The following is a 288358-nucleotide window of genomic DNA, read 5'->3' on the forward strand; positions in this document are numbered from 1 at the left end:
CAACAGATTGTTAGAATCATCTTAACAAAGAAAACGATAAGGGCTTGGGAGGTGGGATGTGTCCGGGATGAGGAAGGGTGCCAATTGGCCCCTTCCTCCAGACAGACTATTGGAGGGACCAATCGGCAGGTGCGAATTGGTCCCTCCGAGTCCCCTGCGCAGCGCGGCTCGCAGTTGCTCCTTTGCCGTCAGCCTGACGTGGTGAGAGGCGCAAAGTGCCTCTTGCCACATCAGGCTGCTGACCAAGGGAGCCCCCAGCAGCCGTGCTCCGTGCGACTGCTGGGGGCTCCCATGCCTAGCGCTCGCTGTATTTTAGGTACAGCGGGCTTGATTACTAGTAGAATCATAGAGTTGGAAGGGGCCATACAGGCTATCTAGTCTAACCCCGTGCTCAACGCAGGATCAGCTCAAAGCCGATTGTTGCATTGTGCTGGGTCACCCAGATATCATATTTTGGCAGGAGGCTTTGATCCATGCAGACAGTGTTCACCTGTCAGATTGAGGTTTGGACCTGTGGTTGGCTGACATCAGAGATGCATTGTTGGGGCCACATGAGAAGTAGGTGTTAGTTGTCATGTACTCCTTCCCCCACTCAATGGGAATTTTGTTTGGGGCTGGATCCTTTGTGGCTGAGCCTGTGCCTTTGGCTGGGCTTTGCCTAGTTTGGGAGCCTCCTTATGAGGCTGCACATGTGCATATGGAGCAATGTCTTCCTGGATGGGCTGTTGTGCATAGTAAGGTAGTCAAAGAGGACCCCAATAGAGGCTGGTGTCCATGGGATTCTCCTTAGTTTCACCTTCCCAGCAGATTGGCAGGCCTGATGTGTAGGGGAAGCATGATAGGTATGTCACTTGGACCCTGCAGGCAGGCCTGCCATTAGGTTCTCCTGTCCAAAGCACTGTGGCCGCAGGATGTTTAGGCGAATTTTGGTGAATCCACCCCCTCACATGTAGTTTTCCTCTGCTCATTTGTATAACTTTAGAAGCTGTGGCCTCAATCATGCCAAATTAAATTCAGCATATGTCTGTGTATCCTTTGTGTGCCAGCACTGTCCCATTTCTACCTTGCAAATATACAGTGCAGTGGTATAATTACACATTATATTGGGCACCAAAGAATAGGGGACAGGAGTTAGAGGCAAGGAAGTTTGTTAAAGTGTGACATTGTCTCATGGACTCAAGCTGTGCTGGTTACAATCTATCCAAGAAAAAAATATTTGAAATGAGAGAAGCTGAAAAGAACAGAGAATCAATGAAAAGCAGAAATTAAAACAACTTTAACATTTTGTTGACTTTGGACTGAGTAACCTTTTTACAAAAAGACAATCTTTGTGGAGGTCATGTTGTTTGGTAATGTAGATGTACATGTCCCTCAGAATGAATTTGCTAAGTGTAACTTTACAGGTCCTTCTCAGGAACAGAGAGCAAAAATGGCATTAACTTGTTGCCATTGTCACCTTTCAGACCAACCGTAACATCCAACTTCCATTTCAGAACTTTCATTGGAGATGTGAAATGGTCTTTTAGACCATTCCTTTGGGGAAATGTTTTCTAGGAGTGAAATAGATGGAGTGCATATTTTAACCCTTGTCTAACCAGAAACAAATTTGCTTTCCTTTGTCCTATTTCTGCAGCAACTTCAGTTTCATTAACACAGTTTCTACAGGCAAGACAAGATCTTCATTTATTGCTACATTTATTGCTAGGCATGCTCCCCCGGGGCCAGGAACAAACAGTACATTTTCACCCACAGGCCCTGCAGGCTCATTGCATGGGTAAAGGACCTATTTTAACTCCTTTTTAAATATTATGTCTTACAAAGAATTGAAGCTTACTTAAAAAGGGAATGAGATTCAATTCATTTCATTCTTTAGCATTGGCGTGATTTCACTGTTCATAAACAATGCATCTTTGTTGACCTCAGCTGATACATTGATGCAGCTTTTAATCCCTTTTTTAAAAAATTACCAAAATGATTTGGAATTAGTCAGTTGGTGGTGATGTTGCTATTGTGGTCATCATGGTTCAGGCTAAGATTGCAGCTTTAGACAGAATGCAAGCTCTGAACTCACGCAGACAAAGTGGGGAGGGAGGAATAAAGTGAGGAAATGAAAAAGACAAACAGAACCAGATATTGTGACAGAAGAGCTTTTCAGAAGACTGTGCAAATGTTACAGTAAAAGCCTGACTGAAGTGTGTGTGGAGAGGTGAATATATATGACACATTTTTGCTACTAATGTAAATATTAGTTACATTCTCTACTGCTTCAAAATTAACTTTCTGGATGTGCAGATTTGGGCTATGTAGCTGGCTACAAGAGATCACATCAGTAGGGAGTTTCATGAAAATGAATGCCTGATCCGTAGTCACTATCTTGCAATGCCAAGTGGCCACCTAAAGTACTGCTTTCTTTGTGATGATGGAAGAGACTTTTTTAGAGTACATGAGCTTCTGCTGTAAAACTTGATTCTAAGGGAGGCATACACAATGTTTAATAATGAATTATGAAAGGGGGCAAGGAGACTAGTAGTTCAGATATTTATTTATTTTATTTATTCATTCATTCAATTTATATATCCCCTATAGGTATGAGAAAGAGAGAAATCAAGTAGCAGCAACAAGTTAGGGTTGCCAGCCCCATGCTGGGGAGGAGGGACCATCACAGGTGCTTTGACATAACTTCTAGGGGCATTACAGCCTGCCAAGGTGCTCTAGGAATTCTCCTAATCTCTATGGTATATACAGCAGACATCAATGGAAATGCCTAGAGCTCCATGGTTGCCGTGACATCACTTTTGACATCATGGTGACAGCGTGGTGTTTGCAACTTCATTTTCCCTCCTGGGTTTTTTTCCCCCCACCACTCCATTGCTGAAACATGGAGGACAGGAGCAGGAGTTTGCTTACTATAGTTGACTACCTGATAAGCCTAGAAAACATAAAGAAACCCTCTGTTGCTTCTGGCTTTTTATAAACACAAATGAGACTCTTTCTGAGTTATTCAAAGCAAGAATGAACAAGATATGTAAAGCATTATGAGGAGAAAACAATAGTTTAAAAAAACATTAAGAACAGTCATGAAAAGTTTGCTATAGCAGTGATGCTACTGAAATAATTCATACTGAGGTTATGGTGAGAAGATGTGTAAGAGTAAAGAAATACATAGAGAGAGAAGAAGGCATGCTGTATTTGTCTTTTTGCTGCATAAAATTCACATTGTCTTTATATCCATGATTTACCATCTCAATGGAGGCATCTCTTTGCAATACATTGAGATCCATGTTGTCTCTGAATCATTTAAGACAGGGTTAAGTTTAATAAATAAATAAATTGTGAAAAAATATTTAAATTACTTTTTTTTGTAGTACATTGGACTGTATTTTTGGTTTTGCTCATTGTTTTCCCACAGAAGTTTTCCTGGAGCTGCAGTTTAGTATTACAAAGCCTGGGGGATGATTCCCAGCATCAAGGAATGCTGCTGTGAGCATAATATTATTGAATGCATGAAATAGCCTGAATTGGAATAGTACTAACTAAAAATTCATTTTGCTTGAGCCTAATTCAAACCAGAAGGACTTTACCTATCACTTAAGGGTAGCTGATACAGCTTTGTATCAGAATACCAAGGAAGGGGCAGGGCACTTATAGGGGGAAGAAGATGAAGGTACAGAGACAAGGATGGTTGTAACACGGGAATAAAGTAGCTGTATAGGGATGGACATAAACTGGCTCACAAACTAAAGTTCATGACAAATTTTGGCTGGTTCATGGAAAATCAACCAGCAAAAACTTTCCCTGGCTGAATAAAGGCCTGCCCAGCTATAAGATCTTTGGAAGTAGGACATGGAGTGTGGAAAAGCTCTACCAATCACAGGAGACAATGCTAGAATAAATAGACCAATAGAATTCATTATGACTCATTAGGATTCCTCGAACTACTTGCATGGAGAAAAAGCTGACCCGTACCTAGGGTTGTCAACTTCTAAGTTGGGCATGGACATTTCTCAGGGCCTTTTTGCACGGGGATCTTTGTTGCAAATTGTTTGCGGAATGAAAAATCGCCATTTAAAATAGTGGAATTCGTCGTTATGCATACCTGCCTTTGTAGTGGAATCAGTTGCGTTTTTTAGCGTTTCCCACAGGCTTCCGGTCTCGGCAGAAATCGCTAGAAAGGAAGCGCTATTGCCAAGCTCGTCCCGCCCCTGGCCGTCAAGCAGCCAATGGGCAGCCATTAGCATGCTCCCAAACAGCCCCTTTCCCTTTAAGGAAGGTTTTTAAAAAAAAAAAAAAACAGACCCATTGTAACGAATCTGGGTAGATTCGTTGCAACGGAGAGACCCATCCAGCTGCCTGGGGTGTTTGAGCTGTCGTTTGATCGGTTGATCGTTAACACGCTGCCTCAGAGTGAAAAAAAAAAATTCCTCCCCCTCTCACGGGCCCGATTTTCGGCTGAATGGAATGTGTGAAATGTGTGTGTGAAATGTGTGTGCTTAGTGACTGAAGGGGAGGGACTGAAGCCGGGAAGCCTCTGTTTGAGCTGTCATTTGATCGTGGCCACGCTGCATCGGAGTGGAAAAAAAAATCCCCCCTCCCCCCCCTCACGGGCGCGATTTTCAGCCGAAACAGTGTGAAAAATAAAGGGAAAATACATCAGCAAACGGGCTTCTGCGGGCTTCTTGTGACTGTAAACAGCTCTGAGGAGGGACTGCAGCCTGGGAAGCCTCACTGGCTAAACGGAGGCTCGCCGGTGCGTTGATCTCCACTCGCTCGGGGAAAAAAAAATGGCGATCGCTTCGCCGGAAGTTTGGAGGACAGGCTCAGGAGGAGGGACTTTGAAGAAACCGCAACAATGGGAACGCACAGGTCTTTTTCGCTACTGTTGCAGATTGGTTGCAGGAGTGTATCGCTTTCCGGAGGGTGAATCCACTTTTTGGGATTCCCCTAAAAGCGCTACAACGAAGCGCTTTTTGCTGATTGGTTTCAGGAGTGTTGCAGATTGTCTACGACGTCGTGCGTTAAGGCAAATTAGTAGCGTTTTCAATTAGCAACCATTGTGCTATTTTGAAGCCGTGCAAAAAGCCCCTCAGTATTACAAATGATCTCCAGAATGCAGAGATCAGTTTCCTCTGAGAAAACAGAAGCTCTCACAGGGGCACTCTATGGAATTATACCTTGCTAAACTCCCTTACCTCCCCAAATTCCCCTCTCCCCAAGCTCCACTCCCAGATTTCCTAACCTAGCATTGGTAACTCAACCCCTACCAATGTGGGGACAACTTTTAGCCTCAAAAAGGAGTCCTAAGGGTGCAAGGACCATGGAATGGTAGGCACCAGGAAGCAGTCAGCCAGACAGCCTGGCAGGAAGCAGTGGGTAAAGTTGTATACAGCAGCTGAGGTTTTAGTAGATGAAAAAACTGACTGGTGTTGATCCAGGGGCAGGAAGGCACTATGTCATTATCAACCATGGAGAAAGGCCAGGCCTAAAGAAGGATGCAGTTTGTGGGGGTGGGATAGAGGAGGGCATAGAGGAGAGGATATAAGACAGAAGGTGGGAATGAGCAGGGGAGGAAAGAGGGAGGAAGAAAGAGAATGGGGAAATGAAAGGACAGGGAAAACGGAGAATGATGAGAATAGAAATAATAAAAACTCACTTTGCTTGTGGTAACAATAAGTAGGTGACTTCTTAGAGTCTCCTTTTATAGGTAGGAAACGGAAAACCTTATTCAGCAGTTATGGGAACTGATCTCATTCCACACTGGGGAGGGTGAGATCTCTGTTACACCTCTAATGAAGGAAGGCTTACTTGCATGGTTGGGAGCCAGACCATAAAATGGATGGTCATGTGACACTGGTTAATGGCTATCAAAGCATCGGCTGGCTAGGAATAGTTTAAAAACTACAAAACAGAGATGTTTCCTAAAAGCAGAAGTTTTAAAAGTTCATATGTACTTTCAGGAGGTGGGTCAACAGTTCAACTTGACTGTTTCTCTGAGACAGTTTAGTTGTCAGCAGACTGCACAAGGAAATAAAAATACTTACCACAAACAAACCTTTATTTTGCTAAACACTTTTTTTTATGACCTCCCCCCCCCCCCAGTCATACACACAGGGAGATGTGTTATCTGTAAACTCCTGTCTCTCAGACAATAGGAAGAGAGGTGAGAGGTGTGGTCGTCAGAGAGAATGTATAAAAGGGGAAGTTGCCTGTACAAACTTTGAGCTTGCTTTCCTGACGTGCTCCCATATTAAATGCCTTTGATATGATATGGGAGAACTTGGTGTGCCACCCTTTGTTTCCAGTTTGATAAGTGGAATTTAGATACTCCAGTTGGAGTGGGGCCCTTTGGCACAGGGACCCCCTGTGTAACAAGATGAAAACAGAGGAGGGGGAATAGGCCTGCTAGGGTGAAAAGAGAACCAGGCTGAAGGGGGGATAATTGAACCTGTAAGAAGTGTTAAGAAACGGCGGGATATAGTGAAATCTGGCAGAGGAGAAGTGGAAGGGACCAAAGACCTTGTATAATCCCACTGACCTGGACTACAGCTCTCCAGAAATGTGGAGATTGCTCCCCAAAGCAAAAGCCACCATGTCAGTGTTGCCATGCAAGATGTCTATACATCTGTTTGGTTGCCTGTAAAGAAATAAAGGAACTTCCCACTGAACAGTGTGTCTCTGTGAGGCCTGTCATGATTGAAGCTGGGATCTGTGATGTACTCTTCCTACCAAAGACAATCAACAATCAGTATAAGAGCGCTTCACACGTTACAGATAAACAGTGACTCTACATACCAGTGGAGATGATTGACAAATAGGAATAGCATATGGCAAAAAATGTCAGGGTCTACTGCTGTACTCCACAAGAAAAGGACTGCATTTTCTATATTTCCCAGTACTGCCTGGATTTACATGTCTGAGGTCCATCTTCCCTGGACAGCAGCATTATGGTTTGCTAGACTGGCCCAATGGATACAGTTGTATTGCATTGCCTTGAGCATTGCCAAAATTCAGACCCATTGGCACCAAACCAATGATGTCGACTCAATGACAGTGAAGATTCTAAAGTACACCTACTGGACGTGTTTCCCATTGTACTTTGAGAGCATCTTAAATAGATCTGAGTGTCTGATTTTAACATTGCAGGGTTATTAATTACACAAAGGAAGTTCACCTTCAGTGCCAGCTCACTTTATCGGATAATAGACTCATCTCCTTGAGAATGAATAAATACTTTGAATAAATGGAATATCGGCTAAATATTTTACAGTAAATGCTGACAAAAAACAATCTTCCCGGGGTGGGGAATATACCCTAAAACTCACCATGATAAGAAAAGATATTTTCCTGTAGCAAATGATATATTCAGTCTCTCAGTCTAAGTTGTGAGAAGAAAACAGAGAATAAAAATATGTATGCTCCTCATAGCTTCTGCAAAGAAGGGGAGCATTTTTAAAAACTGAAAGTAAACAACAGTCATGCTTTTTCTCAGGCTAATTGTATATTTAATGGCATGTGTCTTCTAAAATAAAGTTTAAAATATGGCCTTTAATTTATACTGTAACTAGCTGTACAAGCATCACTAGCAAATATATTTATTTTCTCTTGCATTTCTTATCTTTTGTCTTGTTTCCCCTTCATGCTTGTATTCTCTTCTCGATTGCTGGCATCTGTCTACCCAGCGTTAGATGTAATATGTTTAGCTCAAGGGAGTGCCTTCATTTCCCTCTCATGTTTTCTTCCTGTGCTGCATGGCATCAACATGTCTCTGACCTCTCCCAAGGAGAGCCAGTAATGTTATATTATCTTTTCTTTCATTTGTAGCCCACATTTTATCCATGCCCTCAAAAGAGCTTACAAAGCAATATAGTAAAATATTTTAAAAGCATTTAAAAATAACTCCAGATATAGCATCACAAAAATCATAAGCCTGTACTAAACTCACAACATTTCAGAGCATTTATAAATGCCTGTTTTAGGACAGGGTAGTCAACCTGTGGTCCTCCAGATGTTCATGGACTACAATTCCCATGAGCCCCTGCCGGCTTTTGTAGTCCATGAACATCAGGAGGACCACAGGTTGACTACCCCTGTTTTAGGAGATTTCACACAAACTGTATGGAATAGTGATGGGGACTGTGTCATGGGATGGTCCCATGTTATGCATTTCAGCAACTAACGTTACAAGAAGAAAGAGGAGAAATGGACACAGAACTGCCATTTTCAGTGGCAATGTCATGACTGGTGTTACACGTCATTGTCTTCTAACTATTGTCTAGATATCAAAGGGGATGTTAAATTGTTGGCAGATATCAGCAGAGCAATTTCAGAGTTTTTCTTCCAGAAATAACTAGACAAAATACATTGCCTATAGCACCAATATCACTCAATAAAATGTGTAATTTGTTGTTTAAAACCATAATGGACAGAGATGGCTCCTATTTTATATGATTTGAGTTTTCAGATTGCTACTTCCTATAACTGTGCACAGTGTTTGTAAAAGATTGGAAAACACCCAGTTAAATTCTATCCATTACTGCTAGAAATATGACCATCTAGAAATATGACTAAAAATACTGCCTTTGTCAGATCACTTAATCCTCCTTCCCTGCCAATCACTGCTAAGGAAGCAGCATTCCTTGGTCATTTCTTTGGAGCTTAATTTGTGTAGGACTTTCTACATGAGTGATGTGCTGGTTGGCAGGTCATGCCATGCAACTGGTGGGATGGGTCCGTGCAGGGAACATGGAGAGGCACAACAGCCTATGTGCAACTGCATTACAGCTTGTGCTTTGCCCATCACATGCCATTTAAAGAAAGAGGATCTCTGCCATACAAATACCTATATAGGGTCTAGGAATATTGTGGGGGGCAGTGAACTGTGGTCAAGCAAGTTGCATTACCACTTTTCCCCTCTGGCGTTACTTCTGCACAGCCCAAGAAAAAGAAATTCAGTCACTGAAGCATCTTCCTTTATTTTACCTTCATATGAACAACTTTGCCTGTTTCGTTTCCATGTCTCAGATGCATTTATCATCACAAGAGACTAATGGGGAAATAGTTGCATACCACAGGAAAAGGAATTCTAGAAGAAAGAAAAAGACTAGGTTGTCAGTTGTGAGACTCCTGGAGAATTGAGGTGAAGTCTGAAGAGGGTGGGGTTTTGGGAGGGGAAAGACTTCAACAGGATATAATACCATGGAGTCCTACCTCCTAAGCCACTTTTTTTCTCCAGAAGAACTGATCTCTGTAATATGGAGATCAGTTGTAATTCCAGGAGCTTTGTGGGTTCCACCTGAAGGTGGACAACATATTCCCAGATCTGGGAACTTTGTATAGACACTACTTAGACCAAAACCAGAAATGAATTTCACTAACAGTTTAATTTACTGTGGAAGGAGGCAAACCATAGACCACATTGAGCCTGGGTTGTCTGACTGACATTGTTGACAATGATACCAGGCTTGGTTTTTCCTCCCTCCCTCCTGTTACCAAAAATGCACATGTGACATGGACACGTGGCCAGTGGGGAATGGCTTGTGAGAGGCTGAAAAGCAAAAGGATTGTTTGCCAATGTTTACGAGGTAATTAAAGCCTTTAGAACTCAAGTCAGACAACAAATAGTAATAGTAAAATAACAAGCAATCTTTATAAGAAAATAATAAAAAGAAATAGACAACCATATATCAGGCACACTAACAGTCAATTGGATAAGAATTCAAAGAGGGAAAAGAATTGCAGTAGGTATATTTACCAGTCTTCACTACGTCATCTTGGAGGGCCCATGTCCAGCCATTGCTGAGGCAGCTGCATTGGTTGCCAGTTTACTTCCAGATCAAGTTCAAGGTTTTGGTTTTGACCTTCAAGGCTATACGTGACCTTGGCCCTATCTATCTGCAGGACTGCTTATGCTCCCTGCAGAGCCCTTCATTCTGCAAGTATGAATTTGCTGGTGGCCCCTGCCTGGTGGAATGAGCTCCCAGAAGAGTTGAGGGGCATGATGGAACTCTCTGAGTTCTGCAGGGCCTGCATGATGGAGCTGTTCTGCCAGCCATTTGGTTGAGGCTGTGCTGGGAACAAGGGTAATAAGATTGGATCCTCCCCCCTTTTTTCTTGAGCAATCGGTACTCCCCTGGATCAACATCACCTGATGACATTAATAGAACATCATGAGTATAAATGGAGAGCTGAGATGCTGTGGGGTGGTTGAGTTAGGATCATTGTAGCTGCCAGCCTGGTGTAGTGGTTAGAGGTGCCAACTTCTAATCTGGTGAGCCGGGTTTGATTCTGCGCTCCCCCACATGCAACCTGCTGAGTGACCTTGGGCCAATGTAAACCGCTTTGAGACTCCTTCAGGTAGAGAAAAGCAGCATATAAGAACCAATTCTTCTTTTTCTAGACTTGTTGCTGGGATAATGATTTATTTTAAATGTATTTTGGTGTTTTTATTGTAAACTGCCATGAACCAGCTTGGCTGGGAGTAGTGGTTTATAAGTTAAATATATAAATGGGGGGAGGCAGGATGTGTCTCAGGCTGCAGCTGTCATGTCAAATCTGTGGCTTAGATCAAGAAGATAGAGTCTGGCCCAGCTGGGTCTTGGCAGACTATGGCTTTGGTATAAGCCTAGACTGTTGAGCAGTTCCACTGGTTGTTGGGGACAGTGCCAGTATATCGAGCAGGGTCCAGCCACACATAACACTTCCTCCTCCATCGATTTTAGTGCACTGAGATGACTGCTATGGAAAATGACTGGCAATCTGTAGTGGAATCATGGCTCTCCAAATCTAAGCCTTGCCTCACATCCCCTTTACTTTCAGGACTACAGTCCACATACCAGCCACCAATAATGACATGATGCTTGTGGAGAAACACCATAAATGAAAAGTATAGGCATAGTATTTTATCAGCATCTTATGACTGCTGAACCTTGAATATATTTTGACTGATATTGGGCATGACTTATATTAAGCTTTGCACATAAGGCTTTTGGCAAAGCATTAGTGCCCTCCTGACTGCACTAGAATAACAGTCCCATTAGGCTGAATTGGTCCAGAAGTAGAACTTCTGCAGCATTGCTAAGCAGGCACTTGTGATGGTTGAAGCAATAAAAATGGAAAGGGAAGCAGCAACAAATCCAAGAGGTGGACATGCTGAGGGGCAAAAAAAGGAATGATATTTATCCTTCTGCCCATTTGTCTACCTCTGAGTTTTCTAATCAAAACAATAATGTTGGCTCTGGGAAGAAGCCACTCTTGACCCACTTCTGATTTGCCAAGTAGGAGCAATTTGCAAATGGCAAATGCTCCAGCATCAGCATGTGGCTGCAAAGAGGAGTACTTTGTTTCTCAAGCACTTTGTGTGATTAGGAGCGACGAGAGTTTTTCTCTTCCTTTCCCATTAATGGCTTGAGCTCACCACAGCGGGGTCTGCACGCTTCCGCAATGAGCTTATAGCACATCAAGCTCAGGGAAAGTCATTTTAATAATAAAAAAACCTTAAAGCTATTAAATGATTAAAACAACTCCAACAGAATAACTCCAGCGTCAGCAATTTCCCCCCAGTATCAGGCCAGTCTCATAACCATAAGAAGCAAACTGTTCCCTTAAAAAAAATTAAAAGCACTGGAAGAAACATTTTTTAAGTATACCCCACCTTTGAAACAAAGTCTTCCAAGGATGCTTTCATATAAAAAACAACAACTTAACAGCAGTCAGAAATACTAACAGGAGTGATCAACCATTCAATTTTTTAAGAAAAGAAAAAGTAACTTCACACAACAAACCAGCACTTACTATATGAACCAGCTGGTCTACATCAAACCAAATTTTTGCAGATGTCTTTATAAATGCAGAACCAACTCATTCAGCTAACTTTAGTGGAGAGTATCGCAAGGAAAGCCTCACAGCTGAGAACCCTCTTGAGTCTTCATATCACAACTTTCTTTCTAGACTTTATCTCTTGACACCTCCTGATTGGATTTCGCAGCTTGCTGATTGAAATCAAGTGTGATCTGTGAGTGGAAAAACAGCCCTAATAGTGGCTGAAGATGGAGATTGCTGAGAGGTTGGATACTCTCAGAATACTGCAAGACAGACAGGGCAACCATTGATTTGAAACAGGCCTGGTTATTGAAGACGTTCATATTCCCAGAACATGTAAAATACTAATTTAGAAGTTTAATTGTTATCAGAACATGTGAAATATGTTTCCATCATTACAGAAAGTAGCTGCATCTGGGATTAGGAGGAGCAAGGATCCAAAGTCTAAGAGCTAAGCCCTGACCCTTCTTTTTTTACTTTATTCATTGCCTGTACCAATATCAGTCCTTTAGTCTTGTCCCCTTTGCCATGAATGAAAATAAGGTTTTCACCAACCACTGGTAAAATTAATATATTTTAAAAGTAAAAATAGAAGGAGAAAAGGAAGAACATTAATCAACTATTCTTTAGTATAAAAAGCCATTTGTCTTTATTATGTACTACATAAAGCCTTTCCCATTACTAAGCTATCTTATTCCTTAAATAAAGGTATTTTACTCAGCCAAGACAAGGTTAGAGGAAAAAGGTGAATCTAGGATGAGAAGCAAGTAAGATGGTAGATTCCCTTCAAAATTGTATCAGACTTGCTATAGGCCATAAGACAAAAGGAGGAAGTTGATGGATAAAAGATAATGCATATTAGAATGATATGAAAAATGAGAAAATAGAGTGTAGTATAATGTAGTGTAAGCTTGATTGTTGAAGCTGAATTCATAACAACCTAGCAAACTAAAAGAATAGAAATACCCAGCACATGGTGACAAGTAACAGTCCCACTTTGTTCACAATACATGGTGAAAATAAAGGAGAATCAGCAAACAACTTATAAAACATAGCGAAAATTTACTGTTGCAAAGTGGAATAAATGATATGCAATAAAAGAAGAATTATGAATAAGCAACAATGAGGATTCCTCAGCCATTCTAGAAACAAATATTTTCCTAATAATTATGAATGAGGAGATGAATTTAGCAACCATTAAGGTGACATGAGGGAATGCATCTGCCAAAATAAATATTATTCATCAGAACCAGCAACAGTAGTCAATATTGTATTCATCTTAATTCAAATATCAACATGTAAGGGGCAATATAAGGCATAATGAATGAAATCTTCTACTTGGAGAAAGTGCCAGAACAAATGAACTTCCAGAGGCTGGTTCAGCCCATGACTTCATTTTGTGACTCAGATGCACTTTAGGAAGACCCCTACTGGCCATCATGCAACCTGTGTGGACAAGCAGACCATGTTTCTGGCTAAGGAAAACAGGAACGTTCTTCAATTTATGGCATTGTGGAAACCTTGCTTGTACTCCTGTAGCTGACTTAAGGTAAAGGTAAAGGTATCCCCTGTGCAAGCACCGAGTCATGTCTGACCCTTGGGGTGACGCCCTCTAGCGTTTTCATGGCAGACTCAATACGGGGTGGTTTGCCAGTGCCTTCCCCAGTCATTACCGTTTACCCCCCAGCAAGCTGGGTACTCATTTTACTGACCTCGGAAGGATGCAAGGCTGAGTCAACCTTGAGCCGGCTGCTGGGATTGAACTCCCAGCCTCATGGGCAAAGCTTTCAGACGGCTGCCTTACCACTCTGCGCCACAAGAGGCTAGTAGCTGACTTACTGTATTGCAAATGGTGATGTGTAAACATTCCAGGACACAAACTGCAATTGGACTGAAAATTGCAAATAATTATTCTCAAAAACACTAGTTAAACACTCATTTGTTTGCTTGTTTGGGAACTTGATATGCCTGTTTTAGTTGGCTTGCAAATAAATAAAAGCATAATAAATACATTGTGAGACTGCAATAGTGCAATAGCAATTACCATTAAAAAAAACCCTTCTGAAAGTCTTGTGGTGGCATGACGGTCCCAATGAAAGCCATGGTTGCAAGAAAAACTGTTTGCCCTGTGCTAAACTATTAGGAAGCAAGACAGTGAAGCAGCCTGAGAACAGTCACAAACCAAGCAATCAACAGTCTAACCAATCTTAAAAAGACCAGTTCCTTTTGGGTGACTAGCAAACAAGTGAAACTATTTGGTGTTTTAACATCCCTAGGGTAGGGGAAGCTGTGTGGCTTGTCTTATTAAATTAATTTATTTAAATATTTGTACCACTTTCTTCTTCTTGGCTTAAGGCATCTCTGCTATATTTTGACCTTTTCTGTTTTCTTTGCCTGTCTCCTAAAGCTGAGTGTGATTGTAGTGGTTGATTGCTTCTAGCTGAATTGGAACCTTTTCCCCCCACATTCTTACACTGCCATCTGTGAACTGTAGCTCAATCTGCAAAAGCATTGCTTCTGCTTGAAATGTAACTGATTTGAAATGATCTGAGGCATGTGTAATCCAAGCAAGCCAGTGTGCAGTGAGTATGTGCTAGCAGTAAGTCATTTGCCACTACCATGCTGAATACTATCAACTAAACAGGAACACAGAACCACATGAAATACTGTTAATTTAACATTGCAGACAGTTCCTCAGTGCAATAACATGGGGTACTAAACCCAACAATAACAAAAAAGGGGGAGGTGGCAATCAGAGGACTGGGGAAGAAGAAAGCTTTTCTTCTTGGTTACTGCTTCCTTGTTGTCTCCCCCCATCTTCAAGTCACATCATGCAATCAATGAGGTTTAGGTCTGCCCCATATGACTCACCCCCATATGCTGATTTGCAGCAATGGCAGAAGAGGCTTGGAGGTACAGAATGCTCAGGGCACACTTTTCAGTCTGTGCCATGCACATTGTCTGCCCTAAGGTTCTGATTGCCCAAAAATGGTGTTGAGAGAAAGAAAAGAGAAAGCAGCTAACTATATCAGATCTGGCATCAGCATATGCTGAGGGTAGGTAGCTGCCAGGACCCCGGTCTTCTAAAGGGCCCCCCTGCTCATTCATCCCAGCTGTTCACCTCCACTGCTGCCCATCTGCTTCTTATGAGCCATCACCCACAACCCCATCTACATACATTATCCAGCATTGTTTGGGGAAGGGTATCCAGGAGGTAAATGGCAGCAATTCTCCCAGCAGCAGCGATCCCACTTGCACACACTTCCCAGTACAGTCAAGAATTGGTGTATGAGCAATGGGCAGGCTGGCAAATTATCCCTCACCCCCAGAAGAACTCTCCCTTGAACACCAGATTCTGGCTTCCATCATGGATGGGAGGGTAATGTGGGAAAAGCATATAAGTGTGGGTACTGTTTAGAATGTTATAGTTTTGTTTTATATGATGTAATCTGCCCCAAGATAGCTGGGCTGAGAGGGGCAGTCTTATAAATCGTATTATAAATAAATAAATGTGGGTGGAGGAAGGGTGCATGGGTGAGAAGTGGGGGTGGAAAATGCAGGCAAGTGGGCAGAGAAGTACAAGAGGAGGGAATTGTGGGTAGAGGAAGAGAGGACCCTGCACCCAATCACTGTCTGCTCAAGGACATGGAACAAGCTCTGCTGCATCAGACCGGGGGTCTACCTAGTCCAAGATCCTGTTTTACACTCCAGCTAAGAGTTGTCCTGGAAGGCCAACAAATGGGAACAGAGAACAAGGAGTTTCCCTTACATTGTCTTGTAGCACTAAGTTTCAGAGTTCTACTGCCTCTGAAAATAGATGACATATATTTGTTTGCTAAAGGTGTTGTATTCTAACTTTCCTTTCATTCTAGCCATTTATCAACGTAACAAAAGACACATTCCAATATGCATTCAACTGTTTAGAACTAAGCAACAACTAAAACATAGTACTCTGAAACTCAGCCTTGGTGTAGTGGTTAGGAGTGCTGGCTTCTAATCTGGCGAGCTGGGTTTGATTCTGCATTCCTCCTCTACATGCAGCCACCTGGGTGACCTTGGGCTTGCTATGACACTGATAAAGCTGTTCTGACCAAGCAGTTATATCAGGGCTCTCTCAGCCTTACCTATTTCACAGGGTGTCTGTTGTGGGGAGAGGAAAGGAAAGGTGAATGTAAGCCACTTTGAGACTCCTTTGGGTAGTGAAAAGTGGCATATGAGAACCAACTTTTCTTGTTCTTCAAAACAATACAATAGAAACACATGCCACAAAAATTACATGGCCCACTTAATATAAAACTTCTTACAACTATCTTTAGAAAAACTTAATACTGGAATTGTTTGCCTCACCTTTGCAAGTATTCTGGAGAAAGGCTTGAGGAGGCCTCAACTGTTGTAACAATACCATCATCAAATTATTTTGTGAAAATATTTGTTAACATACCCTCCATCTGAAATATGTCTGTTGGCTGTACTGATTTTTCTACACATCTGCTTCCTCACTGTTAAAAGCCTTTCTGAGATAATTAGGTGGTTGGGAATAAGAAGAAGATATGGGTTTCAAGAGCTTGGATTGCATAAATGTGTCCAGTGAACATCAGCACACTATGATCCCATACCAGCTATCATCATAGCTGGCATCATCTTATTTCCCCCACAATCATCGGTTGCATATGAATATACTCAAAGGTGCCTGGCTATTTTTCAGGACCATTCAAATTTCAGGAACAAAGGATTATTACAAATTCCCTCTCTGTGTTTCATATTGATAGCATTAATCTTTGTTGAATCAGATAAGAGTTTGGAAGACTATCTGCTGTTTGTCTGACCGTCCATCCAGATGTCGATCCATCTGTCAGATGTGAAACAGATCAATTTTGTCAGATCCCGGAAGCTAAGTAATGTCTATATGTGGATGGGACAAACCTCCTCTATTTAATCACTTCTTATAAAAACCCTATGAGGTCTTCATAAGTCAGCTGTGACTTCACAGAATCATAGAGTTGGAAGGGGCCATACAGGCCATCTAGTCCAACCCCCTGCTCAACGCAGGATCAGCCCTAAGCATCCTAAAGCATCCAAGAAAAGTGTGTATCCAACCTTTGCTTGAAGACTGCCAGTGAGGGGGAGGTCACCACCTCCTTAAGCAGCCTATTCCACCGCTGAACTCTGACTGTGAAATTGTTTTTCCTGATATCTAGCCTATATCGTTGTACTTGTAGTTTAAACCCATTACTGGGCATGCTTTACTCTGCAGCCAACGGAAACAGCATCCAACTGACAACCTTTCAAATACTTAAAGAGTTGATTTCCACGATCCAGCAATCCTGTTACTTAGTCAAAGAAGGAAACCAGGTTGGTCTGACAGGACCTGTTGGAGACAAATCCATGCTGACTTCCTTGGATCACCATTGTCCTCCAGATGTTTACAGATCACTCCCTTTAATATCTGCTCCATTATCTTCCCCACAGCAGAGGTCAGACTCACTGGTCTGTAGTTTCCCCGGTCATCCTTCCTCCCTTTTTTGAAGATCGGAATAATGTTTGCTCTCTTCCAGTCCTCCGGGACATCTCCAGTCTTTAAGGAGGCCCCGAAGATGATGGACAAGGGTTCTGCAAGTTTTCCGGAAGGTTCTTTGAGCACTCTCAGGTGCATTTCATCTGGCCCAGGGGATTTGAACTCATCCAGTGCAACTAAATGCCTCTCGACAACCTCTCTGTCCATGTCAACCTGCCACCCAGACGCTATCCCTTGGCTACTGCCATCTCTAGATGTGCCTAAACCCTTTGACCTGTGGGGGGAAAATATATAAAATAGGCGCTGAGCCTTTCTGCTTTCTCTGCATCCTCCATTAGAGTTTGTCCATCTGCACCCAACAGTGGGCCTATTGCCTCCTTTACTTTACATTTGCTCCTCACATAACTTAAAAATCTTTTCTTGTTACAATGGGCTTCCCTGGACAATCTTAGCTCACTCTCAGCTTTGGCCTTTCACTGCACTTTACATACACAAACACATCTAACATCTAGTAATTGTGTTTTTATTTCAAGATCTATGCAAAATACTTTAACCTTGTGATATAAATAATACAATGTATTTTAGTCAGCTCTTGCCAGATTGGCACGACCTGCAGATGTCTTTAGGGTTGGATCCAATAGACCTTCTCCATTGACAGAATAATTTCTGCCTATGGAGCCTTACTTTCTTGGCTCTTGATCCTACTACACACACAAAGCACTGCTCATGGAGAGTCCCCTTTCCCACAGGAATAGTGTTTCAGCATATGTCTTGGACTGCAAATGGCAGAAATCTGTACAAGGAAATACTACACTGGATCCAAGATTGTATGTCATGCCATACTGTCACTTTCTGTATTGCTCTGAAAGTATGTAACAATATTTTGTCGAGCTATATTGAAGAAAATTATGAAAACATTAAAATGTTCAAAATATCTCCTTCTAGAGGAGAAAGAGAGGTTCATGTCCGGTTGTTCTGTCAAGGTTCATCATAGAAGTGTCCCTGTAAACTGGCCTATATAAAAGATTGGTTTATGCAGTAACAAACCCCAGCACCAGTGACTGGTAGTTACTGACCAATAAATAACATTGTTGATAACTTATAGATTGATTAATTATCCTTGATTCTAAATTCTGTTCCAGAAATACCATCCACCAACCAAAATTTACAATGGATTGTGAAAAAAGACTGGAGGAACTCTAGGCCCTCACAGAAATACATTTAGCTTGAACATGCTGTGTCAGACTGAGACTGAAAGTGTCTTTTTAGCTTAATTTAATCTTTGGGGACCTTAAAATTAAGAAAGAGGGGAAAAAATCCTGGGTGGCTTTTGAAAAACAGCAATCTAAAGTCATGTCAGCCCCTCATGACTCTGCTTTGCTTGAAAGAGTCCCTGATTCCTGTCTCCCTCCCCTTCAGCATTGCTGCATACTAAGTAGCCAGTGTTAAAAAGAAGAGCTTACCTTCTGCATATAAACTCTTAAGAAGCCCTTAAATCCTGGCTGGATTAGATGTGTGGCTACAAAACACTTTAAAAAGGATATTGGTTACTCCTTCACTAAATCAATTTCCTTTTAATGAAGAATGGATTTGCAAGGTGATTTAATTGGCTGAGAAGACATGGGAGATTCGGAATCAGGAATGTTCTGTCAGGGTTTTTATTCCTGGGGAAAGGAAGGACACTGGAAAAATAGAGGAATGCAAATTGTGTTGAGCACTTTGTAGAACTTTTTTTTTAGACAGACAGAAATGGATGGTTACACATCAGAACCTACACAACACAATGTGAGTCAAGGCTGATGTTGGGAGAGGCTTCTAGCTAGAACACCAGAGGAGACTGATCTTTATTATAATTGCTGTTTTCTGATCCATAATTTTGGAGTACTAGGGATGATTGTGCCTCATCGTCACTCGCTTTTTCTTTACAGCCTAAAAGATCCTAATGGGCAACATTTTTAAAAAGAAAAGGAAATTGCTATGAAAGATCCAAATGTGAAAGATAATCCCAAAATGCATTGGCTATGAGAGACAGGAGTGTAGTTGCAAAGAGTCATCTTCTGCCAACAATTCTGCTTTCATGTTCTTGTGAGACTAAGCACAAGTATTTGCCTAAAATCCTTTGCATTTCCCAGCCCTGCCGGAAAATACTGCAAGGGATCAATCTGGGCTAGATAAGAGGGGACTTTTACACGTTGCATTGGATAATATTTGGAAATTAAGGAGAGTAGATGGGTGTAGACTATACTGAACACACAGAGGAGACACAGGCTGGGGGGAGGAGGATGGGAGGGAGGATCAACTACCTCATTACCAGCAAGCCAGAGAGGAAGAAGAGAAGGACACCACACAGCAGTTTTGCACGTTTAAATCCCTAAGGATCCCTGGGAATTTTCTCCCAGTCAAGCGGAGGTGATAACAATGTTGCAGTTTCCACATAGCTCAGCGTACTATTGCAGCACGAGGGACAGAGTCGCTCAGGCGGGCTGCCACCGCCACTGAAGAGCGCTGCCCGGCTTAAAGCAGGTTTTCAGCACCGAGGACAGAGACACACCAGCCGGTGTGACAAGCATGGAGCTCGCTCGTGCTGCCGTTCAACCTTGGACTCCAGACATCTAGAAAGGGAAGGATCCCACGCCTTTTATGCTATAAGTAAGCTGCTGGCTCTGACATGACTGGGGTGTGTGTTTGTTTTTAAGAGCTGGGGATTTTTATTCTCTTTAAAATGTGACATTCAACTTGGCAGGGTTTTTAATTGTTTCAGTCGTAAATTCAAAAGGAAATACTATTGATGTAATCTAAAGGAATACATCTTCTGTAATAAAGGAATTCGGTGATCTCTTTGTCTGACACCACACTAACTTTGGGCAGCTTAATGGTGCAAATTTATTCATAGTCCTAAAAAGCCAATTGAGCTTCTTTGGCAATGTCTTGTAGCTTCCCTGTTTGTCTGTGTATATTGAGTGGCTTTTACTTTTAAAAGAAAATCATGCTAGGCACACTGGGGAAAGGAGAAGGGGTGTAATTGTATTTAAAAGCTTCTTACTGCTGCTCTGAATTCATGTCCTCTATGTCTTATTTTAATGCAGCTTTCTTCAAGTTTTAAGAAGATAATTGTTAGGTAATTAAAGTAGTATTAACTAATATAAAAATCAGGGTATGATTTACCAGAGTGACTAGTCTTTGTACTGATATTTAGACTATTTATACTGTCTACTATAACGGCAAAATCATGCCATCTACTGGGGAAATAATTTTCATGGATATCACCAGGAATGCAATGATTAACCAACACTTATGTGAATATAGTCATGTGAGTAACATGGTCGCAAACACATAAATATCCTGTCACTTCAGAAATGTGGCATGTGATACTAAATATGTTTTCTGAGGTCCATTTTCTGAGGCCCATTTCATCCAGACTTCATCCAGCTGTAGCATTTCTTCTAGGAAGCACTGAGATAGTAGTTAATGGGAGGATGGCATTGGCTTCTATAATACCAAAGATAAAATCTTAAATGTAAAGGTGTGTGTATGTGGGGGGGGGGGTTATTAACAACAGCACAGTTTCCTTACCATATTCTTATGATTCATTTCAGTTGCATATTTGGGTTCTCTATTCTATACATTTTGAAGCAGAACTCAGGACTCAAAATGGTAGGAAAAAATGGAAATCAATACAGCCAACTATCTTGGAATTTCCATAACAAACTTTTAACAAACTCATTTTCTTAAAATCATTATCTACTCCGTCAAGCATAAAAGACTGGAGGAAAGTAAACCAAAATAAACATTAATGATTAAGTGTTCCAAACTGGGTTCCAAATAAAATATTATGAATATATGAGCACTTGCAAAAACATGGACAGAGTTATATATTTTAGAGAATTAGAATGGTTAACAATATGGATTAGATGTGACTTTCAGTGTGATTTTTTGTGCTACTGTTTCAGTGGGGTTTGGGCAGGCATTCATGCAAGCCACCTTTGAAATTGATGGAGTGTACACAGTAATACAATAGCTGGCATTTTGTCTGTTAATAGAGCCATTCAAGGAAAGCTGTAGCCCACTGCCAAGTTAATTTTGTTTAATCATATCACACAGGAATGTTTATTCATTAATAGCAATACATAGCTGAAAATTGCATTGGAAAGCTTTGTCCACAATTGCATCTCATCACCCACAGAAAGGTAAAGCAAAATATGAAAGAAATGATCCAAGACTAGTAAAGGCAAAAAAAGTCTCAAGACATCAGTAAAAACTAGAAAGGCTGCTTGATAAAATGCATAGGGGACAGCATGAAAACAGAAGTGCAAAAGTGCACTGCTTACTGAGCTACATTGATAGAGGTTGAAACATGAGGCCAAATCGCAGTTGCTTATGAGAGCTGGATGAAAACTGATGTATGTAAAGCAAGTTGAAAGTAGCTTGCATCTCAGGAAGTGGGCTCTGACTCATGAAAACTCATGCTGGAATAAATGTTGTTAGTCTTCCAGATGCCACTGGATTTCTCTTTTATTTTTTATCATTATAGAATTAAGCTAGAAGCAGACCAAGAAAAAAAATGTAAAGGTGGATGAACATGTAAGCTGATGAGTTTTCTAGCAGAAGGAATGATCAAATTGTGGGGTTTGAATGATCAAATTGTGGGGTTTTGTGCATTTCCCACTATGGGTGAAACTTGGTGAAGTGCTATTAGTGGATATTTTTTGTTCAAGGATACATGAGTCTCGAAATCATTGAGTAAGAAGCACTTATCTTTATTTGTCTTCTTGCAATAGAGCTGTGTCATTAGAATTCTCAAAAAGTGTAGGAACTATTAAAGATTTGTCTTCATGTAGATCTTGGGTCATTATCCTAGGGTTGTCTTAATCTTGTGTATCTTTAATCTTGGCAAAATTTAATTGCTGGTGCAAACTTAACACAAGTCATATTTAATAAACAGCCACTGCACAGCTCATTGGTGTGTTGATCTCAAAAAAATACATCTTCCAATACCTTTTGGGTCTAAAGGCATCTGTCCTACTATACCACTGAAGAAAGTTTGAAGTGAAGTTCCTCCAGCCTGAAGCAGTCTGCTTCCTACTTGAAGGGCTTTTCTTCCAACAGAAGAGCCACAAGCTTGAGGAAGCTTCCTATTTGAATGAACAGAGAACTTCATGAGGAACTAAGAAAGAAAAGGGAAATGTTCAGAAAATGGAGGGAAGGACAGAGCTCTAAAGAAGAGTACCTACAGGTTACTAGGCACTGTAGATCAATCTTCAGAAAGGCCAAAGCTGAGAGTGAGCTAAAATTGGCCAGGGAAGCCCATTGTAACAAGAAATTTTTTTCAGTTATGTGAGGAACAAACGTAAAGTAAAGGAAGCAATAGGCCCACTGTTGGGTGCGGATGGACAAACTAATGGAGGATGCAGAAAAAGCAGAAAGGCTCAGTGCCTATTTTACATCTGTTTTTCCCCACAGGTCAAAGGGTTTAGGCACATCTAGAGATGGCAGTAGCCAAGAGATAGTGTCTGGGTGGCAGGTTGACATGGACATAGAGGTTGTTGAAAGGCATTTAGCTGCACTGGATGAGTTCAAATCCCCTGGGCCGGATGAAATGCACCCGAGAGTGCTCAAAGAACTTTCCGGAAAACTTGCACAACCTTTGTCCATCATCTTCGGGACCTCTTTAAGGACTGGAGATGTCCCGGAGGACTGGAAGAGAGCAAACATTATTCTGATCTTCAAAAAAGGGAGGAAGGATGACCTAGGAAACTACAGCCCAGTGAGTCTGACCTCTGTTGTGGGTAAGATAATGGAGCAGATATTAAAGGGAGCGATCTGCAAACATCTGGAGGACAATTTGGTGATCCAAGGAAGTCAGCATGGATTTGTCTCCAACAGGTCCTGTCATATCAACCTGGTTTCCTTTTTTGACTGAGTAACAGGTTAGCTGGATCATGGAAATTCAGTTGATGTCATTTACTTGGATTTTAGTAAAGCTTTTGATAAGGTTCCCCATGATGTTCTGATGGATAAATTGAAGGACTGCAATCTGGATTTTCAGATAGTTAGGTGAATAGGGAACTGGTTAGAGAACCCCACTCAAAGAGTTGTTGTCAATGGTGTTTCATCAGACTGGAGGGAGATGAGTACCGGGGTACCTCAGGGCTCGGTGCTCAATCTGGTACTTTTTAACATATTTATTAATGATCTAGATGAGGGGGTGGAAGGACTACTCATCAAGCTTGCAGATGACATGAAATTGGGAGGACTGGCAAATACTCCGGAAGATAGAGACAGTGTTCAACAAGATCTGAACACAATGGAAAAATGGGCAAATGAGAACAAGATGCAATATAATAAATATAAGTGTAAAAGTTCTGCATCTGGGTCAGAAAAATGAAAAGCATGCCTACTGGATGGGGGATACGCTTCTAGGTAACACTGTGTGTGAACGAGACCTTGGAGTACTTGTGGATTGTAAACTAAACATGAGCAGGCAGTGTGATGCAGCGGTAAAAAAGGTGAATGCCATTTTGGGATGCATCAACAGGGGCATCACATCAAAATCACAAGATGTCATAGTCCCATTGTATATGGCACTGGTCAGGCCACACCTGGAGTACTGTGTGCAGTTCTGGAGGCCTCACTTCAAGAAGGACGTAGATAAAATTGAAAGGGTACAGAGGAGAGCGACGAGGATGATCTGGGGCCAAGGGACCAAGCCCTATGAAGATAGGTTGAGGGACTTGGGAATGTTCAGCCTGGAGAAAAGGAGGTTGAGAGGGGACATGATAGCCCTCTTTAAGTATTTGAAAGGTTGTTATTTGGAGGAGGGCAGGATGCTGTTCCCATTGGCTGCAGACGAAAGGAAACACAGTAATGGGTTTAAACTACAAGTACAACAATATAGGCTAGATATCAGGAAAAAGTTTTTTCACAGTCAGAGTAGTTCAGCAGTGGAATAGGCTGCCTAAGGAGGTGGTGAGCTCCCCCTCACTAGCAGTCTTCAAGCAAAGGTTGGATACACACTTTTCTTGGGTGCTTTGGGCTGATTCTGCTTTGAGCAGGGGGTTGGACTAGATGGCCTGTATGGCCCCTTCCAACTCTATGATTCTAGGCTGGAGAAAGACAGATATCAATGTGTGTAAACTCTAGGCCTAATAGCTGCCTCCTTTCCCCCAACAGGTACTGGATGGTTTCAAAGACTCAAAATACAAAGGGAAGAAAAAATTGTGAGAACCAGTTAGGTCACCAGAGGAGCAATCCTAAACAGGCCTATTGAGGCAAGTCCTATTCTATGAGCAAGTCCTATTCAATGAGCAAGTCCTATTCAATGGGACTTCAAACTGAGAATATTTTCATCAAGTAAAAGTAAGCACTCAAATACTGACCTGTCCAGCAAGAAGTTGATGCAACTTTTATAGTCACTATACTCCCAAAATTATAATGGTACATAATAAAAAAAAATCAGTTGTGTCATGCAAGTGTCTTCCATAGAGTTGCTGAAATTTCTTTTTTTTTTTTTTTTTATAATTCAAGACACTTAAAAAAATATTTATTGTAAAACTTAGAAAGACCCAATACAACTTTACCTTACTGATGGGGGAAGGGGTAAATCTGTACAGAAATTATTTTTTAAAATCTGCAGTTTTTTAAACAAGTTTATTTTTTTTTTTTTTTTATAGAAAGTTTTTATTTTATTTTCCAGAGTTAAAAACAGTGAGATACATGCAATCTACATTGTTAATACAGAAAAGGAGAGCTATACTCTTCATTTGATACACTTGGTTCCCCATTTTTAATCCCTTTTGTAAATAGTTCAGGTAAGGGCCCCATTATTCTTGAAAGGCCTCTTAGTGTCAGTTTGGCTATCTTGGTAATATCAGCTAGTTTATTCACCCAGTCTTCTGTCGAGGGTAGTTCTTACGTTTTCCATTTCTTGGCCAATTCTAGTTTTGTTGCCGTCGTCGCATAGTAGAAGAAGCTCTGTATGTGGGTTAGGAAGCGCTGTGGAAAAACATTTTGGTTCCCTGTTTCAAACTTACAAACCCTCTTCTCTCCATTTAAGATTATAGACTGGCTACAATATTATGGACTTTTACCCAAAACTTATAGACTTTTTATAAAAAGAGAAGTCTACTTTGTTACCATCATTTAGTTTCTGATAGTTTTAACAATCATAAACAGTTTATACTTAACATAGTCCTAGAGCCCTCCACATTTTCACTAGAAAAAGGGAAAAAAGAGAAAAAAAAATACTTAGTTGTACGGAAAGAAGGGAAACAAATATATATAAGTATACATTGTTGATACCAGAAATAATAAAATGGAATCTTCATTAATTAATAGAAAAGATTTTTCGTTAGTTATATATACACCTCCTCAGCTAGAAACCTTCTTTTAGTTATGCTTTAAATTTAGGCTGAAAGTCACTACATAGATATGCTAGATAATTCAAATTCAGGTATCATAGGAAATCTAAAACCCCACACTATAATGTAAGCCCATTCCATTAGGTGTCTCCTTTTAGTTATGCTTTGATTTTGGGCTGGTAGCCGCTGCGAAATTAGGTTTAATAATACAAATTCAGCTTACTTAAAAGATCTTAGACCCCAGATTAACTTCTTAACTAGTTATATTGCCTATATGGCTACATAAAGGAGGTAAAGGAGGAAAGGAATTTCGACCACTGTGTTGCATTTCCATTCCCCAAGCTTCTTAGGGAGGTCTCATTTCGAGGCTTATTACGTCTTGTGACTCCCGTTGACTGATGTTCTGTCCTATTGGTCTTTGGCTGGGAAAGTATAGTTGTAGTCTTTCCCTCGGAGTATGCATCGATAAATCTTGAGGCAGTTGTACCTCCTGGACTCCAATATCAGTACAGATGTTTTTCCATGATGCTCCTTTCAATCGATTGCTTTCACCGCAGATCCATATGTCTTTCTTGAGTATTGTTGCTTTGGAGTGGCTGTATATCTTCTCAGGCAGGGTGTCCTTATCTGAGCTGCAAGACTCTGACATCCCCTTTTCTATCTCCATAATTTCAGATTCCTCTTCTGCTGGTAATTTTCCATCTTGTTTAGAGCTATCATCAGCCACTACTATTGGTTCATCATTCCTGTTAGAGACTTCTTCCTTAATGCCTTTAAACTCCATGAGCATATTTTTAAGTGAACCATTTAGAGATTCTTTCAAGTCTTGTGTTTGTTTGTCTAGAAGATATGCAAATTTTTTAAACGAAAACATGTTCCAGGTTTGGAATTTTGTTAGACTTAATATTTGCAATTTTGCAAATAGCCAGTAGAGGTCCTACAGAGTCCTAACGAAAGCAACAGTCTGTTTTTAATTAAAGGAATGTCTCTAAGGCTTAGTTCTCGCGAGATTCCACGGCTCTAATCTCTCTTATCTTCGAAGACAAAAAAACAGATATAATAAAACAGATATTAGTTTGAGTTGATTTAAGTCCTTCTTCCGGTTAGAAAAGAAAATTAGCCTGCCTCAAAATGAGGTGGCATCAAGCAGAGCCAGAAACGGGGGAAAAGTAGAGACGGAGAAGCGGAAAAGCACTTGCATCTCTGCGTTGATTAATGACTCAGTATCTGGCAGCTTCACCCCCTCAGTATTATCAAACAGTCCTGTCAGTCTGGCTTGTTTGGATTAGCGAGAGCAACTCTCCACGCCGAGAGTTCATTCCAGGGAAGAAGGTGCCGAGGGAAACCCCACTCACTGTTTGCAGGCTCGATCTGATGTCTGCCAGATGTTTTCACTCCGGAGTTGTGGTGAGTCGAAGGTCTTGCTGGGAGGTATCCAATTAGCTTTGTAGATTAAAATAAGCTTTGTAGATTGCAGAGTTGAAAAAGGAAGAAAAGGAAGAAAGATTTTAAGATGGCGGACGGCGCTTGCTGGACCCTGTGCACACTGAGCTTACGTTCCAGTGGGAGATTAATTTCCCTGCGGAACAGAGAGGCCCCAGAGATTCACAAGGAATTCCTGAGAAGATTTAAGGGTGGGTTATCGTACCCAAAACCCGATTCTGTCAATCACAGCAGCGATTGACCCTCAGTGGAACAGGAGCTCGAAGTATTCGAGCTATCCAAGTGCCATGGCTCCGCCTTCTCCGAGTTGCTGAAATTTCTTAACTGTGATTCTGGTAATCAGAAAGATAAGCAACAGTGTTCTGCTTTAGCCTTGCAGACTCTCCCATTAAGTGCTGAATGTTCTTGATGACAAGTGGGGCAGAGTCAGAACTAGTCAGGATCAGTTTATTTCAGGGTTGTCTAACAAAGTGTGCATCAAGAAGGCTTATATTACTAAATGTGCATCTTACAGGCTTATATGCGCAAACAAGCCTGCGTGACCATGCACACAAACATTCATACCCGTATGCAGATAACCAGCACATTATAATGATTTAACTAGCGAATTCCTACAAAGAAAAGGATGTCATACACATAGCCAAGAATAAACCAGATTAAAAAGCAGAAGGATTTCATATACATTCTTACTTATTGCACAAAATGTTAGAATTCAAAAGAATTTGATATAATCTGTTTAATATCTTTTCCTTGGGTAAAGACCATACAAAAGTCTGAATGTAATCTAAAGGAATGTTGTTCTTCTGACCCAGTCCAGCCAGGGAGATCCATGGAAACAGATCATAATTGTCATGCAAGCTAAAACAAAATTGATGTATGGCTCTGTCACCACCATTACCACCCCATTCTACTCCACGAAACTTGCAAGGAATTGTAATAAAAGCAGCTTCAGGGGTTTACCGTTTACCAAAATATTGCTCTCCAATGCCATGAAATGTCAACACACCATTCTTAACAAATCAGCCTGTTTTAATTGCCATGTCTGATAAGATTGATCACTAGCAGCCTTCATAAAATATGCAAATACAGTGTAATTTAAATGCAAAGTGCTATTAAACAAAAATGTGACGATAAGTGCAATCAAGTCCGAATTAGATTTTAAGAGACTGTATCACACTTGCTCCATATATATGATTAGTTTTGAAACCAGAGTAGAGCAACTATTTATAAGTCAACAACAGCATTGCAACATGTTGACTTTCTCTTACGGGTGATCAGTTGGCCTTCTTACTTACCATTCATAACTTAAATGTATTTTAACAGGCATTTGAGGAAAATATTGGATATACATTGTCACTGAAATATTCAAAGTTATCCAAAGAAAATTTTGCTTAGACTTTTTATTGTTGTATGACCTACAGTCATAATTAATCAAAAGCAAAATCTTGCTTACCTGCATAAGGAACATTTCTGCCATTTAAAAACTAGCAGTAGAGCCCGCTGTCAAAAAAATACAGCGGGCCCTAGGGGAGGGTTCGCTTCCCCTCCTCCCCATGTAGCCAAACATTCTCCAAGCCCCGAGGCTTGGGGAGCGTTTTAAGGCGGCAGGCAGGATTTAAATCGGTCCCCAAGCCCCGGGGAAGGTGGAGCACCTTCCCCGGGGCTTGGGGACCGTTTTAAAGGCGGCTTGCAGGATTTAAAGCGTTCCCGAAGCCCTGGGGAGGTTGTGGGGCACCGCGTGAAGCGGAGGCGGGTCGTGCCCCCACGGCAGCGGCGGCGGCGCAGCCTACCTGGAGCTGGCGGCGGGGCGGCCATTTTCTTCCTTGGTAGGCAAGGGAGCTCCCGGCAGCCGCGCTCTGCGCGACTGCTGGGGGCTCCCTCAGGCGGCGGCCTGACGCGGCAAGAGGCGCTTTGCGCCTCTCGCGTCATCAGGCCGCCGGGCAGGGAGCTCCCGGCAGCCATGCAGAGCGCGGCTGCCGGGGGCTGCCTTGCCTACCGAGGAAGAAAATGGCCGCCCCGCAAAGGAGCAACTGCGAACCGCACGGCTCGCAGTTGCTGGGGCTGGGAATCGGAGGGACCAATCGGCAGGCACCAATTTGTCTGTTCAGAGGCTGGGGCGGGATGTGTCAGTTCAGAGGCTGGGGCGGGAGGATGTGTCAGTTCTGAATTGTGTCAGTTCCCTCCACACACCAGCTCTCACACAGAGGATGTGTCAGTTCTGAATTTTCTGTTCAGAGGCTGGGGCGGGTTCTGGGGCGGGATATGTCCTCATCCCGGACACATCCCGCCCCAGAACCCGTTACCCTTTTATTTAGTCCGTGGCGCCCGTGGCGCCACGGGCGGTGTTAAGATGTGTACTTTAATATCAATGATAATGTTATTGGAAAATTTCTGTTTGTTACTTTATGATGTAATGTATCTGGTATAATTCCATTTTCCAGAATCATAGGATTACTGGCAATTCCTTGTCTATGATATCTAAAATACTATAACTATCAAATAGTATTTTTTTTAGTCTTTGATCATGTGGAAGACGTGAGTGAAGGTCATTACAGAAGTGGATAGTTAAAGGAAGGATACACAAAATAGCCACCATATGGAGTTTGATTTAGATATCGGAATGTTGTGGCTGTCTCATGAATCAAGTTGGTTAAGTTTCACACCATATAAACAATGTTATTCATGCCATCATTAATGACCATGAAAAAGGACATGTTGTGACAGTAGCTATGTGACGCAATTTGAAGTGGCTTCCATGTACACACTGTGTCATGTTCACTATATCACTTCCTGTTTTTAAAGAAACTTAATGTAAAATATAAGACTTCTAACTGGTAATCAGCAGGGGCAGCTGCATTATACATAAAATACTGACCATACACCCTGACAAAATGCTGGCCCTCTGATTGGCCTTGGAGGGAGAGCTCGCCCCCCAAGAGGGCCACTCAGAGAAGCTGGCACACCATCAGTTACCACCATGTGACCTCTAATTTGCCCTTGCTGGGAGGGGATCCTTCTTCACTGAGGACCAAGCAGAGGCTTTTCCAGCTCTATGCTGGGGGACACAATTGCTCACTGCCCCTACCATAGCATTCTGTCCACCCATCTGCCCACAGGCTGAACTCTGTTACTACCAGACACCCCTCCACACACCAGCTCTCATAATGAGAGGCTGGAGGGAACAGCAAAAGTGAGGTAGAGAATGTGGCACCTCCTCCCACCAGTGGCAAAGAGGTAGCAAGCAGTCCGACAACCTCCACGGTGTCTGCCCACCCATTCCCCTACCTCTGAATAGAGTAGCGGGAATGCTGCTACCTTCCAGCCCCATGTGTTGTGTCAAAGCTGTTGTGCAGGAAGCCACCTTCCAGCCAGCCTTCTGAGCTGAGAGCTGGTGTGGGAGCCCTGCTGCTGCCACCTCGCAGACTCCCATGCTGAGAGCATGCTGAGAGCAGGTGGCAGTGTGTGTGTGTGTGGGGGGGGGGGTTGCTGCTGATTCCCAAACACCTGTCCCCAGTGCAATGAGAGCATGGTGGTGGTCGGCATGCTGGTACCCACTTTAACAGCTGGCTACGAGCTGCCAGCCATCCCCCCAGGACTTAGGGGATCAGGGGCACTGTGACTTCTGGCGGGATGGCGGGAGACCTAATGCCATCTCCCAGATTCCTATGGCAAGAGCTAGTGGGAGTGGGGGGACACATACCACCTCCTTCCTGCCCACTTTTAAAGTGGGCTTAACAATTAGTGTTAGATAATAAGGAGGAAAGAAAGGTACTGCTTTTCCATCCCTGTGACTCTTTATTTCTTCTCCTCATTCCAGGTGTTCTTTTCCATGCTCCCTATACCCACAGACCCTCCTTTGAGATATACCACTGGATTGCCCTTCCTTTCCTCACCTCTTCTTATTCTTGCATTGCTCTACTGCAACTCAATTATGGCTTCTCATTGCCCCCAAATCAAACATAAGCATTGCCAGCAAAAAACTTTTTAATTAGATTTTATGTAAATCAGGATATTTAGCAGAATTTACAGAAGCCTAAATCACAGTTGTGGCAGACCCCATATTGTGGGTTTACAGAACCAACTATTGGCTAGAAGAATGTTCCTGTGAAGAGGAATAATTTCTTTTATGGAATAATTTCCGCCAACCCAGGAGAAGAATTTTGAAGTTGGATTGTGGGCTGAAAAACCACAATTTAGGGACAGAAATTTTCCTATCAATTGAATTACTCCCTTGGGACCAAACCATTGGAAATTGTTGCTTCATAGAATAATAGAATTATAGAATGATAGAATCATAGAGTTGGAAGGGGCCATACAGGACATCTAGTCCAACCCCCTGCTCAATGCAGGATCAGCCCAAAGCTTCCTAAAGTATCCAAGAAAAGTGTGTATCCAACCTTTGCTTGAAGACTGCCAGTGAGGGGGAGTTCACCACCTCCTTAGGCAGCCTGTTCCACTGCTGAACTACTCTGACTGTGAAATTTTTTTTCCTGATATCTAGCCTATATCATTGTACTTGTAGTTTAAACCCATTACTGCGCATGCTTTCCTCTGTAACTTCTTATAGTATCTGCTCTTCTTGCATTGTGGTGGGATTGCAATCCCACCTTTGTGAAACAGCATCCTGCCCTCCTCCAAGTGACAACCTTTCAAATACTTAAAGAGGGCTATCATGTCCCCTCTCACCCTCCTTTTCTCCAGGCTGAACATTCCCAAGTCCCTCAACCTATCTTCATAGGGTTTGGTCCCTTGGCCCCAGGTCATCCTCGTCGCTCTCCTCTGTACCCTTTCAATTTTATCTACGTCCTTCTTGAAGTGAGGCCTCCAAAAATGCACACAGTACTCCAGGTGTGGTCTGACCAGTGCCGTATACAATGGGACTATGACATCTTGTGATTTTGATGTGATGCCCCTGTTGATACAGCCCAAAATGGCATTTGCCTTTTTTACCGCTGCATCACACTGCCTGCTCATGTTTAGCTTACAATCCACAAGTACCCCAAGGTCTCGTTCACACACAGTGTTACCTAGAAGCGTATCCCCCATCCAGTAGGCATGCTTTTCATTTTTCTGACCCAGATGCAGAACTTTACACTTATCTTTATTAAATTGCATCTTGTTCTCATTTGCCCATTTTTCCATTGTGTTCAGATCTCATTGAACTCTGTCTCTGGGCCATTTCGCACGGCTTCAAAATAGCACAATGGTTGCTAATTGGAAATGCTACTAATTTGCCATAACCCACGACGTCGTAGACAATCTGCAACAATCCTGAAACCGACCCGCAAAAAGCGCTTCGTTGTAGCGCTTTCAGGGGAATCCAGAAAAGTGGATTCACCCTCCGGATAGCGATACACTCCTGCAACCAATCTGCAACACTAGCGCTAAAGACCTGTGCGTTACCATTGTTGCGGGTTCTTCAAAGTCCCTCCCCCTGGCTCTCTCCTCCGATCTTCCGGCGAAGCGATCGCCATTTTTTTTTCTCCGAGCGAGCGGGGATAAACGCACCAGCGAGCCTCTTTCTGTTTAGAGGCTTCCCTGGCTTCAGTCCTTCACCTTTAGTCACTAAGCACAAACCACATAAAAGCCCGTTTGCTGAAATAAAGTCCCTTTATTTTTTACACATTAATTCAGCCGAAAATCGGGCCCGTGAGAGGGGGGGGGATTTTTTTTTTATCACTCGAGGCAGCGTGCCAACGATCATACAATCAAACGACAGCTCACATTAGGCAGCTGGATGGGTCTCTCCGTTGCAACGAATCTACCTAGATTCGTTGCTATGGGTCTGGTTTTTTTTAAAAAAAAACCTTTCTTAAAGGGAAAGGGGCTGTTTGGGAGCATGCTAACGGCTGCCCATTGGCTGCTTGACGGCCAGGGGCGGGACGAGCTTGGCAATAGCGCTTCCTTTCTAGCGATTTCTGCCGAGACCGGAAGCCTGTGGGAAACGCTAAAAAACGCAACTGATTCCACTACAAAGGCAGGTATGCATAACGACGAATTCCACTATTTTAAATGGCGATTTTTCATTCCGCAAACAATTTGCAACAAAGATCCCCGTGCGAAAAGGCCCTCTATCTTCCAGAGTATTTGCCAGTCCTCCCAATTTAGTGTCATCTGCAAACTTGATGAGTACTCCTTCCACCCCCTCATCTAGATCATTAATAAATATGTTAAAAAGTACTGGACCGAGCACCGAGCTCTGTGGTATCTCGCTACTCACCTCCCTCCAGTCTGATGAAACACCATTGACAAACTATTCCCTATCCACCTAACTATCTGAAAATCCAGATTGCAGTCCTTCAATTTATCATGGGGAAGCTTATCAAAAGCTTTACTAAAATCCAAGTAAACAACATCAACCAAATTTCTACGATCCAGCAAACCTGTTACTTGTTCAAAAAAGGAAACCAGGTTGGTCTAACAGGACCTGTTGGAGACAAATCCATGCTGACTTCCTTGGATCACCAAATTGTCCTCCAGATGTTTGCAGATCGCTCCCTTATTTCATGTATTGATATTTCATTGTATTGTAATATCTGCACAGACTAGTGTAATAGGCAGTACAAAACTGAGTACAATATAGAATCCATGGGTTCTTATTTCTTCTTATTTAGTTCTTATATTTCTTGCTTCCAGTTGTCCTACCTAATTTTCCTTTAACTTTTTCTCAGTCCCCCTAAGGGTAAGAGATTCTGAAATTTTCCACTTAGCATAGTGGTAACTAATATTTAATGAAGGCAATTCCAAATGGGTAGCTGTGTTAGTCTGCTGGAGCAAAAAAAAAGTTCAGTGGCACCAAAATGACTAACCAAATTTACTTCAGCCTAATTTGTCATGAGTCATAGCTCACTTATAAGACACACTGAAGTGTTCATCCATTAGGCTGAAGCTTTTATATTCATGACAAAAAGGTGAGGGGGGGGGAGAGAAATGTTACAAAAAGAGGCAGATTTTCAAGAAGATCCAATAATAAAAAGAGCTATCAGCTCACTCTTATTGGGTGTGGATCTCTCCCAATATTTGTTATTTAATTAAAGTAGGATTATCAAAAAATCTGATGCAAGAAGAGCAGATACTATAAGAAGTTACAGAGATCTAGCTAAACAATTGACATGTGTAAGGGATGAGACAGGGAAGATATTAGTGCCTACAGTGAGTGAAGAATCTCAGGTCCTTGCTCAGATTGAGAAGAGATTAATTTTGAACTTGATAATGAATTGTAATTTGACAATTCGCTTTGGTTTCTCCCTTAGTTTTTCTATAAGAGAAGAGCAACTTTAAGATCGGCTACTGGAAGATCACTAAGTGGTTTCTAAATATTGAGATTTGTCCATTTCAGCTTTGCCCATTTATCATTTTGTCTATGGACTGATCTTTTGTTCAATACAGAGAACAGACTGGCATCTTTGAAACCTGGTGGCATATATTATTGGAATTAATTAATCCCTGAAACTAAGATGCTATTAGGTGGTGTCATTAGGTCTCATTTATTCAGTACATATGAGGTTCACGAGCCTCTTGTGGCGCAGAGTGGTAAGCAGCAGAAATGCTGTCTGACTCTGAAGTGATGTCCATGAGGTTGGGAGTTCGATCCCAGCAGCTGGCTCAAGGTTGACTCAGCCTCCCATCCTTCCAAGGTTGATAAAATGAGTACCCAGCTTGCTGGAGGGTAAACGGTAATGACTGGGGAAGGCACTGGCAAACCACCCCGTATTGAGTCCGCCATGAAAACGCTAGAGGGCATCACCCCAAGGGTCAGACATAACTCGGTGCTTTCATAAAAATTTACCTTTTATGAGGTTCACACCTAGTTTCAGGGTCTAGTTCCTAATCTTCTGCCTTTGTTATATTGTCCATTGTTGCAGGTGAGAATTTCTCTTAGGTATGTAGCCAGTGAAATACCTGTCATCCATGACTTTTGAGAGAAAATAACATTGTCAAAAATAGACATATCATATGTTTAAATGGAATTGAAGCTATCAGTCCTATGGGATGCTTCGAAAATGTGTGCCAAGTTGATCATAGATACCGACTTTCTGTTCTCAGCAGGGAATGGCAGTATTGATAAGGAAATAATTATACTACTTACATATCTCTGTCTAGATCTGGTTTAAGTACACCAAGACTGATTTCTCATGGGGGGGGGGAGGCCAGGCCAGCGCTTGCATGGCAGTGGGGCTAATCTCCACTTGTGCATGATGTCAATGCTGGCCTGGCATACTCCTGGTCCTGGCCCACAAGGGCATCCAATGCCCCGTGATAAGGGAATGCGGATGTTTCTACCTTCCCTTTTTTCCTGGGGGTGCCATTGGTGGCCATGGTAGGCCTGACCTGTGCACACAGGGAAGAGGCCCATCTCTTTCCCCACCTACAGTATCCCAGCAGGAATAGAAAATGCCACATTCATCTCCATCGTACTTCACTTCCGGGAAGGTGAGATTGTGGTGGGATTGCAATCCCACCTTTGTGAAAGTACACCCCACCCTCCACCATGGAGAAATGCAGCAAAACCTTTCCACCCATGCAGCATGTGTGCACGCCAAAATCCAGAGTGGATCATGAAAGGGAATAAGATCCAATTGAATCATTATTACTATCACTGTCCCATTTGAGTAATTTCATCAATGCTCTATATTATACTTAGAGCTTTCAGTAAACATCAAGTCCATTATATGAATTTTCTGAGATCCTTAGGGATTCTCTAACAAGGAAATGCTTATAATGGGGAATATTTTGTGATGTTTGGTTCTTAAAATGTGACCTGAGTCTTCTGATAGCTATCTGCCACAATTATCCATTTAAATGTAGAGATCTATTAGAGAAATTAAAGGTGGCAGCATGGGTTACAATTTCCAGTTTTCATACCATAGACTGTAAAGCTGCTGAGGACCTAGAAAATAGCTGTACTATAAATTACTGACTCTATTGGCTTCTTTCACCAAAATATGAGTGTAGTGGGAATTACTCCAAGTAGTATTGAATTATTAATCATACAATTTATTGTGGTAAGTTCTACTTTGTGTGACTCTCCGCAGGTGCAATTTGCAATGAAAACTTTTTTTAACCGTCATTAAGCTCTGGATCAAATTGCAAGGTCTATGAAATTAAGTGTGCCTGGTTCCAAATTTATTTTTTTAAATGTGGGGAAAAAACCCTCCGAGAAATAAACCTATGAAACATGCACACAAAAAAATATGATCTAATCATAATGAACACAATCCTGCCAAAGTCAGCCTCTTATAAATCGCATTAATTTCAGAGTTAAACACATGCCTCTCTTTTATTGAAATCAGCTAGGAGTAAAAGTGATTATCCTTGTCCAGATTATGCCCCAAATAATGCAATGTTCTAAATAAACAATACAGTTTCTGCTAGAAAACCACTACATTCTGATCCATATTCTCACATTTTCATTTAGGCTTGGAAGCTACAGCTCTAAAAACATGCATCGGCGGCACACCACCCTCCGGGAGAAAGGGAGGAGGCAGGCCACCCGAGGCCCAGCCTACATGTTCAATGAAAAGGGCACCAGTTTGACTGCAGAGGAAGAACGCTTTTTAGATTCAGCAGAATATGGCAACATTCCTGTGGTGCGCAAAATGCTGGAGGAATCCAAAACTTTGAATTTTAATTGTGTTGATTACATGGGACAGAATGCTCTGCAACTAGCAGTGGGCAATGAACATCTGGAAGTAACTGAACTGCTTCTGAAGAAGGAGAATCTGGCTCGTGTTGGGGATGCCCTCTTGTTAGCCATCAGCAAAGGATACGTGCGCATAGTGGAAGCAATATTGAACCACCCAGCCTTTGCACAAGGACAGCGCCTCACTCTCAGCCCTCTTGAGCAAGAGCTGCGAGATGATGATTTTTATGCTTATGATGAAGACGGAACACGCTTTTCCCATGACATTACTCCTATCATACTCGCTGCTCATTGCCAGGAATATGAAATTGTTCACATCTTGCTACTGAAAGGGGCGCGGATAGAAAGGCCCCATGACTATTTCTGTAAGTGCAATGAGTGCATTGAAAAGCAAAGGAAGGATTCCTTTAGTCATTCCCGATCAAGGATGAATGCCTACAAAGGATTAGCAAGTGCCGCTTATTTGTCTCTTTCTAGTGAAGACCCTGTTCTTACTGCTTTAGAGCTAAGCAACGAGCTTGCAAGATTAGCCAACATTGAGACAGAATTTAAGGTAACCCAAAATGATTTTCCCTCTTCAGCTGAGACTGTTAATGGCATGGTGCAATGCATTATGTATGGGTAATCTACTGGTATTTTTAGGGTTCATGGGGAAACTACAGAAAGTAATAATGGTAAAATATAGCAATGAATGTGATTTCTGTCCGGTATTATGTTATGGATGGCTATGCATCAAGAAAGATGAATTATTTGGATTTTCCATAATGAAAAAAGTCTTGTTTCCCCTTGACTGGTTCTTAGAGTCTAATAGAGCTTCACATTGTAATAAAATCCTTGAAAAGTTAGTTTTCATACTTTAATTTTGTGAGATGCCCATGATGGCCATCAGCTCAAACTTTCCGATAAGTCATTGAGGTTATCAGTGCTTTCTTTAAGAAGGACAGGATGCTACAGGGACTTAAAATTTGACTGCTCAACTGTTCTATAAAACATAGCTTGGTGCTTAATTTCCATCCACATTTACCCCATTTTCCAACCTGTATTTTCCAACCTGCAGAATCAATAGCTGTTTGCAAGTTCAGGGACATTTAATGCTGTCAAGACCTGGGCTGATTCTGCACTTACTTTGTTTATTTCATTGTGGATCCTGTTGAATTCAGATCAATTTGAACTCAGGTCTTCCTCTGTCCCCCCCCCCCCCACCCGCTCCCCATTGAAACAAAAAGTGTTCTGCACATGACTGGGAAAGCTCAGAACGGGGAGGGGTGACAAGCACAGCAGGCATCTCTTTCTTTTTTGAATGGGGTGGGGGAGAGGATTGGAGACAAAAGAGGAGGGGGGAATAAATCCAAGAGGCAAATCTCTCCTGAGAGAAGTTAGGGCTTCTGGAGTGCAGTCACTTTAAAACAGAGAGGGAAGCCTTGCAATCTGGGAACCAGGAAGCCTTTGAACTGACACGCTGGCCAATCAGGGACAGGCTGCTTTGCTCCCAGGCACTTTATTTGCACAAAGCAGAAAGCTGCACACTTCCTGGTGCCGATTTATCAAATTTCAAGGTTTATTTCCACTTCTGGATAACGCAGAGGAAAGGTAGGGTCACTCTGGATCAATCATGCTTGTTGCATAGAAAAAAATATAAAGCGCCCAAAACCAAAGTGGAAATTGAATTCAGTGTAGACAGGAGGGATTAATTTGAACTGGGAGTGGGTAAAAAGCCCTGTGCAGACTACACCCTGGTCAACTAGGCTATCAAGGGACTTCTGGATCCACTGTGGTAACTGGCTCTTCAAGAATATGATAACATGTAAGAATGCTTTTCAGTAGTGCTCAAAGGGCTCTGGCAGTTTTTGTTGGACTCAGGCTGTGTGCACAGCACATTTGTTTCCATATGGTCCCAGTTCACTCTCTGAAATTTGTGGAATTGTAATAGCTGCTTTGGAGAGTCATGATCAGAGAAATTGTAGCAGAATGATATCCTTGGAGTACCAGTTCCTAGTATATTTCCTCATATAATATGTTTACTTAGGAACAGGAGAAATCAGAGGGAATGGTGTTTTGATTGTGTAGGCAGGCCCCTGGATAATGTCTGTCATATATTGGTAGGAATTACTTGGAAGACGATGAGCCTCTTGTGGCGCAGAGTGGTAAGGCAGCCGTCTGAAAACTTTGCCCATGAGGCTGGGAGTTCAATCCCAGCAGCCGGCTCAAGGTGGACTCAGCCTTCCATCCTTCCGAGGTCGGTAAAATGAGTACCCAGCTTGCTGGGGGGTAAACGGTAATGACTGGGGAAGGCACTGGCAAACCACCCCGTATTGAGTCTGCCAAGAAAACGCTGGAGGGCGTCACCCCAAGGGTCAGACATGACTCGGTGCTTGCACAGGGGATACCTTTACCTTTACCTTTACTTGGAAGACGGCAGCATTTGTATGGATGACAAACTAATTTTGTGGACTAGACTATGTTTCTTCATAAACTTGTATCAGTAAAGGAAGGAAGTGGGCTCTGGGCAGGACTGCAAAGTGCCTGATCATATGAATTACTGCTTTATTACATAAAAACTAAACCATACAATGAACAAAAATGCCTAACTGAAAATGTTTTAGGACAGGATATAGACAAAGTATCTTTAATATAACACAAATACTTGCATATTTGGTACTGGAATGAAAAAAAAATAATGAATATGAATCCTGTGGGGCCTGAAAGAGGAGTTGCATATCTATCAGTGCACCATAAACATAGAGTTTTATTTACTTTACAATGAAAGGAAATGTGAAATACAGTGAATGTGAGGAATAATTTGGTGTTAGAAAATCATAATGAAAGGCACAATGTCTCAATCCCATTTACAAAACAATTGTGAGGATTACTATGGTGGCACCTGAAGCGGTTTCATCCAAGTGGCTTTGAATAAGCAAATGAAAGAAACAGGCCATGCATGTGACAGTGATGTACACAAATGTAAGAAAACCACAACCCGCCTAATATAATAAGTAGCTCTTTCTGTAAGGGAATTGTTCCTTTTAAAACAAACTCATGATACTATGGATCTCGTTGCCTGTTCGAAAGCAATACGCTGACCATTGAATCACAGCACTATAGGGGGACAGCTGTTCTCTTTGGAGAACAAGAAATAAAATTCAGTATGACTCCTCTGATAGATCCAATACAAAAGAGCACTCCCTGTTGGTGCAAGGAGTTCTCCATTATTTTAGTCTCTCCACCCACCAACCAAGTCATGGAGTGGTCAAAGACACATATCCTAGAAATCTCCTTCCTGGTGTCAGTCTAGCATTTTAAACCTTTAAATTTCTGTTTTTCTGCTTGGAGGAAGGATAATACCTGAGGCATTTTATTTAGATCAAGTACAATTTGTATGAAGGGGAGAAATTGACTGACTCCCCCATCCCTGCCTTGTTTCAGACCAGAGTTAAAATGCTGTTAGCCTCCACAGTCTTCACAATATTTAAGCATTTAAAACAAGAAATAAAATTCAGAATGGTGGTACAATGATGTCAAGTCACAAACAACTTATGTTATCCCACTAGAATTTTCAAGGCAATACACAGAGGTAGTTTGCTACTGCTTGCCTCTGCATAGCAACTGTGAACTTCCTTGATGTTCTGACCCTCCCAATGGGCAATTCTGTATAAAGGTCAGTGGTAGCAGTGGTTACCCTAGAGAGAGAGACAAGTCTCTCCAGGAGTTGGAGACCCCTTGGAGTGGGCAGGATAAAACAGGACTTACAGGCCAAAGCAGGCCTGTTCCACTACACATATAAATCCAAATTTCAACTGGAATGCTAAAATGGACACTTTTATTTGCATATTCTTTTCTACTTATAGCTTTCAAACTGTAGAAGTAACCTTAATCACTAGACTCTCCCCACCCCCCATTTAAAGCTACATAGGACTGTACTTTTGTGCCAGTGAGGATAAAACTACATATGACAGTCAAAGCTGTATGTTGCAATCCAGAACATGTTCTTTGTTTTGTTTTAGAGAACAACTCTGGGAAGATGTGATTCATAGTGGAGAAGTGATATTTAAGATCCCTGAATACTTATAACTAAAGCTGTGTGTGTGTGGGGGGGGGGCAGCCTTGAATTAACACTTGAAGAAAAGTTTACATGCCTTCTCTAACCATAAATTGTGTTTTCCCTAACCAGCTTTTAAAAAACAAAGACTGTAGTCCCATGCATTTGCACGTGAAATGTAGTTTGCTCAAAACTTATTTGTGCCTTTTTTAAAGAGTCAGTTACAATGAAGCCATGGCAAACTGCGCTATCTTTAAACAGACTGAATAAAGCAGTAAGGGCAGTGTGGGAGGAGTTAGGGCGGGCCCTGTCCGGGATAAAAACTCAGAGGGGCCATCCCGCCCCAAGCAGCCAATGGGGAGCCAGCCCAGACAGCCACGGGTGAGGGATGGGCCGTGCCGCCTTCTCCCAGCTGGCAAAGCAGCCTCGCTGCATCGTAGAGGCCGCTCCGCCGGCCGGGAGAAGGCTCGAGAGAGCCTCGGGTGGGGGGTGGGCCTTGCCGCCTTCTCCCGGCCGCCGAAATGGCCTAGCCACGTCGCAGACGCGGCGAGGCCGCTCCGCCAGCCGGGAGAAGGCTCAAGAGAGCCGCGGGTGGGGGGGTGGGCCTGCTCTCAGGCCATCTAGGGCCCATTTCATTTCAAAGTGAAATGGGCTTTAGATCTAGTCTAGTGATAAAAGCAGTGCAATATGGAAGCCACAAATTCACTTACAATTGCAGCTCCCTACCTTCAGAAGGAAAACTTGTACTAAGAGGTTTCTCTTTTAATGTAATAATGTGATTTCACATGTCCCAAGATGTATTGTTCATACCAAGTCTCAGAAACTAGACCTTGATATATTAGACTGCATGATCATTATTCAGCAATATCTGTTTCTACTTTTGTCACCAATTTTAAGTGAACTCTAATCTGGAGAATCAGGTTTTATTCCTCACTCCTCCATATAAAGCCTGTTGGCCACTGAAATGGTCTTCAGGCCACTAAAGTGAAACACTGCAAAGGAGAGAAGGTCTCACCAAAAGGACCATTGTTCAACTGGTAGCAAGCAATCATTCTAAACCAGAGTTCTGTCAGAACTCTCTCAGATCTCTCAGCCCCACCTACTTCACTAAGGAAGGAGATTATAAACCTCTTTGAAACTCCTTAGGGTAAAGAAAATCTCCTTTTCTAAGTCTTGAGTGATCCTAAATGGGCTGATGTGATTGAAAGTGAGATTGGATCTGGTTTGATAATATGGCTGTGTTTATTAAAGGAATAAATCAGTGCCTTAGCAAATGCATCAACTTTTTGCAATTTATCTGTGACTATGCAACAGCCTTGTTAACTTACTTGCCTTCCCACCAAAATTTCCTGAAATGTATTATCTGTACATTAAAGGTTTCCCTTTCCAGAATTACAAGGGAATTGCTCAGAAAAAGGAACAATGGAGTATTTCATGTTGTCAGCAAAACAAATTGATTTATTTAGGTCTCTGTGACTTCAGTACTAGAGGGGAAAAAGTCACACTTACAAATACTGGGGAGAAAACATCACTGCTCTTAACTGCAGCTCTTTTTTTCTTAAAAATCCTACAAAATAATTAACTGAAATAAAATGCATCACCCTGAAACACATTCATATTTCTTCCTGTCTCCAGAGGTACATGTACATTTTAAAAGAGCTTGGAAGACTTCCAGGAAAAGAAATGTATTTTGGCAATAGAAACTGGAGTTGCACGAAGTGCTCATGGGCTATTTATATATGGTGAACATACAAAGTGCTAATGGGTAAAATAGTGAAACAAATCCTGCAATAGAAATTCTTTTCAAATTCACAGTTCTTGATTGTCTGGTCATGTTTTCAATTCTGAGAATAGCTGCTAATCTTGGTCCATATTTGACAGCAGAAATCTAATCTTAAGTATCTGTATCTTCACCTAGGAACTGGTAGCTGACCCCTATATCGGAATGGAGGTCATCAAAGCACAAAAGAAATCATGGCATATGGGTGAAATAATATAGCAAATGAAAGGTTATACCTGACCGACCACAGAAATTAGATGTGATTCATCCATATTTTTTCCCATGGATCTTACAGTGGATGTTTGCAAATATAATTGTCTGCTACTCTTTTTATCCAGGAACCTGCCTTTGGGTCTCAGGGACTGTGATGTTCTAGAGAGACTAGCTGCTAAGCCCGCTGCCTGGCAGAAGGCAGCGGGAACTAGCAGGAGTGCAGGGTTGGGGGGGATGGCCACAGAGACGCGGAGAGGCCTCCTGGCGGTGGGTGCCATCCTCAAAGCTGCAGCTGGCACAATGGTGGGGGTGTGCGGGCTGCAGGCTGGCCATGATCAGGTGGGTGGTAAGGTAGGAGTCGGTGGCGAGTGCTCCAGGAATGCGGGGGTGGCAATGTGGAAGACAGGGCAGTAGCAGCGGTGGGTGGCAGGGACCACCAGCGGTATGGCCTCCTGGGGGGGAGCGTTTCCAGTGGTGCGGTGGCATGTAGTATGGAGTTTGGGTGGTGGGGAGCGGGCAGCCCATCAGCGGTGCAGGCGGCATGGCATGGTATGCAACAGCGGTAGTGGTTGGTACACACCGCTGCCGTGTCCTGGTTGGTGGAGGCTGCAGCAGGTCTTCTTTGCTGGGCTCTCATGGCCACCAGTGGTGGGCATGTGAACCTGGCTCCACCTCATGTTGGGCGCCACTGGCAGGCTTGTCTGGCCATCCTGAGACAGCGGCTCCAACTCTGCAGCAGCTCATTGTGTGTGTGGGTGAGAGGCAAGCGGGAAGTCAAGGAGGGCGGGTGGCATTGGGGCCAGCCCAATCACTGGCCATACCCTGATTGGCCTGAATTCAAGTCCAAATACTGTCCTGGGACTGGAAATGCTCCACCTTCAGGGCAGTTTCCCAATTATATAAATGAAACATGGATAAGGATAGATTTCTCAAATGTTAAGCTGAGGGGTTCCAGGGGGCAGTTTATCTGAGGGAGTGTGATTTTCCAATTCTGGATAGTTGAAGTTCAATTAATAGTATCAACTGAAACAGCTAGTCTGACAAGGAAAGGGTGTTTGATGACACAAGGAGGACAAGGAGAATATTATTATTATTATTATTATTATTATTATTATTATTATTATTATTATTATTATTATTATTATTATTATTATTATTTATTTGATTTGTATGACCGCCGCTCTCGGAAACCGGCTCGCGGCGGTTCACAACATTTTAATACAAATACAATATATTAACCATTAAAATTCCCCATTAAAACCCCATTAAAACCCCATTAAAACAATGACTAAGTCACAATGATGGCGATTAAAACTATTCCCGTACAGGCCCACTGGATGAGCAGAAGGGAACGGAGGATAATTGGGCATAGGATGGAACACTCTGGGGAACCAGGTCAGTTTAGTACTGGCCTCCCCCCTCCGGGGAGAGGGGTCCGATCTTAGCCCCGGGCCATCACCCGGCCTTAGACAAACGCCTGGCGGAAGAGCTCCGTTTTGCAGGCTCTGCGGAACTCAGAGAGCTCCGACAGGGCCCGCAGCTCTTCAGGGAGCTCATTCCACCAGGTAGGGGCCAGGACCGAAAAGGCCCTGGCCCTTGTCGAGGCCAGGCGTGCCTCCCGGGGTCCTGGGATCATCAGCAGATTCTTACCCGCAGAGCGAAGTGCCCTGCGGGGGGCATAAGGAGATAGGCGGTCCCTCAAGTATGCAGGACCCAAGCCGCGTATAGTCTTAAAGGTTAGTACCAAAACCTTGAACCTGATCCGGAAACAAACTGGCAACCAGTGCAGCTGCTTCAGCAGAGGCTGAACATGGGACCTCCAAGATGATTTAGTGAGGACCCGTGCAGCTGCATTCTGTACCAGCTGTAACTTCCGGGTTAGAGACAAGGGTAGGCCCGCGTAGAGCGAGTTACAGAAGTCTAATCTAGAAGTAACCGTTGCATGGATCACAGTGGCCAGGTGTTCCGGGGGCAGGTAGGGCGCTAGTAGCCGAGCTTGGCGTAGATGGAGAAACGCCGTCCGGGCTACCTTAGTGACCTGGGCCTCCATGGAAAGTGAGGCATCCAGAATCACTCCCAAATTCCTGGCTTGGGGCACAGATGACAATTGTACCCCGTCCAGGCAGGGAAGACGCGCTTCCTGTTCCTGCTCCCTTCGGCCTAGCCAAAGGACCTCCGTCTTAGAGGGGTTGAGTCTCAGGTGGCTCTTCCTGATCCATCCAGCCACTGCTTCCAAACAACTGGCGAATTTTTCTGGGGGGAGATCTGGCCGGCCATCCATCAAGAGATAGAGCTGGGTATCATCAGCGTACTGGTGACACCCAAGCCCATAACTCCGTACCAGCTGAGCCAGGGGACGCATATAGATGTTAAATAACGTGGGGGAGAGCACCGCTCCCTGTGGCACCCCACATGGGAGTGCATAGGAGTCGGATAACTCCTCCCCCACAGCGACCCTCTGTGATCTGTTCTCTAGAAAGGAGGATAGCCATTTAAGAGCCACCCTTCCAATCCCAGTATCAGCGAGGCGGTGAACCAAGAGCTCGTGGTCAACCACATCAAATGCGGCTGACAGGTCTAATAGCACAAGAATGGCCGACCCGCCCCGGTCCAGCTGGCGCCGGAGATCATCTGTCAGGGCGACCAGCACAGTCTCCACCCCATGGCCAGGACGGAAGCCAGACTGGTATGGATCAAGGGCCGAAGTTTCCTCCAAAAATGCTAGGAGCTGGTCCGCGGCGGCCCTCTCAACCACCTTGCCCAGGAATGCAAGATGCGATACCGGGCGGTAGCTGGCGGGGTCCCGCGGATTCAGCGATGGTTTTTTCAGAAGAGGGCGAACCACTGCCTCCTTGAGCCGCTGAGGGAATTCTCCCGATGTAAGGGAGAGGTTTATAATCTCCCTCAGGGGAACACCTATCCGTGGGTCGCTGATCTTAAGCAACCACGACGGACAGGGATCAAGGGGGCAAGTGGTCGCCCTCACCGACCCTAGCAATTTGTCCACTTCGGATAAAGAGAGCCGCCTGAAGCCATCAAACCTGATCCCCCGTAACGGCCACGGAGCTTCTAGTTCACAAACTGTATCAACTGTGGCAGTAAGGTCACGACGGAGCGACAAGATCTTATCCGCAAAATAGCTCGCAAAAGCCTCGCAGCCTAGTTCCAATTGACTACTATTTTGATGCCCTCCTTCGAGGGCAGTAAGGGTCCGAACTATCCTAAATAATTGGGCTGGGCGAGAGCTAGCGGACGCGATTTCCGCAGCAAAGTAGTCACACTTTGCCGCTTTCACCGCCATCTCATACGCCCTCATAAGCGTGCGATGAGATGTTCTTGTAGCTTCGTCGCGGGTCTTCCGCCACACTCGCTCTAGCCGTCTCACCTCCCTCTTCCTCTCCCGAAGCTCCGCGGTAAACCACGGGGCCTGCTTGAGGCGAGGGCGGAGAGGGCGCTCAGGAGCTATCTCGTCAATGGCGGCCAACAGGCGGGACTGCCAGTCCTCCACCAAGGCCTCCAACGAGACACCGGAGGGCATCGGGTCCCGCAGAGCATTCAGGAATCCTTCGGATTCCATAAGTCTCCGTGGGCGGACTAAAATGCGTCCGTCACCCAAACAGGGGAGGGGTGGCATCCGTAGGCGAGCCTTCAGGGTATGGTGGTCAGACCACGGAACGATGTTGTTAGCCACCAGATCGATCTCAACACCAGCACCAAAGATCAGATCCAGGGTGTGGCCAGCCTGATGAGTGGGACCAGCAACAAATTGCGAGAACCCCAGTGTCGCCATGGCCGACACCAGGTCCAGGCCAAGTCCTGGAGCCGACGAATCCGCATGGACATTAAAGTCCCCCAAAATTAATAATTTGGGGAACTGCAATGTCCAGGCGGCCGCCGCCTCCAGCAGGCCCAGCAGGGCATCGGGCGGGGCAGTGGGTGAATGGTACACCGCCCAGATGGCCACGTTCTCGACCGATTCCCACGTCGGGCCGACACATTCAACTCCTGGGATCGATGGTGCTGGGAGAGCCCTGAAGGCATAGCTGTCCCGGACTAGGATCGCCACCCCACCCCCCCTACCATGGAGCCGGGGCTGATGGAGGACCGAGAAGCCGGGTGGCGCAAGATCTTTAAGGGCGACTGTTTCACCTTCGCGCACCCAGCTCTCGGTGATGCACGCCAGGTCTACCCCATGCCCTGCGAAATAGTCCCGCAGGGTTGAGGATTTGTTCTTGATCGACCTGGCGTTGCATAGCATCAGCACCGGCTCCGCCCTAGCCCTCTCTCCTACAGATTTGGGGATGGGACGGAGGTTTGAAGGACAGCGAGCACATCGACCAGGCCACCTACCGTGTTTCCACGGTCGGGGCCTTTCTGGACCTGCGTGTGCCGCTCTCCCCCTATTATTGAACCTCCTCCCACCGCCATACCTCCCTTGGCCCAGAAGTGCTGGAATAATTCTCCCAGGTTGGGTTATAACCCCCTCTCCCCTTCCATGCCCACTCTGTCGTTCCTGTCTGGCAGACCATGCCATGTCTAGCCACGTCCAGTAGTGCCCTGTATATTGGCCCCAACCTTATCTAATTACTGCAATACTTTGGGTAGAGCGGCTGTAGCTCCTCCCTCTCACTGGCCCTAACCAATCTAACTAATCTAATTTATTGAGATAGATTTGCTTGAGTGGGGATTATGTTTTGGAAAGCAGCAGCCAAGCAGTGGAGGACAGACTGCAAATGAAAATTTGGCCCTCCTAGGTAGGTATTAGGAAGAAAGAACACAAAATCTCACCCCAAATCGTTAAGGACTGGTGTATGTAGACATATGCATTATTTCATAATGTATGAAGCAGATTAAGAGAAAATGTCCATATGGTTGGCCTAGCCAGGGGAGGAAGGTTGATGTGTATAGCATGTTAAAGTTCTCTAGAAGCTAAATAACATTTCCAAGAAGACTGTAAGAAGCTTCAGGGGGGGAGCATGGGTTATAAAATACTCCATTTCATTTCTCACAACCAGGAGGTTGTGTTTCTGAGTATTTTGATAGATTGCCTTCAGGACACTAAATTTAAACACTGCAAAGGAGGGAAGGTGTCAACAAGAAGACTGGTTCAGCTGGTAGCAGGCCACAAACCCTTCGGGCAATCATTCTAAACCAAGATTTACTAGTAACCCCAAGATTACTCCAGAGCCCTAAAGGGCTTACTCCAGTCTTTTTTTTGGGGTGTGTGTGTGTGTATATATATATATATATATATACACACAATGAAAAAGGCAGGGGAGGGAAGTTGGATCTACTTCACTCCCATTATCTCCTCCCAATCTCTCTCTCAGAATTTCTTCTCAGAACCCCCCTCCCCAACCCAAGCAGAAAATGGCTGGAGGAAGGCTGTTGCAAGCAAAGGGATTCAGATATTCTTCCTGGTGATCTCCAAAAATTACAAGTGATCTCCAAATCATACAGCTCTTTTCCCTTGAGGAGAATTGCTGCTGTTTTGCATGGTGGGCTTTAAAACAGTTGAAATGAATGCTTTGTTTTGCTCAGACGAGGTACTACAAATGCAAAAGTGAAAGTAACTTCTTATTTACCCAACATTTTATGTTATCAGTAACACCATGCACACTGTAAACATGTGACTTCTGGGAGTTTGGCAGGGAGGCATGGCCAGCTGGCATCACTTTCTGGGTTACTTGCAACCTGAAGAATATTTCAGGGGTTACGCCACAGTCAAAAGGTTGAGAAAGGCTGCATTACTGAGACACATCAAATAAACCACACAGTTGAGAACCCCTGCTACAGAAGAAGAATTGCATGCTGTTAAGTCACAACCAGTTCATGGCAACCCCATCCACAGCGTGTTTCAGAGAAGAGATTAGCAGAGGTGGTTTGCCATTGCTGTTTGCATTGGAATAACAAAACTATGGATCACACTATTTTCTCCATCTTTTTTCTATTCTGTATCTGCAATGCTTCTAAAACACAGCTTGAGCAGTCTGGCATGAGCAAAGGATTAGGTGAAGATGTTTCCCTTTGATCTTTCCTTGACATTTTGGGACAGTTAACAGGAGATGAAAAGAAACTGGCAGGTAACAAAACAATCAATGTGCTGGATTTGCATAATTAGAAAACAATTTGCATAATATGCAAATTAAGTTTAATAGAATTGGGGAACTTGAATTTGGCAATCCTATGTGGGGGATTGGGAAAGAATGTTCAATCAAATTGATCTTCAGATTTTGTAATTTGTAACGATGTGTGTGTGTATTCCGCTGTTGGCAAAATTTAAATATACAAAGAGGAATAAAGCACTAAGCTGCTTAAAGGAATAAAATAGTTTTATTGTGAAAATAAACAACTTTGTATAGAAAGAAAGGAGAGAGATATTTGAATAGCCCTGTTCTATACATTTAGTCTGTTCAAGAGGAAAACAGAGAGTAAGTGAGATCAAAGGAGCAGGAAATCTCCAAGAGCCAATCAGGACACCCAAGGAGATTACTTGAAAAATATCAGGAAGTTCCTAATCTAACTATAATAAATACACATCTCCTCCAATGCCCTCTGCTGGCTATTCTTCATATGCTTTTGAATCATGCACTCTACACATCTTGGACATTCCACCATCCAAAATCCAAAGCCCATGTGCCTTATATACTATGTGCCTCTACTAATATCTCAGCACTTCAAAGAGAAAGCCGAGCACTTCTAAAACGCCATAAAGATTCTGAGAACGATTGTTACTAGAGAATCTTATCTAGGTGGATTATCAAATAGAGAAAGCAATATTTCTGTTAACTTCCTTGTGCTATAATTTCAGTGTTGTTCTTTCAACACCCCCTCACACCCCATTTTCTTTTAAATGTGTGGTTAGAGTCTAGATCCTTTGTGCAAATCTTGGAAGCAGCAGAAAAGAGCAAGAGTCTAGTAGCACCTTGAAGCCTAACAAAATTTGTGGCAGGGTATGAACTTTTGTGCATCACAGCTCACTCAGTGAAAGCTCATATCCTGCCACAAATGTTGTCAGTCTTTCAAGTGCTACTAGGGTCAACTCTTGTTTTTTGCCTACTGCTAGAGAGACAGCTTAACTATAGCTAGCCATCTTGCTCATTCTTGGAAGGAGTTAATTTCTCTAATGAATATTGCATTTGCCTTTGAACATCCTATCAAACTCACAGTGAGAGTGTTTTAACATCAAACATAATAACTTTATAATGATGTGGTGAGATCTCATCTGCAGGTTCAAAAATTCAAATAAACATGCTCTCAAAGATGTTTAGGTCACAAGGGATAAAGTGCTTTTCCTGAGCATATTCCATTCAAATTAATTAAGTTTTGGTTCTAGACAGATTGAACCCTAGATATAAACTTAGAAATGTTTAATTGCTTTGACCTGTGTGTCACAATAATATCATTTGTATGTTACAACAACCATTAACACATTTAAATTCTACAGTGACTTAGTAAGGATGCAGAAATTGTACTATGACTAAGGTTAAAATGCACCTTGTTCTACTTAAATCGAGAGCAGCAAATTCTCACCCTAAATGAGAAAAGAAAAATCCCATTCTCAAGTACAACCTTCCTTGTCTTTATATTCATCAAGTAGTATTGCTGAAGATGTTTCTTGCATGAATAAGTTGATTACATTTTCTGTAATAGCTTGGACTGAAAACTACAGCTTGATTCCATGCAAGAGATATAAAATGTCACCTTCACGTGAAGAAAAATGCAGAGAAAAATGCTTTATGGTTGCCATCTGCACCTAAGCAGGTGACTCATTTCTTAAATTAGGAAATGAAATGAGATCAGTAGGTATAAAAATGGTTGGATTCTCACTGATCTCTTCAAATGATCATATATTTAGCAAACATTTTGATGACAGTTCCCTTGTGAATAATCTGTCATACAACATGTCAGATTTTAATGCTACTAAACGAAACCCCTAAAATAAACCACAAGCTGAATCTTGCATTGGTCTTAATTTTCAGCTGCTATGTGCCTCTTAGAATCATAGAATCATAGAGTTGGAAGGGGCCATACAGGCCATCTAGTCCAACCCCCTGCTTAACGCAAGATCAGCCGAAAGCATCTTAAAGCATCCAAGAAAAGTGTGTATCCAGCCTTTGCTTGAAGACTGCCAGTGAGGGGGAGTTCACCACCTTCCTTCATATTGAATAGCAGGCATGTTTTTTTTCCGTCCAAAGCACATTTACTCCACATGTTTAAACTGTGTTGAGTCTTTGTGAGAGAGCAACATTCAAACAGCATTTAGCAGTATAAGCAACTCATTTTTTTTAAAAAAAAACTTTTTATCACCGGGGACCACTCAACGCCGGGGACCACTCACCAGGGATCACTCAACGTCTTTTACTGAGGCCCGGTGGGGGGGGGGGTAGTTTACTCCTCTACTCTCAACCACTGCCCTAATGCTCTCTGATCGCTATGGTAATGTTTAAACATCCCTTCAAAATAAGATACAGACATGCCACAACAATTAAGTGTGTTGTAAAGGGCTGGGAGGGATGAAGTAAAGGGCCGGGGGGGGGGGAGAGAAGGCGTCCTTCGGGGCCCACCTCCAATTAGTCGAAGGACCACATGTGGTCCACGGCCCACAGGGGCCTCTTGAAGGTTCCTGATACCAGGTTGGCTTATTTCACTGTTACCAGACTTGTTTAGATTCCACAAAGGATGCAAGGCTGGATTGTTTAGGTTGGCCCTTGGAAGTTAATTTATTTATATGGTTTCCAGACCCTCTGGGTGGAGATGGTGGTCCCGCACTTCCTTGCTCCACGACCACACTGCCAATGAGATGGTCGGCAGGGGGACTTACCCCCAAAACCCCAGGAAACTCAGTTGTTGTTGCAGCGACATGTCTGTCATTTCTGACGTGACCCAGAAGTGATGTCATCATATTGATGATGTCAGGACAAAACTCTGGTATCTGGATAAGAACTCTATGGTAAAACCAAAATTTACCATAGCGATTTTGCCCAAATACCAGAGCATCCCCATGACATTTCTGAAAAATATTATTTCCAGGTCACATTGGAAATAACATAGACACATACCTCCCCCCCATTCTTTGCCAGTTGGGAAGGACATGGCAACCCTATCCATGTTGGGGTCAATTTTATTTGTGGTAGCCATATATTTTAATAGTTTAATATTTTAATGTTAATATTTGTTAATATTTGTTATTTGATTTCCCCCCTTATTTATGTCACACTGTTGTCACACTGAGACCCTTTGGATGAGCAGCAATTAACAAGTCTAATAAATAAATACATAAGGATTCATTTTCTAATAAGTAAATAAGTCACAGTAATGTGTGTTGACTTACAGGTGGTCTGAAAGGGGATACTCACACCATTAACTCTTTGGCAAAATAGGCCACAGTTCCAAAACATTGTGTTGGCCAGCAAGGGGGGCGGGTGCCTGAACCCTGGCCCTTAGGTCTTAATAACCCCTATACTCTCCACAGCACCCTGGAGAACCCATCCAGTATCCAACTGGACCTGCGAGGCTCCTTGCTGTGTTTGTGTGGGGGGGTGGGCTTTAGCCCATGAGTGTGTGCCTGTGGTGCCTCAAGAGGCATAGAGCTCCCTTGGCCCACCCCAGGTCACCCACTCATTGAGCCCCTGGTGAGCCACCCAGCTGGGTAAGCTCAACCCGCTTTTGCCCCTCAATTCTGAGGTGGCATCCTTTTCTGGAAGTCCCTTTCCCCATCCAGACCTCCTGGCCCTTCTGCAGGCTCCATCCCCTTGCTTTCCCCACAAGCTGTGACAAAAGATGCAGTAACCAAACAAAAACCTTCAACTTGGCATAACAAACCAACAAGAACCCAGGGTGGGAGGGTGGGCAGTTGCTCACTCTGCTGCCGGGGAGAGAAAGGCTGGACTCAGAGCATGTGGCACCTATAAGGCACCGTGAGCCTGTGCCTCCCACGTGATGTGGCTTCTCTGGGCCACGGATGTCCTTTCCCTGCCTGACGCTCGCCCTGGGAGCGTCCCCTTTCCCTTCTGCCATGCTGCTGAGTTTATTAACCAGGCCCTCTAACTACTTCAGGTAAACCCACAGTCATTAGAGGGTTTTTATTGTACTTTTCTTCCAGGCTGTATTTTGACTGGACTATGTAAAATGTCAGCATCATCCAAATATCCTTGTAAAATTGTGGGAATGTGGCCTCATAAGCATGGGTATGGCTGCTCTTTCCAATTGAACTGAATTGCTTGACACAGCAGAGTCTGGGTTCTGGGTAGAGTACTTGACTTTATCTTTATCCTAGTATCTGAAAGAGTCTTCATGGATAACAGCATTTATGACAGAATTTATGGAGATTTGGCTTATCAAATTCCTTTACTCGTCTTTGCATATGCTTGAGCTCATATTGTGAATTTCTGCTTTATTGGGCCTGATACTTGATCTTAAAGATGCGTTCCACTCACAACATGATTTAGTTTATTACATTCAAACTGCTGTGCTTCTTGAGGAGTACTCCGTTCACATACTGGGGAAAAAGCTTTCACGCTAAAAGTTAATGCACCCTGGAAATTTCCAAACATACGCATTCAGGGTCTTAAATGCTTCTTTAACTGCTCCATTGATTGTGTATGAGCTCTCTAATATCAAATGTAAGATAGCAAATGATCTCACAAGAGATAGCAAAGCATATAAACACTAACTCTTGAAATAGGTATAATAGATCACTGTAGGGCTAGGGAATAAAAGTAATCTCCAGCACAAAAGTATATGTTCTGTTCCACTCTCTACTTTCTAGGGGATGGATGGAAAGAGTGTGAAACAAATTTGGCACAAAAGCTCAAGAGGTTCCTTGCATTATATCCTATAGGCAGGGTGACCAGATGCAGGGTGGGAAACTCCTGGAGATTTGTGGATGAAACGTGGGGAGGACAGAGACCTCAATGGGATACAATGCCAAAGAGGCCAGCCTCAAAGTATCCATCTTCTCCAGAGGAAACAATCTCTGTAGGCTGGTGATGAGCTGGCATCCCTATCTGGAAGCTGGCATCCCTCTCTATATATAGATCATTTATGTATTTACTTCTTTTCTTTATCACAGAGTATTAAGAAACATCAGACACCTGGAAAAAAGTGTGTTCTGGGACATAAAAGCTTATATAACAATATATTTGTTATATGTAGGTGATAAATTACTCAAACTGAAAAGCAAAGGGCAGGTCCTAGGACTTATATAGGAGAAAGTGGGAAAGAACTGGATCACCTGACTTCCTGGTGAGATAGGTCTAGCCACTGCCTATCAACCAAGAATTCCTCCTTCCTCAGCTGTTCTGGTGGCACCTTGGGTGCAGGATTGTTGCCTGTCTTCCAGTTCAAACTTGGCAGTGTCTGACAAACCATTGTATTAAATATGGAATAGACATCATCCGTCGCATGCAGAGGTCTAAAGTCAATGAGATCTGAGCAACCTAACAGTGCTAGGGTTGGAGCCATGGGGTTTTCAATCACCATCTGCAGCAGAGTTCATCCCAGAATGAATTACTTTCACTTTGGAACTAAATTCTCAGGAAGCTGCGAATATTAGCACAAGGAGAACATAATTATTTCTCAGATGGCAAAAATTGTTTTGTCTTTGAAAAATATGATAGAAACTGTGGAGGTACATACCAACGCATTTGGGACCTGGCAGTAATGTGGCCATGTTGGTCTGCTGTAGAACAATTAGATCCAAGTCCAGGAGCACTTCAGTGGCCAACAAAAATTTGAGCAATATGCTTTTGAGAATCAAAGGTCCCTTCATCTGAAATGACTAGGAATAGAGCCTCACGGAGAATGAGGAGGGGAAAATAAATCCAAAAGGCAAATCTCTGCTCATAGAAGTGTGGGCAAAAATAAGTCTTGGAAGGGAAGTCTTGCAACCGGGACCAGGCAGTCTTCAAACTGATGCCCTGACCAGTCAGCGACAGACTGCTTCACTACATCAGCATTGGAGGCACCAGGGAGGATGTTACGCCTGCAAAACACAGAACATCCAGACTTAGGTAATACTGGGGGCTCTCAAAGTGGGTTCCTCAAATATAGCGACTTATATCTGCTCCTGGATATTGCAGGGGAAAGGTAGGGTAACCACGGATCAATCATAGATGTTGCAGAGAGGAAATTTAAAGTGCTAAATATCACAATGGAAATCGAATACCGGGTAGATTTTCTTTAAATCGGGGTCACTGGGGATAAAAAGCCTAGTGCAGATTCACCCCTATTTGTCTAATGCAGACCATGAAAGTACATTGCTGACATTTGGAGACATATATTGCATTGGAAGATGAACAAGTGACTGAACCTAAGATTGGTTGTGTTAGGTCTGATCATTGTGTTGTCAGAGATGATATGGGGACAGAGCTGGCATCACTGTTTGTTGCAGGTCCTGGCCCCAGAGTCTACATCCCTGTTTTGCTGTGAGTGAGAAGTTGTTTAAGGTTAGGAGAAGTTGTTTAAGGTTGTCTGTGGGCAAGAAAAGGCTTGTCTCCCAATGCCTGTTGAAAGAAATATTAGTAGCAGTATGATCAGTAGTAGCCCAGTCAGTAATTAAGCATTGTTCCACAGCATTTGTAGTGTGCTGTAATAAAAGTAAAAATAAGGTGAAGGAAAAATCAGAGATAAATGCAGTTTTTTTCTAGTGCAGCAGGTCTCTTCAGTTCAATTTTGCTTTAAGGTAATATCCATACAGCAAGACATTACATGAATGAACAATGCTAAGGAAGTTGCTCAGATTGGCTTAAACATAAACAGCTTTTCATTTATGCTCCTGGGGACAGGCAGCTAGGCTGTCAACATTGTGCTATAAGCAAGAGTCCTCTCCTCACAGATAGTGGAACACGGACTGGAGATTTTGCGAATCTGTACAAACTATAGCGATAGATCCTATTGGCACTCTCTGTAGAAATGTGGGAGAGTTAGGCATTGTGCTAAATTATGCCAGAGTCAATTAATGTATTAGGGATTTACAGAAATTGTGTGAAGGCCAAGGGATACATTAGGGATTTAGCAGAACCAGAGGCTTAATTTCACAGTCTAGCCCTACTTGAGATGCAAACAAAGGATCTCACTTTCTACTCTAATTAATTTATCGAAAGTGATCTGGAGTAATTATTACCATCCTTGATTATATTTATAATCACATTCACTAATGTGGATTAAAATCCTTGCTCCGTGCATAAACATGCATAGAAAGACTAGGTTTATAGCACTCTACAGAACTGAAATAACATCTACCATAACCATCTTCTGTGAAATAATGCAAAGGCATTATTGCTTTGTAATAAGCAAGAGCCTGTTCACTAGCAGTTTTCTTTGGGCCAAAACTAGGTCCATCCAGAAATTGAATCCATACTGGCTATTTCTACGGTCACAAGCTACCATAGATTCAGTTGCTAAAGGGCTGTCATGAGCTACCATATGTGAATATAGATATTTTAATAAAATAAATAAATGGCATGTTCCCTTATATTTGACATGTTGAGTGTGAAGTTCAAGAGCACTGTAATTAAGGATGAAAAAGAAAAGGAGGAGGAGGAGCTGGGTTTTTTTTTTTACCCTGCTTTTTACTGCCCAAAGGATCACTTCCCCTTCCCCTCCCCACAACAGATACCCTGTGAGGTAGGTGAGGTAGGTGAGACAGAGAAAGCCCTGAGGTATTTACCACACGGAGAACACAAAGCTGCACTACTGCCTGGTTTTTGGCTTAGGGCTATTTGCTCGGACCCTTCCCACTCCTGCATGGGAATCCTCTGTCCTGCTTCACCCTGTTCAACCCGAAATTGTGTTGCTGCACAAGGCAGCCAATGGACAGGAAGTGAAAACTTCCCACCCTTCACATTAATCATTGTCACATGGTGAGAACTCTCTAATCACCTTCCAGTGCCTTTTGACCAAAACTGGACACAATATTCCAAATGAGACTGCACCATAGCTCCATATAGTGAAGTTACAATATTGTCCATTTATTCTCAGCCCCTTTCCTAATAATCTATTACACCACTGCAAAACAGTGTCTTGACATTTTTGTTGAGCTATGTACAATGACCCTAAGATCTTTTCCCCTCTCAGTCTCAACAAGTTTAGATTTCATTAGCCTGTACTTGAAGCTGGGATATTTTTTATTTTTTTGGTCTTTAGTAGTCATTGTTAGGTAATCACAACAGTATTGCCAGAATTCAAGCCTTGATTTCTGTCAGTAAAAAAAGAACCCTTTCCTTGGCTATGAAGGAGGACTCAGTGTGTCCAGGCCTGGCAGTACCCACAGGCAACTTGCTACCATGTGACTCCCATGACTTACCCAAGCTTGCCTGCCTACTACTATTAAACAGCAGTTAGCTCACAACAGCTAATATGATACAGCTGGTTCAGAATGTGTCTGCCTTGGTCCTTTCAAGGACCCCTGGAGAGCCCACATTTGGCTTGTTCTCCAGCCACTGCACTGGCTGCTGGTTGAGTTCCAGATCAGGTTTAAGGTATTGGTATTAACCTTTAAGGGACCTGTAAACATATACACCCCCCCAAGAGCACTTTACTCAGCAAATTCTAATCTGCTGGTAGTCCCTGACCACAGACAGGTGAGCTTGACCTTGACCAGAACCAATACCTTTTCAGCCCTGGCTCAAGTCTAGTGAAATGAGCTGCCAGTGGATACCCAGGCCCTTATGGCACTTCCAAAGTTCAGAAGGAACTGTAAAATGGTGCTCTTCTGCCAGGCATTTGTTTGAGGCTAAGGACCACATCCTAACCATCTGTTCAAGGCCGTATCTGAGCAAGGCTGGAAACTGAAATTCCATCTGCTGTGTGCCTGGCTTGTCAGGGATAATACATGGATGAAGTGAGTGTTTAGTGTAAATGTTTAAACACAAACTTTAGGTTTGTTTATTTTATTGTATTTTGGGTTCCTTTTAAATCAATGAACTTGTAAGCTGCCATGGGAACAGTTTGGAGAGGGGTGACCTAGAAAACTAAGAAATAAATAAAAAATAAACATTTATAAATGATTTGCTAAAAAGTAATGCATTCTGCAGTTACTGTGTGTATCTAATAAACTATAGCAAGGTCATCCATATTGAACAGTCATACCTTTCTATTTTTCTCAAGCAATACCATTCATGCCTTCATTCAATAGTTACAATAATCACACCTGTTCCCACTCTTGTCTTCCCTAAAACTCTCCTCTGACATTTAGTCAGCTGTTAAATATGCAATTAAGGCATGCTAGGTAATCAGCTGTCAGTAGTAGGCCAGAGAACCAGATGTTTTACTCTGCCTTTTATTTCTTTACAGTCCTAACATGCTGCTCATAGAAAAAAGACTGATAGGGGATTGCCTATGGGAACGAGGAAACAGTCTCATAGTGACAGCAGTTATTAAAGCGTGACCACTGCATTGCAATTCAGGCAGTTGTTAAACTTAACATAATTTGGTTCTTCATGCATGATCTGAATGCTAACTGTTATAAACTGCAAGTAGGTGTTTCATATAGAGTCCAGTTTTTAACATCCACCCATAAGCACATCCTATTGCTGTCCTTTGTTATCTAAGCCTCCAAATTGGCTCTGAACTGGAGTTTTGGGTCCACAGTTGGATTGAACAAGCTAAAGTTGAATCCAGATAAGATAGAGATTTATTTATTTATTTATTTATTTATTTAGATTTATATACCGCCCTCCCCGAAGGCTCAGGGCGGTTTACATTAAACTAATCAACAATACATGAAACAGTCTTCATTAAAATCATACAATAATTAATAACAGTGGTTGTAACAATATAACAGAATAATATAACAATACAACAATATAATAAAATAGTATAACGATGCAACAGTGCAATGCCACAACAGGTCCAGAGCGCTCTGGTGGAGTTCTGGGAGGAAAGGGGGAGAACGGGGAGAGCGGGGGCCCTTCATTCGCTGTTGGTTGTGCCTGGTCTCAACCAAATGCCTGGTGGAAGAGCTCCTTTTTGCAGGCCCTGCGGAACTGTTTAAGCTCCGTCAGGGCCCTGATCTCTTCTGGGAGCTCATTCCACCAGGTGGGGGCCAGGACAGAGAATGCTCTGGCCCTGGTCAAGACCAGGCAGACTTCTTTAGGGCCAGGAACCATTAGCCGGTTGGTGGCGGTGGAACGCAGAGCTCTTTTGGGGGCATAGGCAGGGAGGCGGTCCCTCAGGTACACTGGTCCCTGACCGTGAATGGCCTTGAAGGTAATTACCAGAACCTTTAGTCTGATCTGGAATTCAACTGGCAACCACTGCAGTTGGTGGAGAATGGGCCGGATGTGGGACCTCCGCGGTGTTGCTGTGAGGATCCTGGCCGCTGCGTTTTGGACCAGCTGTAGTTTCCGGGTCAAGGCTAAGGGCAGGCCTGCGTAGAGCGAGTTACAGAAGTCCAGTCTAGAGGTGACCGTCGCATGGATCACTGTGGCTAGGTGTTCCGGGGCCAGGTAGGGCACTAGTAGTTTGGCTTGGCAGAGATGGTAAAATGCCAGCCGTGCTACCTTTGTGATCTGGGCTTCCATTGTAAGGGAAGCATCCAGAATCACGCCTAGGTTCCTGGCGGAGTCAGCCGTAGAGAGCTGTACTCCATTCGGGGCAGGCAGGTGTGCTTCCTTGCATGGGCCCTTCCTACCCAGCCACAGGACCTCCGTCTTTGAAGGATTGAGCTTCAGACGACTCTGCTTCAGCCATCTTGTCACTACTTCCAGGCAGCTGGCTAATGCTTCTGGGGGGGGGGGAGAGTCAGGGCAGCCATCCATCAGGAGGAAGAGCTGGGTGTCATTGGCATATTGATGACAACCCAGCCCAAACCTCCGTACCAGTTGTGCGAGAGGGTGCATAAAGATGTTGAATAGGATAGGAGAGAGGACCGCTCCTTGTGGGACTCCACAAGTAAGTTGTCGGCGGTCTGATGTTTTTTCTCCTATTGCAACCTTCTGTCCACGATCCCGAAGGACAGAGATCAGCCATTGGAGGGCTGTCTCTTGTATTCCGGCATCAATGAGGCAGTGAGCTAGAAGCTCATGATCGACTGTGTTGAACGCTGCTGAGAGGTCTACTAATATCAGCAGTGCCGACCCGCCTCGGTCCAACTGGCGATGGAGGTCGTCTGTCAGGGTGACTAGCACTGTCTCAACCCCATGGCCAGGCCGTAAGCCTGACTGGGATGGGTCTAGGACCGAAGCTTCTTCCAGGTACTCTGTTAGTTGGTTTGCGACAGCCCTTTCTATCATCTTCCCCAGAAACGCTAAATGCGAGATGGGTCGATAGTTGTTGGGCTCTCGCGGGTCTAAGGATGTTTTTTTCAGCAGTGGGCGTACTACAGCCTCTTTCCGTCCCTCCGGGAATTCTCCCATTGTGAGAGATAGATTGATTATCTCCCGGAGGGGGCCCTTTATCCTTATGTCAGCTGTTCTTAAGAGCCAGGATGGGCAACGGTCTAGTGGGCATGTGGTCGGCCTCGCTGTTGCTAGTATCCTATCCACTTTGGTCAGCGTGAGTCGTCTGAAGTTACTCAGGGTTTTCTCCAAAGACGGCCAAGGGGCCTCTAGTTCACTTTCTGTATCTAAGGTTGGAGGGAGGTCATGGCGGAATGTCAAGATTTTATCTGCAAAATGACTCACAAATGCCTCACAGCTGATATCCAATTTGCTACTGTTTTGTTGCCCTTCAGCCAGGCAGTGAGAGACTGAGCTACCTTAAACAATTGAGCCGGACATGAGTCTGCAGATGCGATGGTAGCCGAGTAAAAATTACGTTTCACTGACTTCACCACCATCTCATAGACTTTAATCTGCATTCTATAAGATGTTCTCAAGACTTCATCACGAATCTTCCCCCAAACTCGCTCTAGCCGTCTCAGTTCCCGTTTCTTGTTGCAAAGCTCCTCGGGGAGCTATCTCATCAATGGCAGTCAGCAGTCTGTCATGCCAGTCGCTGACCAGGCCATTGAGAGAAGTGCCAGGAGGCATTGGATCCCACAGAGCATTCAGGAATCCAATTGGATCCATAAGTCTCTGCGGGTGAGCTAAAATTTGCTGAGGTGGGAGTGGTAGCCATAGCCAAACCTTCAGGGCATAGTGGTCTGACCATGGCACGGCAGTTGCTGTGACCAGATCCACATTCAGACCTATGCCGAAAATAAGATCCAGGGTGTGACCTGCTTGGTGGGTGGGGCCAACAACAAACTGCGAGAGCCCTAGTGTCACCTTGGTTGACACTAGGTCCTGCCTAGTTCTAGAGGACGGCAGCTCAGCATGGATGTTAAAGTCCCCCAGGACTAATAGACTGTCCAGGCCGCCACTGCCTCTATCAGGGCAGGCAGGGCATCTGGGGGTGCATTGGGCACGCAGTACACTAACCAGATGGCCACACTGTCGGTTGATCCCCATCCGAGGCCAACAGTGTGGCCATCAATGCCTGGTATTGACGGTGCAGGAAGGGCCCTGAAGGAGAAAGCCTCTCGGGTCAGGATTGCCACCTCTCCTCCCCGCCCCACTGTCCGAGACTAGTGGAGGACAGAGAACCCGGCAGGGGCTAGGTCTTTGAGGGCGACTGTTTCGCCTTCCCTCGTCCAGGTTTCTGTCACACACGCCAGGTCCACTCTTTCCTCTGCAAAATAGTTTTGCAGGGTAGAGGTTTTGTTGTTTATTGACCTGGCATTGCACAGAACCAGTGTTAGAGGTGGGTTATTTACCTTTGCCTCCACCCTAGTGTCACGAGGGATAGGGCGGAGTCTGGAGGTGGCCCGTGTATGGTTGATTTCCGGGCCCCTTGGTCTCCGCCATCTGCTGTCACTGCTTCTACCCCTTATTATTGGGATCCCTGACCCTTTCAGTGCCCCCACTTTTTCTCCTTCCTCCGTTCTTTCAAATATGATGGGCTCCATGGACACTGTTGGTTTTAGTTCTTAGTTTTGCGGTTTAGCTAGGATTGTTGCCAGCCCTGGTTCTGTGCTTATTGCTGGTTTCTAATGTGTGTGTGGGGTTTTGTGTATTTGTGGAAGGTTGGTCCCGATCTCTATTTATTGCATCTCAGGACTTTCCAGTTCCAATTTTGAACATTTTTGTGCTATGTGTAGGATGTGTATTGTTGTGTGTATCTGGAGGGGTAGCCCCGATTGCTTGTTGCGGCACCTCAGGGTTGCCCAGTCCAGGGTGTGTGGTGTATGTGTGACCTCTGTGTTATTTCATGTTGTGGTTTGGGACTGGATGTTTGTGGGTTGGGTGGAATTGGGTTGGACAGTTAGCGTTTTTTGGCAAGTGGAGGGTGGGTTGTTAGGTATAGTCTGAATTAATTAGTTGTTAGAATTGGTGGATTGGGATGGGTTTGGGTGGTTCAGTTGGTAGTTGGGTAGTTCAATTAGTTGGTGGAGTTGATTGATTTGGGGTGGGTTTGGGTAGTTCAGGTGATAGTTGGGTAGTTCAATTAGCTGATAGAATTGATTGTTTGGTAGAATTGATTGTTTTGGGGTAGGTTTGGGTATTTCAATTGTTAGGATTTAGTTGATTAATTGGTGGAATTAATTGTTTTGGGTGGGTTTGGGGTAGTTAAATTGATGGTGGGGGTTGTGGTGGATCAGTTGATGATAATTGTTTCGGATGGGTAGATGGGTAAGGTGTTAATTTAATTTGGAGTCAGTCAATGGTTGGTAGGGAATGCTGATAATGTTGGTAGGGAATGCTTATGTTCAGAGAAACTGGATTCACTTGTCTAAGATGGAGGAGAATTGGCTTTTTAAGAACAAGTTAAGACCTTCAGGGTGCTTGCAGTTTGAAAGGCAGTTTGGCACAGTAGCCAAGCATTATCAGCTGCAATGCTTTGCCAGCTCTCTCCTTTCATAGCCAGACTTTTACCATCAGTGATGGAATCCCTCTCATTAAACTGACACTTCTTTCTGACCAATATAGACAATGGCTTGGCTCCTTATGCCTTTTCTCTGTGTGTGCTTCTCCAGACACATTAATTTTCTGCTATCCACTCATTAAAAAACAACTGTTTAGAAAAGTTGTAATGCCTAAAGCTACAGGAAGCATGCTCCATTTTGAAGGATGGCCTCTGCAATTTCTGGAATGAAGCATGCAAAGAAGAAAGGCATAGGATCCAAGCCAGATATTGATATTATAAAAACCAGCACCTTGCTAATAAAATTAAGAGAAAGTAAGAAATCCTTTGTCCTACAATGTGTCCTTGATAGAGGGGATTTTTTCAGGTCTTCTGAAACAGGAAATAATATCTTTTTAAAGAAATCTTGACCAACCATAGGCCTATTTCTAATTTACTCTTTTTGTTTGAGTACATGGTCACATAACATCTTCAGGTATTTCTAGGAGAATAATCTTCTGCTGAACTGTTTCACAGCATGGCTTGAGACTTGGTTTTGCAACTGAGACAAAATTAGTCATTTTGATTGATAGGTTCTGCTACAAATGAATAAGGACAATGCATTTCTTTCAGTCTTACTGGACCTATTGTTGACCTGAAGCTCATGCTCTACTGTCTGGTTGTGAGGAGGAAGCCATTCTTTTAAGAAGCCGTTCAGCTGTATACAAGCATACTGTCACTGAAGATTTAATCCATGCTCATTTGCACACAGCCAAATGGAAATCGTTTAATTATTGAACCCAACCATTTATGTCTTTGGTGCATAATCATTTTATCCTTCTGCACTGATGTAAAAAGCTTTCATAAGGCAAAGGGAAATGAAAATCTTCCTCCACAAGGAAATAAAACTTCACCAAAGCTACTGTACAGTCACAAAGCTATTCAGCAGATCTCAGCTCAAATTGTATTGACATAAGGACATCTGAAGCTCAATGCATGAGTGAATTGGGCTGTCAAATGTGGTATGTTCATTGCCAGCAATGTTCATGGCATCCCTAGCAGCCTTTGATACAGTTGATCTCTTGAGATCCCGATAAACTACAGAAGGAATGGCATTCTGGTGGTTAATCCTTTATTTCAAAAAGGTTATCCTTGGGATTCTGAATCAACAGCTTGGCATCAATCCAAAGGGTTCTTTTGCTTCAGAAAATATTTTAAATGTGTGTTTTAAGACATTGAATTCAATCATCTGTAGCTTTGGGGTTGGTTGTCGTCAGTTCTATTTAGGATTGAATGATAGTGGTTGTTAAAGCTGATGTCTACCCAGAATGGGGTTCATTTGTCTCATTTGTCTGGTTTTGTCTACCCAGAATGGGGTTCATTTGTCTCTAGACAATCATGTGAAGTACTTGAACCCAAGTCTTGAGCCCATCTTTCTTGCTGGATAAACAGACTGGAGCCTTCTCTAAATATATAATTTACACAATTTATTTTAACTAATTTGATCTTGCTTTGTTTATTCATGGTAAGGTGATCTTGAGACTAGACCACTGTAACGTGTTCTGCATGAGGCTGTATTGACAAAACTAGAAACCAATCTGTGCAAGAAAAAGGAATGCACTCAAACAAACAAAACTGGTTTCCTATTTCCTTCCAGCTTCAATATAAGGTTCTAGTTCTTAATTGTATAGTTCTTCATCATCTGGTTCCCACATATCCAAAGTATCATCTTACCACCAAGTACCAGCTTTACTTCCTTCCAGTTTGTTCCAATTTAATGTTAGGATAACCTGAAAATAAAAAAGAAAACTGCTTCTTATAACTATGCACGAGGACCTGCTGGATTGGGCTCTTTGTGTGGCTTAAGGGATGGTGCCCAATCTGGGAAGTGATACACACAAATAGACATAAAGGGATCACGGAAATTGATAAAGCTCCTAGTGCACGTTTAGAGAAAGTACTAGGAAATGAAGTATTGGGAAATCAGAGAGTTACGCTCTGCCAGTTCAAACAGGTTGGAGATTCCTGGCCCATGTGAGGTATGCTTGGTCTCAACCAGAGGCCAGGGCCTTTGCAGTCCTGGCCTCTACCTGGTGGAATGCGCTCCTCAAAGAGCTAAGGGCCCTGACAGAGATGTCATGGTTCAGCAGGGCTCTTATATCAAGTGTTCGGCTGAGGCCAGGTTGAGAAACTATAGCCCCTCGTCCAATATTCCAATAATGACATTTTCCCTGGATGGGAGCTTGTAGAGGCAAGTGGCCTGTAGGAGTATGGGAACATATGTGGGGGGTAGCACATATGTGATTTTTGTTTGATGGGATTGCTACAAATTATCACTCTGGTAACTAGCAATGTGCAGCCACTGGCTATTTCACGCTTCCTGATCAAGTAGTTAAAGATGCTGCTCACACTCGCTCCCTCTGCAGTACTGGGCTTCTGGGTCCACACTGCCAAGATGAGGTGATTGTTGATGTCCAATTGTCTAACACTGGAGTTGTGGGTTGTCCTGTTCTTAGCTCAGTGGCAGGGGTTCTCACATTAGGAATTTACCCCTGCATAATCACCCAGGAGAACCGCAAATCTATGCTGGGACTTACATGTAGATTAGAAAAATCAGTGAATGCCACGGGAGCAATCATTAGAGATTTACAATAGGAGATTGTAGACCTCCATCGGGATCAGATGCAGGTCCGTATAGCTTTAGATTACCTCCTAGCCAAATCTGGAGGATTTTGCAAAATTGTAGGAGATAAAAGCTGCCAGGTACGCTTTTGTAATATGAATCAATCCATTGAAGATGAATTACAGGGCCTCCAGCTAATGATTACTAATAACGTCAGTGCCTGTAAAGGATTGTATGGTTGGTTAACAAATTGGTTATCAGACCTCTCCTACTTGTGCAAAGTCTTTTTCTATTTGTTTATAATTATCATGTGCTTACTATCAAGTTGTTGTTGCATCCAGTGCATCACAGGACAAGGGCAAAGTTTCGCCCATCAGCCCCCTGGGGTCCTCATGAACAAATGAGATATGCCTATAAACAGCTTTGACTTTTGGAGCTTGATAAAATTGGAAATGATGGGGATGTACGAGTGCTGACCCAGATCTCACATAATTGCATGGTTGGGCAAACCCAGGTACAAACAAGCTAGATCTGTGCAGGACTCTTATCCCAAGCCAAGGCCTTCATCTCAGGCCAGAAATTCCACCCCCATATGAAAATATCTCTTCTTGAAATCCCTGTGGGCTTGCAACTCATTGTGTACACTGATAAGATAGATAAGGTGAAATGTGAAATCATATGGGCATGTACAGCTACGTCTTCCTTCTCTGCTTAATGCTTATGTGTACCTTAAAGATGATGAATGAAAGGATGTTCCTCTCAAGGCTTTGGAGCTTTGCTCACAGACCACAAACACACGTGTGTGTTTACTTCAGTAGCCTAGCATATATGGGGTGGGTATAATTTGGGAATTGAGATGGGAGGAAATTATGCATGTGGTTTTATGGCTTTATTATTGTTTTTATCGGATATGTTGTTCTGTAAATTTAGGCGGATTGTAAATGGCTGGGCAAAAGGGATTGTATCCATGTTTGGTTCTTGTGAACCATTTCTTGCATATCCAGGAAAAAGCTGATCACTATTTGGGGGTCATGAGGCAAATTTCTTCCAGGCCAAACTGGCCATGTATTCTGGGTCTTTTGGGGAGTGGCTTCATCTGGACATGGAATTGGGATCACTGTGGTAGGGAAGTAGTTGTGAATTTCCCGCATTCTGCAAGGGGTTGAACCAGATGACCCTAGAGGTCCCTTCCAACTCTATGATTCTATGATTCTAAGCTGCCGCCAATTGGCTGGCCAGCAGTGGTGGCTATATAGATTCAATAAATAAATTAAATAAATTAAATAATTAGTGCATGAGCCAAGGGTGGGAGAATGTGCTTGATTATTTAGGCACCATATAGCTGCTGAGTATATTGGCTCATTAAGACAACTCACTTGATTGGTTGGGTCACCTGATTAGCAACACAAGTTCAGTTATTTGATAGATCAACTAGAATCATGTCAGCGCAGGCTGCAGGACATAAAGTAAAGCTCTTTCATTCTAGTTTTGTTCTTTGTCTGGATTATATCTAAATTTGAGATACCTCTTAATTCTTGGTCACCCATGCTCGCCAGATCCCCTGTTCTGGAATTTGAAACCTTGTTGGATAGAGTATTTTCAGGTAACATCTAGATTAATGTTTGTATATTTCCTTAGCCTAGAAATTAAGCTTTATTATTTTATTCTCACTGTTCACTGCTCATATATTGTATGTTTCAACACATTCTTTTAAGAAACCTTTAACATTATATTTTGTGTGGCTCTTGGAATTGGGGGCTACAATATGAAACCAGTATTTTAAACCTTGTTAGCTACAATTACCAGAATAACTGTTTTATAGAACACACTAGTAAAAAAGCCCATTGTATAAAGAATACAATGGGCTCTAGCAGGCAGGGGCGAGAGCGAGGGACGGAAGGCTACCAGAAAGAGGGCGGTGGCTCCTCGGTGGCTCCTCGGCGGGTTGGGCTGCGGGTTGGGCGGGTTGAGCTCCTCGGCGCGCACCTCCGCAGCTCCTGCCGGCTGCTCCTCACCGGCTCCTGAAGTGGCTCCTCGGCATGCTGCGGCTCCTCGGCGGCCCGTGGCGCTGGCGGGCGAGTTGCTGCTGCTGCTGCGGCTTGGCGGCACGGCGAAGCATGGCCCCTCCGCCGATCGCGGCCCAGGCACCGCCGTTCGCTGGGCGGGCGCCGCCTGGGATCGCGGCGCCACTTCCTCCGGTGATGGCGGGTCTTCTGGCGCCAACAGTCATGGCGCCACCGTCGATCGCGTCACTGCCGCCGCTGCCGCCCGCATCTCAGGTGGGTTCTCGGTGGGAGTTGTTGGCGGGCCTGCGGTGGCGGCGGCCTGACATGGCGAGAGGCGCAAAGCGCCTCTCGCCGCGTCAGGCCGCCGGGCAGGGAGGGAGCCCCCAGCAGCCGCGCTCCGCACGACTGCCAGGGGCTCCCTCGGGCGTCAGGCCGGGAGCAACTGTGAGCCAGGCTGCGCGCGGCTCGCACTTGCTGGGGCTGGGAATCAGAGGGACCAATCGGCAGGCGATTCGCGCCTGCCGATTGGTCCCTTCGATTGTCTGTCATGAGGAAGGGTCCAATCCGGCACCACGGGCGGTGTACAGATGGGTACAGCTTTCTAAGGTTTAAGCACTAGGGTGGCCACATCCTTTGTATTAAACAGATAGTGAAACAACCTCCCCAGGGAGGTGTGCCTGAACTACAGTTTTATTTAGGACTGCATTTATTGATACAGATTTATTGTTGTTGTTGCTGTTATTATTATTATTGGAACTCTTAATTGGAGTTCTAAATTGTGACCTTTTATATGTTTTTATAATTGTTCTTTTATTCATATTGAGTTTTTAAAATTGAAAGCCATATCAAGGTGGAGAAAAGCAGCCAATAAATGTTTTAAATAAATAAATATTCTGATAAACATCTCAGAAGTCTTGATGAATGATCTGAGCTAGAAACAGGATGAGGTTTGGGTACTCCCTGGAGCAATGGTGATGGGATTGTACAGGATTTGCAGGATCCTGTTCTTCTTTGCTGGCTCTTGGCCTTTGACTACCTCCAGGAGCAGCCATTTCCCCCCAGGGAAACTGATGTCTGTTTCCTGGAGATCAGTTACAGTTCTGGAAGAACTCTTGAGTTCAGACCCCATCTCATCTTGGCCCAGCTGCAGGATTTTTTCAGCCGTAGCCCCAGCACTCTGAGTGATTTACCACAGGAGCAGAGAAGGGAAATTGTTATTGACTTGGTGATAGTCTTGGATCTGTTCTTGCTGTTGGAGAAACAATTGTAAAACTGTAAAACAATTTTATGACAGAAGCCATTCTACTGAATTTTTGATTAACTATTGATTTTTTTATTTTTCCCTTGATGAGTACTAGGTAGTTTTTTAGGTTGAAATACTGTTTTACAGTTGTACTTTATTTTTACTGGGTTTTTTATTTTATTGAGAAATTTTATATGGCACTTCTACAAAGTTTTATGTATGCATGTATGTATGTAGGCTGCCTTGGGCCTCTTGATTGTTTGCTTTTGGCAGGCAGGGGCAAGGTATAAATATTTTAAGTTAATAAAGAAATAAATATTAAACTATTGATTAGGATAACTAAAAGCCATCTGATGCCATACTGGCTTCTTGCCTTGTTTCACTCCATCCAAATGAGATTCATCACTCAGCTTTCTTTTTTTGATGTAACTTCTTTGGTAACCAACTTTGTCTTAAGAGCAAAATATTTGACATAGTATAAAGGTAAATGTAAAGGTATCCCCTGTGCAAGCACCGAGTCATGTCTGACCCTTGGGGTGACGCCCTCCAGCGTTTTCATGGCAAACTCAATACGGGGTGGTTTGCCAGTGCCTTCCCCAGTCATTACCGTTTACCCCCCAGCAAGCTGGGTACTCATTTTACCGACCTCGGAAGGATGGAAGGCTGAGTCAACCTTGAGCCGGCTGCTGGGATTGAACTCCCAGCCTCATTGGTAAAGCTTTCAGACGGCTGCCTTACCACTCTGCGCCACAAGAGGCTCGTATATGTTACCTCTATTCCACATTCTGCACCTTGGCTTCTTTCTATTCCCTTTGACTCTCACAACTCTTTGACCACAACCTTATCCACTTTCCAGCACCTGTCTAACCACACATTGTGGTAAATAATCTTTGTTTTTTTCTTCATCCTATGGCTTCCTGTATCATAGCCCACAAACAAATTCCTTTGCCTCTGGATCTGAAGGATGCTATTCAATGTGTCCTAGCTAGGCAGAAAGACTGCAACAGGTTGAAAATGGACAGCAAATTTTACTGTTTTTCTTTTCTTGAACTGATCAGTTCATAACCTCGGTGTATTTAACATCATAACCACAGTATTTAGTTGTTCTTTTTGGAACAGCCAAGTCTAATATATGAAATTTAGCCAGTCTGATCAGACTCATGCAAGGTGTGTGATTGCATCAACAGAAAGCAGCATACTTGTAAATGGTGCAATTTTTAAAATCTTTAATTTTAAAATCGGGGGGGGGGGGGGTGGAGTTGCCTGGAGTAAATAAAAGATTGTCATTCACATGTATAAAAACAACAACTCCAGATCCTCTGAGCTGACTGAATCCTCAGCTGTTTTCTCCCCTGCTGGTTCTTATCAACTGTACCCAGAAACATCCTCTCCTCCTTCAGCTTCCAAAACAAGAATTATCTTACATACATGAAAACTGGAGTGCTGACCCCATCACAATTCCCACTGGAAATATAATTTCTCCCATAACAGACTTAGGACATGGCAGGAACTCATTTCAGCCCACTTTACTAACCAACATGAAAGAGATGGATGATTTGCAGGAAAATGAATCCCGCATATTTTTATTTTCCCCACACACAGAGAGAATGTGGCTTTGATTGAAACTAATATACTTTCATGTATTATTCAGTAAATAGGCTATTTAACATGATGTAAAGTGTGTTCTGCAGTAATTAACTCCCGGTATGCTTTTTTGTGGTATTTATCTCACTGGTCAAATGCAGTCTAGGGGACAAACATTTTGACTGTCTAATAAAATGGCACAAATTGTTGAGCTTTTAAAGTTGGCTGCATCTTTACTGAAATTTGGTATGTTTTTTCATTGTTATAATCTTTAACTACCTTGGGATGTACTTACAGATGAGTTAGCAATAAATAACCATTAACCATCACCATTAACCAAAGCTCTAGTGATTCTCTCCATAAGCATTTAAAAAGTCATTTCTAAATGCCAGATCGTTATGCACCTCTAAATGTTTTTCTGGTATGGAAACTTGGAGGCTTGTTAGAAGCAGAATGTGAGATCTTATGAAAATAGGCAACCGCCTCCTGATTAATCTGACTGTTCGTCTATCTAGCCCACACTGCCTCTACTGACTAACAACAGTTCTCCAAGGTCTCAGGCAGAAATCTCTCCTATGTCTGCTACCTTAAATCCTTTTAATGATATTGTATTGGAACTGATCAGCATGCAAGACATGTTTGCTACATTGACTAATAGTAGAGGTATGTTGAAGGACTTTTTTCTTCCACTAAGATTTGGCCAGGTGAATTGTTAAGCCACGAATGAGATCATAAATCTGGCCTTTTGCAGGGTTTGTCTCAGCATGTTTCTTCACCTATTCATACTCCTCTTCTCCTTTGTCCCAGAATTGTTTCTACTGACTTTCTTGTTCAAAAGAAGAAGAATCAGCTGTAGCTCCTAAAAATGTTAGATAAGTCACTCATTTTGGCCAGTTTTCATTCTTGTCACTGTAATAGCAATGCAGAATGACTGAAACTTACTTTTGACAAGAATATTTTGCAAAATGCTGATCAGTTGGAAAATTTCCAGAAAGACTGAAAACTGGAACCAAACACTTGATGGAACAGGAAAAATATCCCCTGGAAGGTATTATATTTCAATTTTTTGGAAGAGTTGCTATTTTGCATTGAACATGGGAATATTCAGGTGTACAGCTGAACAGCACTTGAATGGAAGAATGACTGCCAACAACAGTTAGAACAGTTAGGTCCCTTTTTCCAGACATAGTTTTTTCACTTCACAAATAAAACTATTTTATTCTTCAAGAAGAATATCATTTCTCAATGTGTAGAGTCTAGTCAGCTCTCCTGGGCTAGAATAGCAGTGCCTAAGAATAAGCTGCGCTGAGGGCTCTCTTCCACCCGATGTTTTGACATTGTTGACATTGTTGCTAAAAGGGGGCTGGTGCAGCTTATAAACTATACAGAAAGGGTTCCAACATTATCATATGCCGAAGATCTGTAAACAAACACTATATTCATATATTAATGAGTTGCACAAGGACTTATCTATGTTCAGGAAATACTCTTAGAAAAGCAAGAGACATATTTATGAAATATATCCCCAAATGATCTGGGACCATACAAATAATCTAATATCTGAATATATTTTTTCAGCTAAAGAAAAAATCATTTGTCTCTAAGCCTAGAAATCATTTCTCAAAGAATATATTACAACTGAAAGTTGTTTCAGAAAAGCAATTGCTGAGTTTTTATAATGGACATTTCTCTCTTATTGTAGAAATACTGCCTTTTTTATTTCCTGGAGAGGCCATAGTGGCACAGACAGCTTGGCTAGGCATAGCAATTGATTGCTGGCTGCTCTCTGACCGATTATGTATGGGCAGGGAAAGGTGGGCTGGTGCCAGCATGACAGCAGGGCTAATCGCCACTTATGGACAATACCAGCACCACCTGGACCCCCTCCCAGCCCTGGCTCACTTTAGGGCATCTGATGGCCCGCGGCAAGGGAACACTGGTTTTCCGCATTCCCTTTCTTGCTGTGGCAGAAATCAGGGGCCTGGCTGTGCCAGGCCCAGGCATATGCGAAAAGTTGATCGTTAGATGCCCGGCTCCCCCCCCCCCCAATCTAAGGTGTCCCTGCAGGGACACAAAATGCTCCGTTTGGCTTCACAGTGCTACAGAGCCAAATGGGGCATTTCTACACCACCCATAATGGTGGGATAGCAGCATGCCACTATCCCACCGTCCTGTGATGGGACACCATGCCCCCCTCCCTCATTACTGCTGCAGCCTCAAGCCATGGCAGAACCTTCCAGCCCCAGATTTGTATGTGCGCACATACAACTCCAGGGCAGATTGTGAATGCTGAGGGAGTTCAACTCTGTGCATGCATGGGAAGCGGTGAGGCATGCTGCCTCACCATGAGAAATTGGTGGCGGGCCAGTGTGGCCATCACTGTGCATAATTGGTCTATGTGCAACTTTTCCATGTACTTGGATGACTAGTGATTTTCTACCCACTTTCCAATTTGCTATAGTGCTCCCTCCATCTCTGAACAGCCCTGCAATACTCATGTTTGAATGAAGCTTTCTCATGTGATTGTACCATAATGTTGAGACATAACAGGAGCAAATTTCATTTCAATATTGAAGCTAGCAACCACAAGTCATTACTTCCCAGTAATAGGTTGGTATGAAATGCTTTTCTGCAAGTTTGGAGATCTTTTGGGATACTGGGTTGTCTAACAATCTAATGCAGGATTGAGGGAGAGAAAATTTCATTGACTCCAATCCTGTCCTTGCCCAGGAAAAATGTAGCACTCCATATGAGAAGAAGTTGAACCGGCAGGGGAAAGCATGTGTGTGTTGATGTGTGTGGTGGAGAGTGGGGTAGATGGCACACAAACTTTATGCAGGAAGGGTATAAGGGATTAATCTCACATGGGGGCAGCTTTAATGGTATCATATCACTTTATTCTGTTTGATGAGACTCTTGAAGTTGGTTCAGAAAGTGCAGGGTCATCTGGATCTTGTTAACTAGTGTTCTGTACTAACTGTTGGTGACAAGATACAAACCACACTGCTGGCTTTGCTCTATGAAGCTCTAAATAGATTTAGCTAAACGTGTTTCATTGGCTTCCATCTCCCTTATGCCACACTGCAATCCACCTGTGGCAATGTCTTCACAAATTCAGATTCCAGATTCAGACAGAAAGGGTGAGCATTCTGGCATTCTCAGGCTTCCCTCCATGCCCTTAAAGATCTATCAGTGGTAAAATCTAAGTTTGCCCTGGGGGAGCGGGGAACCTAAAAAGAAATATTTTTTTAATTTTATTAATAGACACACTATTCCAAATTAAGTGGTCAAGCTCTAACAGAATATTGTGAGCACGACCATAAGGAATAGTTTTAGATTAATGAATGGAGCTTTAGAAGAATAGTTGCAAGGACCAAGAACTCAGCTGTTAATGAAAACTCATGCAATTCATATATACTCTGGCACAGTCGTTAAGATTGTATTGCTTAGACAACTATTTAAAATAGTCTTTTAACTCGGGATGCAACAGGGTGAATACATACTTCATTTATTCTCATTGCTCAGTTCTTCCCACCGATGTGCATGTATTCTCCCCCCCTCCTCTTTCCCAGACTGATGTCTTTCTGTTGGTAAGATGTCACTGATTTCCTCCAGAGGTTTCTTCTCAGCAGAACTGTGCTAGAGGTAGAGCAAACAAACAATATGTTAAGGAAATGCTCCTCAAGCTATCCTGCCCATGCAGGACAGATGGAAGAATACTTCCCAAGGGCCCTAGGGAAGAGTGCTCAGCTGCAGCTTTTTCTTGAAACTGTAGAGATGAGCATCACATGATTCCCTATGTGCTTGCTACCAGATGCCAGCAAAAAGACAAGGCAAAAGGAGGTTGCCCATTTCTTCCCCCCGGATGGATGCACCACACTCTGCTAAGATGCAGAATACGGCATTGTTAGGTGTGCACTGATATATTAATCCTCTGAATCCAAAGGAGGCAACATCAAGAGAAGGCCATAGATTCTATACCCTGTTGTTGGCCACCCAGAAGGACTGATTAGCCACTGTGTGAGACAGAATGCTGGACTAGATAGACCACTGGTCTGATCCAGCAGGGCTTTTCTTACATTCTTAAATTCGGCTGACTGTTTCTCAGAGTTAACTGAGTATTATGGCAGAAGCAAGTGAGCTTCTCTATAAACAAAACATGATTTTTCTGATGAAATTAAGTACCCAGATGATTTCTGCTCCATGACCTATCTTTGGTCGTACAATATCATTGTGTTATTAAATTTTCATTTGATAAATCTCAGTCAAAAGCACTACTGATAGACTTAAAAGGGATGCATTGGTCCTTGAATGATATTTTCTGTTCATAGAAGTCATTCCTAATGGGGGGGGGGGTACTTTTCATAAATAAAAAAACAAATAAGGAATTCAGCTAACGCTTTAGGAACTGCATTTCTCTTACAGTTGCAAAGATTTCCTAGCTTGTAATTTATCGCCCATGGATCTAGAAAGTGAGCATGAACATTGACTTGCAGGTGGTGACTGATCCAGAAACGACGCAACCCAGCCTTTTTTGGCAACAAATTGGCCGCAGCTGTTTATAGAACGCGACCCTCCCCAACGGAGGGTTGGCCCGAATGCTGGTAAGGGAGCCTCCCTCATCAGCCGTCTGGCTGATCACCAAAACCCGCGGCGCTCTGGCTCCACGCCTTGCTCCCAGCTGGGAGATGGGATGCCTTCCGCCGCGGGATCCTTGGGAAGCGACATTGGAGGACCCAACGGGCGTCCGCCTCCATTAGGTCCCCTATCCGCTTGGCCCCGGGCCCGCCGTCCGGAATTCCGGGACCTGTGTCGCCGGCCAGCAAGCCGCGATCCCGATGCCCCAATTGAGGGCCTCGGGGACGACCCGCTAGACCCATCCGCATCGCTGCGGGGAGGACGGCAGCCACGGCTGGGGCAGCGCAATGGGGAGGGGGACCGAGATAACCCCCGCCACGCCCCCCGGAAAGGCGCCAGCCGAGCCCTCTCTCGCCGCTGTCTGCGGACCCCGACGAGTCCCGCCGTCGCCGCCTTCCCGTGGGCGCTCCGCGAATCCGCGGTGGGGTGCCCGCCGGGGAGTGCCCTCCGCCCGCTGCAGGCCCCATGTGCTCCCCCTCCCCCCGGGTGGAAAAACCCCAGGACTCGCCACACCCTCCCGGCCTGGCCTCCTGCGAATGGGCTCGCCGCTCCTTGGCCCTGGCCCCTGGGATGGACGAGGCCCATGACTTGCTGGCCTGCAGGGCACTGGCCCGTTTCCTGGCCCGCCCCGAACGACCAGAACCCCCCCGGAAGAGGGGAGTGCTCCGCCCGATCCCTAGACGGGCGATGCACTGGCGACCGAGACCGGCCGCGAGCCCTCCCCGGCTGCCGGGATGTGCCCCCCTCCCCGCCGTCCGGCGATCCCCGCAGGGTGGAACTGCCCGCTCCGGGTGAAGGGGACCCTGCCCGGGCCCCTCCCTCCCTCCCCCCGGCTCGCCCTGGCTCGCGTGCCCCTCGGAGGGGGGAGGATTGTCCCCGGCCGCCTCGGCTCCGGGCGGCCCGCGTCCTCTATGAAGGCCCGCCGGCCGATCCCGCCACCCTACCACCCTTTTCACGGGTCCACCCATCCCCGGACCCCCCGCCGGCCATCGCCCCGGGGGATCCAGAGCTGGACGAAGGGCGCAGCTCCGTCGAGCCGGAACGGCCCTCGCTCCCACGCCGCTCCGAAGAGGCCCCTGCCGGCCCCCCTTCCCGTGACGCAGCAGTCCGGGAGCCTGCCCAGGAAATTTTCCAGAATGAAAGTCCTCCTGGAGAGATCCATACCTGATAAATTTCATCCAAACTCATGGTTGAATTTGATCTTTTAAAAGCATTTCTGCTGATCCTGCCATATGATTGATTTGCATGAAACAAACAGGATTTGTAGTGGTGAACTTTGTCAAGATTTCGTGCAAAATTTTAGAAAAATAGGTGGAGTATTTCCCAAAGAAATCTCTATTTAATATGTAATTATATTGTATTTTGGAGTTTAGGAGCTGATTCAAAATAAAAGCACCCTAGCCACAGAAACAATGGACAGTTATGAACAACAGAATGTGAAATAATGTATTGATTTATTGAATACAACAGCTCCTACAAATATTCACTCACACAGGACCTGCAGCATACTTTGGATGAAGGCTGGTTCATTCATGACACTTACTGGCCTCTGAACGTGCTTACCTTGAACAGGGCCTAATTTTGAAACATTAGAGGGCTCAAATAGTTTTATCTGGCATTCTGGTCCACAGCACTGACTAAAGTCCTTTGTGTCCTGAGTATGTAATATGATTTTATATATAGGTGCTAACAGAATATAACAGTTCCTGTATTTCTTGTATTTTATGTATGCTTTTTTTATTTCATGCCTGACCACAGGCGGTAATGCCAAAACATGTCTGATCAGTGGAGGCATATGAATGGATGCACTGATTTTACTGAGGCAATGCTATAAGCCTTGAGTTTTTAACTTTAACAAATATTAGTACAAAATTTTAAAATTGTCTTCTACCCTACAGAGACTTTTGTTCATTTCCCATATTTTGAACTTTTTAGGTTTTTGACTCTGATTTGAGTCAGGATATTTTCTCATTTTTGTTTTGGGGAATACAAATGGAATAGTTTGTTTAAGTTTGTTTAAGTTTGTTTAGGTTAGCTGGGATACTGTGGAGTGAGAGGCTGGGGACCCCCCCTCCCCCACAGTAGGCAGAGTTCTTTTCCCAGTGTGCAATTCTTCTGTAAGTCTGACAGTTTGTGCTGTCTGTGAGACATTATATCTATTAGTATGTAGAAGATGTCAGTCTAGTCAGGAATAGGTGTTTCTTATATGTGTTCTACCCATATGTAATTTACCTCATGTTTTGTTAGTAAACTACTCTCCTAAAGACGTTTCTTGTTAATAACAGACCAATCAAACTTTCACCATATTCAAATAATGGTTGGTTTGACCAAGAGTGTAAAACTCTCAAAAATATATAACCCACACCATGAGGAAAGCAAGGAGAAATACTAATGAGTTCTGGATGCCCCAACTTTTGTATTTAAGATCACAATACAAAAAATTAATTACACAAAAAAAGCTCGAACATGCCAAATCCTTATGGAAAGAATTAGATCGGGCGGTTTCTGAGAAAAATGACTCACGTTTTTGGGTACTAGTCTCCAATAGTTTAAACACCTGGTCCCATCATCTGGAGGCTCAAATACCAGCTAAAGATTGGGCCCTGCATTTTAGCAAGGTCTTTGGAGCCCATTTGGCTTCACCCCCAACAGCCATGTCACATTTACAACATATCCCTCCTGATCTAACAGATCTCCCAGTTTGGCCCACAGTTTCAGAGGCTGAAATCAAAGGCCTGATCTCCTCATTGACATCTGGTAAGTCCCCAGGGGAAGATCTGATCCCTACAGATCTTTATAAAGCCTTTCCATCATGGTGGTCTCCTATATTAGCAAAAACCTTCTCACAAATTAACAATACAGGCCAAATCCCCCCTGGATGGAAACTTAGCATTGTTGTGCCCATTTACAAAAAAGGGGACAAATCAGCTCCAAATAACTATAGGCCTATTAGTTTGTTAGACATAGCAGCAAAACTGTACAGTAAGTACTTACTGATTAAGCTGGAGGAATGGGCAGATGAAAATCATATTTTATACCCACATCAAGCTGGATTCAGAAAGGGCTTTAGTACTATTGACCAATGTCAGATACTTCAGTAACTGGTCTATTCAGGGATAAATGGCCCTAAGAAAGTGTTGTACGTTGCATTCGTTGACTTGGCCGCAGCTTTTGATTCTATAGACAGGCAGCGCCTATGGCAAAAATTAGCAGACTTGAACATTGATAGGCGGCTCCTATTTCTGCTGCGGGAGTTGCACTTTGACACTTATGCTCAAATTAGAGTGGGAATTTCTGGCTCCCTAACCAACAAAATTCCAACATGCAAGGGCGTCAAGCAGGGATGTGTGTTGGCTCCCCTGCTGTTTAATTTATACATTAACAACATTGTAGAAAGACTCTCTGGCCCACAATTTGTTTCTCCCATACTAGGAGGTCAAAAAATATCTATTTTACTTTATGCAGATGACATGGCCCTAATTTCCCTCACAAAAATTGGGATGCAAAGACTACTACAACAACTTGGTGCTTATTGTAAAGAAGAAGGTCTTAAAATAAACTATGATAAGACAAAAGTAATGGTCTTTAGAAAAAGGGCCAAAAAGTTCTCTTGGAGCATATCTGGAAATTCTGTTAGCCAGTGCAACTCATTTAAATATCTGGGTATCACATTTAGTGAGAGGTTGAATTGGAAACTTCATCTGGACACCATTAGAGCCTCTGCAACATGCCTAGTGGGCACTATTCTGAAGTTTTATTATACAACAGGAGGCTTCCTCATCGATCCAGCCCTCAAATTATACAAGTGCAAGGTTATCCCCCATCTTTTGTATGGAGTAGAGGTCTGGGGATGGAAGGAAAACTTCATACCTAGGCTAGAATCTGTTCAAAATATATTCTTAAGGCGAATTCTAGCCCTACCTAGGGGAACTCCGACTGTTCTGATGAGGGCAGAAACAGGTCTGCCTTCTCTTAGTGCCCGAGTACATTTGGCAATTTTAAAACAGTGGAAAAACCTCAGGTTAGCCAACATAAACAAATTTAGTCATCAGTCCTTTAATATAATGTTATCTAAGGATCCAGCACGGCATTGCCTTATTAATAGCCTTATTGCACGCTACTCCATCCCCGATGACCTCCTAAATCCTTCAGCTAATAACTCTCACCTTAGAGACTGGATCTTCAAAAGTGATGCCCAGTTAGACAGAATGCAAATTTTGGAAATTAAGACAGCAACATGGTTTAAGCGGTTTAAATATAACCATCGTAGATCCTCTTATCTAATGAAAATCAGTAACCATAATCTCAGAGTAGCTTTTACATCACTTCGATTCGAAACGATGCCTACAGAGGTACTGGCGGGTCGATTTAGCTGTACGCCAAAAAACCAGCGTTTCTGTATTTGTGGTGCACAAGCTCTGGAGGATTTACCCTACTACATCTTTGACTGCTTACTTTATGCCCAACCCAGAGCCAAATTCCTCAATGAGACCTTACGGGGTTCTAACCTTCACTCCGTTGCTGAAAAGATAATCTATCTTTTATCTGACCAGGTTGATGATGTAACATATAAAACCGCCCTATTTGCCTTGGCTGCAAGGAAAATAAGGGCCAATGTTACAACCACTAAGGCAGCCTCTTAACACTCTTGCACTTTGTATGCTGTTTCAGTTTTTTGGTCTTAAATTTTATATTTTTATACAGTTCCTTTTATTCTATTTTACTGTTAGTAAATTTGTATTTTATATTTTGTAAAGGCCTATGGCTATATACAAATAAATGTATCTTATCTTATCTTAGTAAACTATTTACAAACTACATAGAATCAAGTGTGTTTTAGATGAAAAGAAGACCACTTTACTCTGCTGAATTCCAACACTAGAAAACAGCTCACGGATGTATTATGCATGGCAGGAAAGACATGGTTTTTTTCATTTCTGCACATGGGATTGTTTTCACTATGCGAAACCTTCCCTGAGGGATGGGAGTTCCAGTTACAGCCTCTAAACTTTCAGGGTAGCCCCAGGAGGCTCTTCCCTGACCCCCCCCTCATTTCACAATGATTAGACCACGGGGTCCACTTCCAGGGGTTTTGAAAGAGGGACCCTGTTGTCCAATCATTGTGAAGTTCAGAGGGAGTCAAGAAATAGCCTCCTGGAGCTACCCTGAAAGTTTGGAGGTTGTAACTAGAACTCCCCCCCCCAGGCCCTGGGAAAGGCAGGAACACCTGATTTCCCATTAAAGTCAATGGCACCATTGACTTTAATGGGCGCCAAAGCTGAATCAGACTGGATTAGGCCCTTGATGCACAAGCCTAATGGGAATGTTTTGAAAATGTTTTTTAAAGGGACAACTTGAAAGGGTTGGTGAACTAACCGCAGTGAAAACCAGTACATGCATAATAGCCCATGGTCTAATATGTTTTCAACTTTCATACTTCCTTCCAAGGAAGCAAAGGAAGAAGCAACTAGCAGCCATCATTCAGCTACTATGTGACTGATTGGCAGCTCAGTGGTTTCAGATTTATTTTCCCTTGCTTGATAACTATTTGAAAATGTTTTTCCTTCCAAATAAGGAAGAAAAGGTTCCAGGCAATTGTACAGGCAGATGAAGCAACCAAGTGAAGCCACCAGCTGTTTGTGGTACATCAAAGTGTTTTAGGTAGCTTTACTTCAAACTGGAGTGATTTAGAGGAACTTCACTATATCTACACATTCTGAAGCAGTTTTAAAGCTATGTTGTTTTTTCAAGTACAATTCTTTCTGAAGCAAATTACACCCCTAGTGAACACATAATTAACAGAAGATAGTGCCTAGATTATGCACACATTATGCACACGGCTTACTGTAAAGAATCCAAACAGTCCAGCCTTTAAGCTTGACTTCGGATTCTGAGCCTGTCCCATACACTATTATTTTTTTCCCTCCAGTGTATTTATTCTGCAGCTACAACAGAAAAACATCGTTTAACTTAACTGGGCTGGAAATGTTCCTTGTGACATGATGGGGGCTGGAGACAACATTTTTTAAAATGATGCAATTGCCCCATTGCTGCTGCTGAGCAGCATCAAGTAAGTAAACAGGAATTACGTGGGCCAGTGCACCTCCAGTTTGCTAACCTGAGGTTGCACAGCATGCCTCCAGCATACCTCCCAGGCTGCACGGCCTCAGGTAAGGGAATGGGAGGTGTACTGTCCAGGTGAGCTCCATTTGCTGGCAGAGGAAGCACATGACAGCATGTGAGGGGAATTTTGTGCCTCCAGCAGCTACATAATGAGAAACACACAAGTGCCTCTTGCACAGCATGGCAGCAGGTAGGGGGACAATTTTTTATACTGGAATTATGTTATAACACAATTGGGGTAGATTTTAAAAATAAAAACAGAATCATTTCAGATTTGGAATAGTGACAACGATAGTCAAGTTTTTAAAAACTGGCAGGAAGTTTTCACTTCCTGTCCATTGGCTATCATGAGTGGGCAGAAATCTGGGTGAAAATGGGGAGGCAAGGCAAGGGCTTCCCCATACAGATGTGGGGAAAGATCAGGAGAGCCATCCTGATGCAAAAAACGGAGGACAGTTTGACATAATGGCTGAGTGAGTCCCAAACTATTTGGGTGAATCCCAAATTGACCAAACTGTCTTTGAAACTGACTATAGCAGCTGCAAAGCTCTCTTTTCTTATTGAGAAGTGTGGATTTAACTAATCCAAGCCCCCCCCCCCCAATATATTCATTCAGATTTTTATTTTATTTTGCTATTTTTCCAGCAACTGAAATGGCCAAGCCCCCCAAATTATGAAAATATTCAGGATTTTTGGGACCACTTGAGAGCCAGGGTTATAGCATTTAAAGGGATCAAGATCGCTTAAAATGTTTCAGAGTCACTTCACTCCAAGCTGTGACTTGTTTCTGGGATGTAATTCACAGAGAAATATATAGCCTTGTGGTTTAGAAACCCATTACAATAGTTGCCAAGTGTGTCATCTGTCTCTATTGCAGCCTCAGGCAGAAATTGGACTTGTCTCAGGATTCAGAAATGTAATTGTAGCAATTGTTCACTCCTGAATATTTACTTTCCTATGATGGATGGTGTTCTAGAAATTAAACTTATTACCACTGCATGTGGAAAATTATTTTATTACTTTATTTACTTATTGTTATTTTTCAATTATATTTTTGTAGATTTTTGTAGATCCATTGTGGTTCAGTGATTAGGCTAGGATAGGGAAGATTCCAATTAAAATACCCACTCACCATAAAACATACTGAGTGACCTTGGTCCAGTGGTTTTATCCCTCAGTGTAACCTAACTCTCAGAATTGTTCTGAAGGTAAAATGAAGGGAAGGGAAGACTTTGTATGCCAGCATGTGCTCCCTTGGAGTATGGGCAGGATACAAATGCACCAAATCAATCAATCAATTACGTGTGCGGAATCTTCCTAGTGCCTGCTTAGTGAGGCTGGAAAACTGCTCTTGGGATTGAACTGTAAATTATATTTGTTCTGCCCACTGAGGGTACCAAAATTATTATTTATAATAAGTAGAAATCAGTATAATTACATAAGAAAATGCAGTTCATATATGAAAATAAAGAAATCCTTAAAACTGCAACCCAGTTGCATCAGTAAGAACAGTAAATAGCCATTCATTTTAAAGGTGGAATCAAATCATATTGTCATTCTAAGGTCTTCTCAATAAAAATAACTTTCATTTGTCCTGGAACACCTGTGACCATTACCTCATGGGGGAAAGAGTTCTATGGCCTAGAGGCCCACCTATGAGACTCTGTCAACCTGATTTCAGATAACGCATTCAGTAAGAAGGTCACATTCATTGATCTCCAGTCTTGAGAACGTTGCTATGGTGGAGACAATCCTTTGGGTACTTTGAACTACGGTTGGGCGCTCCGGCGCCCGTACCCCCCCCCCCCGCAGCACAGCACTTGCTGCGCCGGGAGAGACCGGCTGCTTTGGGCGCTGAAGCGCCCATCCTTTAGAACTAGGACCCTTTATTTTTTGCAATCAAGAAAGAAATCATGTTTGTCTAAAAATTACTGCTATTTCAAAAGCATATTGCAATCCAAAATAGAAAGCTTTTGTGAGGGGAGTGAGGATCTCAAATAGTGGATATCAAAAATCTTGCTTACAGGATCTCATTATGTAGCCACTGGACCCACAAAACACACCTCATTTGCCAGCAAACAGGAGGACAAAAGGGAAGAACCCTGATAGAACTCAATAGTTATGAAGCCACTGGAGCAACAAAATCCACCCCCCTCCTGCCACCACACACCTCTTCTGCTGGTGAACAGGAAGTGCATGGGCCAGTGCACCTCCCATTTGCCAACTCAAGGTTTCACACCACGAAAAGAGGACAGTTTGAAATTAGAATAATAACAGAAGAAAGAACCTATCCTAAGCTATAATAAACATTTAAACAATGTAACAATAAATGTAAATAGAAATCTCTTATCTCTTCTTTTAATAAAACAACCAAAACAGCCTCCAGATTTAAACCATTTTCAAAGGTATTTTCATCAGTGGTAGTTTTTCCTGTTCTTCTTGACAGAATTTAAATAATATATATGGGTATGGGGATGTTTTAGTCGAAATACTGTTCCCCTTGCATTAGATTAGCAAAGTGGGTTTGAGCCACTTTTGAAGGAAACTGCCCTTTTCTACGCCTTTGTTGGGTTTCTGAATCACTGTGGTATGCTACTTAAAATGACCATTGTGCTTCCTACAATGATCCTTCCTCCGCCCCCCCCCCCCACACACATACACCCTTCTTGGGTATTTGGGGGCAGTGTCTGGGAAAAGTATGGCTTGCGGAGGGATCTCACCTTTAACCGCTCCTGCGGAGCGGATAAAATAAAGCAGTAAGGGCTGTGTGGGCGGAGAAAGGGCGGGGGCGATCCATGATAAAAACTCAGAGGGGCCAATCAGGAGCCGCAAAGCGGCTCCTGATTGGCCCCTCCGAGTGCCACTCGGGGGCCAAGTGGCCAATAGGGAGGTGCATGCAGTGCGCCTCCCCATTGGCCACTTGGCCTGCCCTGGACTGGCCGCGCAGATGAAGACACAGCGACCCTGCTCCTTTCCCGCTGGCGGACCATGGGCCTTGCCTGAGGAGGGGGAGGCCAGGAAAGGAGCAGGCCATCATGTCGAATATGCGGCAGCCCTGCTCCTTTCCGCCCGCCCAGGCTGGAGCCTGATTGCGATCGCCTATGGCTACCCCGCCCCCCAGCCCTAACTGCGACGATACACCAGGCATGCATGGAGATCTGTGCATGCCTAGCTGCCACCCCCACCCCTACCCACGCCGCTGGCCGCCAGTGGCCCGAGCAGCCGCCAGCCAGCACGCTTCACCCACCCCTCCCTATGAGCAGGGAGTGGTCTGCGCGGGCCACCCCTGCTCTGCCCATTTTTATAATGGGCTTTAATTTTAGTTAGGGAATAATACTATTGAGCCTGCCTTCCAAAGCATCCCTTTTCTCCAGGGGAACTGATCTCTGTGCTCTGGAAATCAGTTATAATTCCCCGAGGTCTCTGGGCTTCACCTGGAGGCTCGCATCCATATAGACAACACAGCTAGGCCCAACATCTGCATTTGTGGCTGCATAGCTGGGCCTGGCATGGTCTGCAATCATAAATTCTGCTTGCAATATGTTTATGGAATAGGATCTTTTTTTAATGTGCCCAGTACCCACTTTTTGTGCCCTGAGAGCTTCCTTTCATACCTTCCTCTTACATAAAGGAAGATGCTAGCTGGTAGGACTGGGCAAGATGGGAAATATGGTGGCCATCCAATCAAGGGGCTGTGAGGAAGTATGCTTGTTTTGCCCTGAAAACAACACTTGCCACTTAGATCAGCTCACCTAGCCTTCCCTGTGTTTCTTACACTGGGTCTAGTGGGACACTTCAGGGTAGAGCATGTATTTTATGATTGGCTTTGGAAAGGGTCCCCCCCCCCAAATATTTCACATTGCCATTTATGAGGGCTGTAATATGTTCAGCTCCTAGGGGGAAAAACTCAGCATGGATTTACTTACTCCAGTTATATCCACATTTCTCAGAGAGACCTAAGGCATATTTCAAATATTTATTACCATGTAGAAATTGGCTACAGCCAAGATGGATAGGGAACACATACATATATGGGTCCTTCACAAGCCACAGCATCCCGTCAACCTCCATCAAGGAAATCAAATGAAAATGATCCAGAAATGGACCAGCTGATACACGAAGACATCTCTCCTACCTGAATTATACTGCTACCAGCATCTCATGGGAATGTATTTAGGAGCATTTATCAACCCCCCAAAAAAAACCTTTTCAAAAGTGTCACAGCTAATTGTCAGTTCTTGAGAATTTAATTCCTCAGACTTAGGAGTCAACAAGATTTAAAGAATTTCTGTGCTTTGAGCCAGGGTAGGACTGCATTTAACACTATGATGTCTTTTGCCGTCCAGTATTTACAGACACTTGCAGACAGGCAGAGATTAATTAGGTGTAGATCTACTATTAATCAAGAGCCACTTGAGCCCAGTGTTTGTGGGGCTGGGGGAGGGAAAATATGCCATACATGGCACTGTTATAAAAATAATCAGTGCTTTCCCAGTGCTGTTGATCTCTTGCAGACTTGACTACTTTCCATCCATATGGCAACTTGTAGTCAAAATAAATAAGTGAAAGGAAATTTGGCCAGGGCCTACGAAACTGAACCAAGCATGTTTCATCCTAGAATGTTCCGTAAATATTTATGAGGACTTGGAATGATGTTTTGCTTTTGGAAAACAGGTGATGGGATTAAGGACAGTGTTGGGCTTTATCTTATATAAACATTCACTGCCTAGCTCTGCTAATTTGGCATTTTGATGAGCTGATTACTGCTGAGATGAAATGTTGCTAAAATTTCAAAATGTGATGAATTTTCAGCTTGGGCATACAAAAACTGGTGTGCACAGGTGTCCTCTTATCCTTATCTATCCACCCATCCATCCATCACATTTGTATACTGCCTTCCCCTGAATCTCAGGGTGGTTGAGATGAAATGTAAAGGAACTATAAATCAAACAGTTTTTTATATCAAATAGAAACAGTGGTGATGGTAATGACAATAACAACAACAGAAGAATAACAGTTCAACAGAACAACAATTAAAGTCAAAGTCAAATACCTTTATTCGCATAATAGCAAAACATGTATATAAAAGACAAAACAATTCAAATCCCAGATCACTTCCAGAAAATCCCATGGAGGAATTTTGTAATGCCTTCGGGTTACTTGAGGATTGTGATCCAGTAAAAGAGAGTGCACTACTGTCAAGGGACCAAGGATCTTGCTCGCCCACATGAGAGGATATATGTAGTGATCTCTAAGATGGTTGTGTTTCTCACAAAGGAGGAGAACGTGCTCCACTGACTCAGATTTCTTGGTGGGACATGAGCAGAATCTGTCAGCATATTGTATTTTAGCATATTGACCATTGGTAGAAGGTTGGCAAGAGTTGGTGGATGAGGTGAAGGAGGTGGGGACCCTAGGGGGAAGTGACCATGTCCTCATAGAATTCCTTTTGAGATGGGGAGCCAAGGAAGCTTGTAGCCAGACGCGGATGTTGGATTTTCGTAGGGCAAACTTTAATAAACTCAGAGACATGATGAGTGTCATACCATGGACGAGAATGCTGGAAGGGAAGGGAGCATGTGAAGGGTGGGCGCTACTCAAACAAGAGCTATTGCATGCTCAATCAATGACTATTCCAGAAATACGAAAACACTGCAGGAGCTCTAAGAAGCCTATTTGGATGAACAGAGAACTTCAAGAGGAACTAAGAAAGAAAAGGAAAATGTTCAGGAAATGGAGGGAAGGACAGAGCTCTAAAGAAGAGTACCTACAGGTTACTAGGCACTGTAGATCAATCATAAGAAAGGCCAAAGCTGAGAGTGAGCTAAGATTGGCCAGGGAAGCCCATTGTAACAAGAAAAGATTTTTCAGTTACGTGAGGAGCAAACGTAAAGTAAAGGAGGCAATAGGCCCGCTGTTGGGTGCAGATGGACAAACTCTAACGAAAGATGCAGAGAAAGCAGAAAGGCTTAGTGCCTATTTTACATCTGTTTTTTCCCACAGGTCAAAGTGTTTAGGCACATCTAGAGATGGCTGTAGCCAAAGGATAGTGTCTGGGTGGCAGGTTAACATGGTGGTCGAGAGGCATTTAGGTGGTCGAGAGGCATTTAGCTGCACTGGATGAGTTCAAATCCCCTGGTCCAGATGAAATGCACCCAAGAGTACTCAAAGAACTTTCCAGAGAACTTGCACAGCCCTTGTCCATCATCTTCGGAACCTCTTTAAGGACTGGAGATGTCCCAGAGGACTGGAAAAGAGCAAACGTTATTCCGATCTTCAAAAAAGGGAGGAAGGATGACCCGGGAAACTACAGACCAGTGAGTCTGATCTCTGTTGTGGGGAAGATAATGGAGCAGATATTAAAGGGAGCGATCTGCAAACATCTGGAGGACAATTTGGTGATCCAAGGAAGTCAGCATGGATTTGTCTCCAACAGGTCCTGCCAGACCAACCTAGTTTCCTTTTTTGACCAAGTAACAGGTTTGCTGGATCGGGGAAATTTGGTTGATGTCATTTACTTGGATTTTAGTAAAGCTTTTGACAAGGTTCCCCATGATGTTCTGATGGATAAGTTGAAGGACTGCAATCTGGATTTTGAGATCGTTAGGTGGATAGGGAATTGGTTAGAGAACCGCACTCAAAGAGTTGTTGTCAATGGTGTTTCATCAGACTGGAGAGAGGTGAGTAGCGGGGTACCTCAGGGTTCGGTGCTCGGCCCGGTACTTTTTAACATATTTATTAATGATCTAGATGAGGGGGTGGAGGGACTACTCATCAAGTTTGCAGATGACACCAAATTGGGAGGACTGGCAAATACTCCGGAAGATAGAGACAGAGTTCAACGAGATCTGAACACAATGGAAAAATGGGCAAATGAGAACAAGATGCAATTTAATAAAGATAAGTGTAAAGTTCTGCATATGGGTCAGAAAAATGAAAAGCATGCCTACTGGATGGGGGATACGCTTCTAGGTAACACTGTGTGTGAACGAGACCTTGGGGTACTTGTGGATTGTAAACTAAACATGAGCAGGCAGTGTGATGCAGCAGTAAAAAAGGCAAATGCCATTTTGGGCTGTATCAACAGAGGCATCACATCAAAATCACAAGATGTCATAGTCCCATTGTATACGGCACTGGTCAGACCACACGTGGAGTACTGTGTGCAGTTCTGGAGGCCTCACTTCAAGAAGGACATAGATAAAATTGAAAGGGTACAGAGGAGAGCGACGAAGATGATCTGGGGCCAAGGGACCAAGCCCTATGAAGATAGGTTGAGGGACTTCGGAATGTTCAGCCTGGAGAAAAGGAGGTTGAGAGGGGACATGATAGCCCTCTTTAAGTATTTGAAAGGTTGTCACTTGGAGGAGGACAGGATGCTGTTTCTGCTGGCTGCAGAGGAAAGGACACGCAGTAATGGGTTTAAACTTCAAGTACAACGATATAGGCTAGATATCAGGAAAAAGTTTTTCTCAGTCAGAGTCGTTCAGCAGTGGAATAGGCTGCCTAAGGAGGTGGTGAGCGCCCCCTCACTGGAAGTCTTCAAGCAAAGGTTGGATACACACTTTTCTTGGATGCTTTAGGATGCTTAGGGCTAATCCTGCGTTGAGCAGGGGGTTGGACTAGATGGCCTGTATGGCCCCTTCCAACTCTATGATTCTATGATTCTATGGTTTAGCCTTGCTAGCATTAAATAATTGCTTCAGGGAAGATGATTTTAAAGATGTAAAGTACTCCGGGATCCTTCTTGCTGGGGGATAGATATCATAAAAGATGGGAGAGCATATTCTGTGTGCTCCGGCAATAGTGGTCTAATAGTCAATATCCAAGATTCATTGCCTGATGGTGTTGTAAGCTTGGTTGTCTTCAAGATTTTCCAAGAGTTCAATAGACAGGCCTAAAGACAGTAGTTTGATGTTAATCTTCACGAAGCAGGGTGATAGAAACTTATCAGACAACATAAGATAGACTAAGCTCCCAGGTTTGGCCTCTAAAGTTCAGGCGGAGCCAATATTTAAAGACTAGAAATTAAGCCCACTGTTGTGTGAATACAGTGGGCACTAGCGGTTGTAGGGTGGTGTTCCATGTGGCTGTCGGTGTGGGCGTGGGCGGGCGCGCAGCGGCCGGTGTGTTTGGTGATCGGCGTGCATTTTCCTGGGCCATAGTGAGGGTGGGAGCAGTCTGGCTGGCCATGGTCGGCGGTCTGCGGGTTGCAGGCAAGTGGCACAGCCAGGCCAGTGGGTGCGGGTGCGCAGCGTGGCGACGGTGGCCGGAAGGAGGCGAGGCCTCCGAGGGCAGGGCGCAGTGGTGGAGGCGCAGCAGGTTAGCGCTGTTGGCCGCAGCCTGCAGCGGCGAAACGAGGGAGCAGCCGGGAAAGCGTCCAAGCGGGCACGCAGTAAGTCACAGCAGGGAGAACGCTTCGGGGGCGGGCAAAGGGACGTGCAGGGCTGGGATGGCTACTTGGCCCTGGAGTGCCACTCGGAGGAGCGAATCAGGAGCCGCTTTGCGGCTCCTAATTCACTCCTCCGAGTTTTTATCTCGGACAGCGCCCACCCACTCTCCTCCCACTTACCCCTTACCCTTTTATTTAATATTGCGGAGCGGTTTAAAGATATGGATCCAGGCTAGAGAGGCCAATTGGGTGATGCCAGTCTCCAAGTATATTGTGGCGGCAGAAATATGTAGTAGAAGAAGAAGAAGAAGAAGAAGAAGAGTTGGTTCTTATATGCCGCTTTTCCCTACCCGAAGGAGGCTCAAAGCGGCTTACAGTCGCCTTCCCTTTCCTCTCCCCACAACAGACACCCTGTGGGGTGGGTGAGGCTGAGAGAGCCCTGATATCACTGCCCGGTCAGAACAGTTTTATCAGTGCCGTGGCGAGCCCAAGGTCACCCAGCTGGTTGCATGTGGGGGAGCGCAGAATCGAACCCGGCACGCCAGATTAGAAGTCCGCACTCCTAACCACTACACCAAACTGGCAGATTGCAGCCTTTCTACTCCTACAGGGAGGTCTATACTCCATACTGGTATTCCAAAGAAAAGTTTTGGGATCAGCATAGTTTGGAAAATCTTAATAGCAGCAGGGAGGTTTTGGCCTTCCTTAGAGAAGTAAAATCTCACTATTGCATTTGCTTTGAGATTTATGCAGGTTGATGTTTGGTTCCAATGTAGAGTCCATTTCAAAAAGTGGTAGAAATGGACTCCTAAGTATTTAAAATGGTGCACTTGCTCGATGGAGTGTTTATTTATTTTCCACTTGGTGAGCTTTCTGGATTTAGAAAATATAACTATTTTATATTTGGTGAAGTTGATCCGGAGTTGATTTTGATTGCAATAGCTTGAGAAAGCTTGAAGAAGGGTTTTTAGGCCAACCTCAGTACAAGCAGGACCGCATCGTCCGCATACAAAAGGTACTGCTTCTCAACCTTACAGTGTTTATCAGACCAGCAGTGTGCAGAGTCAGAGGGATATGGTTTTTGGCAGGCACAGTTCAGCTGATTGAACAGCAAGGGTCGAGTAATTTTGAAGGGCATCATTGATGGTACTAGCTGCTACCACGCAGTGGCGAAGTGCAAGTGAGGCATTTTTGTAAAAAAAAAGTCATGGGCTTGCTCCTCAGATTTGGTAGACCATCTGTGAGAGATAATCTGTTCAGCTGTGTCGTGAGTGGACAGAGTTTCAGGGCTGTTTGGGCTTGTTAAGGTTAGGGTTAGTGGAAAATGGTTACTCTCAAACAGGTCCATGGTTTGAGTCAGGTGCATGGATTAAGTCAGGTGCATGGAGGGAATTTCCTATGGCTTCCCCCATCCCTCCCTGGCATGTCTTCTTCCAGTCTACTATTGTTCACATCACACATGCATCACATTTCCTAGAAAGTGAATTACAGATGTCAGAGGTCTTGCTGTATCTCTTAGGACTCCACTCAGATGAATGCAGCACTGCCATATTGGAGCATACGGGAAACAAAAACCTGCCAATTTATAGGCCCTACAGAATGAAGGACTTTATAGGTCCTTAAATAGTTCCCTCGGCTCTGGCCTAGATAGGTCAGGCTAGCCTGATCTTGTCAGATTTCAGAAGCTAAACAGGGTCAGCCCTTGGTGGGAGACCACCAAGGATTACCATGCTTGCAATGCAGAAGCAGACAATGGCAAAGCACCTCTGCCTTGAAAACCCCAAAAGACTGCCATTAAGCAGCTGTAACTTGACAGCAAATAAACAAAACAAAACCAGTAGTAACAACAGCACCTTGGCCTAAATAGGGAAACTAACATATATTCCATGGAGTGACTGCCAAAACTGGGATGTTGTGCTCATTCTTCCTAGATCCTGTAACTGAGCTTCCCCAGATTTATTGGCAAGCAAACTTCATTGAATAAAATGGGACCATCTTAGAACTGCTCAGCCCATTCTGCATCTGTTGGATAGTGCACTTTCAATGTGCTTTTGAAAATGGATTTTCCTGGGCAAAAAAGGAAAATCAATATCTAAACTGCATAGAAAGTGCATTATCCAACATGCCTTCCCGGAGAGTGTTATGTGGTGTTACAAGAAAGTAGCTTCAGAATTATTGTGGCATGGACTGCAGTCAGCAGTTGACCATATTTATCACCAGAGAAATCAAAGTACCTGAGCATGATATGAAGCACTGCTGTACCTTTGCCACAACAACACCGAAAAAAGCAGCTGAAGAAGAAAGGTGCCACATTTGCATATTTCATTCTTAAAAAGTTATTCTTTCATTAATTAGCCAAGATACCTTGACTTTTCTCATTGTATTCCTTATACAAGTATTAAGTAGGCATGTCCCTTCAGTTCCTTATGAATCAAGAAACAGTGTGTGGTTTGAACAGCTGTAACACCACTACTGAATTCATTTAGAGCATAATCAGCAGGTAATTACAGGGTACTCAGCTAAATTGCAGTGAATGACAAGTGCTAGCAAAATTAGACATTTTTGTCTCCTTATGTAAAACAGGGTCAAAGGGGAGCAGGAAATAATTAAAAATAAGAGACTTTTGTTATGATTTAGTTTTGCAAATTGTAATTTTTGCAAGAAAACAGGGTTCTGAGTAACTTAAGTTCTTCCATGGATTTTAAGGTTCTACATTAGCAGAAATATTTACAGAGTAAAATTTATGTCAAAAAAGCTTTACCAGAGCTTTATTTCTAGAATGCAGACACAATAAGTAAAAAATGAAATATTTCCTCTCCAAACTAACACCACCTTGGCATAGGTACACATGTGCACACACACACAAAAATATAACATTTGGGGGAAGTTTAGGGTTTTATTTTCATCAAAACCAAGTTGGCTTCTTTCTACTTTCTCTTTGTATCTTGATAAGCATAAACTAGGTTGCGCACTGAATGAGTGCAGATTGACCACATAATCAATTTTAGAAAAAGAAATACTTAGCAATCCTTCCTTGAATGTCTGTTTGACCTCATCTGTTTGGACATATTTAGATACCTCCCTCCCTCTATGACCATGTGCATCTGACCTCATATGTCTGTCACAAAAGGCAGAGACTTTCCTGCACAACCAACAGACTTGAACCCATATTTACCTAATAGAGAAGTCCAGCTAAAGCTGTTTTTTCTCTCAGGCCCCAGAAGCAGATCTATTGTTTTTCTGGCTAGCTCCACCAGTGTATAAATTGACATACTACCAGCTTTTGCACACTGGAAGCTAAAGAGAAAAAGCACACCTTTCCCCATAACCTCTTGCTTATCTGTAAGAGCACATTTAGTTTAGCACTTGAGAATTGACTGAATGCAAATGTAACATTCATCTTGTAGAGTTGTAAACTTTATATGGATACCTGGGGTGCTCATATTACTGTAGCCAGGGTTTGCTCTCAAGAATCAACAGGAGGGGGGGGGTCCAGAAGCAAGTGAAGGCCTCTTAAACATTCCAACTACGATCATTTCAGACCAATCATCTCTACTGACCAACATCACCTTTGCAACCCCATCTTGCATAGCAGGTAGGCAGGTTTGGGTCGAAAGAGCACTCAGACACAGTAAATGGAGTAAACAAGGCCACAGCTTTATTTATTACAGGAGCAGGGTACAGAATTGGGTACAGAACTGTCCTATTGCAATCAGCAGACTGTTTGGGCCATCTGTTCCCAGAGGCCTTCTTGCAATTGAGGCACAAACTCAGTCCGCAAACAGTGGCATCTGGGAACCACCCTGGGAGGAGGACAGAGGCTGTTGGGTGCCACTGGATGTGAACCTCTGAGTGGTCACCCTCTGCTAGCTGGCACTGAGTGCCACCAGGCAGCCCCCATGGGGGCTGACAATGCTCAGTGTGCATCCAAACTCTTTAAAGAGGCCCCCATTCTAAGGCAGTCAGCAGACTGCGGGGCCCTCTGTCCCCAGAGGCCTTCTTGACCACTGAGGTGCACACTCGCTCAGCCAGCAGCGACCCTCACTTTGGCCATCTGGGAACCCCCTTAGTAGACAGCAACTGTTGCTTGCCAGTGGGGACAGCCTCTAGGTGACAACCCTCACCTACTTGGTCTTGCTTGTTATCAGGCTGCCCCCACCAGGGCTGACCTTGCTCAGCATGTGACCAGTCTCTTAAGGAGACTCCCATTCTGGGCAGTCTGGTGCACAGACTCAGACTGCCAACCAACAACAGCCCTGACCATGCCCAAAACCACCAGCTGTGACAACAAGCACAACAAAGATGCATGATACCTGCCACAGACAAGGAGGGTAGAAAGCATCACCAATGGGCCATCAGGAAAACGGGGGTCTGGCACACTTGCAGCCACTTAAATAAAGGGGGGCTGCCCGACTCCTCCTCCTGGCTCCTCCATCAGCACGAGGGCTAGCCTGACTCACCTGGCATCCCTGAAACTCTCAGTATTCTTTTCTCAGGTAGGGCTGAAATCAGACTGAATTCTCACCATCCAGTTCAGAAGTCTTTCTCTGCTCAGCTGATGCTAACCAATCAGATCTCTTGGAACAACCTGTCACTCAAAGTTCTCTGGCTTTGTGAAGAATTAAGCCTTCATGGTCCTTTGGCTGTTTGTACAGTACATCTAAGCTTTTTAAAAGTGCAATTCATCACACATGCGTTTCTTGGGAAGAAGAGTAATAGATGTCCTGAGGGTCATGCTAGATAACAGTTTTCCTTGCTTATTAAATCAAGAAGGGTGCTTGTTTGGGCTGCCTGATAGGACTGGATTTTCCTTGATGGTTTGTATTTATAGCCCTTCTCTGCAATTCTATTATGGGGTGATCCCATCTGGTCACAAGCCTGTCTTTGGCATGGTTTCTCAACTAATGGTTAGGTCTTGATGTCTGATGCATGCCTTTACCACACCTTTTCACTAAAGGTGTTTTATTTTCTGCCCAGCCCACCTTCAAATATAGGGCAGCTTAATGTCTGTCTCTGCAAGATTCTTATACTTACAGTAAATATTTTCTTCTACCACGGTGGTATATTGTTCCTTATGTAACAAAGGCTATGTCCTGCAGAAGCAGTTGCCACCCTGCTGGGAATAACTGAAAAACAGCTTACTGTACCTGAAAATTGACTAATAGACTTTCAAAGGACCTGTTGTGTATTTCATGACAGCACCTTCCCATCTCATTGCATTCAAGATATGAAGAGAAACACTATTTGATTCATTGTCAGATGTAAGCATGTATTTATATTCTTTGTTATCATACGATAGTTGTTCAGATGCTTTCCCCTCTAATTGGTTTTGACTAGAAACATATTTTTATCCCCAAAGTCTTTTTTCCTGAGCAGTTGGGATTGAATTGATGGTGATTGCTCCTCATACTATAAAGATCCTTCAGGCTGAGTTTTAGGTCAAAAATAATTAAATTTATCACTAGAAGAAAGACAAGTAGAATAGCAGAGTGAGCATAGGGAACTGTTTGGGGTTCCACAAAAGCTTAAACACTGTAAAACAATAGCAGTAAAAATGCACAACACAGAAACAAAGAGTGTACAAGCTCTCAGTGAGAAGAAGGTATTTGGCACTATCAAGGAAAGGCTGATGTTCCAAAAAGCACTACCTTACTGTAATGTTTGGCAGAATCACTGCACACAAAATGGACACTAATCAGCACATCCCTCTTCGGTGGGGTGGTTGATGCTTCCCTTCACTTCCATTGTTCGGCTGACTTATTCTGTCCCCTGCTTCCCGCTGCTCTGTCTCAAGCTTATAGAACAAAAATATGCAAAAGAATACAAGGGAATAATGACCCTCACTCATCATCTCACAATGTGTGGTTAATTTTCCAATCCATATTTGTCAAAAGAGCTTTACTGAAGAACTCTGTATGTTTGGTTTAGACTACGGTATATTTGTTTTTACATGTGCACCCTTACTATATGCTAGTTATAACTATGTGGAGCTTTTGAATTGAATTTACTAGTATATTCTAAAGCTACTTCAGTGCTATCTTAAGCAGAGTTATACCCTTTTTAAACCCAATGAAGTCAATGCACTTAGAAAGGTATAATTCTACTTAGAAAGGCATTATTTGGATATAAATTATATGGAGAGAGAAGCCAAAATGCCACATCCATCTAAGAAATAGTGTAAACTTGAGGCACTGCACTTGTAAAGAAAACTTATCACTTGTAAGTTGAACTGCTTCCATAATAGGGATTTGGCTAGACTCACCTCTTGTTTGCATGCAGAGCTAATTCCTCAGGGAATCAGGCATGGCTTTGGGTAGTCCCAGGGCTGCCGCAATTCAGTCCCTCGGTTTCCCCACTTTAGAACAGAAAAGTCCCCCCGAGCATCACTTCCAACCTTAACTCCACCTCCCATGGCTTTCTGTTAAAGGTGATTCCAGTGTGTTAATAGAATCATAGAATCATAGAGTTGGAAGGGGCCATACAGGCCATCTAGTCCAACCCCCTGCTCAATGCAGGATCAGCCCAAAGCATCCTAAAGCATCCAAGAAAAGTGTGTATCCAACCTTTGCTTGAAGACTGCCAGTGAGGGGGAGCTCACCACCTTTAATTTTTCTGACCCAGATGCAGAACATTACACTTACCTTTATTAAATTTCATCTTGTTCTCATTTGCCCATTTTTCCATCGTGTTCAGATCTCGTTGAACTCTGTCTCTATCTTCCGGAGTATTTGCCAGTCCTCCCAATTTGGTGTCATTTGCAAAATTGATGAATAGTCCCTCCACCCCTTCATCTAGATCATTAATAAATATGTTAAAAAGTACCGGACTGAGCACCGAGCCCTGAGGTACCCCGCTACTCATCTCCCTCCAGTCTGATGAAACACCATTGACAACAACTCTTTGAGTGCGGTTCTTTAACCAATTCCCTATCCACCTAACTATCTGAAAATCCAGATTGCAGTCTTTCAATTTATCTATCAGAACATCATGGGGAACCTTATCAAAAGCTTTACTAAAATCCAAGTAAACGACATCAACCGAATTTCCACGATCCAGCAAACCTGTTACTTGATCAAAAAAGGAAACCAGATTGGTCTGACAGGACCTGTTGGAGACAAATCCATGGTGACTTCCTTGGATCACCAAATATTCCTCCAGATGTTTGCAGATCGCTCCCTTTAATATCTGCTCCATTATCTTACCCACAACAGAGGTCAGACTCACTGGTCTGTAGTTTCCCGGGTCATCCTTCCTCCCTTTTTTGAAGATTTTTTTTTGAAGATTTTTTGTGATGTGATAAGGTGATGTTACAAGGTGATTCTAGTGCCCCTCGCTCTATGCCCCCCGCATACGCTCTGTGGGTGAGAACCTGTTGGTCATCCCCGGCCCAAAGGAAGCACGCCTACCCTCGACCAGGACCAGGGCCTTTTCGGTCCTGGCCCCTACTTGGTGGAATGAGCTCCCGGGTGATCTGCGGGCCCTGAGGGATTTGTCAGCTTTCCGCAGGGCCTGTAAAACGGAGCTCTTCCACCAGGTCTATGGTTGAGGCTGGGGTCAGCAAATCAAGGACATCGCTCACCCCCCCAGGAGTTGGAGTGTACTCTACTCCCCTATCCTTTCCTCTTCACCTCTTTGATAATTGGGGGAGGGATGGGATTTTTAGCCGTCATGTTAGTAGATTGATGTTTTAATGGGAATTTTAATGGGCTTAGTTGTTGTGACCCGCCTCGAGCCTGTCAGGAGAGGCGGGAAATAAATATAATAATAATAATAATAATAATAATAATAATAATAATAATAATAATAATAATAATAATAATAATAATAATAATAATAATAATAATAATAATAGTGTGACAAAATTCTCCCCTCCCACCCAACCCAGCCCAGCCTGATCCCAAAGCTCATTCATGAAGGCTTGGTACAAATCGATAGTCTTCAGTTAAAATAATATTCACCTCTGCCAGTGAATGTGCATGAGCCTGCCCTCCCATTCACCTACACAAAGCTGCATATCACACCTTAGTTCACAACACAGATGCACGATGCAGAGCCTGGTGCTACACATCTCCTCTGCAGGCTCGAGTCAGTGAATAGGACGGTACACAACTCCTGGGGACAAACAGGGGGAAGAGTGGGGCAAGGGCTTCCCATATGGTAGTGAGAAGAATCAGGGCAACTAGCCCCAGGCCAAAACCCAGGAAACAGCATGACATAATGTTCTCCGTGCAGTAGATGTCCCACTGTGAGCAGGGAAGAGGTGGCATAAAGATAATCGAAATAAGTAAATAATGGAGCTTGGTTTGCAGATGGCAACAGATTATTTAGAGGATATTAAACAATTAAGAACATCTATTATGGAAAGGCTATAGATAATTAAAAAATACCCCAGTCTTCTTCTTTTCCTTCTTCTTATCTTTTAATTTACAAGCCAGTGGTAAGTAAACCAAAAGGATAAGTCAGCAGAAGTTGATCAGCTAAAAGCCTTTTAATCCCCAAACCTCAAACAACTGTATTTGCATCAAATTTCATCTACAAACTGAATGTGTTTGGCAGCCCCAACTTTGGACTTATTTGTCCTGCAGCCCAAACAGCAGCTATAATTTCATTCCTCAGTTTAAAAGAGACCACTCAGACCATGAAAGTTCTAGTCAAGCCATGAATGCATGAAATTCTTTCCCAGCCCTTATTCTTCTAACTATATGCAAATCCTATTAAGTATTTCAAGCGTAAGCAACCCTGTTCCAAAATTCAGCTGTCCAAGTTCTCAATGGAATGGACTGCTTGGAAGTTATAACACCAGATTTTCAGCATCTTCATTGACTGTTTGCAGGCCCAATTCAAAATGCTGATTTTTAACCTTTAAAGTCTCAATGCATCAAAGGCAGCATTTTCCTTCTGCAACATATTTTCTGTGATTCTATTAACCTAAAAAAAAAAAAACAATCCATATATATAGAGAGACAAAATTAAAAAAGGACATAAAAGGTATAATTTGCTGTAAAACCTTATGCTTCAACAGGCTTGCCTTTCATATCTGAGTCTATTTGCTCATCAGAGCTTCCAGACACATGCTCCCCACCATCTGAGGTGCTGTGGGCACAGAACAGAGCCTTTGTACCAGAGTTGCTGCCACCATAACTCTTCCTTTTCATGGTTCTCCTTCTTTGGAAGTTTTTGAGCAAAGGTCATCTGACAGAAATGCTGATTTTATGAACTTGGGCAGATTTTGAGTGGGTGGGCAGGAAGGGATGTGCTAGTGTTTGTCTCTTGTGGCCCTTACTTGCATAATCAGGGAATTGCTAATTGCTGCTGTGGGATGGTAGGTGAATTTCCTTCAGGCCAGGCTGTTTTCTGGAGATGTTTGGTGGAGGGATCACTTGGGCATGAAATTGGGGTCACTGTGGGTGGGCAGGTAGTTGTGAGTTCCTGCATTGTGCAGGGGAGTGGACTAGATTACCCTGGAGGTACCTTCCATGATTCACCTTAAAATAAAAAAGGTTTTCTTTATTTGCAGTTGGAGGGCATTTTATATATTTTCTTATGTTTTATCTGAAAATGTGTTTGTTATCTGAACATGAGGTGCATTCAAGATCTTGGCTTTCAAAAGGCAGGGTATAAATATTTCATAGGAAAACCAACAAGTATGCTACCTCTGGCTGAAGGAAAGAGAACAGACTTACTTGGAACTGGTAAGCCTCTCAAAGTGTGCCAATTGTTGACTGTTTCAGAGACTTGGGAAGACTTCCATAGAAACATGAGACATACAAAGTAAAGCAGCTCATCTCTTCATCAACAGACAGGTTTAGCTGTCTTAGGTTTGGTTGATTGCTTAATTATGTGAGCCACTGAATTTAATTAACTCATCAAAGGTAATTTGGAAAGCTCTCTTGAGGGGGAGAGAGAGCTTATATTGTGACTACCATTTGTATTTGCTAGTTTGGGACCACTTTTCAGGATTTTGTCATTGCATTCACATTTGCTGCAATCTTGTTTGAATATCATTGTGTTTACTCAGTCTGCTGTGAGGCCATTTGCTATGGCATGTGGAAATGATTTGCAAGGATTGAGGGTGCTGAAGGGGCCCCTAGGAACAAGCCGTTGGGTGCTTTCTGTCAGGATGCATCACGTTTGACTGGCTAGGTGGGCCTATGCAGAATGCCAAATTGCTCGGATTATCTTAATTTGTTTTCTAAACTCTTTTCCAATGGACTAATTACCTCTCAAATGATTGTTGCAGGGCTTCCTTTGGACTTCATATCTCAGTGTTTCTCTAGAATATTACAATTTACTGCCCTGAATTGTCTTACATATCCTAGTAACATGAATGCTATCCTTAACAATTAAACTTTCTGACAAAAGGACATTTTTGAGCTTTTGAGATACAGAAGTATATAATCTTGCAGATCAGAACTGAACTGAATGTTTCAGAGGCTCTTGTTTATTGTTCTATGATCTATAACTTTGCAGCTACTTAGAGACCTAAAGGCAGAGGGTGTCACGAGAAATAGCTTTCGTCTAGAAACATGCACATATTAAACCAGCTCCACATTAATACTCTGAAGTATTTGGGTCCTCCCCATATGATTCTGGAATTGTGATATGGATTTTGTTTGGTGTTGTTTAATTATGAAAAATTGGGATCCATTTTTTCCTGTGAGGAGACTTTTTCTGGAGAAGCATGTGCTCCCTTATGGCACTCAAAAAGTTAAAGTGCTAAAAAACAGCATGGTGGCCTTTAGGAAGACCAGTTTTTCAACATACCAGGGCAGAGTCTGCACTTACTTTGTTTATTCCATTGTCAATCCTGTTGAATTCAGATCGCTTTGAACTCGAGTCTTCCTCCCCCCACTCCCCATTGAAACAGGAAAGTCTTCTGCACGTGGATAGGGAGGCTCAGAAGAGGGGGGAAGGCAAATGGAGACTCTTTCTTTGTTTTCTAAAAGGGGGGAGAGGATCCAAGAAGTCTGAGGAGGGAGGAAAAAAATCCTTTCTTTTCTTGAAGGGGGGTGTAAGAGGATCGAAGAAGGCAGAAAATAAAGTCACGACCAACATAAGTTGAGAGAAATTAGGGGCTTCTCCTGTAAGGCAGGCTTATCACATGACCACCTACACTTGATATTAGCCCTAAAATCTAACAACTCCAAAACTTTTTGGAATTCGATTGCTGGTTGGTTTGGCTCTAAGTCTGATTGCCCTTCTTCTAATATCTCACCCCAAATCTGGACTGACCATTATTGTGCTATCTTTAATGTTCCATCCACAGCCCTAACTAAGAACTCAGATACAGTACCATCTAGTATCCCCAACTGGCCTCCGGTGAGTTCCAATGAAATCTTGGAGTTAATTGATGAATTAAAAGTATGTAAATCTCCTGGACCAGATGGCCTTCCTGCTGAGATCCTGAAAAATTTCTCTTCCTGGTGGTCCCTCCCCCTTGCCAACCTGTTTACTCTTATAGAACACTTTGGAATAATTCCAGATTCATGGCTCAATTCAATCATCATCCCAATTTTTAAAAAAGGTAATCCAAGCCTTCCTGAAAATTGTCGCCCAATTAGTCTACTTTCTATAGTGGGCAAACTTTATGCAAAACACCTTGAACGGCAGCTTGGTACATGGATGCATTCTTCGGGAATTATTGGCCCAGAACAAATTGGTTTTTCCAAGGGAAAATCCACTTTAGATCATTGTTTGCTTTTAGCTTCTTTAGCCACAAAATACATGAGTCTCGGAACAAAAAAACTATTCGTTGCATTTATGGATCTGAAAAATGCCTTTGACTCAGTCCCAGGGGAGGCCCTTTGGGAAAAACTGAAGCATCTTAATATTGACCCACGCTTACTGTTTCTACTCAGGAACCTCCATACTGGCACTGCATGTCAAGTTAAATATTCTGCTCAGGGCCATTTAACTGCCAAAGTGCCTGTTATGAAAGGAGTGAAACAAGGTTGTGTTCTTGCCCTACATCTTTTTAATTTGTATTTGTCTGACTTGGTCCAGAATTTTGATCAGATCAATGGGCACCCTCCAAAGGCTGGCTCCCGTGCAATACCCCTGTTATTATATGCAGATGACACAGCCATCCTCTCGTACTCAAGAGTTGGTCTTATAAGATTTCTTAAGTGTTTTTACTCATATTGTCAGCGTAACTCTTTACTGATCAATTTCTCGAAATCTAAAATTCTAGTTTTTTCTAAGAGTTGGACTCCAAGGAAATGGATGTTGGGTAGCAAGACGATTGACCAAGTAAAAAAATTTAGTTATTTAGGCATTACATTCAATTATAACCTTAAAGGGTCTATCCACCGGGACCGGTCTTTGAATTTAGCTAAGTGTTCCTCAGCTCAAATTAAACGTTTTTATTTTTTGGAAGGCAACCAATTTGTCCCAGCGGCCATAAGAATCTTTAATGCTAAAACTTTATCCCAGTTGATTTATGGTATTCCAATTTGGGTAAAGGCTTTCAATAGGAAGATAGAAGGGATTCAGGGAACCTTCTTTCGCCAAATTCTTGGTGCTCCCATGTGTGTACTCTATAGTGTGCTGTGTGCTGAGCTTGGCCAACATTTTTTAGAAACCAAGGCTTGGCTGATAATTTTTAAATTTTGGCTTAAAATACTTTTCAGAGTGGAGTCGCATAGCTTACTCTTTTACTTAAAGATGGACCCACAATGCAGATCATGGTTTCTCAGTATTGAAGCTAAAATTGTAGAACTAGGATTTTCAACAGACTTTTTTCTTATGTTTAATGAGTCTGAAATTTTTAAAGTTTTGAAACAAAGATTAGTGGTGGCCAAACAGTCCAAAACGTTTCCAGCACAACCCTGTGTATATTCTCCTGCTGCTCTGGGGATTCAATTAAATCGAGGGGAAATTGTTAATTATTTTTATAATCTTACTAGTCCAGCCCTTCATAGAGTTTTCATGCTGGCAAGAATGAGTTGTCTTCCCTCAAGCGTCCTTGCAGGAAGATACCAGCATGTCCCAAGGAGGGAAAGATTGTGTCCGTGTTCTGCAAACTGTCCCGATTCAACCTCATATATTATTTTAGATTGTGAACTTCATGTGAGTCTTCGCAGAAAACTTCTGGATCCTCTACTTTGTCCCAGAGGTCTAGTAAATGATGAAGCTACACTCCAGTTTCTGCTTAATGATATTTCTGCAGAGACCACATTGTGTGTAGCTGAATTTTTAATGGCTGTTTATCAAGCTAGAATTAAGATATTTTAATCAGTTGATTTTACTGTATTTTAGTCTATAATATTAGCTTATTTTACTCTGTCATAATTTTACCCTGCTTGGCTGTACTTGCCTCTTATTGTTATGCCAATAAAGGTTTATATATATATGACATGACCACCTGTGGCCAATCATGGGTTCCTGACCATGGAGGAGAGCCCAGGGTGTAAACTGCATGGAGCTTTTATTCCAACCCCAGCTCGATTCAGTCTCTGCCCTCTACACAGAATGCGATTTCCATTTTGATTGGGGGCAATTTAAAATTTCCTTCTGCAGCAAGAAGGATTGATCCGGAGTGACCCAACCTTTATTGTGCGATATCTTAGAGTGCTTTGAATCCTGAATATATTATAAAATCACATTGTTTTGAATCAGGGTTCTCTTCCGTGGTAGAGGACCCATGATTGGCCACAGGTGATCATGTGACGAATTTTCCTTAAAGGAGAAGCCCCTAATTTCTCTCAACTTCTGTCAGTCCTGGATTTTTTCTCCCTTCTCTGCCTTTTTCGATCTTCTCCCCCCCCCTCCAAGAAAAGAAAGAGGCTCCCCACTTGGCTCCTCTCCCCCACTCTTCAAGAAAAGAAAGAAAGAGGCTTGGCTCCCCCCCCCTCTGAACTACCCTAACCACGTGCAGAAGACTTTCCTGTTTCAATGGGGGGGAGGGGTAAGAGGAAGATCTGAGTTCAAAGCGATCTGAATTCAACAGGAATAAACAAAGTAAGTGCAGACTCTGCCCAGATTCAAAACAATGTGATTTTAAAATATATTGAGCATTAAAAGCACTCCAAAATATTGCACAATAAAGGTAGGGTCACTCCAGATCAATCCTTCTTGCTGCAGAAGGAAAATTTAAATCACCCCAAATCCAAACAGAAATCGCATTCTGTGTAGAGGGCAGGGACTGAATCGACCTGGGGTTGGAATAAAAGCTCCGTGCAGTTTACACCCAGCTGAACAGATGGTAGTGTTGGCCTTCTGGGAAAACGTATTCACTTTCCATTTGCATTAGAGGGTGCAAGAGGAACCTCTGAGGCACAAGAGAACATAAAAAAATCCGAAACAAGGCAAAAAAAGAACCTAACAAAACAGCACAAGCTTTCTAAACCCAAAACAGCTCACAATAAAACCAAGGAAAGCTATCATCTAGGGGAAAAAACTAGAAAGAAAACAGAGGCTCTGAGTCCATACAACTACAACCCTCCCCCACCAGAGCTAAAACAAACTACAAGAATAACATGAAATAACATTTTAAAATGAAGGGCAGATCAGCCCTGCCACAGAATGTCTTCCTAGGCAAGCAAGAGTAAGCAACAGAATCCAAGTCAAAGAAAGACCAGAGCAGCCAGAGGCACACCAGCTCTCCAAACCATTTCACCCTGAAATGGAGTCAAACTGAAAACCATGCCTGCTTTTTAGAAGAAAAGTTCATTCTTATCTGCTACTTTTCTCTATCAGGAGGAGTCTCAAAGCAGCTTACAATCGCCTTCCCTTTCCTCTTCCCACAACTTGGTCAGAACAACACTATCAAGGTCACCCAGCTGGCTGCATGTGGAGGAGCAGGGAATCAATCACCAAGCTGGCTCTTAGTGTTTAACTCCTCAAAATGGTGCTGGTTGTCAGAGATTATGTGGACATCAGGTTCTATAGAAGTTTCCTTTATCCTTTGTCTTCCAAGATGGCTAAGAGATGATATGTCATATAGAGGATGGAACACAGTTGTTTTCTGTTGTCCCAGAGGGTCAGAAGAGAACAATGAGATGAAATTAATTCAAAATAATTTTTGGCTAAACATCTAAAAGAAGTTCCTGAAAGTTGGAGCAGTTCCTTAGTGGAATAGGCTTCCTCAGAAGGTGGTGAGGTCTCCTTTGGAAGTTTAGGCAGATAATCAACTGACAGAAATGCTGATTATTAACTTAGTCAGATTTTGAGTAGGTGGGCAGAAACGGTTGTGTCAGTGCTTGGCTATATGGCAAGGTAAACTCTCATTGCGTGTCCAGGTAAATTCTCATTGCTACTTTGGGGTCAGAAGGCAAATTTTCTTCAGGCCAGAATGGCCAGGGATTCTGGGTTTTTGTTTTTGAGGGAGGGACATCATCTGGGCATGGAATTTGGGTCACTGTAGGTGGGCAGGTAGTTGTGATTTTCCTGCATTCTGCACGGGGTTGGACTAGATGACCCAGAGGGACCTTCCACTTCTATGATACTATAATTCTGTTCTATGAATGCATCATGAGGTCACTCAGTATTCTCAAGTCAATATTCTGACTGCAATATTCAGTGCCAACTGTAGCGTTTGGACAGTCTTCAAGGGGAATTCCACATAGAGCACCTTATAGTCATCTTATCCAGATTTCATTTATATGCTACCCTTCCCTATTGCTCAGGGCAGCTCACAAAATTTCAAAACATATACAGATATTAAACAGAGTAAAATATGCCTATCTCACTATAAGAGGACATATGTATGTTTAGATTATGTATTTTGTGCTTTGATTTAAAAAGCGGCAAAGACTTAGCATGGCGGAGGAGTGGGTGACAAGAAGACATGCGCAGGGGAGGTTCTAGAGCAGCAGAAAGGCGGGCGCTGCGTAAGAGCATTGCACTCACCCCGTTGTGCCTGAGCGTGGGCTCAGGGTGCCTTAAAAGGTGCCACCTGGAAGAGCCCTGCCTCTTGCCCCAGGCTCGCCACCTGAGCAGTTTCCCTCCCACCCACCCTGTTTTGTTGGCTGTTAAACTTATGTCTGTATGGCCACTGGTTGATGTCTTTATATTGCATTTTGTCACAGCTGGCAGTTTTGGCAAGGGATGGAGCCTGTTTGGGGGGGAGTTTGGTCTGCACATCGAACTCCTGAGGTTGGGGACCTCCCTAGAAGGTGGCAGGTCTGTGAGCAGGGCCGACCCGGCTGGGGAGGCTTGAGACTCACAGTGCCAGGTACCCTGGGGTGAGACCAAGAAGGAGGTGGACGCTTCTCCTTGGCACCCCAGGGCTTACAGTGCTGGGTGGCCTGGGGTGGTGCCAAAGGAAGTGGGCGCTTCCTCTTGGCACCCAGGTGGATACTTCCCTTTGGTGGGAATCCAGCATCAAGGGGACCCGCATTTCTGGCCCCAGGGTGCCACTGGTTCTTCCTGTGGGTGGGACCCCAGCAGCAAGGAGACCTGTGTTCCCAACAGGGATCTGGATGGGCTCCAGGGTGCTGCTGGGGTCAGGGTTCTTGTGGCCTTCTGACTGCAAGTCAGGCTCACTCTCCCATGCTGTGTCAAAACTCCTGTGGAGTATTAATAAAGCCGTGGCCTTGTTTAAGCCAACGGAAATGTGTGTGTGTCTTCCTTGAGCCCAAAATGCCCTCCTGCAAGTCAATACCATTTTAGGGTTGTTGCTTTGACAACAGAATGCTCCTTTTTTAATAGCTGTATATCTAGCAGTTCAGCAGATGAAGATTGCATCACATGAAGTGGAGCTAGAATAACAGGAAATTTCCTATGGTAAAATTATGTTTGTCGAGTCACAGCAGCCCAGGCAGGGGAGAGAGAAAAAGGTTAGCAAGAATTTGCTACATTGCCAGTATCAATCCTGGTCTTTTCAAACCTGTAAAGAGCAGTATGTAAAATGAAGCCATGTCATGATACAATGCTAAAACAGCCCTTGTTTCTCTCTGTCCTATTAGAATGATTATCGGAAGTTATCTATGCAATGCAAGGACTTTGTGGTGGGTGTGCTGGATCTCTGCAGGGACACAGAAGAAGTAGAGGCAATTCTTAATGGAGATGTGACGGTTCAAGCATGTCTGGAGCACCACCGCCCAAGTCTGAGCAGAATCAAGCTGGCCATTAAATATGAGGTCAAAAAGGTAAGGATTCTTCCTCCCTGTTTTATCCAGTTTTCTTTTTCAAAAGGATGTATAAATTGATGTCTATAGAAATTAGCTAAGCTTCTCCAAAGCTGTTGGATCTGCTTTGCCTTGTGTGGTATGCTTTTCTAGAGTAGGGCCTATTACATCTGCAGTTGGGTAGACACGACACAGATCTTTAAAAAAATCAGTTCTTTATTAATTCCAACTCCAACAAGAAACACTCAACAGCAAACACTAGAACCCTTGGAATTTCTGCACATTTCAGAAGACAAGGAACCTGACTGGCCCTAACTGGAGCCCACAGCTCCACTCTCAGAGTTCCAATTCAGTCAGCAATTGCCTAGATTATGATCCTTCATTTGCATACAGTCTGTGGGAGTTCAATGTCCACATGCACAACAGGACCACAGCTCAGTGGCAGAACTCAAGCTTTGAATTTGAAGGTCTTGGGATTTACCTTCAGTTAGAAAATATCTTCGGTGGCACAGCTAGAAGAAGCTGTTTCCTAAAAACCAGGAGCTTTTGGTAGTCACAGTGAGACAGTAGCAGGCCAGATAGTGAAAAACACCTTCTTGTGTTCTTAGAATCATAGAATCATAGAGTTGGAAGGGGCCATACAGACCATCTAGTCCAACCCCCTGCTCAACGCATGATCAGCCCTAAGCATCCTAAAGCATCCATGAAAAGGGTGTATCCAACCTTTGCTTGAAGACTGCCAGTGAGGGGGAGTTCACTACCTCCTTAGGCAGCCTATTCCACTGCTGAACTACTCTGACTGGGAAATTTTTCCCCCTGATATCTAGCCTATATCGTTGTACTTGAAGTTTAAACACATTACTGCATGTCCTTTCCTCTGCAGCCAACAGAAACAGCATCTTGCCCTCCTCCAAGTGACAACCTTTCAAATACTTAAAGAGGGCTATCATGTCCCCTCTCACCCTCCTTTTCTCCAGGCTGAACATTTCCAAGTCCCTCAACCTATCTTCATAGGGCCTGGTCCCTTGGCCCCAGATCATCCTCGTCGCTCTCCTCTGAACCCTTTTAGATGTGATGCCCCTGTTGATACAGCCCAAAATGGCATTCACCTTTTTTACCGCCGCATCACACTGCCTGCTCATGTTTAGTTTACAATCCAAAAGTACCCCAAGTTCTCGTTCACACACAGTGTTACCTAGAGGCGTATCCCCCATCCAGTAGGTATGCTTTTCATTTTTCTGACCCAGATGCAGAACTTTACACATCTTTATTAAATTGCATCTTGTTCTCATTTGCCCATTTTTCCATTGTGTTCAGATCTCCTTGAACTCTGTCTCTATCTTCCGGAGTATTTGCAAGTCCTCCCAATTTGGTGTCATCTGCAAACTTGATGACTAGTCCCTCCACCCCTCATCTAGATCATCTTAAAACCGCCTGGGCCCCGTGGGCGCCGCAAACTAAATAAAGCACTAAGGCCTTGGGCGGAGGAGTTAGGGCGGGCTCTATCCGGGATAAAAACTCGGAGGAGCGAATCAGGAGCCGCGAAGCAGCTCCTGATTTGCTCCTCTGAGTGTCAATCCTGGACCAAGGAGACAATGGGGAGGCGCGCAAAGCACGCCTCCCCATTGCCTCCTTGGCCGCCATTGCCTTAGCATCGAGATGGCTGCCCTCGACCCTCACCCACTGGTAAGCTTCCCTTGCCGCTCTTCTGCGTTTCGGGAGAGTGGGGAGGGCCGGAGCCGGCCTTCTGTTTGCCCCGGGAACGGCCTCGCCCGGCGAGGCCGCTCCCGGGGCCAACAGAACGCAGCTGGAGCCTTTGGGGAGGGTGGGGGGCTGGACCCGGCATTCTGTCGGCCCCGGGAGCGGTCTTGCCTGGCGAGGCTGCTCCCGGAGCTGACAGAACACCGTTGGAGCCTTTGGGGAGGGTGGGGGGGCAGAGCCGGCCTTCACTTGGCCCCAGGAGCTGCCTCACTGCAGTGAGCCTGCTCCCGGGGCCGAGAGAAGACTGGCTTCTAGTGCCCATTTTCGCCGGGACTGGGCTCTCCCTCGCAGCCGTGAGGGAGAGCCCGGCCCCAGCAGAAGCCTCCTTTCGCCAGCCACCTTTTCTCTCCGGCTTCTGCCGGGGCCGGGCTCTCCCTCACAGCCGCGTGGGAGAGCTCGGCCCCGGCAGAAGCCTCCGTCCCCCACCCCCTTTTCTTTCTGGCGACAAACACACGGGCCACCTGAGGAGCCGCCAGCGCAGAGAAAAGGTAGGCCGCTTCCCCCAAATCCATCCCCGGCCTCGCTGAAGCCTTCTCCGGCCCACAAGGGGGAGGAGGAGAAAGGATTCTGTGGCCCCACTGCGCCCCCCCCTACGCTGAAGCCTTTGGGAGTCGGGGGGAGAGCCCCATCCCATCTAGCGCCCATTTTATTTAAAATTAAAATGGGCTTTAGATCAAGTTAATAAATATGTTAAAAAGTACCGGTCCGAGCACCGAGCCCTGAGGTACCCCGCTACCCACCTCTCTCCAGTCTGATGAAACACCTTGACAACAACTCTTTGAGTGCAGTTCTCTAACCAATTCCATATCCACCTAACTATCTGAAAATCCAGATTGCAGTCCTTCAATTTATCCATCAGAACATCATGGGGAACCTTATCAAAAGCTTTTACTAAAATCCAAGTAAATGACATCAACCAAATTTCCATGATCCAGCAAACCTGTTACTCGGTCAAAAAAGGAAACCAGGTTGGTCTGACAGGACCTGTTGGAGACAAATCCATGCTGACTTCCTTGGATCACCAAATTGTCCTCCAGATGTTTGCAGATCGCTCCCTTTAATATCTGCTCCATTATCTTACCTGCAACAGAGGTCTGTACTTTTCCCGGGTCATCCTTCCTCCCTTTTTTGAAGATCGGAATAACGTTTGTTCTCTTCCAGTCCTCTGGGACATCTCCAGTCCTTAAAGAGGTCCCGAAGATGATGGACAAGGGTTGTGCAAGTTCTCCGGAAAGTTCTTTGAGCACTCTCGAGTGCATTTCATCCAGCCCAGGGGATTTGAACTCATGCAGTGGAGCTAAATGCCTCTCGACAACCTCTTTGTCCATGTCAACCTGCCACCCAGACACTATCTTTTGGCTACGGCCATCTCTAGATGTGCCTAAACGCTTTGACCTGTTGGAAAAAACAGATGTAAAATAGGCGCTGAGCCTTTCTGCTTTGTCTGTATCATCCGTTAGAGTTTGTCCATCCGCACCCAACAGTGGGCCTATTGCCTCCTTTAATTTACGTTTGCTCCTCACGTAACTGAAAAATCTTTTCTTGTTACAGTGGGCTTCCCTGGCCAGTCTTAGCTCACTCTCAGCTTTGGCCTTTCTGATGATTGATCTACAGTGCCTAGTAACCTGTAGGTACTCTTCAGGGAGGTTCCTCAGTAGAGTATAATGCTATGGAGTCCAACCTCCCAAGCATTTTCTCCAGGGGAACTGACCACTTTCACCTGGAAATGAGCTGTAAAACCAGAAGATCCCCAGGTCCCTCCAGGCACTGGTATTCCTAGGCATCAACAACGGATGTCAAGTTGTAATAGTAGGGAAGCATATTGTAGAAGTGCTTCTTAGCACTGTGGTGGACCTAAAAAGGCCAGATAAGAATCAGATGTTCATAGCATGTAGAGTCTCTTTTTATGGAATCACCATTATTGTCTTCTTCACTCCTCACTATGTTTTGGTTGAACCTGGGATCCCCCCCTGTAACTTCCAGCTGAGACTTTCCTATTGTGAATTCAGCTCCCAAGCGCATTAGAGCCTCAGTCAGAGGACTGTGGCATGTGAGGAGAAAGTGTCTCAAGAGGCCCAATCCATATGGTGGTGGCTGTGCAGGGTCACTAGCAGTGCAGTGCTGTGGAATAGAAAGCTCTGCAGCACTGAAATGTTTATTTTCAAAATAAAATAAAAATGAATGCCCCAGTCAACCCCATGACACGGCAAAGTGCTACAAAGCCAACCAGGGCGTTCTTTGCCTCATCTGGGCCACCATAGGGCATGCAGGTCCTTGTCCACATGGGCCTGCAGCCGGACAGGTCCTTTGGCCTCTGCACTGGCTACGGGAATGCAGATTCTCCTGGATTTCCTTAGCCCAGGGCAACTGAGGGCCTGATCTGCCCCACTTCCATATGATCACCTTCTTGGCCTTTTGCACCTGTGTGGTATCAGCCAGACTGAAAACAACCCTGGGAGCAGTATTTGCTCAAATCTGGGCTGCATTTGTACTGATGGGGTAGGCATCAGTTCCCCAGCAGGGAAGTACTTATGTAAACTTTCATGTTTGTAGAGTATGCAACGTATGAGTGCCTCCCCCCCCCCCGGAATCCTTTCTTTCTCGAGGTCAACCATTTTGCTATAGCATTTGACTAGCAGGTGGCGAATGGCCCAGCAATGACACGACTCCAAGTTTGGCAAATAAATTGGCCGCAGCCATTTATTAACAAACACTCAACCCCCAATGGAGGGTTGGCCTTATGCGGGTAAGGGAGCCTGACCCCCCCATCAGCCGTCCGGCTGCATGACGGTACCGCGGCGCTCAGGCTCCACACCTCACTCCCAGCCAGGAGGATGGGACGCCTTTAACCGCAGACTCCGGGAAGTGGCAGCAAGGCACCAAAGGGTGTCCGCCTCCATTGGTGCCCGCTCGCTGCTTGGCCCCAGCCGGGTAGGCCGCGCCCGGGTCCTGCCGGTCTCTTTACTGAGACCCCCACCTCAGGGAGCCCCACGCGCAGGTGGGCCTTCCTGCCAACAGGCTCCCTACCGAGCATAACCGCCACTAAACAGGTAATGCTAAACCTGTTTCCACCAACCCTCAGAAAAAACCTTCCTCAAACCATTCCTCACGGAGGTCAGCCAAAGCTCACAACCTTGCTCTGACAAATGAACCCCATCGGCCCTGTAAAAGGACGGAGAATGAAACAAAATCTCTGGATGGGAAATGACTCCTCCCCCCAAAGTCAACACCGTCTTCCTGGCCGCCTTGTTGGCTTTCTGCTTGGCCCAATTGACCCGGTCGTGACGAACAGCCGCCCGCCACGTCAGCCTGTCCAGCATGTAGGGCCACAACAGCAGGGACTTCGGAAGGCGCTGCTGCAGCACTGACAAATCCGCCGCAATGAGAGCACTGAGGTGTCGACCCGTCATCGCATACAAGTCATTCTCCCCGAGATGAATGACCAAAATATCCGGAGCTCCCGTCCGACGAACTGCAGCAGCCATGACAGGTAGCAGGGAATTCCACTTGAGCCCGCGTCTCGCCCACCAGGCAATGCGACAGGTGTCCTCCAGCCCGAGATCCAGTCCCCAATGGGTCGACGCTGCATAACGGCCAGCCCAGTATGGGATGCTGTGCCCCACTATGGCAACGGATACTTCCAGCGAAACACCTGAAAGAACCACATGTTAGTCATCCTGCACCGGGCGGATGTACGCTTTGTATGCCCGGGAGCGCCACCTCCCCAACTGCTATATGTCCCAGGCGTCCTTCTGTGCCAAGAAGGCCTGCGTGGTGGCCCCAATCCGAAATGAGTGGGTGCCATACCTCGAAGCCCGGTAGCCCCCCGCCTCGAGGCATGTCTGAAGAACGGCAATAAACTGAAACCGAGAGAGGCAGGTCCCATTCAGGTGAAGAAACAGGGGACCGGGGAGCGGAGGGCGAACTTCTAGGTACTGGGACATGCTGCGAAATGGGCAATCGGGAAAGCCATGCGTTGGGGAAAGAAGGATGTGCCACCCTTTGACCCGCCTTCGACCGGCAAAGGAAACACTCCACGCCAGGCTCATCTAAGCAGATGTCTGAGACCTGCAGCCCAGGAAATGTGCCGGGGATTCAAGAATGGGCAACCAGTTCACTGACCCTGAAGGCCCCATGAAACGCCGCACAGAATGCGGCCCGGAACATAATCGCTTCATATTTTGAGCGGCACACAGCTGGGAGGAGGCCCAATAGACGAGCCAAAACTGCCCGCGTGATGGGGCGCCGCTGGTCAGGCTTAGGAGGGGCCTGCCTCCCCCACCCCTTAACGGCTTGCCGTGCCAGGAACGACCTGCCTGGGTCCCAAGACCTGGCGGCCTTGCTGCAAAAGGACAACGCTGAAAGCGTGGCCCTCAACTTGCGGTGCGACAGCCCCCGCTCCCGCAGGAGGGCCAGGTATTGAAGGGAAATCTCCTCATCCATCGGCCAAGCGGAACTTCTCCCCGCCCTCGAGGAAATCGAGGAAGCCGACCGTTGCCTGACGATAAGCCCGTCGTGTTGATGCAGCCAGGGAGGACAGGACACCGTCAAGGATCAGTCAACTCCAAGACGCCAGACCTCCGCCGGGCATGGCTCCGGGTCCCTGGCCACCCCTGGAGCGAGCCGATGAAACCTCTCGACCTGAAATCGGGAGAGAGTGTCAGCAAGCTCGTTAGTGACTCCTGGGACGTGGCGGGCCCGAAAGGTGCAATTGTGCAACAGACAAGCCAGGATGAAACGCCATACGAGGCGCATGACCCGGGCTGAACTGGACGACTGCCGGTTAATGATAAAGACCACAGCCTGATTGTCGCACTGAAACTCCACCTTCCTGTCCGCAAAAACATCCCCCCACAGGAGAACGGCCACCAGGATTGGGAAGTATTCGAGGAAGGTCAGGTCCCGCAGTACCTCAGGAGGCCTCAGGAGGCGTTGAAGTACGCGCTGAAGCCGCTTTACCTGGCGTCGTCGGAGTGAACCTGCAAAGTGTCCTTGGGGGCTAATGGCGACTGCCATATCGCCACCCCATTGAATGCACCCAAAAACTGTGACCATACCCTGAGGTCCTCCTTGACAGAGCTGGTAATCTGGATGTGGTGAAAGGGGCGAGTTAATCCCCTGGTGGCACTAGCCAAATGGAAGCAGAAGGCCCTGCCGGGGGTCACCACCCTGTAGGCAAAGTTGAGGTGACCCAGCAGAACCTGCACTTCATGCAAAGTGGCCTTTTGCTTCCCTAACATCTGTTCGAGAAGCCCCCGCAGGGATGCGAGTTTGTCGCCTGGCAAGCGGGAGGTGCCAGCCACGGTGTCAAGCTCGATGCCCAAAAAAGTGATCCTGGTGGCCGGGCCTTCAGTTTTCTCCTCAGCCAACGGGACACCCAGCTCATCCATGAGCTCCTGGAATTTTGGTAGTCGGAAACTGCAATCCCCGGAGCCCCCCGCACCCGCCAGCAGGAAATCATCCAAAAAATCATCCCAAAAATACGTGAAACGGCCCTCATGACCCATTCGAGGAAAGAGCAGAATGCCTCAAAAGCTGCGCAGGCGACGGTGCAGCCCATTGGCATGGCTTTGTCTACGTACCACTCATCTCAAAAGCGGATACCCAGTAGACAGTAGTCATCGGAGTGGATGGGAAGAAGCCGAAACGCTGACTATACATCACATTTAGTGAGCAATGCGCCGCGGCCGCATCTGCGAACCATGGAGACTGCTGCGTCAAACAATGTGTATTTCACAGCACAAAGCTCATGGGGAATCTGGTCATTCACCGACCCACCTCGCGGATAGGAGAGGTGGTTTATAAGTCGGTATTCACCCGGCGTCTTCTTGGGGACGACCCCCAGAGGGGAAATCCTCAAATTCGGTAGCGGCCGTTCAGGAAACGGGCCGGCTATCCGCCCGGCTGCCCTATCTTTTTCCAGTTTCGCCGCCACGACTTCCGGAAGATCCTGGGCCGAGCGTAGGTTTCTGCTCAAGGATGGCACCCTCGGACCCATGTAAGGGATACGAAAACCCTCGAGGAAACCCTTCGCCAGATAAACCGTGGCCTGCTTGTCGGGGTAACACTGGAGCCAGTCTACCAGGGTGCCCAACTTGATCGGCGTGGGGGCTAACGACCGAAGCCGAGCAGCCGCCTCAGGTGGATTTTTGCGCTGTGGAAGGTGCCGTGGCTCCCGATCCTCCGTCCTTTTTCCCAGAGGATCGGGTGCCTCAAAAGGGCTGCCCAGACGACGGGGGCTGAGTGCAGGACGCCATGGAATGACTCCCCCCACAGGACTCACAGCGGTGTTCAAACCGGCATTTACGCCGTTTACAGCCACCCCTGTTGAAATCCCAGCATACTAGGCCACTGATCTTCTTTGCCCCGGCGGCGTAGCTGGTGCATGGCCTCTCCTGTCTCAGCTGCGTGGGGGAACCCACCTGGACTATCCACGCATCGTGCAACTTTAAGTCCCAACTCGTGGATGCATTGTGAGAAGCAAGCTCACAGAACTCCCTATCATATTCCATGGCTGCTTCCTCACCCCCCCATTCCCACACCTCCAGGATGGTATACAAATAACGGGAAAGGTGCCAACCCCGTTCGGGGTAAGCCCACATATGAGGCCGTGGAATTCCGCGAACCCCTTCAGCCAGTTGACCATGTTCTGCTCGCAGGGCTGTGGCTCGCGCTTCTCCTTATCCTTGTGATCGCCCATGTCAGCGCCCTTATTCCTCCCCCAAACTAGCTCGAACAAGTCCACGAAGTAACCGTCGAGGGCCTTCTCCCACAATTTTGCAGGAAGATGGACCCCCGGCGGGGCCTCCCCGTCCTTGAACCAGCCCGGGGGCTCACGCCACCTCTCGCTAACCCCAGCTTCGTCTACCAAGCGCCTTGTGGTGCGCCTCCGGTTCTTCATCCAGTGAGGGATCCCGGGCACAAAGGCAGCCTCAATCCAATACCACCCATCGTGCACCTTGCTATCCCCTTCCTCCCAGGAAAACGACTCACCAGAATGAGGGCTGTGCTGCGAAGAACGCCGACGCTTGTGCGCCTTTCGTTGTGTCCCCCGTCACCGCTTCCCACTGCGACTGGGAATCTCTCCCCGCCATGTGCCGCCAGGGCTCCTGCCAGGACTCCTGGAAGAAGAACTGCGAGAGCGAAGGGGGCTCCGATGCTCGGATCGCCCTGAGGTGAACAAAGCCAGGGCTTTGGCGTACCCTTCCCAGTATTCAGCCAACTTGCCAGGGGCAGCCCGGCCCGGCGAGGAGGACCGGGATCGACGCAGGGGTGTTATCCGCCGCGAACCAGACTGTGACCCCCCGCGGCGTCTGCAGAGGATCCACCTCCCTCCCCCACCAGACGCACCGGAACCGGACGTGGTGGAATGCGAAGCTCGCCACCCCCGGAGCCTCTCCGGCCTCCGTAGTGGTGAGGGGGAACGGGGCCTGACCCGTCCCCAGACCTTGCAGTCACCCCGGTCCCCGTGTTGCCTCCGGCTGCTCCGTGACCACGAAGGCCTGCCGGATCCGGAAGTTCCCCCCCTCGCGCCTGCCACACAGTGGGGTGTTTGACCTCCCCCGCCCCTCTCTGGAAGACGAAGACGGGGTGGAACGGCCGCCGCGGACAGGCCTGAGGTCCCTCCGGGGCGAAGGGCCCCGGGCGGTGCTCCGCTGCTCCCGCCCCTGGGCGCCGGGCCCTCGTCTTGGGTCACGCTGCCGCGTGCCCGGAATCTCAGAAGCCCACACCCTGCTGGCCTGCAAGGCGCTTGCTCGCTTTCCCGCCCTGTCTCCCCTGCCATGCGCGGCCTCCGATGTTGGCGGGGAGGCCCCATGCGACCCCCTGCCCCCCCTTTCCCCACGGGGCATTTCCGAGGAGGCCGGGGGCTCAGCCGGGCTCCTGACCCTGCGGTGCGTCCCAGAGCCGCATGGCGATCGGCCCCTCTTTCCCGCGGGGCTGCTGCCGCCACCCGTTTCAGCCCTGCCCAAAGAGGACCCTGCGGCTGTGGCCTCCCCATCCCTGCAGGGGCTGGCTCCGTCTGGGCCACCCCCGTCTCCCAGGAACCTCCCCGTGCCCGGGCCCGAGTGGAGGGCCTCCCGATGGGCCTTCTCCGGCCTCCCCGCCCCCGCTGGCTCCAGTCGCACCAGCCACGCCACGCCCTCGGGCCACCAACCGTTGCCGGCAAGGCATCTCTGCACCGCACCTCCCCTTCCCTCGCTTGCTTGTCCGGTAGTGGAAGAGGCAGCACAAGGAGCCGGCAGACGCCTGCAGCGCCGCTCGCTGCTCCCGACGTCGAGGCCTGTCTCCTTGCCGCGGTCGGAACAGCACGCTGTCCCGACTGTGGACGGCGCAAAGAGGGCCTCCGACTGTGCGCTCGGCCTATTTAAGGCCAAACGCCCCGCCCTTCTCAAGCCGCGCAGCCGCGCGATGACGCTGCCAGGGGAGTTGCGCCCTTGCTAGGCGCCCCCGCTGCATCAATGGCGGCCGTGCCGATACCACGGCCGCTATTTACCTAGTTCGAACATGATAGATTTTAGCCACAAAATACCATTTTAGGTCCTGGATGGAAAGGATGACCCCTAGGCATCTGGAAGTGTCCTATCTCTGATTTTAGCCAAGACTGCACGTTATTATTTGTCTTATATTGGGGATCTCTAACATTAGCTGAGGGAAAAGAGTAAATGAAAGTTTCTCAGAAAAAGAAAAATAATAAACCATTAAGGGCAAGGAAATTTCTTTGCTTTAATAGCACATGTTAAGATATTTTGTATTTTGGCATGTGTTTTATGCAACTAGATGTTTTTTTTTTTCTGGGTTCAGATTAATGATTTGTACAATGTACTGTGATGGAAATTGAGCTACTTTAAGAGGGCTGTAGGAGCATTCCAATTTTTGTAGCTAACATCTGTTCTGTCCTTTCCTTCCAACTCCCACCACCTGCTAATTCTGCCTATCAACAGCTGTGGCCAGAGACGCCTCTTCCTGTTATCAAAGCAATTAGTTCAGACAGTAGTACTGCATGACCCTCCATCTGAATTCTCTGAGATCCTGATGTTATCAATGATTTCTATTGCTGGAGAGAGGGGTTGTTATTTTCACCACAGGAAGGAAGAATGGAATGTGGGACACTGGTGGTGCAGCAGGGTGAGATTACAAGTGCTAATGTCAGAGTGTAAGACTTGCAAAATTAGCACAGCGCATATTTCTGCTGAAAGTTTCAACTTTTCTAAAGCTTTGAAGTTTCCTTGGAAGGATACCCCTTTGTATGCATTTTAAAAAATTCAAATTTGCCTATGAAACTTACTTGAGGGTGGGTTTCCTGGTAATTTGCACCTCATGGGAATATGGAGGATTTTTCCTGTGTTTGAATATATGAAAGAAATAGGGATGCCAGCTTCCAGGTAAGAACTGGGGGTGCCCTGGAATTACAACTCATCTCCAGACTACAGAGATCAGTTTCCCTGGAGACAATTGGTGCCCTGCGGCAGGAGTAGCTTAAGGATTTACCGTCCACATAGAAGAAGAGTCAATTTAAAGATTCACAGGGCCCTAGTACAGCACAATTGTGGCGGAAGGAGCCAGATTGGGGGCATATCCCCCCCACACACAGTGGAAAGGGGTGTTTTCCCAAGTGTCCTTAAAGAGGCTACAATAGAGGCTACAGCCTTGATCCATGGGTGGGAAGGCACTGCGTAGGGCCCCTCGAAATGCGGGGCCTATAGCATGTGCTACATATGCTGCATGGATAAGCTGGCCTTGCTCTGGAGTGTGGACTCTTTGTCCTCCTGAGGTTCCCAAATCTCCAGGAGATTCCCAACCAGGATCCAACACCCTTACTCTCCATCCCCTGCTGGTGGCTAGGGGGGACCTGGCAACCTTAAAAAGGAGGGAATGTGTAGTAGAATTTTATATTTATGCATGGGGGGGGGGGAGGGTTAGTTCTGTGCTACCTGAAAGTCTGAAGAGCAAAGTATTGTGTCTAGTTCCTCGCACCAAATGTTTCAGACTGGCACCTTTGGTAGTCCAATCACACATTTTATTTATGCTACGCACTAAAGGAATGAGGTGAGAGACACAGTGGGCAGTGGGTTAAAAACGGGCAAAGGATTTAGGCATAACAGTATTTGACTCGCAGGAGGGCATTTTGGGCTGGCATAAGATGTGACACACCAATGTTGGGATAAACAATGCCACAACTTTTATTACCTCTCCACGGGAGGGTTGGCACAGCATGGGAGAGGGAGCCTGACCTAGCAGTCAGCAGTCTGCACCACAACCCATGGAGTCCAAAGGTGCCCTGGGGATTCGCACCATTCCTAGCTGGGACAGTAGATTCCCTTGCCTACTGAAGTCTGCTCTAAGGGAAGTGATCTATGTGGGGGAGCCAATGGGTGCCCCCCTCATTTGGCTGTTCCCCAGGTCTCCTGGCAAAATGAGCCCCTCGCCTACCAACATTGACATAGGGTGGGTGGGAGGGAAGCTGCTCTGCAGCGTCCTTGAGAAGAGGCTGGGATCTGCATACATGGCACCTTTATAGGCACCACAGTCCCACCTCTCCTTTTTATGCTGCATGCGCTGCAAGCACACAACGCACCAGGGCCACTGGGGCAGTTGTGTCCGCCTCCAGCCAGCCCTCCACATCAGTCTTGGCTGCACATTCTTCTTAGCCTTTGAAACAATAAAGCAAAAAATAGTGCTTTCTGATAAGAGGAGGCAAGACAGAAATCCTTAAAAGTTGTTTTGTTCCACCGTTCACTGAAGCATGTGTATATGTATAACTAGCAGAAAACAAAGAATGCCCTGCACTGTGCATAATTAACTGACACTTTCATAGTATGGAGCAGCCTTTTTCAACCTTTTGATGATGGAGAAGCCCCTAAAATAATTTTTCAAATTTCACAGGGCCCCAGAAGTGACGTCAGCTAGCCACACCTCCCTGCCACATCAGCAGAAGTGTTGTGTCATCTGAAGTGACATCATCACCCATGTTAACAGGCGGGCTCAAGGAGGACTGAGGGGAGAAGAAACAGGAGGTGGTTTAAGCCGGAAGTAGGCATGCAGGCTCTGCCCCCTCCCAGGAACAAAAACCATGAGAGAACTCATTTACCCTTGAGGGAAGCAATAGAAGTGGTTACTTCCATAGCTTGTGGGTGAGTCTATTAAGACAGAAGGGGAAAGACCACAGGCCCCCCCTGGGGCTCCCAAGGACCCCTGGTTGGAAATCACTGAGAGTTGCTCTACATAGTGCTTCTTGTAGTAGAGTAAAATTCTCTGTACAACTCAAGAGTATGATTTCATGTATTTTACCAAAGCAATGATATAGTGGCCATCTTGCCTCCAAAATGCTGATAGGATGACTACTAAAATAATGCAATAATTTGCTTTGCAGAGAGGAGGACTGCATTTGAATGGACAATCTTCTTCATGAAAATGTTGGCAAAGTGGTAACGATTACCGTTACCAGCTCTGGGTTGGGAAATAGTGGGGGACTTTGGGAATGGCATATGGGGCAGGGAGGAACCTCAGTGGAATATAATGCTATGGATTCCACCCTCCAATGCAGCCATTTTCTTCAAGGGAACTGATCTCTTTAGGCTGTAGATGAGCTATAATTCCAGGGGATCCCTGGCTGCCACCTGGGGACCAGCGTCCCTATTAAAGATTGTTAACTGGATAGATCAGCATGTCATTTATAAGCACTTTAACTAGGTCATGGATGCATATTTTATTTTGTCTCCCATTGTCATCCCAAACAACACACAATTTTTCACCAACCAATCTCCATTCGTTTCTAAACAGAACAGCACATATTTATTTAAAATAACCAAAAATTTCATGAAAAAGATTCAAGTCCAGTAGTGCCTTAAAAGACCAATGAGATTTCCAGAGTATAAGCTTCTGAGAGTCAAAGCTTTCTTTGTCAAATGTGAATCTGAATCTACAATCTTGTGAGATAATTTGCTTTTAGTCTAGCACTAAATGTATAAAAACCCGGCCGAGACTTACCTCGGCTGAATGTTGACATGGCGGAGGGCTTGCTGGAATGGAGAGGTGACCACCCAGATTCCCTCTAGTGTGCGTGCTGCCAGAATGCAGTGCACACAGCATAAGGGCTGGGCAGGACCTTTGGTGACTAAGTCACCATGTGTGTGGGTCTCGCCCTCTTCGCAAGGGGTGCCACGGGAGCTGCTTCCCTCCCACCCACCCTATGACGTTGGATACAACATTGTTCAGGGTTTTGAGGTGGATGTTTTATTCAATAATTGTCACAGCTGTGGGTTCGCATGGGATGGAGCCTGTTGGCAGAGAGTCTGGTGTGATCAACTCACTACAAAGTGGCACGTATACAAGCACAACTTACCCAGATGGGAGGCCAGGGGCTCGTTTGCCAGGTGGCCTGGGGCAGTCAAATCAAGTTGTTGCCTGGTGGCATAGGTCGCTTTCCTTAGTGGTGGACTTCAGTAGGCAAGGGGATCTGCTCTCCTGGCTGGGAATGGTGCAGGTCCCCAGGGCGCCTCTGGACTCCATGGGTTGTTGGTGCAATCTGCTGACTGCTAGGTCAGGCTCCCTCTCCCATGCTGTGCCAGCCCTCCCATGGGGAGGTAATAAAGCTGTGGCCTTGTTTATCCCAACATTGGTGTCACAGAATCATAGAATCATAGAGTTGGAAGGGGCCATACAGGCCATCTAGTCCAACCCCCTGCTCAACGCGGGATTAGCCCTAAGCATCCTAAAGCATCCAAGAAAAGTGAGTATCCAACCTTTGCTTGAAGACTTCCAGTGAGGGGGAGCTCACCACCTCCTTAGGCAGCCTATTCCACTGCTGAACTACTCTGAGTGTGAAAATCTTTTCCCTGATATCTAGCCTATATCGTTGTACTTGAAGTTTAAACCCATTACTGCGTGTCCTCTCCTCTGCAGCCAGCAGAAACAGCATCCTGCCCTCCTCCAAGTGACAACCTTTCAAATACTTAAAGAGGGCTATCATGTACCCTCTCAACCTCCTTTTCTCCAGGCTGAACATTCCCAAGTCCCTCAACCTATCTTCATAGGGCTTGGTCCCTTGGCCCCAGATCATCTTCGTCGCTCTCCTCTGTACCCTTTCAATTTTATCTACGTCCTTCTTGAAGTGAGGCCTCTAGAACTGCACACAGTACTCCAGGTGTGGTCTGACCAGTGCCGTATACAATGGGACTATGCCATCTTGTGATTTTGATGTGATGCCTCTGTTGATACAGCCCAAAATGGCAATTGCCTTTTTTACCGCTGCCATCACACTGCCTGCTCATGTTTAGTTTACAATCCACAAGTACCCCAAGGTCTCGTTCACACACAGTGCTACCTAGAAGCGTATCCCCCATCCAGTAGGCATGCTTTTCATTTTTCTGACCCAGATGCAGAACTTTACACATATCTTTATTAAATTGCATCTTGTTCTCATTTGCCCATTTTTCCATTGTGTTCAGATCTCGTTGAACTCTGTCTCTATCTTCCGGATTATTTGCCAGTCCTCCCAATTTGGTGTCATCTGCAAACTTGATGAGTAGTCCCTCCACCCCCTCATCTAAATCATTAAAAAATATGTTAAAAAGTACCAGGTCGAGCACCGAGCCCTGAGGTACCCCGCTACTCACCTCTCTCCAGTCTGATGAAACACCATTGACAACAACTATTTGAGTGCGGTTCTCTAACTAATTCCCTATCCACCTAACTATCTGAAAATCCAGATTGCAGTCCTTCAATTTATCCATCAGAACATCATGGGGAACCTTGTCAAAAGCTTTACTAAAATCCAAGTAAATGACATCAACCGAATTTCCCCGATCCAGCAAACCTGTTACTTGGTCAAAAAAGGAAACTAGGTTGGTCTGGCAGGACCTGTTGGAGACAAATCCATGCTGACTTCCTTGGATCACCAAATTGTCCTCCAGATGTTTGCAGATCGCTCCCTTTAATATCTGCTCCATTATCTTCCCCACAACAGAGGTCAGACTCACTGGTCTGTAGTTTCCTGGGTCATCCTTCCTCCCTTTTTTGAAGATCGGAATAACGTTTGCTCTCTTCCAGACCTCCGGGACATCTCCAGTCCTTAAAGAGGTTCCGAAGATGATGGACAAGGGCTGTGCAAGTTCTCTGGAAAGTTATTTGAGTACTCTCGGGTGCATTTCATCCGGACCAGGGGATTTGAACTCATCCAGTGCAGCTAAATGCCTCTCGACAACCTCTCTATCCATGTTAACCTGCCACCCAGACACTATCCTTTGGCTACGGCCATCTCTAGATGTGCCTAAACACTTTGATCTGTGGGGAAAAACAGATGTAAAATAGGCGCTAAGCCTTTCTGCTTTCTCTGCATCTTTCGTTAGATTTTCTCCATCCGCACCCAACAGTGGGCCTATTGCCTCCTTTACTTTACGTTTGCTCCTCACATAACTGAAAAATCTTTTCTTGTTACAATGGGCTTCCCTGGCCAATCTTAGCTCACTCTCAGCTTTGGCCTTTCTGATGATTGATCTACAGTGCCTAGTAACCTGTAGGTACTCTTCTTTAGAGCTCTGTCCTTCCCTCCATTTCCTGAACATTTTCCTTTTCTTTCTTAGTTCCTCTTGAAGTTCTCTGTTCATCCAAATAGGCTTCTTAGAGCTCCTGCAGTGTTTTTGTCTTTCTGGGATAGTCATTGATTGAGCATGCAAGAGCTCTTGTTTGAGTAGCGCCCACCCTTCACATGCTCCCTTCCCTTCCAGCATTCTCGTCCATGGTATGACACTCATCATGCCTCTGAGTTTATTAAAGTTTGCCCTACGAAAATCCAACATCCGCGTCTGGCTACAAGCTTCCTTGGCTCCCCATCTCAAAAGGAATTCTATGAGGACATGGTCACTTCCCCCTAGGGTCCCCACCTCCTTCACCTCATCCACCAACTCTTGCCTGTTGGTCAGTATTAAGTCCAGTATGGCTGAACTTCTTGTGGGTTCATCTACCATTTGATAAATGAAATTGTCAGCCAGGCAGGTCAGAAAGTTGCATGACTGAGGACGCTTCGCAGAGTTTGTTTTCCAGCACACATCTGGGAAATTGAAGTCACCCATGATGACAAGGTCCTGCCGCTTGGATATTTTCTCAAGCTGCTCACAAAGTGCAGCATCCACATCCTCTCGTTGGTCAGGCGGTCGGTAGCAGACACCAACCACCACACTGTTTGTTTTCCCCTCGCTTATTTTCACCCAGATGCTTTCCACTGTAGATATGCTCTCCTTCACTAGAATTTCCTGACAGGTAAGCCCTTTCCTCACATACAGTGCCACTCCTCCACCTCTTCGATCTATTCTGATTTTTCTGAACAGTTCATATCCATCCACCATTACATTCCAGTCATGAGAATCATTCCACCAAGTTTCTGTGATGCCTACTAGATCATACCTTTCCATTAGCATGAGAAGTTCCAGCTCTTCCTTTTTATTGCCCATGCTTTGGGCGTTAGTATAAAGACATTTGAATCCTTTTACTTTTGGTTCCCTATGAGCTGGCCTTGCCGGTTGGGCTGCCTCCGATCGTTTTCCTTCCATACACTCCCTATGTTGATCGTCTCCTTCCCCTAGTGGCTTTAGTTTAAAGCTCTCCTGATGAATCTCCCCATGTTCCTGCCAAACACATTCTTCCCCAGTTTCGATAAGTGCAGTCCATCAGGTGCTAGTAGGCCTTCCTCAAGAAAACCTATCCCATGGTCCCAGAAACCAAATCTCTCCTGCCGGCACCAACTACGCAGCCAGTGATTCACCTCCATTATCTTCCTCTCCCGATGCATTCCTCTTCCCTTGACAGGCAAGATTGAAGAGAATACCACTTGTGCCCCCATTTGCTTGAGCTTCCTCCCCAGATCTTGATAGTCTTTTTTAATAGGAGCGATGGTATTCAGGGACATGTCATTCGTTCCCACATGGTCCATCACAAATGGGTAGCGATCCGTAGATTTGAGGAGTTTGGGCAGCCTTTCTGAAACATCTTTAATTTTCACCCCTGGCAAGCAACACACCTCTCGGGTTAGAGGGTCGAGCTCAGCCACATGGCGATCCATTCCTCTTAGCAGGGAGTCTCCAATTACCAGTACTCTCCTTTTTTTCTTCTTCTCAACTCCATTTCCTTCTGTCCCCGTGGCCTCTTCCCTTTGTCTTAGAGTTTGTTTTGGGACCTCTTCCCTTGTTGTCCCTTGCACCTCCTCTGCAAGGGCCTGAAATCTATTCTGGAGCTCCAAAAGCCCCGAGAACTGTCTCGCCCTTCGCCGTTCAGTCTTTTTCCAAACTGCCTGCAGAGGCTCCCTATTGTGGTCAATCTCCTTATCCTCTTCAGGACTGGTTGTATTGTCTTTATTCCAAGTTGCAGAGCTCTGGACTATGAACTCCTCCCCTTTCTTACTTTGGGTCAGAGTAATAATTCTGTTTTCTAATCCCCTAATCTTTTCCTCCAAAAGTCTTACCAGCTTACACTTGGGGCAGCTGTAGTCCATCTTGTCTTCTGGGAGGAAGGTAATCATGTCACACTCACAGCACATGACGGGATGAGTGTACTGGAGGTCCATTGTAATGTCACATCTTATTCCAGCACATAATGCCCTCCTGCAAGTCAATACTTATTCAGTTATTGCAAGAAATCAAAGCTCCGTGATAGAAAGCATAGTCACTTTGCCTCCTCAAAGACTAAAAGATTTGCAGTGCCATCCTAAAAACAATTTTCTGGAAGTAAGCCTCATTGAATTGCTTTCTTACTGTAGCACAGCTAATTGCTGAAGTAGAATGTGACAATAGAGTTAATTGTATTCACTTGGATTTACTAGATAACGGTGGCTGCTGTGGATCTTTTGTACTCTTGAGTCTTGCACAGAAACATCACAAGCTGTACATTTTGTATTTCATGGCTTTTTTATTCTCACTGTTCACACTTGTTTTCCACACTTGTAACACTATCAACAAACTGAGAATTCATTTTATGCCTCTGATGAAATAGGCTGCAGCCATGAAGCTTGTGCAATAACAAATCTGTTCATTGTTAATATTATGCAAGTCCTTTTTGGGTTTGCTACAACAGACTAACATTACTGCCTCTCTACGATTTGTCTGTGGAATGGATGACTTAATTTGTGCCAAGGCCAAAGCCCCAGGGTTTGTTTTCAAACAGTTGGACTGAAATCAGGGTTGGGGGGGGGGGGCACGACCACCTCAGTTCATATGAAAGTTCTTTTCCTTCATCACTGACAAGCTGGAGTCCATCCACATGCAACCATTTAAGTATACACTCTGGGCACTGAATTAGGCAAGTTTTTCAAATGAGTTGAGCTCACAATTTCCAGCAATTTTCTTTCTTCCCACTTTTAATAGCTTCTAGTCACTTAAATATCAAGGATATATTTCTAAAAGCAACCTGCCAGAGAGGTGTGGAAAGGTGATATTTTAAAAATCAGCTGTGATACTTTATCAATACACTATGTGTAGTAGTTTGGGGGAAAATTTAGTGGCTCAAATTTTAGTGGCTCAGAAGTCCACTTTCCCCCATTTCCCATCCCTAGAAGCTTTTATTGGAGTCCATGGATAGCTTTCTTAAGCTGAGTGGCAGTTACTCAGATTGGTCCCTGAACTGGGTCTGTCACATCAGACTGTGCAGACTGGGCCAATTGGAATTGGTCCGTTGCAGTCATCTGTATGCATGGTACCCAGTTACTGATATAGCGACTGCCTAGCAGGAGTGCAAATTGATCACACACACAATATTGAGATTTCTTGGTATAAAATTGGCTATAGCTTTATTTGACCTTCCCACACACACTGAGCAGGAGCACTGGTGTAGCCATGGGGAGGACCCATGCCATCATGTGATCAGCGAACTGCAAGGAAGCTCTGATCCAAATGGCACCTTCAGAGCTACTGAGTATTCAGCCTCTCATGGAACACAGCTCCCCTTGCCTGCTGGGACCACCAAGGGGAGGCAGTCTTGAATTGGAGGAACCCTATGGGTATGGGCCTCTGTTTGGCTCCTCCCAGTTGCCCTGCAATGTGAGCCTGTCTGACTCCCCAGCAGGGTTGGTGTCATGGCTCAGCATCCTGGCAGCTGAGTGTGGTTTGCAGACTTCCCCCAAAAGGATCCTCCACAGGCACAAATCCACCAGTTGCTGGGAATGTGGCTATTTATATAGAACCTTGGACCTATGTTGTGATTAGGAAACTGTATGCTAAATCTCAACTGGATACCTATGTAGGTGGGTACCTGTTGGTGTTAATTTTAGCATCCAGCCTGGGATAGGATGGTGAAATTAACCTATAGGTGGGAGGAAACAGGAGGAAGGGGAGATTCAAGTATGTTAAACAATCCATGTTAATTTTATCAAAGTTATATTATGTGTCTAGATGTGGCCTTGGACAATATTCATATTATTTGTTTTACTTTAGTGTTCCATTTTTAATTTTTAAATTATAGTTATTGTTTCTGTATTCTTTGTTTCCATTGATGACTGGAAAGTATATTTCTGGCTGCAAGCCTTCTTCCAGATCTAATGGCATAAATTTCTTGAAAACTAGGTTCCCTTATTCAAGGATTCATCCTGCTTGCCAGATTTCAGAAGGATTGAAGAAAGTGTCCCTATTTTTACTATACACCATCAACATTCCTGCTTCCAATGTGAGCAAAGGAAGGTTTGCCAATAGTGTCTTTTGAGTTTTTTTACCCTTTCGTGAACTTCCCAGGAAGGGCATGGCACATCTGTTTTTAAACATGCTTCTTTAAGAAATGCAACCTTTGCCCCCCACCCAACCCAGTTTGCAGTGACTGAATTAAGAGAACAGAAGTGAAATGCATGGGTACCTCATGGACAATAAAATAGCAAGGAAGCAGGACTCTGCTCCAAGAAATTCAAGAAAGTCCTTCCCAAACCACTGAAGATAGGGCAATGATTGGCAGAAAGGTCGCCATTCATAATTCATACTCCTCTTCAGCAGAAAAAAAGATAATTTTTCTGGTTGGAGAATGCCGTTGTCAGTTACCTTGGCTGCTGATTCACTCCCTTTTCCCATTGACCACCTGCTGCCTTTGCCTTATATAATTTTGAAAAACAGTCAGTGAAGCATCAGAATAACAATATGTTCAAAAAGCATTCTAGGGCCTTTCTTTATTTTAATTTTCTAAATAGTTATAGAGAGAACATAAAAGAATAAATGGCATTTGGTTCAAATTTTATCTGTTGTTGTCTACATGTAACCACATTGTTCTTAAAATCCAACTGTTTTCCCACTTGCATCACCACATACAAAGTTCCCATAATCCCCTATTGTGCTATGACTCTGCCACTTTAAAATAACTTTTTAGAAAACTAGCTTCAGTGTATTAATCTCACTCTGTGATATCAAAAGAATTCTTTGTTTCCATAGGTGAATGATACCCAATTATACCCAAAGAGGTTAACAAGATAGGAAATAAGCTTAGATGAGCCGTTTGGAAATTGTGGTGCTTCTTTTACCAAATTAAATCAGTGTTGTCTTCTTTCATGCTCTTAGTAGTTCTTTAGTTAATTCTGGGTATGGAGACCTTTGTGTGTTTGACTAAGAGTAACTGAAATGCTGAGCCAGTCTTTACATTCCTTTCAGATCATTTTTCCCAAAAGTTGTTTATTTGGGTTGTCTGTACAGAACATTATTACAGAAAGCATTTCATCATAATAAATGTCTGATGTTAGTTACTGCTCTGTCAGTATCTGCAGCATCAAATAATATTTTACAAAATCTTTGTATCAGCTCCTTGAAATTATTTTACATCATATAATCCAAATATTTCCATACTTGAATTGCTACCTGGATCTAAGATCTTTTTCACATTGTGGATCTCACCCACTCCCCCCTGAGTATGGACATAGTCCCATAAAGTATGTGATAAACTGTTCCACATAATATAAGCTAGTTGGAATATACCAACTTTCACAAGTGGTACAGTCCTCTTGTATGATCAAACCATATTGGAATATATATTCCCCCCATAGGGCTCTTCACTCTGCAGGTATGAATCTGCTGGTGGTCCCCAGCCCTCAGGAGGTTCAATTGGCCTCGACCAGGGCTGGGGCCAGGTCCTTTTCAGTCCTGGCCCTGAACTGGTGGAATGACCTCCCAGAAGAGTTGAGAGCCCTAGCAGATTTGTCAATATTCCACAGGGTCTGTAAGATGGAGTTCTTCCACCAGGTAATTGGTTGAGACCAGACCAGGAAGATTGGCACCCTCTCTATATAGGCCCTGCGGGTGACACTGCTTTGATAACTGGGCATAGTCTCTCTCCCAAGGATGATGGTAGATAGATTAGGGAGGGTGAGTTATTATTATTGTTGAGGGATCTTATTGTATTTTATTATGTTGTATTGCATTTTATTATTTTATTGTAAACTACCATGAGCTCCCGGGAGTGGCAGGGATAAATTGAAATATAAAATATAAATAAATATGCATGACTGCTTTTCTTGATTGTACTATATCAAAATCTCTGCTCTTGCGGGGAGTTTACATATCAAAAGGAAGAATACCAGTTTTTGTTCAGAAATTTGTTTATGGCTTTTTTTGAACCATGGAATGCTGTTGTTCTCTTCCCCTTTAACTCAAACATAGCATGAAGTACTGCTGACAAAGCTGGCCTCATGCTCATCCAATGAAAAGACAGATGACATCTGTTCCACTTAATATTTCTAGTAAGGGCTAGGAGGAGGAGCTGGTCTCATGGCTAAGTGCCACTCAGCGCTTAACACCCACTCAGGACAGCTGCCCTACCCCTGAGTGCCTCCTCCTCCTCCAACCAGCTTGCCTGTCTGTCCAGTGGCCAGCCAATCCCCATCCCTGACCACTCTGTCCTCCTTCCACTTCCCTCTGAGGCTCAGAGGCTGCAGATCCCTGCCGCGTGACAGCTGCCTCTGTCAATGAGTTCTATAACAGCTGCCTGGAGCCTTTCTAGGCCTTGGGGGGAGGGGGAGGCCATCCACAGAGTTCTTCCACTCCACTCCCCCTAACCTAGTGCCTGTTGTATTCCTGAATGCAACGGGCTTTGTTCCAATTCGCCTTATAAAGCTGGTCTAATCACTAACCCTCTCTTTTGAACAATGTGGGATTAACTAGTAGCCTGGGGTGTCTCCTATCTGCCTAAGAAAATATATTTTGTAGCTGCTCCATGTTACTCATGAGGTTGTAACCTAGTCTGTTATAACATGCCTGGTTAGGCCATCACTAGAAGCTGCAGAAATAGTGTGGTTTGCTATAACACGTAGGGCTAATTTTATAAGCATTGTGTTGAGTGGTGGACAGCCAAATCCGGAGGACTTCTGTGGCAGAAGCAGCCAGGCATCAACATAATAGTAGCACTGCTGGTCAGCTCCCTATGGACAATGTAGGGCATTGTCAACCCCAGGCCCTCTGCCAGGTACAAACCAAGAGTGAACAAACACACCAGTCCCTAGAAACCTGGCATCACAGTCATCTTGACCATGTGAATTGGCACTATGACTAACCATTATATATTTCTTCCTCCATAAATCTGCTTCTGTGTGATCATTTGGTCCTTTTCCTGGAGAGATTCTCAGCCATTCTATGTAATTCTAAAGTTGAACCCCATAGATCTGCTCCATTGTGGTGATTTTTGCAGGCACAAGGTACATCAGAGGAAACTCTTTGCCTCAGAGAAAGGGATCACCACTGTTGGTCTTATTCAAACCCACACTTTTTATAGAAGTACACTGGCTTATATGCCCTGTCAGAATTTTAGAGACAGAATTTAAATAACCTTAAAACTAGTATTTCATTCTGTCATCTAAATTCTGACATGTGTAGCACTATCGATGTTCATATTTGCTTTTTATCTCCTTCAACAATTGTGAGTTTATTCTGTAATGGACACTGTTTAATGGGTTTCAGGAGCTCATTCAGTAAAGGAAAATCCTCATTGTCACAATGCCAAGTGATATGCAAAGTTTATTTGGCTGGGTGAACAATTCTTTTATGTTGCAAATCTGAATGAGCTTGCCTACTGTAACCAAGAGCTACCTGAACATTCTGCTAGCTGTTATAAATCTGTCATTCTCCATTTCCATGGGAACTGATTTAATATTCTAGCCACAATCTACATTGATTCATACCCTGCCTTACCACATTCATGGCATTGCTTATATTTACAACTATAAAAAAAAACTAGAAGCGTTCTGGTATTTCAGGATTTGACATAATTAAGAACCCTGACCCGAAACCCTGATGCCAGTGCCATGACTGCTGTGCTTTTCCAACAGAGAAAAGGAAACTAAAACCTGCATTGCATAGCAATTTTACTGACATGAATAGTAGCCCTGATGGCACCCCAATCACAGTCATGTGTGGTGGTATGTCCTCCTAACATGCCACGGTGGAAAACACCAACTGCTGCATGCTGATCTGACCATGCCCTCGTAACAGCCCACATGCAGAAAGAGAACATAAGTAAGAAGCATAAGTGGGAGGAGCTCAGTGAGATAAACACATAGCAGAAAACCCTGCAGATGTTGGTTTTCCTTTATTACAGGGTTTCCCTTTATTACTCATAGGGAACGAATGCATGATGTCTACAATCTCACTGCCATTATGTCTCCTTGCGAGTGGCAACATGGAGCAAATGCCCCCAAAGCGTCCTGTACAGGGACCTGTAACTGGGTAGAGGGCTCAGTTATGAGAGATACCAAGCAACCACCTTTTTATCAGCCAAACAAAATGCTGACATGAGGCAACTGCATAGTCACAGAACATAACCGTCAACCTCCATCCCCCAATAACTCACTGTAAGGAAAGTCACACATGTCAACTGGGAGGCACTGGTTCAGATCCTTTATATGGCATTGCCTTAGAACTGTGCCTGTACAGTCTGCTGGGGCTGTTCTATTGGGCTATGATCCTCCAAGATAATAAGTGCTTGGCCAGTGGGAAGAAAGGCTAAGCAGGGTCAGTGCTTGGAAGGGAGACCACCAAGGAAGACTCTGCAGATGAAGGCAGTGGAAAACTACCTCTGTTTCTCACTTGTCTTGAAAGCTCCTTGATGTGGCAGCCATATGCTGACTGTGACATGATGACACTTTAGACACACGCATGTTTAACCAGTAATTATGATGTGGAGGTATTTTTCACCTCAGATCTATTGGACTTGAAAAAAATTGGCAGTTTCCAAAAGAAAACGCAAAACAAAACACAGATCCTGACATCATTTAAATATTCAGATCTGAGATTTAGTTCAGAAATCCCAATTGTTTTTATGTTCAAATAGGCCCAAGCTGAAAATCAGTGAGGGGGGAAATGCAGTGGCAAAGACGCTAAAAACAGCTAAGAGGCTGTTCCGCTGGGGTTCTTTCTGGTGGTTCCTTTAGCCCAGACTGCTCAAAAGAGCTCACCAAGCAGAGAACTCCCTCTGCAGTCTCGGCTGGACAGCCTGCCCAACAGAACTGATCCTGCAGGGAGAAGGCTCTGCTGGGGTTCTTCTGAGTAGCCCTGTTTAAACTGGACTCTACAACAGAGCCCAACAAGCAACCGATCCTGCGAGGAAAGTACTCCCCACAGACTTGGCTGCCTGGTTTTGCCAGTAGTATCTGAATATAACCCAACTTTTTTCAGGAAAGTTTTTTCAGTTCTCCCAAAAAATCCTAGATCCATTTGGGATGCTGAGAAATACTGACCCAGTAAACCAGAATGTATATCCCTTAAAGACCAACAATTTTTTCATGTTATAAGCTTTTGAGCATCATCATATTTTGCTGGACTCAGATTTTGCTCATATGCTAAAACAGTGTTTTTACAATGCTGTACCTTTGCTCTTAAAAAATCTCCCCAGCTTCACCTTGGCAAAGCTAGCCATTATTTTAGATGTGGGGTCCACAGGTCACTTGGCTTTTTCCTTGTATATATGATAGCTTATTCAGCTTGTTTAATGCACAAGATGCTTTCCAGTAATTATTATTCTTGAAAGCTTGCAAAGTCAAACAGTTATCTAATTATCTAACAGCATCTTACAAAGCAGAAATGATGCGGAAACATAAGAAGATGCCTCATTCTGAGACAGATGGTCCATGTATTCCATTGTTGTCAACTTTGCTTGGCAGTAACAAACTCAGACTCACCATGGGATAATCTATGGACTGCCAGCAGAAGGGTCTAAGTAAAAGCTGGTTTCCCTTCCCTTCCCCTTCTCCCCAGCAGCTGCCTGAAAACCTCAAAAGTGTACTGATGAGGCTTAGGGCAGCGGTAGTCAACCTATGGTCCTCCAGATGTCTATAGACTACAATTCCCATGAGCGTTTGCTGGCAGGGGCTCATGGGAATTGTAGTCCACAGACATCTGGAGGACCACAGGTTAACTACTCCTGGTTTAGGGGATATGTGTGGATGGATAACCATGTAACATAAGCAACTGTTTTGAAGAGGGGAACATGCGCAAAATCATCACACCTGCCTGGTCCACTAGTGACGAGAGTACAGGAGAGGACTGACTTCTGGGAATTGTGGCATAGTGGTTACAGATGAGCTTTCCAGAGCCATGTCTTTAGATATGTGAAGGGGAAATCAGACTGGAGACTCTTCTTAGGGGGAGATTATATGGCAACTAATTCCTCCCAGTTCTGCATTCAACATCATTTCCCTTCTTGTCCCCCCTGCCCTAATACACATGGGATAGTCACAATACACAGGTGTCCACCCTGCTTCTTCTGTCTCCATTTTTTTACTGTTGATAAAATATTATGTGCCCAAATGCTTCTTTCACGGTTGCTCCTTAGAAGAATGGATTTTTGTACCCTTCTGTTTACTGCCCAAAGGAGTCAAAGTGGTTTACAAACTCCTTTTCCCTTCATCTCCCCACAATAGTCAACCTGTGAGGGATATGGGGCTGTGAGTGGTCTGAGAGAACTGGGAATGGGCCGCAGTGACCCAGCAGACTACAGGTGTCTCAAAGCAGTTTCCAGTCGCCTTCCCTTCCTCTCCCCATAGCAGACTCTCCGTGAGGCTGGTGGGGTAGAGAGCCTTACTTGGAAGATGGCAACCCTAAGAGGAGGTCCCTCTGTGCACAGCAGTCTTGACCTTAGTCAGGTTTATGCGTACCTAGGTATGTGGAATTCCAGAATACAAATCTACACCAATCTGGCAACCTTTGCACCTTCCGATTGGGCCCTCACCCGGACTGGACTCATCCACTCTCCACCCACTTAGCCCTTAACCAAATATGTATACCACTTCTCAAGCGACTTAAAGATATCGGCTACTTTCGAGCCAAAGCTTCTCTGCAAGGAAAGGCAATCAATTCCACATTCATATGCAGGGGCATTTATATCTAGGAGTCACCAGTTCATACTGAATGGGCCACTAACGAGTCATTCAAGGGAGAAAAGAGTTAGCAGACAGAAGTACCTTTCCAAGAATTTTTTTAAGGAACTCTGACTGGCTGCCATAACTGGAATGTACATGAATTATTCCATCAAGTGAAAGTTTCGATACTAAACACTCACGCATTTGAAATTCAAATTTTAATGACTCACATTACATTCCTTTCTACCATTATGCTTCTCATAAGCATAATGAGTTAATGCCTTATTTATTAGAAGTCCAAGGACCTGGGCATATGAAACATCTGCCTTCTGGAGACTGCTTTAAGTTGGAGCTGCAAACTTTTACTGTCTTACACAGTCAAGCAGGCCATTTTAGTTGCTGGGGCTGTAAGTTGACATGCAGGAGGGCACCTCAGGCTTAAAGAAGAAGCGCACACATTTCCGTTGGCTAAAAACAAGGCCTCGGGAGTGTTGGAGCAATATGGAAGAGGGAGCCTGACATGTAGTCATCTGACCACAAGAACCCAGACCCCAGTGGCACCCTGGGTCCCACCCAGTTCCCCTGTCAGGAACACAGGTCCCCTTGCCGCTTGGATCCTACCCTAGGGAAGGGACCAGCAGTGCCCTGTGGCCCACCTGATTCCCCCACCAGGAACTCTGGTCCCCTTGCTGCTCGATTCTCACTGTAGGAAAGTGTCCCACCTGGGGTGCCAGGATGAACCCAGGCCACCTGGCACTGTAAATCTTAGGGTGCCAAGGAGAGGCACCCACCTCCCCCGGACCCACCATCTATCTACTGCTGCAAGCCCCATGCCTGCTTTACTGGGGCAGCCCCTGTCCACTGACCAATACCAGCCTTTAATCCCTGGCCCCAGGGAAGTACGTCTGGCCTCAACCAGGGCCAAGATGTTTTTGGTTTTGGCCCCTACCTGGTAGAATGAGCTCCCAGAGGAGATCTGGGTCCTGTTGGAACTGGCAGAATTCCACAGGGCCTGCAAGATGGAGCTCTTCCACCAGGCGTTTGGTTGCGGCCAGTGATATAACATTAAATTGCCCCCCAGTGGGAAAAGAAAATATCAATTTTGTTTCTCTGCCAGTAATAACGAGGACTGCAATGATGACATGGCTGAATGGAACTTATATGAAAGATGCATTTTTAAAATGTTTTAATGTTAAAGTGTTTATGTTAATTTGTTTAATTGTATTGCCACTAATGTACACCGCCCTGAGCCTGCTCAGAGGGCAATGTACAAATTGTTGTTTTTGTTATAATAGGCTCCCTTCTGGATCAGGTCAGTGGTCCATCCATTCCAGCATCCTGTTCCACATAGTGGCCAACTACATAACAAACAGAGCACAGAGGCCTCCCCCCTGATAATGTTTTCTAGCCATGGCATAATTATGATTATGAAGTGTGTGAGAAATTGTGGGGGAGGAATCTTTAAAAATGGTAATTCCTTCTCACAGTTCCTTAAAAGGATGCCTGTACTGACATTCTGGTAATATTCATGTGTATTTCAACTTAATCATCAAAACTACAAAACTTGGCTTAAGATAGCTCCTCACATAAACTGCTCCTACACTGTCATTCAAGAGTTTCCATTTTACACACAAGTCAGATGATGTCATTCATGCTATTACAGACACCATCAAACATAAGGAGGACTGCAAAGGAATATTGTACGATCCTCTGGGAAAACTGTTTCAAGGAAATGGTTCATGGTGTAGGAGGAAAGAAACTATTGAAATCCACTTTCATAGGGCAGTCATCCTGTATCTTCTAGCCATTACTGCCTAAGCCTGGGATGCAGACTATGTACCCTGTGAGTTGCCATATGATGTGGCTTATGGATTGCCTCCCTCTGCCCCACAAAAAACCATGCTTGCCATGGTATGAAAGGACCAGAAGAGGGGGGCGTGATCAACTGGGAGTCAGTGTAATAATCTCTCCTCCCTAATCTCTTGAAAATATCTCATGGTGTCCTTTTTGGAACATTGCAAGAAGCTTCTGGGAAGGATTGTTACCCAAATTGCTGAACACGTGTCCTAAAACACGTATCTTTGAGCTTGTGGGGAATATTAGCTCAAATGCTGCGAGAGGGGGGTAACTTAGCGTTATCGGATCGTTACCTATGTCTACGAGGGTTTATTACGCCCGTGGGAACTCAAGGCAAACACAGATTTAAAGGTAAAATATTAATATAAGCTTTTATTGAAAGGAAAATAACAAAAGTACACACAAATAGCTGACACACATACAAGCAGTCATATAGAGAAGGGGGAGGAAGAGTGGAAGGCTTGATAGTTACCTGTCCGAGGAGTGGTGGGTCAGAGGAAGAAGCACGAACCAGCGTGGGAGGTCCCGGGTTGGAAGACACTCTGAGTGGCTGTGTGAAGCCACAGTTTTTATGGGGTTTTGGGAAGGGGGCTACATGACAAGGCTCAGGTAAGCATGTGCTGGAAGTTTCCAGGGTCCCCGGAGATTAGGACAATACCTGGCCAAGTGGGGGGGATGGCCATAAATGGATTTGGATAAAGGTATTAATGGCTCTGAGGAAGAAAGCCATCAGGTCTAGCTGGCAGGATGTTGGGAGGAGATTTCCCCTGGCAGAGGGGCCAAGTGTGAAAAATGTTGCAAGACAAAGGATTTTCCTAGGAGCCCTTAGGCAAACAGGAGGAAGCCAGTCCACTTGCTTAGAAATACAATTGGGGGGGGGGGTGAGCTGATGCAAGCTTGAGTCCAGAGGCACCTCTGGGTCAGGCAAAGGCTGTCATTCCAAATCTAAGGCAGAGATGGAGTCTGGCCTGGCTTGGCCGACCCTAGCAGTGTTGTCTTGGCTTTAGCTTAAGCCTAGACTATTGTGGGGTGCCATTGATTATAGAAGACAGTGTGCCTGTCAATGAGGCAGGGGGCCCTGCCACACTTAACAGGATCAGAATGCCAAGAGGCAGCATTCTAAACCTCCAAATTCCTGCTGCATTCCAAGGACATTATTAATTTTATTTAAACAGTTTTTGTCACACAAAGGCAGCAAGCATTTTAAAAAATTAAAATACAATTAAATGATAAATGAGGAGATCAAGGCCCTGTCCAAACTATCAGAGTTCTGCAGAGCCTGCAAAACAGAGTTCTTCTACCAGGTCAAGGCCAATGATAACATCTATTAGGTCCCACCCCCTACCCAGACAAGCACACTCTATGGGACTGCAGAAGAAGAAACATACCCGAAACATATTATATTGTACTATGACTGTTGTTGACGCTATGATTATTGGTATAGTTACTGAACTTGCCTTATTATGTTATGTCTATTGACCTGCAGGAGGGCATTTTGGGCTGAAATAAGACACAACACAACAATGTTGGGTTTAAACAGCCCTCCACGGGAGGGCTGGCACAGCATGGGAGAGGGAGCCTGACCTAGCAGTCAGTGGACTGCAACATGGAGTCCCGAAGTACTCTGGGGATCTACACCATTCCCTGCTTGGAGTGTAGGAGTCTGCTGCTAAGTGAAGTGACCTTGTAGGAGAGCAAATTGGGTACAAACATCAGTTGGTTGTCCCCCAGGTCACCTGTCAATGAACCCCTGGCCACCCCACTGAGTCAGCCACACTCATTTATATGTCACCTCATATGGAGAACTCCCAATCTAAAATTGGATTCCTTCACTCTTCCACCAAAAATAACCCCAGGTGTTTCAATACTGAGTTAACAAGATACAAGCCATGTGTCACCAATATGGCATCCAGGAGGTATTCTGCATGGAGCCAAATAAAACAGTTTAAAAAACAACCAGTTTAGACTGCTTTATTATATTACAATCATTGTTCGGCATTGAATATAATCTGTTGAAAAACTACATTGCAATGCTCTCTGCATGAAACAATTCATAGCCCTGCCCCCTGTAGTTTTGCCAACTCTGCTTTGTTCTCGAATGCAGTCACTAATCTGCATAACTAAAGATCTTCTCCACATGGCTAATAGGCCGTCTCAGGCAGGCAGGAGATAAATGAATCAGTGAAAAGCATCTTTCAGAAACAACGCTTAAAAGACGCTTAAAGCACCAAAGAGGCAGTTCATCATGCAGAGCAAAATCAGTTTTGCGGAGTAAATTAACTCTTCTGTGCAGAGATCAGAAAAGCAACAGAGTTTTTAGTGAGTTTTCATCAGCTTATCCATCATGCAGAAGAGGCCCTGGCCTGGGTAAACTGTGGTAACATTGGGAGTGCCTGGCCCATTGAGCATCCCAAGGAACATAAATACATCCCCAAAAACCCAGGCACTGCCACCATTCTGTCTTGCAGTATGACCAGCACTGGCTACTTATGTAAAATTCAGTCTGGAAGCCAAGCACTCATCTGTACATGACGCTCAATTGCTTGGGCAATTGAGGAGGCCCTCTCACAGTGCAATCATGGCAGCTGAAAGGACCCAGGACTAATCTGTCATTGCCCATCTGATCATGATTAGGATCCCACAATGTGCTCACACACCAGCCAAGCCCAGAGAAACCAGCCAGCCAACTGAGCAGGGGGCAAAGATCCCACTATCTCTAAAATCCCCCCAAACTGTCAAAGTGAAGTTTGCCATGGCCGAAGCCCAAACATATGAGCTGGAACATATGCTTCTAAACTGCGCCTTAGTCACTCCCAGACCCCTGGGTGAATTACCCCAGTCCTTTTGTTGGGACAGTGCCACCCAATAAACTATTCTACCTGGTGGCTGCAATGACCAGTGGCCAATTTTCCAGGCTGTGACCAATACTCTATTACCAGGATCCTTGTGAGCCAGGTAGCTGAAAGATGCCATGATGTACAGTCCCTGTGATAGATAACTGCCCAAAGCACATAATTACTCTGATGCTTCCTGGTCTCCAGTCAACCCAAGAGTGACTCATCCATCTCGGGTAGTCCACTTTGTGCTTCATGCGAGCAGTTGCTTATTGTCACATCCCCACCAATATCCTCAGGTAGAAAGCTTTCCACAGAGTTCTGCCACCACTGAGGAAATAACTCCTGGAATGGTAAATCTTGGGAAAGGTTGGCTTCCTACAGAGAAGCTTCCTGCAGGTGCTCTCACAGATGGAACAGGCAGGCCATGCCTCGAATGCCCACTCAGGCACCATCACCACATTGGAAAATGTGACCCAACATGATAATACTGCATCATGCAGTATGCATCATGCAGTAGACAACTGAGGGCACATGGAGAGAGCTGCTGGGGAGTGTTGCTGCTGCTACTGACCAGGGTGTAAACTGCACGGAGCTTTTATTCCAACCCTAGATCGATTCAGTCCCTGCCCTCTACACAGAATGCGATTTCTGTTTGGATTTTGGGCGATTAATATTTTCCTTCTGCAGCAAGAAGGATTGATCCGGAGTGAGCCTACCTTTATTGTGCGATATCTCAGACTGCTGCTAATCCTGAATATATTCAGAAAATCGCATTGTTTTGAATCTGGGCTCTCCTCCGTGGTAGAGGACCCGTGATTGGCTACAGCCTGCCTCAAAGGAGAAGCCCCTAATTTCTCTCAACTTCTGTCGGCCTTGGATTTTTTTTTTGTGCCTTCTTCGTTCCCCCCGCCCACCACCTTCAAGACAAGAAAGGATTTTTTCCTCCCTCCTCTGACTTCTTGGATCCTCTCCCCCCTTCAAGAAAACAAAGAAAGAGTCTCCATTTGCCCCCCCTCTTCTGAGCCTCCCTAACCACATGCAGAAGACTTTCCTGTTTCAATGGGGAGGGGGGGGGAGAGGAAGACCCGAGTTCAAAGCGATCTGAATTCAACAGGATTGACAATGGAATAAAAAAGTAAGTGCAGACTCTGCCCAGGTGAGGCTATTGTGGTGCTGAGTGAGGTGATTGTTGGGTGATTGCTGGGAGGATTAAAAAGGGCCACTCCTCACCAGATGCAGAGCTCAGACAACTGAGAGCACATGGAGAGAGCTGCTGGGGAGTGTTGCTGCTGCTGACCAGGTGAGGATATTGTGGTGCTGAGTGATTGCTGGGAGGATTGAAAAGGGCTGCTCCTCACCAGAGGTGCGAGCCTTTGGCGCAAGGCAAAGGGCTCTTGGCCTCCAGCTCTTAGCCTGGGGTTCTTAGCCTAGCAATTAGAATCAGAAGATTATATTTCTCTAGTAGTTGCACTGCCTAGAAGTTACAATGGACCTCCAGGACACTCATCCCATCATCTGTAGTGAGTGTGACATGATTGCCTTCCTCCCTGAAGACAAGATGGACTACATCTGCCCCAAGTGTAAGCTGGTAAGACTTTTGGAAAAAAGGATTAGGAGCTTAGAAGAGAGGATTATTACTCTGACACAAATTAAGAAAGGGGAGGAGTTCATAGACCGAAGCTGTGCAACTCGGAATAAAGAGGATACAACAAGTCCTGAAGAGGATAACGGGATTGACCTCATTACGGCGCCTCTGCAGACAGTTCAGAAAAAGACTCAACCGCGTAGAGCGAGATGGTTCTCGGGGCCTGTGGAGCTCCAGAATAGATTTCAGACCCTTGCAGAGGAGGTGCAAGGGTCAACAATGGAAGAGGTCCCAAAACAAAGTCTAAGACAAAGTGAAGAGGAAATGGTGTTGAGAGGGAAAAAAAAAGGAGAGTACTGGTAATTGGAGACTCCCTGCTAAGAGGAATGGATCGCTATGTGGCTGGGCCCGACCCCCTAAACCGAGAGGTGTGTTGCTTGCGAGGGGCAAAAACTAAAGACATTTCAGAATGGCTGCCCAAACTCCTCAAATCTACAGATCGCTACCCATTTGTGATGGTCCATGTCGGAACAAATGACATGTACGTAAATACCATCGCGCCTATTAAAACAGACTATCAAGATCTAGGGAGGAAGCTCAAGCAAATGAGGGCACAAGTGGTATTCTCTTCAGTCTTGCCTGTCAAGGGAAGAGGAATGCGTTGGGACAGGGAGATAATGGAGGTGAATCAGTGGCTGCCAGCAGGAGAGATTTAGTTTCTGGGACCATGGGATAGGCGTTCTTGAGGAAGGCCTACTAGCATCTGATGGACTGCACTTATCGAAGTTGGGGAAGAATGTGTTTGGCAGGAACCTGGGGAGATTCATCAGGAGAGCTTTAAACAGAAGCTACAAGGGGAAGGAGACGTTCAACATAGGGAGTGTAAGGAAGGGGCAGCCCAACCAGGAAGGCCAGCTCATAGGGAACCAAAACTTAAAGGGTTCAGATGCCTTTATATTAACACCCGAAGCATGGACAAAAAGAAGGAAGAGCTGGAAATTCTCATGCTGATGGAAAGGTATGATCTAGTAGGCATCACAGAAACTTGGTGGAATGGTTCTCATGACTGGAATGTAATAGTGGATGGGTATGAACTGTTCAGAAAAAACACAATAGATCGAAGAGGTGGAGGAGTGTCACTGTATGTGAGGAAAGGGCTTACCTGTCAGGAAATTCTAGTGAAGGAGAGTATATCTACAGTGGAAAGCATCTGGATGAAAATAAGCGAGGGGAAAACAAACAGTGTGGTGGTTGGTGTCTGCTACCGACCGCCTGACCAATGAGAGGATGTGGATGCTGCAGTTTGTGAGCAGCTTGAGAAAATATCTAAGTGGCAGGAGCTTGTCATCATGGGTGACTTCAGTTTCCCAGATGTGTACTGGGAAACAAACTCTGTGAAGCGTCCTCAGTCATGCAACTTTCTGACCTGCCTGGCTGACAATTTCATTTATCAAATGGTAGATGACCCCACAAGAGGTTCAGCCATACTGGACTTAATACTGACCAACAGGCAAGAGTTGGTGGATGAGGTGAAAGAGGTGGGGACACTAGGGGGAAGTGACCATGTCCTCATGGAATTTCTTTTGAGATGGGGAGGGAAGGAAGCTTGTAGCCAGATTCAGATATTGGATTATCATCAGGCAAACTTTAGTAAACTCAGAGACATGATGAGTGTCATAACATGGACGAGAATGCTGGAAGGGAAGGGAGCATGGGAAGGGTGGGCGCTACTCAAACAAGAGCTATTGCATGCTCAATCAATGACTATCCCAGAAAGACGAAAACACTGCAGGAGCTCTAAGAAGCCTATTTGGATGAACAGAGAACTTCAAGAGGAACTAAGAAAGAAAAGGGAAATGTTCAGGAAATGGAGGGAAGGACAGAACTCTAAAGAAGAGTACCTAAAGGTTACTAGGCACTGTAGATCAATCATCAGAAAGGCCAAAGCTGAGAGTGAGCTAAGATTGGCCAGGGAAGCCCACTGTTAAAAGAAAAGATTTTTCAGTTATGTGAGGAGCAAACGTAAAGTAAAGGAGGCAATAGGCCCACAGTTGGGTGCGGATGGACAAACTCCAACGGAGGATGCAAAGAAACCAAAAAGGCTCAGCGCCTATTTTACGTCTGTTTTTTCCCACAGTTCAAAGGGTTTAGGCACATCTAGAGATGGCAGTAGCCAAGAAATAGTGTCTGGGTGGCAAGTTGACATGGACAGAGAGATTGTTGAGAGGCATTTAGCTGCTCTGGATGAGTTCAAATTCCCTGGGCCGGATGAAATGTACCCAAGAGGGCTCAAAGAAGTTTCTGGAGAACTTGCACAACCCTTGTCCATCATCTTCGGGACCTCTTTAAGGACTGGAGATGTCCCGGAGGACTGGAAGAGAGCAAACATTATTCCAATCTTCAAAAAAGGGAGGAAAGATGACTCAGGAAACTACAGACCAGTGAGTCTGACCTCTGTTGTGGGGAAGATAATGGAGCAGATATTAAAGGGAGAGATCTGCAAACATCTGGAGGACAATTTGGTGATCCAAGGAAGTCAGCATGGATTTGTCTCCAACAGGTCCTGTCAGACCAACCTGGTTTCCTTTTTTGACTGAGTAACAGGTTTGCTGGATCGTGGAAATTTGGCTGATGTCATTTACTTGGATTTTAGTAAAGCTTTTGATAAGGTTCCCCATGATGTTCTGATGGATAAATTGAAGGACTGCAATCTGGATTTTCAGATAGTTAGGTGGATAGGGAATTGGTTAGCGGTCCCAAACCTTTCTCAGGTCTGGGACCACCTCCAGAGTGAAGGAAGAGCCGACGGCCCGGGTGCTGCGAAAATGCGCATGCGCAATTGCTGCGCATGCATGTTTTCGCCACTAGGGGCGCTAACGCGCATGCGCGGCAACAGTACACATGCGTGTTTGCGTTGCCGCCATGCCGGCGGCTGCGGCTGCCTCTTTCCTTCCTTCTTGCTGCTGGCGGGGGAAGGCCGGCGTGGCTGGCGGCGGCCCGGTACCGTGGCCTTTGCGGCCCGCCACTGGGCTGCGGACCGGGGGTTGATGACCCCTGGGTTAGAGAACCGCACTCAAAGAGTCATTGTCAATGCTGTTTCATCAGACTGGAGGGAGGTGAGTAGCGGGGTACCTCAGGGCTCAGTACTCGGTCCGGTACTTTTTAACATATTTATTAATGATTTAGATGAGGGGGTGGAGGCACTACTCATCAAGTTTGCAGATGACACCAAATTGGGAGGACTGGCAAATACTCCAGAAGATAGAGACAGAGTTCAACGCTGGAAAATGGGCAAAGGAGAACAAGATGCAATTTAATAAAGATAAGTGTAAAGTTCTGCATCTGGGTCAGAAAAATGAAAAGCATACCTACTGGATGGGGGATATGCCTCTGGGTAACACTTTGCGTGAACGAGACCTTGGGGTACTTGTGGATTGTAAACTAAATATGAGCAGGCAGTATGATGCAGCGGTAAAAAAGGCGAATGCCATTTTGGGCTGTATCAACAGGGGCCTCACATCAAAATCACAAGATGTCATAGTCCCATTGTATACGGCACTGGTCAGACCACACCTGGAGTACTGTGTGTAGTTCTAGAGGCCTCACTTCAAGAAGGACGTAGATAAAATTGAAAGGGTACAGAGGAGAGCAATGAGGATGATTTGGGGCCAAGGGACCAAGCGCTATGAAGATAGGTTGAGGGATTTGGGTATGTTCAGCCTGGAGAAAAGGAGGTTAAGAGGGGACATGATAGCCCTCTTTAAGTATTTGAAAGGTTGTCACTTGGAGGATGGCAGGATGCTGTTTCCGTTGGCTGCAGAGGGAAGGACACGCAGTAATGGGTTTAAACTACAAGTACAACGATATAGGCTAGATATCAGGAAAAAATGTTTCACAGTCAGAGTAGTTCAGCAGTGGAATAGGCTGCCTAAGGAGGTGGTGAGCTCCCCCTCACTGGCAGTCTTCAAGCAAAGGTTGGAAACACACTTTTCTTGGATGCTTTAGGATGCTTTGGGCTGATCCTGCATTGAGCAGGAGGTTGGAATAGATGGCCTGTATGGCCCCTTCCAACTCTTTGATTCTATGCTTATCCCTAGTGTGAACTGTCATGCTGTGACCCTTCAGAGTGCAGGCTTACCTGTTGGCAGCCAGTACCACCAGGGACAGAGTACCCAATTCCTTAGAAAGTGACCAGTGTTGCCAAAAAGAGGTCATCTGCTTGAACTGCTGCCCCTACACAGCCCTTTACTTTGCAAGCCAGGTCCCACAGCATGTTGCAAATATATTTCTAGTAAGGGTGGGGGGATAGAGAACCTGCAGAGATCAGAGGCTATAACTCTGACTGCTGGATGTGACCAGCCATTTTAGTCGCAAGATCTGATGCCCCCTGTTCTGAATAAGCCGTGGCATTTTGCCAACAAACTAGCAGCTGTGCTGACCCATTCCCTGGGCACACCTCTCAAAAGAGCAATGAATATCCCAGGCCTACTGTTTGTGCCACTCACCTTCTATCCCAATATGCCCTGCCTAGTGGGTGCTGTCTTCTTATCCCCTCCAGACTCACTAGAGGATGGAGTAGCACATGTTATGTTCTGGTGCTCATGGCCAGCCATGGATAGTAACCTCTTTCAGGCTGGGTCAGACTCCCAACCTTCCAGGATCCACGCAGTGCACGTCCCACAACCCTACTAGGGTTCTATGCTCAGGAAAGTTCCTGCAACATTATATTTGCAGCTGAAGCACCAACAAAACCCCAAGAAGCAGAAGGGGATACAAAAACTTATGTCAGAAGATCAACTAAAGCAAGTAAGGGAGTACCACCCAGAAGACTCTCATATTTAACCAAATCTGAGGCTGTGGCAGAGCCCTCCACATGGGAAGACATAGAGAATATGCCCAACAACCAGATGTGTCACAGATATAGCCAGGAATATAAGGGAACAACTTCTGAACTTGACCAAAAAGGCAGTGGAGAATGTTTCTAAATCCTAGAAAAATAGCTAGACTAGCCTCTCAGTAAACATGTAAAAGTGGAGGTAAGAGACACAGAATAGACTTGAAGGAAAGCAAGAAACAAACGAGCAACACAATTATATGGTCTTTTGTAGATTACAAGCTGTCTAATACATTTCAATATATATGTGTTGAGGCTCAGGTGCAGAAGTACGTGAGAATGATAAGAATGTTCAACTTCCCAGAAGCAAAGACATAGTTCAAAGATGGGGTAGATTGGTTGATGGCCAAGATTTATAAGAATGAGAAACTTGTAATCACTATTTTTAAAATCAACTTTAATATGAAAAGTAGCAAAAATCAACAGTTTTTATATATTTTAAGAGGATGTTGAGGTATAGATAACTTTTGTAGTATTTAAAGTAATAAGATCACTAGGTAGGCAAGAATGTGCATCTTTATCTAGTAGAATGGCTAACTTTTGTTAGAAATAATTTTAAAACTCTATTAATATACGAAGCTAAATTGATTGTGAATTTCTTGTGTTTATCATTGGGTAAGATATTTTATGGACTCATATAATTGCTCTCCTTTAATTATCCATGTAACAAGGATGGATGATATAATTTTCTATTGAGTTAGTATTGAGAATACTAAATAGTTATACTTTAATGAGATGTTTAAAATAGACTCTCTAATAGTATCACTTGTGTATTGTACAGCAATTAACCTAAGTTCAAGGTGTACCTATATTCAAGAGTGAGGGGTTTTGTCAGATATAATTCAGCCAGAGATTTTTTTTTTTTGCTATTTTTCTGGGTATTCAAAATGGCTGATGCAAAAATATTCAGGATTTTTGAGTCCACTGGATAGCTACGGTAAAAGTTATTTAAAGGTCTCTCTGCCCTCTTAAACGTCTTCAGAATTGTTTGCTTGCAGAAGGCATTTAAAGGGACTGAAAGCCTGTTAAATGCCTTCAGAGCTCACTTGCACCGCTGCCATAGTTCGCAAAAGGTATTTAAATATGCTATGTTGCTGTTTTGCTGTCTCTAATTCAAAGTACAGCTCTCCCCAGAGTCTCAAGTACCCCTGAATCAATTCTCCATTATAGCATATAGGGACCATTTACTATAATTGTCCCAGTAGGCTATAATGGAACAAAAAAAAATTATATTCCCAAATATTATATTAGGGGCAAAGCTCATTGCATTCAGGAATACAATGGGTGCTAGATGTGTGTGAAAGAACTCTGCAGTTGGACTCTCCCTCCCCCCAGGACCTAGAAGTCTGCAGCCTGGAGGCCCCTGGGAAGGGAACTCACTGGCTGGTATCTGCAGCCTCTGAACCTCAGAGGAAAGTGGAAGGAGGTGGGGTAGTCAGGGGTGGGGGACAAAAGGTGATAGGCCAGCTGCTGGACAGACAGGCAAGCCAATTGGAAGAGGAGGAGGCACTCAGGGCAGGACAGCTGCCCTGAGTGGGTGTTAAGCACTGAGTGGCACTTAAGCCACTCAGTGACACCTAAGCCATGAGACATACTCCTCCTCCAAAGCCTTACCAGAAATATTAAGTGGAACATTACATTACATTACATTACATTACATTACATTACATTACATTACATTACATAAACCGCCACTCCCAGCATAGCTGGCTCATGGTGATTTGCAATCAGTAAAAGCATTAAATATCAATAAACTCTAAAAACATTATAAAACATACTATAACATCTGAAAAATACCATAATTACAAAAAATCCAAAAAATTTAAGATGACAGAAACAACAAGTTCTCTTCCCCCAATGGGTCAATGTCCTGGCATCAATTCACTGTGGCATCACTAATGGATAACATGTAACCAAGGGGGAGACTGTCCAATAGTTTTGGACCAGGTCTAGCACAGAGCATAGAAAACCAGGGGGAGGTGGATGACCCAATCTCATAACCCCAGGCTTTGACAAAATGCCTGGTGGAAGAGCTCTGTTTTGCAGGCCCTGCAGAAGCCTGAAAGCTCTTCTGGGAGCTCATTCCACCAGGTAGGGACCAGGACTGAAAAAGCCTGGCCCTGATCGATGCCAGGCCTTCCCGGAGGCTGGGACAACCAGCAGATTCATGCCCGCAGAGCATAAACAGATAAGCGGTCCCACAGGTAGGTAGGATCCAAGCTGGGTATAGCCCCTAAAGGTCAAAACCAAAATCTTGAACTTGATCGAGAAGCATTACCAAACCCAAACAATATACAGATATTGGGATTTGGTAATATTAGAAAATATCATTATTTTTTTTTTTTGTTCAGTATACCAAAACCCAAAAAATATCTGGTTTGTGGGGAGCATTGCACAAATGTATCTGGGAGTTAAATGATCTAATAAGTGAAATCTAAGTAGGCATCTAGGATTCTTAGCTGCATGCCTATATTGGAAGAAGACCTACTACAGTCATCAAGAACACATGGAAAACATTCAACATACATCCATCATGAAACATATGTTCATAAACATAATGCACACAATGCACACAATGCATACAAACAGTTGTTCCAAAACAGTTCCAGAGTTATTTTGGGAAGATATATAGCATGGTAATTCTGTTGTGATGTCTTCTTAGCTCAGGATTTTATTTATCTCTTATTTTTATCACTTTTGAAAGTTACAGGGTTAGAAAAGATGTTTTTAAAAAAAGCACTAGAGAAGTTCATTTAATTCAATGAAAAGCTTTCTGTTGTGTCAATCTTTTTTAAAGGTCTCCTATTTGTTTATTTGATATCTATTCCATAGAGGTTTGTTTGTTCTGAGAATTTATTAACTTCACTTTATTGTTTGTCTAGTTCTTCAGAAAGCAGAGAGGTTTATTGTTCAGTACTTTGAACATTATATTTTTAGCTCTTTTATCCCAGTAGTTTAAGATGACTATTTATTTAAAATATTTTATCCAACTCTTCCCAATGGTTCACTCACAGGCATTGACATAAGAGTGCACATGAGGCCATATCCTACTAAGTTATACCATTGGTCCAACCAGCTAGTCAATACTGTCTACTCAGACTGGCAGCGAATCTCCAAGTCCTTCAAGGAGGCAGGTAACCTCAGAAGCTAAACATTTTAACCCTAAAGAAGTTTTACAATACGATAACATTTATTGTGTATAGCCAAAGGCCATTACAAAACATAATTAAAAATAATATGGTACAAATACGAATAAAACAATATTTCTCCAATATTGTCTACATAATTGTAGATGCGAGCTACTGAGTTACAATTAAAAAAAAGAAGTTTAAAAAATTTCCCAAATTTCCTACCAATACAAGACAAAACCAGTGATTAGGTGCTTGCAACTCATTCAAAGACAGTGGGCTAGGAAAGATGGAAGTGCCTAGGACTAGAGGAAGCAGGGTCAGGGTGGAGCGCAGCCTCTGCAGCTCATGTTGAGAAGCACAAACAAAGGCAAAGCACGAGATCTCAGCCTTGCCCAGAATGATACATTGCATATGTAAGACTTCTACCACAACTATTATCAATGCTCTGCATGTACCCAAATATAGGATAACAAGGCAGACAATGCAGAAACGGTCCTTAAGAGTCTGAATAGTAGTTGTGAATTTCCTGTATTGTGTAGTACGTTGTTGGACTAGATGACCCTGGAGATACTTTCCAACTCTATGATTCTATGAATACACAAAAAATTGTGTGCAGATAACTTCATAATTGCTGGTTATGAACCAGTTTTCACATTGTTACCAATCTATTTCTAATTTCTTTTTCCTTATTGTTATGGTATTCCAAAACATGCCTGGAATTTCAGTGTCATAATATGCAAAGATAAATAATTTTGGTCTTCCCTTGAAACACTCCAGTAATTTGTGATTCTTTGTCAGTTCATGCATCCCCAAATCCTGGGAAAACAGGCATGCAGGTCAGGTTTCCTAAAGTGGATCCAGCCCCATGCTGATACATGCTTGTTGTGACAACAAAATAAAGCAAAAGCCCTTTAACAAAGAATCCCCTTGACAAAAGTGCTTGTGCTCTCGCCTTGTTTTATGCTTCCTGGCTGACAACTGCCAAACCCCTGCATGCATTCTTTCTCACTAATGCTTTAATATACAGACAGGGATAGGTGGACAAATGAACCCATGCGGCCAGGTGAGCAGGCTAGGTAGTATGCATGCTTGCATTTTTTGCCACCTCCCCTCCCCATGGCCCAGATTCATACTACACATAAACCTGCCTGGGAAGGCATGGGCCTGAACTTCTGTGCTCTTTCATCTGCCCAGCCTTTCAGCCTCCTATGCAGCCAACCCTCCTTCCTGGAGCTGGCCACACCATTGCCTCTGCTACCCGATTTGGCCGTTTCCGAATCCGAACCGCACATCCTGGGTAAGAGGGACCTGTAGCACCAGAGCCAGTTTAAGGATTCATGGGCCTTGGCAGAGTACAATTGCAATGGGAGCAGCCAGACTGGGAGCAGTGGGGCCCCCCATAGTGGAAAGGGGTGTTACTCTGTCCTTAAAGATTCATATTAAGTACTACTGAATAGTTCTTAAACTGTATCCTGGATTAAAAAGTACATTATCTTTAAAAGTAATTGGTAATGTTTAATACAGGCAAGAAAAGTTTAAAACCACTGGACTTCCCAACAATAAATTAATATCCTAGTTCTTTGTATTTATGACTGTGATTTTTATCAGTTTCTTAATACTTAGCCAAGAGGCTTTGCTGTTTTCTCAAACTAACAAAAAAGAGTTTTTTTTAACAGAAAATAAAATGAGATATCACAAATCCTGGCCTTTGCCTTTATAAAATGGCAAGGGAGAAAATAGCATACACACAACATAATCTTACTGACATAGAAGGGATCTGTATCTAGTTTTTGCCTAACACACAGGCCGTACTGCAAAAATTATGGGGAAAAGAGAACATCTTATCTGCACAAATATGATCATATTTGCATAACCAAAGAAAATATTATTTATCTTTCAGGCTAGAAATTGCACAGGGACAGCTTTTATATACAAAAAGCTGCTGTAGTATTAGTTATTGGAAACAGAATGAAAACAATGCAAGTGCACTCAGACTGCTTTTCTACTACTGGCAGGTTAAGAATGAGTTTAATTTCAGGAACAGCACATGTTTTAATCCATGTAAACCAGAGAAAAGGGAGCTCATGATCATTACCTAGGTTTAGGGATGGGAAAAAAACAGTGCACAAATGAAATTTTCCCACAGAATTGACCTAGTTTGTGCCCCCAAACCAAGGTTTGGAGAACATATCCCAAATTCTTGCAATTTCAGCTATCAATGTCTCTTCCCCAGCTTTCTAACAGGAAGGAGCTAAATGGATCACTGTAATTGCTGGCAGCCATTTAAATCCTCCATTTTGCTCACCCACTTAGAAGCAGGGAGAAGCAAAACAGTCAGTTGAAATAGCTGCCAGATATTTAAACCGAACAGCTAATGGGTAGATCTGTCAAGCTGTTAGCTGTCAAACTGCCTGGCATTTCAGGCTTAAAAGTTTGATAGGTCTGCCCATGAGGGCAGGAGTAAAGTGGACTGCTAAAATGGCTGGCAGCCATTTAAACTCTCCATTTTACTCCCCTCACTTGGAGGGGGAGTGAAGTGAAATGGATGGTTTAAATGTCTGCTTTCCTTTACTTCTAAGTGGGTGGGAGCAAAATCAATCACAGAAGTGACTTACATCCATTTTAGCTCAACAGCAGAGTGAGCACACCTGTCCACTGCTAGCCTGAAATGTCTAGCAGCCATTTCAGTAGTATGTTTTGCTTTCTTCATTTAAAAGTAGGGAGCGAATTGTATTGGCCTGAACCAGCAAGTACATTTTGGAATTTTTGGTTTGGTTCAGTTCTGCGGTTCAGTTTGGGAACACCCCAAACCCTAAATCCAAAAACAAACCAGAATTTTCTGTTTCTTGCCCATCCCTCCCTAGATGGTATGGATCAGGTTGTGCATGGTTGGTTCCTCATGTCCCAGCAAAAAGGTTTTCATGTCCAGGATACTTTCTCATTGTGTAATGTCCAGCCAGGATCACTAGAAGTTGCTGCCTGGAAAACCAGTAAGGGTTAGTCTAAAATTTTGGGTCTGAAAACTCAGCTTTTCTCTGAAAGCAGTAATTTGTAATAAAGGAAGCAATGATAAAGGAGTGCTTTATTCTTTCCCAATCTGCTTTTCACCTGCAACTGTCTTCCCCGGTGGTTTTTCCTGCCAATGTAGTAAGCATTCATCAGAAATACTGATTAGGGAAAAGTGGTCAGGGAAGGAAATTTCAAAGGAATAAACAATGTATAAGGCTTGGGGTTAAGTAGGGCCACCCAGCCATCACCTTTGTTGCAAATTGAATTTTCTTTCCACTTCTTTTTAGCTGTTTGGAATGACTTACCCAATGAAAATCTGCCACTGAATGTTTAGCTTAGCCCTACGCTCTTGTTCATAGAGCCAGTATTTTTCTGTTCAAATTCTTTACTTGTGCTAGCCATTTTCAGGGCTATCCATAGCCCTTTTCAGTTGTCACATTTGTGAGTATCTTCCCAGATTTCATGAAAACATGCTGAACTGCAAACATGCTCAGCTGAATTGACAACTGTGCACACTGAGAGGATTGCAGGTAGTGTGCACTTCCAGTACACATGATTTGATACCCCTAAATGTAGTTCTGGAAATATTTTACTTTCTACATGTAATGTAGAGCAAGGAGAGATATGCTGTAGATGATAGCCCATGGTTCTCACATGTTAGGAAACAAACACTCCAGGGCCAGAGAGTACCCAGACACCATATCTGGGCATCTTCAGTGCTTTGATGAGCACAAAATCACAGCCTTTGCAAACTGAGGCCAATGGGAAATTTCACCAAACTGGCATTAAAACACACACACACACACACACACTAGTCGCACAAAGTATAACGTTTAATCTAAAGGACAAATTTATGCAACTTTTGGTCATTTTGTTTCCTTTGTAACATTGCACTACAGGCCACAGCCCAGCCAAATATAAGCACATCTAGCTCCCATTGATTCTAAAAAGAAGGGCCAGCAGTAAATAGTAGGGTGTGAGCCGTGGCTTTCACAGTTTTATTTCTAATATATATGTCCTTGTGAACTACAAATGGGTTCGAGGGATCTGATTGGCTGGTTTGGCAGAGAGTTATCATGTGGCTGTGTTTGGATGCTGTGACACAGTTTACTAATGTAACAACATTAACTTTTGCTTATATATTCCTTCTGTTGTGATGGTCAGTTCTGAGGAAGAGTGCTCGCACTTGAAAGCTCACACCTTGAATAAATCTTTGTTGGTCTTAAAGGTGCTACTGGACTCATGACAGCAAACATGCCATTTCCATCAATCCATTATCAGCATGTTTCACTTCAGCTCTTGGTTTTTATTTTTTAAGGTTTGCATTACAAACTGTGCAGCTTAGACATGCTTTGGAATGACAGATTTTTTAAAAAATAAATTAATGTAATTTGCCTTCCCATATGAAGCCAGAAGTTCTTGGGAGGTGTCCATTCATCTCCTTCATTCCAGGTGTGACTTTTTTTTGTCATTTAATTACAGCTCTGAGTGCTGCTGGAAGCACAATTCTTGGCTCTTCTGAAAAAGGCAAAGGACCCCTTTGTGCCATGGGTCTCAGTTTAATTAACAGCAAGATACATACATTCAGGCTGAGGAGAAAATTAATAAAATTTGAACAGTTCACCAGATGGCTTCTCACAGATTCTGTTTAAATACAGAGCTTGTACAGGTGCTCCCCCATCCCTTGTAAAGGCATCATTAATTATTAAGCCTAGCAAGTGGCTCCAAACATAGTGCTGACTGTGTTGTTCTATTCAGATTTTGGCCACACAGTTGACAGGGCTGAGAGAATGCGGAAGCAATCTAATCGCACCCCCCACCCACCCACCCTGACTCTCTTTTGGTCATCTTTAAGAGGTTCCTTGTTTATGGGTAGGGGCCATTCGCTTTCAAAAGCATTTCCCAATATGCACTGCACACTGAGAGGAAGAAATATGTACAAATGCCCCAAAAGAAAACTCTATACTCAAGAGGATGTGAGGAATAATAGAGTTCAAGAAAGCAAATGCATCTGTCTCTAAAGGAGAAGCTTTTAGATAGAGAACTTAATATCCAGACATTACATGTGAGCTCAGGAGATCCACTGCATTGCCAGAGTCTCTAAATAATCAACATCTATTATTTAAATACAACTCCTTTGCATATCTCTGACAATACATGATTAATATCACCTCAATGAATCCTCTGAACTTTTAATTTTTCATCCAATCCGTACCTTTCTTCATTGCTTCTACCAAAAACCTAAGTATTTATTTTTACATGTCATCAAACATGGAACTAAATTTAATAATTCATTAGTTGGCAGACTGAATTGTTTTTATGTAAAACTAGCATCAAAGCCCATCTTAAAAATGGGTTTTAAAGGGGCAGAAGGCAGGAGGGCGTGAGAGGGTGGCTTTGGCTCCCTTTGGCCTGCAAAGCGGGCTAAAGGGAGTGGAAAGCCCCCCCCCCCAGAGGCGGCATGCCACAGGAGGCTCCCTTTGGCCCAGCAAGTGTTCTCACCACTGTGAGAGTGCTTCCTAGGCTAAAGGGAAGGGGAAGTTCCCCCTGCTGGTGGCGGAGACAGGGCTTTATGGCCCGCAGGGAGGCTGGAAACTCCACACCCACGGCTCCCTCCCAGCAGGAGGAGACATAGCTTTTATCAGTTCAGGGAAGCTTGGCTTGCAAACTCACAATCATCAAAGATAATGCTTGGCTTCCAAATTCTTCAGTGCCCAAGGCAGCCATTTTGTGGTGATGACCACTGTCACTATCAAATGCCAAAGTGCCTATAGGCATGCTGCTTTTTACTGTTTGTAACAACTGCTTAACAGGTTCTGAATTATATTGATGAAGGCAAAAATTTGTATTCAATATGTTTTATTGTCCAGAAGTTTGGATAAACCCTAGATTTGTCCTTATTGAGTCTTGTAATATATTCACATTTGGTATGTTCTCCCTTGTGATTAGGTTCCTTTGAAGGCTTAAGCTTCTGTCTTGACAACCGGCAGAGTTCACATGGCTACATGGGAAAAGCAAAAAAAGTTGGAATAAAATTGTGACCCAGACAACAAATAGATGTCTGATTACTAAAGTTAAAAGGCTTAATGAAATCCATTAATAATTTTTCAAGATTTTGTAACCTAGAGTGATCCCAATTTAGACTACATATTTTTTCAAGAGCAGTAGAGACTTTAATGTATGTTATTTTCATAGTGCAATGTTAAAATTGCTGGTAATATTAGAATTCAGGGGCACCCAATGAAATAATTGAGGAATAGATTCAGAACAGACAAAAGGAAATGTTTCTTTACTCAGTAAATAATTCAATTGTGGAATTCACTGATAGTGAAAGTAGCGATGGCCACAAGCAATAGGGTTAGAAGGCTTCATGAATGAGAGATCCATCAACGGCTATTAGCCATGGTAACCGAAGGGTACCTCCATACCCAGAAGCAAAAAACCTCTGAATAGGGATGGACATGAACTGGTTCACAAGTCAAAATTCTAATTGAACCAATGTTGGGGGAAGAAGCCTTTCCTGAACATTTACCATACTTTTGTACAGTTTTGTTTGCCTGTTCAGGTCATTTTAAACTGAGAGCTGAGCAGCACAGATCCTTAGCTGACTTGTTAAGTTTATATGGCTGTAAGACATTTCACTGGTCATTCCTCTCTGCTTCAAAGCAGGGAAGTAAAACAGACAATCCTTCTGAGAACTGGCCAATTCAGTTTGGGAGCTGCCCTAAACTCCAAGCTCCCATCCCTACCTCTGAATCCCAAGGCTGGTCGGGGGGGGGGGGCAGTAGCAGAAGAGGGCCTTGGGCTCTAGGCTCTGTTTGCCATCCAGCGCCCCTGGTTGTCTGCTGTGTAAAACAAGATTCTGAACTGGATAGAAGACTGATCTGGTCCAGCAGGCTCCTCCTGTGTTGTTGCATTCTTATCTGCCTTCTTTTTATATGTAAATGAAAGATTCCAAAATAGCTTGAGACAGGAAGAGGAAACTGTTTTGCTTTTGCTAATATAGATTCATAATCTGTTCGGCTGAACTGAGGTTGAGGGCCAACCCAAGAGGTGTCATTGGTGCAACATTGTGGGTTCATGTTCCTATGCTTAGCACTTTCAAATGTAGCATAGAAACGATGCCCATGATACAGAAATTGTGGCTGCAGCAAAGGAGGATGCGGTGTGTAGGAGAATAAGAATATAAAAACTGTACCTACCTATGTAGAGTTCTAAAGATATTTATGACCACCACTAAGTCAGCTCTATATGCACATTATCACTTATAGACCATTTCAGTTTGGCTAATACACGGGCTTAGACAAAAAAAGAAAGAAACATATCCCAAGGCTACTATCAATATTAACAAAATTAATACAGGATAAAGAAAAGTAGAAAGTCTCTTCTTGTTAAGTTGGTTTATTGTAACATCCAACCAGAATGGGTTCCAGATACCTTTTGTTTTCAAAGGGAATTTTCCTCAGTAGTTGTTCCTCTATTTAATCTCAAAATGTTAAGAGTATACCTGGGCCTTTGGCTCTGTACTGTAGGGATGCTAGTAATCCAACAGATTGAATAGAGGAACAACCACTGAGGGAAATTCCCTTTGAAAACGGGAGATATCTGGAACCTGTTCTGGTTGGACTGTATTAATTATGTTAATATTATTAGTAGTGTTGGGATAGATTTCTTTCTTTTTTGTGTAGACACTACAAACCGCCCCTTTTGTCTGTATTTGCTAATACAAGTATTTGCTTTGCAAGTTAATCCAAATGCTAAACATTGGCTGTCCAAGTGAAACGCCAGGGGACAGCATGATCAGAATTGGTGGAACAATCCAAAATAGGAACTAACAATCCAAGCCTTTGCTACTTGGTCATTTGTCCTTCAGGTACCTCCCTGTTACCTCCAGCTTCATGCCAGCATCAGTTCTGGGTAAAGCTGCCAGCTGGTGTAAGCCTCTGCATTAATTGGACAGTCCCAGCTATGCCTGCTATAGCGCAAGCACATGATAATCATCTCTCTGGAGAACATCCAAGCCTCCATTGATTATAATGAAGCTAGATTATATGCTTACAAGAGTATACCATTGTTTGAAAACATAAACAACAAATGTTGCTATTTTATTTTCTCTCCCTGTGTTAGTTATGGGCACAACAGCTGCAGTAACAAATTAACAAGTTAGAATTGTTGCTGTTGGGGGGGGGGTGTTCAATGTACTTTTCCCTCTTACAATATCATTTGTATGGAGATGTGTCTTACTATCCCTAAAGCTCTTGGCATTTGAACACTTTTCTTCCAGGTTTTTTTCTTTAAATTTCCTCTTGAAGAGCCTTAATCTTCGTTCTCTTTCTCTCAAATACAATGAAGTACGATAATAACATTGCCTTTATCTCTCCTTTTTCATTATCTTTCTCTTTAATCATGTCAAAAGATTATTAACAGTCAGTCACATTATATGTGATATAGATGAAGTTACTCTGGAGGAAAAAAGATGTGGACTAGAGAAGCTTTATCTCAGGTAATAAAAGTCCTTTGTGGAGCTGCTGTGATTTTGTCATTAGGAAACCACACTTTGATATCATGCAATTGCATTTGTGTCGAGTAAATTGGAGAATGATCCCAGCTTTGGTAGAACAGTAAAATGCATAGACTTCCTGAATATCAGCAAAAATTACTTCCCCTAGGTCCCTGTATCTCATTTATTGTTATGCATATTGCTGGGCAATGATCTGTCATTTTTTTTAGAAGACCAGTGACAGTTTAATAGCTTAGTTTTATGAGGGCAGGGGTCGATGTTATCAGGGAAAATGTGCGATCTCATTTTTGCTAGGGGAAACAAGGTACAGTAGCTGCCTAAGTGGTTTATCCAGGGGCCCCATAGTGCTGTATGGTTTGGAAGCCTTTACACTGTGATTGTTTGTGGGGGGGGGGTCTTCATATTTATGCAGCTTGCAGACCACAAGAACAAAAAAAAGGGATGACATGCATACTGTCACTGAACATTCCTGCAGAAAACAAGCTGTGTAAGTATGAAGGTTCCCTTTGATATTGGGGGCCCACTGGCCTGGGCAGCTGGAGGGGAGGGGATTTGTTAGGAAACACTGCAATAGGAGAGGGAAAAGCATTCAGCCTCACCCTCATTTCTCCCCTATGACATTCACTCCAGGCAATATTCTTCTCATCTGACCTCACTTCCAATTCTGGCCTCACTTTCCTTTCTGAAGCCCATTGGCACATCCCCAAAAGAGGAAATAGTTAAGCAACTCCCTGATGCCTGGTGTTTCTCCTGAAATTAGACCTCATCACCAGTATTACTGCAGCATCAGGTAGTGATGGCAGGGGCTTGGTCCATGTTAGGTTCTCGTGAAGTATCTTAAAGAGACATTTCTTCATCTTGCAAGTGGGAGCTATGCTGCACCATTCCTCTATCAAAGGGATTGGATGGATGTAAGACAGAGCTGGATGTCTCATTCTTGTCATGGACTGGGGGCTATTTTTGCTGCCATTGCTGAAATGCTGTAATTTACCTGTATGAAAACCCTGACCAGAATGGCCTATCTCATCAGATCTCAGAAGCTAAGTGGGGTCAGCCCTGGTTAGTGCTTGGATGGGAGGCTAGCAACAGTCTAGGGTTGCTGGAGGCAGGCAATGGCAAATCCCACTTCTGTCTTGCCTTAAAAACCCTAAGGGGTCACCATACATCAACTGTGATTTGACAGCACTTTCCACCACCAATTGTATGAGTGAGTGGTGTAATTACTAATTACCCATGGAAAACTACAACAAGTCCATGCACGCTCATCCAATTTGTCATCCATCCACACAATGACTATTTTGTTGCATGGCAGGGCTTTTTTCGTTAGCTAGGTCACACTCTGTTTCAGTAACATTCACAGTTCCTTTGTGCTCCAGCTGAAGATATTCACCCTCAGTTGGCTTTTGATGCTTAAATTAGACAATATTTAATGATCCCAAATGTGAGATGTCATTCGCCCCCAGGAGATGTTAATGGCACTTTAACATTAAAACTAATAAGTAGTTCATTTACTTTGTACCAATGTTTTGGACCTGACTTTGCCTTTGCCAGCGGTTTGAGTAAATGCAGGTTTCATTGTATGTATTTCTACATTTTAAAAAAATGAAAAACAAGCAGTGATTTCTGAGGACTGGCTATTTTTTTTTTTTTTGCAAAATATTTGCGTGCGGGGTGGGGGGGGGGGGGAAGATGCATTTATGTTAGTGTCAATAGCAAAATACTTTTAAGCCTGCACTTGGCAAAACCTCATTCTTGAATCTCATTGAAATCAAGAGACGGGTTTACGTGAAAAAGAAAGAGAGAGAAGCAGGCATGAGTCATCTTTAGGAGCTGAGAATTCAGATTTATTATGGGAATACCACTTCTTGATATAGGAGGAGGAAAATGGGATTTAGGGTCTTCTTAGTTAATATAACTCTCTTTATTGCATTGTTTTACCCAGCCTGGAAGCTGGTAAAAAACACAATCCAGTGCAATCATGGGTGTTCAGCGTAAGGCATGGAACATCAGACATACAGTGGCTTCTCTCTTCCATGAGGTGGAGAATACTGAACAATCAAGTCCCCCCTCCCCTATGCATATGAAACAGCATGGAAGATAATTCAGTATATCTGCAGACACAGCTCCTTCTCAGAACTAGTGCTTTTTGGCAGAGCAGCACTTCCACAGGTGTAAGTGATAGGGTGGTAAAAGCAACTTTCTGAAATGATCATTCAGTTGTTATTCAATGATTAAAAACTAGTTTTCATTTGACATTGATTGCATATTGGCTTCATTATACATCCCTTTTGTTCTCTGTATGGAGGAATGCTTCCATCTGCTTCTAAGATTTCACCTGCAGCAGAGAAGAGGGGACAGCCTGGGCCAAGCTGTGTCTCATGGAATGCTTTTTAGAGAAGTTAAGGAATTAGGATGCTTAGGGCTGATCCTGCATAGAGCAGGGGGTTGGACTAGATGGCCTGTATGGCCCCTTCCAACTCTATGATTCTATGATTCTATGAATTATGCTAAAATCTAGTTCTGGAAAACTTAGGCTAAAAATTAAGGGTCATTGTAACTTAACATTCCAGAGAGAGCAAAGTCTGATACGAGCTGATACCAAAGGGAAGAGGGCATTCATGTTCTTCTTAGTGACCTAGTGACCCTTGCCACATCAGAGTCCAAGGTCAGCCTGGAGCCTTTAGGAGTGGTCCTGGAGATGGAATGGGGTGTGTGCACTTATGGTCAGGTGATGCTGCCAGCCCCCTGAGGTAAAGGTATATAGGGACTTTGCACATGTCTTTCAGGACAATTAGTCCCCTGTTTCTGTTTTTTTCCCCTTGCTGCAGCTAAAATTAAATCATAAAAGGTTTTCCATTCTGGCATGTTTGGGTTAATGTCATGCTAGGCAAAAGGACCCTGTTAGGCTGCAAGGCTGAATAGTGTTGGTTGGCTTAGTATCCACATGTTTTATTAGTGGTGTAGTGCTAGCGACACTTTTTAATAGTTTGGTGTTTTTATATTGACATTTGGTATCTATTTTTTTACTGTCATAGAATCATAGAATCATAGAGTTGGAAGGGGCCATACAGGCCATCTAGTCCAACCCCGTGCTCAACACAGGATCAACCCAAAGCATCCTAAAGCATCCAAGAAAAGTGTGTATCCAGCCTTTGCTTGAAGACTGCCAGTGAGGGGGAGCTCACCAGCTCCTTAGGCAGCCTATTCCACTGCTGAACTACTCTGACTGTGAAAAACTTTTTCCTGATATCTAGCCTATATCGTTGTACTTGAAGTTTAAACCCATTACTGCGTGTCCTCTCCTCTGCAGCCAACGGGAACAGCATCCTGCCCTCCTCCAAGTGACAACCGTTCAAATACTTAAAGAGGGCTATCATGTCCCCTCTCAACCTCCTTTTCTCCAGGCTGAACATTCCCAAGTCTCTCAACCTATCTTCATAGGGCTTGGTCCCTTGGCCCCAGATCATTCTCGTTGCTCTCCTCTGTACCCTTTCAATTTTATGTACGTCCTTCTTGAAGTGAGGCCTCCAGAACTATACACAGTACTCCAGGTGTGGTCTGACCAGTGCCATATACAATGGGACTATGACATCTTGTGATTTTGATGTGATGCCTCTGTTGATACAGCCCAAAATGGCATTTGCTTTTTTTACCGCTGCATCACACTGCCTGCTCATGTTTAGTTTACAATCCACAAGTACCCCAAGGTCACGTTTACACACAATGTTACCTAGAAGCGTATCCCCTATCCAGTAGGTATGCTTTTCATTTTTCTGACCCAGATGCAGAACTTTACACTTATCTTTATTAAATTGCATCTTGTTCTCATTTGCCCATTTTTCCATTGTGTTCAGATCTCCTTGAACTCTGTCTCTATCTTCTGGAGTATTTGCCAGTCCTCCCAATTTGGTGTCATCTGCAAACTTGTTGAGTAGTCCCTCCACCCCCTCATCTAGATCATTAATAAATATGTTAAAAAGTGCCAGACCGAGCCTCGAGCACTGAACCCTGAGGTACCCCGCTACTCACCACCCTCCAGTCTGATGAAACACCATTGACAACAATTCTTTGAGTGCGGTTCTCTAACCAATTCCCTATCCCCCTAACTATCTGAAAATCCAGATTGCAGTCCTTCAATTTATCCATCAGAACATCATGGGGAACCTTATCAAAAGCTTTACTAAAATCCAAGTAAACGACATCAACCGAATTTCCCCGATCCAGCAAACCTGTTACTTGGTCAAAAAAGGAAACCAGGTTGGTCTGACAGGACCTGTTGGAGACAAATCCATGCTGGCTTCCTTGGATCACCAAATTGCCCTCCAGATGTTTGCAGATCGCTCCCTTTAATATCTGCTCCATTATCTTACCCACAACAGAGGTCAGACTCACTGGTCTGTAGTTTCCCGGGTCATCCTTCCTCCCTTTTTTGAAGTTCGGAATAACGTTTGCTCTCTTCCAGTCCTCCGGGACATCTCCAGTCCTTAAAGAGGTCCCAAAGATGATGGACAAGGGTTCTGCAAGTTCTCTGGAAAGTTCTTTGAGTAGTCTCGGGTGCATTTCATCCGGACCAGGGTATTTGAACTCATCCAGTGCAGCTAAATGCCTCTCGACAACCTCTCTGTCCATGTCAACCTGCCACCCAGACACTACCCCTTGGCTACTGCCAACTCTAGATGTGCCTAAACCCTTTGACCTGTGGGAAAAAAACAGATGTAAAATAGACGCTGAGCCTTTCTGCTTTCTCTGCATCCTCCGTTAGAGTTTGTTGTTTTTACTTTACTGGTTTTAATGTTGTATGTCTTTGTGAGACCTTTTAGGAGAGCAGCAACTAAGAAAAAATCTACTAAATAAATCAGGTGATATATAATATAGGATTGCTTGTGTGGGATTTATGCTCCATGGTTCTGTCGGTTGCTTTGTAGCTAGTGGGTTATGGCAATTTTACCATAAATTAATTTTCATAGTGAAATTTCCAGATGAGCTACATTTCAGGGGCATGCTAATGTAGATTCTCAGTGTTGACTTCATACAACTCTATTTTGAATGAACTGTCCAATATTATAGGATGCTTTCTAGAGGGCGGTTGACAATGATTGTGTGTTTGTGTTTGTGTGTGTGTGTTTGTGTGCAGGAGAAATGACATGAGTTCTGCTCTTAGACAATCTCTCAGATCCTAGCTTGTCTGGACAAAGAAGAAGAAGAAAAGTTGGTTCTTATATGCTGCTTTTCTCTACCCGAAGGAAGCTCAAAATGGCTTACAGTTGCCTTCCCATTGCCTCCATTCTCACCAGGTGTCTCTGTGACCATAGAGATGTGAGGGCCAGGGAATAAACCGTGATCTAGCCCAAATGTTTGCTTTCATTTGTTATATAATCTGCAGAAACTTCTGCATTTAGGAGCTTCTGTAATCATAGAACTAGGAAGGTTTGAAATACATGTGCACCTTTGAATAGGTCACTTGCAAAAATGGGAATAAAGCAGAGAAGTGACATGAGTATGAATCAGATCTGAGTTTTCAGGCCACCCTCTGGACTTTTCTACTTGTGAAAAGGTCCAGCATATTGCTGAAGCAATTCAATTTGATACACAACATCATTTCAACTCTTTTGGAGGACTGCATATCACATAGTTTCTGTTTCTCAATGACATTTAATACTTCATTGCGGGATAAAACTGAGTATAACTTGTAAAGTCACTGGGATTTATAGAACTGTATAACATGGAACAGTTTCTGCACAGATCCTAAGAGCCATGAGCTTCACTGGAGGAAGAAATGTCTCCTACTTTCTCCTGTCTGCTATAGTCCCCCTGTTCCACCTGAAAAATTGAGGGTCAAAAGAGTCTCAGGTCAGAGAACCTTGAATACAAAGTAGAAATTGGAAATCCACAAAATGGCTATTCTGTTAGTACAAACCTTCCTGCTGACAGGGCAAATTTTCTAAAGAGGTATCAAACATAAGATAGTAATTCTTAACTCCCTACTGCTGATAGCTCTCTGTTGGTTGATAATAGTTGGGAAAAGAAACAAATCAGCATGAATAGTAAGTTTGAGCTTTGGAGACAATTCATATTTTCCTTGATAAGAGGCAGAAGATGAGTATTGAATGTATGGTCCCAATATGTCATTTCTTTAAGACTCTCATTTCTTTAAGAAATTTGTGCTTTCCTTATAAGTGATAAACATATAAAAGACATGCTGCTTCCTTGTATCTTTGGCTTTCAAATGCAGATCTACCATCCACCTCTCTCCATGAAGGTCTGTTTGGTCAGGTAATATTTGGTATAATTTTTTCAGTGCTTATAAGAAACATTTATTTGCAGTCATTTGGACTAGTATAACTATTGGCACCACAATCCAAAAAGGCAATGCTTATATATGTTTTTCTCTTGCAGTTTGTTGCCCATCCCAACTGTCAGCAGCAGTTACTCACCATGTGGTATGAAAATCTCTCAGGCTTACGTCAGCAGTCGATTGCTGTGAAATTCTTGGCTGTCTTTGGAGTCTCCATAGGCCTTCCATTCCTCGCTATAGCGTATTGGATTGCTCCCTGCAGCAAGGTACAGATTGGTTAAGGTGCATGTTTGTTTATCATTATTTAATATCCAATTGGCATATGCAATCGGAACTGAGAAATCTAGTAAATGTTGTTTTATTACATTGTGCAGGAAGTAGAAGAAAATATTGAGGATTTCTCAAATGTCAGACAACTGGATGGTATATGTGTGTGGGGGGATATCTTTCTGAAAGTGCTAAAATGTAAAAGGAAGGAAAATATTTAGTGACAAGGGCAAAAGTATAAAAGTATAAAATACACAGAGGAAGGATTACCACCAATGTCAAGTAAAACATATGCCCAAGAGATCTATAGCTATAGACGCAAAAACTTTATAGAAGACAAACTTTGTAGAGAGAACTGGGTTCCATATAGAAAGAGAGTGATAGAAAATATGTTTTGCATGCACTTAAAGCTTAATGCTTGGCTTCCTAGTTAAAGGATTTCCGGCAGAAGGGTAGGGAAGGGTTTGGATAGGTGCTGCCAAGTTTCTTTAGGGCAGTTTCATATGTTTCTGGAAATGGAGCTGAAAAGAATGCTGAATATCATTCTCCTCATTTTGAAGAAAGCACTTGAAAGTAGACCAGATAAGGCAAGATGTGGATTACATGACCTCTACATACATGCTCCTAAAGAGCTACTTGTGAGGGGAAATAAAGATTTTACTATTATCCTATGAGTCCCTTCCACCAAGTCTTCTTTTAACAGCAACAGCAATAATAAGAGGAAACTTTTCTCCCTCAGACAAAATGAGATCTCACTCACTAAGACTTATGCTGGATCAACTTGGTTATTCTTAAGGTGCCACTTGATTTCTGTTTTATTTTGTTATGATAGACTAACCTCATTTTCATCCAAAACTGCTATTCTCCTTTGTCTTTTTCCCTGGAACAAAAACTATGGCCAAAGGGAGCCATAGGATCCAAACCCATGTTTTCTTTTTTAAAAGAAGTTGAATAAAACCTTTTGGTCTTTTTCACATTCATCAAACTTTTCTACAAAACTAACTTCAAGAGTTTTGGGCTCAGTTCAGAAGTTATGTGTGCCCATGATTTATTTGAATTTATTTTAGTTTATGAATCCAGACTTCTGCTCTCAGATGATCTCTCAGATCCTAGCTTGTCTTGACAAAGCAGGTTTCACTGCTGCCACTCTGGCCAGGGGTCTCTGTGGAATGTGTGGGGGCAGTACCAGGGAATAAACAAGGATCAAGCCAAGATGTTTGCTTTCATTTGTTGTGTGAACCTGTGGATAGTAAATCATCTTCTAACGGTTTGTTGGACTCTAGTAACTAATCATAGTTAATGAAGAGGCCCCCATTCAAACAGTCATGCAAACAATAGTAAATTCAATGAAATTATGCCTTTGTGCTATGTTTGAACTGAAATGAGACAGGAATGATCACTTGTCAGTTTTAAAGGAAACATGAGTATAGTAATGAGATGCAGAATGGGAGTTGGCTTGAGACTTGGGCATTGGAGTGCAAGATGATGGACAAGATCTTATCAATGATGGTAACACTGTAAGCCCAAACCTCCTTGTGCAGTTTCATGTTGTCCCTCTAGTGTTACCTCTTTCATTTTTCCTGGTTGCCAACTACACACATTAATTATGATTATTTATACCCCGCATTTCTCCTCAGTAGGGACCCAAAATGGCTTACAATATTGCTTCCCTCTCCATTGTATCCTTATGACAACCCTATGAGATAAATTAGTCTGAGAGTGTGTTACTGGACCAAGTTCACTCAGCAATCTTCCATTGCTGATTGGGGTTTCAAATCTGGGTCCCTGGCACTCTGCATTCACATACAAACATAGATAAAAGCAGCTTTTTGCAACTAAGGAAGTAGAACCAACATGGTCAAGCCTTACGCCCTCCATGGCAGAGGCAGATCATAACTGAACAGAAATAGTAAAGAACAGGTCCAACTCTTCAAGGTTTTTAAAGATGATTCAGAGCTTCTGAAGATCTGAATTATTTATCTAGTCATAAATGATATTTTTATGAAGATCTGAAAGATATCACTCCAAGAAAAATCTCTACAGCTTTCATCAGTGACAGAGAGCATAAAATATTGATGCAACACAGATTGAATATGGAATGGCTGACATCAGGGGAGAAGGGAAATGATATTAACAAATGTTCATTTGCTTTTACACTGGGTCAAGTTCATTTAAGTAACAATGTCTATGCTGCTCTAATTGTACAAATCCTGGATCTTGATTTCTGTTGTTCATGCAAATAAATGCACAAATAAGTATAGCAAGGAGGCATTAGTAGTAATGTTGGGAAATGGCAGGATGACAGCATTGCAAGCCACTGTGGTTGTGTTACAGGCAAATCTGCTAGAGCAAATGTTTAGAATTGTGCCAGCATATATTGGGCTAAAGAAGCCTCTAAGAACTGGGAGACAAAATATAATTCATTAGACCTTCAGACAGTTTCACTTTCTCAAAAACAGTTTCAGAGGACATTGCTATTAATATTGTGATATTGAAGTGAGATTTCTTCTGATATGCGAAATATGAGAATGAGCCAGCAAAAGTTAAGCATTTTAATCCCATTGATATTAGTGAAGGAGACTGTGTTCCCAGTTGATCCCAGTTGAATCTTAAAATGGAACAAAGATCCTTAAGTATGGCTGGATTGTGCCTAGTATTTTTAAAGTAATTCAGGTGAGCTAATGCTGTCTTCCTTCATAGCTTTCTTTATTTGGAATCATGGTACCAGGAGAGCTCAAGGCCTAGTCCTACTGAGGAAGGCCAAATAATGAGCACACCTTTGGATCTCTGCCTCAAGGCACTCAGCCCTGTATCCATGGATTCCAAAAGCATGGGAAGAACTTTAATTCTGAATTGACAACATGGCTTTGCATAGCACTGAACAAATACCAACCCAGAAGTGAAAGTGCAAGAGCAGAAGAACATTTTCATGCAGGCAAAACAGGGTTCGTGTCTCACTCCCTCTTTCCTAAAACTTCAGTCAGGTACACCAGCCATGACTAGAACTGTACATTGAAATAAGCTGACCCCTAGACCCCTGATTCCTTACAAATACCATAAACTTCAGAATAGCCACCTGCAACCCCTGTGGCAAGTCTCCACCATATATTATTTATTTATTTAATTGATGTCTCCCACTTTTCTCCCAGTGAGGGTTCAAAGTGGCTTACATTGGTCTCCTCTCCTTCATTTTATCCTCACAACAATTCTGTGAGATCGGTTAGGCTGAGAGTAGGTCACTCAGTAAACTTACATGGCATAAGTGGGGATTCAAAGCATGGTCTCCCAGATTCCAGTCCCACACTCTAATTGCTACCCCACCCTGGCTTTCCATACTAAACAAACCAACAATTGGATCAACTTCAGAGCTTCCAAAAAAGTGCCAAGGCTATGGCTGCAATATAACTAACCTTACATATTGAATAACTATGGTCTCCAAAATTCGGAAGGAGTATTCTGATGCTAGTTGGTATCTTGTCTTGCAACGATTACCCTAACCCTATCCGCTGATATACTTCTAACCATGAACTCACTCATAGTGTGTGCATAACTTTCCACTTTAGTGCGAAACCCCATAGTACCCAGTCTGCCTCAGACATACTAATCCCCATTATCCACTGGTGGTGAACCACAATTCCTTAGTGGCTTGCTGCTGGCCATGAATGAAACCTGCTCTGAGCCACAAGGCTGAGAAAGGCAGGAGAACAGAGGGCAAAGACCTCCATTGCTCACCATACCCAACACCAGAGATAGAGATTACCAAGATATAAATGCCCAAGCATCAGCATTTTTACCTTTATGTTGAGATGCCTATTTTAAAAAGTGCTTAACAGCGTCATATTTGCAACTTAGTATACTACAACTGTGAAAGCTGAAATTAGGATTAAAAAAAGCATGTATGTGTTTTTGAAAACTTAAAGATATCCTTGGACTTCAAAGAAACCCGTGTATACATGATTAAAGTGAATACAGAAGGACTAAGAAGAATCGGAATAAAGATTACAGGTTTTGCTCTTCCATTTGGAGAAAATCATTTCAGGCTTTTGATGTCACCTCGGTTTTTCCTTATCTGGCCAAATTTATTTATAATCTTTAAAGTGTAATATGTTCCTTAGGGAGCATTTCTCTTCTTGCTAGAGATTCTTGGCAGAGTTGAAACTTTTAAATGCTGCTTCATAATGAATAGCTTTTAGGATGCAGAAAAGAAGGCACTGGCTTAGTGCCAAACTAAATGAGACAGCCATAAGTCCATGCATTTAAACCTGGACCTATCCCAATCACATAGAGAGCAGTAGACATTCAATTTTAATAGCGATAAGTGTATGTGGGAAAGAAACCTCCTCCCTACCTGTCACTTCTCTCCCTACAGCCTCCTTTCCCAAGGAGCTTTCCACCAAACAGCCTGCTTTTGAGTATTACAATTTGAATGAGAAGAATAGTGTCAGAGGGAGGAAAGACTGCATAGAAACAAGCCACATGATGTCAGAAGGGTTAGCATTCTCTCCTCAGTTCTTTTTCTGCTGCCGTTGGGAGGAGATTGTTCAGCAATCTGAAGACAAGTTTTACCTCAGATTCAGAAGGAGAGGTGAACAATTCAGTATTCTAATATTATTGGCTGCTGTTGCAGGACAGGGCCTTGTATAAATAAAATAAATAGATAAATATTTTTTAAAATAAAGAAAGAATAAAAGGGGGTGAAAACGGTCCCAAGTGGAGAGCTCTGAGGCTGTTACCTCTGTTCTGACAGAAGACCTCCACAATGCCTTTGCCTTGCTGCCAAACCACTCATAGAAACTGTCACCAGTTGGCCCTTTAAGAATGTGAAATACACTTTAAATGCTCCCCCTCTATCCATTGTGCCCTGAGCTAGATACCTCACATGAGCCCAGTCTCATCACATGGAAGCTAAGCAGAATCGATGGGGCAATACCAAAGTTATGATAAAGTGGCAGGAAGTGGCAAACCACCTCTGAACATCTGTTGTCTTTAAAAATGCATCAGGGGTCACCATGAGACAGGTGTGACTTGCTGGCAAATACATGATGGCATGCTATGGACCCTGAGCTTCCAGTGGCCTCACACAGTGCCTTCCCCCCATGGATGAGAGCTATAACCTCTCACCCTCCCTCTTTTCCATCTTTAAGGACACTTGGAGTGACATCCCTTTCCACTGGGGTGGGGCCCTTCCACCCCCAGTCTGGCTGCTCCCACCATCATTGTACTCTGCTAGGGCCCTCTACATCTCTAAACTGGCTCTGGTGCTTTGGGCCCTGTGAATCCTTAAACCTCTCTCTCACACACAAACACACACACACACACCAAATTAAGTGAGTGCCAAACTCTTTCACAATTGTATCATGGCTGGCATATTCTACTTTAGGGTCATTCCTCTGATGTGAATTGGTTTTTACAGACCTCCTCAGGCTTGTTATATTAATAAGGCATCTATTTCATTGTCCAACAGTGTATATGGAAACCAGATTTGTTACCATTAATCTTATAATGCCATCAGTGTTCACATCAAATGTCTAGATATATCTCTTCTTAGTAAATCTTATGCACATATTATTTAGCATTTCTATTGAGCTGCTGATGTAGACTTCAGATGTGTTTGCTTTGCTAGAGATCATTCTTGCCATTCAGAACACAAGCAGGAATATCATTAGTGAGGTACTGGTAGAAGACCTAATAATCCTATATAGAGTAACCATTCCTGGCCTGGGACCAACATGTCTATCTAAAGGGCCATATCACCTTGTTTGTCCCTGACTGATTATGCATGACAGCAGCTATGCTGAGCTGCTGCTGATTTGTTGCAGCAGAGCAGCATGCTCTCCCGTTTTATGTGTCCCTATGGGGGTTGCATTTCAGTGGTGGAGCTAGTCCGCTGCTTTCTGCATCCCCACAGAGGACATGTTTTGGTAACGGAGCAGCTCCACCACCAAAATGTATCCTCCCAAGAAATGCAGCCACACGAGGGGGCAGCAGGAGCTTTTGTGTGCACGCACACTTCCTCACATACAATGTCATGGAATGGAAGTGATCAGGTCATACTTATAGGCAAAGTGTAAGAGTAAATTAACATGTAGCATAATGAAAATGGTTAACGAATTCCAGAGATAAATAGGAAAAAACAGCAATTTGGATTTGTTATATTACAATCTACTTGTTTAAATCAATTATTCAACTCAAGAGATAAAGACCAGATGTCCTCTTTATTTTATTTATCTCTTATTTAGAATAATTGCTCTAAACAATTGTAATGTAATTATAACTAGTATAATGCAAAGTAGTTTGGAATGGTAACTATTTATTGTATACAAAAGGTTTCCCATGTAATTCAATTTGTTTGTAAATAAAAACAAATCCAAATTGCTGTTTTTTCCTATTTATCTCTGGAATCTGCTAACCATTTTCATTATTCTGTATGTTCATTTGTTGGTCTTAAAGGTGCCACTGGACTCTACATTTGCTAAAAGCAATAATATACTGTACTCTAAATTTAGAGAGATAAATACATTGGAGGTATATTGCATAGGACTGCATTGTTACCTGAAGCAATGCTTAGCGTTTTAATTGTATGTTTTATTAATAAACAGAAACAATAGCTTGACTCAGAACTTTTGAAAGTTAGTGGATAGAAATGTTATAGCTTGTGCATGTTTGGTTTTTCAGCTGGGACAAACGCTCCGGAGCCCCTTCATGAAGTTTGTGGCACATGCTGTTTCTTTCACAATTTTTCTTGGACTCTTAGTAGTAAATGCCTCAGATCGATTTGAAGGTGTAAAGCTTCTTCCAAATGAAACTGCCATGGATCACCCCAAACAAATATTTAGAGTAAAAACAACACAGTTCTCATGGACAGAAATGCTGATCATGAAATGGGTCCTAGGTAAGTAGAACAGGAAAAAAAACCCTGTAACTGTGACCGTTTATGCACCGGAGATTTCATGCCGGGCTGCAGGCTGGAGTTTTAGTCGAAGCAGGTTGCCCCACCTCTTCTCGCACCCACATTGGGGAGCATTTGACCTGGTGCACCTCATCCACCCCCGATTTGTGCTCCTGCACGGGAGCTGGGGCAGTGAAGTTCCCAGTGCATAAACGGACTATGAATTGCATGAACAAAGAGAATTTTGGATAATGGACTAATGGGCAGACTTAACCTAACCCTAAAAGGTGGTACCCATGCTATATATGTTACAGGATATCTACTGAGAATATTTTCTGTGGTGAATGTTTCTTACCATGTCCACATCATGTAGAAATATTCATGATTAAGATCAGAACCATCATCTTGTGTGCATCCTAGATTCATACTATTAGAGATTATTTAAAAGGACAAAACAAAACTCTGAATGGCCCTTTATGCACAGCGCCAGATTCTGTGCGTTGGTGCCGTGCCATTGTGGCGGGGCACAGTGCCCCACCGTTTCCTGTGAACGCATGGGAGTGGGGCATGCTGGGTTGCCCCGACATAGCACGCGCGCTTTATGCCAGGGCTAGGAGGCCCAGCCGAGGTAAGTACAGCGGCGGGAGGTGGGGAGGGACCAGGGGGAGGGGGGCCAGGGGGTCACCCCTGCCAGCTCCATGCTGCCACAGTGCCCGCAGGGGTGAGCAGTGTCCCAAAAGGCTTGACCCATAAGGTTTTATTATCTTGATTAAGCCATTTTACAGATATTGTGCAAGTTTTAAGATCTTTATACTGGTTGCACATTTGTTTCTGGGACCATTTCAAGGTGTTGGTTCTGAACTACAAAGCTCTTCATGACATGAGCACATCATGAAAACTTCATTAAATTTACAGGCAAAGTAGTTGTTACATGCCATGAGTTGGAAAACTTTTCATACAGAGTCATGATGTCAGGAAACAAATGTTCCCAAGCATTCTTGGGCCCTATTAAGCTCAGGAGCATGGGAGTGAGGAGGAAGGGTTTCTGCTTCCACCCTGCATCATTCTCCCCAGCCAAAATATTCATGGGCAGCTACTTTTGCCGTATTTTGAGACTCCATATGCTCCAATTGTTGGAATATGCAAGATTTGCAGTGTGCTTGATTGAACAGAATATGAAGAGTATCCTGCAGGGGGGCATTGGAGGAGAAGTGTATTTAGCCTAATTAGAATATCTTGATATTTTTCAAATAATGTCCTCCAGTGTCCTAACTGGCTCTTTTGGAGACTTTCTGTTCTTTTGAGCACACTTCCCTGCTTGCCTCCAGAACAAACAGAATGAAGACAACAGAACAGTTAGACAGGTCTCTCTTTCTCCTCTTTCTATTCAAAATTGGTTTCTCCTCTTAAAACTATTTTATTATTTTAAGCAACTTGGTGCTTTACCCCCACTTGCATATTTAAATTCTGCCAACAGCAATCAGTGCAGATGTTTCCCCACAATGGGGCAAATAGGGCCTCCTTGGCTGTTTCTGCTAAGGAAAATGACTTGGTAGGAAGTTAAAGTCCCTCTTACTCCATAACATGTTCTCAAGCCGAATTGGATTCTGAAGTAGTTAGAAATGTTAGCTTTCCACCTACGTGGCTGTCCATAAAACAGGTTGGGATTCCATGACCTGACTTGTGGCAAATGTATCTTCTCGTGTGGCCCTTAGATGATTTTGCAAGATTGAATTGTTCTGGTACACTTCTTAACTGATAGATTAAAGTAAGGAGGCACTGCATGATGTATTGTTTTTTAAATTTGTTTTGGCAAACTAGCATGAGGTATGGAGAATGGCAGAAAAAATGTTTTAATTAATTGTCACAAGCATCTAAGCCTGTGACTTTTAGCAGTATTCACACAGACAATGAAATGCTCATGAGAATCCACTGGCATGCACCCAACCCATCCCAGTGTTGTCTTTTGGCATTTACTGAGCATTTGTAGCAGTGAGCCAAAAGTCTAATGGGGGTGAGTCCTGCACATGGTGACTAAAACTGCCTTGCCACATTTGACAGACTGGCTTTTTCCTGGACTACCTCAGGCTGAGATGTTTGTGTAGACAGGAAAGGAATAAGAAATAGTCCTATGCTGGTATTTTCTGTATTTAGACCTGAGGTTTATTTAGCAAAAGCTGACAGAAAGCAGATTTGACTTGCTCCAAATCTGCTGATTTACAGTATAAAACAAAGGAACCATATAACTTCTTGGAAAGATCGATAATGTATTAAAGAGAATCTGATGTAGGATTTTCAAAGTAAGTGGCTAGATATAAAAAGAATTCATGAATGACCATGAATTATTTATTTTAAATAATATTTAAGTACATTCAAGGAGATGAATATTTTGAGTGAAAGGGTCTTTTTTGAGACTACAGGTACCCAACAGGTAAAGGAAACTTTAATTAAGATCAAAACATTTTCATTTCCAGAGAGTGTGTTTTGGTTCTCCAAGAGCTGCCCACAACCTACAGCAGTTGCCTGAGTAATAAATGGGCAGCAGAACCTTTATATCCTGCTGTACTTTGTCTCTAGCTTTCAGTTAAATTGAAATGGCAAACCCAGAATCTACATTGATAATTCAGTAATCTTCATAATCAATGCTATTGATAGGATTTAAGAAATGAAGAAGACCGCCCTTTTCCCAGACCTTGACCTCATGAAGTTCTATCTCCAAAACCCCCAGGCGTTTCCCAACCCAGAACGAGCAACCCTACCTAAGATGGTAGTAATAAGCTAACTTTTTACGATGTAATCATTTATGCTTCTTGATTACCTTGGCTTTAGTATTCTTACTTTCTCAAGACCATGTGCTCATGGCTGTTCTCTTGAGCTAAGATGGACTTCCTTCCTCTTCCTGAATGAGTGCTACTTCTTCACTTAGCTCAGAAGTTTTATTTTCTGCTTCTCCCCACCTCTTAGCAAACTCTTGTTCTCTTTTAGTCTGCTAGAAGCTTCACTGTCACCTTGGCCTCCTGTTGCTCTGTGGACTAAGGGTAACTCATCATTTGGCCAAGGTTATCTGCATTTCCAGATGGCTCAGCCCTTAGGAGGCCAATCTTACTCATTTATTTTTACCCACAACTATCTTCCTTCCTTAATAGTTGCCTCTTGTGGCGCAGAGTGGTAAGGCAGCCGCCTGAAAGCTTTGCCCATGAGGTTGGGAGTTCGATCCCAGCAGCCGGCTCAAGGTTGACTCAGCCTTCCATCCTTCCGAGGTCGGTAAAATGAGTACCCAGCTTGCTGCTGGGGGGTAAACGGTCATGACTGGGGAAGGCACTGGCAAACCACCCCGTATTGAGTCTGCCATGAAAACGCTAGAGGGCGTCACCCCAAGGGTCAGACATGACTCGGTGCTTGCACAGGGGATACCTTTACCTTTTTTATCTTCCTTCTGACCAGTAAGGAGCCCCTTACAGGGTCTTTGGTACTAATCCTGGGATGGAAGACATTTCACCACAATTTAGCTATGCATTGACTTTTCTGATGTGCTGCAACTTTGCAGCCTACACAGTTTTCCCTGGGGCTAATGGATATTGTTTGATAATTTTGGGAGAAAGGCAAGTTGAAAGATTAATGCACGATTAGTGCTTGGTGTTTAGAGATGCATGGAATAACTGATGTTTTTCAACATGTTGAACAAGACTGGTTTCTGTGTTCTCATAGGCATGATATGGTCTGAATGCAAAGAAATCTGGGAAGAAGGTCCCCGTGAATATGTCATGCATCTTTGGAATCTGTTGGATTTTGGGATGCTCTCCATCTTTGTGGCTTCTTTCACTGCCAGATTCATGGCTTTTCTCAAAGCAACTGAAGCGCAACACTATGTGGATGAGCATGTTCAAGATGATGACCTCAATAATGTCACCCTTCCTCCTGAGTATGCCTACTTTACATATGGTAAGAGAATCCTGTTACATGATGTTGTCTGATCTTTCAGGCTCAGTTCATTCATCTTAGTAATATCCAGTTCAGCCAGTTCAACAAACAACTGAGCAGAGATGGTCCCTGTACTGAAATTTTGTACTTTTATGCATATTAAATTCAGTCCAGTTGCTAGTTGATTGAGCAACAACAACAGACAAGGAAAATTTTAAAGATGGCTAAAGATAAAGGAATCTGCTGTTTTTCCCAAGCAACAAACATATTGGTATTTTGAGGCTGCAGTAATACCAAATAATTGAAACTGGAGTATGGCATATTACTAAGGTTGGATACCTTCGTATTACTAAAAGGTAAGACATGCAGTTAATTCTAACATGAAGTGCTAGCTGCTCAAAGGTATTTCCAAAATGCTGAGTGTTCAGTATTCAACTTGGACTGATACCAGCTGCTTATTTGCTGAACCTTTTTGCACTGGGCCCTATTGGAATTCAGGACTCTAATTTTCACCATTTTTGCCAATCCTAGCAGGGCCTAGCCTCTCCCATGGTATTGGTCCTATTTATAGTTCTGCTATTTATTCATGGCATGTGAGTAATGAAGCCAGGAGATCCTATAATTGCAGTATTGTCTGGCAGCCAGGCAAGAGACATTTGGAAGTTGTTTGCTATTGTCTGCCTCCACATCATGGCCCTAGTTTTCCTTGGAGGGCTCCCATCCAAACACTAACCAAGGCCAATGCTACTTAGCTTCCAAAATCTGATGACACCGGGCATGCCTGGGCTGTCCTTCTGTGTCCAACTAGAACAATGAAGTTCTATACCAATCCAGCTTGGTGTAGTGGTTGGGACTTCTAGTGTAGTGTAGCAGACTTCTAATCTGGTGAGCTGGGTTTGATTCTGTGCTCCCCCACATGCAGCCAGCTGGGTGACCTTGGGCTCGTCATAGCACTGATAAAACTGTTCTGACCGAGCAGTAATATCGGCTCTCTCAGCTTCACCCACCTCACAGGGTATCTGTTGTGGGGAGAGGAAACGGAAGGCGACTGTAAGCCGCTTTGAGCCTCCTTCGGGTAGAGAAAAGTGGGATATAAGAACCAACTCTTCTTCATAGACAATGTTAGGAGACACTGTTCCTCCTCAAATTTCCTACAATACTTCAAGACAAAAGGATATTCACACTTGCTATTTCAGGCAAATGTCTAACACCAAGGAGTTGATTGGCTTTGAATACCCACCCCCCCGGCCCCCAAATGACAGCTCAGCGGGTACATTATACAAAGCAGCATTTTTCTTTCTTAGAAGGATGGGAAGAGCAAAATGGTTCTCAATTTTAGAGCAGGAAATGCTGTTTTCCTCTTTGTCCCTTCACTCACTTTCACTAAACTCAGTAAATATATACTCATAACCCCAGTTGCAGGCAAGCAAATATAAATTAGGCTACAGCAGGAAAGATGACAGCAGAGGGTCTACAAGGTCTGCTAAGGCTTATTTTCAGTTACCTGCAAAAACACAGATCAGGGAGGGTACAATCATTTCATACAATTCCATGTGCTTTTTTGAAGTTTCCCTCCATTATTGCTTGTCTATCACAAATAGTCATCCAAAAGCCAAACTGGGAGTAAATACCCTCCCTCTCCAAGATGAGGTGATGATTTAGTGATTTCCAGCCTCCCATGCTCTGCTGCAGAAAAAGGCTCAGGAAAGCTTTGCTCATGCAGGTAGAGAATCCATTTCAGTTGCTGAAATCCATTACAGACTACTCACATTCTCAGAATAGAACCAGGTGACTCCTTACTTATTCATAGTTTCTTACTGATGTACTACTCTTGTATATATGCACTTTTCTTCTCATGTATTGATGTAATAAATTTATTTTTTAACATTAAATAATCTGTTGATATATATTTTGGTGCCATTGCATATTAATGGGACCTCAAGCATCAGGCACTTTAGTAATGCATGTTTGAATGATGTTGAGGCTACATGGAGAGCGCAAGGTCTAATTAGAATTATTTTCAACAGCTTGCAAAAGAAAAATACAGATCAGCAAGGGAATAATTATCTATTTCAATGTGATTCGGTGTACGTTTCCTGAAGCTAAGGGCAGAACTGATTTGTATGAATGATACATTGAGGCAGGCTGAAATATTAGAAATATTTTAACATAATTTTTTCCCTATGTATTGTAACTCAGTCACCAGCCAGAATCTGGCTGGATGAGGCTTTGAAATTGTAATTGCCTTTTTTTTCATATTTCAGAGTAAGGTGCTCCATCTAGTGGAAAACATTTGAAGTATGACCGGTAGTCCGTTAAAAAAATCCTGTGATTAAAGTAAAATGTATTCTTTGTTCAAAGATAGACATTTTAAAATAACACTTCCCACAAAGGTTGAAAACTATCCAGTAGAACAAGCGATCTGTGATTATGACATTTCCCTGAATTATTACCATCATTATTGCAAGCTAGCATGAAGTAGTAGATAGTGGTTAGTGCTGGAAAGAGTCCCCTGTCTTGCAAATTATGGACAATACCATAAAAGGGAAGGAATTATGACAATGTTTCTGTGCTCTCCTCCCTTAGAGGCAAGATTTTCCCACTGTTTTTCCTCCTTTTCTGAGCAGCTCTTTTTGTTTATTTTCTTCCTTTTTGAAGAACAATCTATCTCACAATAAAATCAGAGTCCAGTAGCACCTTTAAGATTTTATTGTGCTACTTCAGACCAACACGGCTACTCATTTGAATCTAATCTGTCTCACAGTATCAAGTTTTGCTGCTGATTCAGCCCTGGAATCTGAGGGAAGGGACAAAGTGTCCCTTTAACTTAAGCCATTATAATGGCACTTGAGGCTTTTAGAAGTTCAAAAATAACAAAATGTTTTATTGAACGTATTGGGGATAGGCCCTCTGAAATCAAAGTTATGATTTCTGAAGTAAATCATTATAGGAACAGACTGTCATTTCTTAACTGATGCTGTCCTCAGAATTCCATTTGAATTAGCCTGTCTCTCAGAAGTGCTCAGATTCTGTGAGGTATTAATCCTTGATAGTCCATCACAGGGCCTCTCTGAGCATAAATTACTTCACAGGGTAGTTGTGAAAAGGTCCTTTTTGAAAGTCTTTTAACTTGATCTCAGAGTTTTCAAGTAAATGCAGAGAAGGCCTGGAAGATCATTGTCCATGGGGTCATGGGGTCATGATGGGTCGGACACGACTTCGCAACTAACAACAATAACCATACTTATATCCTGATTGCATTACTTGGTAATCGGTAGCAGGTGATCTTGAGACTACTTAAATAAGAATAAATGCACCTCTCCATGGTCTGATACTGGAAAAATACATAGACTTTTTTTCTGTGACTAAGACTGGCTAGATTAATCTAGTACTCCATTACTTTCTCAGTTGACATCAACTGAGTATATAATCCATCAACTGCAAACGAAAGATGGGGAGTAAAGCTGCTCTCTGGAAATGAGGGCTTCCCTTTCTGAACTGTCCCTTTACTGGTGTCTTATTCAGAGGTAATAACATAATGTAGTTCCCAGCCAATTGGGTTCAGATACTGAGGGGCTTTCCGCACAAGGACCAATTTTGCCAAATGTTTTCAGAATGCAGAAACGCTATATTAAACAGTGGAATTTCATCATTACACATACCTTTAATTTTAGTGGAATATTGAAGTCCCAGTAGCGTTGTATTCATTTCCCACATGTTTCCGGTCTCGCTGGAATCGCAACAAAGGAAGCGAGATTTTTCTGCACTTCTTCCCGCCCCTGGCCGTCAATCAAATGGAACAGCCAATGGGTTGTTGTGTTCACGCTCCCAAAAAAACCCTTTCCCTTTAAGAACTCTTTTTTTAAAAATGCAAACACACCAGTTGCAACGAATCTGTGTTCAGTCGTTTAGGAAAGACCTTTTTTGCTGGCGTAGGAGCTGGCGCTTAATCGTTTACACACTCCTCAAGTAAACCCCCCCCATGGGCGCGATTTGTGGCTGAAATTACAGGGAGTGTCGAACAAGGGGCTGTATTGTGTTTGGGAACTTTAAAGACACTTGCAGTAGGGACCTTTGTTTCACTGTTAAGCACTTCTTTGGAGGGACTTTAGCCAGAGAAGCCTTGTTCATTCATTGCTTTCCCCAGGACGTTCAGGGGCAAGAGCAGGGGAGGGACATTCTTTCTACATTGAGAATGCACATGTCTTTTGATGATGTGTTGCAGCTTGTGCTCAGAAGTGTAGCAGTTTTTTCAGGGGGAATCCACTTTTCCCGATTCCCCGAAAAGCGCTACAATGAAGTGATTTTTGCAGGAGTGTTGCAGGAGTGTTACAGATTGTGTGCAACGTCATGCGGAATGTTGAATTAGTACCGTTTACCAAAGGTAATATTTCTGCTACATTTAAGTCATGCGGAATGGCCCTGATTTATGACAGTTTCAGTAGCACTTTTAGGGCCAAGCCTAGCACTGTTGCTCTTCCTGGAGTTTCAGGGAAACACAAATACAGTAACATGAAACACAATAATGGGCACACAGGCAAGGTCTACAAACCAGTCTGGAGTCAGAGATCACAGGTCCAATCCAAGAGCCAAAGAGGGGAGGGTCAAGGGTCCAGTTCCAGGGCTGGGGAACAGATGCAAGATCTGGGTCCCAGGCAATAGGAGCAAGCACAGGCTACCAGCCTGTTTGATAAGCAGGTCAGCTTCACAGCTGTGTGGCAACCAAAGTTCCTTCCACATTAAGCTTCCTTCAGTATGTTCCTTTCTTGCTGACTCATTACCCAAGGCCCAAGTGTCACTCCTCACAGTCAATGTTTCCTCTTCTCTCTACAGTTGTTTCTCCTTCTTCTATGCTCTATTGATTCAGGAGATACCAATGGAGATGGAGAAATCAGGCTCTGGGGCATCTCTTTCTTCTTCTAGAAGAGCCTGACTATCACTGGGAAGTGTTCTGACTTTCTGATGCTTCCCCTATTGGTCTACTGGTGGACCCAGCTTCTCAGATGGGGATTTCATCAGTGTAGGGCCTTCCAATTTCTTCTCCTCATCCATGTTGGTGGCTGGCTAGCCCATGACATTCAGTTTTAAATAAGTCACAGAAGCATAGCTGCTTTTGATAAGCTCTTTGGAGCCCCATGTAGAGTATCATTATTATTATTTCAATTTATTACCCACCACTCCCAAGTGGCTCATAGCAGGTTGCAACAGTCTGCAAAAATCCCATTAAAGTCCCCATTAAAACCCCCAGACATAAAATCATAACACAGATCCAACTAAATACAGTAACAAAAAAAGGAGATATGGAAGAAAAAACTAACTCAAATCACTATCATTCCCTCAATAAAAATCTCATCGAGGGGAGTGGAAAGAGGGGGGCAGGTGCCACCATTCACACTGCTCTATCCTGGAAGGGGCGCTGTCTCACAGGCCTCAATCATAGACTTGGTGGAAGAACTCTGTTTTGTAGACCCTGCAGAACGCCGGAAGCTCCTGCAGGGCCCGCAGCTCCTCTGGGAGCCCATTCCAGGGGCAATTCCCTGGGAACGGGAATGACCAACAAATTAGTGCCCACAGAGTGTAAGGCTCTGCCGGGGGCATAGGGTGAGAGGCGGTCCCTCAGGTATGCAGGTCTCAGTCCGCATAGGGCCTTAAAGGTTAAAACCAAAACCTTGGACTGGATCCGGGCAGCAACCAGCAGCCAATGTAGCTGTCTCAGCACTGGCTGGATGTGGGCCCTCCAAGGTGTTCCTGTGAGGACCCTAACAGCTACATTTTGAACCAGCTGAAATTTCCAGATTAAGCCCAAGGGCAGGCCTGCATAGAGCAAGTTACAGAAATCTATTCTGGAGGTGACCGTTGCATGGATCACTGTGGCCAGGTGTTTGGAGGACAGGTAGGGTGCTAGTAGCTGATCCTGGCAAAGATGGAAAAATGCTTGGCTAGCTACCCTCTTGACCTGTATCTCGAGAGTTAATGAGGCATCAATGGTCACCCCCAAATTCCTGGCCTGGGGCACGATCGTAAGTTGCGTCCCTGCCAGGGTGGGTAAGCGTGCTTCCTGACCCACCCCCCTACCTCCAAGCCACAAGACCTCTGGCTTGCAGGGGCTGAGTTTCAGATGACTCTGCTCAAGCCATTCAGCCGCGGCTTCCAAACATTTGGTGAATGGTTCCAGGAGAGAATCCATGAGGAGATAAAGCTTCACCATATGTCTTCAGCATATTGATGACAGCCCAGCCCATAACTCTGCACCAGCTGGGCCAGAGGGCGCATAAAGATGTTGAACAGCATGGGAGAGAGAACCAAGCCCTGAGGGACTCCACAAGGAAGTAGGTAAGAGTGCAATAAATAATCCCCCACAGCCACCCTCTGGATCCTGTGATGGAGAAAGGAGCATATACAGCTGAGAGCTGTGCCCCATATCCCCATCCCAGATAGGAGGTATTCCAGCAGTTTATGGCTGACCACATTGAACGTGGCCAACAGATCTAACAGAACAAGCAAGTCCAACCTGCCTCAATCCAACTGGTGACAGAGGTCTTCCATCTAGGTGACCCATACTGTCTCCACTACATGGCCAGGATGGAAGCCAGACTGATATGGGCTGAGCGCCGAAGTTTCCTCCAGGAATGCCCGGAGTTGATCCACCGCAGCCCTTTCAGCCACTTTACCCAGGGAATGCTAAATGCGAAGCTGGTCAGTAGCCGGCCAGGTCCCATGGGTCCAGCAATAGTTTCTTAAGGAGAGAGCAAACCACCACCTCCTTGGGCAGCTCAGGGAACAGTCGATAGGGAACAGTTGGTAATGTCCCTGTGCTGATCTCCTATCCGCTGGCCACCTCCCTTGAAGAGCCAAGACAGGCAGGGATCAAGGGAGCCAGTGGTAGCACTAACCGTCCCCAGCAGCCTGTACACTTTGGGTAAAGTAGCCAAACAGAAGGGCTCTGGAGAAGTTATTGTTATTTGCAGCAGGCTTTTACCCTCCTCATAAATAATGTGGGATTTAGAGTTTTCAGGTCCTCCCAGCCAACATCGGGTGATATGAAGGTAGAGTTGCCATATCCAGGTTGAGAATCTCCTGGAGATTTCAGGATGGAACCTAGGGAGGAGAGGGACATCAGTGGGGTGCAATGCCAAAGATTCAGGCCTCCAAATCATCCATTTTCTTCAGGGGAACTGACCTCTGTAGTTTAGAGGTGAGCTGTAATTCCAGGGGATTTCTGCAGTTCCCACCTGAAGGAAGGCATCCCTAGTTAAATCTAGTGGCTAAGCTGGATCTTTTCGGGCCTCATTTTATTGAATGAGATGAGATTTGTTGTTTTGGCTGTTCCATTACAGATGATATTCTGTAATTGGCCTGGTCTTCTATTATGTAGCCCATTACTGTGTGATTGGTAGAAGATGAGTAGAAATAATTTGCAAGTGCCATTTAAGAATAATGAGGTTGTTCCCAAACTAGCCATTATTGGTAACATCACCTGAGCCCTTAGATGCTTAAGTGACACATGGTGGATGAAAATTAACACCTCTCAACATTATTTACATACAGGTAAGGATAAACAAAGCTAGTAGTAATGCTAACTAAGCTTGGAGTCAAGGTAGTTTCCCCCAAAACTCTGGTAGGCATGGCAGGCTGCTTGTTAATCCCAACTCTCACTAATTATGGGATTTTTAATTCATATTGATCAGCCAGGTGACCTCTTTGTTTCTTACATCAACCCCAGGCAAAATTCCCATGTTAGCACACCATGTTTCATATTCTGTTCTCATGCTGTCACTAAGCTCCCTGTATCAAGCCTTAAGACTGAGTACAGATAACTATAACAATCCTAAATTATTGTTTGATTGTGTTTCTTCATGTTTATTGCCTATGGAATTATAAATATATGCCAAATAATTGTCCAGAAGATAAAGAACTTGGGTAGTTGTATATCTGTTTTCTCCCAGGGAAAATATCAGGTAATTTGTTTTTTCTATGTACTATTACTTTCAACTATATTTATAGCTCAGCCAAGAAAAGAACTAATACATTCAATATAAGTTTGTTTCTAATAAATTCTAAGGATTTGAATTTCATGTTGGAAACCATTTGCTTCGCAGTTAACTGCTATCCAACTAAAAACCTCTGGATTTGTTGTTTGCCCCTGATTGCAAGGACTATGTGCACCAGCCTTTCATGGGTATTGTCATAGTTCCATATCATTCAGCACCTTAGGAATTTATGATGTTTTCACCAGGCCCTTTCTTTACTTCATACCAGAGAAAGTATTTTGTACACTGACTTATACAGAACAAGTGAAGGGGTCTTCCTCTTGGCAAAGATGTTTAGGACAGACAAAAAAAGCACAGTCATTAAATTGTGGCATTCATTGCCAGTGGAGGAGTATGGCCAGAAACATATACTGCATTAAAGGGTAAATTAGACACATTCATGAGGAAAGGTACATTGGTGGTTACTGATGACTGAAGGGAACCTCCATATACAGGGGCAACAAAGCTTTGAATACCAGTGCCTGGAAGCTGTAGCAATGTGAAGCTCCATGCTGAACTAGAGGGACTTGTGGTCTGATATGGTAGGCACTACTTATGAGCTGCAATCAGGAGAAACCATTGAAATGGGGAGGACAGGGGGTTGCACCCAGACTTTTTTTCCTGCAACTTATTCCCCCAACTGTATCCTCCTTCCCATATATCATACTGTCAAAGGAATGCACTTGGGGGTATCAATCAGAAAGCCATTAGCTGGTGATAATTCTGCCACTATTCAATAGCATCCCTCAGTGACAGCAAACACTTCCTTAGTCCAATGCAATAGTCTTTCCCTGTATAGCAGTTTTCTTGCCATGTTCAATAATACATATCACAAATTCCGTCTCATTTCAGCCAGGAGCAAGTGGCTTCCCTCAGATCCCCAGATCATATCAGAAGGACTATATGCAATAGCTGTGGTACTCAGCTTTTCACGCATCGCATACATTCTCCCAGCAAACGAAAGTTTTGGTCCCCTCCAGATCTCTTTGGGAAGGACTGTGAAAGACATCTTCAAATTCATGGTCATTTTCATCATGGTGTTTCTTGCCTTCATGATTGGAATGTTCAACCTTTACTCTTACTACCTTGGTGCAAAATACAACCCAGCATTTACAACGTGAGTATTTTCAGTACAATTCTTGGCTGAACTATCTTTCTTATTGAGCTGCTGTTGCAGAGACTCTGTACAATTGCATTCTATCTATCTATCTATCTATCTATCTATCTATCTATCTATCTATCTATCTATCTATCTATCTATCTATCTATCTATCTATCTATCTATCTATCTATCCCCCAGCCTCCAGCATGCTGGCTCGGCATGGCTTCCAACAATATTAATAAAACATACATAATAAATAAAAATTGACATATAACATTAAAACTTTATTCAGCCATGAAACTTATTGAGTGACCTTGGCCCAGTCTAGAGATATCAGACCCCTGCTGGAGCTGGGGATCCCCTGCGTTGGCACCTCCTCCTCCATTTCATGGGCTCAAGAAACCAGAGGAAATACCTTCAATTTCCCCCATCCAACATCTGTGGAACCTTATCTCAAAAACCTTCCTTGATGAGGATAAAATGGCAGGAAGAACCACATTCGTTGCCCAGAGACAGGCTGTCTTTTCACAAGGCCCATGAGTATGGAGAGCAGAACATTTCTGAGCCACATTTATTTAATCTTAATAAACAGCATCTTGAACTTGACTGATTGTTTAAGATTCACCTTAACATTAGCTAATTAACCTACAATGTTAGGAAACGGACTACCTAGGGAACATAGTTTAAAGATCAATGAGTAGATGAACAATTAATCACATATAGCCTATAAAGTGGGCAGAGTAATAGAGCACAGTGCCAATTTGGCCTCCTCTAAATACCTTCTTCACAAATTAGTACTACCTTGCCCCCCCCCCCATCCAAAATAAGGCACCAGGGCCTTTTTAAAGACATGCTTTGAAAACACATAATAATCTTCTCTAATTTATTACATTGTAGCCTATAAATCCAGGTTTATGACCTATTAAGGGTCCAAAGACTACCAGCCTTAATATTTGAGAGAAGAGATGGGTTTTATATTTACAGTACAAGGGGAAAAAAGTTATATTGATTGTATTTGATCTGATTTTGTAATTTGAAGCATCAGAGCTTGGCAGGATGACAGAAATTAGAAAGCAATACAATTAGAAAACTGTATAAGGAAAGACATGCCATAAACCATGCCAAGAGGGGATTACAGAAGTGCTAGAATTAGGGGTGGGCACAACCCAGCTGACAAACTAAGTTTGTCATGAATTTTGGTCAGTTCACAATTCACGAAGTGATGCACATGGAACTAGCATGAACATTCCACAGACTTTGGTGCTGTTACTGGCAGCTGATGAATAAATACATTTCCAGAATGTCTCCACACTATTAAACTCTTTACAAAATTCTAAAACAACAAAGATCTGACTTCTCCAACCTTGGAAACACCAGTAGAAGCTCTCCAGAACTTAACAGGCACTACTGGCTGCTAATAATAGAGTTTATGTTCTAATCTATGGGATCAGAGTGCTGTGTGTCAGCCCAGCCTTTCTCTGTTGCTTGTTGGCAGTTAACAACAACAAAAAAGGGGGGGACCCCAACCTGAAAAACAGGGGAGAACCAAAACACATATTATATTATATAACTTACCTTTACCTTTACCTTTATATTAAAATATTTAACACAGCTCAAGGTAATAATAAATTAAAATAATAAATAAATAAATAAAATATTTTAAAAACATAAAAAGTTTGCACACATGTTATTCTAACATATCCACCAACAGTACAAATGACTCTGACCTAAACCATTTTGATCTGTGAGATCTACATCAGAGGTCAGTACAATCACACATGGTTACAAATACAGTACAAAAATTATTTTTTTCAACCAAGGGAGTAAAAAAATCTGTATTTAGGTAGAATGTCTTTGCATTTCCATGGGTCTGTAATTTGCTATTGCTAGTTGTTGTACACCAGGCACATTTTTCATCTTTCTGTAATCCAGGGGAGATTACAGACCGATGACTGTTGACGATGCCCTCGAGTTCCACACATATCATCCTGGTATCTGTGACTATGTAGCCATGGATGATGTAGCCACTACTCACCTACTTCATTAGGCTACCCTGTATCTCACAGCAGTGATGTTTTGTGCCTTGTGGTATGCATCTATCCCCCACACATGGAGCAGAACCATTTTGTAGCTTGATGGCAGGACTGTCTCTTCCTGGGGCCTGGACTTTGCTGCTGGCTGTTCCATGAATTACATGGGTCTACTTTGTGCCCAGGAGAGCTAGGCCTTGACCATAGCCACTGCAGCCAGTGAAAGGCTACATCCTTCACAAGGGAGAAGGGTTGGCCACCCCCAGCAATCATCTCTGAAGACAAGGTAAGTAACTGTTTCCTGGGCCCTCCACGCAGCCCTTTTGAGATCCTGGAGGATGGACCACATTAATATCCCACCCATGACAGCCATTCTCGGGGGGCCTCCTGCTCTCCCTTTGATTCTCTCTTCTGAGAGGCCATGAGCATCTTCTTCCTCCTGCTGGCTGTCACTCTTTCCTCCATCACCAACATGGTTGGGTATACCCTTTGCAGGTGCCTTCAGAGAAGGGTAAATTTGGAGGGGGTGCACCCCTCTGCAAGGCACAGCTGCTTTCTGGTTCTGGGCTGGGGGGGTGTACTCAAGGCAGGAGCAGCAATAGGGATATAGAAGAAAAGGATCCTTCCTACCCACACGCCGTCTGGATCCCTGCTGTCAGAGTCCTCCACTTCAAAGACTGTTAGCAACTGCTGGTGTCTTTGGGCAGTACTAACAACTCTTTTGCCCCAGGAACAGATCAGGAAATGAGGCCTTGAGACTCCTAGCAATGCCCTGCTAGAGTTCAGCCCCAATGGCCTGGCAGGATGTGTTTGATACTCAGGGGTGGGGGCTTGTTGTATGAAGGGGGTGGAGAGCTTCCCCCCCCCCCACACACACACACAAAGAGCATTTTTTGCACATGGTGTGGCTAGGGTGCCTGCCAAGCTGTCATGAGGTAACTTTGTGGATGCCCTGTCAGAACTCTGGGGACTGTCTTCCTTTCTGTCCTTCAGAAACTGCCTTTGGAGACTTGGGGGGGGGGGTGAGCTTTACTATGCTTCCAGGGTCAGGCTGGGGTCATCTGCCTAGATGAATTTCCCTGTGAATTTTGTGTTGCTGTCTTGTTCCTTCACCATCCATACACTCCTGTAATGGCAGTTATCTTTTCCAGAGAGGGCACTGGGGAGACATTTTTTTTGAAGGGGGAGGGGGTCTATAATCTGTAATCTGCCCCCAATTTGGAGAGATTGTAGGGAAGCGGGCAGCAGGGTGATGTTCCAAGGGGTCTGTTCTATACACTGTTAAACCTTTGCCTGACATTTCCCCCAAAAGTACGCTTCTGGCTTTATCTTAGTCCTGCTGGGTTTACAGTGTCACAGTGGCACTGGTTCTATTGGGCACATTGCACTGGTTCTGATGGACTTTCAAAAATCCCCCCCACCCAATTCATCTATTTCCACTGCAGAGATTATCCAGAGACTTTGATACTCTTCTGTGTGGCTTCTATTGCCCTTAATTTATTTTTTCTTTTTCTTTTTTTGCTGATCTCCCCCCTCCATTAGAAACAGGAAGAAGGCTAGACTCAATAGCTAAGGGGGTTTTGACATAAAGAAGCATTCATTCCCATGACCCCCCTCCCCAATAAATGTACAAATTGTGAAAAATGCTATGACTTTTTCCTGAATGTGTGTCTCAGTCCCAGGATGATTGCCTTTTTGAGGTAAAAGTGATTGATCAAAAAATTTGCCATAAGCTTTCATAATCAGGGGGAACCTACCCAGGACAGCTTTATATGACTTATCTGTCCTGCTGCAAATAAGTCTAATGCTTACTGTAGCAAGACAAATCAATATGAAACTTGGTTGCCTGTCACATATTACTATATGACTTTAAGTCCTTGTTTGATGAAAGAATATAAAGCCCTATTTGAGCTTGTGATGTGTAGCAAGGAAATGAAATCTCATCTCCCTATGGAGACAGATGTATTCAGATTTATCACAGGAAGAGAGCAGTGTATATTTCAGAGGATAGAAACAGCCAGCAAGCTTCTAACTTAGTGGCTGACTTGAATTCACTGGATAAATCCAAATCATTCACATCACTTCCTCCATTCTGCCATTTACTCTTCCTTAAAGTGGATAAATGCATGCTTAATGCCCAGCAAGGAAGCTATCTGGTTGCTACTAAAGCAGATAAAGAAATTCACATCATTGCTACATTCTAATGCAAAACTCTCTTACTGTCATTTTCAGATTCAGAGGGCTGAATTTTCATAAGTTTGTTCCATTAATGGTGGAGACTTCACTAGGAGCCATCTGCCATCTGGCCATGCCTTTTCTTCTGGATGGAAGTCTCCACCATTGGCAGAATGGAGTCCGAATCCTCCCAGCTCTTCCTTGTTTTGATAGCTCTCCAAGTAAATCTGGCCACAACAGAAGTTATTTCTGTGCTGTTGGGCACAAAATTTGTGCCCATTAGTCAATTAGTCAATTTCAATTGTGTGTGTGTGGGGGGGGGTGTTGTTTCTCATGGACCGATTATGCATTGGAGGGATAAGCTGGGGCAGCGCTCACAGCAGGGCAAATTCCCTCTGATATACGATGTCATCATTAGCCTGGCTCCCTCCCAGCCTGGCCCGATTTAGGGTCTCCGATGCCCCAAGGTAAGGAATGATGATTTTTCAGCTTTTCTCTAATGCAGGCACCATTAGTGCCTATGCTGAGTCAGGCCCATGTATCCCCCCCCCCATCTACAGTGTCCCAAGGGGGACACAAGATGCCCTGTTCAACTACACAGTGCTTTGTGGCACACACCTCCTCGGGGCCAGTCGGTTGAATGCCAAGTGCACAGTAGTACATTTGTTGAGAGTGATGTTGCCAAATATAAACAAGTATTACAAGCAATGTAAATTAATTACAAGCTTGTTGTTGTTTCATACTTTAATCAGCATCTCCACCAGTCTATGAAAAATGGACTTTTGAAATGCGTAACTATGCAAGCATTTTTCTACAGTTTTCCTTATCTTTTTCCATGATCTTTTAACAATATTCCTGTGTATTTGGATGTTCAGTGATTCTGAGTTTCCAAATAATAAATTTACTTTAGGAAATCATTAATATGCCTCTGAATTTAAATTGTCTGTGCCACAGTTAAATGCATTGTTATGTAATATTTTTATTGAAAGTTTATTTTGAGGCATTTCAAATGCACAGAGGGCTAAAAGAAAGCATATGGGGGCGGTGCATTGCAAGATGATTTCAGTCTCAGGATAACATTATGTCAAATAGCAATTTGTAGTTGTGCTTTGCTAATTTTCCCAAGTAGTTCAGAGACCTTTATTAAGAGACTTCCAAAAATGATAGCATTGTAAATATTTGTTTTTGACATCATTTCAACATACCCGCAATACCAACATTGTATCAGAGGCTATGACACTAATCTATCATACTGACCTGAAAGTCTGATTTAAAATGCAATAAGATCCTTTGTCATAACTTTACAAAATAACCTCTCCTTCCATGTGATGCGGTAGAATACTTGAAGGCTAGCATTGCCATTTCCCCCAAGGAGGCTAATGTTTGTTTGGGGGGGGGGGGCATTTGACATATGGGAGGTTAAAAAAATGAAACCTTTCTAAGTTAAGATAAAGGTCAACAGATGAATGCTAGTGGAGAGGAGGCGGAGACATGGCACTTGGATAGCTCGAATACTTCGAGCTCCTGTTCCACTGAGGGTCAATCACTGCTGTGATTGACAGAATCGGGTTTTGGGTACGCTAACCCACCCACAATCTTCTCAGGAATTCCTTGTGAATCTCTGGGGCCTCTCTGTTCCGCAGGGAAATTAATATCCCACTGGAACGTAAGCTCAGTGTGCACAGGGTCCAGAAAGTGCCGTCCGCCATTTTAAAATCTTTTTCTCTTCTTTCAACTCTGCAATCTACAAAGCTCTTATTTCAATCTACAAAGCTAATTGGATACTTCCCTGCAAGACCTTTGACTCATCACAACTCTGGAGTGAAAACATCTGGCAGACATCAGATCGAACCTATAAACAGTGAGTGGGGTTTCCCCTTTCCCCTGGAATAAACTCCCGGCGTGGAAAGCTGTTTTCTTTAATTTAAGCAAGCTAGAGTGACAGGAAGATAAGCGAATCTACTTTGATCCTCTACTATGATTTAACTGAGGGGAGGACATCTGCTAGATTCCAAGACATCAATCAACGCACAGAGATGCTTTTCCGCTTCTTTGTCTCTACTTTTCCCCCCGTTTCTGGCTCTGCTTGAAGCCACCTCGATATGAAGCAGGCTAATTCTCTTTTCTAAGTAGAAGAAGGACTTAATTTAACTCAAACTAATAAGTAACAGCTATTATTGCTTTTGTTTTGTTTTTCGGAGATAAGAGATAAGAGCCGTGGGTGGAAAGATCTCGCGAGAACTCTGTTCCAGTACGAAACATTGCTTTAATATCAAAACAGACTGTTGCTTTCGTTAGGACTCTGTAGGACCTCTACTGGTTATTTGCAAAATTGCAAATATATTTCGGAGACAACATATGCAAAACTGCCTAAGACTAACAAAATTCTAAGCCTGGAATATGTCTATGCTAAAAAAATTTGCTCATCTATTTGAGATACAAACCTAAGACCTGAAAGAATTTACAGATGGCTTGCTTAAAAATATGCTCATGGAGTTTAAAGGCATTAAGTCTCTAACAGGAATGATGAACTAATAATAGTGGCTGATGAAAGCTCTAAACAAGATGGAAAATTACCGGCAGAAGAGAAATCTGAAACTACGGAGATGGAAAAGGGGATGTCGGAGCCTTGTAGCCCAGATAAGGACACCCTACCTAAGAAGATATACAGCCACTCCAAAGCAACAGTACACAAGAACCAATAAAAAGATATATGGATCTGCGGTGAAAGCAATCGATTGAAAGGAGCTTCTTGGAAAAAAATCTGTACTGATATTGGAGTCCAGGAGGTACAACTGTTTCAAGATTTACCGATGTATACTCCGAGGGAAAAACTACAACTGCATTTTCTCAGCCAAAGGCCAACTGGACAGAACATAAGTCAATGGGAGCAACAAGTCGCAACAAGCCTCAATATGAGACCCCCTTAAGAAGCCTGGGGAACGGAAATGTGACACAGTAGTTGAAATTCTTTTCCTCTTTTCCCTTCTTTCCGTAGCTATATAGGCAATATAACTAGTTAAGAAGTTAATCTGAGGTCTAAGATCTTCTAAGTAAGCTGAATTTGTATTATTAAATTTAATTTCGTAGTGTCTACTAGCCCAAAATTAAAGCCTAACTAAAAGGAGACACTTAATGGAATGGGTTTATATTATCATGTAAGTGTGGGGTTTTAGATTTCCTATGTTAGCTGAATTTGAATTATCTAATATATCTCTGTAGTGACTTTCAGCCTAAACTTAAAGCATAATTAAAAGGAGGCACCTAACTGATGTGTAATGTAATTAACGAAGAATTTATTCTACTAACTAACAAAGACTCCATTTTATCATTTTTGGTATTAATAACGTACACTTATATAACTTAATAACCTTAACAACCCATATATATATATTTGTTTCTTTTCTTTCCGTACAACTAAGTAGGCTTGTATTTTTTCCTTTTTTCTTTTCCCTAGTGGAAATGTGGTGGGCTTTAAGACCACGTTAAGTATAAATTGTTTATGATTGTTAAAATTGTTAAAAACTATGTAAACAAATGTTGAAATGATGGTAACAAAGTAGACTTCTCTTTTTAAATGTGGTGCAAACGTGAAAAAGTCTATAAGCTTTGGGTAAAAGTCCATAATATTGTAGCCAGTCTTATAATCTTAAATGAAGAGAAGAGAGTTTTCAAGAACAATGGGGCCCTTATCTGATTTACCTAAGAAAATAAGTTAAAAGGGGATTGAAACGGGGTATCAAGTGTATTAAACGAAGAGTATAATCTTTTTTTTTCTGTAGCAATAATGTAGACTACTTGCATTGTATTATCTTTAAATATTATAAAAGGGGATTGAAACGGGGAACTAAATGTATTAAATGAAGAGCGTAACCTTTTTTCTTTTTTTTGTACTAACAATGTAGATTGCCTGTATTTCACTATCTTTAATCCTGGAAAATAAAATAAAAATTTTATTAAAAAAAAAAACAGATGAATGCTAGTGAGATCAAAGTGATGACAAGTATTTATTAGCTGGCTAAGTGATATAGATGGCAATCTCTAAAAGCAGAATTATATATTTAAGAAATAATGTATTGTGTAAAAATACATTGCTTAATGGAATATGCAGCACTAACAAGTCCCTTGTTGAGGACCTAGCAGATATGTGTGATAGTTATAATAATATTGTGTATGCTAAGGTAAGAATAAAAATGGAGAGAGATCTTTGCCCATTCTAAAAGCAGATATTCAAAGCTCTATTTACTAACAGAAGACATACTAACGATGACAGAAGTCATAGTTTTGCAAGAAAAGCAATTGATTCCTAGCAGCAAAAACAATTTATTTACTGTGGAAATCCACAAAATCCACAACACTATGCCCCAGCTTTCTCCACCTTCACTGCCATTCCCCCCACCTGATTAAATCTCAGTGTCTAGCCATTCCCTTTCCATTTCTTGACAGCTTCAACCACATATATCTCACCACATGGGCCCTTTCAGCTACCTGAGCAGCCTCCTGCTTTCTCTCCCTCAGAGCAGTTACTTGCAGGTCAGATAAGTGGCCTGGGCAAGTTGGTTCCAGTCAATGGGCCAAATGTTTAACACCCTGCAGTAACAGGTGAAAGAGAGGCTGTTAGTTGTACAATGTTTTCACGTAATTGATGTCTGCAGATCCAAAACACTGCTCCAGTGGTGGGCAGCCCTCCGAAACAGCATAGGATGCAGTACAGGTGCCAGGTCATCAAGTGAAAAACCTGCAAAGATCATGCATGGTCATATTAAAATCTATACTGATTTAAGAATGTAATCATTATTTGCTGTTCATGTTGGCAAGCTGCCTAATGTGCATTTTATATGGCTACCTAATCAAAGGTTGGCTTAACAAAACTCTCTATTTTATCTTTAGGGTAGAAGAAAGTTTTAAAACTTTATTCTGGTCCATATTTGGTTTGTCTGAGGTGATATCTGTGGTACTGAAATATGATCATAAGTTTATTGAGAACATTGGATATGTGCTGTACGGAGTTTATAACGTCACCATGGTGGTGGTGCTTCTCAATATGTTGATAGCCATGATCAATAATTCCTATCAGGAAATCGAGGTAAGGTGCGCTAATATAATTACACACCAAATGTCTTTCTTTAATTAATGTTTGTATTTTACAATAACAAAGATCTTCCTACTTTCCCCAGTATTATCAGTATTAATTTAGCTCTCGCCAAGGAACAAAATGCACACTAACCTAGTGTGTTATGTCTAGTTAGACTGTAGATGATTTTTTATATTGCTTGGATAGCATGAACTGTTTGTTGTAGCAGCACCTGAAGACACAAAACCAGTATCTGGGTTAGACTAGGCTTTATTAATGGCTGACCTACACTAGTAACAATTCCCTACCCTAATTTTTAAATGCAGGCTACTGTCTAACAATCAACCTAGCATCCCTACAGTACAGAGCCAAAGGTTGGGGTATACTCTTAACATTTTGCGATTGAATAGAGGAACAACCACTGAGGAAAATTCCCTTTGAAAATGGGAGATATCTGGAACTCGTTCTGGTTGGATGCTACAATAAACCAACCTAATAAGAAGAGGCTTTTTACTTTTCTTTATCCTGTATTAATTTTGTTAATATTGTTAGTAGCCTAGGGATAGATTTTTTTTCTCTCTTTTTTTTCCTTTTTCTTCTCATTTTGTGAAAAGTAGTCATGCAGGGGATTGGACTAGATGACTCATCAGGTCCCTTCCAACTCTATTATTTTATTATTCTAGGAGAGAGGAAGCCTTTTTTTTTAAGGCAAAGCATTTGGTATTTTCTCCCAGTGCAGATAGAAGAGTGAGCGGTCAACAGATACTGTTTTCTATTATGGAAGTAGTTTTCATTCAGTGAATAGTAATTATTTTGAAGATCCAAAAGGTACAAGCCACATGACAGGAAAACAGGAATCGATATAGAGTGCGCTAAAATTGAGTTGATTCTCAGAACTGTTATTAATGTATTGGTATCCCTTCCATAATCTCATAGGAGAGGGTTATTTAAACAGAGAAGTGGACTTTTTCACAACATATTGAAACTGATAAGTGCACTAAATTGTAATGCTTGGGCCTTTTTAGAAAATCTTCTCTATATTCTTTATGATCTTCAGTTACTAAAATGGATGTGTCCAAATCTGCTACTGGAGGATTTGTAGTGGATCAAACAGAGTTATCTAGGAACTAAATATTCTTGTATTAAATTTGATTCATGGTTTATTGCTAAGGAAAATGAGATAGCTCGTGTCCTATACCAAGAATTACATTTAGACTTGTACTATCTTTAATCTGCTCCTGCGGAGCGGATTAAATAAAATCCTGTGGAGCGGATTAAATAAAAGAGTAAGGGCTGTCAGGGAGGAGTTAGGGTGGGCCCTGTCCGGGATAAAAACTCGGAGGGCCCAATCAGACGCCACGAAGCGTCTCCTGATTGGGTCCTCTGACTGTCCATTCAGGGACAAGCCACCAATGGGGAGCTGTGCTTCGCGCGATTCCCCATTGCCGCCTTGGCCCAGCCTCGCCCGGCTGCCAGAGGACTCACTGCACCAAAGGACAAGCCACCTTACAACGCTGTGAGTCCTCATGGCACCCTCCCCTCACCATAGGAACTGCTCCTTTTCCACCCCGGGGACCTTGCCCATCGGACGCATACCGCCACCCGCTGCCATAAAATGGTACCCCGTCAGCCCCACCACCAACCTGACGCCTTGCTGCCGGCCTGCACTGCCAGGAGTGGCCCACGCCGCCACCCGCCGCAAGACCCCACTACAGCCCGTGAACCAGCACTTACCCCACTACCTGTCTTCTCTCCTGGACTCCGCGCCGCCTGCCTTCTCCCCTCCACTGGCCTGTGCCACCTTCACCCACAAGCCTCAAGCCCTCCTATTCGTCCCTGCCCACTGGCCCTCACCCCTAGCGCCCATTTTATTCCGCAATAAAATGGGCTTTCTTTCAGTACATTCATAAATAAGAAGCTATTTATGTCTGTCTCACTTAGAACATTTAGCCAGAGCTTTTAAGAAACAGTGACATAAATTGCTCATTCTTGCCACATCTCCAAAACCTTGGTAAAATGAAAGATAATAAGACCAAATGCTACACTACAAAATGCAGTTTTATCTTATTATTCAAACAAAATTATTTAATTTGTTTATAACCCCCTCCCCTTTCTCCTCAAAGTAAACTCAGTAATTTACATCATTCTCCTCTCCTCTTCACACCAACCCTGTGAGATGGTTAGGAGTAAAACCAAGGTTTTCCAGATATTAGTCCAACCACTACCCCACAGCTGCTCTCTAGTTATCAGTCCTAGTATGATGTGAAAAAGTCCACCTCTCCATTTGCTTGAGTAAGAAATAAACCTGTTGGACCAGATTTTAGCTTAACTTCCTGGGGCAACTTCACTAGATGTTCCAAACTGAGATTGAAGAGATGGCCTGAGTATATAGCCAAGATCTATATTTTCTGGGTGCTCAGATGCAAAAGATCTAAGTGCCTTTCAGGTTCCCTCTGGAATAAATTGACCAGAATTTTTCCGCCAAATGGCGGGACACGCCACCGCCGCCACTGCAGCGACAGTGGCCCCCCTCCCCAGCAGGTTCTCCACCAGCAGCAGCAGCCCCCACCCCTCCCCAGTGAGTTCCCCAGTGGCAGGAAACAGTTTTTTTTTAATTATCAGGGTGACCCCTGCCATTTTTTAAATATTTCAGCCATCTACGAATGCAAAATAAACACGGTGTTGGCCCCCCACAACTAAAGGACTAAATAACACAGAAGGGTCAAGGGAGGGCGGGGAGGGGGGCATCTATCTTGCCATCTGTACCCATAAATAAATCACTGGTGCTGGTTTTTTTTGTTAAACGGGAGGGATATGTCCAGTTGCAGCACCAGGATGTGGGCAGTGAATGAGGAAGGGGAGATGCCAGGTGTGCCGAGGTCCTGCCTGGGGTAGGTGCTTATTTCTTGGTGGAAAAGGCTCTTTTCATCAATGGGGCCATCATTTCCAGGGGAGGATTATTGAGGCAGCACCAGTTGGGGATGTGGCCTGTCTGGTTGTAGTACTCTTTCAACACTGAGCAGCTCCCGAGGATATCCTGGAGGACTCCGAAAATGGCTCCTCCCAGCCACGCCACGGAGTTGGGCTTGGCGGGCGGGTTGTGCACTCAAAAAGCCTTGGTGGCCAGCATCTCCTTATACTTGGGCTTCTCCGCCATGTACCGGATCTCTGCCATCAATCGGTGCAGGAAGCCAGGCAGCATGGCCGGGCCCCCACCCACCCCCACCCCAGCAGCAGCGGCAGACACAGGCAATCCAGCAGAGGCTTACCTCTGATGCAGGGCTACCTCTGCACAAGCTGCCACCACTTCCTGCCCGACCCTCTGCATTACCCAATGGCAGCGCCACGCAAGGCCCACTCTGGAGCCCAGGCACCTGCACGGGGGCCTGTTGAGCCCAGGCTACCTGCCCAGGCTGCCTCACACTGCATGACCCCCCAATGTTTTTTTAATTTAAATTTTAAAATTAGAATTAATAAATTGAGACATTTTGGGGATGGCCCCGGGATGCGGGGCGGATGCCGAAAAGGCGGAGCTGTCCCACCATGGGTGGCACGTCTGGCCACCTTACCCTGTAACTATAACTCAGACAAGCATTTTAGACATTTAACTGCATGACTGAGAAGTGAAACTGTGTTGGGAAGTGAAACTGTTGGTATTTCACTTCCAATTGCTATCTCTTGTTTGGAAAATTCCTGGAAATTGTGGGGTGGAGCCTGTGGAGCATGGATTTCAGGGTGGGGAGGGGCTTAAATATGGTATAACGCCATAGAGTTCACCCTTCAATACAGTAATTTTCTCAAAGGGAATTGATATCTGTAATCTTGAGATCAATTGTAATTCCTGGAGACCCACAGAACTCACATAGAGATTGGCAACCCTAAAATCTACCAGTGCCTTCTGAAGTCTGCATGAATGGTGATGAGACAAGTGGGAAATGTCTCTCCCAAAAAATAATTGTGCCCTCTTGGCTTCTTTTTTAGGAGGATGCAGATGTGGAGTGGAAGTTTGCACGTGCAAAGCTCTGGCTTTCATATTTTGATGAGGGAAGGACTCTGCCTGCCCCTTTCAATCTAGTGCCAAGCCCTAAGTCATTTTATTATCTCATAATGAGAACTAAAATGTGCCTCATAAAACTCTGCAAATCCAAGGCCAGAAACTGTGAAAATGATCTTGAGATGGGCATGCTGAATTCCAAGCCACGGGTATGTCTACTGATTGATCTGTTGCTTATAACATTACTGGGTTGGAAGTCATCCCTTGGAAGAAACTAATGGGGCTAAGTCTTAATTTACCATGTTGAATTAACAGCAACGACAAAGCCTTTATTGACATATTAAAAGAAGTACGATATAAAGAGGGGAAATGCAGAACAACCCATTTCAATACAGAGTAAACAAAAGCAGATATCATGCTTTAAAGCAGCCTTATTAGTACATGCCAAAGTTGTTGTGCTTTGGTGTCGTCTACCAATGTCTTGTGAGTTTCAGTCTCTTTCCTGAAACAAGTAATGTAATGTATGTCACCATCTGCCTCACATATCAGTCTGGTTACTAACTCAATAGGGAAGTCTGTGACAGCCTAATTGGTTAGTCAGCTGACATGCTGTAATGAACAAATGGGTTACTGGTCAGTCTTAGAATCCAGTCTCCAAATCATGATAGAAAGAATCTCCTCTTTGCCTGGCTAGTCATTATTTGACACATACGATTCCCACATGACCTTTATAATATCTAGTTAGGTCTTTGATGCCTTTTTTGAATTTTGCTTCTTAAATGTTTCTTAGTAATGAGTTCATTATGCTTGGGAGACCCTTAACAGCATTCGTAACAGAGACAACAGAGACTTTTATTTGGTTGTCTTAAATTATCTCATTTGAAACAGAAAACTCTTGGAAGGACTTTCACATGTATTGAAGTATTCTCAAAGAGCATTCCTTGACCTTAGTACCACCAGATATTTTACATGAATACTGAATATTCATAACATAACATCTTCTTCAGGGCTCTCCAAAGTCCTGAACTTTGTGCACTGCCCGCCATAGTCAACAGAAATGAGAGAATACACCCATAGGAGCAGCCTAGTGTACAGAGAGTAGGGAATGCTGGATGTGACTTTATACGAGTAGTGACAGTGTTTTGTTGTTGCTGTTATTGTGGTGCCCCCCCCCCCCCAAAAAAGCACACCCTCACAGCATGTCTATGTTCCCAGATTCAAATATGAGGATTTTGAAGGAGAAAGAAGGTCATATAGCAGACCTAGGATAGACATTTGACAGACAACCTGGGAAGCCTCTACCAGAAATTAGCGCAGAATGCACAGTGCAAAATGGGACAGTGATCTTATTCAGTAGAAAACTCCTTTTCCAGAGCAAGATATGGAGTAGAAATGACAAAGGGCCCTTTTGTATCTTCAACCTGGGGGAAAATATTCTAATCAGTAGCAAACAAACTCTGTGGAAATCATTTCTACTGCATGAATCTAGCCTATGTTAACTTTTTACATTTGTATATTTCAGAAAGTTCATTTTGACTCCAGTACTCAGAATTCAGATTTTACTGTGAAGAATGCTTACAACAAGCCCACAAGATATCAGGTAAAGGAAATATAAAGATATGGGGTATGAAAAACTGTGTTGAGGGCTTACTTGCATATTCTAAGATTTAGAATTTGATCCTAAACTACTTGGGTGCAAACCATGCTTAGATAGCACTTGCTTCTTAGAACTGTTGCACACAAATAGCTTGCTGTAGATTTTCTGAGTAGGGATTTAAACTTTAAATCAATCAATCAATAAACTCTTACTGCACACAGGGAGTGGATGGGGGATTCGCTTCTAGGTAACACTGTGTGTGAACGAGACCTTGGGGTACTTGTGGATTGTAAGCTAAACATGAGCAGGCAGTGTGATGCAGCGGTAAAAAAGGCAAATGCCATTTTGGGCTGTATCAACAGGGGCGTCATATCAAAATCACAGGATGTCATAGTCCCATTGTATACGGCACTGGTCAGACCACACCTGGAGTACTGTGTGCAGTTCTGGAGGCTGCACTTCAAGAAGGACGTAGATAAAATTGAAAGGGTACAGAGGAGACCGACGAGGATGATCTGGGGCCAAGGGACCAAGCCCTATGAAGATAGGTTGAGGGACTTGGGAATGTTCAGCCTGGAGAAAAGGAGGTTGAGAGGGGACATGATAGCCCTCTTTAAGTATTTGAAAGGTTGTCACTTGGAGGAGGGCAGGAAAGGAGGAAAGGAGGCACAGTAATGGATTTAAACTACAAGTCCAACGATATAGACTACATATCCGGAAAACAATTTTCACAGTCAGAGTAGTTCAGCAGTGGAATAGGCTGCCTAAGGAGGTGGTGAGCTCCCCCTCACTGGCAGTCTTCAAGCAAAGGTTGGATACACATTTTTCTTGGATGATTTAGGATGCTTTGGGCTGATCCTGCGTTGAGCAGGGGGTTGGACTAGATGGCCCCTTCCAACTCTATGATTCTATGAACACCAAAGAAATCCTCTAAGCTCAATAGCAGTGTGTGACTATGAAGTGTGTAACTCCAAATAAAGTACAAGAATGCCTTAAATTCATTTTTTTCTGGGATTGTTGGAAGACAAGAAGACTGCTTGTCAAGAGTGTTCTACACATGAGCCCACATAGTAGATGTTTCTGCCATTTTAGAGCAATCAGTGAGTGTTTCAGTGAGAACACAGGTCAGGCATTAAAAATCTTTGAACAGGGAATATCTTCTAATTGTCCCACTCTTCTTTAACATGAAGTCCCTTTCCTCACTGAAACTCTAATCCACTGCTGTGAATCATGTAATCACAGCAGAGTCCAAAAAGCATCCAAGAAACAGGAGCAAAGCACTGGAAGACATGCAATTCCTCCTCTCCATTTCATAGTATCACAAAACCATAGAGTTGGAAGGAACCATACAGGGCACCTGTATCAAACCCCTGCTCAATGCAGGATCAGCCTAAAGCATTCATGATAAGTAACTGCCCAGCCGCTGCTGATGTGTTTGTTGTATGATTTAAATCGGTGGTGCCCAACCACCAGGCCGTGGCCCGGTGCTGGGCCGCGAAGGCCCCAGCACCGGGCCACGGCTCTCTTTCCCCGCTCCCCCGGCAGTGAGAAACTTCCCAGGCTGCAACCAAAGCGGCCGATTAGTTTACGGCCCAGCAACCTTCTTTTTGTGGGAGGGGGGAGAGGGAAGCACGGCCACTGGCACAAACGCGCATGTGCGGCAGGTCTGCGCATGCACATTTGCACTATGTGCAGCCGCAAATGCGCAAGCGCAGCAATTTCGCACGTGCATGCATGTGCAGAAGTGCCACACGTGTGTGTTGGCAGCTGTGCATGGCACAGACGTTCATGCATGGACCTGCCGTGCATGCGCGAAATTGCCGCACATGCGCATTTGCAGCAGTGCATGGCGCAAATGCACATGCATGGCCGCTGGATCGCCCTCCCCCCCACCAGACCGCAGCCTAAAAAAGGTTGCAGACCGCTGTGTTAAATGACAGAAGAATTGGAGGAGGACAGTTCTTTAAGTTGTAATCAAGCTCAGTAGTACCAAGCGTTAACACTGATATTCTGAACCATGTAATTAACAGCAGCTACATTTTTAATGTATTAATTTAGGTTGATTTAATTTCATGATTTGTTTACTAGATCTAAAGCACATTTCACTCAGGAATGAAATTGGCGCTAGATTGCGTGGGAGCGGGGCCACCCCCCACCCGAGGCTCTCTCGAGCCTTCTCCCGGCCGGCAGAGCGACCTCGCCACGTTGTAGATGCGGCGAGGCTGCTCTGCCGGCTGGGAGAAGACAGCCAGGCCCACCCACCCCCCGAGGCTCTCTCGAGCCTTCTCCTGGCCAGCGGAGCGGCCTCGCCGCGTCTATGACGCGGCGAGGCTGCTCCGCCGGCCGGGAAAAGGCAGCGCGGCCCACCGCTCACCCGTGGCTGTCTGTGCGGGTGAAGCAGGCAATGGGGAGCCACGCTTTGCGCGGCTCCCCATTGCCTGCTTGGGGCGGGATGGACATTCGGAGGGGCCAATCAGGAGCTGCTTCGCGGCTCCTGATTGGCCCCTCCGAGTTTTTATCCCGGACAGGGCCCGCCCTAACTCCTCCCACGGTGCCCTTACTGCTTTATTCAGTCCGCCGGCCGGGAAAAGGCAGCGCGGCCCACCGCTCACCCTTGGCTGTCTGTGGGGGTGAAGCAGGCAATGGGGAGCCACGCTTTGCGCGGCTCCCCATTGCCTGCTTGGGGCGGGATGGACATTTGGAGGGGCCAATCAGGAGCTGCTTCGCGGTTCCTGATTGGCCCCTCCGAGTTTTTATCCCGGACAGGGCCCGCCCTAACTCCTCCCACGGTGCCCTTACTGCTTTATTCAGTCCGTGGCGCTCAGCGCCACGGGGCTGTTTAAAGATAATAAAATAAAAGCCAGCTTGGTATAGTAGTTAGAAGAGTGGACTTCTAGTCTGGTGTGCCAGGTTTGATTCTGCACTCCCCCACATGCAGCCAGCTGGGTGACCTTGGGCTCTCCACAGCAATGATAAAGCTGTTCTGACCAAGCAGTGATATCAGGGCTCTCTCAACCTCACATACCTCCCAGGGTGTCTGTTGAGTGGAGAGGAAAAGTAAGCCTCTTTGAGACTCCTTCGTGTTGAGAAAATCGGCATATAAGAACCAACTCTTCTTCTTCTACTACTACTACTACTTCTCTCTAAGCCCCACCTATCGCAAATGGTAGCTGTTGTGGGGAGAGGAAGGGAAGGTGATTGCAAGCCACTTTGTGACACCTTAGGATAGTGAAAACTGAGGTATAAAAACCATTCCTTTTTCTTCTTCCATTTTTACTAGATTTGTTTATTTTATTTTAAATATATTTTGTTATTGTCCTGCCAATTTACTCAACAGGATAACTGAAATGGCCAAATATTGAAAGTTTGGGAATTACAAATTATAAAAAAACAAAAAACCGAAATGTATCTGCCTCAATTAAAATCACAAGCTAAAAAAGGACAACAACAAAAGTCACAAAAAGTAGACTGCCATTGAAATGATGAAGCACCAGGTGTCTCAAAGGCCTGGTGCTTTATCATATCAAAGTTCTGCTTGACCCATGCCGAACTTTGTTCTACCAGTCCCTGTAACTAGCATGTAGCATAAAGTTTCATTGGCTGAGCTGGGTAAGTGCCAATAAGAATGCTTTAAAGAGGTACCCATAAGCAGACTCTGCAGCCATTTTTCATGTGATACCATTCCTAATACAAGCCACCATCGGAATGGTCTAGTGAGTTGTGGAAGAGACATACTTGGTGCTGACCAGCTCAACCCTTAATGACTTGACTGGCATATTGGGGGGAAGGTTTCTGGTTGCATTTAAATACCAATAGTGAGAAGGCAAAACTGCAGGTGCTTTCCTGTGCAAACTACCTATCAGATACATTAAGCAGCCACTAAGAGTGCATACCTTTGATAATGAACAGAGTTCTTGGGAGAAGATGATCTTTGAGATATCCCAGTCATGCATTGTTTCATCCACTGGGCTGTATGGGAGATACCACTTTGAGCCCTGTGCAACAGCAGTCCTTGTAGCTAGAGACAGCCAATGCCTCACCCTGACAAGATGCACCTTTAACTAGATTTATTCAGAAGGCCCAGTCATTAGTCTATATTTGTATCCACTCAGAATAGAAACAGCCAGGCATAACCCATAACTAGAAGTACCCAAAAGCCCAGTGGGACCCTGAATATTTATTGAATCAGGCCCAGGTTTAAAGTTTCACAAGATCAAAATTAGAAACATCATGGCAGGTCAAAAAAAGAAAGAAGGAAGAATAAATGCAATCCAAGAGAAACCTCCCTTGTATGGGTCCCAGACCTCTGTGATCCTATGGGCACCTTTGGAATGGGCAGCTGCTGCTTAAAAAGTCTGCAGAACAAATCAAACCTCCAGTGGCCAGTCAGAAATCTTGCTGATCCTTGTTTTGCAACATATATATATATTGCAATCCCTGCCTATTTTCTAAACATACTTGACGATCGTCAGTAAGCACCATGACACCTGCAGTCACCGCACTGGGAACCCCTACTCTATGCTGTGCATTAAGGATAACTTGGACCTCCTGACTTGTGACTTCCAAATTACATTAGTTTTTTTTTTTCTAATGGAACAAATTGTATTAGGAATCCTCACTGGTCCATTTTTTGATTTCCAGATTTTGTATCTAGCACTAGTGGGCATACAAAGGTTATTGCAGGTCTTTTAGTTTGTTTGTTCAATGTTTTTTGTAGTTTCATCCATTCCAATCCAATTCTGATTTGCATCAAGATTATTTTTAAACAGTATTTTGCATCCATGAATATTCAGAAAGACAACATTTGATGGATAGGGGCAGAAACAACCAGTTTCAGTTATGCGGAGGAAATTGGTACAATGTTAGCTTTGGCGAACTATTCTCATTTTAGGAGACCAACTCTGCGCCCTCCAAAACGCTTTTTTGACCTAGCAGTTATGGAATCTGTTCCTATATTTATTTATTTTGTAATGATTTAAAACTTTGATCTGGAAGCATGCTTACCATGCTACAGATTACATATTTATAAGGCAGAGTTCTAATATGGCTTTATATAGTGCTATAGGCATATTGCTTCAGGCTGAGACTAGCCACTAAACTTAGCATTATGAAGCTCTATTTTAGATGCAGTCTTCTGAGAGGGAAAGAATATATCCATGTAATCATTTTACTGCCCATATGCATGCACATATGCATGTGTTTCTACTCAGGGTGGCTGCTTATTCTGTTATCTCTCTCACTCATCCCTGGCTATCAAAAAACAGCATGAATGAAAATGTCACTTCTGGAAGGCTTAAAGGCTCATTCCATACTATTCATTTTCTCTGGATTTGCCACCATTCATTTTTCTATTCATGCCAGTAAATCCAGAAGATATTCTTTCTGTTTTATTGCATTCCACAGTTGTTCAAAGCAAGTTTTTTTTGACATTAAAAATATAATTGGAACACCAGCCTACCCCATTTAGACTGGTAAAATACTACTGAGTTACTTGGCTAGATTGAAACAGTTGGTACTTGGAATTAAACCCCTGATTTCTGTTCTTCACGAAAAACAGTGGTTTGATTTAGATGGCTGGAAGCCATTAAAATCACTGCCTTCTGCTCATTAAAAAAAAACTATGGGAGCAGAAATCAGGGGTTTAAATGCACCCATGCTTTTTGCTCCCTGTAGCTTTTATGGGGAGAAGAACACAGGAGGTATAATGGCCGGGAGCCATTTAAATCAAACAGCTGAGTGGTAGGGAGCTCCCTGCTGGTCAACTGTTTGGTTTAAGTGACTCCAAGCCCCCCAAAAATCACAGGAAGCAGAAAGAAGGGATTTAAACTTTAAATGACTCATGAACCAATATGTACCAGGTCAGTTTGTGAACCAGCCTCCCCATTTGTATGTGCTTCTAGCTCAGTCCATAGTTCAGCCATGAACTATGAACCAAACTGCAAAAATGTGCTTCATCTCCATCCCTAGTTGGTACTTTTAATTTTTTTGCATTCAAATTGTAGCTGACTTATAGTGACCCCAGAGGACTTTCAAGTCAAGAGTTTTTCAGAGGTGATGTTGCCATTTCCTGCCTCTGTACAGCAATCCTGGACTTTCTTGGTGGTCTCCTATCCAAATACTAATCATGGCTGACTAGCTTATCTTCTGAGACTTGACAAGATTTGGTTTGTCTGGGCTGCCCTAGTCAGGGCAGTTGGTACTATAGAAGCTGCAATTTCCTTCATTCTCTCTGTTGTCATTTTTTTAAGCTATTAAAAATTATACATATCCATTTATGGGGAAAATGTCCTTGGAGTACAATTTTTGTCCTTGGAGTACAACTTTGTGGAGAAAAGGAAAGAAAGGAACTACAGAACTGTTGCCTGATTTGACATGTTTCCTCAGTCTGCCAACAGGATAGTTTCGGTAGAACTACTCTATTTATTGGGATTAGCACCATGCATTTGTATCCTTCACTTTCTAAACCCACTCTGGGGTATGGTTGTAATATTTCTGAGTCTATGTTAAAGATTATCAGAATGAAGACTAAAATATACATTGACCGATTATGCATGGGCAGGGAAGGGCGGGAACAACACCTTCATGAGAGCGGGGCTAATCCCCACTTATGCATGATGCCAGCGTCATCCAAACCCCTTCCCAGTCCTGGCCTGCTTTAGGGCCTCTGATGACCTGTGGCAAGGGAACGCTGGTTTTTACACATTCCCTTTCTTACCTTGGCAGCCATCAGAGGCCCATCAGAGGCCCAGCTGGGCCTTGGAGGCCTGGCTCCCCCCCCCCCACCACCACCACCACCACCTATAGTGTCCCCGCATGGACACAAAATGCCCCATTCAGATTCACACTGCTGTGGAGCCACACCCCTTACCCCCCTCCACCATGCTGCTGCCGCAGCAAAGTGCAGTGGAACCTTACAGCTCCTGCGTTGTACATGCACATATCCAAGGCAGACTGTGTGGCCCAGGGGATTTTGTTCCCATGTGTACCCAGGAAGCGGCAGGGCATGCTGCCCCACTGCAAGAAACTGGCGGCAGCCACACTGGGCTGCCAATCTGCATAATCAGTCATAGTGTATTCTGTGAGTCAGGTCATGTGTGCATGACCCAACTCTGGGGATGGCTGTATATACATATAATCAGTCAATCAATAAACTCTTACTTCACACAGGGACTAAGCTTTAAAAAGCTCCCTGTCACTCTGCTCAGCTTCAAATGATGCAAGCTGTGTAGAGGGCTGAGGCTGAAGCAGACAGGTCCTCCCAGCCATTTCCGGTGGTGAAGTGTTGGAGGGAAGACCCTCTTTCCCCTCTCAGAATTTTGACCGCATGAAGTGATGGTTAGCCCTTGCATGAATTTGGAACTGACAGTTGGATCTAGCGCCCGTGCACCAATTCAAATCACACACAGCTTGCATTTTGCCCCTGAAACATCTCTTTTGACAACATTAAAATGAAGAACTAAAACTCTTTATACAGCAGCCTCTGGGCTTTGTTCTAGAATAAATTAATGTCATGTGAGCTTAGGGCAAGTCTGCAAATTACTGTTTCCTTGACTGAAAAATATAAGGGACTGTCTTTACAGTGGGAAGGTAGACAGGCGAACCAAATGCTTCAGGGAGAGAAAGGTAATCCATGGGGAATATTAACATTGTCAATTTCTATTCCAAATGTACTTGAACTGAAACACCAAAAAAGACTGAAATAATAAAAAATCCCCTGAACTAAAAATGTCATCTTCTTCATGAATCATGTTTAACCTTGAAGTAATTACGCAGAATAAATTATTCTTTTCAAAGGGGCATAATTATAGTACCTGGTAGGTTGGGACCTACCTAGCAGTACTAAACCCAGAGGTTGAAAAGAGACAGCTGAAATAACTACTTTTTTTTCTTTTGTCTTTTACAATGCTCTTACCAAGCTCAGTCCCCAAAGATATATTATTTAAAATGTCAGGTTCTGCCAAGAACATGAATAATAATGTCACAGTGTAATAGGAAGTATAATATTATGGACAAGGGTAGCTAGCCAGAGGGATGTGACAGTAAAGATTAATCTTGTTGTTGGACAATAATTATTTTTAACTATGAATTACAAAGTAATGACTGACCATGCTTGTTTGGCTCTGTCTGAGGCTTAGCTTTTTAAAACAATGGATCTGTGACATGGTATGACTAATAAATAAGCTGAAATATTGAGACAGCAAAGAGAAGCATAAGAGGACAGCAGAATGTTGCTCTACTCTTAACAATATCTTTGTAATATAGTCCATAGGATGATATACTTGTGCATCACAGAGGGAAAGAAAGAGGAGTGTGCTGTTTCCCAGGACCATATTTCAAATTGTTGAATATGAAATATTGAAGTCATCTTCCCCCTCCTCCTACCCTACACAGATGTATGCTGGCTTTAGTTTGAAATATGAAAAAAAAACATCACTATAATGAAGCTTATACATGACACATTTTATATGTTCCCTTTTTCTTCACATAGGCCTTTAGGGAGAGATGGTGTTAACCAGTAGGAACATGTTTTATTCTTCCTGGGAACAGCAATCCCTTTTTTATAATGGAATGGCAGAACTCATGTCATATTGCAGGATCCCAAGCAAAAGGCAATTTTAGTTACTGTTTTCTTCCCCTGGGTCAGTTCATTTTTTTTTTCTTTTGAGAACTCTGTTTTTAATTTACAAAACCATCTTAATCTATCCTTCCTAACCCTTTAAAGTAGATTCTCTGCAAGGATAATGTTTTCTCCTGAGTAATGGCTTTAAAAAAGAAACAGTTATACAAGGCATCAAAACTGTTTCTTACCCTGGAACACTGATAATAAAAACATTCTTACAATTAAATCTTTATATCCCAAACTGTCCAGTAGGACCTATTGAGGCTTAGGTCCTTGACCTTTTTCAGTCAGATTTCCGACCTGGCCATGGGGTGGAGACTGTTTTGGTCACCTTGACAGATGACCTCTAGTGCCAGCTGGATTGAGGCAGTCCGGCACTGCTGGTGTTGCTCGATCTATCAGCAACATTTGATGTGGTAGATCATGAGCTTCTGGCTCACCACCTTGCTGGGGCTGGAATTTGAGGGGCAGCCTTACAGTGGCTGGTCTTTTTTCTCCAGAACTGCAGACAGAAGGTGGCTATGGGGGGAAGAACTCTATGGAACCCCTGTGGGGTTCCATAGAGTGTAATTCTCTTCCCCACACTGTTCAACATCTTTATACACCCTCTGGCTCAGCTAATCCAGACTTTTTGGGCTGCACTATCACCAATTTGTGGATGACACCCAGATCTATCTCCTGGTGGATGGCTGACCCAACTACTTCCCAGAAACATTTTCCTGTTGTTTGAAAACAGTGACTCTCTGGCTCAAGCAGAGTTGCCTGAAACTCAGCCCTTCCAAGACAGAGGCTCTGTGGCTAGAGAGGAAAAGACTAGATCAGAAAGCATATTTGTTCAGCTTGGATGGGGTGTAGCTTCAGGTTATACAGTCTGACAGGAACTTGAGCCCTTTCTATTGAGGTGCAGGTCACAAGAGTAGCTCACTTGGAATTTTTCCATCCTAGGCCAGCTAGTCTACTAGTGCCCTGTCTGGCCCCAGAGCATCTGGCCACTATGATCCATGCAATGGTCACCTCCAAGCTATACTTCTGTAACTCACTCTATGTGAGTCTATCTTGTCTCAGACCCAGAAATTGTAACTGGTACAAAATGTGGATGCTAGGGTTCTCATAAGAACACCATGGAGAGCCCATATCCAACTGGTACTGAGGCAGCTGCATTGGTTGCCAGTTGAATTCTGGATCCATTTCAAGGTTATGGTTTTGACCATCCGCAGTCTGGGTCCAGCATATCTAAAGGACAGCTTGTCTGCCTAAGCCCCTTGGAGAACACTCCACTCTTCAAACACCAATAAGATGGTGATCTTGGGCCTGGGGGAAGTTCACTTGGCCTCAGTCAGAACCTTTCTGGTCCTTGCCCCCGCGTGGTGGAATTTATTTATTTATTTATTTGGATTTTTATACCACCTTTCCTGTAAGAAGGAGCTCTTCTGCCAGGTGTTTGGTTGAGGCCAGGAAAGTGATTTAGATCATCTTGGGCTCCTACTTGAAACCTCAAAAACAGAAACCTGAGTCTACATTCTAACTCTTTCTATTATCATCAATGTACATCTATCGGGTTGTAGATTATTGTGTTCAATTGCTGTTGATTAAGATTAATGTTATTTTGATTATTATTGTAAATGGTTTTAATTATTATTGTTATGGTTGATAGAGATATATTGTTTTATATGTAAAGTGTATTTTTAAAACTGTTGTAAGCCACCAAGGGCCAGCATTTTCTGGAAGTGGCAGGTTAAAAAACTGAAATATAAACAAATAACTAAGTAAAATTTCAATATAATTAAAGCAGAAGACAGTTAAAACAGTAAAATGACACTCCAAAGAAATAAAAGCCCAACAGTAACAAGCAAGCAGTAAAATAATAAATGTAGCACCATGAAAAAGACCAATACCAATAAAATATTCAAACCAGTGCCAAAGAAGGTGAATTAACAAGTCAAAGGAACATGCATGGGGAAATCTGACAAAGACACTCAATAAAATCACAGTAAATAAAAATGATCCCTCCCTAAAGAAAACAAAATCTGGGATGCATTGTGAGAGCAGGTCACAGAAATCCTTGTTCCCATTGAAATGTCTAGCTGGATCCAAACCCAGAGAGACTGCACCAATCAAAGTTGGCTAAAGGCACTATATGCCTTAAATGAGACGAGGAACTACAGCTGTACATCCAAACTGAATAGCTTCCATAGACAGCAAAAGAGTCTTCTTCTGGGGGGAAATCATCTCTTCCAAGAACAGTTTGGTCAGTCCCTGACTTGCTGTATCTCTAACCAGTTCAGACTTAGTTGGATTGTGTTTCACTTTATTAAGCACCTATTAATAATTGTATTAAGCACTTATTAATTTAATAATACATACAAGTATAAACTTAACATCTGTAGTTTCTGTTTTTATTTTTGCTTAGAGACACAAAATTAAGATTCAGAAGACAATTTTTGAAAAAGTAATCCATCACTGATTATTACAATTTTGGTGGCAAATGGTATATTAGAGTATGGTGGTCAATAAGGAGATGGTGGCATTTTTGCAGCTTTTGTTATTTCCCTCCTGCCCTTTCCTTTTTTTAAAAGTGTCTCTTTTTATAAACTATTTCTTTTGAGATTCAGTTATTTCCCCACTTCCCCCCAAAAAACATTCCTCAATTTATGTTTTTTCAGGTGGCAACACTACTTCCCAATGGATTCTACCACCATGGTCATCTCCAGCATATAGTATGTGCATTGTACCTCATGTATTCTCCTGGAAGTAACCCTGCTTCTCTTCTCTTCACTTTGCAAATATGCCATTAATCTCTGCATGTGTAATATATCCATGTCTAGCTCTTTTAACTAGCTCCAGCCACTTGTCTACACTTTACATAGTTTGTTTCTCTGAACTAATTGTCCAGTATTTGTTTTTCTGTAAAGAAGAATGCATGTTAAAAATGCCACATCCTATGCAACTTGAGCATAAGCTCTACTGTAGACAGTGGGGCTTATTTCAAAGCAAATATGCATGTGGTTGGGCTGCATAGCTAGTAGTTGTAGGAGAGTAGGATCCCTGTTGCAGCCAACAATCATGAACCCAGAATTATTGTTTCCTTTCCTTTCCTACAAACTAATCCTTAGGTTTGTAGGAAAGATTTTTGCTTCTGGGATAAAAATTGAACTTTTGGAGAATGGCCCGCTGTCTCAGTGGAAGAAATGTAAAGATGGGCCTATTTGTTCCACTGAAATCAATGTAACTTAAAAGTATTTCACTCAGGCTGGATCAAGCACCGATTTTCTTTGTTTAATCTTCAGAGAAAAGTCTTATATCTGTGGCTCCAAAATAGTGTCTGTGGCCTGAGGAAATCACCTGAGATTTCTGGCCACCCACTCCATCCAACAGATAAGTGCATTTTGCACCTTCAAAGGGGATTGCTGCAGGCAGAAAAAAAATAATTTATTTAAGTTGTGTATACCCCAGCTTTTCTTTAAAATTATCTATGTCAATTTAGGTTAATTTGTTTATAAAACATCATAATACAGCAAAGCAATAAAAACTAAACCAGCAGTAAAATTAATCTAAATAGCCAAAGAATCACCAAGTTAAATTATAAACTCTCAGATGACTATGATGGACTTTGCTATGAGCAACTGCAGCAAATAATCTTGAGATGGGAGAGAACCCCATTATGGAATACCTCTACAAGAAAGATAACTGTCTATCTAACCTCTGACAAGAGGGTGATACAGAGTAGGGTTGAAGCAGATTAATTGCTAAGAAAGTTCATATGATAATAAACACTTCTTACAATACTTCAGCCCATAGAACTAAGAGCCCTTGAAAGGAGCAGTCCTGATTCAGATGCAGATTATGTGTTTTACATTCAGATGGATCCGGGTTCTACCTTTGACATTTTCAATGAAAGAATCTCAAATAGTAGTTTTGTGAAAGGTTTCTCTGACCGTTTCCACACTGGAAACTTCACTGCCTCGGCTCCCATGCGGGAGCACAATTCCGGGTCAGACGAGGTGCACCAAGCCAAATGCTCCCCCTTCAAACTCCAGCCTGCAGCCTGGTGCAGAGCCTCCAGTGTGGAAATGGTCTCTGCCTGATATCCTGGAGAATTGCTGCCAATTAAGAAAATACTGTGCTAAAAGGAGCAGTGGTCTATTGGTATAAAACACTTCCATAAGTTTGGCTTCTTTCAAGATTGATAAATATGTTCCCACTGGCTCCCCTGGGTTAGTAGTCTGGCTACTGTACTTCAGACCAGCAGAAGTTTTTCAAAGGTCAGCCACATGGAAAGTACATTTCAGCAACCAAGTCTGCATACAACCCAAAGCAGTGGCAAGATAATTTCTATAAAAGTAAAATAGTTAAACTATTCAGTGCCTGGAGGTGAGATCTATGCTCAGAGTTTCCTACTTGTGAGGGCTTTCTCTTACATTTGAGAGGAAGTACAGAATTGTATGTGTCATAAGAGGTAACTTATTTATTACAGGTAAAAGGAATGAAATAGGAAAGACGGGTAAAGTAACAAAAAATCCCATTGCACCCTCCTCCATAGAAAACTGAACAATTCTAGGGTTTCTTGTCAAGTGTGAACAGTGGAAACACAACAAACAATGTTTGAAATTAGATTTTGAGTATAACTCAACGGTCCACTTTTGATTTTAATGTGAGAGCATTAGGGCAAATAGTTTGGATCTAATGTGTTAATTAAATACAAAGACATAATATGGAAGATGATATTTCCATGTAACAATGAATCATACATTAATTGATCCATATTATTTACTACGATAGATAGATAGATAGATAGATAGATAGGTAGGTAGGTAGGTAGGTAGGTAGGTAGGTAGGTAGGTAGGTAGGTAGGTAGGTAGGTAGGTAGGTAGGTAGATAGATAGATAGATAGATAGATAGATAGATAGATAGATAGATAGATAGATAGATAGATAGATTTATTTGTATATAGCCATAGGCCTTTACAAAATATAAAATACAAATTTACAAACAGTAAAATACAATAAAAGGAACTGTATAAAATATAAAATTTAAGACCAAGGAACTGAAACAGCAACTTTAATTAATTAATATATTAATAGTTTTATTATTCATTTATATAGAAGTTTTGGTAATATGCACATTTATTTCAAGATGATTTGGTGTGACATATTCCTTTAAAACTGAGTCAGCTTTGGTAGTGTTACTGATCATTAGCTCTGATAAAGCCTGGAAAATGTTAAAGATTCCAAGTTCAGTTTAATTTGGAATTGTTTTCTCTATAATCTTTTCTTAAAGATAACTTTCTGTACTGTTGTAATTTCAATATCACATTACAATATCACATATAGTCAGTTTGGGTTATTTTGTTTTTATATTGTCTTGTCAAAGTGGAAAAGCACATTTAAAAATGAAAAAAATATTTAAGATTAAATAAATCTCTACTAGCTTATTTAAAACCATTGTTGCTGTTGGGTATTTGCACAATTTGATGTTCCTTCCTGTTTTCTATTTAGTGACCATGAATTTCCTGAGTTTCATCATAAAGTCTTTAGGCAAAATCCAGCAATTAATCAGTAGAAGGTGCTGTTGGTCATAGACCTCCCCCTCTCTTGTCTCTCCATTTCCAATTTCCAGCCCTGAGAAATTTGATTTTCATTTTCAGGACCATGTGCAGTAATAGCTACACAGGTGGCTAGTCTGCAGTAAGGAGAGAAAAGGCAAAATCTTCTTTTCTGCTTCTTCCATCAGTGGATGTCTGGAGCAGTTGTCACTACCACCACAGATGCTATTCCACCACTCTTAGTAATGTATAAATCTTTACATACTTGGGTAGGACAGCTAGCATATATACCCCCAGATTGAATTAATATTATTCGTGGTGCACACAGCCACAGAAACACCCCAGATCATGTGTCCAAAAAATATAGACATTGCTGTAAACAACATGGGAATGACCAAAGACCAAGTGGCAGCTGTTCCAGATAAAGTACAAAAAGAACCCTAGTAGCATAGTGACAACGGTCTTTTAACATATTATAATCTCATATCTCAAAAATATACAGTTGACTAGTTTAAAGGCTCAGAGGTCATTATGGGCCATTTTGTGTGCTTAAGTTCATCTATGTAATCGGTGGCCTAAAGCATGAACAACTGCTTTAGATTGTGATCCAAAAATTAACTAGACATGGTCAGACAACATCATTCCATTTAACCATTTTAATTGAATTTTCAGAAAATAATGAAGAGACTTATTAAACGATATGTTCTGAAGGCCCAGGTGGATCGAGAGAATGATGAAGTTAATGAAGGCAAGTTCTTTTAAATTTAATGGTACTATATCCTGGGTGAAGTTAAAGTCATAGCATTTTATTAACAGAGCTTATGACAATTCAGTTGTCAATCAAATAGATGAGGTGAAGGAAAGTTTTTTTAAAATCATAGCTCACCAAGTACAGCTCACCAAGGAAAAAGGGGGATGATCAAAAGGTTAGCCTCAGGAATTCTCTGAGTCTGTCCTGCATATAGCATCCCTTCCATGGTTTTCTTTCTTTTTTTTGGTGGGGGGGAAGCTTATTGGAAGCTTCAGAGAATGTGTTGCCTAATCAGACCAGCTATTCACACTGTTTTGCAAGAGCACAATGGTACAGAACTCTAGTAAGTGAAAACAATCACTAAGAAATATCCAAATGAACCAAAGCAGAAACCATGTCAATGTGATTCACAGGATTGTCTGTTTCTCAGAGCTCAGCAGTGTAGCAGTCTAGGAAAGCCAATCTGCCAATTATCATATGTTAGATGAAGTAAGCACTGTTTGACTAGGTTAAAGGCTCTGAGCTCATTATGGGCCATTTTGTTTGCATAAGTTCATCTATGTAATCAGTGGCCTAAAGCATGAACAACTGGAGTTTGGAGCATGAACAAATGGAGTTTGAAGCAGCCTTTGAGGGCAGTGTAGACATTCCGAATAATATTTAAATGAGAAGAAATTTTACAGAGAAACAAAAGAGGACATTCCTTACCACTTTGTTTTTTTAATATATGGATGGGATGGATAGATGGACAGGCAGATGGATGGGATGGATAGATGATAAATGGATAATAGCTCTATTGCCTCCTGTCTGAGCAATATGATTAATAATAGTTGGAAAGGACGCTGCATGCAGAAATGCAGCAAGCGCTAGTGAGAGACAGGTGGGGGGTGGCAGACCTGGGGAGACATGCCTACCTTATCCTGGCTGGGCAAAAGGATCCTATGCATGGGTCCCTCCCCTAGGGAAAGTCACAGCAGAGCAGAAGGCGGGCTCCTACAAGGATGCCGCTCTCACGCAACTCCAACTGGATGCCTCGAGCGAGCGAGCTCTGCGGCCCACCCAAGAGGCTGTGCTGGCATGCAGGGGTATCACTGCATGGAGATGGCTGTCAGTGGCGAGGAAGCCTGGGGACTCTGCTGATGTCCAAAGGCATGCATTTTCTTAGCCGTCCCCTCTTCCTTGGGCAAGTCCTCAAAGAACGAGTGACCAAGGAAGCGTGAGGTGACATTTCTCCACCCTCCCTCCTAACAGGCAGGGGTCTGGCGCTGCCCATCCCTTCCCCTCCCAACCACTGCCCAAGAGGCCAGCCCACCCCTATTCCTCCTCCTCCTCATCCTGCTACGGCTGTGGGTCGGTGTGTGGCTGGCTCAGCAGAACCAGAGGGCTGCCCCAGGGAAAGGTTTCCTTATCCTCCTGCTGGAAGCGGCGGATGCCTCCAGTGCTCGCTTCACATGCCTGCCTGCCAGAGAAGGGAAGAAGGCGGGAGGTGGCAGCAGCTGTAGCCTTGCTCCCTACTGGAGGAGGCACGCTGCAGAGGCCAAGTCGGTCTGCACTGGGGAGGAGCAGTAAGTGCCGCAACAAGTCCATGGCGGCAGCCCTGGCCACGGAGTGTTAACACCCTACTGCCTGGTTGGTCCCCTGCATGGAGCCACCAGGTGACGCGGCCAGTGCCGCTGTTTCCTGGCCAGAAGCAAGCAGCAGTTTAATGCTAAACTCTTCTCGCTTTGCTGTCAGGGCAGCGGGCAAGCTGAGTCCAAGATGGGGACAGAAACAGCCCGAGCTGTAGGGGGGGAGTGAAGTGGCAGAGCTCATCAAGATGTCGCAGCTGCCAGTGGAGGCGCTTGCGGCCGGCACCAGGTCATTCTGGCACCACTTGCCTCTGGCAGCATTCTGTAGGCCGACTCAGTCTCACTGTTGCTGGCACCACCACCCTCGCCACCACCTCCAGCTCCTTCTTGCCACGGGTGGCAGCTGCAGTGAGAGCTGGGCACGTGCTCTGGGCTGGTCCCTTCTCACATTAGCCACCACCACCATCTCTTCCTTGCTGCAGCCGGCAACTCCTGCATGGCCAGCCCAATCTGGGTATGGCCATCTTTGCTGATTTGAGCTCGGACACCCAGACACACTCCCCCCCCTGGGCAGTTTCACAAAGATATGTAGGAAAAATAAATTGATGGATGGATAGGGATATCAATAAGGAGGCTGACAGCAGTTATCACAAATTTTCAAAAAATTAGCACAAAATAAGTTGTGTAAACTTACTTCCTGTCAATTTTTATCAAGGACAATTCAAGCCCAATAACAGAGGTTACAACTATAACCCATTTCCTATACTTTTACTATATTGTCATTGTGAAATGCTTCTCCCATTTTAAATAAATCCTCCCCCTAATAAAACCCAGGTTTGGGGACTTACAAGTCACTGCTTAAAACCAGAGGTGATTGTGGGGATGTGTCTCACCAATAGAAAAAAAGGCAGTTTGAGGGATCTGCCTGGCAACCAGTGACCAATCTATACTGCCTTTTTCATGTTGGTTGGAAAACCCACCTGACAAGAGAGGGCCATGCAACTGTACCACTCTCCTCGATTGACCTACCTCTGCAGGGCTGCATGCAAAAGGCAGCATCCCAGACTCCAAGGCCAGCTGCATGACCCAGTTGCCCACTGGAGCCATGGCCTCTGCCTGAAAGAGGGCAGCTTTGTAGCCTGGTTGCCCCTTCAGATGTGGCTGCCACCTGAAACAGGCCAACCTTGTTACCCAGCTGTCTCCTGCAGCCATGCCCGCCATATGAAACAGGCTGGCTTTGTGGCAGGGCCACTCTCTGGAGCCACTGCCACTGTTTGGTGTAGTGGGTAGGAGCATGGACTTCTAATCTGGTGAGCCAGGTTTGATTCCTGGCTCCCTCACATGCAGCCAGCTGGGTGACCCTGGGCTCGCCACAGCACTGATAAAGCTGTTCGGACTGCACAATAATATCAAAGCTGTTTTAGCCCCACCTCCCTCACAGGGTGTCTGTTGCATATAAAAACCAACTCTTCTTCTCAAGGAGGATGTCTGCAGCACCATCCCTGGAGGGCCAAGAACAGCCCTTCCAGGGACAGGCCACAGGTAGCTAGAATGATTTCAGGTATCACCCTGACTGCCATGCTGCCATCTCTTTTTGGGAGACCATGGAGGAGCCCAGCTGCCACCTGGATCTGCTGCTGCTGTGTTGCTCCAGGGCCTACCAGCAGTTCTTTACAAGTAGATTGTGGCTGAGGCCCCCAGAGCACCCACTGAGGGGTGGTTTCAGTGGCAGATTGGTAGCAATAACCCAGCAGCCATTTTCTCCAGGGGAAGTCACTAAAAATTCTATATCCAAAGTATCATTTTCTAAGTTTCTCTGTGCAATAAAAATGAACCTGTGCATGCAGATTAAAACACTCTGTAATTATGTCAGTATTTTATTGATAGTATTTCTGTCACAATTAGTTTCTTACTGAAGTCACCATTCAATAAAAAAATATTCACCAATAATTCCTGTTGGAACCATTGAACAGGGCCTTACTAGCTCATAACTAGCTTTTGTTGGATTGTGCCTTTTATCTTAGTTCTGTTTGAGGTCATAATAAATAGATGTCCTGTTTTTCTGCAGGTTTGTTTCATATTCCAAAATTAATGAGTCTTTAAGGTCTTGAGCAGCCATGCTATGCGAAGTCTATGCAAGATCTATGCAGACCCTTCTAAACCTATTGATTTCAATGGATTTAGAAAGCTGGAAATCTGCTTAGGATGGAAGGCAGTACTAGTCCCTCAAGCAAGCCATAAGATAATTGCACCTCTTCTGCAAAGTACATTGCTCAAAGTTCTTTGTTCATTGGATAGCTGATCATGAGGCAATGTAGATAAGACTGGGAACTGTGGGACCACTTGTCTGCCTATGCCCCCTGCAGGGCACTCTGCTCTGCAGGTATGAATCTGCTGGTGGTCCTGGGCCCCAGGGACATTCGCCTAGCCTCGACTTGAATGAGCTCCCTGAAGAGCTAAGGGCCCTGCCGGAGTTATTAGCTTTCCATAGGGCCTGTAAGACAGAGATCTTCCGCCAGGCATATGGTTGAGACCAGGTTGAGGTCCTGGAACTATCGTCAGGGGATCCCCTAGAGCCAGATCAGGACCCTCGCTCCTAAAGAAAGAGCTCTGGACTAGGCTTGTGCGATTTGGCCGCTTCAGCAGCCGTTCCCTCCAGGCGCAGCCAGCACCACGCCACGGGGGGGGGGGGAGGGCGGTGCTGGCAGCGGCGTGACAGTGGGCGCAACCACACAGGTGCAGAATTACACGCCTGCGTGGTTGAGCCCACTGTCACGCCGCTGCCAGCACCGCCCTCCCCCCCCTCCGCAGCGCGGCACTGGCTGCGCCCGGAGGGAACAGCCGCCGAAGCGGCCGAATCGCACAAGCCTACTCTAGACTGTTAGCTGGATGGGCAGTGGGTGGGGGATGGGGAGTTAACTCCAACAAATAGCCATCTTCTAATGTGTTGGGGATTTTAAGGGTTGTGTGTTTTTATTATTTAATTGTAAACCACCATGAGTCTTTGAGAGTGGTGGTATATAAATTAAAGAATAAATAAATAAACAAACAAACTCCCACATGTGGAAGAATGCACACAGGAGCTGGCAGAAAAGATACAAGGGATAACTTCATCATGCTGTTGTTTGTTATGTATTCCATCGTATTAACAAGAGTGTTTCTTTTAATTGTAGGAGAACTTAAGGAGATTAAGCAAGATATTTCAAGTCTGCGCTATGAGCTTCTAGAAGAAAAGTCACAAGCAACTGGAGAGTTGGCAAAACTTATACAACAACTCAGTGACAAGTTTGGGAAGAACTTAAATAAGGACATTTGATGGGGGTCTAATAAGAAACACTTTATTATTTCAACCAGCATTCTAACGAAGCAAAAGCTGTGCAAGACAAGTGCATTGAAAGCTCTGTTTTTGCTGAGTAACAGTTGTTTTAGAAGCACTGTGCATTAGCTTGGTTTATTGGGTGAAGCCAATGATCAATTATTTCCTTTATGATATAAAGGTGACCTTTTTTGTATCAAAGCAGGCCTTTTTGACAGAAGAAAACTTTGGTTGTTCTTGATACCCAAAGCAACTTTTGAAAATCGGGAAAAAAGCCAGATCTTCATAGCGATAAAGCAACAAACACTAACCAAGGATCACAAAGCATAAAGGGTAACAGAATGATGCTAAAATGTGTGGAAAGAAGAAGAGGCACAGAAATATGTTCCAGAATCATTCATTCAAAACTTGCAATCCACAAATGTTCATTTGTGCAGCCACTATGAATCCTAAAATAAATAACGAGCCAACCTGATTTGGATCTTGGAGCTGGAGCTGGGAAGTGACCTGGTTTGGATCTTGTCATAAATTAGAGCTACATGTTATCTTTGGAAACACATGTTCCCAAGCTTGTGATTGCTAACACAAATTGAAAGCAAGGGAAATTTGCAGGGGAGGACAAGTGCCCAAGGTGGTGGTAGGGTACTATCTACTGTGCCCACTAGTTGCTCTTGGCAAATGCCCATCTTCCAGCCATTATCATCCAGCTGGACTTATGTACAGTTTCAGAGCCTACTTATGGAAAGAACAATTAAAAATAAAGGGAGATGCCCAGGACAGAAGTATCAAACACCCTCTTCCAATTGTCCTTTCAAATGTTCCCCTGTCCTTATATTTGACTTAAGAGAGAAAAGACAGGGTTGGGAGAAATGCATGTTTTGATGTTAGTTCCTCATACTGTCCTGCTTTCCATCACCAGTTCATTAGGCAGGTGATGGGTCAGCCAATATTTCTCAGACTTACAGTGCAACACTAAACAAAGTTATACCCTCTAACCCATTGAACTCAGTGGAACTGGATGTAACTCTATTCAACATGGTACAGTCCCCGCAACTCTATTTGCAATATGGAAGTATAACACTATCACAAGTGGCAGGGTTGTTGTAAGGATTACAGAGACAATTTGCATGACTGTGTGCTTTGAACACTGCAAAATGCAAATAATCTATTATCCTCTTGTTTACAAGAAGATTAGAAAATTCCAAGCAATTTTAGCTGGTCTAAATATCAAAACATTCTATATCCACAGGGATGTTTCCTGTATTAAATGAGTAGATGAACATGACAGAATTTTACTGAAATGAACCAGCACTACTGGTTTGCAGATAATTAACCCCTTTGGCCTGAAATTAGTGTATAGAATCATTCATGTGCAAAATGTCTGAATGACTCATTCAGAAAAAAAAAAAACAAGTGGTCCATTAGGGAAGAACATCCACTCGATAGTAAGCATTACACTTGGAATTTGTGTCTTAGGAAGATTATAGTGGAATTCCATATCTGTGATGCAGAATAATGAAATATCCTGTACAGATATTGGAGGAGAGCATTAGAAATGAAAAATTTCTATTGATCTAGCCTAAATTAATAGATTTTGCAGAGATTAGATGATAGAATATCAAGAAGAGGAGGGGGGGCTTTCCGCCACATTGATCATCTGACAACATTGTTAATCTAGAGAAGGAATTGAAAGACTTCCTTCCACTCAGTCAGGAACATCATGTTGTGGTGGTGCTGAACAAATGAACCTAGAGCAGGTGTAGCCTGGATCTAGCAGAATTTCATGACCATGCTATGAATGTTGGATTGAGAAGAATAACATTCATACCAGTAAATTCAGAGATCATTTGGAAACTTGATCATTTCATAGCATCCTTAGTGCATGTCACTTGACCTGGCTTTCAGTAGTCATAATGAAATTTAGTCCAAGGACCACACCCCAACATAGTTTAAGGTCAGGTTCCCTGATACTGCCATATATATTCCAAAGCAAGTACAGATGGAGAAACATCTCATGTATATACACTGGTATTCCTGTGGTCAGTTTTAGAATCAAGGCTATGGGAATATGGCAAAATATGTCACATTGGAATGATTAGTACATTCCATTGTTTAGAGAAACTGTGATCTGTAAAATACTGAGGCTGTATTTCAGCAGCTGGATTCTGTCAGAGCAGCCATATTTGCCCATGGCTATAGAATTTGTACTGAGGAATTGTATAGTAAGCATTCCAACACACTTTTGAGACACTAAAATTTCAGGAATTTTTATGTATTTTAAAATTATAACACTTCCCTGATAGTAATCCAAATATGTTCCTATGAACTTTGTTCATACTGAAATTAAATTTTGTTTCCCTCAGGAATGTGGGTGCTTTAGAAAATACATTTTAGGAGTTTTAAATTATCCACAGTCAATGCCTCAGACGTCACCTGAATTTACACTCAAGTCAATACATATTGAACTGTGGTCTCTATCAGTGTAGGAAACCAGACGTAATCTGGAGGATTTGTGACCAACTGCAAAAAGCCCACTCAGCCAGAATTGAATAGAAAGCCATAGAGTAAATGTGAGTATATAAAACATGTTGTCAAAGAATCTTGAATCATCAACACCATTTAACAGCATTCAAACAACATGTGAAACTTCTTAGAAAGCCTGTTTTCTGCTATTTGTTTTGCTGGGGGAACTTCTCCCCCCCCAAAAAAAAATTAAGCACTTACAGGCTACAGTATTGGTGTCTTCACACTGCACTCTCACAAATGGAACCAAGTCTTAATAAAGCAATCCCATACAAAATTATTCTACTCTAAGTTTATGGATTTCAGTTGACTTAGATGTGAGTAATTCTGTATAGGATTGCATTGTTAACCTGCGTTACTACATCTGAAAGCTCAGTTTCATATTCATTTAATGGCAGAAATAGGATTTCCAGCTGTTCAAAGCACACTTTGCTACTACAGACCCATACAAATGTACTGTTTGTTTACAAGATCACCTATACAATGACATTAGATATCAACTATTAATAAGATTCATAATAAACAAAACCAGAGGGTGAGCTGTGACCTGTTCTTAAGTGCCAGATGAGAACACAAATAGCCTAATAGATTATTAATAGTTATATTTGTTTAAAAAAACTGAAACGAAAAAACAAAAAAATGTGTTCTGTAGGTATAATTGTTCACAGAGAAAAAATAAAATGATGTATTTTTACCTTTAATAATTTTATCTTGTATACTGTAATATTTTTATCTAAAACAATGACAACAAAAATAAAATTACCTCAGAATATTTTGTTGCACTGTGAACATTTACCTTGTCTTTTAAAAGATGACTATTACCTTAGCTACTAAAAATCTAGCATGCTGTAAAATACATATGCAGAAGTTATATAATTGATGGTTATGGAAGGGGATGGATTCAGAATTGAGGGATTTGAAAAGTCTTTTATCTTTACAGTCCACTAGAAACTCCTAAATTCGGTCTTGGCTTGTATTCCCTCTCTTGGTTTGCCCTGTTTCCACTGTTAGCCAGTGTTTTATATCCAAGGCAAAAATGATACAACTCCTTCCCTTGAGAGGTACTGGTAACTGGCAGTGGTTATGGTTCACTAGAGAGACAGAAGAGTCAATTTTCAGGCTTTGTGCTTAACTTGAAATCATCATTTGAAAGCATCATGTCACCTTTCTGCCACTTTCTAGCTTTTCGACTCATTTTCCCTTTTCTAGTTTCTTAAAGAATTAAATATGAGTGTCTGATCTTCATTTGCCAAGAATAATGCCATCTAGAACATATGCATATGAGTCTGATGCAGCTTAACACATTCCTTTCTCTCTCACAGAGACATTTCCCACACGTTTGAATTTGGCCCGACCCCATGCTTGTCTGGTCATGGTGGTAATTCCTGCTTCTGGATGATGTTGGTGTCAGCCTGGGGTGATTCCAGGTTTGGTGTGACACAGGCTCTCAGTCAACCTGCAGCAAAGGAATGCAGATAATTCCAATGTCGAAAGTGGGAATTAGCCCTGCAACTGGACAAGCACTGGGCCAGGCTGAATTCCACGTGCAGAAAAGGTCAGAGCGAATCAGAGAGAGAACTAACCAAACTTATATTGTGGTTCCAAGCAACAGACTTAAAAGGCTGTAACTCTGTGGGGGGGCCATACTGTGTTAATAATTATTTAGTATTTCGATATTTGGCACTGTTCCTAATTTTGTTTAGGTAACCCTTCTCCACATACACACCAGTCTTACCTTTCACATAAAGACATGACTCCTGAAATCTCAGACCACATGGCTTAACAGTGTGATCCAAAATAGTGTTTCAGCCTTTCAAGTCCATTGAAGGTAATATTTAGGATTGCACTATTAGCCACAATGAAAACCTTCTGGCTGAATTATCAAATGAAAGAATATTCATTGACCAGCATGGCATGCTGAAACCAAAAGAAAAAGAAATCTCTAATAATGCTGTTCAGGGCCATTATTTTGTAATTCTTCCATTGAGGAAAACAGTGGAACAGAATCAAAATTCATTTTGTAGTCACGGCGCATCAGCTGCCTAGACCTCCTGGTAGATTTTGATATGCACAAAACACATTTTAGAATCTGCTGGAAACCCATTGTGGCTACTTCCCACTTCTTATTTTTCCAGTGGTGAGAGAATTGCACCATAAAGTCTGCCCTCTTCTGAACCGGAACTCTCGTTGTACCACTAGCAAAGCCAAGGATGATTTTAAAAACCCAACACTCTGGTTTTACATTGATTCTAAATTTGTTCTTTTTGAGCACATGAACTGGAACACATAACTTTTAATTATGCCCTTTCTTCTGAAAGGCTTGACTGATACGCTTGGCGAAAAGCCATCCATCTGAAGGGAGCTTTTGATGATCACATTAGAAATGAAAACAACAGTCAATGAACCTTTGTTCAGGGCACTGCAAAGACAATGCAACAACCAAGGTGGTTCTCAGAAATCAAAATATAGCATGGGTACATTTGGGCAACTTGAGTACAAAGATTAGTACCTGTGTACCCTATAATATTACATCAAGAATGGTATAACAATGAAAGGCTTGACTGAAAAGCCAGCCTTTTGAATGGAAGCTTCTGATAGTTACATTAGAAATGGAAATAACAGTCAATGAAAGTCTTTACAATCTCCTTGTAATCATGACTGAATGGTACTTATGGTTAGATATAGCTAGAGCACTTTCTGTCATTCAAATACAGAAAGTTTCATTCTACTTCTATGTTTTTATTTGCAGACATAATCCTATAATATTATTTCAGCACCAGTTACTTCTTATCCTTTCGCCTGAAAGCGGCCATTCCTGTGATCCTGTTTACTAGTTCCAAGGTGACCCAAGAGGGAGGCACAGGTTTTCTAAAATGTTCAGCTCACATGCACATCATCTAATTCACATTTTGTCTCATGAAATGGCCAGGAGACGCATTTGCATATAGCCCTAGACTCCAAAAAGATCACATCACACGTGAATTCTGGTTTAACATCACCACAACTGTATTGAAAGTACAGCAATAGAGAGGGTTGCCACTTGGCAACCACTGGGAGGGCTGGAGTTGAGAACATGTGACATCACTGACACTGCTTACATCACATGCCCCCCACCTTTTCACCTCTAACTCTCCTGTTGGTTGCCCCTATTCCATCCTTTTAAAGTTAATTCTTGCCAGTCCTGCTCCTGCCTCAGGCAAGCCACTGTAACTACATGGGAGGCTGATGATGACTCCAATTTTTTGGGCAACTGTGCAATTGAAATCTTTCCCATTCTTCTCAGAGACAGAATCATAGACGGAAGGAGCCATACTGGTCATCTAGTCTTCTGCACAATGCAGGATCAGCCTAAGCCACTGCTTAAGACTACCAGTGAGGGGGAGCTCATCACCTCCTTAGGCAGCCTATTTTCTAACAGTAAAGTCAGCTTATCTTTGGATACTTAAATCTGGTGGCTGAAGTTGTGAATAGACAACACATATTTCTACAAACCTTAAATTGAATCCAAGTTTACAGAAAAATGTGAAATCTTAAAAAGAGAGATAGAGAATGAGATTGTAAGCCTTAAAAGATCCAAAAATGATAAAAGGGGCACCTGAAGCTTTAAGCAACAAATTCTCTCAGTGGCTATTGCTTGGCAGTCACAATATTTCAGGCTGGATTGTGTCAGAAAAAGACAAGGCCTATTTTGGCCTATGGAGGACTCATTAGGGTCAACCCTGATTAGGGTTGCCATCTCCAGATTCAGGAGTTCCTGAAAATGTTGTGGTGGAGTCTTAGGAGGACAGGGTGTGGGGAGGGAAGAGAAGAGAACTCAGCTGGATATAATACAATAGATTCCACTTTCTATACCACCCATTTTATCCAGGGAGACATATTTCTGTCATCTGGAATTCAGTTGATTGGAGATCTCTAGGTTCTACCTCGAGGTTGGCAAGCCAGGTCTAAACGCAACCTGTTGTGTGTGTAAAACAATAAAATCCAGAGACCAGTAGCACCTCTAAGACCAACAAAGATTTATTCAGGGTGTGAGCTTTCGTGTGCAAACTATGATCTTCTTACGTGATAGGGAAAATATAGCAAAAATCAATTCTGTTACATCAGTAGACTGTGTCACAACCAAATACAGCCAGTGATAATCCTTGATCAAAACAGCCAGTCTATCCCCTAGAATTCAGTGTACTTTACAAAAACACAGGGAGAAACCAAGCTGCCTTTTATTCATAGAATCATAGAATCATAGAGTTGGAAGGGGCCATACAGGCCATCTAGTCCAACCCCCTGCTCAACGCAGGATTCGCCCTAAGCATCCTAAAGCATCCAAGAAAAGTATGCATCCAACCTTTGCTTGAAGACTTCCAGTGAGGGGGCGCTCACCACCTCCTTAGGCAGCCTATTCCAATGCTGAACTACTCTGACTGTGAAAAACTTTTTCCTGATATCTGTGTAGATTTTTAGCTAATGTAGCATCACATCATGAAGAGACTTGGTCTGCAAGTTCTTTGGCTGCAGTTTTTGGTCCTGATGTCTTTCAGTAAGTTAGATACCACAGACTTTTGCTGTCTGCTTTCAGTGCAGCTTTTCAGTTATCATTATGACTTTTTCTAAATGATTTGATAGTTAAATGACTTGACAGAACAATTTTTGGCTTCCTCTGCTTAAAATTTATTTTATTGTTGGTTCAGCAATAAGTACATTTGATAAAAATGGCTGACCCAAAATTCACTATTAAATGTTGTGAAGTTCAACTGTTTAATATAAAAATAAAGTGTTATGTTATTTATTTCACTAATATTAAAGACCGTTGTAGCTGATACAGTCACCCAGCAGTCCTCAGATGTCTTTAAGCTATGCTGGCTGCACCCTGATTGGCCAGTATTAGAATCATAGAATCATAGAATCATAGAATCATAGAGTTGGAAGGGGCCATACAGGCCATCTAGTCCAACCCCCTGCTCAACGCAGGATTAGCCCTAAGCATCCTAAAGCATCAAAGAAAAGTGTGTATCCAACCTTTACTTGAAGACTTCCAGTGAGGGGGTGCTCACCACCTCCTTAGGCAGCCTATTCCACTGCTGAACTACTCTGACTGTGAAAAACTTTTTCCTGATATCTAGCCTAAATCATTGTACTTGAAGTTTAAACCCATTACTGCGTGTCCTCTCCTCTGCAGCCAGCAGAAACAGCATCCTGCCCTCCTCCAAGTGACAACCTTTCAAATACTTAAAGAGGGCTATCATGTCCCCTCTCAACCTCCTTTTCTCCAGGCTGAACATTCCCAAGTCCCTCAACCTATCTTCATAGGGCTTGGTCCCTTGGCCCCAGATCATCTTCGTCGCTCTCCTCTGTACCCTTTCAAGTTTATCTACGTCCTTCTTGAAGTGAGGCCTCCAGAACTGCACACAGTACTCCAGGTGTGGTCCTACCAGTGCCGTATACAATGGGACTGTGACATCTTGTGATTTTGATGTGATGCCCCTGTTGATACAGCCCAAAATGGCATTTGCCTTTTTTACCGCTGCATCACACTGCCTGCTCATGTTTAGTTTACAATCCACAAGTACCCCAAGGTCTCGTTCACACACAGTGCTACCTAGAAGCGTATCCCCCATCCAGTAGGCATGCTTTTAATTTTTCTGACCCAGATGCAGAACTTTACACTTATCTTTATTAAATTGCATCTTGTTCTCATTTGCCCATTTTTCCATTGTGTTCAGATCTCGTTGAACTCTGTCTCTATCTTCCGGAGTATTTGCCAGTCCTCCCAATTTGGTGTCATCTGCAAACTTGATGAGTAGTCCCTCCACCCCCTCATCTAGATCATTAATAAATATGTTAAAAAGTACCGGGCCGAGCACCGAGCCCTGAGGTACCCCGCTACTCACCTCTCTCCAGTCTGATGAAACACCATTGACAACAACTCTTTGAGTGCGATTCTCTAACCAATTCCCTATCCACCTAACTATCTGAAAATCCAGACTGCAGTCCTTCAATTTATCCACCAGAACATCATGGGGAACCTTGTCAAAAGCTTTATTAAAATCCAAGTAAATGACATCAACCGAATTTCCCCGATCCAGCAAACCTGTTACTTGGTCAAAAAAGGAAACCAGGTTGGTCTGGCAGGACCTGTTGGAGACAAATCCATGCTGACTTCCTTGGATCACCAAATTGTCCTCCAGATGTATGCAGATCGCTCCCTTTAATATCTGCTCCATTATCTTCCCCACAACAGAGGTCAGACTCACTGGTCTGTAGTTTCCCAGGTCATCCTTCCTCCCTTTTTTGAAGATCGGAATAACATTTGCTCTCTTCCAGTCCTCCGGGACATCTCCAGTCCTTAAAGAGGTTCCGAAGATGATGGACAAGGGCTGTGCAAGTTCTCTGGAAAGTTCTTTGAGCACTCTCGGGTGCATTTCATCTGGACCAGGGGATTTGAACTCATCCAGTGCAGCTAAATGCCTCTCGACAACCTCTCTATCCATGTTAACCTGCCACCCAGACACTGTCCTTTGGCTATGGCCATCTCTAGATGTGCCTAACCCCTTTGACCTGTGGGAAAAAACAGATGTAAAATAGGCACTAAGCCTTTCTGCTTTCTCTGCATGTTCCATTAGAGTTTGTCCATCCGCACCCAACAGTGGGCCTATTGCCTCCTTTACTTTATGTTTGCTCCTCACATAACTGAAAAATCTTTTCTTGTTACAATGGGCTTCCCTGGCCAATCTTAGCTCACTCTCAGCTTTGGCCTTTCTTATGATTGATCTACAGTGCCTAGTAACCTGTAGGTACTCTTCTTTAGAGCTCTGTCCTTCCCTCCATTTCCTGAACATTTTCCTTTTCTTTCTTAATTCCTCTTGAAGTTCTCTGTTCATCCAAATAGGCTTCTTAGAGCTCCTGCAGTGTTTTCGTCTTTCTGGGATAGTCATTGATTGAGCATGCAATAGCTCCTGTTTGAGTAGCGCCCACCCTTCACATGCTCTCTTCCCTTCCAGCATTCTTGTCCATGGTATGACACTCATCATGTCTCTGAGTTTATTAAAGTTTTCCCTACGAAAATCCAACATCCGCGTCTGGCTACAAGCTTCCTTGGCTACCCATCTCAAAAGGAATTCTATGAGGACATGGTCACTTCCCCCTAGGGTCCCCACCTCCTTCACCTCATCCACCAACTCTTGCCTGTTGGTCAGTATTAAGTCCAGTATGGCTGAACCTCTTGTGGGTTCATCTACCATTTGATAAATGAAATTGTCAGCCAGGCAGGTCAGAAAGTTGCATGACTGAGGACGCTTCGCAGAATTTGTTTCCCAGCACACATCTGGGAAATTGAAGTCACCCATGATGACAAGGTCCTGCCGCTTGGATATTTTCTCAAGCTGCTCACAAAGTGCAGCATCCACATCCTCTCGTTGGTCAGGTGGTCGGTGGCAGACACCAACCACCACACTGTTTGTTTTCCCCTCACTTATTTTCACCCAGATGCTTTCCACTGTAGATATGCTCTCCTTCACTAGAATTTCCTGACAGGTAAGCCCTTTCCTCACATACAGTGCCACATACAGTGCCACTCCTCCACCACATTAGTGATCAAAGGTTTTCACCTCCCCATATGTTGCTTGCTCCATCCGTCTCCTTACAACTGTGAAACATTCCTCCCAGGGAATTGCTAGTAAATGATCTAAATCCAGCCAATGAGTAACTTGTATTAGAACATTCATATGGACCAATCAGATGACTCTGTTAAGTCAATCAGATGCCTTGGTGGGTCCAGCTCAAAGTGTATATTAGTTTATGAGCTCTAGTGTTTGCTGTTCAGAATTTCTTGTTGGAGTTGGTATTAATGAGCTGTGTTTTCAAAGAGATTTGCATCTGTGTCTGCCAAACCCACAGACCTAACACAACCCTTTGGTGACTTGATACCATCTGAGTTGCATGAATGAACTATACCTGGTTGTTTGCTACTGTTCAACAACAGTCACCCTACAAAAGCCAATGTGCTATAGTGGTTAGAGCTTCAGAGTAGGATTTGGGAAAACCCAAGTTCAAGTCTCAATCTTGCTGTGGAAGCTCACTGGATGATTTTGGCCCAGTCACGTACTTTCAAACCAACCTACCCCAGTAGGTTGTTGTGTGGATAAAAAATAGTTGAGGAGAATAATGTAAGCTGCTTTGGTACCCATTGTGGAAAAGAATGAGTATTGACTTCATTAAGTCAATAAATAACTATACTGCTGAAGATGGGAGACAAATAAAAGGTAGGTTGAAGAATGGCTGAGAAGAAGAGAATGAGGTAAAGAAACGGAAGAAGATATTGGGTGAATGTGGAAATACTGTGTGGAGGGGGATATAGGGAAAGTGAGGCAACCCCAACCCCAAGTCCTTCAGGGTTCCCTACTATGCAAGTGTCTAGGCCCAGTTGAACTAGATAGAGATTGCTGGGGGACGAGGGGGAGAGCTTAAAACAGAGGAGAAGATAAAGGTAGGTTGGTTGTTGGGTGGGAAGGAGATTGGGTTGCCAACTCCACATTAGGAAGTTCCTAGAGTTTAGGGGAGTGGAACCTAAGGACAAAAAGGATCTAATTCCAGTGGGACTAGGATTGCCAACCTCCAGGTGAGGGGTGCTGATTATCTAGGGTCATTCTGTACCCAGAAAATTACATGAAAGGGTTACCTCTTACAGAAGCTTTTTAAAAAAATGTTTTACAGAATGTCATCAGCATCCAGTGTTCCAGCAGCAAACTGGCAGCTACATCCTCCATTTTAAAGCAGTATCTTAAAGCGTGAGCGAGAGGAGAACAACCAGAAACCCCTAGTGAAATAGCTATGTGTGACCAAAGTGGCCAGAAGTAGCGTGATTTCCATCTCCAGCACCCGCCCTTATGCCCGCTTCCCTTTCCCTTCTCCCTGGAATGGGGCTTTTTTTTCTTTTTGTAGCAAGTTGCCTGGAGCAACAAATACACGTTGCTTAAGCCAGGCAGAGTAAAAAAAAAAATTCCACTCACCAGTTGCTGCACAAAGCATGCCTCTCAACCCAACCACCCCACAAAATTGGGAAAAAATTACTTTTGTGGATCTTCAAGCCTCATAATTCCACAATGGGGTGGCATTAAAATATGCACTATGAATCTATGATTAGATACATAGGCATAGCAATGGAGAATTTCTACTTAAAAAAAAAAGATTACTTTCCCTTTAAACCTAGGAGAAAGCTGATTGGCTGGTTGCCATGTTTGACAGGCAGGGGGAGATTCACTGGTATTGGGAGTCCATTTTAATTTGCCATGCAGAGTGCCTGGAGGCGTGGGAAAGTGGGAGAAGAAAGTGAGAGAGCGAGGAGATGAGAAATGAGAGGGGGCCCGGTTATTAATAGCATTAAGCAATTGTGCTGGCTTAACACAATTTTTTTAGAAGTGCAGAATGGCTCCCAGAATTACAACTGTTCTCCAGATAACAAAGATGCATTCCCTTTAGAGAATGGCTGCTTTGGAGGATGAATTCTGTGGCATTGCACCCTGCTGAGGCTGCTTCCCTCCTGAAACCTCACCCTCACAAGGTTCCACCCCCAAATCTCCAGGAATTTCCCAACTTGGAGCTGGAAACCCAAAGGGGAACGGATTTCTGTTGTTGGGAGATCCATTGTGATTCCAAGACATCTGCAGGTTGGCAACCTTATAAGGAGAGAAGGAGGCAGGAAAAGGAGGAGAAGAAGGAGGCAATGGGGGCTTTCAGGAAAGGGAAAGTATGGGGGAGAGGAAATGAGAGACCTCCAGCAAGTCCTTGTGGGTTCCCATATCTTGACACCGCCCGTGGCGCCACGGGCGCCACGGACTATATAAAAGGGTAAGGGGTTCTGGGGCGGGATGTGTCCGTGATGAGGAAGGGTCCGAATTGGACCCTTCCTCTGGACAGATAATCGGAGGGACCAATCGGCAGGCGCTTCGCGCCTGCCGATTGGTCCCTCCGATTCCCAGCCCCGAGCAACTGCGAGCCGCGCGCAGCGCGGCTTGCAGTTGCTCCTTAGCAGGCGGCTGGATGCGTCAGGAGGCGCAAAGCGCGGCCGGACGTATCAGGAGGCGCAAAGCGCCTCCTGATGCATCAGCCTGCCGTGCAGGGAGCACCTGCCAGCCGCGCGTAGCGCGGCTGGCGGGTGCTCCCTGCCCGGCGGCCTGGCGCATCGGGAGGCGCGAAGCACCTCCCGACGCCTCCTCCAACAACAACATGGAGCCCCGCAGCCTGCTGCCGAGCCGCTGGCTGCACTTGCCTCCCGCCGCCGCCTCCACGGAGCCCTGCAGCCCGCCGCCGAGTCGCTGACCGCCCAGAAGCCGGTGGGGCTGTCAGCCCAACAATCCACAGGCTTCTGCTGCACCCGCGGCGGGAGCAAAGCTTGCGGCCCCATCAGCGCCGCCGCCGGAGACGTCCGCACCGCCCCTGACGCCCCCGCACCCAGCGGCTATGCCTCCGCCGCCTCTTGCTGCTGCGTGGACCTCTGCTGCTGCCGCTGGGCCGAAGACTCCTTCTCCCGCCCGTCAGCCAGCCAGCCAAGCTCGCCTTGCTCAACAAGGCTGCAGGGCCTGCCGCGCGGCCTGTGCACCTACTCCGCGGGGCGGGGAGAAGAGCTTGAGGAGCCCTCGACGAGCGGCCAGGGCGGCCGCAAGGACGGGACTCAGAGAGGGAGGGAGAATGCCTCCGAATGGCTCTCCGCTCTTCTTCCCTCCTATGCTTTCGGTAGGCTGCTCCACGGGGGGGGGGGAATTAACTCCTAGGGCCCGCTGTATTCAGACAACAGCGGGCTTATTTTCTAGTGTATACATAATCTGAGAATCTGGGAATAGAGAAAAGAATGTAATATACAAACTGAGGCCTGGACCAAAATTATCTCTAGAATTTTGAATCTCTGGTATCCTTTTACCATCTTTAGTATTCCTTGTATCTTTTTATTGAACCTCAATGTGCTGGCAGAGAGATCTCCCACTATTCATTATACATTGCATTCCCAGAGAACCAGCCTATCCTGCCTTCAAGTGGAAATAAAATTATATCCTGCAAGGGAGAAAAGAGTGTTTTCAAGCAGAGGATTGGCATTAAGACAGAAGGCTATCCTTTCTTTCTAGCGGCATAACATCGCCTTCTCAACTTTTGCCCTCTTTCCTGCCTTTTTCACATCCATTAATAAAAACCTGGAGCCAACCAAACCGAACCGATAAGCATTCTTATTTGACAAAAAGTCTAGTTATAAATATCAATAGAGGTAAAGAACTGTCAGGTAAAGTCTTGTCAGGCTGTCAAGTGGGTGATTGAATTGCATGCTAAGTCTGCTGCATTCCAGTAGGAATAAAGATATTGGCCAGATACAGCAAGATTCTTCTTAAAATAAGGCTCAGTTTACTGAATGACTTGGCAGGTACTGGAGAAGACTCTTGCGAGTCCCTTGGACTGCAAGGTGAACAAACCGGTCAGTCCTAGAGGAGATCAGCCCTGACTGCTCCTTAGAAGGCCAGATCTTGAAGATGAAAATCAAATACTTTGGCCACCTCATGAGAAGGAAGGACTCCCTGGAGAAGAGCCTCATGCTGGGAGCGATTAAGGGCAAAAGAGAATGAGGTGGCTGGATGGAGTCACTGAAGCAGTAGGTGCAAACTTAAATGGACTCTGGGGAATGGTAGAGGACAGGAAGGCCTGGAGAATCATTGTCCATGGGGTCGCGATGGGTCGGACACGACTTCGCACCAAACAACAACAAAGGAGAGATGTTTCTGTTCACTCAGACTAAACAGGACATGGTAAAGCAACTGCCGCATTCTATAAGTTTTCAAATCCAAATTATAAAGGTAAAGGTAAAGGTATCCCTTGTGAAAGCACTGGGTCATGTCTGACCCTTGGGGTGATGCCCTCTAGCGTTTTCATGGCAGACTCAATACGGGGTAGCCTTGCCAGTGCCTTCCCCAGTCATTACCGTTTACCCCCCAGCAAGCTGGGTACTCATTTTACCGACCTCGGAAGGATGGAAGGCTGAGTCAGCCTTGAGCCAGCTGCTGGGATTGAACTCCCAGCCTCATGGGCAGAGCTTTCAGACTGCATGTCTGCTGCCTTACCGCTGTGTGCCACAAGAGGCTCTAAGCAATTATAGATCAATTTAAAAGCACATTTTACTTGATGTGATAACAGGACCATCCTAACTAGAGTCAATGGACAGAAAGGTGTGTTGCATTGCAAACCAGTTTCTAATGAAGTCCTTAAGATTTTATGTTTTCCCTGAAGATGTTTGTGGGTCAGATTGAGAGACATGTTCTGAAGTTTGGTGCTTCCAAGTTCAAACCAGGACCAGGGCATGGAGGAGTGAGGGTTGGCTTTCCCCTTGCACTCAGAGCAAATTCAGATCAGGACTAAGGCACTGAGGAATGAGGACTTAGACTTTCCCCCTTGTTCCTATAGCAAATTCAGATCAGGAAGAAGGCATGGAGGCGTAAGGGCTTAGACTTTTCCCCTTGCTCTATTTTCCAACCTGAAACAGCCCCTGGGAGCCATGGCTGTCTTAATAGGATTTAGGCCCACAGGCAAAACAATGCCTGGGTCCCTACCTACACAACCACTCACAGGAAGAGAAATGTAAATTATTGATTATTTACCCCATGATGTTATATGTAAACCACCCAGAGCAGTATAGAAGGGCAGTATAAAAATCTTAAATAAATTAATTAATTAAATAAAATGTATTTATCAGTACCACAAACAAAACCAGTGTTTAAACATTTAAAAACATGCTGTATAGAAAAGATTAACCAAAACAAATATTTGGGCAATATAACATGAGTCTTGAAGTTGAAAAACAAAAATTTCAACATATAAATGGCACACAATTGGTAATATAAACAGCTTGTCACAAACTATCTATCTGGAACAGCTTTGTTGTATAATACAAAGCAAAGGCCTAGGTGGGGGGACAGTGGGCTGAGCCAGTCCGATCTTTGGATCAATAGGGAAGCAACACAACCCGCCCCCCTGCCCGGCCAGGGGCAATCTGGTGACATCAATGCCAATATGACATCACTTCAGGCCTGCTGTGAAGGAGCCTGTGACAGCCCCTGACTGAGGGGAGGGAGGCGTTTCAGAAAGCAATGCAGAAGAGTCTGTGGGCATGGATCCATGCCAGTCTGGCTTCTGTCCTGGTCACAAGGTTGAGACGGTGTTGGTCTCCTCGTTAGATGACCTCTGTCGCCAGCCTGACTGAGGCGGCTCTGCTGTACTAGTTCTTTTAGATCTGTCGGCCGCGTTTGACGTGGTCGATCACGAGTTGCTAGCAAGCCGTCTCACCGGTACGGGGATAAGGGTTACAGCCTTCCGCGGGATACACTCCTTCCTCCAAAGCCGGACACAGAGGGTAGCTGTGAGAGAGGAATTATCGGGCCCTTACTGGCTCCCTTGTGGGGTCCCACAGGGCTCAGTGCTCTCTCCCACATTATTCAACATCTTTATGTGCCCTCTGGTTCAACTGGTGCAGAGTTATGGGCTAGGTTGCCATCACTATGCCGATGACACTCAGTTCTTTCTCCTCATGAATGGCCGCCCGGACTCCCCCCCAGATCCATTTGCCAGATGTTTGGAAGCAGTGGCTGGATGGCTCGAGCAAAGTCGCCTGAAACTCAACCCCTCCAAGATGGAGGTCCTGTGGTTGGGCCGTACAGGAGCAGACCAGGAAGCGCGCTTGCCCTCTCTGGCCGGGATGCAACTTAAGATCACGTCTCAGGCCAGAAACCTGGGGGTGACCATAGATGCCTCACTAACACTCGAGGCACAGGTCAAACAGGTAGCTGGCCGGGCATTTTTCCATCTCCACCAAGCTCGGCTACTAGCACCCTATCTGTTCTCTGAACACTTGGCCACAGTGATCCATGCGACGGTCACCTTGAGATTAGATTTCTGTAACTCGCTCTACACTGGCCTGCATTTGGGCTTGATCCGGAAACTGCAACTGGTCCAAAACACGGCTGCTAGGGTCCTCACGGCTACATCTTAGAAGGCACATATCCAGCCAGTGCTGAGGCAGCTGTATTGGCTATCGGTTATCTTCCGGATCAAGTTCAAGGTTTTATTTATTTATTTATTTATTTATTTATTTATTTATTTATTTATTTATTTATTTGTTATATTTCTATACCGCCCTCCCCAGAGGCTCAGGGCGGTTTACATTAAACATATAAATAATACATGGAACAGTCTTCATTGATACTCATACATAATAATAATAATAATAACAGTGGTTGTAACAGAAAACAGTATAGTGAACAGTATAACAATAATAATAATATAACAGTATAACAATGCAACCGTGCAAATGGCACAACAGGTCCAGAGCACTCTGGTGGAGTTATGGTTTTGACCTTCAAGGCCATCCGTGGTCTGGGCCCAGTGTATATGAGGGACCGCCTATCACCCTATACCTCACCGCAGGGCCTTACGCTCTGCGGGGGCTAACCTATTGGTCAGTCCCAGTCCCAAGGAAGCTCGCCTGGCCTCGACCAGGCCCAGGGCCTTTTTGGTCCTGACCCCAACCTGGTGGAATGACCTGGAAGAGCTCTGGGCCCTGCGGGAATTGTCATCATTCTGCAGGGCCTTCAAGATGGAGCTCTTCCGCCAGGCTTTCAGCTTAGGCCGGGCAGCAAGAAGATCTCGCCCCCCTCACAAATGTGATGGTTGCATCTGTCATCTGCCCCCTCCCTTTCCCTTCTTAGTGGGTGTGGAATTGGGTTAGTTATATTGAATTTTGCCGCCATTCTTGTCTTAACTTTTGTATTAATTGTATTATGTTTTATTGTGCTTTTATTGTTATAGAGGATTGTTTTTTATGTGACCCACCTCGAGCCTCTAGGGGGAGGCAGGATATAAATACAACAACAACAACAACAACAACAACAATAATGATAATAGTACTGTCCTTTTGAGGGGGGAAGCTTTTTCCTTCTGCCAAACAGAGGCCACAGAAAAGCCCCTTCTCACTTAAAATACTGCTGTGGCCGGCCTCGCTGCTGGAGGGAAGAAGCAACTCTCTGTAGATTTGAGGCCTACCACAGAGGGTTGTTGTGCAGGTGAAACTGAATGCTGTTGCAGAGGTTCTTTTGCCTCCTGTTGTGGAAGTTCTTTTGCCATCTGCACAACAACCCTGTGCAGTAGGCCTCAAGTGTTTCAACTCCAAAACAACCTGTGTGGAAGGCCTTAGATTTTTCTTCCCTACAGCAACCCTGTCCAAACTCCAAAGCAGCCCTTTCTGCCTGGGGAGCTGATCTTTATAGTCTGCAGATGAGCTGTAATTACAGGAGCTATCCAGGCCCCACCTGGAGGTTGGCTACCCTTGGGTTGGAAATATTCCAGGAGGTTTTGCGGTGGGACTTCAAATACATACAAGTCCAGCCTCCAAAGTAGCCATTTTTGCCTGCAGAGCTGATCATTATAATCTAGAGATGAGTAGCAATCTAAAGATGATGGTAGAGACTTGCAAACTGCGGATGGGGTGGAGCGGTGTGGGTGTGTGTCCCTCCTGTGCTATGGGCTTTAGCCAGCCCTTACCAGCAACTGTTTGTATTTTGGAATGCAGACAGGCAGACAGACAGAACAGCATCAGTCCTGTGAATCTGGAATGTCCAAGAAGATCTAAATAAAGAATATTTACAGCCTGAAACTGTAAATAGTGAACAAGTAAATGGCTGGAGAGACATGGGAACTAAAGTGAATGTTTTCAAGTTTGGCCTGGTAAATAAAAAAGATCAAAGGCATAAGTGGCCTAGGTGATCCACTTTTATTAGGCAACGATTTGGCCTTGTGGACAACAACAGAGACTGCAGCTGCCAGCAAAAGGCCTCAGGCTTCAGAAGGGCAGACATCACCAGCCAAGCAACCAAGGGGATTCAGGGATGCATGTGAGGGGAAAGAGCTTTCCCTTCAGCCTAATTTCTTGGAGATTAGCTGTATTTCAAGTGGATTCTCAGACCCCACATGGCATCCCTAAACCTCAGTGGGATACATTGTTACAGAGTCCCCCCTCCAAAGAAGCCATTTTTGACTGGGGAGCTGATCTTTATAGCCTGGAGTGGAATAGCAATTCCAGGATATCTCCAGGCCCCACCTGGAGGTTGGCTGTCCCAGGTCTGAACATATTCCTAGAAGTCTGAAATTGGGGCCTCAAAAGTGTGTAATGCCCCTGCAGCCACCTAGCACCCCCTGACCTATTTAAGGTCAAGAAAACATTGCCAAGAGGAGATAAGGTTGCCAGATCGGTGTAGGTTCATGTTCTGGAATTCCACACTACCTAGGTATGCATAAACTTTCCTAAGGTCAAGACGGCTGAGACCAGAGAGACCTCCTCTTAGGGTTGCCAGCTTCCAAGTGAGGCTCTCTACCCCACCTCCATCACGGGGAGTCTGCTATGGGGAGAGGAAGGGAAAGCGATTGTAAAGTGCTTTCAGACACATGAGGCCTGCTGAGTGACTGCAGCTCATTCCCAGGGTCATTTTGCATGAGGGAATTTCAGTGAAATCCTTACCAGATGCTGTCGCTTTAAAATCATGGTTTCAGACAATGCCATCAGTCTCCCATCCCAGTTTCGCTCCATCTGCCTATTTGTAGCGGAAGCAGGGAAATTGGTTAAACTGCATTCCCCTGGTCAAAATCCAACAGATGGTGCAATCTGTGAGGAGGTGTCATCAGTACTCATTGCGTCACGGAGATGTCCCTCCCCTGGTACCATGACTTCCGGGGGACGGGAGGCGGGTGTTTTTTTTTTAATGGAGAATGTTGAGTAGCAACACATAATCACAAGTCTGCTTAGAACCCTTTCAATTATCTGGCTGTCCCCTTGCTCTATATGTGAGCGTGTGTGTTACATTGTATTTTTTGCTCTTTTTCATTGGGGGGGGGGCACATGTAGAACTCCAGTAAAATACCGCCCCCTGTTTTTTGTCTGTGAATAGCTGGAAACTACAGGTAACTCCCCCCCACTGCTGGAAGGGGGTGAGGGGGGTGAGGTTGCCAGATCCAGACAAGTCAACTGCCAGGGAAGGGCAGAGACCACAGTTGGAATCAACTCTCCAAGGCATACATTTTCCCTAGGAGAAACGATCCCTCTAGTCTGGAGATGAATGACTGGAAAGTCCAGGTTACCCCCCTCCCCTTGTGTTTGGCTGGAAAATACAGGTTACCCCCCCCCCCAGGATTGACAGGTCCCCTCTGACTGCTGGAAGGGGATGGGGGGGGGGGTGGTTAGGTTGCCACAAGTTAACTGCCATGGCAGTTAAGTCTGCGCTATGAAACTATCAAAACTTGAAGACAGAGCTGTGACAGATAACCAATGCCTTTGTGAACAAATGAAATTGCGTTGCAATGATTACTTCAGTTTTTTTTTTTAAAGGAGGGGGGAGGCGGGCTTTGCATGGCTAGCCGAGGCTGATTGGTTGTCCAGTTGATTGGCAGGCTCGAGGTGGGAGGGGGCGAGGGACGTTTGTGACGTTTTCATTGCTCCTCAGCAAGAACCGGAAGTAGGTGAGGAATGCTGGAGGAGAAACACTCCCCCGAGGAAAACAGAGTTTTTGGCCAGGTGTGAAATGACAATGGAACGCTACAATACACAGCAATGGAATATTCAGTGTTGATTACGGATTTCTACCAGCTGTGTGGAATGGCCCCCAGTTCTCTCAGACCTCTCACAGCCCCACATCTCTCACAGGTTGTCTATTGTGAGGGACGAAGGGAAAAGGTGTTTGTAAACCACTTTGAGACTCCCTTGGTTAGTAAACAGCAGAGTACAAAAATCCAACTTTTCTTCTTCTAAGGAGCAACCATGAAAGAAGCATGTGGGCACATAACATTTTATAACAGTAAAAATTGAGACAGAAGGAGCAGGGTGGATACCCATGTACTGTGACTACCCCATGTGTATTAGGGCAGGGGTGTCAAGCGTTAAAAGAACTCACAACTAGCTTCTTAATAATAAGAAAGCTTTATTGAGAAGCACTACAAACATCAAGACTGGCGAAGTCAAATCTGACTTGAGGGCAGATTTGCTTCTTCTTATCAATACAATTCTCCCGCCCAAAACTTGAAAGTTCCCAAGGGAGGGGAGAAGGAGAGAAGAGACACATGCAATTAAAAACAGTAATACATTCTCATGGCCTTGACTGTTCTCCACGGTTGATAGCGAAACCAGGCCCAGCCGAGAGGCCCCAACAAGTGATAAGAGTTACAACAACATATATTTCACTTTCTACTAGTTAGCATGATTACAGGACCTGGAGCAACCAGGCGCCAAGCAATATAACTGTCATGGAAGAACTCAGGCTAATTTATGGCAGGGATTCTAACAATCCTGACATCCTTCCACCCTAAAAAGGACTCCCCCCCACACTAGCCCGCATCCACTGGTCGAGGGCAATCAGGGAAAGCACGGTGGAAAGCTCGAAGGAGGCGGGGGGCTTTCACATTCTCCGCCTCCACCCACTCCCTTTCCCCCGAAGGGAAATCTTTCCAATCCACCAAATATTGGAGTCGACCCTTGTGTACACGAGAGTCCAAGATCTGGTTGACCTCGTAGTGGGTGTCTTTATCAATATAGACAGGCACTGGTGTTGAGAGCGGAGGGTGCCACACATCCGGCACAGGGGCTCGTCGCAGCAGGCTGGAATGAAAAACCGGATGCACATTCCTGTAAGTTTTAGGCAAACGCAATTTCACAGTCACAGCATTGATCAGCTTCACAATGGGAAAGGGCCCCACAAACTTGGGACCCAGTTTCTTAGATTGTTGCTGACAGCGTAGGTTTTTTGTAGACAGGTAGGCAAGGTCACCCACTTTCCAGGCTGGTGCAGGTGCACGTTTTTTGTCTGCCTGGGACTTATAAGCTTGTTTAGCCTCCTCAAGGCTAGAGACAATGTCAGGCCAACCTGCACTAATAGTTGCTGCCCATTTAGTGACTTCAGGAGCTTCAGCAGAAACCAAATCCCAGGTGGGTGCAGCAACTAGGTCTGTCCCATACACCACCTTAAAGGGAGACACTCCAGTGGAGGCATGCACCCCGTTGTTGTAGGCAACCTCAGCAAGAGGCAAGAGGGCAAGCCAATCATTTTGTTGGTGATTAATAAAACAGCGCAGGTACTGTTCAAGAATTTGGTTCACCCGTTCAGTCTGCCCATTGGACTCAGGGTGGTAGCCCGATGTCAGGGCTTGCTCTATCCCCAGCAACTTCAAAAGCTCCCGCCAGAACTTGGCAATGAACTGAGAGCCCCGATCCGTGAGCAATCTCCTAGGAATTCCATGTAGGCGGATTATGTGAGTCACGAACATAGAAGCCAATTTGGCCGCTGAGGGCAAGCCCGCACAGGGAATAAAATGGGCTTGCTTTGAAAATGCATCCACCACCACCCAAACTACAGTCTTGCCCTGGCTGGGAGGCAGGTCCGTAATAAAGTCCATGGTGACATCGGACCAGGGGTGGGCAGGGGTGGGCAGGGGTGGGCAGAGGCTGCAGCAGCCCTCGTTTCTTTCCTCCCGGGGGTTTGGAAACCAGGCAGGTGGGGCAGCCCTGCACGTATTTTTCTACATCGGACCTTAACGTTGGCCACCAATAATGTCTCCTGACCAGGTGCAGAGTTTTCACGAAACCAAAATGTCCTGCGGTATTCGCATTGTGAGAAAGTTTTAAAACGTCCCCGCGCGCCGCCGCTGGAACGTAGAGGTGCTCCCCTTTGAAAAACAGGCCCCCCTTGTCGACTAGGGCAGGGCGGAGGGAAGCAAACTCAGAGTCCTGTAACACCTCCTTCTGGACCCACCCACCAGGAATCGGGTTTCCTTTCTTTGTCTGACTGCGCGTCACTGCTGCCATCCCCAATTGGGCGGGGGTGAAAACTGAATCCACCAATGGGTCGCGCTTACTGTTGTACTGGGGCAAGCGGGAGAGGGCGTCCGCCAAAAAGTTCATTTTGCCTGGCAGATGCTTAAGAGTAAAGTTGAAACGAGAGAAAAACTCCGCCCACCGCATTTGCTTGGCAGAGAGTGAGCAGGGCTGCTTGAGTGCTTGGAGATTTTTATGGTCTGTCCAAACTACAAATGGGACGGCAGACCCCTCCAACCAATGCCTCCAAGTGGCAAGTGCTAATTTCACTGCGGCTGCCTCTTTCTCCCAAATCGCCCAGTTGCGTTCTGCCCCGGAAAATTTCTTTGATAGATAGGCTAAGGGGTGCAGCTTCCCATCCTCCCCCTCTTGTAGGATTACGGCCCCCATTGCCACATCCGAGGAATCTACTTGCACAGTGAATTGCTTAGTTGGGTCAGCATGGGCCAACACCGGTTCAGATGTAAAAAGGAGCTTCAGATTCTCAAAGGCTTTCTGACACAGGGGGGTCCACTGGAGTGGGGCGCCCAGTCGATTTGCCGCTTTTCCCCCCTCCTTCGTTTTCAACAAGTCAGTAAGCGGCAATGCCACCTTGGCAAAGCTGGAAATAAACGTTCTATAAAAGTTTGCAAAGCCTAAGAAGCTCTGGAGCTGCCTCCTCGTCATGGGGGGTTCCCAGGCCAACAAGTCACGCACTTTGCCCGGGTCCATTTCAATTCCCTCTTTGGACACCCGGAAACCCAGAAACTCCACCGCGTCCCGGTGGAATTCGCATTTGGAAAGTTTAGCAAACAGATGGTGCTTCCGCAGCCGGCTGAGCACTTCGCAGACTAATTTGGCGTGTTTGCCCGGGTCTTCTGAATACACCAAAATATCATCAATGTAAACCAGTACCCCTTGATACAACAAATCATGCATAATTTCATTTATCATGTTCATGAACACGCCCGGAGTGCTGGCGAGGCCGAACGGCATGAGAGAGTATTCAAATTGGCCCAAGGGGGTGTTGAAAGCGGTCAGGTACTCATGTCCCTTCTTTATGCGGACCCTGTAATAGGCTTCTCTCAAGTCCAGTTTTGTAAAAATCCGGGCCCTCCCCAAATGTCCCAACAAGTCCTTAATCAAAGGCAAGGGGTAAGCATTGCAAGTGGAAACAGCATTCAGCCCCCTGTAGTCCGTACAGAGGCGTAGTGACCCATCCTTCTTTTTCACAAAGAGGACTGGGGCAGCCAGGGGAGACGTGGCAGGTCTAATAAATCCCCTGGCTAAATTCTTGTCCAAGAACTCCCTGAGCTCCTTCATTTCCCTAGGGCTCATAGAGTACAATTTGGCTTTGGGAAGCGGCTCCCACTTCTTCAGCTCAATTGCACAGTCTGTTTTGCGGTGGGGAGGTAGTTGGTCACATTCGGTCTCTGCAAACACATCCTCAAACTCTCGATACTCCCGAGGGAGGGCAGGCGCCCTAGCCGCCCCCACCGCGGCCACAGTTCGACAACACTCAGCGGGTTGGGACCGCACATGCTGCTTGCAACTAGGAGACGAAAACTTCACTGTCCCTTTCTTCCATTTCACTGTGGGATCGTGTTCCCGCAACCAGTCCAGCCCCAACACACACGGAAATGTGGAGTGGGGCGCTACCAGAGGTTGGATCTGCTCCCAATGTTTTTCAATGTCCATCGGGAGCGTTTTCACCGTGGCCTCCCCCCCTGGGGCACATTTCCCATCCAGTTGAGTAATGGGTAGGGGCTCCCCCAGAGGCACCTTCCCCACCCCCAAAGTCTCGGCTAGCGCTGGGCTAACTAGGGTTTTTGTACACCCTGAGTCCACTATGCAACGAACCCCCAATTTTTTCCCAGAGTTGGGCTCTGTGAGAGTTGCGGGCAAGAGAACCAGGGGAGAGTCACTCACCGCGCGTTTGCCCCTGCCGGAGACCTGCTGGTGGGGCGCCTTCACAGCAGGCCGTCTTCGTTTCCCGACTGCTCCTCTGATTGTACTTCTTCATCTTGGCTGCTGCCTTCCGATTCCTCCACCACAGTCATGGCCCCAGCCGGAGCAAGCAGGGACTTAGCGGTTTTCTTCGGGGCCACTTTCTTGGTTGTAGAGGCTTTGACTGGGGTTCCCCCCGCTGGCTTGGCACTAGGCGAGGTCTTGGTTGGGCATTGGGCGAGGAAATGGCCAGCCTGGCCGCAGCCCAGACATAATCCCTTTTCCATGCGCCGAGAGCGCTCGCTCGGTTCCAGTTTAGCCTTGGGCTTGGCTTTCTTAGGGGTAGAGGTCTTTCCACCCGTCTTGTCTGCAATTCCTTTATATTCAGCCGCCCATTCCAGACGTCCTTCCATCTCTCCCGCCAGCTTTACCCATCCCAAAACAGTCAGAGGATCATCTAGGAGGAGGCACTTGCTGGACAGGTCTCCAGAGAGTCCCCCCACGAAAGCATGCACTCTCTGGGGTTCCATCCAATCCGGAACAGCTGAAGAAAGCTTTTTAAATTCTCGGGCATACTCTGCCACCATCATTGTCCCTTGCTTCAGGACCTTGAGTTTCTTCTCCGCTGTCTCCTTCTCGAAATGCTCCACGTACATCAAGCGCATGGTTCTCAGGAAGTGATTGTAGTTGCGAACCGCTCGCGGATTGTAACGGTAGAGGTCCATGAACCACTTTGCCGCCTCTCCCTCCAAACACTCCCCCACGGAACGAATGCGCTCGGCATCATCATTAAAAGTGAACCCCATGTCCATCATGTAGGCTTGAAGATGCACCAGGAACGACGGGAAAGTTGACGAATCACCCGAGAACTTGGCTTTAAACTTGTAGGTGCTCCGCATCTCCACTCCCCTGAGATGGGGAGGCAGACGCCCCGGGCCCCAATCCATCGGAGCCCGCGCTCCACGACCGACACCTCGGCCAACTCCTACCGCTGCTCTCGCCACCGCCGCTGCTCTCGCCGCCGCCACTGCTCTCACCGCCGCCGTTGCTCTGGCTGCCGCCACCACTTCAGCCGCTCCACCGGCCGCCGCCGCTGCTCCGTCCGCTGCCCCAGCTCCATCAGCAGCTGCCGCAGCAATTTGTAAACCACCGGCTCCTACTCCAGCAGCCAGTCCTTGGGCCATGACTTGACCCAAGCCCTGGAGACCCGCTCCTCTCCCAGCATCGGCCACACCCAGGCCGTCGTCTTCTTCCTCCTCCTGCAGTTGCGCTGCCGCTCTCACCGCCGCCAGGGCTGCGGCTGCGGCTTCGGCGGCGGCATTCATCGCCGCCACCTCGCGCTCCCTCAGGGTGGGAAGATCCCCCAGCCTTTGGCCCCCGGGCTCACGTAAGTCTACTTGCAACTCGCACAGCAAGCGTCTCGCCTCACGCTGCTCTTCAGGATCCAACCGTCCCAATACACCCTGCAGCCAGCTGGTCACCTTGTCAAGTTTCTGCTGCAACTCCCACACCTCGAGGGTGGACGCCATCCCTTGGCTGGGCACCCCCACGGGCAGTTGATCAGGCCACTGCTCATCACCCGTCAGGTGGTCGTACTTCGATAGACGCCTGCGTTCGGTGATGTGCCTTTCCAGGAAATCTGCGTGACCCGGGGTCGCATCTCCCAAGGCTCTGACCATGCCCGAACTAAATGAGCCCGCGCCAGCCACTTCGCCCTGAGAGAAGTCCCACTCCAGGCCCTCTTCCTGCTCAGTATAGATATTGCCTTCGTCCTGCATGTTGGCAGGCGAAAGGTGTTGCGAGATTTGACTTAATGTCAAGCGTTGAAAGAACTCACAACTAGCTTCTTAATAATAAGAAAGCTTTATTGAGAAGCACTACAAACATCAAGACTGGCGAAGTCAAATCTGACTTGAGGGCAGATTTGCTTCTTCTTATCAATACAATTCTCCCGCCCAAAACTTGAAAGTTCCCAAGGGAGGGGAGAAGGAGAGAAGAGACACATGCAATTAAAAACAGTGATACATTCTCATGGCCTTGACTGTTCTCCACGGTTGATAGCGAAACCAGGCCCAGCCGAGAGGCCCCAACAAGTGATAAGAGTTACAACAACATATATTTCACTTTCTACTAGTTAGCATGATTACAGGACCTGGAGCAACCAGGCGCCAAGCAATATAACTGTCATGGAAGAACTCAGGCTAATTTATGGCAGGGATTCTAACAATCCTGACAAGGGGGACAAGAAGGGAAATGATGTTGAATGCAGAACTGGGAGGAATTGGTTGCCATGTAATTTCCCCCTAAGAAGAGTCTCCAGTCTGATTCTCCTTTCACATATCTGAAGACATGGCTTTGAAAAGCTCATCTGTAACCACTATGCCACAATTCCCAAAGGTCAGTCCTCTCCCGCACTCAACAAACATTCCCAATGACAACTCCTCCCCTTCCTCTTCCCACCGCCAAGCTCTAGCGCCCGTAGTATTCCTGGATACAATGGCCTTTGCCCCTAGTACATACATAAATGAGCATGACATCCCTATGCTCGTGGTGCTCCCAAGCAACTGCCCAGTGTGCCCATGCAGTAAGACAGCCCTGCTGGGAGCTGCTGTTTGCTCCACTTGGGCTCCATAAGTACTATTGAGCTACATGTTACAATTTGAAAAGTGAATGTTAGTTAGAAATTTTATTACAGTTTGCACCAGACATACAACAGAGGAAATTATACAATGCATCCCAGATAAAACATGATGTTAAAATACAAAAATATATGTATATAGTAACTTGAAAGTAACTTGAAAGTAACTTGAAAACTTGGTGGTAAAATGTATAGTGGATTTTTAAAACTAGAGCAGAAATAGCTTTGAGCCTGAAACAAAATCCTCATATTTCATTTTTCATGGTGGACCCTACCCACTCCACGAACTCTACATACTATTGAACAAAATTTAGCAACAGGTTTAGTGATTTGGGGGGATTCATCAGACAGTAATTTGTTGATAATGTCTGTTATGTGTTACAATTCGTCCTAACTTTTGCTTTACAAAGGGATGGATGAACTCAGCTCGGGCCTCGGCATAGAAAGGACAGTACAGAAAAGCGTGTTCAAGATCTTCTACCTGGCCAGAATGTGAATGTGAAAATAACGAGGTTGCTGGTTTGATGCTGCATTTGGGTACTAAGTTTTCCTTCACATAATTGTTCAAACCTGAGGGTTTTTAAGACTTTACACACATACATACATACACACACACACAAACACACATATACATACTAGCTTCAAAGCCCGTTCATAAAACAGGCTTTGAAAGGGTCCTCCCCCTCACCTGCCCAGCTGCTTTCCAGGCTACCGGGAAGCTCTGAGGGGGTGGGGGAGAGGGAGCACTTCCCGGCAAGCACATCGGGCACCTCTCTCTATATATAGCTATACCTGTCAGTGTAAACCAGAGGTGTCAAACTCATTTATTAAGGTCAAATGGGTCACAAATGTCAGGCCAGGCTGTGTGCCATAAAATGCTATGCCAGGTACTAGAGATATGAACTTTGTAAACAACCCATGAACCCATTAACAATATTAGTTTTAGTCAAAATACAAACAAAAGCAATTTATTTCCTAACAGCAAAAGCAATTTATTTACTCAGGAACCTAGAAAAACCCCAATGACTGTATTCAGTCATATGCAAGACTTGACTTGTTCCAAGGGATTATATAGAGGAGGGGGGGTAATCTTACATTTCCATAAAAAGTAGTTACTTCTTGTGTGTGTGTATATATATATATATATATATATATATATATATATATATATATATATATATATATATATATATATATATATCTTTTAGGAGACAAGTCATCTTACTTGCAAGTAAGCAATATTTTTTTTCAGTTCCCTCTTCCCCATATGTCCTGCTAGAGCAGCCAAGCATGGCTATGATCAATCTCTTGCTCTGTTTCCTCTCTTCCCCCATCCTACCTCCAAGGATCTCAAGGAGACACACTGGACTCCCAACTCCACCAACCTATACTTCCAACAACAACAACAACCTTGTGAGTTGGGACAGCATGTGTGACTGGTCCCAGATGATCCAAAGTCGTAGCTCAGGAGGGAGAGGATCTGAAACTGGGTCTCTCAGATCCTCCCACCCCAGTTCCCATCCATCCTGCATTTTGCACATAAGTGAGAGGTGATATATCCATGGGTTCAAAGGAAGCCAAAACCACTGGAAGTTCAATCAGCTCTTTGTTGTGATCTCAACATGATGTTACAAGAAACAAAACTGAATTTAGGAAAATCCACCAACAGCCCCAATTTATATACAAATACAGAACAAAAGGATCTCTCCACCCAATAACCTAATTGGTCCTAAGCAAAGACCTCTTATTGCCCATCAAGTTGGCCACTAGCCAGTCCTTCCCCTCCTCTCAGCCCAGTCCCTTTGTCAACAAACAGTCATTCTACACATCAGCCCTTGCCACGTGGTCTCCATTTGAATAAAACATGAAGTCAGTTGGTACAGCAGTGGCAGCACCAGCTGCTTGAATCCACCCCTATATAATGGGTTTTTCATTCCTTGCTGAGCTGCAACCAGAGGAGGCAGGGGAGGGAGAACCATGCCTGCTCTTTCTCCACTTTTGCTGCCATCCCCACCACAAACTATTTTACCTCAGCCTCATAATCCGACCTCCTAGCAATTTCCTTTCCTGAAATCTTCAACTACATACATCTCACTGCCTGTGCCCACTCACTGCTGCCCGAGCAGTCTCCTGCCTTCTCTCCTTCACTCACAGTCCAGAAAAGAGCCCTCGACTGGGCAGTTCCATCCCCAGGCCATATATTTGACACCCCTGGTTTAAACCCTCTGAATTTATGCTTGACAGCTCTTTCAGCTACCTTTTATTAATAAAGCAAACATGTAAGGCTTTTCGAGAAACTGAAGTGTCACCAAAAGCCTGTATAGTTGGGGAAGGGCATAACAACTACCATGTTTGCACATTTTTAGGAGCTGGGTAATGACGGAAGAGAAGGATGGTGGTGAAAACCTGCTTAGCTTTCACATTTACTCCGACTTTCACATTTAAGTCTGTAACATAAGGCAGCCTTTGAATTTTAACATCCAACTTGATTCACTTTTGTTCAGTCTTCACATGCTTGCTTAGACACAATGATATGTGTAAATAAAAGCAATGTTGACACAACAGATTGCCTAAAGGAAAATATATCATGCCTTATTAAAGTTTAATAGCACAGTTTTGCAAAAGTAGAGGCAGTGCTCTACACGAATGTACTTGATGAATGTCCATTCTGTGTGCCAAGCAGGCTGTCCTAATTAAAAGATGTGGGAAAGATTTAAGATTATTGGGCTCTTCTACAGCAAATATCAATCACTGTTACCAGCATCCTCCATAAGAGATGAAGGCAGGCAACATGTGATGGATTTAAAGCAAATCAATATGGATTTGGGAAAAGGGGTGACAAGTAGCTGCTGAGTTTGTAAGGAAGGTCCATGCTTGTGAAGAATAAACAATCTGCAATCTGCAGGAAAGCAATACTACCTCAATTAAAATTAGCAAGATTTTTGTTGATTTTTTCAGTTCTGAGATGTGGCCACTGAGCTGAACCTTTTGCTAGCAGGTGACAAGCCAGGGGTGCTGTAGTGCCCTCTAGTGCTCCATTCTCCTGGGAAAGGTAGCCTCAAAATGGGCAAAGCAAGCTTGAAGAAGCGTCAGGGGAAGAGCGTCAATCGATCTCATTTAACCTCTTTTTCGTTCTCCTCCTGGTTGGTGTCTCCTAGCAATCTGATATTAGCCAACCAGCCAATTTGGTTGTCTGGGGTCCCTTTTAAAAGTTCCACCCTGTATTAGCATAGGTGATGAGATCATCACAAGTGCCACCATGTAAGAAATTAACTGGCATTGACAGACCCGCACTTGCTAATGGGGAAATCCCCACCTCTCTCCAAGGCCAACAGAGCACAGCTGGCCTCATCAGAGGTGATCATGCCTCTCTTTCCATTCCCCCTCAGGAGCTAGGCAGGAGCAGCCTCTTGGGGATGTCTCTGAAGCACTTGAGGAACCCCTAATATGGGGTGAATCTTCCTCACCTGTCACCTAGAATGAGGCATACCCCAACTCTTCTGAGGTAAGTCTGGGAGAGTGGAGATGGACTCCAGACACATCAGCTGGCTCAATGTTGCCAGGCCCCAAAGAAACTATATATAGTCAATGTTTATATCTTGTAAGCTGGGCTGGTAATGAATCATACATCTAAAGCAGAGAAGAACTCATTACCAATATGGTACACTGGCATTTTGGTCCTTTGTCCTGTTTTTCCACTTTAAGGGGGCATGATCAGTGACCAGCACAAAAGAGTTCTTAGTATGGCAGTACTGAATGGTCCTACCACCTATTTTACAGCTAATGCCTCCTTTTCCTTGATGGTGTACTTCCTTTCTGCATCCTGAAGCTTTTGGTTCAGGAAGAGGATAGGGTATTCCTGGTTGTCCCCCTCTTGGAACATTACAACCCCCAGCTCTGTTGCTAAAACATCAGTCTTATCAATTAATTATTGGCTAAATTCAGGGCTTCTAAAGGCTGAAACACCCAACAGGGCACCCTGCAAAGATGAGGAGGTCATCAACAGGTCAGGAGTTCACTCAATGGGCCTCGACAGGTTTTTCTGCAGACAGTCCAGCAGAGATGCAGCCCTAGTGGCGAAAGTGGGGATGATCCAGTTCTCATAGCCTTTAAGGCCCAGGAAGCACAGCAAATATTTCTTGATTTGGGTTGAGGACTATGCTATAGGGAGCTGACTTTCTCTGGCAACAGTTTCAATATCTTCTTTTCTGCCCTGCAATTGTGATGTTTTTAGTTTGCATAGGATACATTCTGTACACTCCTGAACCTGTGCCTGTCATTTCCCCAGAAAGCTCTTTCTTGGGAGCCTTTCATTTGAAGGACCATAACTCGTACTCTGGAAATCCAATCTGCTCCAAACGTGGAAGACACATAGAGGAGTTTGGTGTCTCTAGCATGCCCGGAGTTCATGAACTTGGCATGCCGTGAACTATGAACTGAACCAAACCTCATTTTCCTGGTTTGTGCCCATCCCTAAAAGTAGTTATCCCCTGTGCAAGCACCGGGTCATGTCTGACCCTTGAGGTGACACCCTCTAGCGTTTTCATGGCAGACTCAATATGGGGTGGTTTGCCAGTGCCTTCCCCAGTCATTACCGTTTACCCCCCAGCAAGCTGGGTACTCATTTTACCGACCTCGGAAGGATGGAAGGCTGAGTCAACCTTGAGCTGGCTGCTGGGATAGAACTCCCAGCCTCATGGGCAGAGCTTTCAGACTGCATGTTTGCTGCCTTACCACTCTGCACCACAAGAGGCTCTTGTGCCCATCCCTACAGGTGATGAAAAGCAGATCTTGGGAGGAAGGTCCTGGGTTCAGCAAGGATTTCAGCAAGAGTAAGAAAGTAGACCAAGGTTGAGCTAACAGGTAGGATCCAGTTATAAAATTTTGGTGGTTGAGTGGGGAGCTGATCTTAGTTTTAATATTTAACATGGATGTCCTCCCACAATCTCAAGCAGCATGCAGCCCAAGAAAGTCGAAAACATGACACAAAAGCAAGGCTGCTTCGGGAGTGACAGCCAATATCTGGTCATTTTTTTTTTGCTGTCATTCTTCAGTTTCTTGAGCACAGGGGACAGGATCTGAGTGCGGAGAGTCATGGGTAGGACAATGGCAAACCTACAGCCCTCCTTAACTTCTACTAACTTCAGCTTTCACAGCTGAAGTGAGAGCTATGCTGTAGCTGTTTATAGAATTTTCTACAACAGTCTTTGTTGAGCTGTAATGGTATTCAGGTTAAAAACCTTATATGCCAGATTCTCTGTTGTGAGATTGTTCTCCTAAACTGAAGTTTCAGATGTCCTTTGATAAAGCCATGCAGCAAAGTACATTGGGATTGATTAAGAATTCTGATTATTAAAGAATTCATTCATTCATTCATTCATTCATTCATTCATTCATTCATTCATTCATTCATTCATTCATATACTGCCTTCCCGTAAAGGCTCAGGGTGGTTCACATAGAACGTAACAGAACAGTATATTGAACTCACTGATCATAATGAATGAATGAAAACAATAATAACAAAAATGAACAGAGAAAACTTTCAGCATATAAACAATCCAACAGGCCCATGGATGGTATGATTAATCACACAGATTCAGGAAGGGAGGATTAGGGGCCCAGTAACTGTTTTTTAGTTTTGTTCAACCTCAATGAAATGCCCTTTTGCAGGCCCTGAAAAACTGTTTCAGCTCCATCAGGGCCCTGATCTTCTTTAGGAGCCTATTCTACCAGGTGGTGGCTAGGGCAGAAAATCTCTGGCCCTGGTTGAGGTCAAGCAGACTTCCTTGGGGACAGGGATCATTGCCAGTTGGAGGTGGCAGAGTGTAGAGCTCTTTGAAGGGCATAGGCAGAGAGGTGGTCCTTCAGGTACACTGGGCCCAGATCATATATGGCCTTGAAGGTATTTACCAAGACCTTAAGCCTGATCCAGAATATCGACTGGTAGCCAGCACAGTTATTGAAGGATGGGTCGGATATGGGACCTCCATGGTGTTGCTGTGATGACCCTGGCCACTGCATTCTGGACCAGTTGGAGTTTCTGGATCAGAGTTAAGGGTAGGCCTGCATAGAGCAAGTTGCAAAAGTCTAGCCTGGAGGTAACCGTCACGTGGATGACTGTGGCTAGGTGTTCTGGGGCCAAGGGTGCTAGTAACATGGCTTGGTCAAAGTGGTAGAAGGCCAGCTGTGCTACTCTTGTTAACTAGGCCTCTCTGGGAAGGGAAGAATTCAGGATCTCACTCAGGTTCCTGGCAGAGTGGGTCACTAATAGCTACACTCCATCCAGGTTGGACAGATGTGCTTCCTCACTTGGACCCTTCTTGCCCAGCTACAGGATCCTCTTTGAAGGATTGAAGACTCCCTGGATGTTTGTTTACCAAACTGGATTATTTTGTTGTACCATCTTGGAGTCACAGTGCCTTATTGACTTTACAGCAGGTAATGTTAGGCTCACTTTATCAATAATACAAGTTCAAAAAAAAGAAGCTTTTTATCAGTAAAATCCCTTGAACTAGGCAAAGGTTACAGCACCGCAGAACAGTCAGCTTTTATCCCCTGCCCACAAATAATGTAAAAGAAACTTAACAAGTAGCAGCAGCCTGTAGGGTTCCTTTTAAAACTTTCCTTTTTAGTAGCAAAATCAAAATGTTATTTATTTATTAATTTGGATTTTTACACCGTTCTTTACGGCTCTGGGTGGTTGCTCAAATATAAGATGGCAACCCCAGGTCAACACTGTCGTTTTTGACATTTCTATATGCTCATTTGTAGAAATATCTCATTTGCCTCCCCACCCACCCAACCATCAGACTTTAACTCTGCCAAAAATGGCAGAAAACTCATAGGAAAGAAACTATGCATAAAACTGCTCTGGTCTCTGGGAGTTCCAATATTTGCATTTTTCAGATCACTGACTGAGCCTCCATCTCACAGGTTCTAGTTGGCATGCATTCTGAGCACACCCTAGAGAACTGCCATAGGCATGTCATGACTCCGCAGGCACATCCCAGACCTATGGCATTACTTAGACTGAGCCCTTATTTTGTTTGTGCAGAGTTAACATGGGCAGCATAATTTCCATATACAACTTGAATGATAGAAATACATGAAACCTCATTTTGAACATCAGAAAGGCAATAGCAATGAAATACTTGAGACTTCCTGAAGAAAGAGTTTTAAGGACTAACAGGTGTTAGATTGCAATTCACAAACCTTTCATCTGGAGAAGCAGTTAATTACTCCTCAACCTAGTGCACATTCTACAGTTCATATTCAACCCCTGTACTTGGGGTGCTTTGCTTGTAGTCTATTAAGCTGGGGAAGAGCTTAATAGTTGCTCTGTCTCTATGCAACATGTAAACCTCCAGATCCCATTTGTGCCCCAAATTCTCACTGCTTATTCAGTCCCACAGTTTGGCTACCAGTGCTGCTTTAGAGAGTTGAGAAATTGAGTCTCAAATCTCAGAATAAAGTGAAGCCTTCTAAATACATTTATTCCATTGATCCTATAAACAGAGAGCTATAACACAAGGTGTGTATTCAAGTTCAATGGCATCATTGAGATCAACAAAGTTTTATTTAAGCTACTAGAATGAAAGCTCTGGACCCAGACTTTGCTCTAGAGAGATCATTCCGGTGGCAACCCTGTGACTCCCCCCGGCAACATGCCATTCCCCTCCCCAGTGGTCTGTTTTCGAGGAGGGGGAGGTTATCTTCCTCGCCCAGCCACTGCCCCTCCATTCCCTGCAGTGCCATGCACTCCTGGCCAGGCCCCACATTGCCAGATCCTGAGTCGCAGTGGCCCTGTGGGCGAGCACTGAGAATGAGGCAAAGACAGCAACCAGCCCTATAAAACCCCAATTCAGCCAGCTCTGCACACCAGCAGCAGCAGCCTCTCCCAAGGGCAGCCGGCCGCAAAGGGCAGGTATGTTTGGGCAGCAGCCAAGAGTGCCACTCTGGACAGATGGGCAGGTGGGGCTATGCAGATCAGGTGGCCACAGAAAGGCACCTCCTGGGTTGTCCCCCTGCCACACTCAGCCCCTCATCATAGCCGTAGGAGAAAGGCTAGCTCTGGTGGCCAGAGGTTCAGCGGTGCTGTAACCTTTGCCTAGTGCAGCAGCTGCAACAGGAGGGGAAGTGGGTGTCTAGCCAGATTGCCCTGCTGCTGCCCCGCGGCTCCTTCACCATCACTTAGCTAGTACTGTCGCTGAAGCCTTATGGCCTTATGGCCTTATGGCCTGAAGCCTTATGGCCTTATGGCCTTACGGCCTTATGGCCACTGCTTTCCTGCTTCAGCAACAGTACTAGCTAAGTGGGGAAATACCCCTGGGGAGAGAGGCCCCCTTTGCGCTGCCAGCTCTGTCCCAGAGTGTGAGGATCTACTGCCACACACAGCCTGATGACGCACAGCCATGGCCCACTCCAGTGCCAACACTGAGGATGCTGTGGTTGAGACCAGATAGGACAGAAAAGGGGGCTTGAGCATGTAACTTGTGGCAAGTGCAGCGGGGGCTGGGGAATGGGCAGGGTGCATGACAGGGCCATGAACTCTGCTTGTGCAGCCCCCAGAGGCTTGGTTGGGCCATACCTGGCAGCCCCCTCATGCTAACCTCCATTCCCAGTGACATTCACTGGCCAAATGGTGGCCACTGGCATTGTCAGGTTTGTTGGGGGAGAGCCTGAGGGGGCTGGCCCATCCTGATTGGCCTCGTATGGCTGGAAGCAGAATCCTGACAGGCCCCGGACAGTCTCCGCCAAGGAGTCTGTTGCCCAAATATTAGAGGAGCAGCAAAGTGTTAAAGATAACTTTCATATGCAGACATCAGATACACTGAAATTAATGTTACCAGTCCATAAATATAAGTATACCTTGACTAAAACTAGGTCTATACATATAGATATACCTTGAATAAAACTTTGTTGCTCTTAAAGGTGCATTGGACTTAAATTTTGTTCAGTTGCTTTTGACTAACATAGTTACCCACCTGAATCAATGAGTCACATATGTGTGTGTGTTAAATTCCCTCAAGTCACAGCTGATTTGTGGTGACCCCGTAGGGTTTTCTAGACAAGAGACTAACGAAGATGGCTTGCCATTGCCTTCCTCTGCATAGTGACCCTGGAATTCCTTGTGGGCCTTTTATCCAAGTGCTAAACAAGGCCAACCCTGTGATCAGGCTAACCTGGGTCATCCAGGTCAGGGAAGTCATATATAGAAGGGTGGGAAAGGAAAAGGGTAAAAGCCAAAGTTTGGGTGTCAATAATAGTATGCCTTTGTTTGAATTGTATGCTACTGTTTAACTTACATACCCTTCTATATAGATATAACCGTTTTCAAATGTTGATGCAGTAGCATGATATTACTGTCCTCTCTTAACATGGCAGTATATTTGTGGCATATATGTATGTATGTATAAGACTTTATTGTTTCCAGCCATAGGCCATTACAATGCCATCAATATCGTATCAGTTGATATTAAAAAACAGTAAAAGAATTAGAACAATATATGCAGTAGTCCATAGATAATAAAAGACAAATAAGAATTCAGGTCTCTAGCTCTCTGGTGGCGTAAATTTGGCTCAACTTTTCCTTGCCACTAATGCAAATAGTGAGATATTATAACTAACTAGGGGCAAAGCCCGTTGTATCCAAGAATACAACGGGCACTAGAGCTTGGTAGTGGGAAGAGGAAGGGGAAGAGTTGTCCAGTCTGTAAGGGCATGGGGTTGAATGTTAGTGTTGTGTGGGAGGTTGTGGTGGTGTAGTGGCAAATGAGGGCATGGGTGTGGAGATATGGGTGTCAAGAACCTGTGGTGTGGAATGTTCGTTGAGTGTGGGAGAGGACTGGCCTTTGGGAATTGTGGCATAGTGGTTACAGATGAGCTTTCCAGAGCCATGTCTTCGGATATGTGAAGGGAAAATCAGACTGGGGACTCTTCTTAGGGGAAGATTACATGGCAACCAATTCCCCCCAGTTCTGCGTCATTTCCCTTCTTGTGTGAATTAGGCCACAGACACCGAAATGCCCCTCTGCCCTAATACACATGGGGTAGTCACAGTACACAGGTGTCCACCCTGTTCCTTCTTCTCCATTTTTTCACTGTTGATAAAATGTTATGTGCCCACATGCTTCTTTCATGGTTGCTCCGTAGAAGAAGAACGGATTTTTGTACCCTATTGTTTACTACCCAAAGGAGTCTCAAAGCGGTTTACAAACACCTTTTCCATTCATCTCCCCACAATAGTCAACCTGTGAGGTATGTGGGCTGTGAGGGGTCTGAGAGAACTGAGAATGGGCCGCAGTGACCCAGCAGGCCTCAGGTGTCTCAAAGTATTTTCCAATTGTCTTCCCTTTCTCTCCCCATAGCAGACTCCCCAATGAGGGAGGTGGGGTAGCGAGCCTCACAGGGAAGATGGCAACCCTAAGAGGAAGACTCTGTGCACAGCAGTCTTGACCTTAGTAAGGTTTTTTTATACTGGTTTTTTATTTGCCAGGCCAAGGTTGGAAAAAATTATTCCAGTTCCCATGTGTCTCCAGCCATTTACTTGTTCTCTATTTATAGTTTCAGGCTGTAAATATTTATTTAGATCCTGCACTTTACAGACTCACAGGACTGACGCTGGTCTGCCTGTCTGCTCCCCAGAATACAAACAGTTGCTGGTAAGGGCTGGCCATAGCCCATAGCCCAGGAGGGACAAACCTGCACCACTCCCTCCCAACTGCAGGCAAAAGTGGCTCCTTTGAAGGCTGGACTCTGAGGCATTGTATGATTTTGAAGTCCCACCTCCAAACCTCCAGGAATATTTCCAACCCAGGGGTAGCCAACCTCCAGGTGGGGCCTGGAGAGCTCCTGGAATTACAGTTCACCTGCAGAGTATAAAGATCAGTTCCCCAGGCAGAAAGGGCTACTTTGGCAGGGTTGTGGTAGAGAAGAAACATCTAAGGCCTCCCACACAGGTTGTTGTTGAATTGAAAGACTTGAGGCCTACTGCACAGGGTTGTTGTGCAGATGAAACATGAGACAAAAGAACCAGTTTTGTCTGCAGAATAACACTGTGCATTGGCCTCAAATCTGCAGAGAGTTGCAAAGAAGAAAGACACATGGCTTGGCTGTGTCTAACCCCCGGCGAGAGCAGTATTTTGAGTGAAAAAGGGGCTTTTCTTTGGCCTCCCTGTCAGCCAACTGCTTGGCAGAAGGGGAAAGTCCTCCCCTCAAAAGGAAGGCCCTCAGGCTCCCCTGCGTTGCTCTTGGAAAGGCCTCCCTCCCCTCAGTCAGGGCCTGTCAGACGCTCCTTCGCAGCAGGCCTGAAGGGAGGGGGGAGGGGGAGCACTCTGCAGCCTCCAGCCAGCTCTGTCAGGGTTCTGAGGCAATTTACTGTTGGACTTGACAGTTAGGACAGCCTTGGGGCGAAAAGGGCTGGTGCAGCCTGTCCAATCCTCTGTTCTCATCCCTCTTGGCAGCCCTACTGACCTCCTCTCCCTGCAGTGGTCAGGAGCAGATTGACAGCCATGTCTCCAGATTGCCCTGGAACTCTGGTCTGTCCTGGTGAGGGCCCAATCGGAAGGCGCTTTGCGTTTTATTAAGAGGGAACAGATTAGGGGGTTGGTATCTGATAATAAAATATCATTTTGTCCAAATTCACAGGGAAGTTCTGGCCACTCAAAAATCTCTCAATATATTTGGTTCTTGGCTCCAAGTATAGTGCACAATCCAAAACATCATGATAGAGGTCTTCAACAGCAGGTTCTCCACAAATACATAGGCGAAGAACAAAAGGTACACCAGAAAAACGGTCTGTGAGTAGGGCTGATGGCATAGCTTGAAAACGTAAATAGGCAAACACCATTCGAAGTTTTCTTACAGAAATGGTTACTAAATAGGCTGATCTTAGATGGAATGTGGCATACATGTGCTTATTGACAGGAACTGGTCCATGAGGATTGAGACATTACAAGTGCTTAAGTACACAACTTTATTTTTCATTCTGTTCTCTATCACTGCCTGCAGGCTGTGCTCATGAATCAATAATCTAGCTATGAGCTGCTACTGTATCTGTTCTGTGGCAGTTCTGTGGAAAGTGAGCAAAAGCAATAATGAAACATTCCTGAATTCTATATTACACTCTGGCAATGGGGTTCCTCAGAGGTTAATTAATCAACATACAACAAAATCAATAGTGAAGCTATAATAATCTGGCTGTGAACTAGCAGCTCTTGAAATGCTTCAAGTCATGTAAAATGCATGTCTGTGCTACTCTTAAAACACATACACAAATCTGCTGTATCCCTGCCTATGCCTGTCAACTCATTGCTCATGGTAAATGGGATTTTTTAAACAGCAGCATGGGATTTCTCATTATGGGTGGAATTTTATACTTAGATCTTGCCTACAGCTTCTGCAAACATAAAGGATTTTCCTCAGCAAAGTCTGACTTCTCTCCATCTCCCCTCCTACTGTGGCCCAAAATGTCCAGGAAATGCTGTTTCTTCTGGTGAGGCATCCTAGAAAGAGCTTGGAGAGGGGGAGGAGCCAGTAGTACGGTGGAAGTAGAGAATTCCTCCTTTACCCACAGACATTTTCATTGTGGAAGCTTCTGAACCTTGTTGCCTGAATGGAAGAAGGTAGATACTTATTTAAGAACAAGTAAACACAAGCTACTATGAAGGTGAAGGGAAGGAAATGCTAAAAGGATAGATCACAGAGTCTGCTGTTAGGGGAAGGTTTCAAAATTATTCTCATGCTGCCTCAGAAAAATTTTGGAGTTTTCCATTGTTTACACACCAGTCTAAAAGCCTCACCTAAAAGCCAGTATGTTGTAGTGGTTAAGAAAGATGTTCTCCAATGTGTAGAACTGATTTTGATTTTCCATTCCTCCACACAAAACATGCCAGGTGTCCTTAGTCCACTCATAGTTCTCTCAGAACTCTTTCAGCCTGACCTACCTCACAAGGGAAGATGAAGGAAAGGCACTGAGACTCCTTGGAGTAGAGGAAAGCACACTATAGAAACCAACTCTTCTTCTATACAGTAGTTGAAATATAGAAGCAAAGCCATGGGACAAGTACAAGTATGTCTTTGTATGGCTGATCAGTACTGGGAAAAATCTAATGCACACATTTAGAAAAATGTTACATTGGAGACAGATTAAACAAATAAAATGGGTAAATCCTTTTACAAAACTAAATGTGATGGTTTAGAAGTAGACAAGCTATGAATTTCCCTTCAGCATTTCATCAGCTTGGTGCACTTCATCCAAACTATAATTTGATAAAATGCTTTTAGTCTCAGTCAGAAGTGTCCAGGAATGTTCCAGGCTGAGAAGGCTAAGCTTGACTACTGCTCCTTTGCTGATGGATTGAAAAGGAACCTGGCTGGTGAGATCAGTAACGCCCTGGCTAACCTGCCCTCAGCTCCCTTCATGGCATTTTTGACAGGTACTGCAATGATAACAGCAATGCATCCCATTATTATGGTAATGAATATTTTTGTCTTCATTTATTATGAAAGGGATAGTAAGATAAGACTATCACCTTTGCTAACTGATATTAAAGAAAATAATGTACCTTTCCAGGACACAGTGCAAAGAATTTTTTTTTTTTTACATTGGAATGAACACAAAAAACAGAGTTGTTAGAAATAAGATCCTATAATTGACATGAAATACAAGGCCACAGTAAATCACAGTCAAAAATCAAGGTCATAAGAAACCTGTGTAGGCAGTAGGAAGGTAAATCTTCAAAGCTGATGAATGAACATGCAATAGCTTTAATCATCAGCTTCCTCACAAACAGAAGTCAAACTCTTTCTTAGGATAGTGATAAGGCAATTTTTGACTCTAACACAGTGGTCCCCAACCTTCTAGTAGTCGGGGACCGCCTCCGAGATTGGGAGAGAGCCGGCGGCCCCGCCGCCGCCGCCGCTCACAAACGCGCATGCGCAGTTGTCACACATGCACCTTTTCACCACTAGGTGGCGCTAACGCGCATGCGCAGAACTGCCGCGCGTGCACATTTTCGCCAGCAGGGGGCGAAACACGCATGCGCGGCAGCTCCGCGTGTGCGCGTTTGCGTCACTGGCATGCCAGCGGCCGTGCCTGCTTCGTCCCCCCTCTCGCTGCGGGGGGGGAGGAAGGCGTGGCCGCTGGCGGCCCGGTACCATGGCCTTTACGGCCCGGTACCGGGCCGCAGCCCAGGGGTTGAGGACCCCTGCTCTAACATACTGGAGTTAGAAAATAGTTTGAAGTCACAGAGAAAATTAGGAACATGAAGATTCATAAGTTTCACAGAGATGAGAGGGATTGTTCCCAAAACAAAGTATGCAGATGGACTCAAGGGGCAAGATGGAAATCAGTCTCCTGGGCAGCTCCAGACTCATCTGAAGGGTGAATTCAGAGGGTGAATAAACAGCATGGACCTCAGTTGATGAAGGTGTTTCTAGGAGATCGTATTACACCTGTGTTGCCAAGAACAAAGGTGTTATTTTGAATACAGCCACTTTTTTGGGGTGGGCCATGAGAAGGGAAAGAAAAATACTAGTCCCTCTAAACTATTGGTAGATGAGAGATTGCTAATTATCACTGGTGAAGGATTCATGAAATTTTAGCCCAGCCTTTCTCAACTTTTTTACTGTTGAGAAACCCCTAAAACATTCTTCAGGCTTTGAGAAACTTGAGAAGTGGTGATATCATGAAGGATATGGTTGGGAAGCATAGCTGTGTACATGCCCACCCAGGGCCCCTCCCCTTCCTACCCCCTCCAGGCCCATCATTGGCCATTTTGGGAAGGGTAGTTAGATCAACTTGACCCTATATGGCTATATCACCCAATAAATGTTAATGAATTTTAAAAATATATATTAAAATTAATTAACTCCTGCCCATTCGGGTTTCATGAAACCCTGCTTGAAAAAAAAACTGCTTTAGCCTGTAACCAATACAAATGTAACTTCTAAATTTGATTCCAATAGCACCTTTAAGACTAACAAAGATTTATTCAAAGTGTGAACTTTCGAGTGTATGCACTTGATAACTCATGCTTTGAATAAATCTTAATTAATCTCAAAGGTGCTATTGGAATCAAATTTTGTTGTGCTACTTCAGACCAACACGGCTTCCTATCTGAATTGGGGCACATTTCCATGCAGGGGAAATTACATGATATCTCCTACCCACAATAGCGGGATAGTAAATTGCACCATTTCTCCCCTCCACACTTTAAAGCCTTCCTGCCGCTGCATCTCGCATTTTACCTTCTTCACTAGCAGTGAAAAAAGCAAAAGAGAGAGCAATGCGCTCTTTATCTCAATGTTCCTCGGCCTGTCAATCAATGGAGGCAACCAATTGGAGTTTTGGTCTAGCACTTTTTAAAATTGAAATCTATGCATGGCAATACTTATTCATCGCTATGCATACACATTGCCACAGAAGGAAAAACCCCAAAGACAGCCAGCCAGCAGAGGCCATGGCAAGTGAGGCAGATTCCCATCCCTGTGTCAGTTCAACCTCCACTGAGTCTCACTCTAATGGTTTTTTAGTAAGTGCCTCCTTCCCTTCCTCCTCTCATTCATCAGACCCCCATCCCTACTGCTCCTCTCTTTCCCCCATCCAGCTGGTCTGCCCACCTGCCGCTCAGCCATTCCCTTCCACAATCACCTAGGACTCCTGCCCTCCCTTTCCCTCCCTGAGCACTTCTTAAGCAGGGGCACTCCCGCCACACCGCCTGAAACTCCACGCCATCCGAGACACCTCTGTGCCACATGTGCCACCTCCACGCCACTGCCACTGGCTTGGATGGCTCAGAGATAGCATGGGAGGCTCAGGCGGTGTGGCAGAAGTGCCTCTGCTTACAAAGTGGGGTCTGAAAAATGAAAGGAGGAAGGGAAAGAGGCACACACTAAAAAACTACTAGAGAGAGACTTAATGGCGGTTGAACTGACACAGGGGTGGGAATCCGCCTCCCTCACTGGGCAGGAACTGGATTGGGGAGGGCAGGAGTGAGGGTGGGACAAAGCTGCTGAGACTATTGGACCTTTCTACATACATACATTCTTTTCCCTGTTTGCTCACTGGTTGCTCACTGGTGGCTCATGCGTTTTAGGATGGTAAATCCACTTTTCTAGATTTACTGCATCGCGAGTTGAAAATGGTGAAATGGTGAGCCAGCTGCTGGGCAGCCTCTGGATGTAGGTGACATCATGTTGTAGGGTCTGAATATGTTGCCAGCATTTGGAAGTTGTCCAGCTACATTTTGCACATGAGGAAAACCCCAACATTTAACTTCTGTTTGTGAGGAAGCTGACGAGGAAGCTATTTCATGTTATCTTCCTTCATGATTTACGTTCCTGCTGTCTACACAGTTTCCTTATGACTTTGATTTTTTACCATAAAATGCAGGGTTGAAACTCTAATCTGTTTAGCTGATTAAAGTTGCAGGCCATGATATTCCAGGTACATGGGTACAAATGTACAGCAGCACTCTGGCACGGCTGCTGTATATTCTAATGAATCCTTTGCAGGTGAACTTGCTTGAAAACTGTGCCTTAGGCTGGTTAATAAGTAGAGCCAATTTTAATCAGTAGGGAAAAATTTGAATCAGTGTTACTGAGAATGAAGGCGCACTCATTTCCTATCTTAGGCTATTTTAGTTCTCAGGCATCACTGCTCACAGGGAATGGGAACGCAAAGAGTAATTATGCATAGTAGCTTGGGTTGACTCTTCAGTAATTTCACTTTCACTGTTTTCAGTAACCTCAGAAGGGGCCACATTGAGAACTAGACTGAACTTTCAATGGAATCAATGAATTAATGCATTAATTGGCTTAAAATGGACAATCAACTAGCAATTCTTGAAGTGATTTGACAGCTTTGGCAAAATGTAAAAATTGTAATAGTAACAAAATGGCAGACACAAATTGCAAGAAGGGCCATTACCCCACTAACCTTCAAAGGCTCTACCCTTTGCTTCTCATTTATTTCATCTCAGGCTTTAAATAAGGTTTCCCTGTTATGACAGTGTTTCTTTAATAAAGTTCACATGGGGGAGAAAGGTGTTTCTATAAAATGATCTCTACTCTCCTCTGCCTGGGTGTCAGGCTTGAACCTGGATATCATATAAGGATACTTGTAACCTAAAGCTCTTTCTGATTGTTAAAACTAAAAGAATGGGGTAGAGTTTTTCAGCAGCTTTGCAAAACTAAATGCCAGTACCTATCAGCCAACTAAGAGAGGTCTAAGGGACTGCAAATATATCCCCTGAGACATGTGAAGCATCTAATACCCTTAATATTTTCCACTTAGCACATTTATTTAAAAGGAAGGGGTCCCTGAAGATGTTCCCATGTTACACACAAGAAGGGGAATTTTAGTATTGGATAGGGTTGCCAACTATAGAGACCAAACCAAAATTGCTGCCTTGGAAGCTGGTCACTATGACATTGTACTTTGCTGATGTCTTTCCCATTACATCCCCAAACCCTGTCCTTCCCAGTTTCTACCCCCAAAATCTCCTACAATTTCCTAACTTAGAGCTGGTAACCCAAGTAGTGGACATAACTGAAACTTTTATGAAAAATTAAGATGAGCCTCTTTTTTGTTAATGACATACCTGTAAAAAGACCTAGACCAATTCCGCATAAGAAATTTACCCCAGCACAGCCTCTTATTGCTATTGGGTTTAAGTGCTGCTTCCTCATGATGTTGTCATCAACCCGTAGCTCTCCAGTGGGTGGTGTGGATTTTTGTCAGGTTTGCTCTGCAATGAGGGAAATTGCAAAATCCCACTTTCCCTTTCTTGCCACACTGCAAATCTGGGCACAAACAGGGGCAAGCCCACCTGAAGGGGGAAATGCGTAACTGTCTTGGTAGCATTGTGTCCACCTTCACACCCACCTTCCCCTCCCCAGGGTCTACATAGCTACAGGACTGCAAAGCAATGTGCCCTCAGATCCAGTAAAATGTTCTCTTCAATGTGTACAGTAATATTGGGATCAGGCAGCAACCCAATCTTAAACACATTCCTGTTGTGTTTTCTGGTGGTGGGGTATGAACGGGAAAAGAAGGGGGGCATCTGATGAAGCAGTCCTTAGTGTCCGTGCTCTGTGGTTTAAATCTTCATTGTGAACACACAACCATTGGAGTCCAATGACTATGGTCAGTCTATCACAAATCTATCTGAACATAAAGACAGGCCATTATACAAAGAATCCTGAAAAGAGATCTAAATAATTTTTTTATTGCTGTGGCATGGTCCCATAGCAACGTGGAAGTGTAAGTTTAAAAAAAAATGTTTTACTGTTATGCCATGTTTACTGTTGTAATTTTGGGACTCAGGGGGATGAAAGTTTGAGTCGCCAAAACCACTGCTGTGAAGGGATTGGTGGCTTGCATTGATTGACAACTGGAGGAGGTGGGGGAAAACATCAGTTTGTCCATGCTTCCTGCTTCTCCATTGGGATAACGTGGGTCTCCTGTCAGGTAGCATGCAAATGCACGGTTTACTATCGTGTGTTTGCGAGCAGGAGATGGTGTGCGTTTTATGCCTCCGTGCGGAATCATTCTTACATTTGAGTAAATACTGTGATTCTTCACTAGAGGATAAGAGCCTAAATCAATTTGACAGAGAAACAGGCCCTGGACAAGGGAACCTCTTAAAACAATTAGATTTCTTTTTGCAGTAATCTTGACTGTTGCTCCATAAACAGACTCAGGGCTATGTCACATAGCCCTATTCTAATACGATAACAGTTTTGGGCCTGTTTTACTGTGCTACACGTTTCATGTTTACATTATGCTACTACATACAACTCAGGTGTTCTGGAGTTTGCACTGATGGAAAAGAAAACAGAACGTTTTTAGGGCATTTTGAAGAAGTAAAATGAATGGTGGTGGTGGATCTTCAGATTTTAGCAAAGGAAAGAGCAGTTGCATATCTGGTGCTTCTTCAGTGTGAGACTCTGTGATAAAATTCTGTTTCTGGAAAGCCCCAAAAGCACTGAAGAGACTGGGTATGTGTCATCACAGAAAAGATTAGCAGGTGGCTTGCTGATAGATTGCAGTGCCTCAAAAGAATGTCAGAAGTTGAGAGAGAACAATTACCCGCTGTTGGGTGCACAGAAGGAATCCTGAAATAATTTCCTCTACAGATGTGCCCCTAGAATTTCAGTCAGAGACAGCCCTGCCATTAGCTCTACCAAAGTAACCTTCAGGCATGGGTTTTAAGGCATTAAGGGCAAACAAACTGCAAAGCATTTAGCTTATTCACGTATTTTTATAATCACAGGGGGCATCATTTAAGTGATCTGCCTGTGGCATGAAAGTGCCTTTGGCCATTTCCAGTGCTAATACAAATGACCCTCTGTCATGTGATGAATGCTTTATATTGGCTCCTGAGTTTTAAGAATGTTCCACATTCCAGCTGGACTGTGTGAATTGCTACTATGTTCACCACATGTCACTCACTTTATACCCTTGTGTAAGCACTGACTGCATGTCCAGGTTCAAGTGAGGATTAAAAGAAGATTTGTATTTTTTACCAAAAGAATGACCATCTTGAACTTCCTATGTAATATGCAAAAATTGAACTCATTTGTGCTATATAACAAATTTCAAATATATGTCTAGTTTATGTATTGGGGCAAATACCTGTGTTTACTTGCATTACTATTGTACAGAGGGTAAGCAAAGTCAATATGCAGATCACCCATACTTTTACTGTTGCAAAAATGGCAGGAGTCAGCATATGCAAGGAGAGGGTGATTCAGACCATTTCCGATGCAATCCAAATCAATTCAGACCAAATCACTTTGTCCACATCATCCACAGTACAGTATTGCTTCATCTGAATTGATTCAGATGCATCCAAATCAATTCAACACCACTGAAGCCAGTGACACGATTCAAATCAATGGGGATTTCCCCCTTTCCATCTTTTCCAGGCTTGGGGGGAATGAGAGTTTGAAGAAGAGGCACCAAACTTGCAGCATGGCTGCAGGAACCTCTCCTTAAGAGAATCTCTGTGTTTCAAAAAGATTGGCCTGGGGGTTCCAATCCTAGGCACACTCAAAGAAGATGCCCTGATCCAACCTCCCATATTTCCTACACTAAACAGACCAGATTCTCTGATCTGTTCATAAATTCCCACATGTTTTATTCAAGCATAAAAATACATGGGCTCCAGCCCACTTCTTTCAGTCCTTCACAGGAAAAAAATAAAACACACTGGGTTAAGACAATGATAAATGATGGGGATTGAATAGGACATCCTGGTCCAGCAGAGACTGGGTCCATATTTCAGCTGCTATACTGAAAAACTCATCAACTGGACCTCAGATCACCAGTGTTCATTTGGTTTCATTGCTGATAGAAGTTCAGTATTTTTAAATAACATATTTGCTTTGTTATGCTTTCTGTACTGTGGACACCGGAGCCAAAGGTTTATTGTAAAATGAAACAGGAAGCCCTGCCTAAGTAGAAAAGGAGGATCCATTCATTACCAACACAGGAAAAAATGGCCCTAGTGAAAAGCTGTGGGAAGTGGGAAGTCAGTCTGTCACCCACTTTCTTCCCAGGTACTAGAGGTGCAAAATTTTAATTGTTCTGGCACATGTGTGAGCAGATGTGTCACTGGATCTGTGGGAGAAACTAGAAATAAAGCCACTATCCTCCAAGATATTACATGCATGGGTTCTTAAAGCATCATAAAAATATAAGGTTAACATAATTATCAATTTTTCTTTAATGGTTGGTGAGGAAGGCCACTATCTAAAGAAACCTTAGGCTGTACATTTTCTTTTCCAGATCTCCGAATTTGACCCAAAGAGTAAGAGCGGTTCCACTGAGAAACCACTCTAACCCTGACAGTAGTGAGAGATTGGGATGTGAGTGTCCTGCATAGAGCAGGGGGTTGGACTAGATGACCCATGAGGTCCCTTCCAACTCTATGATTCTATGATTCCACATGAGAAAAATCTCAGGGTTCAGCCCCCTAATGAAGAATGAAACTAACACAGCTACTTGGCATTGTTATTAATTTACCCTACTTGTATGCAGGGATTACATTGGTATGGTATTATACGAGCATTGTGATGATGTTCTGTTCTGTCCCCTTTCTTGCCCAGTGTCCTCTGTGTGGTAGACATTGCTAGCAACTCTTGAAGGAGGGCTGCTGATACCCAGCAGGTATTTGAAGAAGATTAGTTGGATTTTATACCCCACTTTTCACTCCCCGAAGGAGTCTCAAAGTGCCTTACAATCATGTTCCCTTTCTCCCCACAATAGATACTCTGAGAGGTAAGTGGGGCTGTGAGAGCTCTGGCAGGACTGATCTTTCAGAACAGCTCTAACAGGACTGTGACTAGCCCATGGTCACCCAGCTGGCAGCATGTGGAGGAAATGGGAATGAAACCCAGATCACCAGATTAGAAACCGCCACTCCTAACCATGACACCAAACTGGCTCTCTTTGTTGTCAGAGGTCAGAGATTTTCAGACATCCAATAAGAGAGCAAGTCCATTTCCTTGCTTACTTATATGAGGAGTGTTGTCGTGTTATCTCCAGGGAGAAGGATCTAGGCTGATGCTCTTGTCTTGAGCCGAAGTACTTGTAAGTGTCCTGAGCAGTGTTAGAAAATATGCTACAACCATGTTAGTTTTCAATCTTGGCTGTTTGTGCAGTGCCCTTTACCACCTTGTGTGTGTTCTGAGCATGGATAACAGGAAGCCAAAAGACTTGGCACAGTGTGCATCCTGTCAAATAAGGCATGGGTGAACTGGCAAGGCTGGGATATTACATAGTGGGTTGAAGAGTTGTGTGATTGGCTAAAGCCTTGGGCAGTTTTCTAAGGTACACAGCAGATGTGCAAACATGGTGTGGAGGCAGACAGCAGATTTCATTTTTCACTCCCACTGAGTTTAGCTGGAGGATTTGGCAAGAATGATGTGGGTGGAAGAAGCTCAGGATACTAATGAATCCCTACTCCCCTCCCCGTACACCACAGCACTCCTTTCTACCATGCTCCATATTTTTTTCAAAAGTTAACATTTCCATATACTTTAGCCTCTGGAGTAGAGAAGCTGCTTCAATTCCTTGTTCATTTTGGTTCCCTTTTCTTCCCTTCTTTCAGTTTCACAATATCCTTTCCCAGATAGAGTGTAGTACTTTGTACTGTGTTTGAAATCCATCCTGGCTTTTAAATCAGTAGCATGAAATGGCTTCATGGTTTTTCTATGGATACAATAGTCTAAAAAGGCTATGATTCAGAAGTGTAACTTAGTGAGCTCAATATTTTCTCAGGAGTTTTGCTTCAATTTCTTTTAGAAAGCCAAACGCTAATGTTAAAAGTTGCTGAAAGAAAAAAAAAAGTTGTGATCTGGAGGGTCAGAAATGCATTGTTTTACATATGAGACAAAACCAGTTTAAGTGTTTGCTCCATAAAAGGTACATCTTAAACACAGCATGGTTTTTTTTTTAATGCTGACTTTCTAAAATTGTTGGAAGTTGCAGTTTCTAATAGAGACAGGTGTTCAGTTTCCATGGCAGTGGCTTCGTTTCCTGGGTAACTCTTGTCTAATGTGGAGGTTTTTCCACAAGTAGTTTTGGAAACTGCAAAACTGAACTTCATGAAAATGTGACACATTGAATTGTTTGGAGCAGCCTTCCTCAACATTTTTGCCACTGAGAAACCCCTGAAACATTCCTCAGACTTCGAGAAACCCCAGAAGTGACATGATTGTGCAGAATATGGTTGGGAAGCAGAGCTGTGTACATGCCCAACTGGGGCCCCTCCTCTTCCCACCCCATCCAGGCCCATAATTGGCCATTTTGGGAGGGGAGGCAAGTCAACATCACCTTATATGGTCATATCACTCGATAAATGTTTAACACATTTAAATATATATATTAAAAATGAATTAACTCCCACCCATTTGGAAAACCCTTCCAGGGCTGTCATGAAACCCCAGGGGATCATGAAAGCCTGGTTGAGAAAGCCTGGTTTGGAGGGTGGAAATGTGGCTGTTAAATCCTAACTAGAGTTATGTTGATGGACTGAAAAAGATATACCTCTATTTACAATGATGCTTGCTTGAATGTGGTTCTCACTGAAACCATTTGCTTTCAGATAGTGCCTTCATCATTGAGTTCCAATCAATCAATATTTATTTACAGTCATTCAGACCAAAATTCAAATACATGCAATTAAAAACTAAGACAATTTAAAAAGAGAAAAAACAGTAATAGTATTATAAAAAATTTAAAAGATCTGGCGACATAAAAACTTTAAGATGTTAGATTGAATATTTAAGACATAGTTTAAGTTGCCAATGACAATTGGCTCTTTGTACTTCTGAAGTTGGATCAGAGAGAAATTTCTGATCCACATACATAGTATGCAATTTCATGGCAGGATCTACCAGCTTTCCGCAGGGCTGCAAGATGGAGCTCTTCCGCCAGGCATATGGTTGAGGCCAGGGCAGCTCTCCCACTAATCCATCAGAGGATCCCCTCCAATATTGAGATCTCTAACATTGAGATAATTGTTAGATCTATTGTATTGGTGCCACCCTCTTCTGAATATTATTCTCTCCACCAGGCTGAACTTGGGGGGAACTCAGGTAACTAAGATCAGAATTGTGACCACCGCTGCTATATGTTATATGTGACTTGTTGTTGATGTTAATTGGGGTTTTTATGGGGATTTTATTGTGTTTTAACTATTTATGTTGTAAACCGCCCTGAGACCTATTTGGAGAAGGGCAGTCTAAAAATTAAATAATAATAATAATAATAATAATAATAATAATAATAATAATAATAATAATAATAATAATAATAATAATAATAATAATAATAATAATAATAATAATAATAATGGCGGCAGTGCAAAATTTAGCTGTGCAGAGTGTTATTTGCCTGTCTTCATCTTGAAGCAGCAGCTTGACTTTCTCCTTTGGGGAAGATCTTGGGTAGGCATTCAAAATTGGCCGAATAAAGTTACATCTGATGGCATCATAAATGGGGCAGAACAGAAGCACATGTTTGTCTGACTCTATCCATCTGCTGACACAAGGACAGAGTTAAAATTTTGGTATTATCTCTGCATTTACAAGAAGAGATAGGGGCGGTGTGGTGATTCATTAGTAATAGATATGCATGACCAAACCCCTTCTAATATAGGGTTGAACCCAACCAGCTTCTCCACTAGTTAATAATGGAGGTGATAGCCCCCTATGATGATCAAAAAAGCTACTGTGGGAAGCCTTGCACCTGCATGGATGAACCATGGTCATAATAGGTGAAAACAATTGGAAAAGTTGTCTGGATCCAACCTGTAGTCTCCATCTAGCCAGCCAGCTTTTGAATTGAATCAAAATAAGGACAAGTACTGGGGGAATAAGGACAAGTACTTAGAAGAGCCTCTTGTGGTGCAGAGTGGTAAGGCAGCGGTCATGCAGTCTGAAAGCTCTGCCCATGAGGCTGGGAGTTCGATCCCAGCAGCCGGCTCAGTTTTCCATCCTTCCGAGGTGGGTAAAATGAGTGCCCAGCTTGCTGGGGGGTAAATGGTAATGACTGGGGAAGGCACTGGCAAACCACCCCATATTGAGTCTGCCATGAAAACGCTAGAGGGCGTCACCCCAAGGGTCAGACATGACCCGGTGTTTGCACAGGGGATAACTTTACCTTTAGGGATAGGCACAAACCCTGTCCCAGCCCCTGGCAGCATTTTCTTCGCTGTGTCTTACCCCCCCCCCCCCAGCGGCAAAAGGCCCCCTCGTTGAGCCTCAGGTGCGCTTAATTTAGTGCAACAGGCTTTAATTCTCCTGCACCTTATGTTGTATCCATGAATGATGTGTGTACAATGTAAAGGTGTCTCCATGTAGGAATTTTATTGCATGAAGTGGATTCCCACACATTTGTAGTGATTTCACTACACTTAAAAATGTGATGCTTATGGAGGTTTTGTGACTTGCAGTCATGTGTTTGAAATAAATAAATCATCAAGAGGTAGCTCTTAAGGGTCAGTGGTAAAGTATGTGCTTTGCGTAAAGAAAGTCCCAGGTTCAATCACTTGCACCTACAGCTAAAAGCACCAAGTAGTAGGCAATGTGCAAGTCTCTGACTGATTCCATAGTTATGATTTGCCAGGCCATTTGGATTCTAAATGTAAACTCCCAATCTATGCCTGGCATTCTGCATCTGTGGTTTTCTCCTGTCACTGGTCAGGAGTCTAATCCCAGCATTTTCTCAAGAGAGTGGGTGGTCCCTCCTCCAGTCATGCTTTCCCCACCTTTTTTTTTGTCTGAGTATGCACAATAATACACTCACACCATAATGCAATCAATTTTTTTTTAATCGCACTCATACCCTTGGAACGCCAAAGCAAGGGCAGGGGTTCTTCTGTTCATGTGTACTCAACCACCATGCATGCATGGGAAAAAAACAAGTTGGCCATCATTACACAACAATTTTTCTGCATGAAAGGTATGAAGTGGCCCATTACACCTTAAATTGTAAACTGCATTTTAATGTTGGAGGGGGAGACAGAGGACCATTTCGCACAAGGGAATTTCAGTGAAATCCTTACCAGATGCTGTTGCTTTAAAATCATGGTTTCAGATGATGCCATCAGCCTCCTGTCCCAGTTTCGCTCCACCTGTCTATTTGTAGCAGAAGCAGGCAAATTGGTTAAACTGCATTCCCCTGGTCAAAATCCAACAGATGGCGCAATCACCCATTAGGTTTCAGTGAGGAGGTGTCATCAGTTCCTCCCCTGGTCCCGCCTCCATGACTTCCGGGGGACGGGAGGTGGGTGTTTTTTAAAAATGGAGAATGTTGAGTAGCAACACATAATCGCAAGTCTCTTCAGAACCCTTTCAATTATCTGGCTACCCCCTTGCTCTATATGTGAGCACGTGTGTCACATTGTATTTTTTGTTCTTTTTCATTGGGGGGTCACATGTAGAACTCCAGTAAAATACCCCCCCCCTGTTTTTTGTCTGTGAATGGCTGGAAACTACAGGTAACTCCCCCCCCCCACTGCTGGAAGGGGGTGAGGGGGGTGAGGTTGCCAGATCCAGACAAGTCAACTGCCAGGGAAGGGCAGAGACCACAGTTGGAATCAACTCTCCAAGGCATACATTTTCACTAGCACTGAATACTCTTTTGGCCCCAAAGCATCACCTCTTTCCTTCTGAGAAGGGGCTGCCATTTGGGAAGATTTGCTCAGCAGTCTCTAAAAATAAGTTTACACTATGAAACTATCAAAACTTGAAGACGAAGCTGTAACAGATAACCAATGCCTCTGTGAACAAATGAAATGATTACTTTGGTGTTGGTTTTTTTTAAGGAGGGGGGAGGCGAGCTTTGTGTGGCTAGCCGAGGCTGATTGGTTGTCCGGTTGATTGGCAGGCTTGAGGTGGGAGGGGCAATGGGAAGTTTGTGGCTTTTTCATTGCTCCTCGGCAAGAACCGGAAGTAGGTGAGGAATGCTGGAGGAGAAACACTCCCGCTAGAAAAACAGAGTTTTTGACCATGTGTGAAATGACAATGGAACGCTACAATACACAGCAATGGAATATTCAGTGTTGATTACGGATTTCTACCAGCTGTGCAGAATGGCCCAGATTATTGGTTGTAGTTAATTGTTATCACTTGAAATGGGAACGGAGGAGGAAGCAGAGTCAAATCCCAAGAGAGGGACAGAAACTGCATTTTCTGAGGATTCTTAAACCTCACAGAAAACAAGGAAAATATTCAGATCTGCTCCTTAAGATTTTTTTGTGAAAGGTTGTTTCTCCCCAGAACTTTAGGGAGGCCACAGCAGCGTTTTTCATGACTGCTGAAACAGTCTTTGACTGAGCCCTGAAGAACCACTATATGTCTGAGTAGACAGTGCTGATTTTAATAGAACAAGAGCCTAATTCCTATCAGATGTTACACATAAATTGAATACCACATGACCCTTTAACACATCCAGCCAGTTGGTTTCCCTGTGTCACTATCTCACACCTTTGTGGCATGAGATCAGAAGGGTCATGGACATCTGATAAGCATTTGGATTGGATTGAAAATGCTAAGTAGCTGGAAAAGATTCATACTACTGATTCCATTCAGTCAGTTTGGATTCCTGCATCCCTCTTCTGGCACAGATCCAGACTCACAGTGCTTTAAGGTTTAAAAGAGTTATATTTACTGGAAAAATTATTTACAAATACATATTATATTAATCTGCTACAGCAGGGGTAGTCAAACTGCGGCCCTCCAGATGTCCATGGACTACAATTCCCAGGAGCCCCTGCCAGCATTTGCTGGCAGGGGCTCGTGGGAATTGTAGTCCATGGATAATCTGGAGGGCCGTTGTTTGACTACCCCTGTGCTACAGTCTCCTTTCTGAAGCAGTAGACAAAAGCTTGGAAAGTAGTTACAAAGAAATATATTTCAGTTCTCTGTGGCTGGGCTGCAAGCAGACTACATGCCCACACATCAGCAAATGGAGAGAGTTGAGCCTAATGGCTCAGCTGCTTGAACTCAACTGCTTTGACTTCACCATATTACTTCCTGATTGCAATTCCAAGAGCCAGCCTCTAGAAGGTAGCTGGATACCCCCTAGGATTACAACTGATATTCAGGCAACAGAAATCTGTTCACCTGGAGAAAATAGTTGCTTTGGAAGCTCAACTCTATGGCACTATGGCCCATTGGTTCTTCCCCACCCCAAACCCTGTCCTCCTCAGGGTGCTGCCAGACATTGTCAGGTATGCTGCTGCCATAGCATGGTGCTGGGTCAGGAGGGAAGCTGGGAGCAGGAACAGCTGTTGAGCGCAGTCTGAACTGAAGCCATAGCTTCTGCAGCCATGGAAGTTGCATGGAGAGGAATGTCCAAGGTCAAAGTTGTAAACAAGCCAGGAGTCAGATGTCAGGGGAATTATTAGAGCAGAGAAAGAATCCAAAACCAAACCAAAGAATCTAAGCCAAGAAATCCAGATGCTAACAGGGATTGTCCAGAGTTAAAATTATTGCTGCCAGTCCAGGGTTGTCAGGGAGTTCAGGAAGAAGAGTGTGGAATTAAGTTGTGTCAGGAACTTGTCAGGTACATTGCATCCACTCAGCCCTCTTTATGACCATTCCTTAAATCAGGCTCAGCAGCCCATCTGGAAGTCATCGTGCAATCACTATCAGGCTCTTCTGCGTACTGGCAGCTTAGAAAGCATGAGAAGAGCCTTTTTTTGCATAACATGGCCCAAAGCCTATGCCAACAGCATCTGGCTGCTTGGGGTGAGCCTGAAAAACATCTCTCTTGCTTTAAACACATTTATCTTTCATTTTGGAAGGTGTTCTATAAGTAGTAAATGGTTCTTCCAATTAGTAAGAGTTCACTGACCTACCATTAAAATTTTTGCAACAGGGTATGATTAGCCAAATAATTTGCTCAGTCAACAAAGTAGTTCTACTTTCTTCGTCAGCTCAAGAGAAACTGCAAATCCTCTTAGATCACTATATTAAAGACTAATATAATTACTGGAGTAGGTTTGTAGAGTTCTATCAGGAAGGGAACTTTTAAAAGGAATAAAGGTAGTTATAGCCAAGTTCCACTAAAATTAATGGAATAAATAATCATAACTAACTTAAGTCATGTTAGTTTCAAAACTTTTGGTGGGAGTTACTCAAAACTACTTATAGTTGTATTAGAGTGTCTTCCTCACAATAGCTGTTGTCCTTCTCATCTGCTTTCTTTTAAGAAATTTAGAGGGACTTTGTGTTACTTTTTGCCACAAATGCATCAATGAGTCTTGTAGTAACTTAAATTAGCAAATGCATTGCAATATATGTTTTTATGAGCAAGAACTCACTTTGTCAGGTGTCTGATGTATATGATTCAAGTTGGTAAAATGCAGTATGGATCCAATTACTCTTAGGCAGATCAAAAACTGGTTGACAGGTTGCACCCAAAGGGTGCTTGTAAATGGCCCCTCATCTTCTTGGAGAGGAGTGACAGGTAGAGTGCCTTAGAGATTTGTCCTGGGCCCTGTGTGGTTTAACAAATTCGAAAATTATTTGGATGAAGGAATAGAGGGGGTATTTATTACATTTGCAGATGACACTAAACTGGGAGGGGTAGCAAATACACCAGAAGGCAGAATCCGAATACAGGATGATCTTGACAGACTAGAAAACTGGGCTAAAATGAATAAGATGCATTTGAATAGTGATGAATGTCAAGTTCTTCATTTAGGTAGGAAAAATCATATGCATCAGTATAGAATGGGTGTTGTACATGTGAAAAGGATCTGGGGGTCTTAGTAGACCAGACACTCAACATGAGTCAGCAGTGTGACTCGGTGGCTAAAATGGAAAACAAGATGTTGGGCTGTATTAAATGAAATCTAGTGTCTGGATCATTTGAGGTGGTGTTACCACTTTACTCCACTCTGGTAAGACCTCTCTTGGAGTACCGTGTTCAGTTTTGGTCACCATAACAGAAGAAAGATGTATAGAAACTGGAGCATGTCCAGAAGATGGCTACAAAGATGTTGAGGGGTTTGGAGACCAAGTCATATGAGGAAAGGTTGAAGGAGCTTAGTCTGTTTAGCCCAGGGAGAAGACGACTAAGAGGTGATATGATAAACATTTTCTAATACTTGAAGGGCTGTCATATAGAAGATGGAGCAGAGTTGTTTTCCTGTTACCCCAGAGGGTTAGACCAGAACCAATGGGTTGAAATCAATTTAAAATAATTTACAGGTCAAATATCTAGGAGTCCAAATTGGAAACCGCTCTGATACCTTGTTTGCTAACAACTACGGGGAGCTCTGGTCACAAATCCAACAGGACATTAAGAAGTGGAACAGCTTGAACCTTTCGTGGTCAGCAAGAATGGCCACAGTAAAAATGTCAATATTACCAAAATTTAACTTCCTCTTTCAAACCCTGCCAATAGATATTAACGACTCTGTTGTAAATAAATGGCAGTCTGAAATAAATAAGTTCATCTGGAACTATAAGAGGCCAAGAATTGCCTTTAAAATTTTACAAGATGACAAGAAGAGAGGGGGACAGGGCGTCCCAAATCTAAAATTATACCTACATGCGGCAACACTGACAGCACTGGCAGACTGGATAATTGATCCAATGACAAGAGATTTGGTGCTGGAAAAGGTAGATAGTAAGCAAAGCTTCCATGAAATGCTCTGGCCCTCTTTGAAAACAAAAGGAAAGGAAAAACCTAAGGTCAACTTTTGGACAAGATCCCTTCTAAAGATCTGGAATAAATACAAAAAAAGACTTTGCTCCTCATTATATTTACTGAAATCGCCAATAGAGGCGTATTTTTCCAGACAGCAGCAAAAAAGAATAACATGCCCAATGTACAAGGACTTGTTAACGAGAACAGGTGAGCTCAAGAGTCTGCAAGAATTAAACAAAGAAGGACATGAGCTACGATGGATGGAGTATAACCAACTGAAAGTTAGACTAAAAACAGACTTTGAGATTTGAGTGGACAAAAACTCGCCTCTTAGTGATTTTGAAAACATGTTATTGCTCAAAAAACCACACCTACAGGGCCAGATCTATAAACTTCTTTTGAAATACGAGACTGAGTCAGAACAAGTAAAGAATTGTATGATTAAATGGATGCAAAACCTGGGCTCCATAATTGTTATGGAGGAATGGGAACGAGTTTGGACCAAAATTCCTAAACAAACCAACAGCCAAATTTTAAGGGAAAACTGGTATAAGATGTTTTATAGATGGTATATTACTCCAAAGGTCATTGCAAAAATCTCAGATAGGTTTGATAATAAATGTTGGAAATGTCATAAAGCAATAGGTTCTTTTTATCACATGTGGTGGAATTGTGAGAAAGCAAAAAAGTATTGGGCTAAAATACATATGGTGTTACAGGAAATATTTAAAATGCGATACCCAATGAAGCCTGAATCTATGTTGCTAAGCTTCCACCCAAGTGCTTTACCAACTTCCTCTAGAATCCTCTTCTTCCATGCAACTACGGTGGCACGGTTGGTGTGGGCGAAGCACTGGAAGGCGACTGAGACTCCAACTATTTCTACATGGCTTGACAAATTAGCGGACTTAGCAAAAATGGCAAGACTCACTAACATGGTTAAGAAGAGATCTCCGGAAGAATATGATGAACAGTGGAGTGATTATTTGGACTTTCTTAAGAAAGACAGCAGTAACTGTTAGATTAGGACCAATATGTAATGGGAACTGACTATATATCTCTTGAAATAATATCAGACTACACTAAGTATGATATACGTGTATTGACGATACTTATCAGCTGGTCGCTTTTTTGTTTTTTTGTTTTTTCTGTAAATGCTTTTTATAAGAACAAACAATAATAAAAAATGATAATAAAAAAAAAAGAAAATAATTTACAGCCAAACTTCTGGAAGAAGTTCCTGACAGTTAGAACGGTCCCTGAGTGGAACACACTTCCTGGGGAGGTTGTGGGTTCACCTTCTTTAGAAGTTTTTAATCAGAGGCTAGATAGTCATCTGACAGAAATGCTGATTTTATGAACTTAGGCAGATTGTGAGTAGGTGGGCAGAAAGGGATGTTCCAGTGTTTGTGTCTTTTGGCCTTTCCTTGAGTACTCAGTGAACGGCTGATTGCCTCCAGGCCAATCTGGATTCTGGAGATTTTTGGTCATGGTGGCGAATCATTTGGGCATGAAATTGGGGTCACTAGGCATGTAGTTATGAGTTCCTGTGGGTAGGTATGTAGTTATGAGGGTCATCTTGTCCAATCCAGGGGACTGGACTAGATTACCCTGGAGATCCCTTCCAACTCTATGATTTTATGATTCCATGGACAGAAGTATTAGTGTTGACAGCTCTGGGTTGGGAAATACCTGAAGAGCTTGGAGTGGGTATGATTTGGGGTGGGGAGGGACCTCAGTGTTGTATAATGCTATGGAGTCCAGGGTGTAGTCTGCATGGGGCTTTTTACCCACTCCCAGCTGGAATAAATACCTCCTGTCTACACTTAATTTGATTTCCATTTTGATTTTGGGTGCTTTAAATTTTCCCTCTGCAACATGCATGATTGATCCGGAGTGACCCTACTTTGCTCCAGCGATATCCAGAAATGGATATAAGCCTCAATATTTGAAAAATCTAATAAGTGTGCAAATTTCTCCTTTCTGCAAATTAACTTCCTTCTCCATGCCATGTAGCAAAGCAGTCTTCCCTGATTGACAAGGCATCAGTTCACATACTTCCTGGTTCCTGGTGGCAAGATGTTCCTCCCAAGATTTATATTTGCCCTCCTTTTGGGCTCTGTTTTAATGTGACTGCACTCCAGAATCCCACACTTCTCTCAGAAGAGATTTGCCTTGTTCTGTGAGGCTGCTGCTGGCTTGGTTCGGCTTGGCTTAGCTTCCCCCCCCCCTTCCGCTCATTAAGGAAAAGAAAGAAAAAGATGAACAGCCTCGTGCTCCACAGGCAGTCAAAAGAAATAAAGCAGACTCCTTTAAAGCAAGCTGGACTTCACCCCCTCTGCCCGTCCCCCTCTCAGCTTCCCCAATCAAGTGCAGAACACTTTCTGTTTCAATCCGGGGGGGGGGGAGGAAGACCCAGGTTCAAATTGATCTGAATTCAGCAGGATGGACAATGGAAAAAACAAAGTAAGTGCATAATCAGCCCAGCGTAGCCATTTTCTACAAGAGAACTGATAGCTTTAATCTGGAGGTGACCTGTCATCCCAGGGGATCCCTAAGTCCAACCTGGGGACTGGCATCCTTAAGAAATTTACATACACATAGCATAGAAATAGGAAAGGGAAAGGTGTGTGTTAGCAGAAAGTGAAACCAAAAGGCCTGCACAATGTCTCCCAAAGGATACTTTCAGGGCAGCAAACTCCACTGAATAAAAAGGCAGTACAAAATAATCTCCAAAAGTATTCTGGTGGCATGGCAGAGGAAATGGAAGTCATAGCTGCAAGAAAAGCTGATTGCACTGCCCTGGTGCACTGCCCTGCATTGTTTGAATTGAAGAATTGAAGAATAAGGAATTGCATCCCCAAAACTGCTTCTTCAGAGGCTTATTAGGCCCTAAGCAATAGTGTATGTGGGTGGGGTGTATGCTGCTTGAAAGGAAAATCACTGCCTTTCCCCTTTCTGTGACTTTTTCCCCACAAAGACCCATTATGCACGGGGGTTTTAGCGCGCATTCGGGGTGGAATGGCGGCGACTAAAATCACCGATAACGCATGGAGTTGGCTGCAACTGGCCGCAGATTCGTTGCCAGGTGACCAGGGTGCAACTGGAGGCGCCGCCGAATTGACCGTGTGCATAATCGGGGAGGTCAGAGGTGGCGCAACCGCTCAAGCGGCTGCCGGAACGAACGGCGGCGCAGGCTGGGGGAACCCAAGGGAACATGGAGGGAAAGGCGGCTGGAGAGCTCACAGTGGAGGGGGGCGAGGGGATCGCCGCAGCTAAAGACGGCAGAGAGGCCGGCCACCCATCTCCCACCCATTCCCAAACACACACCCCAACCACAAATGAGAACGGAGGCGAGGTCTCTAAGAAAATACAAAAACTTTATAAAACAGTGTGAATGAACAAAGCACAAATATACAATACAATACAAAGCTTAAAGTAGGGAAAACAATATAAAGGGGAAACCTATGGGGCAGAGGAACTGGGGCAGCAAAGAAGGGGAGAGGCGAACTGGGAGTAAGGTAAGGGGAAGGGGAAACATGCTCCCTCCCCCTCCGTGCCCGACAAACCCGGCAGGGCTGCGCCTGCGCAGGCTGCTTCCGCCCTTCCTGGCTTTCCAACGCTGGCCCTTCCAACGCAGCGGCGTGGTTGCCTCGCTTCCCCTTGGCTCTGCATGAACGCCATGACACCCGCTGCTCCGGGTTTTGCCGCCGTTGCGCCCCGTCCCATGCATAACCGATTTGCTTCGCGTCTTCCCCCTCCGCGTTTTCCATGTGACCCGAAATCGCCATTATATAAAATATAATATCATCACAATGTGTAATTATTAAAAATTAACAAGATACCATGGAATTATTGCAATGGAAAATCTGGTCAGTGTATCAGCTTGCACAATTCCCCTTATGCATTTGAAAACTATTTCCCCAAGTTTTGAATCCATTATGTTTTATGGGGCAGAATAAACAGTGGGATTTATATAAGGGATATACTCTTAAGTCTTTCCAAGAACCAGGTGAAGCTCTGTGCAACATTTTTAGTCAAGCATTTTCAAACCACAGCCATTACATTTAACACTATGCTCAGTAAAGGTCAGCCACTTAATAGGAAATCTGACACATATTAGTAGCATGAAGAGAATGTGAAAGGAGCATATACCAGACTGGGAATCCTACAGAATTTGAAACATACAGCCTTTCATGGCCTCCAGTTTAGAAACAGCGGTAGTACATCCTCAATTAAATGCACCTGACTCCCAGTTACTACTGTTAATAAATGGCTAAACATGTATACATTGATATTGTGATATTAATAACTTAATTAATAACTCTGACAAGTGGGCTCATATATTGCCCCCATGGGCAAATGCTGAATCAGTGAGGAACATACATGTTCAAATTCTTAACTGAAATGAATAAAACAATTTATTAAGCACAATGATACAAGAAACCATGAGAACAATACAAGAATAAATAACCATTATTGGCACATTTCAGAAAATCCAGGCACAAAGGAGAGATGAACTAAATGCAGTGCAAACAAAACAATTAGAAACATTTTTAAAATAGCAGCAGAAAAACAGTTGAATATATATGGTTCTACAGCTGAGCCTACAATAATACAACTCTCTTATTCATCCTGATTAACACTAAGTTCCTTGAACTATTGTAAGTGTGCAATTCTTCCCATAGTTATCTGTGAGAGCCACAAGACCCTTTCTTTAATCCAAATCCCCTACTCATCATAATGAACCTGTACCTTTTATAGGTTCCTGTACCTTTTATACATTTCTATCAATCATGAGTGAAGGTAGAAACATCACTTTGTCATCCAATTTTTTTTCCAGAAAGGATTGTGAAATTTTTTTTTCCTTTGGAGGTTTGGAATGAGCAAAATCTTCAATCTTACCGTTTATGCACTGAAAACTTCACTGCCCCAGCTCCCATGCAGGACCACAAATCAGGAGCAGATGAGATGCACCAGGCCAAATGTTCCCCCATGCAGGTGCAGGAAGAGGTGGGACAACCTGCCATGACTAAAACTCCAACCTCCAACCTGAAACCTCCAGTGCGTAAACAGTCTCTGCATTTTAAAAGAGTGTGTGGGGGGAGGGGTGTTTCCCCGCTGGGCAGAGAATGAGCAAAGAGGGAAAATCAGTTCAACTACTTTTCAGACTAACCTCATCCCACCTTCATATAAATGCTAATAGGTGGGAAGGTCAAGCTCCCAACTCCCCACCACAAGCAGGGAACAGAGATTTGGAGGAATTAAAACTAGAAGGGCTCAAGGAAGAAACTCCAGAAGACATCAGAAAAAGCTTGACAGGAAACTGGCCTGACCTGAAAAGTGGATGTTGAAAAGAGAGATGATAAAAGTCCTGGGAGCAACGAGGAACTGGTCTTTGATGCTGATTCCATCAAAGGAGACAGAACTCTTACCTGAGGTGTGGAGGAGGTGGTTGTTGCCATGTGCTGGCCTGAACATTGGAAGGGGGCTTCAAGGTAATAGAACTCCTGTAAAAATCTGTAACTTTTAAACTAAAGAGCCTGCTTTTATATTTAAGAAAAGATAGGGCATGTGTAGAGGGAGAGACAGATGAATTGTGTTTTCTTTTCTTTCGAATCCCTCACTCAGTCTGGTGCTGTGCTAAAAGTCTGTTTGCGAGCATTCTTTTTAATAAATGCTTTATAACTTTTGATCCTGGTAGAGGTTCTCAACATCACATAGGCCTCCATTGTCTTGGACACACTATTTTAAAACGAGCACCAAGAGAAAGGGGAGGGCAGGCTATTGATAAGTGGCTACTCTCCTGATGGTGTAAAAGGCAATAAGTGGTCCCCATGGAAACCAGACTCTGTACCGCAGGAGACACAATGCAGAAGGCAGGTTGGGAGTCCAGTGGGCAATTCCTACAAAGGTAATGTGGAAGCAGAAGTTGAACACACAGAGATACAAACCCCTTCAGGTATGGGGAAAATCTAGGAGGGCAGAGTGGGACAGGCCTACAGGTTAGAGCAGACTGTTATTATAAATTCATCCTAATAACAGAGCTTCAGATGCCAAAGTAACTGTCATCTGCATCAGGACATATTATTTTATTATGTGAACTCACTATGTCTTGTTCTGTTATTCCACAGTTGTTTACTAACATGATCATCTGGTCCCCACATTTCTTGTGTTGTCATCTGGACCTCATCTTGCTTTTGGCTTGTTGAATAATTAGACAATTTGATAATAGGTAAGGGTTACCAGGTGAATGTGGTGTAAGCATATAGACATTAGACAGATGGTAGATATTCTAGTCGCCTTCCAAAAGCCTTTAAAAGAAAAAATGAGTGCAGTTTGTGACAACCCTGATATGAAAATTAAAATACTGACCAAATCATGTCTGACATCTTATATAACTCCACAGAGAATTACTACTGACAATTTACATCTAAGAAATTATGTGGTTACACTGAGATGTATGAAGCTTTTAACAATATAATTTGTGATATTATGTGTAAATTAAATAAATAAATATTAATAAATAAATACTAATAAATAAATAGAGAAAACAAGTTACATTTCTTGTTAATAGATTGCATATGGAAAAATACAGTACAAATGATATTTTCCATTTAAGCTCTTAATAATATATAATAAAATACAGTCATTAAAATGAAAAATGAAAATTGGCTGTTGTTTTGGAAACTGATACAGTGTAGTGATAAAGAAGTCTCTGACAGATCATCTTGTTTTAATTTATTTCCATGTGTTTTCAAGGATGAAGAACTATGAATTCAGCTAAAGAAGCTCATTAACTCAGCAACAATTTGATACAAATACCGTGAACTGACCCTGTGTCATCTAAGTTAAAACACAGAAGAAGACAAATTGCAGAAGGATGCTAAGCTGGTGGAAGAGTCCAGTCAGCAAGTAGTTTGGGGAAGTCAGCTGAAGTAATGACAGACACAAGGCTTCCTTCTCTCTCTGGCCCTTGCTTTCCTGAGCAGCAGGCTAAGCTTTTTACTCATTTTTACAGCTCAGAAAAAAACTTTACAATAGACATGTCAGAAGACCTAGAAGTTTGTTAAAGCTTATGACTATGTACACATTGCTATCAAACTGTAAGAAGCTGTATAGCTTATCTTCATGCAGCAAGGTTTCTCTTGAGATTAGGTATTTTCAGAAACCCTGTCTTTCTGATGATTACACAGAGACCAGACACTGACCCTTCAGCTCTGCTTCTGCCTCAGTGTGCCCAACAGCAAAGAGCAGAGACCAAATTTGGCAAATCTCTACATCTCATCCTCTTTTATATAATTTTCCAATTGTTTAAAAGCATAGGACAGCTGATCTCCAGGAATCCAGTACTGTGTAGGTTTATGGCATAATGACCATAGAGATGGGAGACATTGCATTAAAAAGCACGTGCTTATAGGATGATGGCATAATAGAAAAGTTGACGGAAAATAGAAAAATCTGGCAGCCATCCTGTGAGCCAATCAAATAGTGAAAACCCATCAGTGGCTTGAACATTATTATATATCATGATTCGAAGTTGTTTTAACTCATCTTCAATAGTTTTATTCATATCTCTAAATTTACTTTGCATCCCTGTTTTTCTACTATTTTGTAAAACCTTCAGTTCTTTGCTAAGAGATAATCTAAAGCTAATATAAGGTTGCATTCCTACCCTGTACTTGAAACATATGATAAGCATGTTGAAGTCACACATTCATAGTCTGTGGAGGAAACTTCTCTTGCTTCACCATATCAGCAGCAGTAGGACGGGTAAATAAAAGATGACACAGGAGTACAGTCATTTAGCTGTGATGATGTGAAAACAGCAGCCACAAGATTTTCAAGTGTAGCCTCCTTCCTCTGCTGTTGCAAGACTGTGAAAGATCGGTGAGAGATTTTACATCCCCCCACTTGATCTGGCTCCAGGATTGCCTGAGCTGATGAACCATCTGAGTCAGCTGCAGATAGAAGTTGGGGATTGGGTTCTTCGGACTTCTGTGCCACGCCATCTGCTACTGGTCTGACACACTATGCTGGAATCCACAACAGATCTGTCAGGGTAGAAAAATACCCTCTTCCCCATGTTATAAGAGGCACAGGTCCTTTTCAAGCACAGTCTGGAAGCTCCCTGTCTTGTGGACTGCTTGAGACTGTGAAAGCAAACTTTAAGGTCAATGATTAACCCAAATAGTCTCCCCAGGGAGCCATGTGAGGGACAAGGCAGTAGCCATGGACATTTAATTGAATCTGTGAGTCTAGCTGTTCTAATAGGTCACAACCCCAGATATTGAGTGAAAGGAGGAGATCAAAGGGATGGAAACAAACATGTGATGTAGACACAGTAGGATTAACAACCTGAATCCAGGGAGTGCTGTACGACTGCCTGACAAAATCTACATAAGGCTCAAGTGGGTCCTTGCCTGAGAGTGGCAAAGCTCTTTGCAGGCTTTCCCATCATGGTAATCTTGAGAAATGCCTCATAAGCACATTGTGAATGAATGTTTAAAGCTGCCTCTGGGACAACAGCCTGTCGTTGCAGAGTAGCATAACCACCTTCTCCAAAGAGTTCATCCCCTGTCATGCCAGCACAAGCTTGGGCATGAGCTATTGGTTTAAATTCACTTTCCCAGACTACATATTGTGCAGGAGAAAGCAGCATCCTCATCAGCTTCTTCCAGTCTAATGATAACACAACATATCCATTCCCAATAGCCTCAACCATACCTTTAACATAAGAACTGTGAAGTCCTGTATCGGTCACTGCTTTACGCAGTTCCCTAATTACTTAGGACAAGGCAGAGTAATTAACAACTTACTGTCCCACTGCATTTTGATCATAGGTAACAGGACAGACTGCTACAAGATCAGCTAGTTCTTCTGCAGAAAGATCAGAGCTGGCCTTAGCCTGCTCCACCATGCACTGAAAGGCACTTTTACATTGCCTGAGAGGAGGGTCAGGATCAGGATCCAGTGGAGTTGATGTTGCTGGCAGGGACTCAGGATTTTCTGGAGGGGCTCAGGATTGAGTCAAGTCCAAAAGTCCCAATACCAAAAAATTATCGGCTGGATATCCACCCAGAGTCATTTGCCAGTAGTTTGGAAGCAGTGGCTGGATGGATGAGGAAGAGTTGCCTGAAACTCAACCCGTCCAAAATGGAGATTCTGTGGCTGGGTCAGAAGGGGCAGTACCACGAAGCACATCTCCCATGCCTGGATGGGGTGCAACTGACATCTGTGCCCCTAGCCAGGAATTTGGAGGTGATCTTGGATGCCTCGCTATCCATGGAAGCTCAGGTCACAAAAGTAGCACAGACGGTGTTTTTCGTCTGTGCCACGCACGGCTACTAGCACCCTACTTGTCCTCGGAACGCCTAGCCACTGTGATCCATGCAACGGTCACTTCCAGGTTAGACTTCTGTAATTTGCTCTATGTGGGTCTACCCTTGTCCCTGACCCAGAAAATACAATTGGTGCAAAATGCGTCTGCGTGGGTCCTCACTAAGCCATCTTGGAAGACCCATGTCCAGCCGTTGCAGAGGCAGCTGCATTGGTCGCCCATTTGCTTCCGGATCTGGTTTAAAGTATTGGTTTTGACCTTGAAGGCTATACGCAGCTTGGGCCCTATCTACCTTGGGACCGCTTACCTCCTTATGCCCCCCGCAGGGTGCTTAGCTCTGTGGGTATGAATCTATTGATGGTCCTGGAGCCCTGGGAGTCACACTTGGCCTTGACCAGGGCCAGTGCTTTTTCAGTCCTGGTGGAAGGAGCTCCCAGAAGAGCTGTGGGCCCTGACAAAGCTCTCAGAGTTCTGTAGGGGCTGCAAAATGGAGCTCTTCCACCAGGCATTTGGTTGAGGCTGGGTGGAGGTGACCCTGGCTCCTGGCTCCTGGGTGGAGCCATCACCACCCCTGGCTCCTGGACCCAGTATTAAACTGGGCCTGGGTGGTGGACATCTATTCCTTGGTTATGGGTATATAGGAAAAAAAGTTGTTTATTATTGCCATTTAATTGTTAATTGCTTAATTGTTAATTAGAAGAGGAGAAGAAGAGCTCATTCTACCAGGTAGGGGCCAGGACCAAAAAGGCCCTGGCCCTGGTCAAGTTGTTAGCTGCAGAGTGCAAGGCTCTGCAGGGGGCACAGGGTGACAGGCAGTCCCTCAGATACGTGGGTCCCAGACTGTGAAGGGCCTTAAAGGTCAAAACCAAGACCTTGAACCTGATCTGGGCTGCAACTGGCAACCAATGCCTTTAGACAAAAACTCTTTTTTTTCTGACCCTGTCATCATGTGTAGGCCCTTGCTCAGGCAATGCTTTCCCCCTTCATATTGCAAGGGATATAGCAGCTAGATTTCATCCCAAGAAATATTTTACTTTCTTAATCATTTTCAGAAGCTGATGCTCCCTGCCATTTTTGATACACAAAGGCAGGTCAGCCAAGTTTTCTAATACAGAGAATAGAGAAATAGGTATCCATTTATATCCTAACAGTACATAATCTCACAGCTGACAATTCCTTTTATATTCTGTAACACTCATACAAATATAATGACGGTTCATTGGTTCCCAACTAGCTATTTTTATATTTTAGGCAGACTTGTCAAATAGCTCATTGTTTAAAAGAATCTTCAAGTGCCACCTACTGGTTTATCTGGAGTAAACCAATCTAAACTTCATCCCTCACCTGAGTTGTGTTATGTTTTTGCCACCATCACCCCACTTTGCTTAGTAGACTTTTCTTTTGTCAAATAGCCTTTCTGATATACTAAACTATAAAAGGCCAAATTATTTCATGTCTGAACTACCAAATTGTATTAATATAATTTGAAAATCCCAACAAAATGTATTATCCATTTTCATATCTAGGCTAAAATGTTCTAACTGGACTTGGACATGCATCTTGCAATGATCCACAGTACACACTGAACAAATTATATGTACTAGGCTGCTCTTTCAGAATTCACTTCATCTGCAGTGCCCATCTCATTCTCCACATGTGAATAGATCATTATTAAGTGTAGCAGATCCCTGCCAAATTCTTCTTCCATCCGCATTGGAATTAATCATTCAGCCTTCATCAAAACTAGAGATGCCATTTATTCTAATTTAGATATGTATCTCCAACTGCAGAAGATGGGAAACTCATGTCCCTGCTCAGTTGATCTATCTACAAAGCAACTCAATACGTGTTTGCATTCATACCTTGCAATGGCTGGCAGCCTGCCCCTCATCTTCGCCTTTAGTGCCCATTCCTTCAGAGTTCACCATCCATCTGCTATGCCATCCCATTTTTAGTATTCCACATTCACAATAAACAGCATTAGCAACATTACAGGGCTGCTTGCTTAGCTAATGTTTCGATTAATCATCTTCTCTTCCCATCTGTCTCCCATTCAGTCAGTATTTAGAATTCACAGTATATAAAAGGCAAAATAATTGGTCAAATTCAATAAACGTTTTCCTCCCATAAAATCTCAGTGTATCTTCATCTAGATAAAGTAGACAATGGATAACCTCAGACTGACATGACAGATAGGGAGCCATTCCTCGGGATGCTTTGGGACAAATATCTAAGTGAGAATGCCTTATATCAAAACATTAGCCACAAGATACCATATTTCTAAAAACACTCAACATTTGTCATCTCTGTCAGATTTTGATGGGTCTGTAAAGTCCTGATGCTCTCTCTAAGTTTTAATTCTTCATTCCAAATTCATAATGTTGACCTGCAGATCTTTCCACCAACATTAAATACAAAATTATTTCTTTAATAGAAAAAAAATGTACCATTTATAGCACTATGTGCTTACAGAGACTCTTTCATCTTCCTTTGTCTTACACCAGTGGGGAACATCAGATTTTGGTCTGGTTCATACATTACCTTGGTGGCATATTTGCTAAAGTAACGCTAGTTTTCATGCCAGATTAGTAATGCACACATGACATGAACACATGAAGCTGCCTTATACTAGCACTGTTCATAAGTTACAATGAAATCACATACAATCTGTCTTCAATGTACATAATATTTTTCCACATGTGCGTTGAGTATTTCTCAATGCATGTGTGCTAAACATGTGAGACATTCCACATTCATCCAAGGATTGGTACCTGCATTCATTTGCAAAGTAACAAATGTTCTTTTTTTTTTAACCGATGTCCACATGAACATATATGAAGTACTTTTTTTTCACTGTAAAATAAACAAAGCTATGGAGTCAGACCACTGGTCAATCAAGTTCACTATGACCGGCAAAGATTCTCTAGGGTCTCAAGTAAAGACATTTAATGGTTCTCCTTTCTGACCTCTTTTAACTAAAGATGCCAGGGATTGAAACTGGGACCCTCTATATCCAAAGTAGATGTTTTACCATTGAGACATACCTTGTGTATTACTGTTCTGTGTTACATCAGATCACCTAGTGAGATTCACTGAATAGGGTTTGAATCTAGGCCCTTCCAGGTCCAGTTTAACTATTCTACAGCCTCTCATGATCATTGTATCACAGGAGCCAGTCAGAGGAATAGCACTGGTGGCCTTTTCAGCTTTCTCTGCTCTACTTCCTTCTTTGTTTTTTTCATGCCCTTAAAACTTTAAGTGCAATGCAGAGCTTTTGAATAAAGAGCCCAATTATTCATGCACAGCTAATTCTGGTGTGCTTTACTAAAGATAATTAATGGGACTACAACTTGGTTCTTTACAGAAGAAGCAAACACAGCCCAGTATTGATTTAATATAAATTTCTCTTGTTTATTGACCTAGTTGGTTCCCAAGAGATGGTTTATCTTCAGCTGTACTTAAATTCTTCCAAGAAACCAAGACACAGAATGGGGTAGGAAGCAGGAAAGTATTAATTCAAGAAGCATGGGTTGAATGACTGTTTTAATTTTCTCCATATCCTTTGTCCATGGTACATATTAATATATTGGAATTATACCATAAATGCTAATTTCAAAAGTGCATATTTATCCATTGGACTTCCAATATTTAATAACTGCTGCCTAAAAAGTGATTTATGTTTTACTTATGAGAACAAATGATTTCCCCCTTCTGTGCTAATTCAAGCCAATAGAAAAGGGATCCACAGCTCCCCTGGTCTCCAACCTTCCCCCACCTGAGGAGACGCAGGCCTTGAAGCCCTGACAACAGGTCCCGAAGCCTGTTGTGCCTAGATCCCAGCACCATGACTTTCTCCACAATTCAGATTTTTCAAGGCCTTGCCACCATCACCGTGAGAGACCTTAAGGCTCAGCTGCCAGAACAAATGGCGGGCCCAACACTGAGTAGTGGGGGAGGAGTTCTAAATAAATAATAAACAAAACATGTGATGGCAGAAAAAGGTTACCAACCTCCAGGTAGGGCCTTGTGATACCCCACAATTACAACTTCTCTTCAGAATATAGAGATCAGCATCCCTGGAGAAAATGTCTGCTTTGGAGGCTGGATTACATGGAATTAGACTCCTCTGTGTTCCCTTCCCAAACCCTGCCTCCCCCAGGTTCCCTCCCCCCCCCCCCACACACACACAAATCCGGGAATTTCCCAGCCTGGAATTTTGTAGTGGAGGACATTATCAGAGAAAGGCCATATTAGCAGTCTGTGATCTTGCCTTCCTGTCAGAATGGTTCTTTGAAAGGCAAAAGAAGCACATGAGCCACATGCAGCCTGCCATACAGACCTCATAAGGGGTAATGCTGCAGATTTGGGATATCGTAAACTGCCTACTAGGGATGCCAGTTCGCAGATGGGACCTAGGGATCCCCCAGTTTTACAGTTCATCCCCAAGCAACAGAGATCAATTCTCTTGGAGAAAATGGATGCTTTGGAAGGTGGACTCCATAGTATTATG

At 43.9% G+C, this 288358-nt stretch overlaps 1 protein-coding gene and 1 long non-coding RNA gene across 3 annotated transcripts; one reads left to right on the plus strand and one right to left on the minus strand.

Annotated features, from left to right (window-relative positions):
* Positions 1-19642: 19642 nt before the first annotated feature.
* On the plus strand, positions 19643-220667 carry TRPC7 (transient receptor potential cation channel subfamily C member 7). Of its 2 annotated transcripts, XM_077326756.1 has the most exons (13): positions 19643-19978; positions 36548-37325; positions 106145-106327; positions 162598-162762; positions 169439-169655; positions 173361-173594; positions 182456-182720; positions 191801-191996; positions 195966-196187; positions 197501-197578; positions 208859-208912; positions 212410-212485; positions 217230-220667. In XM_077326756.1, exons 2-13 carry the CDS (start codon positions 36573-36575, stop codon positions 217370-217372), a joined length of 2586 nt encoding a protein of 861 aa, XP_077182871.1. In that variant the 5' UTR covers positions 19643-19978; positions 36548-36572; the 3' UTR covers positions 217373-220667. The 2 variants fall into 2 exon arrangements, with proteins under 2 accessions (XP_077182871.1, XP_077182872.1); XM_077326757.1 differs by lacking the exon at positions 208859-208912.
* LOC143832402 (uncharacterized) lies at positions 153547-236489 on the minus strand. Its single transcript, XR_013229241.1, has 3 exons — positions 236430-236489; positions 162636-162752; positions 153547-153681 (listed from the first exon to the last, which is right to left on the minus strand). It is a non-coding gene; the product is annotated as an uncharacterized LOC143832402 (long non-coding RNA).
* Positions 236490-288358: the final 51869 nt, after the last annotated feature.

This window comes from Paroedura picta, chromosome 3 (assembly GCF_049243985.1).
Source record: "Paroedura picta isolate Pp20150507F chromosome 3, Ppicta_v3.0, whole genome shotgun sequence".
Lineage (NCBI taxonomy): Eukaryota > Metazoa > Chordata > Lepidosauria > Squamata > Gekkonidae > Paroedura > Paroedura picta.

What these genes read in the sequence shown, in the direction of transcription:
- TRPC7 (XM_077326756.1), top strand. Translation starts at nt 36,573, where the DNA reads ATGCATCGGCGGCACACCACCCTCCGGGAGAAAGGGAGGAGGCAGGCC. An exon ending in GTATGCCTACTTTACATATG is followed by an intron (nt 173,595 to 182,455) that starts GTAAGAGAATCC and finishes GTCTCATTTCAG; the next exon opens with CCAGGAGCAAGTGGCTTCCC. An exon ending in ATGGTCATCTCCAGCATATA is followed by an intron (nt 208,913 to 212,409) that starts GTATGTGCATTG and finishes TTGAATTTTCAG; the next exon opens with AAAATAATGAAGAGACTTAT.